We start from the raw sequence: 288,358 nt of genomic DNA, 5'->3' as shown, positions 1-288,358 counted from the left end.
CCACGCTAAATTTGGCCCTCTCTCTTGGAGGATGTGGAACATGTTTTGAGACGTACAGCAACTGTTTGGGTCCACGCAGGTTTTAGGGCTCCCATCCTCCATGTAACCATGCAGTGTAACATACTTTTGTATGTATATAAATTGTATCCTTTGTCAATATACAGTATATCATATGTGGTGAGTGCTTTTAGCATTGTCTCTATGCAGTGTAACATACTTGCTTTTAGATGGTTTTTACTGTGTTGCTAAGAATGACAATCGCTGGGATATATATATTTTATTTAAAAACCCATAGCTTTTTCATAGTTTCATATTTGATCAAAGGATGTAACCAAAAGTCTCCTTTGTCTTACAGATTTAGTTTGCACTTATGTATATTTATTTCCCCATTTATTGCTATCCCAATGGGAGAAGCGCAGGGATTCACTTTCTGTTTTTTCACATATGTATGACCAATCCTTCCACCAGCAGCATGCTCCTTACATAGAGAAGCGCAGTGAATATATATTTGTTTTAAATTTTCTGTTGAGCCGAATTAAATCCTTAGTAGCACGCTCCTAGAGGGCACCACTTTTAGGGTGTGAATAATGTATTTAGCCAATACACCTGTAACTGCTTATTGAGCAGCTTGTGGGAGGCCAGTCCCTCCTTTTTCAAGGTATATAATCTCCCAGTAAGGTCCCTGTAAATTCACTTTTCATCCTACTTGCTTACAGGTAAATAGCTTCACTTGTATATACCAGTTTTTAAAAGTACTAAGTTACATAAGCTTATGCTTAGTATATTAACCCCTTCAGGGTATATTTCACAGAACATTTGTAAGCATTTAGCATAGGGACCTGCTACTGAGACTTACCTACCTAATCCCACAAGTGTAATCCTAGGTCTTCTCCAGCTTGTCACAGTGAGGTGCTCCCCTCCCACTCTACAAAATTAGTATGTTGAAAAAGAGACCAGCGCAAGGAAGACACCAATAGTATATTCGGGCGCTTGGTGATTGCGGACCTCTTGGTCTGTTGCTATCCATTGTTTGTGACGAAAGGCATGTCGAGAGTGGTGTGCAAGGAGCAATGCCGGCGGCAACAATTTGATATGCTTGTTTAGAGCTTTTACCATTTGAGTGTGGTACTTGCCATACTTTTAATTGGAAAAAGAAAAATACAAAAAACTATATTGTGCTATTGGCGTTTTCCTTGCGCTTGTTATATATTAAAACCAGCCAATAGAGAGAGAGAATCTCGAATATCAATGCATCAAAGTTAAGGATTGATCATAACATGAACATGTGATAAACATTCTGATTGGAGGGTGGACAGATATTTAAAAAAAAAAACCAGTGAGTTAGTACAGTAGGTGAACTTGATTGAAGAGCTCATTAATGGGATAAGGAAATGCCTTTATTTGGAGTATTTAAAGAGCCAGCAGCTGTCGTTTGTCAAAAACAACTGTGATTCAATATATCCTATTGATGGTCAGATCCCCCTAGAGCATTTATATTCTTCCTCGTAAAAAAATATATGTTACTCACAGTTCTGGTATTTTCTGTCCTGCAATGCGTGCATCCAGTCAAGGGGTAGATGAAAGGAAATCCAAATGAGGAAAAACGGAGCACAGCAAATCCCAAAATCTGGGGCTATCCATTGTTTGTGACAAAAGGCATGTTGGGAGTGGTGTGCAAGGAGCGATGCCGGCGGAACCAATTTGATATGCTTGTTTAGAGCTTTTACCATTTGAGTGTGGTACTGGCCATACTTTTAATTGGAAAAAGAAAAATACAAAACTATTGTGCTGTTGGCGTCTTCCTTGCGCTTGTTATATATTATGTTATATATGTATAATCTCACCCAATCTGAGAGGTTGACTATACATGATCTAACCAACACTGAAATTATTATATGGGCAGCAGACAAAGGGGGTGCCATGGTCATAATGAATTACCAGGGCACCTTAAAGACACTCTCCAGCCAGCCACTCCAAGACGAAGCGCTGTTCCATAGCGTGAAACGCGTTGGGGGGAGGCTGTGGTGTAACCTGGGTTCTTTGTGTATGCTGTCGGAATAAAGTTTTTTCAATTGTACACCGGAAGTTGCCTGGATTTCTACCTTTGCAGTAGCGCTGGATTCTCCTTCACTTCAGCACCTTAAAGTCACCACCGCCTTCCTTAACCTATTACGTGATCTAGGCTCTTTCACCAACTGAGGTTTATTGGTCACTATGGATGTCTCCAGTTTATAGAACGAAAAGAAAAAAATAGAATATACACACAAAGTGAGATTTTAGATATAATGCAGAAAAAAAAACCTCATCTGGGTCTGGTTGGTGCTCAGATCCTGTGCCCCTACCGCTAGGCACAAAAGTCAGTACATCAGTAAAAAAGATGGATCAGCAGTCAACGATACATCAAGAACAAAAAAATACCATGTAAACAAAGCCAATTTGAAAGCCACCGAAAGCTGCTATTTAATGAGTGTTCCTCACAAAGCATTCAGAAAAAATAAAAAAAATAATAACTCCAAAGAGTCCCATAAGATGATGCAGTTTGGACACATACTTACAAAGTGCAACGTTACTGAGCCTGTGGGCCCTTTCCTCAGGCTCCAGTTTATATCCATGCATACAGCATGTAGGCGGCATGGACATGGTCGCAGTCTGATTATCAGTAACCCACAGTACACGGGTCCCCCAGCAGATTACTTGCTTCTCATACACATTATCCTACACAAGAATTATTTGCAGAAAGAAATCAGATTCCAATTTGAAATATCAGGCACTGCAATGGGGTCAAATATGGCACCGTCCTACGCCAATGCGTTATGCATATATACTGTGAGAATTTACATACTCAATGATCCAATATATTCGGGGTTCATTAAGGGATATACAAAATACATAATATTGTGCCTATGTATATAGAGGCCATTATGTACAGTACAGAGTCAAGATAGGCTGATATCACCAGGTCACACTAACTCTATATAAAAGAACCCCCTAAAGTGATTGCAATCAGTTTCTTGGGGTGGTTTCTCTTTAGTGTGATCTAATTACTTAACCCCTATATTGCCCTGTGGATAATGGACTGCCCCTTTGAAAGGGGCTTTAGATAACTCACTGCCATTGATATACCCAGAAAGAAGTTGCCGATTAATGTGAATAGTCGAATGTTGGAACTTATGACAATATTGGGGCTTCTGAACATTAAACGTTGGAGTACAGTAAATAAGTACGTCAGTATTAGGTGATACCTGTTATAATTGGACTAACAATAAATATTATAAGACAAGCTTTCGAGCGTTCTCTCTTCCTCAGGTTGGCAATGTAGATTTACAAAATATTTTAACAGATATATAAAATCCAAGATAACAATCTAAGGCAGATGAGATAGAGAAGGAATGGCAAAGGGGATAGTAAATAAACACAAGGAAATACATGGATGAAAGGGCTAGTGAGAAATAGGACCAAGCATCCATCACCATCTATGGATCATTCTGAATTATTAAGCTAAATAACCGGAAAATCTTTTTTTCTGCGTTTTATAAGACTTTCTGGTCCACAGGATTCAAACCACCACAAATCCTGTCTCAATTGTATTAGCAGCCACATCATTTTAAAAGCAACCAAAGAACAGTGGTCTGCTTGGATGGAAGCATAGATTAGAGCAGACACTAATTACAAGGTACTTTAAAAACAGGTTTCCTTCCCTGCAACTCCATTTCTAAAACTATGGAGGAATGACTAGATTTGGCTCCGTAGGCTAGACTAATTTAATCTTCTAAATTGAATAAAGACCACCTTATTTTCCAGGAAAATTAGGGTTTTTTTAATGGCTATTAACAAAGCGTCTGTACACACATATATATATATATGTCTGGAAGAAGAGCACATCGGTAGTCATTACTAGTTTTTTAAATTAGAATTAGAAATTGATTTCAAACCAGAAAACATACATTATAAAGAATAACAGTTGTGTGATGGTGCAGAACATGCAAGCAGGATTGTGCATTAGTTTGTGCAACACTTCCGTATTTCTTTATTTATTTCAGCCAATTTTATTTGAAATCCATTATTAGTTTATTTACAGAGACCTGGTTTTCCGCAGTCACAACTTCATAGATGCAATTCACTTTACTATCCGATTTTTAAATGTGCTACAAGTCGCCTTTCCATGTTTTGTATCCCAATAGATACAAATATAAATATAACACTACAGGACCACTTATTCAGTGCCTCAAGCGTGTTGATTACAGCATTTTATCAATGCCCTAACCATCAACTTTTCCATGGTGTTCTTTCAATTATACAATCTTTTAATAGTTTTTTTCTTGGCCCACAATGTTGAGTCTGTCACTTAGCAGCTAAAAAGCTAATACACATTCTCATCTTCTCCCACCTTAACTTTCCAGTCAAACTAGCTGCCCTACATTCATTATACTGCTGTCAGACTTGAGCAACCTCTACATTTTCTGTACATAAATCATGTTCATTTCTGCTTGTACCGCAAATTTCAACTGGAGGCTATCTAACGTGAGCCCTCTTAGTGGGGAGTTTTGGTCTTTGTCAAAGATGACTGCCAGGCTAGACTCTCTCCTTGGGGTGCCTACAGAAGAGTGCCCTCCCGTGATTGAGGCGGATGCCCCTAACATTCCGTTTACTTACACGGCGATAGAGGAGACCAGGAGGGTAATGGGTACCTTTTTTGATCAAAAGGTCACTCCAGAAACCGCTGCCTCTGCCATGCCGCCACCAGATACCCCTGAACATCCTACCCCGGGGTTGGAAGTGGAGGATGTAGTGGACCCCCTCGTGGAAACACCGAAGGGGGAACCCACTCTAGGACTGAGAGAGACCCCCGCAGGGGAGGGTGAGGGTCTTGAGCCTTTCAGTCAAGAGGAGCTTAGGGAGTTGGGGCTCAGTGAGGAGTCTTCTGGCACCGTGGAGTCGGTGGACTCTTTGACCCCTGTTATCCCTGCCCAGGAGCTAGATGCTTTCCTAGAGGATACCCTCCACAAGCATAAAAACTTGAAGGTGAAGTTGGCCCTTGAGAAGTGGAAAGATGCCTCGGTCATTCTCCATTCTCTCGGAGCTTACATCAGGGCCAACCACAAGGCCAAAATCTCCGGGGCTATCCATATTCGTGTCCTGAAGTTTGAAAAAGTGATGCGAGACCACGTAAAGGCTTCTCGGGGTATAGTACCCTGAGCACCTGTGGGGAACCAAAAAAACTCCTGATTACCAATGGCGTTAAGCATCGGTACGCTAAATGTTAACGGCTGTAAGGATGGGTTTCGCAGGTTCCAGGTACTCTCCTTTTTGCAGAAGGGGAAGTATTCTGTGAGTTTCCTGCAGGAAACCCATACCACTCCAGAGGCTGAAGCCAGCTGGCATTTGGAGTGGCGAGGCAGTGTCTTCTTCAGCCATCTCACTTCAACATCTAGTGGGGTGGTGACCCTGTTCTCTGAGTCTTTTCAACCAGAGCAGCTGCTTGCCAAAGCTGTTGTTCCAGGTCGCCTGTTGCATATCAGGGTCTGACACGAGGACTACACGTTTAATTTCCTGAACGTGTATGCTCCTGCCACTGGACCCCTGAGAAGGCAGTTCTTCGTCAGAATGTCTGAATACCTGGAGACAGTCGACGCGGACGAATACGTGGTGCTCGGGGGTGATTTTAACTGTACCCTCGAGGCTCGGAAGGACCGGAATGGTCAGGAGCCACACCCGTGTTCTGCGTCGGCCTTGCGGGAGGTCATCACCCGCTACTCCTTGGTAGACGTCTGGCGAGAACAACATCCTGAGGCATCCACTGAGTTCACCCATGTTAGGGTGTTTAGGGGTGAACGGATGTCCTGGTCCCGGATCGACAGGCTGTATATTTCCAGCCACAGCCTGTCGCGAGCCCAGTCCAGTGCCATTAGGCTGGCACCGTTTTCGGACCACAATTGTGCGTCCGTGACGGTGATGCTGCTACCTGAAGCACCTTCGGCCGCTTATTGGCATTTCAACAATACGTTGTTGGAGGACAAGGGGTTTGCGACGTCAGTCCGAGACTTTTGGATGGCCTGGAGAGGTTGCAGGTCAGACTTTGCCACGTTAGAGCAGTGGTGGGACGTGGGCAAGGTTCATCTGCGCCTCGTATGTCAGGAGTACACCAGAGGTGCCAGCGGGCGGCGCGATGCTGAGATCGAGGCCCTCAGGGAGGAGGTGCTCGATCTCGAGAAGCGGCTGTCTGTGGCGGGAGACCAATACCTGCAGAGTATGTACGTGGAGAGGAAGTGCGCTCTCCGGGACTTGGAAGATCGGAGAGCTCGGGGGGCGTATGTGCGATCCCGCATCAACTTCCTTCGAGAAATGGATCGCGGGTCGCGCCTCTTCTACACGCTGGAGAAAAAGAGGGGAAACCGTAGACATATCACATGCCTGTTGGCAGAGGACGGTACCCCTCTGAATGACCCGGAGAGCATCCGGGACAGAACCCGGAGATTCTATGTAGATCTTTTCTCTCCGGAGTCCATCCAGCCAGATAAATGCAGGGTCTTATGGGAGGGGCTTCCCACGGTCGGTGAGGATGGAAGGGAGCGGCTTGAGTTACCTTTGACTCTGGCCGAGCTCTCTGAAGCCCTCAGTCTCATGTCCCGCGGAAAAGCGCCTGGGCTAGACGGGTTGACTGTGGAGTTCTTCCGGTTTTTCTGGGAGATGCTGGGACCTGATTTCACCGAGGTCCTAGCCGAAGCCCTGGAGATCGGTGAGATGCCACTTTCGTGTCGGCGGGCAATACTGTCTTTACTGCCGAAGAAGGGGGATCTTCGTCAGATCTCTAATTGGCGACCGGTCTCACTGCTCAGCACGGACTATAAGATCGTAGCCAAAGCGCTTTCGCTGAGGCTCAAGTCCGTGCTGGCAGAGGTGATTCACCCCGACCAGTCCTATACTGTCCCGGGCCGGAGCATTCATGACAACATTTTTCTGGTCCGGGACCTGATGCACTACACGCAGAGGACTGGTCTATCACTCGCCTTCCTGTCCCTAGATCAGGAGAAGGCGTTTGACAGAGTGGATCACCGTTACCTTATACAGACCCTGCGGGCGTTTGGCTTCGGCCCACAATTTGTGGGCTTTCTCCAGATGCTGTACGCTTCTGCAGAGTGTCTGGTGAAGATTAACTGGTCCCTGACGGCACCTTTTGTGTTTGGTCGGGGAGTGCGTCAAGGGTGCCCCCTGTCTGGGCAACTGTACGCGCTGGCCATTGAGCCCTTCCTCTGCCTACTGAGGAAGAGGCTTACTGGGCTGGTGCTGCGGGAGCCCGACATGCGGGTAGTCCTGTCGGCTTATGCCGATGATGTGCTCCTCGTGGCCCAGGACCTAGATGATCTAGAGCGGGCACAGGAGTGCCAAGAGGTCTACACCGCGGCCTCTTCTGCTCGGATCAACTGGTCCAAGTGCTCCGGCATCTTGGTGGGTCCCTTACAGGTGGACTCTTTGCCCCCGCGTTTCGTAATATCTCGTGGGGGAGCGATACTCTCAAATATCTGGGAGTCTACCTGTCTGCTGCGGAAGACCCAGCCCCAGAAAACTTCAGTGATCTTGAGGAACGAGTCCACCTCGTCTGGGGTCTTGGGTGTATCTGTCGAGGATGCTTTCCCTTAGGGGAAGAACCCTGGTAATCAATCAGCTGGTGGCCAGTCAGCTTTGGCACCGGCTGATAGCCATGGGTCCGACCCCCGAATTTATCAACAAGATCCAGAGGAAGTTGATGGATTTTCTCTGGATGGGGAAGCATTGGGTCTCTGTGGGAGTTGCGTGTCTCCCTTTGGAGGAGGGTGGACAGGGAGTGGTGTGTCCCCGCTCCCAGTTACACACTTTCCGCCTCCAATACCTGCACAGATACCTATTCGCAGATCCGTCTCCGCAGTGGTGCCAGCTGGCAACCTTTTTCTTTCGCCAGCTGCGCAATATGAGGTATGACCGGCAACTCTTTTTCATCAGGCCCGAGGGTTTAGGTAGAAACCTCTCGGAGCTGCCGGCATACTACCGGGACTTACTGAAGGCCTGGAAACTGGTCTCCGCGACCAGGAAGAAACAGGCGGTGGGGATTGATTTCCTCGCCGAGCCCCTGCTGTATAATCCGGCAGTGGGGGCTCGGATGTTGGATTCACCCTCTATTTGCCGCCGGCTAATCCTGGCGCAGGTGACCAGAGTCGGGGATCTCCTGGACTATGAGCGGCGGGATTGGGTAGGGGCAGAGGTGCTCGCGCCCCGTATGGATCTGCGTTCTGCCCGCGTCCCTCGTCGTTTGATCCAGGAGATTAAAGATGCCATACACCCCGACTCCCGCACCTTCATTGAGGGGGTATTGCAGACCGGAAAGCCTTGTCATCCTATCAACTTCGGCTCTCCGGATCTTTGCGTAGAACCAAGGTCACGGCAACCCCCTCGGGTTCTTCTCTCCCCCAACCTCAGCAAGTTGGGGGAAATGTCCCCGGCATGTTTACACGGCATGCCGAGGAAAGTCCTGTATTCTCTGGTGCTCCATATAGTGCACTACCTCGCCCTTGTCACCCGCCCAGACACCATCTGGAGGCGGGTATTCCCAGCGAACGAGGATGAGAGACCCCGGTGGAGGGAACTCTATTCATCTTTGGTTACCTGTCCCGCCGGGGATTTGAGTTGGAGAGTCCTCCACGGAGCACTGAGCACAGGAGAGTATTTGGCACACTTCACGGACTCCCCCGCCACCTGTCCCTTCTGTGGCGAGCGGGAGTCCGTATATCACATTTATTCGAGTTGTGCCAGACTGCAGCCCCTCTTTTCCTTCTTGAGGAGCTTACTCCTGCTGTTCTGGTTGCACTTCTCACCTCATCTTTTTATTTTTGGGTGCCCAGTGTCCCGGGACAATAAGCCTAGGGATCTCCTGGTCAACCTGCTCCTGGCATTGGCTAAGGTAGCCATTTGTAAAACCAGGAAGCAGTGTTTGGAGGGGGGGGGTCCCGACAAACATCGTGGTCATGTTCCGGGCGCTGGTGCACTCCCGTATTCGGGCAGAGTACTCGTACGCCGAGTCTACTGGGACGGTTTCAGAGTTTGCCTCCCAGTGGGCGTTAGGCGGGGTGCTTTGCTCGGTATCCACCAATCAGGGTTCTTCAGATTTAACCCTTCTGTTTTAAGTGCACTTCATCAGTGCACTTGTTGGGTTCATTTAATTTTTGTTTGACTGGTTTATCTTTGTTCTACTTGGTAACAAGTAGAATTGCTGTTCAACTGAATTGGCCGGCTTCGCCGGCCAATCAGTTTCAAACCAGATCAAAATAGGCCCACCTTAACTTTCCAGTCAAACTAGCTGCCCTACATTCATTATACTGCTGTCAGACTTGAGCAACCTCTACATTTTCTGTACATAAATCATGCTCATTTCTGCTTGTACCGCAAAATGTTGCTGTCAATTTCTAGACTTTCTTCCTATTATACATGTTTCCATCTTGCTTAATGCTCAACGGATCTCCTTTTTGCCCCATGTGCACCACTCCTCCCAGGCCCTTTTCATTTACTGGCCCTATATATGATACCCTAATGAGCAGTGCTTTCTCCTTCTCTTCATGGTCTGGCAGTAAAGGCAGCCTTTGAAGGAAGCATTTCACTATCATGCACGCAAATACCTACACCATCCTCTCACTGAACTCAGTTATTCACTCTTTTCCATTCTTTAAGATGTGTAAGTAATCCTATTTATTACTGTCATTTCCGTGTGACTCACCACACAATGTGAACAGTGCCGTCTTAACGCATGGGCGCGCTGGGCAGTTGCCCGGGGGCCCCACGAGCATATTGGCCCCATGCTAATCTATGCACAGACCAGAATTTAACACGAATTTTCCGATCACTCGCCTCAACATTCAAATCTCCCGCTAACTCGGTGGAAGGAGAAAAATTACGACTTGCAGCCGAGAGTTGGCAGGGCCCAGTACACTGCTTTGCCCGGGGGCCTATAATGCTGTTAAGACGGCCCTAAATGCGAATGGGAAAAGTCTTTGTGAAAGGCTTTCCATTCTCTATTCACATTGGCGTCCGGGACACTCTGCAATGCATTGCCAGTCTCTTCAGCACTGAAAAGATTAAATTGTCTATCACTTATTTTACAATAGCGGAGGTGAAAAGAACAACAAGATGTTCGATTACTAAGCCTTACCACGCCTCCTAAGCATAGTAATAGAATGGGATTTAAGATTTACTATGTTAATTGCCAAGTAAGGCTTAGTAAATTTGGGCCTACGTAAATTGATAAACAATGTCCAAATGATACCCGACCACATGCAAAGATGTAAACATCGTAACCAAGAACATAACCTACACTAGAGAATAGGTTGCACAGGTCAAACTATGATATATTTTGGTTTAACTGAGGTTTCTGCACATCCTAGTTTCTTATGTATTGAACAGAGCCTGAAAGTGATTTGTCGACATTGAATTTGGGCGCTTGTGGGAACAGAACCAATTTGCTTCTAACTTACTAATGCTAGGTGTAATTTATTGCAGGATTAACATGGGTTTTTCAGAGAGAACATACTGGGGTTAAGTATCAAAACTTCCTGCTGCAATATTGATGAAACAGTATCACCATCACTAAACAAACACAGCTTTATGCTGAACCTTTCCTTCTGGAAAATATGATATTGAGACCATGTAATATAGAGGCTGAAATGAGTCATTGGAATTCTAGAATAAATTCCCACCTTCTCTTAACCATGTAACTGCTAAAGGAGCCTGAAGGCATTGCAGTGCAATACGTTTCGGCCTCTCGGGCAGTGGAATGGTTAATATTGGACTACATACTGTATTACCATATCTACATACATTCTTGCCCATCTTAAAGCAGCAATCCCCCAAAAATCATTTTTATTGTTTTAACCTTTCACTATCAGAAGAGCTTGCAATGTCAGGCCTCTCTGGCAACAAAAAATCAACAGCTGGTGCTCAATGAGAAGCAATTGGTATATCCATAAAGCACAAAGATATTTGTTTGAAAGATGCACAATAGTGTTACCATATACAGATGTTCCCTTTGTATTGCACAGTGTACATTGTTTTTGTTCTTCATAGAGATACTGTAGATGCAGAGCTAATAGTAATACCTATTCCTCTTCATTTATCCATATCTCCCATATCAAACCTCACCGGTTAGGGAATTAGAGGGATACAGAAGCGCCCACTGCAAACCCACTGACCACTACTCCCTGTAATCGGAACCTCTGGTGACGTATGGTGGAGTCTATGTTCAGTGGAACAACATCTTTCTTGATCTTGTCTTTGATAATGAAGGGGCTAAACTAGCCCTATTAAAGAAGTAGGTCGTTACTGTTTAGCTACTGCTCTGTATCTGGTATCTTCCTGCCAAAGGATATAGCAGGGGACATCCAGGGTGCAGGCTGCTAGTGAATATAAATATGAAGAAGAAGAAATCACCCAATGAAGGCAACCAGGCAGTGCGGCTCAGCAAAAAGGGTTAAGATTAACTGAATCTATGGGTCCCCCAGTACCAATCCACAGGCCCTTTAATACAGGGGATTCTCTGGTTTCTGAGATATGTCTTTTTTTATTTTTGCATAGTATATATATATATATATATATATATATATATATATATATATATGTTCAGATTCACGAATAGAAAACTGGATCACTTACGGATGATGTCATTGCTTTCTATTGGCCACAGGAGCAATTCTGACCCTGGTACCCATTTGGTGTCCATCTTCTGGTAAACACAGCAAATATCTCTGGAACTGGGAGGGTTCCTCAGACTTCAGGAGACAGAGCATTTTTTCTGAGAGACCAGGTAACATTTGAATGTTGAGCTGTGGGTATTGCTGCTTTAATAGGTGGGTACCATTCAGGGAGTCAAAAATGTCAATTGGAGCTGGATATCTTCAGTTGCTGCACTAGTCTAATAAAGTGTTACACCAGACATTATAGCATAATAAACTGTTTTATTATGCTATAATGTCTGGTGTAAGACTTTATTAGAATAGTGCAGCAAGAAGATATCCAGCTCCCAGTTTAACTACTTGGCAGAGGTGGGATCCCAGCCACTCTTCAACTGCCTGCACCTTACAAAGAAACACGAAACCCACTATAATTATCTAAACTGAGTGCGGTAAGATCTAAAACCTCTATCCTGACAGAATTGACAATTGCATAAATACTGTTCATTTGAAGAGTTTTGGAATTTAAAGAGGTTACCTCATAATAAAATTATGAAAATTACATATTTTCATATATGTATGACACCCCAGGCTATGTAAAGGGAGAATTGTGGAGCATTGAATATTAAACAATTCCAAAAATAGTTTATGTACATTGTGGTATGGTCAGTAAGAGTCCACACAGTGTATATTAGGCCTTAAACTTTTCAGTAGGTTTTTTCCACATCATAAACACAGTATTGGACACTCTCCCTTTAAGGCAAAACTCAAACCATAAAAATAAAACCTACTCCACAGTAAGGAGGCTACCTACACAGCCATGGCCCTGACTGACCAACTGGTAGCTAGGCTTACTTCAGTTGTAAACACTGCCAACTATAAAATATATAGTCCTTAACTTGAGGTGCTGGGAAATCCGTCCCAGCAGTCTCTGGGCAATCCCTTGGGATAATGCAGCACATTGCAGAAAGGCAGCTATGCTTCTTCTGCGAGCTGTGACACAGGTTCCTGGGTTGGGGTCCCGGGCAGGTCCAGCAGGCATGAGAAACCGTACCAACCAGTATCCTACTGTTTGGGGAAACATCTCTCAGCTCTGGCAGCTTGCTGACTGCCATATAAACCCCATTGCAATCAGGAGTTCAGTCTGAATTGGGTGCACCTGCAGACTGCCTCTCCAGAGAAATTAACCTCTCGCACCCTGGAAAGCCTGCATAATGCCACCTGCTAACATACTGAGTACACTGTCACAAGATGTATGTTTGGTTAAAAAAAATAATATATATATATTTTTATATATATATGCCCAGAAGGTGGAGCAGCTGAGTCTTGCATAACTCATATAACTTAAAGAACCATTGCTGGTCCCTATTTATTGTCCTGTGAAGCGAGCTTCATTTGAATGCAGCTGAACTATTCTCCAGCACTGGGAAGTAGCTTTGCAGCATATTAAATATGGGCCAATATGTGCACATTGAGCTCTGATTTATAAGATGAAGTGTTATAGTCAGTTATGTCGATTTAAGCAATCCCTATGCTGTGGGTCGTTTTTAAAGGGACGAAGCTTCAACAGAGACAATTGCAATTTGAATATTGTTTAAACATTAGCATTTGATTTGCATTTAAGAAGAAACATTCTTTTTTATGTGCATCAGTTTATATTCATGTTATTGAGGTCGTTGTCTCTGAGATTGTCAGAAAATTTTCCTTTGCATACAGTATCATTGCAAGACTTTATGCCACAAAAAAAGTTACATGTGTACAGTCACTAAGCTCTTGACAAATAACACTCTTTGGATTACAACTTTTTTATTCTTTTACCTTGACCTGTTTCTTATGAGGATAGCAATGTAGTTTTCCAAAGCACAGAGATGAGGAACATGAAAACATGAAAACAAACATTCCTGCCTTTCTGTTTTTGGAATATTTCCATGTGTTTGTATATCAACCTAGACAGCTGATTTCTGTTCCTTGACAACCATTTTATGAAGCACCGTGATGTATTGTATTTTGAGTGACCACATAACATATAGGCCTATTTGTAAATTGCTGACAATTTAAAAACCTTTATTTTCAGGCACTGATTATAATAATGAAAAATATAAAAATATAGCCTATGATAGTAATAATCCTCTCAGGAAAAGGCATTACCAGGACAAGGCAAGACACTTGCCACTTCTTCCAACATGATATTGCCAAGATTCGCTCTTTCCTCTGTCACGCTACTGTTAATACTCGAATTCATGCCCTTAACTTCTCCCGTCTGGATTGTTGTAACATACTGCTAACAGAGCTCACAACTTTCTCCTTTGCAATCTATCCAGAATTCTGCTGCTAGAATAATTTCACTTTCTCCCAAAACAGTCTCTGCTCATCTCCTCCTTAAATCACTCCCCTGCCTTCCCATCAAGGTTAGGATCACCCACAACGTTCTCCCCCTTACCTTCAAGACTCTCCACTCATATGCTCCTCCCTACATATCAAATCTGGTCTCTCACTATACCCCGCTCGTCTCCTGCATTCTACCCACAACCGTCACCTTTCCACCCCTTTCACCTCTACTGCTCTGTCTCGCCTTAAACCTTTTCCCCTCACTATCCCTTCCCAGTGGAACTCCCTCACACTCTGTTTACGCCAAGAACCTTCTCTCCCAACCTTTGAGACAAACCTTAAAACTCACCTCTTAAATTAAGCGTTACAATAGCTTAGACTCATGGCTATTGTCCCACACCCTCAGTCACGTCTACCAATGACTGCCGTTTACAGTACTTATTTCCTCACCTGCTGTCTCTGTACATTTCCCATCATACCACTTAGATTGTAACCTCATCGGGGCAGGGATTTCCCTTCCTATTGTCTGATCTTATTTGTTGCACTTGTACTGCAATTCCCTGTAACGTCCCTCTTGTAAAATGTACAGCTGTGGGCACTATATAAATAAAGATATACATATATTACCTGGCTATGAATGCCCGGGTGGGCGGTGTTTTTTGAAGAAAAATAAAAGCCTCACTTGGGCCTGTAGTCTTGATATAGCGATGAATGTGATATTTCTTTAAACGTGGTATAGGAACAAGACTTCACAATGTGTCAAAATCAAATAAATTCAAACGCATGAGCAGCAGTGTGCAGGAATATCACATAAATACTTCTATTCCTGGTAAATCTTCTCGCCACAAGGATATCGTTTTTGACATATTTGGATCACACATTGTGCTTATGTAAGTTTTAAAATAATGTATGTATTTTTATAATAACTAATCTGAAGGAAGACATCCAATTAATGTTGGATTTCTTCACGGCATTTATATTGCATATGGATATTCTTTTAAATAGACTGATAGCATGTTATCCCTTAAAGCAGGGGAGCGCAAACCGGGGCGTGGAGATTTTTTTGGGGGGCGCGCAGCAGTTACAGAGGCCCCGCGCTCCTCCCCAAAGCATTTAAATTAAATGCTGGAGAGCGCACAAGGCCTCTGTAACTTGTTTACCTCCGGCCGATGCGCCGCTGTGGCAATGCGTGTCAAATGATGTCTCGGACGCCGGTTCCTAGGGAAGGGGGGGGGGGGGGCGGTGCGAGCAGTGGGGTTATTTTGCAGTGAGAAGTTGTAGATGATGAGCAGCACAGCCAAACGAATCCAACTTCAGACTTGACCAGAGAGAAGGACGCGTAGGTGCGTTCGTGTGGTTCTGTTTTTGTTTGTCTAGCCTGCAATAAACCAGACCTTATTGCCATTTTGGAGTGCTCGCTTTTTTCCTTCTCTCTGGTCAAGTCTGAAGTTGGATTCTTCTGGCTGTGCTGCTCATCATCTACAACTACTCACAGGATTCTACCTTTAGATGGACTGCACGCCCCTGGTGTCTGGAATGTCCACAGAAGCACACAGGTAAAGGGCCGCAGTGCCCTGTCATATATGTATATGTACACCTGTGCAACTTTATTCTCTGATTTGTTTATACTTGGTTGGGTGTTTATCATTGTGTTTAATTTGTGGTTGTCAAGTGGACACCACTAGACACATATCCCTTCCTATTGTATATTTATTCATTTCTCCGGGACACTCCATTGTCATCTGGATCATCATGCTTATTATACGTTACAGATGGAACTCTCTCTAATTATTGCAGCATCACACTCTATTTCACTGAGGGTTATTTTGCAACCGGCTGTGGTAAAACATTATACACTGAGATCTCCTTAAAGCTTCCCATTCCCTCTATATGGGATATATTCAAGTACAATTATTTGGATTTGGGTGTTTCCAGAGCCTAACACCCAGTAGACTATAGTAACTACTCATAGTAGATAGGAGTTACATTACAACCATATTGTTACTAGAGCACTAATATCAACTTGATTAGTAATTTCGGCTACATCTTTGACACCAATTATATGGTGTATGTACTCTAGTAGTCCTTTTACAGTCAGGCACTCTTCACTGTGCAACTTTGTTGCAATAATCCCTGCTGTGCAACTAGCACAGTGAGGTCTGACTGTCAAAAGTGCTGCCTTCTGGATAGAATTTTTCTTTAAACTAGAGATCATTTATTTTAATCACTTTGCACTATTAAAAGATTGTAATTGTTCATAATTTGAATATCTCGCATTACTTTTAGCGATATCTTCTGTATATCCATACAGTAAACATCACTGATTATTACAGTACACACTTCCAGCATTTTTCTCCCCATCTCTCATTTGCGTGGGATTTGGTACTGTCCTAGAGTATACTACTCTGATCGTTTAAGGTTTAGTGTGCATACAATTTGGGGCTTTAAGACCATCATCCCCTTTGTCTGTTTGAAGCTTTTTGTTTAATTTTTTTCATATCTATTATTCTCTTAGTGCACTTCCTTCTACCGATCACAACATTTAAGCAGGCTATGAAACCTCATTTTACCCTTCTCTTATATCCTGTTAAGTTCCTTTGCACATCTGAGGTTTACCGCTGTTTCGAATGGCCAGGATTTAGCTCTAATAACCCCTTGGTTAGCAATTTATGAAGGTTTTATACAGAAAGAGTTCTACGATTAATGTGCAGCCTCTTAATCCTACACTGACTTAAATGTGGGTCTGCTAGTATCTGCTGATAATGTTAGCATATATCTCTGTTTGCCTGGAGCCAGCAATGTTTTTCTACTACAAAGCTCCTGATTGCCTGGATAAATGGGACCCAGTTGGAAGCACGTTAATCTCTCGTCGTTGCCACACAGTTGCTGAAACCTCCTTGGAGACTATTTCACCGAGCAGAGGCTGGGTAGCAGCTTCCATCGTCTCTGGATTCCGCTCAACTGTGTTGTCTCTTTTTCTGTTTTTCCCAAATATCAATTGTGTTACATCTAATTGCCTTGCCACAGTCAGTGATTAATATCAGTGATTAATCAGACCTTTCTATATACAGAATAATACACTTATTGCTGTTTCAGAATTGCAGTGTGTCATTGTTTATGTGGGTTCTGTGCTGTCTCATACTGGTAGGAGAAACTACATTATAATACATCACTAATAAGCAGGAGGGGCACCTTGAGATGCCTACCAGGGCAAACTCAGGAACCCTTTACATAGAAGTTGGAGATCTTGGTGTATACCATATCTTTGGCAACAAGTAGCACTGAAAGTCATCCAAACTGGATAAAAAAGTAATTGTTTGAAGGCATATAGTACTTCTCCTCGCTATCTACCAAATTGGGGCCCTTTCTGCACAAGTAGTCAGTGTAAAGGAATTAACATGGGCACTTACAAAAATGCCCTGCTAGTGCCACAGAGACTGAATACCCGTCAAGAACTACGGTAGTTATGACACAAGTTCCAGAAGGAATTGATTACTTCCTTATCATGCAGATGCTACAGTCCGTAAAAGTGTGTGGCAGAACCTGTATTACCGGCAGTCAATTTCACCTTAATGCTAACGCCTTGTGTATACTGGTAGAATGCACTGAACACCTGCCACCAAGCCACATTCCTGAGAAGATGGGTATACCTGAGATAGTTATACCCTGGACTGTAAGGGTATTAAGAAAAATACCAGTAGCTAACGTCACAGAAGAGCCGCCTGGCTTATTCCAAAGCTTTATTCTTAAGCGGTACGGGGGAATTTAGGAAGATGTTAGGAGTTTAATGATCCTTACCAATTCCTGAATCTGTGGATTCAAGTGTTTAGTTGACATTGGGCCAATTAGTACACGACTGTGAGGTGTTTCAGCTTGACAGTGGAGCATGTATACAACTAAATTATATTAGATCCCTAGAAATGAGGCAGAGCACTCTGAGCTGACTACACAAGGCAAACTCACTAACTCCTTAATTCAGAAAGTGGAGATCTTGGTTTACAGCATATCTCTGAGAAGCAGCACTGGGAGTCATGGGTTACATTAGGATGAGTTGAGGTATCAGGATTATTAACCCATTTAGTTACCTAGCGGACATAAAGGCATGCATAGTGTGTCATGACTACTTTGGTTATTAACAGATTAATAATATAACATTTTTGAATGTGTATTTTATTTTAAACTTGACCAGCCTTTCCCGTCTGGTACTCTATATGGCAAATGCCATATAGATTCTTGACTTGCCTGGTTAACCACCCTGTACTAGCCGTACAAAATTGCGAACCGGAGGGCTGGGATTGCCTTTTTGCATTTATTTGGAATTTATTGAATAGCATGTGACTGATTAATTTTGCCAAAATTACTTCTTTGCATGCTTATTTGGATTTTGGCAGATAATAATTTTTTTTTTTTTTAGGGCTACATCAGGTATTTTTTCACCCTTCACGTAATAAGGTGAAGAGGACTGCAGGTCTTTTTTGCATAAAAAAAAAAAACATTGAGCAATACTCTTGGGAGTATATTGAGTAGGGCCTTCTCCTAAAGATATGATATAACAGAGAATTCCATAGTGTGACCTTTTTCTACGTTTCCATTTCTTCGGTCTAATTTAACAGTTATTTATTTGTGAATTTATTTGGTACTTTTCTTTTTTGTAGTAATGTTGCACAACCTTTTCAAGGACACCTAAATAGAGCCATAATTCCTAACTGTCCCACGTCAGCCTCTGAAATCAGGCACTGCAGGTTGCCAGCTTTTCTCTGCTGCAGTGTGGATTCTAACTCTGTCTAGTCAATTTCAGCTGCTTGCCCGGCTTTGTTCATGTGTGGCTCTCTTGGCCTTTCCTTGCCATGTAAGATCTCTCACTCCTCAAGGCTTTCTGGGAAGCAAGGCTACTTCCACTCTGGTTCTCCTACAAATGGCCTCTGTTATTTATTTTGAAATAAATTAAACCCTTGAGGTATGCTGTAGTTAAATACTCATTCCCAGGCATGTAAACCCAGAGCTGGAATTACTGTGCCACTAATTAAATTGTACAGATCACAATTAAGACCTTATTCAAGTACAGCCCCTCTCTTTTTGGCTTCATTAATGAGAGGGAAGCTATGCTGTTGATCACACAGGAATCAGTGATTGGCTGACAAAATGTTGCATGCAATGGTTTCAGTTGTCATACTAAAACTGCACATTATTCACTTGCAGGACAGCAAACACAAACCACAAACACCAGCACTGTTTGCCAGCAGCATTTTGTTCAAGAAAATCATGACACAATTGAAAGAATAATATGTTAAAACATATTTTAAAGCATGCTCAATAGTATAAAATAATACATTGCAAATAAGCTAATTTTCAGGGCGCAACATTATTTTTGGGTCTCACAAGTATGAGGCTGGTTGCACTGGCTTTGCAATTTGAAGCTGGGTAGGTTTCACCACACATTAGATAAGTTATGGTGGGGGAAAAACGTGACAAAAAAAACATCCACCATATAGCATATAGCAAATAAAAATATAAATGGTGAGCACATTCACATGTCTTTTTACACAGGTCTGCAACTCTGCTTTACACCATAATCACCTAGCATACAGTGCTTCCACTGCAGCAAGGGATTCTGGGAATGACATGGAAATAAAATCTCAGAGTGAAAATATAATCAGTCAAAGTGAATTCTATAATAGGAGCAGTTTGCGGAATTCAAATTGGAAAAGGAACTCCTTTTTCTGGGAATCCGTGTTATTTCCTGCAGTTGCTCCTCCGGGTAAGATGCCTTTAGTCTCATTCTGAATAAATATTCAAAGGGGAGAGAAGACAAAAAGCGCCAAGAAACGGCAATAGTATAATTCCGTATTAAAAATAGATCATTCAGCATAAATAATAAGTATTGCACTCACATTTAGAAAGTATAACATCTGCATATAGAGCAGGGCTGACTTGATGGCGGTGCCATCACACCGAGCCTTGTGGTTACAGAAGCCCTGAGCTCCCCTCCATAACAATAAAGCTGATTGCTGGGGGAGAGCACAGGGCCTCTGCAACTGTCTCTTATCTGTCCGGTGGCATGTCCTCCTTCAGTGTCCCGTTATCATGGCATTGCGATGTCATATGGTGTAGCGTTACCATGATGCCGCATTGTCTGAGGAGATGCTGCGCTGGTCCAGGTAAACGGCCCTGTGAAAGCTCCTACTGTACATCGAGCCCCACAAAAGAACAAGCCGGCCCTGATATAGAGAAACACATTTCTCGGTCTTTGGTCCATTATCTGATCGCACTCTGGTATCTTAGCCGTCCAGCAAAAAGCCCCCCACCGTGTGGTATTTCCAGCATCTTACACCAGGGGTGTGCAAACTGGGGGGCGTGTGAGATTTTCCGGGGTGGCGCTGTCGGTTGCAGAGGTTCTGTGCTCTTCCCCAAAGCATTTAAATTAAATTCAGAGGGATCGCGTGAGTCCTCTTCAACTTCACTTACCGGGATTCATATGCGTGGTTTGAAACGTCGCCATGGCTACACGCCGACAAATTACTCCATGGGACCATGTGATGTGATGTCACATGACCCAACGCCATGGCAACGCGGCATTAAATGATGACACAGGGTAATGACGTAACGTCACATGACCCCGCTGCGTCATTTGACGTCGCAAAATGAGCTTAGGGGTGTGCGAGCACCGTGGGGGACCAAGCGGAGGGGTGGGGCACAACACCAATAGTTTGCGCACCCCTGTTGTACACCACCAAATGGAAGCCTCCGAGGCTATAGCGAGCTCCTCCCTGCTCGCATGCACACCAAGCCTTCCACAATAAATGCTATGCGTTTCGTGGAGCAACTACTTCATCAGGGGCATAACTACTGAAGAGAAGAAAGCCCTTTCGATTCATCGCCCAAGGCGATTTTCCATGGTCACATGCCAAGTATTAACCAATTAGGGAAAAGCTCCATCTTAATAACAATGTCAAGAAAACCATCTAAACAATATATACTGTACATCAAATATCAATACAGTATACGAAACATGTGCAGTATTAACCATATACTGTAGCAGAAAGATGTACAAACAAAATTGTGAAATTATACCTTCCTTAATGCTTATTATAAAAAGCATAGATCAAAAATAAATTCAAATAATAAGAAGAATTAGAAGTGTAAGAAATAAGAATCACAGTAAGAATAAAAGAAAATAAATATAAAAATAAAGATGTCTTTATAGTAAATGTACAAAAAAAAAATCTAAATACATCTGTATTCTTATTCTTATTTATTTGTTAAAATAACCGGGTGGGTAGCGGGAGGGGTTAACCCCTTCATTACCTTAGCGGTAGTAACTACTAAGGTAATGAAGGGGTTAACTCCTCCCGCAACACTCCCCCCCCCCCCCCCGCAAGGCCTAAACCCACCATGGGCCAAATATAATCTTCACCCACCCCCACTACCCACAATAAACCGGGCACTGGAAGTTAACCCTTTCATTGCCTTAGCGGTTAGCCACTAAGGTAATGAAGCTGCCTGTAAATGTGTTTTTATTGCATAGAATTGAAGCCGGGGGGCTCCAGAGCTGGTATTAATGCGTATCAGCTCTGGAGACTCCTGACTTCAATCCAATGCAGGAAAATTGCATTTTTTCTCTCAAAATCCTACTCTCTAATCCCTTCTCGCCACCCTTGGGGAGATGAGATCTTTGATAAACTCGTTATTTCAGAACCCCGATGAGATTATAGGGGCTAGTACAGATGCAGCGGCCGTTATTCAAACATTTCACAGCGCCGTTTTCGTGTGCTCTGCTGTATTCCACGTGGCATTCCCGCCACCAATCACACCAGGCACACCTGTTTATCGCGGTTGCTTTGTTTGAATTTCATGGATTATGATTTCTTTGGGTGCAATTTTTCGCATATCCGTGGCAGAAATGAATGAATTGTAATGTGTACAGAACTGTGCTACTGTGTCAATTTCAGGTGTTTAAAAACCAGAACACTAAAATGCCATTTTCTGCACTCGCGTCTAAAGGCGGTACGGTTGGAAGACATCACGCGCCATGACATGGGTATTCCGAGGTATACAACATCTGAAGTGTTCTAATAACGACCGCTGCATCTGTAGAATAACGTGATTTTATCAAAATTGAGCTATCTTGCTGTTTGTCACCTCCTGCTCGGTGTGTTTGGCCAGGAGTGAGACTGCTCGGGAAAATGTACTCCCCGTACGTGTTGGGCAGGTCATCGAAGCTTTCTGAATACCAAACTTGCAAAATCACATAGGAAGTGCTCAAAAAGCTCGATGACTTTGTTATCGAAGCTACTAGAATAGGCCCCATAGAGTTATGTATATTCCTTTTTTGACAGCTTGCTTACTCTATCACCTCCTCTTTCATCCATAATAAGATGTTCAATCCCTTTAAACTTCATGCCACAGGGATTCTGTGCATGACATCGTTTGAAATGCCCAGAGAGACTGTGTAAAGGAAACCCTTTTTGTATGTACGAACATGTTCCTGTATTCTCTGTTTTAACCTCCTCTTTGTCAGGCCAATATACTGAAGCCCGCAGGGACATTACATAATGTCAGCTGCAAATGTAGTCATACAATTTGCAAATTCTTTTATTTGATGGCTTCCTTTTTTTAACTTTGATTTAAACATTTTATTGTCTACATCTGCAAACTGGTAGATAGAGCAATAGCCACACTTAAAAAATCCTTTGCCTCTTTATTCAACCACTGTGCATTAAATAAATCTGTTTTTTTGTTGTTGCTGTAATTGTATGCCACAAGGAGAGATTATATTTTTAATAGAGTTGTCTCTTATGCATCTTTTTTTCCCCAGGTAAAATAATGCCAAAATTGAATAATTTAGCAAAATTTGCCAGTAATTTCCCACAATATTTCTAACCCTTTCAGATACACCATTAAACCTGTTGATTAAAGGGAGAATAGAGTCTGAATTAAAACTGGTTTTAGGTTTTGATTCGATGTTAATCAGCTGACGTCTATCTCCTGCTTTCCACATATCTTTTCAAGGCTTGACAATTATAACTCCTGTTAAAAAAAATAAATGTTGATTTAAATCTTTTGCTTGCTCCAAGTAGTCATTCATCTCACTACAGTTCCTCCTCAACCTTTGGAACTGACAAAAAGTATACTCTTCTTCCAACCATTATAATGTCCACTACTAGCTGCTAAATAGCGGTTATACAGTAGAGGCAACTCTTATTCGAACAAAAACCAGTGGCAATTCCCCAAAAAACCCAGGAAACACCCAGGTACATTCTGAATACATGCCTTAAACTTTCCTTAAACTAGCCCCAGCATTTCTGCATTGATTAATGGCCTATCAGATTAACAGCGGGGGTCCCTGGCAGTCCCATTCAAACTGAATTGGAATGCCAGGGATCCCTGCTGTGTTAATCCTATGGGTCGTTAGTCAATGCAGAAATGCCTTAAACGTGCCTCAAACTAGCCCCGAACATACCCAGCACATACCCAGAATGTAACCCGGCTAGTTTACGGCAAATGTTAGAATAAACGTTGCCTCTACTGTAACCCCCTTCCTTCAAATAAGATTTTGTGGTTATTTTCCTTCACTATTTACCTCTAGAATTAAATGTAAAAATGCCTACAGGGTCACTTTTATCAGTAAAAATAAGATTCCAATTATTCGTGTTAATATAATGAAGAGATAAATGAGAAGATGATTTATCTCTGTGCCAACGATAAGCACAACATCGATATAGCGGCTTACAAAAAATAACCTGTGCGGAATAGGGGTTGTTGCTCCACGCTACCCGTGAATACATTTGCGTAGCTGTGAGTAAACTTTATCCCCAACGCCGTTCCTCACACATGCAAATAAAATTAATTAAAAAATAAATAAATGATGTGTTAGGATGAAGATTATCCCTTCAATAATAAAAATCTTATGAGGTTCCTGTAATGCTCTGATTTGCAGCCCGTGCATTTTAGGCCGCGCTTATAGTCCCGGCTACAGCGACGCGATGGCGTGACGTCATCAGTCGCTGTTGTAATAGCAATTTCAGCTTATCGTATAGGGGAGAAGAGGCGGCGACCGGGGGTCGTGGCGGGGGTGTGGCCATGAGCAGTTCACCCTCATTGGCTGAACCGCTCACGTGCCACTGACGTCACGTGGCGGTTGCCGAAAAAAATCAATTTCTATTGACTTCCAGCGATGTTGGTCACTGTGTAGCGCCGTCACAGTCGTGCAGGCGACGGATTACATAGACGTGTTTTTGCGCTATGCGATGGTGCCGTCACTGTAGCTGGGACTATAAGCGCGGCCTAAGTGCGTATAGTCCATCACACTCTCTCTCCCAGCTCTCCCCACTTCCATTGCAGGCTTGGTATATTTAGTGGGGTCAAGAGACAGCACAGAGCGTGTGGCCTCTACTATAAACAGCTGTTGTGCTATCTCTCTAATCATCTAGTCTCATCTAAGGCTAAGATTATAGTCCTTACATGCGCACGTGCGACGGGCCGCATAGCCTCGCGCACGCCTGTTGCCCAAGTGATGTGTGAATTTGGCTGCAGGAGATTGGGGAGGCATGGCGGACGCGTCACGAAGCTGATTCGCCCTCAAAGTCTTTTGTCTTTTCAATACGCGGTCGTGCCATTGCGCTCTGTTGTGCGTGCAGGGGTTTCCGCATTGGGATTATGCCATTTGTGTTTCTCGCGCGCGCATGCACACAAGCACCATTGCGCAGAGTATAATCTCAGCCTAAGACTGCCCACAAAGCCACAATGTGCGTTTCGTTTCGGAAAAAGCGCCCCCCTTGAAAAGCACATTGGTGGCTTTGACACCAGTCTTATTGGGACACGAGGGAAATTAGTATATACAAAATCATATTCATTTTGATTTAGAATATTTTAATTCAATGCCTTTCTAGAAGGTCCCTGATGAAGCCATAGTGTATGGTGAAATGCGTTGGATGTTCAGATTCCCCGTAACTATACAGGAAGATACCTGGCTTCCGGTTACTCCTACTTGGAGCTCCTGCTCTGCTTCCTCCCCCGGGAAACGCACTGAATCACTTCCGGACACGGCACTTCCTGGATATAGGACCGCAGTGAGGATGCCAGCCCACGCGAGCACACAGTGAGGGGCACCACTGAGGGAATCCCCAGAGGTTATATTCATCCCTGGAAACCCGTGATTAACGGCATGCATAGGCTGTGTCTGCAGCTGACTTCCAGCGATTGTGGTGGACTGAGTGGACGATTCTAGGAATCACTTCCAGTGGGAGTGTTTCCCAACCCCCCCCCCATTACCAGGCGAATATATTTTGTTTTAAATTGTGAGTGTGTTCTTTTATCTGTTGCTCACCATTAACACAAAGTATTTTATGCAATGTTGTTGCTCCCCTGGTTTTTTTTGAGGTGATTTTGTTGGAGAGGAGGGTTATCCTGAAGTGTGGCGCTGCAACGTTACTAGCTTACTATAGACTCTCACTCAGAATTTTTGGATATATACCTATGGTTATTGACTTTGTTTTCTGCACTTCAGCGTTGTCAGTGCTCATACAGTGTGCTGTGCCTTTAAATACCATCTATTTGCACTATTAGTTGTTCTGGTTATGTTGTATTGTTTTTTATTTATCATGTTTTAGCATTTTGGTTAATAGTTCTGTTTAGAATTGACTACACCAAGCGCACCTATATTTGTTGTTACTTTTTTAGATAAGGTTTGAAGAAAAAAAAATATCAGTTGGATTTACAGTTAATGGACTATAAGAGGTGGAGTTGCCCATCAGTCTAAGATTATTTTACAGCTTTATTCTACACAACAGCCCCCACCTCTTCTTTATCTTCTATCTTCTGTAAGACTTTTGAAGGCATCTTTTTTTTTTTTTTTATTAAAATTCTGTTTATATATCCAAAACGGTACCAGACAGGGCTGCCCCCTGTCTCCCCTCCTCTTTGCGCTATCAATAGAACCTCTCTCCTCAAATATCAGAAACAATCCAGACATCCAGGGTGTTACCATAGATGACATATTACAAAATATCCCTATTTGCAGACGATATTATCCTAGCCTTGTCAAACCCCCAAATAACCCTACTCAACCTCCAATCCGCATGAACAGAATTTGGCAGAATTTCAGGCTATAAATAAATAATGACAAGTCAGAAGCCCTAAATTTGACCATCCCAACACAAGAAATGAATCTGCTACAAACAAACTTTAAGTACAAATGGAGTAATTCCAACATTAAATATCTGGGAGACAAAATAGCCAGATACTATGGCCCTCACTTTCAATGCAATTCCCCCCCTTTATTTAATAAGATTAAGAAAGACTTAGAAAATTGGAACAAATACCAGAACTCTTGGATTGGAATAATAATATCAGTTAAAATGAACATTCTCTCCCGACTGCTACTTTATACTACTTCCAGACTCTCCCAATCCAAATTTCAATCTCAGAGTTTAAAAATTTACAAAGACTAATCTTCCAATTTATTTGGCAGAACAAAAGGTCGATGACAGCGAGATCAGTCATGTTGGCATTGAGAGTAAGGGGAGGCATGGGGGTCCCGGACATACTAAAATACTACCAGGCTGTCCCGTTTAGGCAGGCAGTGGTCTGGAATGCAGATCCGAGGCTGTATTGCAGGCTGGGTATTGAAGCCATTATTCAGGGGACACTCCACTAGCAAACTCCCTGTGGTCCCCTGGGTGACAGGATTCTGATACTAAAAGATTCAAATTGGGCCCGATTTGGATGCACGTGGACCACCTGGAATAGAACCCAAGGAAAATATAAACTCATTTCATCTCCATCCCAGTTAATGCCTCTTCTCAATAATCTGGATTTTCCACCGGGATGTGAACCAAAACAGTTCGATCAATATAATAATAATAACAATATAAAGACAGTAGCAGACCTTCTGAGTAAAGGGAAGATTCTTATCTTCCAGGAACTATGCGCCAAGTATGAGGCTCCTGACCTTCATATATTTAAATACCTTCAGTTATGACATTTTGTGAGCAAAATATCACAGAATGCAGCCTTTCCGGAGCTTACCAGCTTTGAGTCATGCTGTCAGAAGGGAGCATATCAGAAAGGGCTGATTACGAAAATGTACCTGGGAATGGAAGCATCAGGAAACCCCCCTGATCATAATTCCATGCTTAAATGGACTGAGGATTTACATGTTACTTATAGACAGAGATGAATGGGAAGATATTTGGGAATACGCGGCCAAAACATTAATCTGCACCACAACAAAGGAAAACATATATAAAATCCTATTCCACTGGTACTTAACCAAAGATAGAGTTGGACAGATATACCCAGAAGTCCCAGACCTGTGTTGGAGGGGGTGCTGACAGAAAGGGGATATGGTCCACATATGGTGGACGTGCCCCGCAATACAGAAATGTTGGCTTATGATCCAAGAAATGATAAGAGAAACCACAGCGGAAATGATCCCAGTGGATCCCCTCACTGGCAAAACCAATAGACGATATAAGCCAGCCACTGAGACGGCTAATCTCATTCATATTGACAGCAGCCAGGTGTTCAAAAAAAATAGCCCCACCTTCCAGGCGCACAGTAGAGAAACAAATGAATGAGGTAATGACCATGCAGAAATTAACCGCATGCATGAAACAATTGACAGATACCTTTTATAGAACATGGGAACCATAAATTGAACACTAAAATAAACTGAAGAGAAACATTTGATTGATGCTGGGCTGGGTACGGAGGGGACGAGGGACTCTACCCTCCTTCCCCCCCTTGTCCTCCCCCCCGCCTTACCCTCCCTTCCCATGGTTTTCTTATCGTAATATAATTTACTTTTATTTTATTGTCTGTTTAAGTTTATATATAATGTATACCTTGTTCATTTATTTTGTTTTACTCTGTGCCCAGGACATACTTGAAAACGAGAGGTAACTCTCAATGTATTACTTCCTGGTAACATATTTTATAAATAAATAAATAGGCAGCAATGGTATAGCTCAGCTGCTTGGATCAACAAAGAAGATCACTAAGACCACACCTATGTATCAACAGATTAGTGGAAATAAGGAATGTTGAATGTAGATGTGTAGAGTTGATTCTGTACAACTGTATCTGATGCCTGCTGTAAGGGTTTCATTTAACATATGCTGTAAAACTCAATACAAATTATTGGAAGCAAAAACAAAAAAAATTCTGTTTATAAAATACCTTTTTAGAGCATAAAAAATGTTCTAACAAATTCTGAAACACATCTATATAGCTACCTCTTGATTCAATTGGGTAGTATGTGGACACACATGCTAGGGTGAAAGAGAGGCCTTTACGACGTATCCTTTTCTGATCCAGAGAAAGCTCCTTGGGGGATAAAATACCCTCCACATGTACAGTATCTGTTCAGATGCATTTTTTTGTTGTTGCTGAACCTTTCTACCTCGTCTTTTTCTTTGTATATGTATTTAAACATATAATTGTTCTCCCAAGTGGGGAGGCTGTCTTTTTAATCTCTCTCAAATATCAACTCCTATATATTTTTCCCCAATCGGCTTTCTCTTTTCTCCCAAAAATGTTGATTAGGGTATTCACTTTGTCATGATGAATAATTGGTTGATTCCATACTAGCACTTTCTATATTATCACCTTTAAGAGGCTTCCAGTCATTATGTCGAATATCACTTTTTTTCTCACTAGCTCTCACAGAATCATTAGTCTACATTGGTTTCGTGACCCTATTTTCAGGTTCATGCCAATCATTATTGTAGAGGGAGAGGGGGTTGGCCCGGTATTAAAGGGGTTGCACCCAATATGGCCACCCCCAGACCTCACCAGGGAGGCAAGGGGTTATCTGGACTGCGGTCCAGGAATTGGGTTTACACCTTATCATTTCATGAAAATGTATGTTCCCCTGTTCCCATGTTTCATTATAATCCTGTATTTTAAAGATGTTTTAAAGTGCATTTCTGTATCTCCAGTTCTGGATGTCGCAGAGAGTTGATATTTGGCCATTATGTGGAGTCACTGTAGGCATTAAAAACTGGCAAATTTCGACCCACTGAGCCCACCAGAATGGAACTTATTAATATGTGTAGATATTAAAGTGTATATGTATGGTATTTTGGATCTGTTCTGAAAATGCAGACGCCATCTGCTATGCTAATAGGTCATGAAGGGCAGCCGGCCGATTGAGCCTAAGCACTGTGATCAAAAAGTTAACTGCACTGATTGTTTACCCAAAGTCTAGGAACCAAGTATTGGTCAAACGACTCTGCCACTCTAATTGTTACTTGAGGGCGGAGGAACATCAAACTGGAGTGGTTTGTAAGTGTTATGTCTACACCTACAAACAATGAAGCTCCTGCCAGCTACTTCATTTTGTAGACTGGTCGTCGCCCCTGATTTAATTATGGGGCTACAGAAATAAGACCCTCAAAGTCCCAGTACACATGGGCTAATTTGCTGGGGGGCATGGGTTAATCTGTGTCTCCACGTTAGGGATTGGATACAGCTAATTGTTCTGTATTCAATGTTAAGAATAGGGTTAAACAGGTATATAAACTGTGTCAACCCCTACAGTTTTTAGTTCTTCTTCTGATACCATCTTGAATGTCACCGGATTACTGGAGAATTGCTAGCTGATACTTCTCCATCCCCCACCCCTAAGTAAGTGTTACCTTCTTGCCTGTTAATTGTACTATATTGCTGTGTTCACCTTTTTAAGGAATAAATTATATTTTATTATATCTAAGCCTCGTTCAGTTCAACCCAGATATTTGGTGTTCATTATATCTTGTCATAAGCTACTGTGACAATTATAAGAACTATTTCTAAAAGGCAAACCAGTTCTTATTCTATTATTATTATTTCCCACATTACTGGGATGGGAGAAGGAATCTCTATCCCGTTCACCTCAGAAAAAAGCTCCAGGCATCTGTCTCCTATACAAAACATTTACATTTGAGTTTCTATTCTTAATATTCCTTTGGTTAATATCCTGAGTATAACATTTACACTACTATATATATAATCAAAAAATAAATAGATGATACCGTTCTGTGGCTAACGAAATGCTTTTATTTGTGCGAGCTTTCGAGATACACTGATCTCTTCTTCCGGCGATGTTACAATGAATGAAGCAAGGATTACTTAAAAACAGTGTCTCTTGGAATGTTATCTGACACTGTTTTTAAGTAATCCTTGCTTCATTCATTGTAACATCGCCGGAAGAAGAGATCAGTGTATCTCGAAAGCTCGCACAAATAAAAGCATTTCGTTAGCCACAGAACGGTATCATCTATTTATTTTTTGATATTTGAAGCTCGGCTAACACGGTACTGATACCTCTACATGTATATATATATATATTTAGATGGCTCACTGCTGCCTTAGTTTGCCTTTAATTACTGTACACTTGCCCACTGGTGCTGGGAGTGGGTGAATATTTAGCTGACAACAAGGGAGACAATTGTGTGAGTATCACAGATGGTGGGACAGAGAATATGTGTATTGGAAATAGAGGAAAGGTGGAAAATAAGTGTGGTGGTAGTTTGACTTTAGAGGGAAGACCAAGAAAAAAGACTCTGACTACTATAACAGCTAGGGCAAACACTGGCACTCTCTGCAAGACGAGGTGGGGGGAGGAAGCCCCTTACCCACTTATCACCCCAAAGTCTCAGCGGTACCTTAACGCAGGTGGCCCTTCATATCAGTGGTGTCTGGTTAGGTTTCTGCTTGAGGGTCCAGGCATAGAGGTCTGGTCACCCTTTGTCTTGTTCCCAGAACACGGCCCTCCTTTTCCTTATGTCAGCTCCCTTGTGAGCTAAGGAATCTCTTTCCTGTTTCTCAGACCAGGCTTTTTTGAAAAGTCCTAATCAGCCAGGTGGAGTCTGGTTTATTGCCTGTGTGCAATTAACCAGCACACTGCTGGGTTTAGAGGCAGTTTCTCTTCAACAGTGATAAGTCTCTGTTACAATCACCAAACATCAGTGAACGGCAGCAAACAGCAAACACCCTTTGGCTGTGGCAAAGGCGGTCTGTCTTTGGGCAATACAGATGTACACTGAGGTGGTTGAGATTCAATGCAGCTGTGAATACAAAGTTTTTTGTCTTCTTGGCTCATTAACATTCCAGTGGGTGGGGTTGACGTTCAACAAAGTACAAGCAAATGTTAACCCTTAGCATGCTGGCCCTGGGCAGAAGGGTGCCCCATCAGACTGTCCGCCTTTGGGGAAACACAGGTGTACACTGGGGTGGTTGAGATTCAATGGAGCTGTGAATACAAAGTTCTTGTCACATACACATGTCACGGGCTCACAGTTGTGCCATTTGTGACAGCCGTTTTCGGCTAATCGCAGCAAGCTTGGCTGCTTCAGAGAATATTGAATCAGCCCATTTTCCCATGACACAACTTTCAATATACGGTAACTGATTACATTAATCAAATTAAAATATACTTATATCAAGTTTTTCAGTAACCTAATAATAATACTAGCAACAAATAAACAGTGGAGAGAACCATAGATCCGAAATTAGTGCTAAAGAGTTTTGAAGGATATAATTATAATATATATCCGACAATAAAGACAAGATTATATTGAGTGGGAGATTTGTTACTGGATGGGCAACGGTCAGAGTGCAGTGTTCATTCACACCCTATGCCCCGGTATGTTGGGTACATACCGCTGCTGCAAGTTCAAAACATGCAGTATTTAAGGAAGTGTGGGAGGGGGGGAGGGGGAAATGCAAGGGAACAGATGAATAAATCCCTGCTGATTGTCCACTCCATAAACCTTCCCTCTTGTACCACTTGTGTATCGTTTTAGAGAGCAAAAACTTCAATGTCTTCTATATATGAGGGTATGTTTCTGAATCCAATAGCCCAAATGTGTTTAAGAAATGGTGGTTTCTCACAAAAGCCTCCAAAGTCCATGGGTGTGCTTCAACGAACAGATAAATGCAAAAAAGATCCCGCTGAAGCGCTGGAAATAGATGGGGCACAGCTCCGTGAAGACAAAAGGGCTAAAGAGCACAGCTGCTTAAAAGAGATTTATTAGCACCCACTAGATGTGCATAGCAGCAAACAATACAGACACTAACGCATTTCGCACCCTCTGGCACTTTGTCAAAGAGTTTATCGGATCCAGTAAAAAATAGTCACTTTGACAAAGGGCCGGGGGGCACGAAACGCATTAGAGTGTCTGTATTGTTTGCTATCATGAACATCTAGTACTGTAGGTGCTATTAAATCTCTTTTAAACAGCTATGCTTTTCATCATGGAACTGTGCAACATCTATTTCCAGCAGTTGAGCCGGATCTTTTAGCGACAAATAAAAAAATGAGTTCACAAATGACCCAACCCAGGACCGAGTCAATTTCCAATAGTCTTAATGCAAACAATGTCAGAATGTTGATAATGCTTGCTCTCTTCCTCCAGGGAGAAAGCAAAGTTGGTACTTCTTGAACTGAAAATAAATGGTTAATTTGGTAGTGAGTGTAGTCTGTTGGAAGTGCTCCAAATGCAGCGGATCATGCAGATAAAGGATGACAGACAATAATAGAACTAATGTTCTCAGTACACATCATTGGTGCTGACCTAAGTGAGTGTAAAAGAAAGAGGCAACCTTATATGAATCAGATCTTCCTAGCAGTGGCTAGGGAATAGCATAGAATAAGGAGTATTGTTGCTTCACTTGAAAAATGATGATTCAGGTGGCTCTTTGACCTTGAGCTCTCTGGTAGCTGAGACTCAAAAGAATATACCACAAATACTAACAGAACATAATACTCACTGCTACATAGCTTGAAAGCAATTTTTACACAGTTCCAAGGACATTAGACCACTAATCCTACGACTAGGAATTGTGTAGATGAACCCGTTTGCTTAAACAGGGGCCCCTCTCATAGGGACCCCATTAAAGTTAATTAAGATATGTTAAACATGTAATTAAAAAAGTGACACTGATGCTTATAATGTATTATATTTATTATTAATGTTAGCAGCAGATAACAAGTTGTAGTTTCCCAGCATTTTGAGTAATAAAAATGGCTGCTAGAAACATGATGCCAGTGAGTAAAGGGAAATAGCTACAGAATGAAACCATAGCTTCTGCTTGAAAAACTGTCCTGCTCTCTTTGATCTTTTCAAAAAGCCTAATATTATTCTGAAACGGCTAAGAACTCTCTCTCTCTCTCTTTCTCTCTCTCTCTCTCTCTCTCTCTCTCTCTCTCTCTCTCTCTCTCTCTCTCTCTCTCTCTCTCTCTCTTTCTCTTTCTCTTTCTTTCTCTTTCTCTCTTTCTCTTTCTCTCTTTCTCTTGCTCTCTCTCTTTCTCTCTTTCTCTCTTTCTCTCTTTCTCTCTTTCTCTTGCTCTCTCTCTTTCTCTCTTTCTCTCTTTCTTTTGCTCTCTCTTTCTCTCTCATCAATATGATGTTTTCACAACTGCAGGGTATTTATAATATATTGGTGCCAAATGACAATGTCATAGTTGTTCATCACAGGTAAACGTGCTTGTTCTCTGGTTGTTTGTGAACAGGGATAATTAGTAAGGGACAATACCAGGGATTTCACAGGAAGAGCTAAACCAGGCTCAGGGCATGTAAAACGAATCCTGTAAGTCTGTTTCTAAAACTGAAGGTGTTATGCTTCATAACTAAGATGCCCTATCACAATCCCACCAGCCACTACTTGTATAACATATCATAGTTTCCCAGATGGATGAGTTGCTAGGTTTAGGGTAAAAATATCTGTGGAGAATGTAGTAGTTTTTATAGTATGTTTGTAGAAGCCAATGAAGAGTTCAGAAGACAGATGAAATATGTTTTATAAATGGTTCCGCTGAAGTTTAGACCTAATTAAAACATTGTTATAATTGAACAATTGCATTGTACAGTGAACAACCGTCATCTCTACAAATTAGCTCAAATAATAATATAAAACGCACTGTTCTAAGAGGCTCAGGGGCCTATTCACTAAAAAAATGTCGTACCGCACTAGTCGGTATTTGCTTAAAAAGCGAAATGAACTTAACGTTTAATTTCACTCCGGCAGTCTGGAACAGCTGCACATAGAGAAGGTGCATCTCTCTGCACAGCTCTATAAGGCACTCACACAGTTTTAATTTAAATTTTAATAACATAGGATTGAAGCCAGGGATCTCTGGAACTGAACCGCATTAATTTCAGGTCCGATGACCCCCGGCTTCCTGTAGGGGGTTCTGGTATCTCCTGCAAGTTTAAATGTCCTGGTCACATGACCCGGGAGATGTAAACTTGCCGGAGATACTGGCACCGCTACGTGCAACCACTAAGGTAATGAAAGGGTTAACCCCTCCCGTGAGGCCTAACCACCCACCCCGGGGCATCTACCCCTTTCACCCACACCCTCTACCACCACCAACACCACACAGGAATTGGCAAAAGCGCTTTTGCCCATTCAATTATGCAATAAAATAAAATACAAAATACAAAAACATAAAAAGAAAAAAGAGTAGCCATTTCAACATTGATTGTCATTGTGGTTACCTATGCACTCAATGGGGGCATAGCTACCACATTGGCAATCAATGAGCGTCCTACTCCCCCCCCCAACACATACTGTAATGGGCAAAAGATTTGTATAATAGCACATTTGCCCATTCAAAATAAACCATCTTCATCTTAGTCCTCCAGGTCCTCTTCCTCTTCTGTCGCACCAACAGTAAAATAAAAATAACTAGCTACTGGCCTGTAACCCCTTAATCACCCTAGCATTTAATAGCCGCTATGGTAATTAAAGGGTTAACCACACCCGCTACCCACGTTGGAGGTCTAACCACCCTCCCCGGGGAAACTAGCTCCATACCCCACCCCCTCCCCTCATTACCACAAATTCAAATGGGCAAAAGCACTAGTAGTCAAATATGGCTAATAGCGATTTTGCCCATTTGTGTTGAAATAAATAAAAAATTACACAATAAAATAAAATGAAATTTCAATACATTAAAATAAATAGTAGTCAATAAACCCATTGATTGTCACTGTGGTTAACTTTGCCCTCAACAGGGGCACAGATAACCACATTGGCAACCAATGGGCAACCTAACAAATTAAATACCCTTTAGGTAGCATATTGGAGATTTGTGAATAGCAGTTGGTGGCGAAAAATGCGAGTTTGGACATTTTTGAGCAACTGCACGGCTTGTAATAGCAAAAGTGATAACGCCCCTTAAAAAACTGTTTTCAAGCGATTTTGCCATGTTATCGAAGCTTTGTGAGTAGCTACACATGCAAAATCACTTGCAATGTGCGCTTATCAAGTGTTAAGTCACTTATCAAAGTTCAGTGAATAGGTTCCTCAGTCTTCTCTGCCATTTCTTATATTAACTTAATTTGTATTAAAACATGAAGTGCTCTTTTAATTAGCTGTACAGCCAATCCTGGTTTAAGGGTAGTACAGATATAAGATTGAAACCTAAAATGTTAATATTAATTGCTTCACTTACTTTAAGAAGAAGACATTTGCTATCTTCTTAGCTGGAAACTGGGTGACTTCCTGTCTAGCAGTCAGGGACAGTGACTTCAAAGCAGTGATTGGCAATTTCTCTAACTCTCTTAGAGGCAGATACATCAAACTGTGGCAACCTAAAAATGTGCTATTATCACCAAAAAGTACTTTCTTTTTGTAGTGCAGTACTTTCTTTTTGTAGTGCAGTACATCGATGTTTCACCACCAAAAATATCGCACTTTTTATGATGGAATGCGCTAAATGAGGATCTCAGACAAACAGAAAATATAAATAAAATAAATGATCAATTGGATGAATCTTAAAACAGACTTTAAGTCAATTTCAAGGTGCGTAATGGCCACCAGATGATTAAAAGGGGTGTGCGGTTAGGTGTTAAAAATATCGAATCTGATCAAAAATAGTTTAGTTCAATAAAGTGTTATATGAGTCTATAGTACCTAAACTATGACCTTTAAATAATAAAATGCAAATGAATTGGTAGGGAATGCATTCTTACATTGGTGAAAATAATAAAATACTTTTCTGCAATGGACAAATGCAGCTGAAACTCCCAGAGAGATGTTGTTTGGCTTCTTATCTTTCATAGTTTGTTCTGAAACAGAATATATGCAACAGTTCTGGTTACAGTCTTTAAACACCACTGTTTGGATTTTTGTACAATTCATAGCTGTATATGGTCACAAATTCATTTTCATTTTAATTGCTCATATAAAATGTATGAAAAAGCACAGATCCATCCAGAAAAACCTTGCTATAAGCAAAATATCAAACTATACATCATTAGTTTAATTCAAGGCTATTATTTTCTCTTTTCTGATTAAAGCAATTATAACACGATACCTGCAGACATAGATCAATGTCAGTGCAAATACAAAAAACATAACTATGACTAATAGCTCTTTCATTCTACTCCTACTCTTAAAATTCACCAGAAACAAAATTAGTACAGTATATACACAGGGATATTAAATGTGGAGTCTCTCCAATAATTATTAGGGTAATAGGGAGAAGAGAGGCCATCTTCTTTAGAAATGTCCCCCCAGATAAATTGATTATTTCAGGGGGGGTAATTGGCTTAATGCAGCAGAACATGTACCAGTGTGTGATTTAAATGTTTACATTTTTTTATTACAGGATTGAAACAGGGGGTCTCAGGACTGAACTGTGTTAATTTCAGCTCTTGTGACCCCGTGCTTCTTGAGATACTTAGCTCTACAACTGCCCCACAGGAAGTAGGGGCACTCCTGCCCTATGTCACCGACCTACTCCCCCATATGTCCCCCACTACCCTCTCATATGTCACTATCTCCCCTCTCTATGTCACCCATATAAATATTAGGAATGGGCACAAAAGTTTGCATTTTTTTCATCTTTACAAATTCAAAACAAACAATAAAATGTTTTTATTAGAACCACTACACCAGTGAATGTACTGACTGTAATACATATTACACATTCCCTGCTCTAACTGCGAATGGGAGTCACAATTGAGGGATTGTTTACACATGTCCCGATCCTGATGAAGGTCCACTAAAACATTTAAACCAAAGTATGTAAATCTGGAAATGCAAAGCTTGTTTGGTATTTTGTGCTTTAAGCACTGTCATTTTGCTATTCAAGTACATGGTCTTTGTGACGCCATTTTATCATTTACATACACAGTGACTCGTGTTTCCATGATTATATCTATCTATAGCATTAGAATGTAATTGTAACTTTAGTTTATTATAAGTACAGTATATCTATGGCAGTTTCTCCAGAATCAGACCCAGCATGACATCACCCTACCTGATACCATTGAAGGTGGCCTTCTTTGGTGTTTATATTCATTTACATGCTCATTTTAATTTCCGCAGATTTTTCCACACATACCTATTCAGTATTTATTTAATATGACATCTTGTTTCTCCACTTTAAATTTTCATGCAAACAATGGACATATTGAATTCAGCTTTATAAGAGTAGTTGATAGTAGTGACCATAGCTACTGTTGCCCTAATGGAGAGTTAAATAACAGAAAGAAAAGGAGAGGTTTGAACCTGATATTCTCCCTTACAGAGCTTTTCTTCTACATTCAATTTGCCGTGAAGCTGCCTCTCAGTGCTGGAGAAGCATTAAATTACACTCAAATGCATGCATTCAAAAGCCTAAGGCCCCGGCCAGGCTCCCTGCTGGCGTGCTGAGGCGCGCTGAGGCTCAGGGAAAGCGGGTGCTTTCCCTGGCCTTGCGGTTGCTTACCGCACACGGTTATTCCCCTAAGACCTACGCTTACGCGCGCTTGCGGAAGCGTAGGCGAGCCCCTACTAAAGCCACTCTAATTGTGGCTGTAGGGGCTCAGTGCTGAGCGGGAGCGCGCTTCTGCCAGCAAGCAGGCAACATGGCCGAGGCCTAAGGATGTGGATAAACAGCATGTTGAATAAGAGCCAACCTGGGCCATATACATTGTAATTCAAAAAGGAAAATTGCTGATACCTGAATGCAAATTAGAGATTTTTTTATGTGAACCTACTATAATGAATATTTAATTTTTATTGAATTTACACTTGTTTTGGTTAACAGCGTCAATGTTTTTGTGTGTTTTTAGCAAAGTTGAAGTTCTTATCAGACTTTATTAAATAGGCACCTAAGAGAATCCAATGCCTCTACAATGTTGAGGTTTTAAATGTATGGATCTGTGCTCCAGAAAGTTTCACAATATTTCCATGTTTGTCTCAGTATGTAATTTAGAGTCTGTTAATATGAAGATATTAGAAAAGTTATAAGTCTTACTTGGTATGTATGTTAAGTTGTTGTATAAATATATGTCGGCCTGTAATTTGGTGCATTGTTCTTCTCATTCTTGGGCAAGCAGAACTAGGGCCTATTTTTCACTTTGTGAAAGTGTTGGGACTTCTATGGAAATTCTTGCTGAACTAGGTGGCATCTGTAGTTAGAAGGAATTACCCTGCTCCAGTTATAATGTACTGACTTCAAATATAGACTGATGAGTTCACAGAGGAAATTCATATTATTAGTTATAGGAATCGCCAAGTCTTAAAAGTCCGTAATATATAAGAAATATCCTTATTTCTGACAATGTTATTGGTTCAAAGAGCCTTGGTTTAAATATGTGAATATGTCTATACCTTCTGCACCTCTCCTTATCACCATCTGTTTTACCCACATCTCTCTCTTTAGGCCTTTTATTGTCTCCTTATTTCTGCCATTCCTCATTCCCTTTGTGCTCACACCATTTCTCTCTCTTTCTCTTTTTGATCTACATGGCCTTCTTATTCTCATCCGATCAGGATCTAAGGTCAGACCCCCCCCCCAACCTTCCTCTAATTCTCAACAGTCAAAATAGAAAGTATCATGATGAAGATGATTACGGTTAGAGATTCCTACAGCCTCAATTCCGATATATATTAAAGGGATATCTATTTTTCTTTTTTGGTCATTGCACCTGGAGGTAGTTGAGTATTTACAAAAAAACAATTACCCCATTGAATAAAAAAATCCTAACATTCACCACTGAATTTAAAGGATCCAGCTTAGCGTCGTTGTTCACACCATATATTTTAATGATTCAATCAATAAAGTTATTTTAAATACGTCATTATACATCCATCTGGGGGACAGAGTGGCCACACCTGGGTTCACATTGTCTTTATATAGTGTTGTTAAGTTGATTGCAGCAGGAATTAATCTGACAGCATTCTTCAGCCGGCATCATAGGACCTTATTTACTGTCGCTAAAGCAGAGCTGAAAACTGGAAGATGCCATCAGGGAGCAGGACGAAAGTAGGAACAGAAATCCAACCATACCGTGTCAAGCTGAATTGTGAGAGATGAGATCAGTGTGGTGAGTGACTGCCTTCTGTAGTCTACTGCTATTACTAGGAAACTGGGCCATTCCGGTCAGCTCCAAAAAGTAATGAATATAAACTAGCTCTTCCCTGGAAATTCAACTCCCCTGTGAAATCTATATATAACTGTGCATTTATGTCTGCAGTCTTATATTACATACGGTTGCAGAGCAAAGTCCCAATAACATATACTGTATCAGCATTGTAATAAAGTCGCGCAGTCACACTTTTAATTGTATGTGCAGCAGTTGTTTCCTAATTTGCTTTTTAGCTTTGTAATAGTTGCATAGTAGATGAGGATGAAAAAAACATGTGCATCGAGTTCAACCTATGCTAAATTTAGATGACAGATACTGTACTTATTCTATATTTGGATTTATAGTACATAGATCTAGAGGAAGGCAAAAAAAAAAAAAAACAGTGAAACATTATTCAAGGATGACTCATAATGGGAAGAAATAAATTCCTTCCTGACTCTAACACTAACAATCAGTTTTCTCCCCAAATCAACATCCTTCCCATGTTTACTTATTTGGCATATCCCTATATACCATTCCTTTCTGCCATCACAGTCTCCATGGGTAATGAATTCCACATGTTAATTAACTGCCCTTACTGAAAAGAACCCCTTCCTTTGTTGCTGGTGAAATCTCCTTTCCTTCAACCTTAAGGGATGTCCTCATGCCATTTGTACTGCCCTTGGGATGTATAGTTCTTTTGAAATCTTGTATTGACCCTGAAAATATTTGTGAATAGTTATCAAAGCCACCTATTTTCTAATGTAAAAAAAAATCTCATTTAGTTAGCCTCTCCTCATAAGTCAGATTTTCTATCTCCTTTAATAATTTGGTGGCTAATTCTCTGTAGTTTTTCTTGTTCCATAATGTCTTTTTTATGGAGTGGTGCCAAAAAATGTACACCATATTCAAGGTGTGGCCTTACTAATGCAATATACAGTGACATAATTATGCTTTCTTCCCTTCCATCCATATCACATTTAATGCAACTTAAGCTCTTATTTGCCTTTGCAGCTACTGCCTGACATTGGGAACTATTGCTAAGCCTGCTATCTACAAGTACACTTAAAGCCTCCTCCATCAAGGATTGACCTCATTGTCCCTATTTTTAAGTAGCCTGTTTATTTATTTTTTTGCAAATGCATAACCTTGAATTTATCTTTATTGGACCTCATCTCCCATTTACCTGCCCAAATTTCCAGTCTATCCAAGTCCTTCTGGAGAAAAACAACACCCTGCTCTGATTTTACTACCTTACACAATTTAGTGTCAATAGCAAAGATGGCTCTCAAGGTCATTAAGAAACAAGTTAAAAAGCAGTACCGATCCTTGAGTTTCTCCACTTACAACTTTAGCCAAACCTGAAAAGGTTCCATGTATGACAAGTCTGTGTTGTTATCTTTCAACTATTTTTGAATCCAGGTCCAACATTTTTATGCAGACAAATAAACTTTATTTTGTACACTAACCTCCTGTGTGGCACTGTCTCAAAAGCCTTTGCGAAATCTAAATAGACTACATCAACTGTTAAAATGTGGAATTCTTTAACCATGGAGACTGTGATGGCAGATAGAAAATAGATATCTTCAAAAAAAGGTTGGACACTGTTTTAGAACGGGAAGGTATACAGGGATATACAAAATAAACACCTACTTACCTTCCCAAAGAAATTAATCAGGTTATTTTGGCTAGTATCTTTCATAAATCCATGCTGACTATTAATTGTGTTATCCATTAAATATTCCTGAATATTATCCCGTACTAAACCTTCAAGTAGCTTCCCGGCTATTGATGTCAGGCTTACAGGTCTATAATTCCCCTGATCTTGCTCCCTTTTTAAATATAGGCACCGCGCCTGCTTTACGCCATTCTTGTGGTACTGAGCCTGTGGAATATTAAATATAACAGTATGGCTATTACTGAACTTACAGATGTAGCAAGACTTACTGTCCCTATGACTGCAAGAAGGTGCAAAATTACAGCCGCGTGAACACTTTGTTCACTGTGACTCATCCATGGTCAGTTGGCAGAATTATTTGTGCGGTTATTTATATATTGTAATTACAATTTGAACATTTGCTCATTAGGTGAGTGCAAATAAATGTCCCACCTTTCAATATATATCAAATAGTCCATGGTTCAGTTCTTTTCTTAATTTATTCAGAGACAATAGAAAACATATATTACAGCTTCATTTCAGTCAGTTGCTTATAAAATTTAGTTACAGAGTGGTTAATCTTTAGCTTGGTTGGTCTTAGCTTAGGTGTTCAAGTATTCTGAATTCTATAAACCCTAATGCAATCTTTATACATTTTAGCAATCCCTGTTTTTCTCAATGTCAGCCAAAATGTCCTTAGTCAATCATCAACATTAGAACACTGTTTCTTCATTTAGCAATATTTACTTTGATTTAAATGACACTCTTTGTTCTATCACTAAGTAATTATAGAAGCTTTAAAGACCTATCTCTATTGCAGGCCCGCCCGCAATCACTGTGCGGCTTGCGGCGGCTTTCCCACTCCTCCCTCCCGACCCGGCTCCCCCCTCCTCCGCCACTCTCCTGCAAGCCCACTCTCCCCCTCCTCCTCCCCGAGCCCGCTCTCAGGACTGCGCTCTAGCAGTGCGGCCCTTCCGGTGCCTGCTGCTTGCGAGTGTGTGCATTCCTGCCTGCTCTGCCCACTGCCACCGCCGGCAACCGCAACTGCAGGATACCAGCCTCAGGTGATGTGAGGTGCAGGGGGGTGATGTGAGGTGCAGGGGGTGGGGTGATGTGAGGTGCAGGGGGGGGTGATGTGAGGTGTGGGGGGGTGGTGTGAGGTGCAGGGGGGGTGATGTGAGGTGCAGGGGGGTGATGTGAGGTGCAGGGGTAAGAGTGATGTGAGATGCAGGGGGGTGATATATGAGGATGATGATGAGGGGTGCTGGGGGATATATATGAGGATGATGATGAGGGGTGCTGGCAGAGATATATGAGGGTGATGAGGGGTGCTGTGGGAGATATATGATGATGGGTGCTGGGGGATATATATGAGGATGATGACGATGAAGGGTGCTGTGAGAGATATATGATGATGATGAGGGGTGCTGGGAGAGATATATAAGGATGATGAGGGGTGTTGGGGGAGATATATGAGGATGATGATGAGGGGTACTGGGAGAGCTATATGAGGATGACGAGGGGTGCTGGTAGAGATATATGAGGATGATGAGGGGTGCTGGGGGAGATATATGAGGATAATGATGAGGGGTGCTGGGGGAGATAAATGAGGATGATGACGAGGAGTGCTGGGGAGATATATGATGATGATGATGATGATGATGAGGGTTGCTGGGGGAGATATGAGGATGATGATGATGAGGGGTTCTGAGAGAGATATGAGGATGATGATGGGTGCTGGGGGAGATATATGAGGATGATGATGATGATGATGATGGGTGCTGGGAGAGATATATGAGGATGATGATTATGATGAGGATGATGATGATGATTTTACCTGTGTGGCCCAAATCTGTTTTCCTTGGAGAAGTTCAGCCCTTCTCACTTTACAAGTTGTGCAGGCCTGCTCTGTTGTATTGTCTTTTACTAGTGACTAACTGTTTAACTAACCTTTGATTCCAAACTCAAAACCATATGCTATTCAACTCAGCAGACATTAAATCACATAAAACATTTCCACATCTGCCTGACTTCAGACTGATTAATCTTCTTTTCTTTGCCGAGGCAGCTAATAATTTTCCAAAATAATTTCTAACTTAATACTAAATTACTTATTTTAACTAGTTGCATGCTGAATATATATGTATATAGATAATATAAGATCTTTTTTATTATTCAGGATTGAAATTGCCCTATCTTCACAATTCAGTATGTGTATGTGGGACATGGCGCACTGAAAATCTTCACCTTTGATACTCAGTAGCGGTCACGGTGCCATGACAGTGCCGCAAATTGCAAATAAATACCGGGGATTTACACTTGGTTTTGTATGGCACCAAAAAACTTAAGTCTTGTTACATCATGCATTTTTAATACCATATCTACTGATTCTTTATTGCATACGGCAGGTAGCACTTTGCACATTGTACATTATATTTGCCCAAGCAGTCTATGAAGTTAACACGTTTTAATACATGATTCAATGTAGCAATGTCTCGCTTTAATCATTGTCTTTCTTTGTTTAATATGACCTTGTACTTTTTTTTAAGAGCAGCAGATTCGCACTTTGTTCAAAACATTATGCATTATATTAATTTGTTTAAGCCCGTGTTTAAGATGGCACATAAATGCGAGACAAGACCCTGCCTACAGCTATGTTTTTTTTAATATATTGCGCAGTTCAAGACAGTACAGATAAAAGGTAACCCTGTGAGATATATCAGTATATCAAAGAACCCATTCTACGACAACAACCAAAAAGTCTGGAAGAATTCTATTCGACTCAACTTAAGCATTTATGATTGCTTTATTAGAATAGCGCACCAATCCCTATACGTTTCGCTTGGTATACAGTTTCCCAGGAGCCCCTGTGGAAGCTGTACACCCAGCGAAACACAGGGCTAGTGGCCAGAGATTCAGGAATGGAGAAGCCAGCACAAGGATCCAGACCTGGAAGTGAAGTAATCTAATCCGTTGAGGAGATTGCAAACCCGACAGATGATGCCGAGAGGTGATTAGAGACCTGTGTGGTCTCCAACAGCATCACGGAAGAACAATGTGCTGACTATACCTGAGAGTATCTATAAGCTTCATAGAACATCCATTTGTGAGTGTTCCTAATCTGTGTTTTTATTCTGTATCAGTAAAACTGTTATGCACGATAATGTCCTCTATTTTCTGAGGCCCTCTGAGATAACTACGTAGAACCATAGAATTTACTTGATTAAAAGAATGCTTAATTAACAACTTCCTTACAATAATTTTTCTGATATTGGACATATAACATTATTGTGTGTTCTTTTTCTTTTGGCATATACCCAAGAGAATTTGTGCTCCTATTGTGCTTTTTGGAACTGTCTGTGGGACATTTGAGAAGTCCCTTCTATGGAGCAGCACTTCCAGGAAGGATGAAATAATTAGATACAATTACTCACTATTTGTTTCACTGTCAACCTGTTTATTCACAGTTTATTTGCTGAGTGGAGTGATTTGCATTCGTATTTTCCTTTCACCCTCTATATATTGTAATGCTAAAATGTTCTAGAAATATGTAAGGAGACATGTTCAAAAATGGCTGTTTTGCTCTAAGAAAATCTATCCAACTGTGCTTACATGTACTCAAGTTTTGTCTGAGTGCATTTGATGAAATAGGCTGTGTCCCCAGCTGGAGAGGTTGAGGAGTAGTAAGAGTCCACGGTGACCATCTTGCTCACAAAGGTCACAGATGATCCTGCTGAGCCAGCTGAACCTGTGAATGACCCAGCTGCTGCTTCGCTGGCTGCCCCATTCTGCTGCACCTCAGCCTGCTGATCAAGCTGCAGCAATGAGACAACATTTCGCGCCAATGCTGCGGTGCTGTTGGAGCACCAGAGGCTGCTGATTGAAATGCAGCTGAGGCGTTTCAACACATCTCGGGCCATCTTGTCCATATTGATGCCAGGGCTGAAAGAAGGGAACAATCTGACTGACAGCAGGAGCAAGCATCACAGTAGCATGAGCAGTTAATACTCCTCGCCATGAGCCAGCACACTACTGCTGTCACGCAAGTTTTACCCTGGTTCCAGCATCTTTAAATGTGCTGGCTTGGGTGATGCAGCAGGCGGCTGGACAGTTTACATGTCCCATCGGTGATGAGTACCCCAGGTGAATCCCTGGAGTCACTGCCCACATCAGGGATATCCCACATTGCGGAGACTACCCCTCCTCCAAAATCAGAAGAGATAGCCACACCCGCGACACCTTTATTGCAGACTCTGAATTGTGGGAGAGCCCGTACCCATGGACCAAAGTGTGGGGATGCAGCGCCCACCAAAATAGAGACATGGCCAGTAATTATTTGTAAATAAGTTCAATGTTCCTGTTTATGTATAAAGTTTGATATGTTGTGTGTAGCGTAATCAACGGGGGTACTGCCCAACAACAGAAAATAAAACATAAGCACACCATAACAGTGATGTAACGCTACTGGACCAAATAGCTTAGAATCAGCTATAACTTATCTCTAAGTGTCCAGACTGCTACCGCATAACCAAAGCAGCGTGTTGCTGTGTATGGAGGAATACTACCTTCGCTGCATGTCCCTGCCCATACTGACCGTTCTTCCTGGTGTGCGTCAAGCGTCTGACGTCACCATACCCCGACGTACGTTTCACGTGCTGGGCACGCTTCTTCAGGGGGAGGAGTCACGTTGATTACGCTACACACTGTATTTACATCTACACACGGGGTAGTAACAGTCATTCTCCAGTAAGGATTCATGCTATGTTGTATACTTACAGTATGAATTTCAGTTTACCACCAGCATATACGTAAAACAGTGCTATTGCGACTTTACCAAGCTATATATCTACCTTCAGCAGTATGATGTATTTATCTGATACAAATGTGTATTAACACATAAACCTGTCCCACTTACTAGCCCATCACCGTTCGGTCCGTGAGGATTTTAAATCCTGTGTGTGTTTATATTTGTTCCCCATAGTTGTTAAGTTGCGTCGGTCATTTATTTAATAAAATTTTATTATTTTTGGTTTTAATTGGTGTTTGTAGTCCGTTGGCTGGAGGTTATATACCTCCTTTTTGGTCCTAGTGATTTCACTGTATATCCATCTCCACCATACAGATCAATGTATGGTGACTCTGAGTGCTATTATTAGGGCTTTTAGTAACTTCTCTTAGTCACTTGTCCAAGTGTTTATTTGTTATAATTCCCTAAGCACCGAGGTTTTAATCTCCATATACTACTAGGAGAGCGACGAGTCACTCTGTGTTTGTATGTTGTTTAGAAATAATGTGAAATTGCCTTATTTTGTTATTATAGAGTGGCACAACTGTGTGTAATAAAATGTTGTTCTTCCTTCTTCTGTCTCCCAGAAATTTTTATTCTCAGATGTACATTCATTCTTGTACAAACATACTTTATACATAGGGTTGCCAGGTGGCTTCTCCAAAAATGCTGGACACAATGGTGAAAGATGTGACGTGCTCGAGAAAAGTCGGTGGGGGAGGTATATTATTTATAAATGATCTGACCGTTACGTAATTTTTTCTAAATTTCAATCCAAGTGTCCACCATTTTGCACCATTTCAGATTCTATTTCGTATACACCCTTCCCAGATTTTTTTTACAAAATAGAATATGAAATGGAGCCAATTGGTACATACTTAGAGAGAAATGTAGAAAATTTTACTTAACGGTCAGATTATTTATACAAAACATACAGTACCAGCAGTCATACTCACCCCTCATCCTCTATCACCCCCTCATCTTCTATCACCCCCTCATCTTCTATCACCCTGGGATCACTTTGCTGCTACGCCGAACAGTTTTGGCATTTTCCCCCCTCACAGTTTGAGTTTGAGAGGGTTTCAGATTCTTTCTGAATACCGTGATAACGCAAATGACAAACCGTTCGACGGGAACATGCCACATCGTTCGAGATAGCAGCAAAGTTTCAAACCTACAAGAATAGGCCCCATTATCTCTTCCAAAAGTAGTTTTATTCAAGGGGCAGCGAAGAACACAACGTTTCATCTGGTGAAGTAACAGAAATAATCTTCCCAGTCCACCTGACACTGTGATGGAGGAGCCTACGTGACTGCAGAAGAGGACATGTAATGGGAGTATTTGTTTATATTATATGGATTCTTATATATTTCCATCCAAACATGAGGGGAATTAATTCAGTGGTTTTGCATTGGTTCTGCCTTGGCAATTCAAGATATTATGTTGCAGCATTTCAGGAGAGCAAAGTCCAACTACTTTGTATGGGGAATAGGATTTTGAAGATAAATGATTAATGGTCACCCGTTTTTGGATGATTGTTTTTATCATGCTGTTCTTGGAAATCTAGGATTTCCATTTCCATTGCACCATTTTTTTACACCAATACTGTATTAAAGCTTGCTAAAATATATCTCTTGTGAACATCATTAGAACAAATGCCAAAATGTTTTAAAGACTATTAAATGTTCTTCTGGAGCCCAAGGCTGTTCAGCTTCCTTTGGATCTTTTCAAGGGTACAAAATCAATTTCTAGATTTTGAATGACAAGCAAAGAAACGCTGGTATGAATTAAGTATAACACATGAATAGTGTACCTATTGACAATTTTCCCTGTGTATAAGAGAATACGCTGAAATGGGAACCATGAACAAAAATATACTTTTCTCTACTTGCTCCGACTTTCCTTATAAAAGCTTCAAGGTTGAATGGTCTGCTTTGATCATACATCAACAGCATTTTGTGCAGTACAATATTTTGCATTTCATGTGAAATATGTGATGTCTTCCCAACAGGCTAATAAAATGGATGTAGTTTCCTTGTTCAGCCTGGCCAAGTTAATTAAAACGGATGCTATAGGCTAGACACTTATTATAGCTACATATCCTGTTGCAAGCTTTCTCGGCAGGTAGTCCAGATAATAACATGGCCTGGTAGCCAGATGGAGAGATCTATATATCACAGAGGTCAGTTAAAATGATGTGTGGAAGTAGGAGCTGCCTTAATTAATTAGAAAAAAAAAAGGTGTGCTGGAAGCAAAACGTGTGAGAAATGTTGATGCATTTTATAGATAGCCTGCCTTCTTCTATGTGCGCATTTTCATATACTCTTACTCTGTGCATCCACAATTATCCCAATGTCCCAGTGAATGATGCTCCACCACAGCCTTGCCCCCTGGAGCTGCCCTAAGGGATGTTTCACATATTATATCAGCTTACGGACTGTGACGGTTATAAAGTTTTGTTTTGCCCTTTTACGTATGACTTTTTAAGGAATTTATAAATGTATTTGGTTTATTTCGTTTTGTTTAAATGTTTAAAACATTTTTCCTTTAAATATTCACAACATCGGTTAGCTCTTGGCATGCTATCTTTTCCTACTGTTGACACTCTTCCGCCCCTTCTTGTTTTGCCAATGTAGTCCGCTGGTAAATGTGAATATTTAGACTAATAAAATATATTGACTAATAGACATATCTTCATCAAACACATATTCATTGCCTAGCCACCTAATAGTAGTTACCAAACACAGTATGGCACTCTCGCTGATACTAGTATCAAACATCCCAACATATGCATGAGGAATTTGTCACACATGTTGTGGCCTCTTTTTTAATGATATCATACTGTATTATTCTTCCTCCTCAGGGATACTTGATATTCCTGTGGTATTCAGCTACTTTGAAGGTGAAGGATGAAGGAATGAGTCACTGCTTCCTATGGTCCAGGCCCACAAAACTCTGTTAATGATTTAACGGGGTGTTAGCTCAAGTTAGCGCTTTGTTAAGTGCAAACAGGCAACTTCAATGCTCCCTAACGCTGCATTAAGTGCTGTTCTGAGGAGGGGAGGCGGAAGAATATATATCCACTGAAACCAACCTTGAAACAACATTTGGAGAGACACCTGTGCTCAAAAAGGAGTGCTCCTGAGATTCCTGGGAGATATGCTAATGTGATATGCAAAGTAGATTGTAATATAGCACTTGAAACTTTAGTTAAATATGTTTCATTTCTCTCCAGAAAACCCCATATTATAGGGTCTGGACAGAGTTAAAGACACCTTTAGGTAAGATTGGCATAACTCGAGTCATGTAAGGCAGTGCTAATTTAATTTGGCGTTAAGCCTATTCTAATGATATAACTAATGGCCGTTGTTTTTGCATATAATTAGCTTCGTGGATTAGCGCTAGCCTCAGGGAACATAGCGTGCATTACTGATTTTGATAACATGACGTTATGAGACCTGATTTAATGGAGCTTTGTGGATGTGGGCCTAAGTGGTATACTGCATCTGGTTACAGTACCTTCCACTGCATCTGGTTACCTTCCACTGCATCTGGTTACCTTCCACTGCATCTGGTTACCTTCCACAGCATCTGGTTATGTTCCACTGCATTTGGTTACCTTACACTGCATCTGGTTACCTTCCACTGTATCTGGTTACCTTCCACTGCATCTGGTTACCTTCCACTGTATCTGGTTACCTTCCACTGCATCTGGTTACCTTCCACTGCATCTGGTTACCTTCCACTGCATCTGGTTACCTTCCACTGCATCTGGTTACCTTACACTGGGACCATTAACTCGCTGGGAAAGATTCTTGGCATTTGTGAAAATCAGATAAGCAGTTATGCCAGTGCACATTCACTTGTAGAATAACATCTAAAGGAATTTGCATCTAGTGATGCAGATGGTCATTATGATAATGCGTTGATGATTAGAGCGTCAATTTGATGTTGTGCCTATTTGAGTTATTGTACTGTATCAAGGAGCTTTGTCCATATTTGCTTCACATGTGCCAGTGAGCAATTTAAAGAGTGGAGTTTGGAACAGTTTATTTATTTTTTATTTTATTTGCTTATAAAATAGTTATAAAATAGTTTACCAGGAGATTGAGAGTTATTGAGAGTTATTTCTCGTTTTCAAGTATGTCCTGGGCACAGAGATACACCGACAATACAGGGATACGTTAACTGACAGAGGTCATACGTTATATTACCAGACATTCCATGTACAGTTACAAACAAGATTAAAATGTGCTTCAACTGGAGGCGGCTTTGAGAGTCCCTGGTTGGTTGCTCCAGTAGTGAGTTGCACGGTAACAGAAGGAGAAGCGACCGGATTCCTTGTTGAACCTTGAGACTGTGAACAGTCTTTTGAAGACAGATCTCAGGTGATGAGTGCTACATGTGGTAGGGGGTGAGGAGTTTGTTCATATAGGTGGGTAGCTTGCCCAGAGAGTATCTTGGAGCATTTTGCAGGTGTGGGTTTTGTAGTTACATTGTAGGTTTGTCATATTTAAAATTTGTAATAGCATTTAATGTATCAAGATTTGTGTCTGTAAATTATGTACTTCATGTACTATCATCTTAGTACAGTACATATCCTTAGTTTTTTATGAGTAAGTGATACATTTGCTATAATTACACAAGTTAGTGGATTGCTTACATTTGAAACTGGATGTGGAATCATCAAGTGTCATGTGTAAGTATATATTTTTAGGATATTGTTGCAATTAAAAATATCATCCTAACTTCGAATCTTCACTCTCTCCTTAGTGCCCCCGGGGTTTTAAACTTTGGCTTTTTGAACATGTGAAGAAAAAAAGACAGCGCACGACCTCTCATAGTGCAAAATAATACAGATATAATTATAACAGAGTTTGCCGCCTTAAAGGGACAGTACACTTGTGAATCTTCAAGCAAGCAGACGTGTTCCTGGATTGAGTGTCCACACCGGAGCCCTGTTCATCCTGTTTAAAGAACCTTTCGCAGTGACTGGAGCAGGAGAACCGTAGGATTAGCTGACTCTCACCAGACGTATTTGTTCCATCATCAGAGCGGTAACATGTACCCTGAACATGCTCGGTCCAACTGATTTGTCCCTGTTGCACATGCATATTATACCACTTTAATATTTATAATTATATCTGTACTATTTTACACTATGAGAGGTTGTGCGCTGTCTTCTTTTTTTCTTCACCTGTGATCTTTATGGTGTTGAGCCATCATTACTGACGAGCAGCAGACCATCCCCCCATCACTTAAAAGGTTAAAAAGTATTTTTCTCTTGGTGCACATATATGGTTTCACCACTGCGTTTTATATAAGGTATTATATATAAGCATTGTCACACTCACCTAAGTTAATTTTACAATTTGTGTGCAGTTTTCTTTTTATTTCTTTAACTGGCTTTTTGAACATGTCTTCTAAAATCATTGTATCCAGGTATTTAAATGTTTTTTCCTACGGGTGGGAGGTCTGGCTCGTGTTTTGGTTCTTAACTTGTTCTGGTTTGGGGAGAACATGATTGGTGTTAATTTTAGTTGTGGTTTTGGATTTGTGAAAATCGACGGAACTTTAAACATTTTGCAAAAGTTAGTTGATTATTTTTGAAAAGTACAACCGGTTTATAAAAATAAATAGCCCGGGAACATGCGCTTCCTTTGTAGGTATTTTTATCCACTTGAATTAGTGAGTGTTTTAGAAAGTACTTTAGTTATATGTAAAAATAGGATGAGCTAGAGAACATTTCCAATATCACCATGATTAGATGTATAAGGTGCTGCTTTTTAGGCTTTCATGCTGTTTTATTTACATCATACCCTTACCAAAGGCAAAACACCTGATTAAGTGTTTTTTCTTTTCCTTTGGTGCAGATGCATGCAGACGAAAATCACTAAATATTGATGTTTGCGGAAGCGGACTTTTCCGGAGTTTCCATATTGCGAGTATTCTCATTTTCAATACAATATTGACAAAGCAAATAAGGATTTTCTAAACACTATGACCTTCCATGAAGGAAATTTGTGTAGGCGTTTTATGGCCCTATTTACAGTAGATCAAATATAAACAGACCAATAACAGCAACCTCAGATGTAAGCCACTTATTTTTCACATTAACATTTCCTTGACGCTGTGATATTCTTATGAAATCTCAAATACAATCAACATGATAGGATGTTCAATATTTGAGATATCAGCATTCGTTGTAAAACCAGTATGTGCTAATGTGTCATTGGGGATTGATTTACAGTACTGTATGTAATATTACTAAATGTCTCTATAGAGATAACTAGTAAGCAGTGAGTAATAACAGAGGGCTACATTGAGTACTCAATTTTCAATCATTTTAATGAGGCAAATCATAGGTCTCCTGCCTCTCTAAAATATATTTATTTGGATTATAGAGACTGGGTTTATGTAAACGAGGAAGGGATGTTCTTGTGTTAATCACCCAATGGTAAAAACTCTGCATTCATTATTGAATATTGTGTTGCCTTATGTGTTACATAATTACTTTGATTTACAATATATTCTACACTGTTTTTTTTATGTAACCCTGCTTCCCCCCCTCCCCCAGACTCTACGGTGGTGTCTAGGGTGCATGAGGGCAGATTACATGGTGCATACCTGTGAGGAACAGGAGGGCCTGAGCTTCCCGCGATGTTATTGGGGAGCCAGGACCGGGCTTCTGGGGTGGTAGCCTCCATGATCTCGTAGTGGTGCAGCGCCTCCATCTTCTATACTCCCAGGAATATGGGACAGGACCTGTATAGAAGAACCCCCTCGGTCCCAGGGTAATAGCTTCCAACTCACACACAGTCTTTGGTACAAAGGATAGTCTCTTTATTGGCAGATCAGCGACTCCCAAATGTAGTGGCATCCAGCAGCCGCAACAACAACAGCAAAGCCTTGCTAATTACTCCGCTCTCCTCCCACACAGATATTTCCTCCTCTCCTTCCCTCCAAGTCTCTCCTCCGACAGGATGGTCTGGGCTGGGGCTTCAATACCCCGCGGCCCACCTCCGAGGTTATCCACGCGGTGGGGATTGGATTCTCCCCATCACCTCAGGCAGGGGTGTGAGGGGCATTGGTCCACCAGGTCTATAATGCTACCAGCTCTACTCAAAGTGGCTCAGTCTCTCCACTCCTCTCTGCTCCTGCACGGCTGCGCAGGTGAGACCGCCTGTCTCCTCCAACTCCTTGGACCGATCCGCAGGACTCTCTCTCTGACAGACCTACGGCAGACTCGTCACTTACAGGAGTTGGCTGCTAAATATAGAGCTAGCCCCACCTCTTGTGATGTCAGCAGAACCTCCCCTCTTGCTCACGCCTGCAGCAGAGTCCAGGCCTGCATCTACCACTCAGGGCAGGGCTATGAAGGGGGAAAACCCATGATGATTACTGGTGCCTGATCTTAACAGGACTTACCACAGTAGCAGGGAGATATGTATAGCCTGTGCTGTTTACAGGGGGCTACATTTATAAAGAAAAGGGTTTTAGCGCAAATATCTTCAGAGTGTAAAAAATCTTGTGTCTCAAAATGATCAAAATGCATATTAAATTGATATACAACCCATAGATTGAACACAGTTGCAAATAGTCAGACTTTCCGAGGGCCTGTAGTAGAATGTCCAAGTGAATGATTCATCTTGGATACGCTATTTTTATACTGTAATAGCCAATGGTTATTTTGTCTCCTCTTATTGTAACATATACTGTATGCATCATTAGATTCCAAATATCAGTTTTTGACTAGGATTTGCTGTAATGGTATCATTGCTTTCAATTATTTTTCTATCAGCAACAGAAGCACCATAGCCTTGCACTCTGTTGATCGATTAATGCTGTGTTGTATCAGTTCTTTGTTTAACCTCTTTCTTGTATAGGAACCTCCCACGCAACGTACATGGTAAAAGGTACCATACCTTTCTTTTAATGAAACCACGTGTAAGGTTAATCCTTACCAACAAATATTTACATATATATGTACTCTTCCCTCTCCTCCCCCCACCCCCCATTTCTTTTCAATATCTGCTCCTGTTTTATTTGTGATCTACAAATATGGAGGATCACTTGGTCAGTTTCTGATCGGTATTCTACACATCAAATGGAAAATCGCTCACCTAATTAGTTATATTTCACAATGCTGTGTAAATTCGGCATGCTGAGAAGTCCTCTTCACCTTACTCGGGGAAAATTAAGACCCAATTTAAATTGAATCCATTTCCAATTGTGTGGCATCCGTCATCAGCGAAGCTGGACCACGTCGAACTGCAGCCGCAAGGAATTTAAATCGCACTACAATTTAATGCACATTATCTACTAAAACATATTCAAAAGGGCGAACTGGAAAGGGTTAACCTACGTGACGTATCACATGACATGAAACCTCGAAATATTCCATTTTAATTTCATATGTTAAAACGACTTTTGTTATCCACAAATATACACTGAACAATATACCTTCAAATGAGGGTTAATTACATTTATACTTCAGAGATTCTGTATTTATTGATTTGAGGCAGTAAGAAAACCATTTATATGCGGCGGTATTGCATCGGTTTCAGCCTGCTCTCACACTCCGGCCTTGTTTCTTTTCTCAGAAGGTAATGAATCAATAAACATGCAAGTGAAAGCCATATCTGTTACATTAATAAGCCGAGATTGTTATTGTAAGTGCTTAGCTTGGATATACAGGATGTGTGGCCAGTACCATGGAGTTGTTATTATGCACCTCTTATGAATAGTCAGCAAATGCTGAGCACATCTGCCTATGAAGGAAAACAATGAAAGAGAATCTGCTGCGGCAAGCATTTCCATGGCCTTTTGTAATATTTGTTACGATACCAAAAGATTGTGTGCCAGGTTGTTACTATTCAGTGATTTTAGCAATATAAGGTTTTTATCTCCATTGGTGTGAGCCAATTTGAAATACAAATGCTGGATAGAATATTGAGAGCGAGGCTTGATACTTAACCCCTTGCTCATTCTAGAGCAGGGGTGGCCAAAGTCAGTCCCCAAGAGCTACCAACAGGTCAGGTTTTCAGGATATCCCTGCTTCAGCACAGGTGGTACAGTCTTCGACTGCTCCACTGATCGATCCGCCAGTGCTGCAGCTGGGATATCCTGAAAACCTGACCTGTTGTAGCTCTTGAGGACTGGAGCTGGCCGCCCCTGTTCTAGAGGGACCAGTTACTGATTGTGGTTGCGCTGTTGACACTTTGGTAGTACAGGGTTTAAAAACAGATGACTAAGTTGTCTCTCACGGTTCATGTTTGTGTACCCATACAAATGTATTCACAGGATCTAAGGGATTGGATTCAGATTTTTTTTAGTTAACAATTATTAGCAACCAACATTCATTTATGTGTACAGTATTGATTTTATTTGAAGTGTACAAATATGTATACAAATTGCATCGGCATAGCTCTTTTTGGGTCATTCACTAGAGTGCAGCAACTCTTACCCCAATACCGCACTGTTTAGTGCATGACGCCATGTGGGTCTCCAAGAATGAAGAAATGTCATTAATTGGAATAGTATGAATGCTGAAGTACATTTGTCTTCCAGAGAAAGGTAGGACCAGAAATACTTCCCCATGGGCTACTCTTTAATCAGGTGCTGGTTCGTCTGAATGAGAAACCACTTCAGTATGTTCAGCATGTGGGTGGTTTAATGAGGTACATCTATGATCCAGGACCGCAAATGAGAAAATAAACCAGAGAAGCCCAGATCTATATTTTAATTGATTTAAACTAGCTACAAAATATCAACCACTTCACAAACTGACAGGAGACAGAAGGAATTTGAAAGTACATGCTGTAATGATATTGATATCACAGTTTATCTAGATTTCATTCATTTAGATTATTGTCTTAATTTGAATCTACTTAAACATCTCAGCGATTTGGTGTGCATAGCTCTAGGTAAGCAACAGAGAACATTACTGAAAATAAACTACGTGGGGATAAGTGGCTAACAAGACTCAGCCTTATAAAAATTACATATCTTTTTACCATTTAGTTTGTAGTCATTTCCTCCAAAAGAGGATCCTCAAAAACAGTATCCAAACCCTATATTACAACCTTTTGTTTTGTTTTTTTTTATGTTATATATTACCAGCAGAAAAGTACATTTTTGCTGGAAATGTGTGCCAAGTCTGTCCTTTAACAGAAAAAAACAAACATGATCATGGTTAAATATAACAATATATTGACAGAAAAGTGGCACTACTGCAAACTTGCTGGTATAACATAGTCCCAACAGTGTCCAAATACTCAGCATGCTTTTATTTGATGTGCTACTGCCAAGAGAAGATCTTTTTATGTAGGCATCTAAATGTCTATTTATTTGCATGCATAAATGCATAACTCACCTCACTTGTTGTGCAATGCTTATTATAGTTATATAGTTCCACGTTCTAATCATGAAATCATAACAACAGATGGCAGCAATAAAGAACAGAGGTCAGCAAGTTTAACAGCTTAAATATTATGACACCAAAAAAGGAGGATGGCAGTAGCTCTGCGGAATGTCACAGTTTTACAAGAACGATACGGTAAAGTTCAAGGTCAACAGCACGTTTAACATTCCTACATTGTTGTCATTCAGCAAACATCATTAAAAAACAAAAACAAAAAAAACACCATAGTGAGATATATCACTATATATAACCTTTGGAAATAAAAATATCTAGAAAAGAAATAATTACAAGTATTTTTTTTTTTGGAAAGCTGACAAACTACACAGGACACCATTTACAATGGGGGTGTGGCTGCTGATATGTGCATGTGTGCAAACCTAGTAGGTAAATACCATGATAAAAGCATGAAAGTACTGTCTACTAGGACAGTATTGGGAAGACAATACACTTCTTTGCCTCTAGCCGCTGCCAAGCATCTTTGTGGCACGTTGATTGGCTTCATCAATCCTGGCTTTGTTAGAATCAGCCTGGTGAAAAACAGAGAAGCAAAGGATGTCACGTCCATATGATACCTCACATTGGTAAAGAGACAATTCGAAATCAAACAGGCGCTTCCTGCAGGGACACTTTTCTCCCAATGTTACCCTTATGTCTTGATGAACTTATCCCATATTTATTATTATATTATCATTAACCAAAACGATGTAACCCATAGAGCTCAAGGCTTATTTTAAGCTGATATAGAGAACCCCCAATACCTAGATTGTCTCGGGAGCGGTGCATTGGACTAAATAAACACTGCCTGAGCTATACAGCAGCTTTATGGTTCAGCAAGCCCCATGTAAAGAACAAACTACACTTTGTATAGACATGCCCCATTCACACCTGATTGGTTCTCCAAAGGTCAAACCTGACTATAAATTCTTCCATGCAAGCAGCACCTAGTTGCTGGTACAATAGATTAAGTTATCTCTGGATTCTGTTGCCAGCCCCTTTATTACCAGTTCCCGTTTGGTTCCTGTTATCATTAGACAGCTTTGTAACCCGTTTTGCTGTGAGTTCCTGGTCTTTAGACCTCTGATTGGTTCCTGACCACTTCTCTGTCCCCGTAGACCCCGACCACGTGGCTACCTGTTACAATCGCAGTTTGACCTGCTTTAGCTACCATCTTTGGACTGCTTCTATGCAGCTCTGCTAGAAGTTGCAGACTAAGCTCTCTAGAGCTCTGGATACCCAGTGCTTGTCTAGATGCTGATCACGTCCCGGCATCACTCTAATAAGTTGTACCCACCATTATTTTGATTCCACTTTTCCATATTTGTGAGTAGAGGCCTTATTTGTCATGCCGGCCTCATTTCATGTTAGCAAGTATCTTTCCCACTTCAGTCTGGTACCTTGCTCAAGCTTTCATAGTCTCTCTCTCTCTCTCTCTCTCTCTCTCTCTCTCTCTCTCTCTCTCTCTCTCTCTCTCTCTCTCTCTCTCTCTCTCTCTCTGTCTCTGTCTCTCTCTCTCTCTCTGTATATATATATATATACAGTTAGGTCCGAAAATAATTGGACACAGACACAATTTTCATAATTTTAGCTCTGTACGCCACCACAATGGATTTGAAATGAAACAACCGAGATGCAATAGAAGTGCAGAACTTCAGCTTTAATTCAAGGGGTTGAACAAAAATATTGGATGAAACGTTTAGGAATTGCAACTATTTTCATACACAGTCCCCTTATTTCACGGGGCTCAAATGTAATTGGACAAATTAACACAATCATACATAAAATGTTCATTTTTAATACATTGTCAAGAATCCTTTGCAGGCAATGACTGCTTGAAGTCTGGAACGCATGGACATCACCAAACGCTGGGTTTCCTCCTTTGTGATGCTTTGCCAGGCCTTTACTGCAGCTGTCTTCAGTTGTTGTTTGTTCGTGGGTCTTTCCGCCTTAAGTTTTGTCTTCAGCAAGTGAAATGCATGCTCGATCGGGTTGAGATCAGGTGATTGACTCGGCCATTGCAGAATATTCCACTTCTTTGCCTTAAAAACTCCTGGGTTGCTTTCGCAGTATGTTTTGGGTCATTGTCCATCTGTAAAGTGAAGCGCCGTCCAATCAACTTCGCTGAATTTGGCTGAATCTGAGCAGACAATATATCCCTATACACTTCAGAATTCATCCGGCTGCTTCTGTCTTCTGTCACATCATCAATAAACACTAGTGACCCATTGCCATTGTAAGCCATGCATGCCCATGCCATCACACTGCCTCCACCGTGTTTTACAGATGATGTGGTATGCTTCGGATCATGAGCCGTTCCAAGCCTTCTCCATACTTTTTCTTCCCATCATTCTGGTACAGGTTGATCTTAGTTTCATCTGTCCAAAGAATGCTGTTCCAGAACTGGGCTGGCTTTTGTAGATATTGTTTGGCAAAGTCTAATCTGGCCTTTCTATTCTTGAGGCTTTTGAATGGTTTGCACCTTGTGGTGAACTCTCTGTATTTGCTCTCGTGAAGTCTTCTCTTTATGGTAGACTTGGATAATGATATGCCTACCTCCTGGAGAGTGTTCTTCACTTGGCTGGATTTTGTGAAGGGGTTTTTCTTTACCATGGAAAGGATCCTACGATCATCCACCACTGTTGTCTTCCATGGATGTCCAGACCTTTTTGTGTTGCAGAGCTCACCAGTGCGTTCTTTTTTTCTCAGAATGTACCAAACTGTTGATTTGGCCACTCCTAATGTTCCTGCTATCTCTCTGATGGATTTTCTTTTTTTTGCAGCCTAAGGATGCCCTGTTTCACTTGCATTGAGAGCTCCTTTGACCGCATGTTGTGGGTTCAAAGCAACAGCTTCCAAATGCGAATGTCACATCTGGAATCAACTCCAGAACTTTTACCTGCTTAATTGATGATGAAATAACGAAGGAATAGCCCACACCTGTCCATGAAACAGCTTTTGAGTCAATTGTCCAATTACTTTTGGTCCCTTGAAAAAGAGGGGGCTACATATTAAAGATGTGTAATTCCTAAACCCTCCCTCCAATTTGGATGTGAATACCCTCAAATTAAAGCTGATAGAATGCACTTTAAGACCATATTCATTATTTAACTGTAACTTGAATTTATTGTGGTACACAGCTGAAATAACAAAACTTGTGTCAGTGTCCAATTATTTCCGGACATATATATATATATATATATATATATATATATATATAAAATCAAAGGCTCCTTACCAGGCAGACCAGAGAATCCAGGGAATCCAAAGTAGGCACAGCAAGGAAGAGACAGCACACTTGTTAGCAAAAAGAATTGTATTAGTGAAGCAGGCACAAAACACAAACGTTTCGGTCCTAAAAACAGGACCTTTATCAAGGGAGTGCTGTTTTTAGGACCGAAACGTTGGTGTTTTGTGCCTGCTTCACTAATACAATTCTTTTTGCTAACAAGTGTGCTGTCTCTTCCTTGCTGTGCCTACTTTGGATTCCCTGGATTCTCTGGTCTGCCTGGTAAGGAGCCTTTGATTATATTCATTCATATGGGACTAAGCACCTGTCTTCATCTGTATTTGTGTGCCATCTGCTCTGTTACCTATATATATATATATATATATATATATATATATATATATATTACAAAGTTACTGTACTACCTCCTGCTAAAAGATAAAGACAAATGTTGGAAAGTCTCTTTTGTTCAGATTTAATGAATCCTATTTTACAATCTACAAATACTAACATTTCAGAGAGCTAAATGGGAAATTAGTATCATTACCCAATTTAATAATACTCAAAACAAACAGCTTTCTCATGCCTTGTTTCATTTAAAATCTGTCAAAAATTTGGGAATTATCTATAACAATGGTGTTTATGGGAACATTTTATTGTGGATCTATTTGAGGATGATACAGTAGATGAAAAGCAAAAGTACAATTCTGGTTATTTTCTCAGAAACGCTTTCACTCACCTTCTCCATGATCCTGTCAATCTGGCGGTTTTGTGTGTCAATCTCATTGCCCATATCAAGAGCCATGTGACGGAGATTACCAATAATGCCACCGACTTGCTCAAGATTCTCATCCATTTCTGTTTCTCGAGCATCATTTGTTACTCTGAAAAGAATGGAAAAAATTGTAACGGCTTCAACACAGCCAGATCCATTTACAACTGGAGTAATTCAGAAAGTACTGTTATAATCTGGAACATTGACAAGGACAGAATGTGTGAGTATATTAGCTAAACTGTGGCCCAGAATATTATATTAAATGATAAACCGGACAGGTTTCATTTATAAAGAATACAATTAGGGGGCAGTACCGTGTTAGCCCTTAGATTAGACAGAAAAAAACATCTTTTGTAATAAAAAAACAAACAAAAGTAATACCATTAATGACTAACAGATGTTTACAAAGAGTGCAAGCTTTCAGTATTACTCAGACCCCTTCTTCAGGCATGTTACAATAGAAGCTGATCAAGTAATATATATGTATACAGGACACAATACATCAAAAAACTGAAAACGTATATGTAAAACAGCCTGCGTAGAGTGCCACATTTTTGCAGGAGTTTATTTTTGTGTTTTTTTATTGTTGTCTATTTGTGTTTTAACGTTTCCATTTTATACGGCGACTCTCATATCTTTCATTTTGTGACCAGCGCTGCGGAAGTCCATAATGTGGCTACCAATACTCATCCTTTTTCTCAGCATTTGTCCTCTTTCACCTACGTACAAGCCTATGTTTGGGGCATTTCATGCACATGGTAAGATAGATAACATTAGATGATCGACAGGAAAAATAGTGTAACCCATATTCCCCCCCCCCCCCGGTCGCAGACTGGACCTCTAGGGTATAGTGAGGGCTGGCTACATGCATGTTGGTGGTGCATACCTGTGAGGAACAGGAGGGCCTGAGTCTCCCGCGTTGGTATTAGGGATAACAGGGACAGGCCTCCATCTCTATAAGCCCCAGGGATATGGGGTGGAACCCTTACAGAGAATTCCCACTCAGGGACGAGAGATTCCAATCTCACACACAGTCTTAGATAAAAGCAGCAATGTCTTTATTCGCCATCAGCAGATTTACAGCATACAGCAACTCAGGGTACAGGCTTCTCCTCCTTCCTCCAGAAGACCACCCTCAGGATGGGCTGTCTGGAGCTCCAGTACTCCACACCTTCCACCCCAAGATATAGGCCTTCAGGGTGATCCTAACTCTCCCCTCACCCTCTGCAGGGTGAGGGGCATTGGTCCACTGCACTATTGTGCTATCAGCTCTACTCTAGTCTTTCCTCTCCTCTCCCTGGCATGCTCCAAGCTCAGACTCTGCTTCAGCACTCTCTCTCTGACTTGCAGCACTCCAACACTCCTCTCCCAATAGAACTAACTCACTAACTAACTCCAGACTCACAGGAGCAGCCCACTAAATCGAGACAGCCCTGCCCATCATGATGTCAGCAGGCCCCTCCCCTGTGTCTCTTGCATAAGCCACAGAGTCAGGTGCCTACCTCCACCAATCCTGGCTGGGCTTGAAGCTGGGGAAACCCATGATAGCTACTGGCGGCCAGCCCTTAACAGGACTTACACCAGAAGAAGAAAGATATATAGCCCCCATTTCTTACCGGGGCTACACTCTCCCTCAGGTGGAATCCTATGGTCCCCACTTGGACCTAACTTTAGCAGCTCCATCCTGCAGGTGAACAAATCTGGGAAACAAAACCAGTTCATATGATTAGTATACATAACTCAGACCACCCACGCAGATGGTTTAATTAATGACAATAGGTACCTCCCAACATGGAGAACCTAACTAGTTATAATGTTTTGGATCAGGCTTCCGTACCTGCCTCCCATTATGGTCTGTTATAGTGACAGAATATGGCTGTACCGACCCAGACTCCGGCCGATACGCCACACAGTACCTGTAAATACATCTCCCAATACTCCAGGCCCGGGCTACCTCACTGATTTTATCCTCGTTCTGATAACCGGCTTTACCGAACTTCATTCGCAGATAATCTTGCACAGCCTCTCTGAGCCAGCTATCTCGGTGCTCTTCTATCTCACTCATGATAGGTTCAGGCACGTAAGGGAACTCGTACCCGTGTGACTGTCTATACCTGGCCACTATGGCCCTGTCTGCCCGGCTCAACTTGGGAAGCTTCCTATGACCCGCCCTGCTTGGCAGTACCCAAAACTCTGGTTCTACTGGCGCAATGTCATCGTACAAAATACTAGGCCCCTTAGGAAGGATGATCTTTTGTTCTATCTCCTGAAACCTGTGTTCTAGCTCATCCGCCACCTCCTGGGGAGTATAGGCACCTACTGCCCACCAATGGTCGACTATGTTGCTCCTAATTAACAGGCACCTGGTACGGTCCATACCCTTGTGGTACCCCGTGAACAGTGGTGCTCACCACTTGTCACGGTGCTCGTACTCGGACACTGCACTAGAAGTACCTGTCTCTGACTCAGCTTGGGATGATACACCGGACGTGACCGCCTCAGTAGAGTTCAAGCAACTGTGTCTACCTTTCGCGTTAATGTAGATGGTTGGGTTCATTTTGTGGACCACTTTGCTTACAGGCCCTGCCTCTACAGTAGAATGGGACCCTCGGGTCCTCCCTCTAAACACAGGAGAAAATGACATTGGATTAGGCACATGTATCACATTAGCATATGGTACTTCCCCATCAGATCCCTCGTCACTCAGTTCCCAATCCCTCAAATCCTAGGAATACTTGGGGTTCTTACTTAACTTATCCCCGCTAGATCCCGGTGTCATGACTCGTGACGGGGCAGGGGCAGTGGCCGGGGTGATGGCGCTAGGGGCTGGGGCTGGGGCAATGTCCGAATCAATGCCCAGCAAGCGGGTAATGCCGCGGCCACTGGCACTTTCTTGCTTGCCCTTTCCGGCGTGCTTCGTGCTCCTCTGTGAACGCCGTGGCGGTCAAGGTTGGCAAGGGCAGCCGCCATGGCGGCTCCTCGGGCCGCAAAGATGGCTGCCGGCCCTCCGTGCCAGCCGGAACCGAAAGTGTCATCATCGTTGCCGCCCGCGGAATCTCCATCCGCTCCGTGGTCACGCACCGGAAGTGTGTCGAAGACCGGAAGGGGCGGTGGTGGATCATCCGGTCCGCGGACGGGTAAGTAGGCCGCGAACCTCTCCTTCTTGTTCTCTGCAGGGTCCTTCGTCGCCTGGCGGGAGTAAGGGGGTGGTGGAGTCTCCTTACCGCTCCGCTGCCGGCTGATGGCCTCTGGTTCCTCCGGAGCCGTCTCGGATCCCGTCTCCACCGCACCGGAGTCACCACGGCCGTGGGACTTCTACGGGCCTCAGGCTGCACTAGCGCTCGCCGTCGGTGGGTGTCCGGACTCGTCTGCTCCCTCTCTCCGGTAAGTGGACCTCCATCTTTCTTACAGCTGGGGTGGTTCGCCAGTAGGCGTGTCGCCACCTATGAAACGCCATCTTCTTCCTCCGAAGACGACTTGATCGGATCCTCCGCTAGGGAGTCACCTGGGTCTTTTGCGGCCCCGTCAGTGGGTAGTGGTACGAAACGGGCCCGCTCCAGTTGCTCCACTGCGGTTGCGCTCTTCTCCGCCGGAGTTTCTCTCGGGTCGGTTGTCGGCTGAGCCTTGGTTCCCACCTCAGTAGTGGTGCAGGGAACTAGGGCAGCCTCATCTGTTGTCCCGCCACCTCTGTTAGGGTTCCCGGAGAGGCACCCCGAGGGGTCTTTAGCATGGGCCATGGTTCGTTAGGCCATAGGTAGTACGTGCCACATTGAGGGCATCGTGCCTTGGTGCTTGCGGCCGTTCCGGGTGTCCTGCAATGGACGCACAGACACCGGAGGTACTCTCGGCCCTCGATCTCCACCTCCAGGAAGCCTCCTGGGAGCTGGAAAATCATAGTGCTTAGTTCTGACATTTTGCACGCAGGGGTTGAACAGTTCAATAATTCAGCTCCTTGCTCTTCGAATGCCAGATGGAAGTGAAGTTCCTCGGTCTCACTCCCTGCCCCTCCCTTCGCTGGGGAGGATGCTCCTGATTGGCTCTCCTTGTTCCCCCTCCCTCTGGTGGAAACAAGAGGAGGGGCACGCCTTCTCTCCGTGTGACGTGGCCTTGTCTGTTGGCCAGTCACAGCACAGATGGGTGGGATTTCGGCTTTCGCGCCGCTCCGCTCCTTTTGCAGGGGATCTGGGTTTGGCGCCAAACCCCTGCACATCTCCCTCCACATTTCTCTGACAGTCTCTTTGCACGCTTCACGTTCCCGATCCAGGATTGGCGGGAGTCGCCATTTTAGTTCGGCTGCTAACTGCTGGGCCGTGGATGGTGCTGCGGTCGCCATTTTTAACTCTTTCCTGCTCCGCGGAGCACATGTAGTGACGGCCGCCATCTTTGATGAGCCCTCCAAATGTATATGTGCACTATTCTCAGTGTCTAGTGCATAGCTCGTTCCTAGACACTGACTGCTCTCACACTGCTCACTAAACGCTCTCTGCATGCTTTCTCTGATTGCTTTTACCCACTGATATGATGTGGCATACCCCAGGCTAGGCAGAACTCTTTCTCTGTGCACCGCACTCGCTGACGGTTCCTGCAAGTACTCTGTGGTGTGTTTTATGTGGGTGCTGGCTAGAGTACCCGGGCATCTCCCTAAGGTACAGGTGTCTCCTACTTTTGGCCACTCATAGTGCGGGCTCTGGGCCATGGTCCCTGGACAAGTTAACAGGCTAACCCCCCAGTTGCCTCACACTACCTGCCTCAAGGGACTAGGACAGCTATAGCCTCACACCCATCTTACATCACCCTCTTAGGGCACCCAGGGCGTACTGTGCGGGAATCCACGCTCCCCTGACTACCCCTGGTATTACATGCCCTACTCTCTCCAGTACTTGCATGGAAGGTGCACTTCACTCTTCCCGCTCTGCCTTGCTGAAAGCCTGTCCTGTTCTGGATCTCAGCAGCTCGCCTCCAAATGTAACCCATGTTCCCCCCCCCCCCGGTCACAGACTGGACCTCTAGGGTGTAGTGAGGGCTGGCTACATGCATGTTGGTGGTGCATACCTGTGAGGAACAGGAGGGCCTGAGTCTCCCGCGTTGGTATTGGGGATAACAGGGACAGGCTTCTGGGATATAAACCTCCATCTTCTCTAGCAACGGTGCAGTGCCTCCATCTCTATAAGCCCCAGGGATATGGGATGGAACCCTTACAGAGAATTCCCCCTCAGGGACGAGAGATTCCAATCTCACACACAGTCTTAGATAAAAGCAGCAATGTCTTTATTCGCCATCAGCAGATTTACAGCATACAGCAACTCAGGGTACAGGCTTCTCCTCCTTCCCCCAGAAGATCACCCTCAGGATGGGCTGTCTGGAGCTCCAGTACTCCACACCTTCCACCCCAAGATATAGGCCTTCAGGGTGAGGCTAACTCTCCCCTCACCCTCTGCAGGGTGAGGGGCATTGGTCCACTGCACTATTGTGCTATCAGCTCTACTCTAATCTTTCCTCTCCTCTCCCTGGCATGCTCCAAGCTCAGACTCTGCTTCAGCACTCTCTCTCTGACTTGCAGCACTCCAACACTCCTCTCCCAATAGTACTAACTCACTAACTAACTCCCGACTCACAGGAGCAGCCCACTAAATCGAGACAGCCCTGCCCATCATGATGTCAGCAGGCCCCTCCCCTGTGTCTCTTGCATAAGCCACAGAGTCAGGTGCCTACCTCCACCAATCCTGGCAGGGCTTGAAGCTGGGGAAACCCATGATAGCTACTGGCGTCCTGCCCTTAACAGGACTTACACCAGTAGGAGAAAGATATATAGCCCCCATTTCTTACCGGGACTACAATAGTATAGGGTTTTGTGGTCCTGATGTGTTTATGGTATTGATACTGTATTCTATGCGTAGTTTGTATGTGGGTATAGATTTCATATCTTTTATGCTGGCAGGGAAATGTGTCATGGTCTGCAGGACGGCACAGCCCACTCCTCATAATAATTAGTTTTATGTTGGGTGGTTGCTTTTAGGTGAGATTCTGATAATATTTCTCACTCCTTTTAAGGAGGATTGATTGGAGATCTGTGACTATTTTGCAGAGAGGCAAAATAATATACATTTCTTGGGATTCTACATCTCTGAAATGATTCCCCATACATGTAAACACTGGAAGGAGAGTGTTGCTAGATAAAGTGGATGTGACTGTGTTATAATGACATGTATACAAATATTTTTAGTGTCATGTATCGCGAAACCAACCGGATAAAATATGTTGGTCAATATAACTATATGTTTTTAATGTACTCTCCATAAGAAATATTGTACACTAATCATAAAGCAATATTTAGCGGTGACTTTTCCAATAATTCAAGCTAGCACAATGAATTATGAAATACAATTGTGCCATGTGTTCAATAAAGTAGACTTGCACTGACATCATTTTGACATGCATTGATTCCCTGTGTTCATTCCCTCCTTTTAACTCTCACAAAGGCACTGTCAGCCACCAGAAAACTGTAATACCATTAAAAGAGTGCTTTGTTTTACCATTCATGTATATAATGTTGTGCACAATTACATACATTGGGACTCTCAGATTGAAAGTGGCGAATTGATTAAACTCTGATAAGTACATTTTGAGGCAAAATGTTTCATTTATGCACATATTTGCATCTTCCAGAATTCATAACACCCTTATTGCATGTCCCAGCTGTGCAAAAACTGACATCTTTGATGCAATTTAGCTCTGGCTATGCCATTTAATGCAATATGTAATTTTGTATGCAAACGAGGCAAACCAGCAAAATTACATATTCATTGGCTATTCACTAAGCTGCAAGACTTACCACTGAAGGTAATGCCGGTACCGTCACCTCCAGGAGAAATAAAATGGAGGTTTAAATTTCCCGCCTTACACGTGCCAATAGGAGAGAACGTTGCAGCTTCCTATTGGCTCATGTGATACAAAGAATTTAAATACAAGGGAGTACCGGTGGCACCTGTAAGTATCTCGGGAACAAGGACATTACTGGAGCTGATTTTAACGCGGTTCAGCTCCGGGAGCCCCTGCTTCCCATATATTAAATTTTTTTAAAAAACTGGTGATCCCAGAGAGGCAACTGCTCCTGAAAATAATTAACAAGGTACAGTACCTGTACCACTGGTGCTGTAAATTAGCAGTTGTTACATTATTCTGTAAACTCGTATTAAGAGGATGAGCGTAAATAAAATAGTGAAATTAAAATACCAGTGTTCCTCAAATGCCTTAAAGTAGATGCATTAATACTGTACAACAGAAAAAAGGCAACAGAGAAGAACATCTTGTTAAAAGAGCCTAAAGTGTGTCATTTAGCAGTTTTACTGCTGTTTTGTACATAAAACAGACATCACGACTCATATATACTAAGCAATGCTTTGTCATAAAATGCCCTCAAGTTACAGAAGACCCCTTCATGGCCCATTTGAGTGAATGTACCACAAGGTGTCTCATGGCATGGCGCACTTAGTAGATCTGGCAATGAATATGTGGTGTGGAGTATAGGCTTGCATCACGTCTCATTAACAGACATTCATTTGGGCTGTTTTAATAACATTTGTATTGTCAAGAGATGGAAGTTGAGGAACAATAGGAGGGAAGATTAATTATAATGTATAACTCCCACGTTGAAGCCTGTCTTTGGTCTGATGAAAAACTGGAACTAAACTTAAATTCACTATGGAGGAGGAAATAATTAAAGCATTACTATGTATTGTACTGGGGGACCAAAAAAAAACGTGTTAACAAAAATATTTGAAGGGGGAAAATTAGGAGCAAATAGTTATTATTACAAAGCCAGATTGTACCGGCAAAAGATGTCCGCTCCCATATACAGATGCCGCGCTCCCGGGCCTATCAGGCCTGATGGGAAGGCACTTGCCTGTGGCAACCGCCTCTTTGCTGCCGCCCTCCTCCTTCCGAATCGCAGCTTCAAATGACTCGGAAGGAGACGGAGGGCAGCAGCAAGGAGGCGGCCTCCCCTAGTACCTAGGGGCGGCGGGTATTCAAATACGCCACTGACAACGGCTGTTGAGAATATATCTGAAGCCAATAAGTGACTTGGATGTATCACCAGCTATTGTAAGAGAAAAAGGTATGTGACATTGGAGGACTATGACATAATAACTTCTGATAATGTGATGGAAAAACGACTCTTATGGCACTTCCTAATTTCCTAAGAGTCGTTTTTCCAGCACAGTAAACAATCGTTTTGGTTAATGAACACTGATTTGCAAGATTTGTGTGCACTCTGAATGTTTTTTTGGCACTTTATATCTATACAGCTCAATGCCCTTATAACGCTGTGCTTGGGGTCCAAAGAATTACATCGCGCTATAAGCGGATCGCGTTAGAAATAATGTATAATTGTATGCACAATAAAGTATTTAAGATACCAATAATCGTATTGTAAAGTATTCATAAATACAAAAATCGGGAGCCACGCTTGCCTCGCGTTATAAGCGGATTCGCGTTGTAACGGATCGCGTTATAACGGGGTTGAGCTGTATTTGTTATAATCAGCGCGTAGCACTAGTTTCTAGTTCAACGTCTGATGACAGTTTGCACTCCTTATATGAAACATAAGGAGGTGTAACTTTATAGTATGTCACGTAGACCAAACATGTAAAAGACCATATTTAGAATAAACTCAGAATACTAAATGCTGATGTATGTAGTTTTTCGCTGCATAAAAGATGGCCAGAATGCTAGATTAGGTTAGCCTAAGAGGAAGAAATAGGATACCATCGGAAGAGAGAATTCCATACAGAGAGGACAAAGGGATAACAGGTGACATACAACATCTTTGAAAAGCAGATGCCATATTTGATGTGAAATACTATATCAATCAGCACCATCAGGGTAAAAGCTAGACAAGACAATTATGTAGTATAAAATGAATCAGGTAAAGGCTTTATTACCTTTTTTTCCCATTTTTTTTTCTGTATGAAAGCAACATATTTATCAAGTGTATTTCTATAGTGTTAAAATTTGGCGCATACTGTGCTAAAAAAAAAAGGTGACGGAGAAAATAAACTCAGAAAACCATCAAGAAAAGTAAAGCAATCCGCACATTTTTTTAATACACATATGCAAATGTAACTCCATCCTAATTCCTCCCACTAGTTCCATAAAACCCTCATCTCGTCGCAGGCAGGCGCAGACATACCATAAAAAAGAGCACAACTAAGATTAATACATAGACATTGCCTGGAGCAGTTATATTTCAGAGCAAGTTGCTACAAAATAATATTTTTTTGCGCCAACATTTTGCCTTTGATACATAGAGCTCTACAGTATGTTTGCTGTTCAAATCCTATAAGACATGTTGGGCCATATTGGCGGAGCAGCGCGAAACCGTTAGACACATTACGTTGCCGCGACGTGTTTTATGGCTTGGCACAGCTGAGTAAATATGGCCAAAAATGGTAAGTATAAAGGGCAAGAACTCACCTACGGACAAAACCACCACTAATGGCCATCTGCTCACGTTCGTCCACAACACGGGCAGGCTGGCTTGCTACAACTCCATCTTGGTTATTGCCCCAAGCCTTTTTGTAAGCATCACTTGATTTAAGCCTACGGGAAACACAGTGTGAGTAACACCAAAGTACAAAGATACGCTTCATGAAAATGACATTCTTGGAGTCATGGTAAGAGCTGAATCAAGCAAATGAGGTTGAAACAGAGGCTTATACGGATATATCATGAAACCAAACTAATTATACAGTGCTGCCATTCACCAGATGTGGAACCTTAAGATTGAATCCAGGTATACAGAACTTCATGGCAGTAAACAATTTGTTTTGTTTTTTCTTTTAGGAAAAAGGGAAAACATTCAGTCTTTTAATTCACATAAAACACACAGAAAACATACTGGCAGACATAATACATAGTACATAGAACGAAACTGCCGAGTATAGTGTGTACTGTACATCTCATCAACATGCTCTCATAGTGGTAAATGAATCCAATGTCTTGTAAAACAGCACCATGCAATGGTTTATTTACCATGTGTCACAGTGTATGTTTATGCAATTATTATTATTTTTTTCTTGACAGGAAAGAGGAAAGTAAAAAAACAGGGTGGGGCAACTTTGTTCCGTTTTCCTTATCCTATATCGGTACTTGAAAATAGTAACCATACATCGAGAGTTGATGTACAAACACTTGTCAACAGAGACAAAAAGTAAAATAGCCAAAGTGGGATGAATGCAGGAGAAAATAATACAAGCAAGCTAGCATCAATACATAATAATCCGATACACCTTGTCCATGCACTAGCTACTGGCATGAAAAGGAAGAGAAGCATTTTCACTAAGCACAACTGCTCCAGTGGTTCACTATTTATTTAATGCACCATCAGTAACAGCTGTCACAGAGAGCTAAAACCAGTCAAAAGTGGGTCTTATTTTCTAAGATTCTCCTATCAAAAATAAAGACTGTTCTTCATGTATTTTGCAAATCCATTATCAAGCCATTTTTGACTGGGTTTCCACGGAGAGAAGAATTAAAATGTAGGCATGCCTGCAGGGGCAGATGTTTAAATGTGCAGCATGATCTGGGATGTTCTTATGTCAATCTGACCAAGGAATAATTTTCCTATTTAATGTTTAGGGGTTCATAGTAACCCACAGTACCTTCTGTCACAGGAAAGCAGCTCACTAAATCATAGCACCCTGAAAGTGGGTAACTTTGTATTGAGCAGCTAATATAAGATCTTCAAATTAATATGCATGTTAGATTTTTCGATGTTTTCAGTTAATCTTGCATCATCGGGTACATTTCACATACAGTATACAAAACTGTGTTTCAAAAAGTTATTAGTCCTTTAATAATTCTTTTCTACATATGATTATGTTTGGCTGCTTTCATGCTATACTTCAGAGAGAATGGGCCGCTCTTATATATTATATCGTGACAGTCGAGTGTAATGATTTTGCATGTACACTGCTCAATGAGCCTATAACTCATTGATTTACAATTGATTTTGGCCTTGCTACAGCAAAGGAGTTGAACTAAGATTAGTAATTACAATCTGCTACCCACTATGCTGCACATGATCTGTTATTACTTTACTTTTTTAGTTCCCAATGCATGCTGAAAACATTTCTTTATCACTGACAGACTGAGACTAAATAGACTAATTTGTAACGTCTTCTAACAATCATATCTGTGTGACTTGTTTTTTTTTTTACTCAACTAATGTTTAATACTGTTGGCCATCTTGCCCAACTCCAGTTGAAATTGTGGAAATTGCAAAATAAGTGTGCACTATTTTAGCTGAGCAGTGAGGATTTTATGGACTGTACAGTTTACGTGGACAATTTGCAATAATTGTCTTTTCAAATAATTTGGTACTGTACATTGCTGCAGTTTTTACAAACTGTGCTTAAATGTGTTTATTAGGATATATTCTTTTTTTTGCTAAATTTGCACCCAACTCCTACATTACAACATAGTCTATTTATTGTCTGTTAAATGTATATATTTAGTTCTATTTCAAACTACTGTTGAAATCTGAAGCCATCTTTCACCATTTTCAGTAAAAGCCCCAGTCGCTTTGGGAAAAGTTTCCTTCATGCAAAAATATCACATTTCAACATTTCCATTAGTGCACTACTAGGAGTAAGATATCTAGCATTTGATATCCTTTGTTTATTTTCTGCATGGCTTGTGGTTAATGTTTTCAAACAAAAAATACATTTTGTTGTTTAACGTAAAAAATGAATATAATGTGTGTATATATATATATACATATATATATATATATATATATATATATATATATGTGTGTGTGTATATTATATATATATGTGTGTTTGTGTGTGTATATATATATATATATATATATATATATATATATATATATATATATATGTGTATATTATATATATATATATATATGTGTGTATATTAGATTTATATATATATGTGTGTGTGTATATATATATATATATATATATATATATATATATATATATATATATATACATACACATATATATATATATATATATATATATATATATATATATATATATATATATATATATATATATAATAAAGCAAGGAACAGCAGGCACTCCGTCGAAAATAATCAATATAGTGGGTGCAAATCCTGTAGAATATAATAGGCAATACGATACTGCGTTGAAACGAAATCAGAGGCAGCACTACAATGGATAATAAAAAATATATTGTGAGTTACCAAGTCACCATAACCGACGTTTCGGTCCGCAGACGGGACCTTTCTGAAGGTGATGGTGTCTTGGTAACTCACAATATATTTTTTGATTATCCATTGGAGTGCTGCCACTGATTTCATTTCAACGCGGTATCGTATTGCCTATATATATATATATATATATATATATATATAAATATATATATATATATATATATACATACCAAAAAAGTATAGAGAGACTCACCAATGTGAGGAAGGTTCAACGTTTTGACCACCAGCAGAGACTTTCGGATTACAATAAACCTTTTTCGTACTGGTGCCTGTCCCTCTTCACCTTTTTGTTGTTACAGAGTATTCAGTTCTTATATACTAGTTTACAAAGCACTGCATTATTGATTCTGTTTTGGGTGAAGTGCCCATGCCCTCCTATTTTATATATATATATATATATATATATATATATATATATATATATATATATATATATATGACAGGTGAAGGTTTTTTTGGATTAAGTAATTGTGTATTCAATAATTGCGTGCACCATGGCTAAAAGAAAAGTTGAATTTGATCGTACACGTTATACGAAATGTTGAAGTTTGTGTTACTAGGAAGGATGATGCAGGTTACACTGCAGCATGCCTGATTTTAATTCATCTATTTCCCACAATCCCACTGAGGTGTCTATTCTATGAGATGAATGCACTATAACCAGTATTAATCTCTCTGCATGCCACATGCTCATCCTGCCCATGTGTCTAGCAGGGATGATCTTTGTAAGGCTTGAATATCAGCCTTGGGTGCTCAAAGACTTAGGCAGGCAGGCAGCACCTACTTGTTACATGGACAGGAACACAGACCACAGAATTTTCCTAGGTCCGTCAAATTCTTTTCTGCTTCTTTCATGTCCTTATTGATTTGTTCCATTCCCTCCTCGATGCGTTCCAGTTGTTCTGATTAAATATAAGCATTATATCCCCACAGAATGAAGCAGATGGAAAAGGACAAAGAAGAAAGACAAAAAACTTCAGACATTCACTGTGACACAAACTGGACACCACAGAGCATGGTCGGTACCCAGTACCTACTTGTTACAAGGACATATGAAAAGGCCACAGCATTTCCCTAAATCTTTTAAATTTTTCTCAGCCTCCTTCATGTCTTGGTTGATATGGTTCATGCCTTCTTCAACACGATCAAGTTGTTCTGGTCAGGACAAAGGGAAGGGGATGACAGGGTGGAATGAATTTTATTTGTCTTCAACAGAACATGGAAAAGGACTGTCAAGTGAACTGCAACGATATTTCAATGCATTACTGAGACTGATGCATTGGTGTTGTGATGATGCTGATCTGTGATGCCTTTTAATGACAATAGTATCATTCAATAAAGAATGTAAAATATTGTAAACTAAGTGAAAATAGGATCAACGTTATTGTACCTTTAACACAATGTGATGGTATAGAAAAGCCTTGTTTTCAGTCTATAAAGACTAAAACACATTTTATTGACACAGACTTTTTACTACATCCACATAAATAAACAATTGAAAGTATATACATTATGTGTTGTTAACAGCCATGTATGTAAAAAAGTATAATTATATTTACAGTAGTTAAATATTAAACCTTCAAGTACTGTATGTAAAAAAAAAAAAAGATTAAATATGAAAATAATAGTACTGTGAGTAGTAGGCAATATAACTAGCTGTTTTTTTTCTACAGCAATGGAATACTAAAATATTGGATAAGGTTCCTCAATTATTTCCACACTCATTGTGCCTGACTATACACTTATCTCATATACCACCCAATAAAAACAGGACAGGCAGTATTGATGTCGTGGTTAAACCTCCATCACATCCAAGCACAGGGTAACAAAGTGGAAGTGTTGCTCGAATATTCCTTTTACTAGCAACGGGCACATTTGTAGGTTCAAAATCTAAACTTCACAACCAACTAAGGCCCAGATTGACAGAGCTCTGTTTTTGACCTAACACCTTGTATAGTGGTTCTGGGTATCTTCAAAGTTAATGCACTGTTAAGTGCTGTCCTCTGCCATAGCGGGCCTTGCATTAACTATAACAGACTTTAGTGCTAACGATATGTAAAAGAGGTGTTCCCTCTGACAACGCACATACACTGAGCTCCATTATAGGTAACGCAGGGACTTATCAATGCGTTAGTTAAGTCATATTAAAAGGTGGCAAACAAATACAGAAGCCTTGCACTCCTCCCGGATTGGCTTACAATGTATTAGTGAACTGTTACATTGTTATCCTAAGTCTTTTAACAAAGGAGTAATTTGGTTACATCTTTTGATCAAAAAATGATTTGCGCTAACCCCGTCAATGTAAACTCTATTTAAGCCGGTACCTACACTAACTGTATAATATCACTTATAGTCCTATAGACAATCATCTTCACTATTTCAAGAGAAGGCAGCAAGCTGGGTCCAAACAACAAGAGAATGTGAAATATGTGAACGTGCTTTATACAGCATGTGGAGAGACACTTGTATACAAAAAGGAGCATATTTGAGATGCCTTTGATATATGTTAATATGCATATGCAAAGTATATTTAAATGACTGAAATTAGCATATCTATATATCTATCTACATCTATTTATATATATATAAATATACATAGCAAATAAAAATATTACTTGTGAGCACATTCACATGTCTTAGACAGGTCTGCAACCCTGCCTTTCACCATTATCACCTAGCATACAGTGCTTCCACTGCAGCAAGGGATTCTGGGAAATGACATGCAAATGAGCACACAGTGTCACCTTTTGCCTGAAATAAATTTTTACCTGGAACCCTTATAAGATAGTGCTTGAAAAATCTAATTTGGCTGGCTACCAGTTTTCGCGACGTCGACGTTGCATTGTCGCCGTCGCACTAACTATAAGCGCACACGGCGGCGGCAGCAATGCATTTGTTTGCGGGCGATGTTGCATCGCCGGCGCCGGCACTATAAGCATAGCCTAACCCTGAAAGCAAGCCCTTTCTCCTCTGAAACAGGCTCTGGCACACCCCTTTTTGAGCCCCGCCCTCTCTCTGGCAGTCTACTAATTGTATCTAGTGACTGCCTGGTCACATAATCTTCCCCACAGAACTTTGCATCTTTGGTTCTCTTCTACTGCACTGACAGCCATTTCGTTAACCCCCGAGCCGAATCTTCACCGATCGATTACAGGAGAACGGATCAATCGGCAACTTAGCTAATTACTAATCATTGTGTGGATTGTATTGATGCACATATTAAAGGTAAAAATAAATTAAAAATAAACGAAAAAAAGGCTACTTGTACTACTGCTTTAAGCTCTAGAAGCTCTAGAAGTTTAGCATATTGCTTTGCCATAACATCCATCTTGAATTTGCACAGTGCATTTTTTTTCTCTTCTTCATGAGAGCTCAGAATAAATTGAAATATCCTTGTGCTTTTACCTTTCCAAGATGGAGCTGGGGGAAAACATATTAGAGCCATTCTGACAGATCAATAGAGAAACAAAGATTTGTGTAAAATTGCAAAGAATATCCATCCGTTGTGCACAAGACGCAGAGTGGAAAGACTGAATGCCAAAACATAACCCTTTATTAATATTTCATAAATTCTACATTTGAAGGTGCTATTTTTTCTTTTTCCCTTGTTTCTGTGGTGTCTACCGCGCTTGTGCTGCTGATTTAAATCCATCCTTGCGGAAGGTTTCTCAAAGCTTATGCCCCTCTGTAGCAAGGCAAAAGTGGTACATTCTAGGGCAAAACATTGCTCCAGGTATGTCGAGGAAAAATCCTATTGATTTCAATGTTTTGTATGGTGCAATATTTTGCCTCGGATTGCACCACTTTTGCCTTGATAGAGGAGGCTCAAAATCTCACGCCTGAAAAATTGGAGAATTAGAGAATTGGGGGTTATTTATTAAAGTTTCGTAGCTGAAAATATGTGCAAAATAAGTGTATTTTCTTTGATATCGGGGGCTGTGTTCTGTTCCGCAGTTTTGCATCCGGGAGAATGTGTTAAATAGAACACAGTCAGTTTCTAAAAGGAAAAAAACTATTTGGGGGATAATCAGCATGACAGCTACTTTAATATTGATGTTACAAGTCGATATAAGAAGGGAGTAGCTTCAGCTTTAAATATGGAAAGATATTACATATATAGAGGATATGTTATATGTTACTTGACCATGTTTTCTTTTGATTGAGGTTAATGGGTTCATTAGGCATTAAATGGTCTGCAGAAGAATGAATCCACAATAGGAATGTAGCAGTGCCCTTTAACAAAACAAAAAGGGACAAAGAAATGGCACACAGTGCTAGCAGGTGACAAATAGAACGGTTTAATTAATCTTCACATTATACAGTGTCACATTAGTGATTAAAGGAGCAAGCCAAACAACTTTTTTTTTTTTTTTTTTTACATACTGTAGGTTTGAAGCAGGGGGTGTCCGGAGTTGCAGCTCATTCCTGTCAGGTGCCAGTATCTCTGCAAAGTTTAAATCTCCCGCGTCACGCGGGCCAATAGGAAGTTGAACCTAATGACGTAACAGCTTCCTATTGACCCGCAGGGCGCTGGAGCTTTGAAAAGCCGCCATTACATAAACCCAGCTAGCGTGCCGGAGCGGCTACCGGCACCTTCTACGGAGGTAAGTATCTCAGGAAGCAGGGGCTCTGTGGAGCTCAAATTAATGGGGATCACCTTAGGAGACCCCCTGCTTCAATCCAATGTAAGAGAAAATGGAGGGGAAAAATGGCGGTTTGGATTGCCGCTTTAAAGTACACCTGAAATGATATGATATATTGCACTTTCTAAATTGGTTGTGGTAGATTAAACACGTGGGAATTACTATGTCCAATTAAAAGTAGCATACGGGCAGAATTAGCACAAGGCTGTAAATGAATAATCACACATTGCACAGGACAAATGTGCACAGGACAAATTACACTGTGTGCCTCGCTGTCAGACTGGTATACAGGGGTTATAACTACATACTCAGAAGGAGATGAAAAAAGGGGTCCAAACCAGGGAAGAAATGTCATGTAATTGATTAGAGGAAGAAAATGCATGTCCCTTTGCACAACAACATTTTGTTTTATGAGCCCGTTGCAGCCTTTTCTTCTCTCTCCGCTGCAGAAGAGCGGTAAATGTTCTCTTTAGTCAGGAACCAATATTACTTGTCAGACTATACGAGAGCTCACCAGGCCAAGGCTATAAACGGTCCGGGAAAGAATCGCTATAGAGTATGTATAAGTAGAGGTCTCATTTGGGTTTCTGCAATTCTGTGTGGAAACTGAATATGGCCATAGCATTATTTTGCAAAGGTTTTAGAAAGCTCCCAATGTCTTCTTACAATGGATTACTATTATAATTAATTATTATAATAATAATGATTATTATTATGATTATTATCAGCCTCTCTCGGATATAGCACTCGGGAGGTTGAGAAAAGTCAGGGATCGCGATTCACCAGTGGAAACATGAAAAATAAAACATAACAAACAGAAAATAGTGCAACTCTGTGTAGAGAAGCGGATATGCAGGACCCATGGCTCACTCAGATATAGATGTGTAACACAAAGCAATCACAAAATCAAAGGTTACTCCAAGGCAAATATGACCATATAAAATGACAGGAACAGTTCAAAGATTCAAACCGATAGTGTATTGTGTATACAAAAACCGTAGCAGTGGTAAGCAATAAAAACTTACAAGAAAGCCTTGTAAAAAAGGCATATGCAGGGCAGGCAGTGTTCTGGTGGAGGGGATGCACCAACATGTGACGTCGCAGTACCTCTGAGAGAAGACCACCCTGCTGTATTGGTTGTTGCAGCATCTGAGGACAAGAGCGGTCACGTGTAACTCTTGTCTGGAGGGACTGAATCCGGAAGTACTGTGACGCGCTGACCGGAGGATCCGCCGAGCGCAGCGTTCACCACGGTACTGCGACGTCACATTTTGGTGCATCCCCTCCACCAGAACATTGCCTGCCCGGCATATGCCTTTTTTACAAGGCTTTCTTGTAAGTTTTTATTGCTTACCACTGCTGCGGTTTTTGTATACCCAATACAATATCTGTTTGAATCTTTGAACTGTTCCTGTCGTTTTATATGGTCATATTTGCCTTGGAGTAACCTTTGATTTTGTGATTGCTTTGTGTTACACATCTATATCTGAGTGAGCCACGGGTCCTGCAGATCCGCTTCTCTACACAGAGTTGCACTATTTTCTGTTTGTTATGTTTTATTTTTCATGTTTCCACTGGTGAATCGCGCTCCCTGACTTTTCTCAACTACCAGCATATCTCAAGGATCTACTAGGAGGATCCAGTGAAGGTTGAGCTGCAGTCCATTCACCGTTTGTATAGAACCTTATTTATTTATTTATTTACTTTGAGTGTATTACTGTATTAGAGTATTTTGACTCATACACCTGTGGGAGCGCCTGGTGAATTTTTGTTTCTATCTATAGCACTCAGGAGCAGTGCACTCAGCCATTGAAATATGTACAGTACTTTTGTTCCACGCTTTGTACAGTAGTATATTAAATGTACACACACACCAGTCTCTTAGATCTCCTAATCCTATTTTTGGTGCTGGCTGGGTCCCGCTGCGTCCGGCGGCGCGCGGCCGGGTGAGCGCTACTCACCATTTTCTTGTAGCCTCCCGAGCCGGTCCCAGTCTCTCCTCACTTGCTGTGACGCGTCAGCCAGCAGGGGATACACGAGGATCGTGTTCCCGTGCGGCGACGCGTCACGTGGTGCGCGAGGGAGCCAATCACAGACTGGCTCCCATCAACCTTTAGCAAGCCAGCTAGTGATAGCCAATGGGAGGACATCATTTTAAAACCAGGAAGAGGGAAAACTTCAAACTTGCAAACAGCAGTTACAACACACACGCACATCCACACGCACACACACGCACACGCACACACACACACACACACACCCCTTGGGCTGCTGCAGTGCTGTGAGCTCTATTGTTGTGCCTGCCCCCTATCATGGCTGCGCCCCCCCCACCCAACCCGTTTGGCCACACACCCCCGCTCGCAAAAATGCTCCCTACGAACCGCAAATAGCTTCAAGTGCCTCTCCACGCGCCGCCTGTCTGCAGTGCGGGCGCGTGGCCTGAGGCAGCGGGGCCTTAGCCTAAGGCAGTGGGAAATAAAGTGATTTGCTCAGAACTAGACATTCTCACAAACAAAGCAGGGTTACTACTTCTACATCACTCATTTTTCATGGCTGAACATACTCAAAATAGTGATACAGTATGTAGGCAGAAAATAAATAATGTGTTGTCCAGCTGGAGCTGCACCAGTACTTATTTATTTGTTTGTTCCCCTTAAAATGAAAGAACCCATGTAGGTTGTTCAGTTAAACTCCTGCATTATGTTGAAACAGGAAACTGGAGTAGGTCTGTTCTCAAACAGAAAGAGCACATCATGTCACAATCTATAGAGTATATTCAGTTGTATTTTTTTCATGGAATTGTGCCTTACTTTTCAAACAATCCGACAATCCATTTTTTTAGAAAAACATACGTAGATTATACATTTATAATCTTATCTACGGGAATGATTTAGAATCACACCGCACACAGCTCAATTCCACATGATAGGCTTTAACTTTGCCTTGCACTAACAGCAAATGTTACATTGGCTTTAAATTTTTGCCCATCCCTTTCACATACTGTATTGCATGTGTTTTAAAAGTCCAAGGAGCTGAGCAGAATCCCATGTATCAGAGACCTTTGAAAACAGGAATCTCACAAATGGATGGAGTTATGTTAAGAAGCAGCTTTGCAACCATTTTGGATGCAAACCACATTTTCCCTTGCAACTGATACATGGTAATAGCTATTAGTCTTACTATGTAAGTGGCCACCAATCCCTAATTGATAGAATACATTTTATGCTCAATGTCAATGTTTGTGACATCTGGATGGTCTTTCTGTGATTAAGCTGTTTAGGAATTACATGTTATGATGCATACACTAGGATTCTTCCTCACCATCAGTCACTTTTTGGTGGAAGCAGCTCATATAGACTGCCACAGTATGAAAAATAACTGCTTCTCATTCCTCTGGTCTTAGCCATGCCAACTCATCCTGACTAGTTTTGGAACAGCTCAGCTATCCCTGTATAGTGTGCAGTTATCCACTCCACCAGCACCTGACACTTCCTGTCACCCAGTCTTTCATTACTCACTGATACAACGGTATCATCTGCAACCTCTGTAACCAGGTTGCTCAAAATGATAAGACTTTAAACCGTTTTCATTAATGGGCCACATTTTGGTATATTGATGTAGCCAGGTCCTCCGGTACCACCCCTTCTTACTCTGGTGCTAGTGGGAGCTGCCGGGGCGGCTGCATCGCCGGGGACTACCGGAGGTATTGACTCAGGGTGCCGCCATGTTATGGGCAATTTGCACATGCGCGGTAGCGCGATAGTTGCGGCGGCCCCTAAAGAGAGTTGCGCATGCGCAGTGATACAGGAGAGGCGGCCATTTTAGATAGGAGCATCCCTAGCGCCGGCCATTACCAGGGAAGGCTTTGTGTGGGACTACAAGTCCCATGAGCCTCAGGGAGTTGGGATACCAGGTGGTCACAGCAGCCAATGGGGTTGTCAGAACTCTCTCCTCTCTGATTCTGAGAGATTCCGAGCGCTGGAGAAAACAGGCAGTTGGTGACAGTTGGAGCTAGGAGTGCAAGGGGAGAGGAGGTGCATAGTGCAGGGGGTCTGTGACCCACTGCGTAGGCCAGAATATTCCCCTATGCTCCAGCGCAGGCCCAGAGTCATCACCAGCTTGTGGTACTGCAGGGAACAGCCCTAGATAGGGACTTTACATTTACTGATAGTAGCAGTCAGGGACACAGCATCTTCCTGAGCTACAAGGTGAACTGTAGTTTGGGATCAGACTGCATTGCGGAGTCAAGACTCGTGAGAGACTTCCCTGACAGTGAGGAACTACTCGTGAGAGACGACGCTGGATCTGCGGATCCTTTTCGAAGTGTCAGCTACCGGGTGCTGGAGCGCCCGGCAGGTATTCTTATAAAGTGCACCAACACCGGTACCTACAAGCGCTGATCCCGCCTTGGGGGTGGTTTTCTTGGGGACACTAGGGGTTAAGTGACCAAGGAACTGATTCTTTACAGTGGACACGGTGTGGGGGTATACACGGTGGTGGGAAAGGAACACTTGTACTGTATGTGCTGCCTGACTTGCTGATATACTGTTATATTGCCATATATGTGTATATGCTAATTATCGTTATATCCGCCATATATGTCTGTATGCTCTTCAACGTTAGATCTGTATATGTGTTGTTATGCATAATATATATATCTATAGTAAAAGGTTACCTATATCTGTGGATTGTTATAGTTATTCTTGTCCAGGGAAATCTTACATATCCGGGATCCTGGCCAAGTGGAGGCGGTGCCAATTTACTTATTGTTGCCCCAGGCTCCCAGTTAGTGGAGGCTCAGATCTCTGTGAGCCGCAGGTATATACAGCATCAGTAGACCCGTCTAGTCATAGAGAAAGAGGGCTACATTACAAAAGAGCCCTAACAATTGTGACTAACATTATTACATATTCTTCTACTGGGCTAATCATCATATTTTTCTGTGTGCAATCCCATTTTAGATACATGCAACCTTACATTGCAAATACTGGACAAAACAATTATTGCACACAGGGGGGAGAGTCAGGACTCCTGTCCCTTGCCTGATAAGTAAAGGGGCTGTGTCCCCTGCCGGCAACCATAACATGTGTCCAGACTCCAGATTCACAGAGGAGGCTCCCTGGAATGTGTTGCAGTGGAGGCCTGCTGGAGGTTGTCTTTGGAGGTGTGCCTCTGAGGCAGCATACTGTAGGCTGGTGGAAGGGAAGCTCCCCTAACAGGCACCTCCGTTGTCATTTCTAGCAGGCAGCTCTACATACAGGCCCCCTCCACAGCCCTCTGACAGGCCCCCTCAATCCTCCAGGGCAGCAGTAGGCAGTGGCTCCTCTCTCACTCTCCCCCCACTCTCTCTCTTGTCTTCCCACCTCTCTCTGTATCCCCCCACTCTCTCTCATCTTCCCACCTCTCTCTGTCTCCCCCTTCTCTCTCTCCGCTCCTCTTTCATCCTTCTCTCTCCCTCCTCTCACTCTCTCTCTCTCTCCCTCCACTCACTCTCTCTTTCCCCACTCTTGCCTTCCCTCTTTCCCTCTCCCTCACTTTCCCCCCTCTCCCCCTCTCCCTACCCTTCCTCTCTCTCCCCCCTCTCTTCCCCTTGCCTCCGTCTCTATCCACCCTTTTCTCCCCTCTCTCTCTTTCCCCCTTTCTCTCTCAGTGTGCCAGGGGGAGGGGTTAACAGGAGCGACTTAGGGCGGGGGGAGGGGGGGGGGGGCTGTTGCTTTTATTTGTCCTGGGCCCCAAGTGTTCTGTTGGCCCTGGTTGCACACATATTCAATCTGTCTTGAGTCGATTTACAAACACAACACAATGGTGTATTTTCCACTAGGTTACACAGAAGAGAAAGGACTTGGCTAGATTAGCACTCGAAAAACCTGTAGTGTGTAAATTGGTAGAGTTAAAATTAATCTTTAATGAAATCTTGTTAAAATAAAGTGTGCAAATAAGGACAGACTTCTAACTCACATAAGACCAAACTGAATGCCAGATTGATGGTGCCAGCTGGATGTGATATGCTGGTGGGGTGGTGCCGTATTCCACTCCGTGAGTGTACGTTGACTAAATTGCTAGACTAGATCAATGGTACAGACGTGACTGCACCCTATTTAGGGTTAGTACTTTAATGTATCAGTAGATGTCAGGCAAAATTCAGACTAGTTAATATATGGATCATAGTGGTTGCTCGTTAGTTTCGAAACTGATACTTGTACCCATGTTAGCACATTCCATTATAGTTATAATGAATTGTATAAACTTGTGGCCACATGAGTTGGTAATTAGTTGTAACACTCAAAGCTATACATTGTAGCAGGCTTAAATGGTATATTTTAAACTGAGTTCCGTTACCTTGTCTAAAATCTCCAGTGAAATATATTCCTGGATAGTAGTGCTGGCTGCTAGGGCTATCAGTAGTATATGTGGTGTTCTCAACCACTAACCTCATAGATCGCAACCTTAATATTTCTGTTTAATGGCTACATATTAACGAGAGCTCAGAGTGATCCTGCCTGGTGCTTAGTCAGACTCTGCCAGTAAATGGGACCTGATGTAGCTGTAGGGTAATCTTCCAAAAAATCAGGGGAGCGTGTCTCGTAGCCATAAAATAAAGAAAACATTCCATAGTGCAATAATGTTTTAAATCAGTGATTTGGTGCAAAAAAGGTTAAAAAATGACTACTCACATTGAAGCAATCAAAATCAAGCAGTCATCCAACTTAAGGGGTGGATGAACTCTGTGTATATGCAGCAGACCCCAGCCCCCAACCTCCAAGGAAAGAAGAAGAGACCATATAGTGCAGATGGTATTATATTAAAACAGGGAATACAAGAATGAAGGCTTACTCTTCGTATGGTCAGAGTAGGCAGTAATGAATTGCGGATAACGGGTGCTCAGTTGGTCGCTATCCCCTGAGTTCCTCGCTCTCCTCCGCCTCTACCAGAAACACTCGCGTCCACGCCGGGGCTCCCGTCACGTCACTTCCGGTGCAGTGGGAACCACCGGATATTTTCTAAATGCAATCAAGCAAATTGGGATAATGATATCCCCGCCAACTGTGTGTCCACTTCCGCGACCTGAATGGCATGCGACACCCGTCTCTGCGAGGCTGTGATGGGATTCCTCTGAGTAGCTGGAAGGAAAACCGTCAATCAGCTGACGACTCTGTGTGCATCCTCCACTTGCGTTACTCGGGACCCTTACGTCTCGCGTCTCTCATCTCTAACCGCCCTTGGATGGTAACGGAAGCACCGTAAACATGGCTAACTCCTAAAACCCTTGATGCAACTATCACAATTCAAGGATACTCCATCTCTAAACCTTTAAGGGGAGGCACATTTTGCCAACTAGGGTTTCAAAAGGGGGTGGGTTTGGCAAAGTAACACCCCATCTCCGCTCTTTGACCTGTCTTTCCTAGAAATGGAGTATCCTTGAATTGTGATAGTTGCATCAAGGGTTTTAGGAGTTAGCCATGTTTACGGCGCTTCCGTTACCGTCCAAGGGCAGTTAGAGATGAGAGACGCGAGACGTAAGGGTCCCGAGTGACGCAAGTGGATCGACGGTTTTCCATCCAGCTACACAGAGGAATCCCATCTCAGCCTCGCAGAGACGGGTGTCGCATGTCATTCAGGTCGCGGAAGTGGACACACAGTTGGCGGGGATATCATTATCCCAATTTGCTTGATTGCATTTAGAAAATATCTGGTGGTTCCCCCAGTCACCGGAGGTGACGTGACGGGAGCCCTGGCGTGGACGCGAGTGTTTCCGGTAGAGGCGGAGGAGAGCGAGGAACTCAGGGGATCGCGACCAACTGAGCACCCGTGATCCGCAATTCATTACTGCCTACTCTGACCATACGAAGTGTAAGCCTTCATTCTTGTATTCCCTGTTTTAATATAATACCATCTGCACTATATGGTCTCTTCTTCTTTCCTTGGAGGTTGGAGGCTGGTGGCTGCTGCATATACACAGGGTACATCCACCCCTTAAGTTGGATGACTGCTTGATTTTGATTGCTTCAATGTGAGTAGTCATTTTTGAACCTTTTTTGCACCAAATCACTGATTTAAAACATTATTGCACTATGGAATGTTTTCTTTATTTTATGGCTACGAGACACGCTCCCCTGATTTTTTGGAAGATCATCTGATGCAAGACAAGTGGAACAGTCTTTTTCAAGGGTTGTAGTCTGTTTCTAAGGGCCTCATGCAGTAAGCCCCGATACAAAATTTTCGGCACGAATTGCGAAAATGTTTTTTTTGGGCAATTTGCCCTCGCAGTATTCAGTAAGGGCCGAATCCTTCCAATCCCTGCTGAAGCACTGCGAAAGCAAAGCTGCCGATGAGCTGTGGCGATACAGCCTGGCTCCCGATAAGGCTCCCGATAAGCCTTTGGTGCCGATAGATGTTTGCAGCTGAGAGAGACAAGCCGCTCTCTCAGCGCAAACTTCGGCACCAAAAAAAGTATTTAAAAACAACTTTTATTCATAGTGTACATGTGCAGGGGGTCTTCGGAGCTGAACCGCGTTGGTTTGAGGTCCGGGGACCCCCTGCCCCCCGAGATACAGGCCCCTTTATGAGGTGCTGGTATCCCTCGGCGTTTAAAAGTCCCGATCACGTGACCGCGACCTGTAAACAAACCAGAGGGATACCGGCACCCCATAAAGGGGCCTGTATCTCGGGGGGCAGGGGGTCCCCGGACCTCAAACCAACGCTGTTCTGCTCCGGAGACCCTCTGCACATGTACAGTATAAATAAAACACACACACATCAATAAAGACTCGTTCCTTACCATGGCGGCTATGTGCAACGGTAATGAAGCAGCATGAATGTCTTTTTAATTATACTGTACAGTGAGCAGGGGGTCCCCTGAGCTGAACCGCATTGCTTTGTGGAGCAGGGACCCCCTGCTTCCCGAGTTACAGGCCCGGTATGTGTCATCGGGTGGCAGTGTCGCCGCCATGTTTATAGCGTCCCCGCAAATAAACATGGCGTCCACACTGTAACCGATGGCCCAAACCGGGGCCTGTAACTCGGGAGGCAGGGGTCTCTGAGCCACAAATAAATGCGCTTCAGCTCAGGGGGCCTCCTGCTTCCGCACAATATTATTAAAATACATTAATGCTGCTTCATTACCATAGCGGATAGCCGCTAAGGCAATGAAGGGGTTAACGCATAGTAGCATGTTTATTGGGGACAAATGCCCCCAATAAACATAGCATCAATACACAACATACAGTATAGTAATGGGCAGAATGACTATTATCCACAAATGGATAATAGTGCAGTTGTCCATTTACAATACATACACAACAATAAAGACTTTAAATACATATAGCACTCACCCATGTCCCACTGCCACGATGAAGGCCATCCTCATCTTCATCCTGCCCATGCCCCATCCGCTTCTGCAAAACAAACACAAGAATTACAACATCCAAATTAATGTCCCCTAACCCCTTAATCACCATAGCGGTTATTAACCGCTACAGTTATTAAGGGGTTAAGCCACCATCACCCACATACCCTCCCCCACAAAGCCCCCCAACCACCCTCACCCAATACCCACAGGGGAGTCCTACCAAATACCCTTGGGCCTAATACCCCCTCCCCCAGCACATACAGTACAATAATGTGCCAAATAACTATTATCCACATAGGGATAATACATTATTTGGCCATTATTAAACACATTCAATACCGTTAAAATGTAAAGAAAATTGTACTAACCTCATCAATAAGAAGTCTCCGTCGCCAGCATCATCCTTGGGGTCCGTTGCCAACATTAGAAATAGCCACAACATTTCAATATCATTAACATAACACTGAACCCCTTAATCACCTTATCGGGTACTAACCTGAAAGGTAATTAAGGGGTGAAGCCATCCTGCAATGCCTACAACAGTTATGCATAACATCCTCAGTGAAATAAAAACCAATTGCCTAACCAAATTCCATTTAATCATTCAATCTGTAGGCTCACATGCCTCATAAAACATTGCATTTACAGTGTATACATGTAGCATAACATGTAAACTGCATGTACACGCTGCAAATCAATGTTAACAATACAATAATCCCACTCAAATCGCCATACATCACAAGAAGTATATTATTTAATCCAATAAACTCACCATCAATGAATTACCACACATCACTTACATCCCTAAACAATTAAAATACCATCCATACCAATTACACAATGAACTAAAGCTATCCTAACAGAGAACAACTTCAAAACATAGTCAAAAGTACACCAACAATTACAATATACTAAAGCAAGGCTTTCCATATCCTACTGTACGGCCTGGAAGCCCAAAACTTACATCTGTCTAAAAATAAAATACATTTAGCACACATCAATGCATAGCCACAATGATTAACAATACAGAATTAGAAGCTTTAACAACACTATCATTTCTTACCCTGTATATATATCTGTACACATACATACAGACATACATACAGTGGGAAGAAATGATATGCATTGTAAAAAATGAAAACATGAAAAAGCAACACAAAAAACAGTTACATTAAGTACATTTCTTTATTTAACTTACCATTACTTGCCCCCACCGACTCCCGTTGATCAGCTTACTCACGAACCAATCCACGACACCATCCACGACACCATCCAGGAACAAATCCACGACACAATCCAGGAACAAATCCACGAACCAAACCAGGAACCAATCCAAGAACAAGTGCAGGAACCAATCCAGGAAGCAAGCCACGAAGAAATCCAAGAAACAATCCACGACACGATCCAGGAACAGGAACCCATAAAAGAAAAAAAAACATAACAAATTAAACATTAAAATAATAAAACATGACAATCAAGGGTTGTACTAGTTTTATTCTTAGTGAATCTGTATTACAATACCTTGTTCCGGGGTCTTCTTGACGTCCGGTGCCACGCCCTGGTCTTCAATCTTCAGGAGGAGGTCCGTCCTCCTCGGCATCTGCCTTCAAAATGAGACGACATAGGCTTTTATAGGCCTATGACGTCACATTTGTCGTCATATGGTTCCCACGGCCCTGATTGGGCCGTGAAAACCATGTGTTTTGGCCGATGTAAAAAAATTGATGACGTCACTTAAAGGCAATGCCAGCACAGCCAATCAGAATGGCTTTGCTGCTATTGCCTTTAAGAAAACGTCATGAAATGACACATGGCCGGACTCACATGGTAAGCCAGCCAATCAGAGCGTGGGAACTCCATCCCTACTCTGATTGGTTCAAGTACCATGTGAGTCCGGCCATGTGTCATTTCATGACGTTTTCTTAAAGGCAATAGCAGCAAAGCCATTCTGATTGGCTGTGCTGGCATTGCCTTTAAGTGACGTCATCAATTTTTTTACATCGGCCAAAACACATGGTTTTCACGGCCCAATCAGGGCCGTGGGAACCATATGACGACAAATGTGACGTCATAGGCCTATAAAAGCCTATGTCGTCTCATTTTGAAGGCAGATGCCGAGGAGGACGGACCTCCTCCTGAAGATTGAAGACCAGGGCGTTGCACCGGACGTCAAGAAGACCCCGGAACAAGGTATTGTAATACAGATTCACTAAGAATAAAACTAGTACAACCCTTGATTGTCATGTTTTATTATTTTAATGTTTAATTTGTTATGTTTTTTTTTCTTTTATGGGTTCCTGTTCCTGGATCGTGTCGTGGATTGTTTCTTGGATTTCTTCGTGGCTTGCTTCCTGGATTGGTTCCTGCACTTGTTCTTGGATTGGTTCCTGGTTTGGTTCGTGGATTTGTTCCTGGATTGTGTCGTGGATTTGTTCCTGGATGGTGTCATGGATGGTGTCGTGGATTGGTTCGTGAGTAAGCTGATCAACGGGAGTCGGTGGGGGCAAGTAATGGTAAGTTAAATAAAGAAATGTACTTAATGTAACTGTTTTTTGTGTTGCTTTTTCATGTTTTCATTTTTTACAATGCATATCATTTCTTCCCACTGTATGTATGTCTGTATGTATGTGTACAGATATATATACAGGGTAAGAAATGATAGTGTTGTTAAAGCTTCTAATTCTGTATTGTTAATCATTGTGGCTATGCATTGATGTGTGCTAAATGTATTTTATTTTTAGACAGATGTAAGTTTTGGGCTTCCAGGCCGTACAGTAGGATATGGAAAGCCTTGCTTTATTATATTGTAATTGTTGGTGTACTTTTGACTATGTTTTGAAGTTGTTCTCTGTTAGGATAGCTTTAGTTCATTGTGTAATTGGTATGGATGGTATTTTAATTGTTTAGGGATGTAATTGATGTGTGGTAATTCATTGATGGTGAGTTTATTGTATTAAATAATATACTTCTTGTGATGTATGGCGATTTGAGTGGCATTATTGTATTGTTAACATTGATTTGCAGCGTGTACATGCAGTTTACATGTTATGCTACATGTATACACTGTAAATGCAATGTTTTATGAGGCATGTGAGCCTACAGATTGAATGATTAAATGGAATTTGGTTAGGCAATTGGTTTTTATTTCACTGAGGATGTTATGCATAACTGTTGTAGGCATTGCAGGATGGCTTCACCCCTTAATTACCTTTCAGGTTAGTACCCGATAAGGTGATTAAGGGGTTCAGTGTTATGTTAATGATATTGAAATGTTGTGGCTATTTCTAATGTTGGCAACGGACCCCAAGGATGATGCTGGCGACGGAGACTTCTTATTGATGAGGTTAGTACAAGTTTCTTTACATTTTAACGTTATTGAAAGTGTTTAATAATGGCCAAATAATGTATTATCCCTATGTGGATAATAGTTATTTGGCACATTATTGTACTGTATGTGCTGGGGGAGGGGGTATTAGGCCCAAGGGTATTTGGTAGGACTCCCCTGTGGGTATTGGGTGAGGGTGGTTGGGGGGCTTTGTGGGGGAGGGTATGTGGGTGATGGTGGCTTAACCCCTTAATAACTGTAGCGGTTAATAACCGCTATGGTGATTAAGGGGTTAGGGGACATTAATTTGGATGTTGTAATTCTTGTGTTTGTTTTGCAGAAGCGGATGGGGCATGGGCAGGATGAAGATGAGGATGGCCTTCATCGTGGCAGTGGGACATGGGTGAGTGCTATATGTATTTAAAGTCTTTATTGTTGTGTATGTATTGTAAATGGACAACTGCACTATTATCCATTTGTGGATAATAGTCATTCTGGCCATTACTATACTGTATGTTAGGGGGGTATAGGTGTTGTTGGGTATATATATATATATATATATATATATATATATATATATATATATATATATATATATATAATTATTTAATTATTTATTTAATTCGTTATTGTGGGGCTGGGGTGTTTTTTTTTTATTATTGTGGGTAGTGGGGGTGTGTGAAGGGGGCATTAGCCCCAACGGTGGTTGTTTAGGGCTTGCGGGTGGGTAGCGGGAGGCCTTAACCCCTTCAGGACCGTAGCGGTATTAACCGCTACGGTCGTGAAGGGGTTAAGTGCCCCCGCATACCCCCCGCAAGTCCTAAACTCACACCCAGGGCCAAATACCCCCCTCACCCATCCCCGCTACCCACAATAACGCTGGCACGGTGGGTTAACCCCTTCATTGCCTTAGCGGTTAGCCGCTAAGGTAATGAAGTGGCTTTTAAATGCCTTTTTCCTGCCTCGGATGCATGCCGGGGGGCTCCGGTGCGGGTATCAGCTCCGGAGACCCCCGGCATCAATCACAGGCAGGAAAAAGGGCTGATTTTTCCTAAGTGTCGCCCTTGCCGATGCTTCTCCTTCAGCAAGTTGCCAACTTTAGTTGGCGGGCTGGATTGGCCATAAAATCTCCAATCTGGCCTGCCGATCAGCACCAAAAAGCTGATTGGGGCTTACTGAATTCAGGCGGGAAAAAAAGTCCCGATAAGTGGCTTATCGGCAGCCGGGTGGCGAAAAATTTTTTTCGGAAGAAAAGTTGCCGATAATTCCCACTTATTGGGGCTTACTGAATCAGGAGGGCAAAAAACGGCTATAAAATGCCGAAAAAGCCTTATCGGGGCTTACTTCATGAGGCCCTAAGTCCTTTATTCACTTTATTGTTATTTAAGCACGAATATCACTATTATCATTGTTTTATTATTCACATATAAGTGGTTTAATATTTGGGTGTGTTAGAGCGCTATTGTCACTTTTTTCTTTTCTGTAGCTGTAGGGTGGACAGGTGCCAACATACAAACTAGCTCGCTTACAATGTTTGCAAACGGTCTTTAAATGTATGATTTCCTTGGATACAGATGTTGCAGCTTGTTACGCTGCTATGATTGTACAATATCTCAAACTCTAGAAAAATAGCATATCTCCAGTTGTGTATACACCTAGGCACAAGCTATGGTCAATTTAAAAAGAAACATATAATAAAAATCTAGATAAGTAATATCGGATAACATGCAGAATTAGTGCACTAACAATATGTATGATGTGGTTTTAACCACTGGTTGTAATACTCACAGCTATACATTATAGCAGGCATAAATGGTACAGTATCTTATAAACTGAGGTCCGTTAACTTGCCAAAATCTCCAGTGAAGTATATTCCTGGATAGTAGTGCTAGCTGCTAAGGCTATCAGTATATGTGGTGTTCTCAACCACTACTTTCATAGATCGCAACCTTAGTACTTTTGTCTAATGGCTAAATATTTACAAGAGCTTAGAGTGATCCTGCCTGGTGCTTAGTCAGCCTCTGCTGACGATCGTTTCGCGCCTGTGCGCTTTCTCAAGACTGGTAGGCTGTGCGGCGTGATCTTCCCAAATCGCCCTTATGTACACTGTCTTTGCTTCCAATTGGTTGCTACATTTAACCCCGTGGGCGCTGCTGGATTGCGGTTGAATTTGCAGAGTGGTCATCTGAGGGTAAGTTTACCATTAGGATATAGGTGGTGAAACTACTTGTTTATGTGTTGTGTCCGTTAGTGTATGCTGATGTGCATACTTGCTGATACCGCGCAGCAGCGCATGTGCCGGCAAACAATATAATTGAAAGAATCCTGATGGACTGTAATCCCGAATTACTGTATGTGGTACGCTAATATGTGTACCCACATTACTGAGAGGTTAGTAAACATTGCGCTTGGTGAAGCAAGAACTCTATTTGGTATTTCCTTCCCAAGCTGACAGAGGCACTATGCTCCTGCGCATGTCCGGATTGATACAATGATCGTCCGGTAGAAGGTTGCACTGAGAGATAAAGTGGAACCTGATGACACTGGTAGGTGAAAGAGTTGGTATAGCATCATCCTAAGGGGATGTATGTATAATATAGCCCAACCAATTAGGTTTATCTTGAAGGTTGAACATAACAGTGCCATAACTAGATCTGTAGTCAGTTGGATGACTCATAAATATATGATATAAGGTACATATATTGATGTATATTGCACTACTCAGGAAATGTAAACTAATATATCCCTGCATGTGTTATATGAAACACTGTGTGAATTCACAGATAGTTGAATACATAGAATAAAGTAACCCTTCTTTCACCATTTTACGGGGGTTAAATAATAGCAGCTTACAAAAGTAATGAGATATATATGTACATGATACAGCCTAACAGCTTGGTATTCATATATATACAGAACTAGTTATAGATACACTCCAAATGATTAAATGTGATATACTGTATAAACCATACAGAAGGCATATTAGATGAATGATGTAAACATAAACCTTCGTTCATCCCCTGTGGTGCAAGGGTCTCCAGGTAATAGATCCACCTTGCCTCGCGCCATGGCAGAATTTGGTCCCAGTACCCCCCTCTCGAACCTAGATTGGGGTGATCAATGCCCATAAATTTGATGACTCTTTGGTGAACGTTGTGACATCTGTGCACGTGCTGTGCAACAGGTGTTTCAAGGTTATTCCTTATGGCTTCTAGGTGTTCAAGCACCTTTCTTCTTAACTGTCTCTTCGTTTTCCCAATGTATTTTTTTGAGCATGTGCATTTGATTTGGTATACTACTCCAGTTATTTTACAGTTGATAACATTTCTTATAGTGACAGTTTGTCATACCAATTCTTGAATGTTTTAGTGATTTTAATATGCTCACAGGCTCTACACTGGGAGCACTTGAAGGAACGGAAAGGTTTAGCAGGGAGCCATGTAGGTCGATTTTGCTGTTAGTAGTGACTGTGGGTAAGTATATCTCTTAAATACTGTGGGCGTTTACTCGTAAGTGTTGGGTATGGTTTCAAGACTTTTTGCAGGTCAGGATCGTCCGTCAGAATATGCCAGTGTTTTCTGAAAATGGATTGAATAGTTTGCCACTGACTATTATAAGTGCCTATACATCTAATCACCCTAGTTGCATCTGAATTTGGACCTTTGTCCTGTAGCAATAGGTGTCGGGGAGTTGATTTTGCTCATTTGTAGGCGCACCTGACCACCCTGTTGCTATATCCTCTGTTGAGGAATTGCTCTTTCATTTTAGTGGCCTCATTCTCAAATAGCACATCAGTGGAGCAGTTTCTATGTAGTCTGAGAAACTGTCCCACTGGTATGCCCCGAATGAGGTTTTGCGGGTGATGGTTAGTGGCTAGAAGGAGACTGTTATTTGCAGTTTCCTTTCTATGGATAGTTGTCTGGAGTTCATTATTAGAACCTCTCATAATGTGTAAATCCAAAAAGTTTATTTCATTCGGATTTTGTTCAAAAGTGAGTTTCAAGTTGATGTTATTATTATTTAGTATATCGATGAATTTTTGGAGAGATATCAAGTCCCCATGCCAAACAAGTATCGTCATCAATATATTTTATCCATATGATGACCTTGTCTGTAAAGGTTTCCAGACGTTCTTCAAAAACCATTTCAGCTTCCCACCAGCCCAGGTACAAGTTGTCATAAGATGGGGCGCACGTAGTCCCCATCGCTGAACCCTAAGTCTGGTGGTATAGCTTCATGTCGAAGATAAAGACATTTTTGGTAAGGACAAACTGAAGGAGCTTGATGACCAGCTCGTTATGTTTGCGAAAACATTCACCCCTAGTATTGATGAAATATTGTGTCGCTTGTGAGCTTATTTCATAGAGGATACTTGAATACAGACTTTCAATGTCTAAGGAAACAAGTATTGTGTTAGTGTCAATAGTGATCCCATTTAATTGTCTTAACACATCCCTACTATCTTTGAGGTAGGAAGGTAAGGCCATAACGAAAGGCCTCAAGATGTAATCTACATACTGACTAACTCTGAAAGTAAGGTTGCCCATCCCTGACATGATCGGCCGTCCAAGTGGAAGTAATTTCCGTTTGTGTATCTTAGGTAATGTATAAAATGTGGACAGTCTGGGTGTTTTAACCAACATGTAATCTCTTTCATGTTTGGTGAGTACTTTCTGTTCCACTTCATCATCCAGTATACAGATAAGATCTTTGTTATACAGTATAGTGGGATTACTGTCCACAACTTTATAACAATTTGTGTCACTTAGGATTCTGATGTTTTCTTTGACATATTCCTCATTATCCAAAACCACAATATAGCCCTCCTTATCAGAGGGCTTGATAGCTATGTTTTTTTCATCAGCTAGTTCTTTCAAAGCCTTTCATTCTGCCTGATTGAGGTTATCTGTCCTGTTATCACTTGGGAGTTGTTTCAAATCTTGTGTCACATCTATATTTGGGCAGGGTGGTGGCATACATTTAGATTTAGTTTTGAAATGACTGAATGGGCCTTCTCCAGGTATCCTTGCTCCTTTTGTAAAAGGGCATTCATGATCCTTAGATTTTCAAGGTCTATTTGTTCCGCAGAGTCCAACACCAAACTAATGGCCATATTTGATTCTCTTTTCGTTAAAAAATTGTGCATGCTCAATTTTCTGCCGAATAGGTTTAGATCTTTCACCCACTTGAAGCAGTCCATATCTGTAGATGGGGTGAATGCCAAGCTACTTGATAGTACTTTGACATGTATGTCTTGTAATTGATATTTGTATAATTTTTTGGAAGTGGGTCCACTGTCATTTATTCGTGTCCCAAAGCACAGGCACCTCTCATTCATATATTGACACATTGCACTGTATTTTACATCTGTCATACATTAATATGGTCATCCCTCAGTGCTCACTCTTAGCACTCGAATTGAGGTACTGTAAGGATTCAGGAGTCACGCCGCTCGCGGCGTGCTCCTCACTCACCTGCAGCCCTGCCAGGGTCTCCCGCGGCTCACACGGATTCCTCCTTTAAGACGCCGAGCTCCGTTTCCCCTGTGCGTGCGCGCACACGTCAGTTCCCTTCTTCTGCCCTCAGTTCAGGGCGTGCCCGCGCACGCATCCACAGGCGCAGCCACACGGAGGCGCGGCCACACAGAGGCGCACCAGCCTCTTAAAGGCACAGTACCCTTTTCCAATGCTGCAATTCAATACACCAATTCTTCTAGGATCTATAGCTCCTCCTCCAGGAACTCATCTAGACCTATCCCTGTCTCAGCCTGGCCCATTCACACACCTCCACCTTGCTACTCTGCCATTGGACCCTCTTGCCTATATATACCCTGCAGCTTCATTAACTCGTCGGCTGAGCATAGAACCAGTTGTTCTCATCACTCTCTGCCTCCCTAGTCCTGGCTTGTCCTATCTTGTTTTGCAGTCTTCCTCGTGTACCAAACCGGCTTCCGCTACGTCTACCCGCACCTCTGGCATCCCGAACTCGGCATACGGCAACACGACTCTCCGCACCTCTGGCATCCCGATCTCGGCAAACGGTAAACGACAACGTTCCTCTCTCTAACCCCGGACTTGGCAAACAGCACCCTCTACCATCCGTACCTCTCCTGCCCCGATCCGGACTTCCAGACCACTCTACTCTCAAGACGTGCCCTCGTGGCTGTGGGTGGCGTTATATCCTATCCCACCTCAGCACCGCGGTCCCGTCTCGTTTGTGGTGAGCACGCCCTGACATTATGCTCAGCCCTACAAACATGGACCCCGCTGAGGTGGAGTGCACTTTAAATGCCCATACAAATCTCTTCACCAGGCTAGAGACTTGTCTGGAACAAGCTGATAGACGAATGGATACGTTACAGCAAAGCGTTCATTCCCTTACCCTTCAAGTCCGAACTCTCAGTCGGCAACCCTCACCCGTGGCTTCCACAGCTTCCGCAACCGCCTTTCCAGCACCTCTGTTTGCTTTGGAATCTCGTATTCCGGCCCCCAAACACTAAGCCGGGGATCCCCAAGGATGTAGGGGCTTCCTTAACCAATGCCTCATCCAATTTCGACTCTCGCCCTCTTGTTTTGTCTCTTCTGTCTCCAGGGTCGGCTATATCGTGGCTCTTCTCATCGACGAGGCGCTTGCATGGGCTTCTCCCATCTGGGAACAACAAGGTCCTCTCACACAGGACATCGATCTCTTCGTCGAGGAGTTCCGAAGAGTCTTCGACACCCCTGCACGGCAATTAACGGCAGCATCGTCTCTTCATCACATAACCCAGGGAGATTGACCCGTCGCCCGGTACGCCGTGGAGTTCCGCACACTTGCTGCTGAGACGGGTTGGAATAATGAAGCTCTATCTTCAGCGTTTTGGCAAGGTCTGTCGGAATCCCTAAAGGATGAGCTCGCGGCGCGGGGACGCCCCACTGACCTAGAGGATTTGATCGGTCGGTGCGTTCGAGTGGACCAGCGTCTGCAGGAGCGGAGGACCGAACGTTCTCGTTAACGTCAACGGGTTTCAAGGCATCTTGCTCCATCGTTCATGGCGCCTTCACCTTCTTCCGGGGACGTCCCGGAACCAATGCAGTTGGGAGGTAACAAGCTGTCTGCTGCCGAAAAACAACGTCGACGCAATGCCGGTCTCTGCATGTACTGTGGCAATCCCGGTCATTTATTACCCCAGTGTCCCCACAAGCCGGGAAACGCCAACTCCCAATGAAACCCCGGAGAGTTTCATTGGGAATACTGACACTTTCTCCCATCAGCAAAGACGTCCTTCCCACCAGGATAATGTTGCCAGTAACACTGTCTGGAGAGGGGTTTCACACTCAAGCACGGGCGTTCATTGACTCCGGTTCCGCAGGCAATTTCATCGATGAGACCTTTGCTAGACGGATCAATATTCAATTTATCAATAAGAAGACGCCAGTAGGTCTGGAGGCCATTGACGGTCGACCTCTACAGCCAGCATTCATCACGCTACAGACGGTGCCTCTCCTATTGCAGTTCGTCGACAGTCATACAGAGATCATTACCCTCGATGTTATCCACACTCCCTCTGCTGAGCTGATTTTGGGTCTTCCTTGGCTTCAACTCCATAATCCTCGCATCGACTGGACGGATCGGGAACCCAGCCAGTGGGGTGCTTCTTGTGCCAAGACATGTACCAGGATTTTCCAGAAGATTGGTGGGTTGTCTACCCTGCCAGAGAAGGTCGACTCCCTACCTTCTGTGTATTTGGATTTCCGAGATGTGTTCGACAAAGCAAGTTCCGAGGTTCTACCTCTGCACCGTTCTTTCGACTGTCCTTTTGACCTACTACCCGGGGCACCTCTTCCCAGAGGACGATCCTATCCTCTCTCTCTCCCAGAGACTAAAGCCATGAACATTTACATTGCAGAGAATTTAGAGAGGGTTTCATCCGAAAGTCTTCTTATCCAGTCGGAGCAGGCTTCTTTTTCGTCAAAAAGAAGGATGGTTCTCTTCGTCCATGCATAGACTATCGGGGTTTGAATAACATCACACGCAAGAACCGCTACCCACTGCCCTTGATACCGGAACTCTTCGACCGTCTTCAGGGAGCAACTATCTTTTCTAAATTGGATTTAAGAGGTGCCTACAATTTAGTAAGGATACGTGAGGGGGACGAGTGGAAGACTGCTTTTAACACCCATGACGGCCACTATGAATACCTGGTCATGCCGTTCGGTCTGTGCAACGCACCAGCAGTCTTTCAGGATTTCGTCAATGAGATTTTTCGGGACATTCTGAACAAATTTCTTATTGTCTACCTAGATGACATCCTAATCTTTTCTAAATCCACTCAAGAACACATCAAACACGTTCAACAGGTGCTGTTACACCTCCGGGAGAACCATCTCTTTGCGAAATTGGAAAAATGTCAGTTCCATCTCAAGTCTGTGGCATTTTTGGGATACGTTATCTCTGACACCGGATTTAATATGGATCCAGAGAAACTTAAAACTATTTTGGACTGGCCCCGTCCAACCACCCTCAAAGCTGTGCAACGCTTTCTAGGTTTTGCAAACTATTATCGGCGCTTCATTCGCAATTTTTCTTCTACGGTATCTCCCATAACTGCTCTCACGAAGAAGGGTGCAGATCCCTCATCATGGTCTGAGGCCACCATACGGGCATTTAATCTTCTGAAAAAGGCTTTTGTGTCTGCCCCTATCCTCACCCACCCAGATCCTAAACTTCCATTTACCGTGGAGGTAGATGCCTCTGACATCGGGGCTGGGGCTGTCTTGTCCCAAAGGACATCTCCCTTAGCCAGACTACACCCATGTGCCTTCTTCTTGAAGAAATTTTTGTCCGCAGAACGGAATTACGATGTCGGGAACCGGGAGCTTTTGGCGATCAAGTTGGCATTAGAAGAGTGGAGACACTTCTTAGAAGGTACGGAGACACCCATAACCATACTCACAGACCATAAGAACCTTCTCTACCTAGAAGGGGCACGTCGTTTGAGCTCTCGGCAAGCCCGCTGGGCATTATTTTTTTCACGATTTAATTTTCTCATCTCCTTCATTCCTGGCTCCAAGAATCTAAAGGCGGACGCCCTGTCTCGACAGTTCCTTGCAGAGGACAAGTCTGAAGAGCAGCTAGAGACAATTATTCCCTCTAGATGTATCCTGTCCGCCAACTCCTTTGATATTATGGACAAGATTCAATCCGAGCAATCACAGACTCCGATGGGGCTCAAGGTTCCGGAGGGAAGACTCTACACGGCACCCCAACACCGCAAAAGGGTTCTCGAGTGGTGCCATTCCTCTAAATCGGCAGGACATCCAGGGATACGGAAAACCAACGATCTTGTTCAACGTACCTTCTGGTGGCCAGAGAGGGCTATGGATGTGGAGGAGTTTGTCAAAGCGTGTGGCACTTGCGCTCGCAACAAAGTACCCCGGGTCAGACCAGCAGGTCTTCTACTTCCTTTACCCATTCCAGACCGTCCCTGGAACCATATTTCTATGGACTTCATTGTAGAGCTTCCATACTCCAAAGGGAAGAATACGATTCTTGTGGTCATTGATCGTTTTTCCAAACAGACGCACCTTGTTCCCTTGAGGGGTCTTCCGAATTCCTCCAGGCTTGCGGATGTTTTCATCCAGGAGATTTTTCGTCTTCACGGAGTGCCTGCAACCATCGTCTCTGATCGTGGGTCTCAATTTGTGTCAAGATTTTGGCGAGCCTTTTCCCGAAAATTGGGGATTTCACTTCAATTCTCCTCAGGATACCATCCACAGACCAATGGGCAGACGGAGAGGGCCAACCAAAACCTGGAACAATACCTTCGGTGTTTTATAACCGATACACAGGATGACTGGGTGGATCTGCTTCCTTGTGCTGAGTTTGCTCTTAACTCCCTTCGCAATGACTCCACTCAAGAATCTCCCTTCTTCATAAATTGTGGCTTTCACCCTTCCCATCTACCCTTCTCCCCTCTATCCTCAGGAGTACCAGCGGTGGACAAGCGCATCTCCCGGCTGAAAGACTTATGGACGAGGATTCAGGAGAACTTAAAGGTGGCCACAGGGAGACAGAAACTCCAGGCAGATCGCCTTCGACGCCAAGTGCCGGAGTTCGCCCCAGGAGACAAGGTGTGGCTTTCATCCAGGAATATCCGACTAAAGGTTCCTACCATGAAGCTAGCTCCCAAGTTCCTCGGTCCCTTTCCCGTGGTTCGGAGGATTAATCCTGTGGCTTATCATCTACGCCTTCTACCCTCGATGAAGATACCTTCGGTCTTCCATGTGTCTTTGCTTAAACCAGCATTTCAGAGTCTTCGCTTTTCCAAAAATACTTCTCCACTTCCTCTTATGATTCAAGGTCAACAGGAGTACGAGGTCCAGTCTATCCTGGATTCTAGGATTTCCAGAGGAGGAGTACAATACCTGGTCCACTGGAGGGGGTTCGGACGGAGGTCGCCCCTGAAGGGGGGGGGGGTACTGTAAGGATTCAGGAGTCACGCCGCTCGCGGCGTGCTCCTCACTCACCTGCAGCCCTGCCAGGGTCTCCCGCGGCTCACACGGATTCCTCCTCTAAGACGCCGAGCTCCGTTTCCCCTGTGCGCGCGCGCACGTCAGTTCCCTTCTTCTGCCCTCGGTTCAGGGCGTGTGCCCGCGCACGCATCCACAGGCGCAGCCACACGGAGGCGCAGCCACACAGAGGCGCACCAGCCTCTTAAAGGCACAGTACCCTTTTCCAATGCTGCAATTCAATACACCAATTCTTCTAGGATCTATAGCTCCTCCTCCAGGAACTCATCTAGACCTATACCTGTCTCAGCCTGGCCCATTCACACCCCCCCACCTTGCTACTCTGCCATTGGACCCTCCTGCCTATATATACCCTGCAGCTTCATTAACTCGTCGGCTGAGCATAGAACCAGTTGTTCTCATCACTCTCTGCCTCCCTAGTCCTGTCTTGTCCTATCTTGTTTTGCAGTCTTCCTCGTGTACCGAACCGGCTTCCGCTACGTCTACCCGCACCTCTGGCATCCCGAACTCGGCATACGGCAACACGACCCTCCGCACCTCTGGCATCCCGATCTCGGCAAACGGTAAACGACAACGTTCCTCTCTCTAACCCCGGACTTGGCAAACAGCACCCTCTACCATCCGTACCTCTCCTGCCCCGATCCGGACTTCCAGACCACTCTACTCTCAAGACGTGCCCTCGTGGCTGTGGGTGGCGTTATATCCTATCCCACCTCAGCACCGCGGTCCCGTCTCGTTTGTAGTGAGCACGCCCTGACAGGTACATATCTTGTTTCTTCCTTGTGCTAAAACTCTCCCACCTTCCTCATTGTTTTGGGACATCTCTCCTCATTATCTTGGTAATACTATGCCAATTGAGGATCCTATTAAGTCCTGTATACGTAACCCAATACCTTTGCCTTTATGGTAACTGCCACTTCCACCTGAGTGGAATGTTCATGCAGATCCGTGGTTAGAGCCAATCCGCCAGCATCCGGGAATCCTCGTTACTGACACCGTTACTGACACCCTCTCTCGCATGCTGTTTTCATACTTAGCAACTTATACTGGACAGCCCTCAATCTTCTCTAACCTACTAACTAACTAACTAACAAACTAACTAACTAACTAGTTATCCTAACTAACAAGGTTACTACAGTGGCGGCCCGCTTTAATCTAATGCAACTTTCTCCGCGGGTATTTTTAACCCGCGACGGCGCGCGGCTATGTTCGCCCGTTTTTGGCCGGTTTTCCCACCCCTCGTGCGCTTTCAATAATAGGCGCCATTAGCGCTTATCTATTGAAGCGGCCGCTGCGCGGGAAACTCTGATTCAAATCGGAGAAAAGCCCCGCGGTTGGCCCACATTTAACCCAGCAAGCTTTAGAATAAAGCAGGCCAGGACAGTATCCTTGTCTTATAACATAATAACATAGGGGGGCCTGGTCTTGCCCTTCCGAACCTAACTTTTTAGAACTGTCCAACCTCCTTAAATACCCCTGTGTGACGTCTTGATACCCATAGCAACCCAGGATGGGGCCTCACTACCACTGGTAGTAACCCTTTAGGAGGGGGGTCACACACACACACACACACACACACACACACACACACACACACACACACACACACACACACACACACACACACACACACACACACACACACACGTAGAGAGAGAGATAATGCCACCATTTAGGTAAGACATAAATTAACATTATGAGTAATTAAAAGCTAAATAGGCAGGGCTAAGTTATCCTGCCGTTAACCCTATGCTAATGAGTTTTTGCATATAATTAGCTTAACGGATCTGTGATAAACGCAACAAAAAATCATTTTTATTACTATTTCAGTTAACCTAGCATTTTTTTGCTGATTTATTGGAGTTCGGTGCATTTGGGCCTGTCTTGGGAATTTCTTAGGCGGAGATTATAGTATGCGTCGCGTAGCATATGGCGTCGCGCGCGCCTGTCGCCCGAGCAATGGGTGAACTGAGCTTCTAGCGATTGGGGAGGTGTGGCGGACGCGTCACCAGGCTGGTTCACCCTCATTTGCTGAACTGCTCACGTGACGCGCCTGCCGCATGAAAAAACGAAATGATTTGTCGTTTGAAAAATCTACCGCGTGGTCGCTCCGCATTGCGCCGCGCGCACTATGGCTGAGCCCTATCAGCTGCTGAACGCACATTCGCACCTACTATAATTGCAGCCTTACAAGACAATAGTAGCACGTAGCATGGCCCGGCACGCTGTTTTCTGAATATTGCTTTGTACAGATAAACGGATTTCTCATGATGCCATGCACTAAAATATTTAATTAAATTCATTATTTTCCCAGCTTCAGAAAAGATTCATCCCATTTATAATTGCTAAACTCCAGTGCTACCAGTGAGGTTATTATATTTAATTTACTACAAATATAAGGCTGGCTGAGGTTAGTGGTAAATTTTGCTCATAAAAAACAAGTTACAGTATTTGGATTTACGGTGCATCAATTATTCATATTTTGTGTGTTTTTGCAGTGGCAAGCAAACAAAAGACAGATGATATAGAACAGAAAATGCATGCTGCATACAAACCATGTAAATATCATTCTGACAATCGCTGCATCCACATCAGTATTCTAGTGTTTTAACGGTTTACTTTGTCAATCTGATCATCTTTGCTGTATTCATATTGTATGAAAGAGGTTACTTACAAATGATAGGAAGTGTATTTATTGTCTGCATTCTTTCCTGTTATTTATGACTTCTCCCTCACTATTAATTATTTAACAGAGAGGTAGTTACATAATGGGCTCTTATAGTAGCACAACAGACAAAAAGCCTGAGTGCTACACCTAACTTGATATTTTATATAGTTACATTCTTATCTGTATATCTTCTCATAAGCAGGCTCATTTAGTTCCAGTCTTTGGCCACAGTATTTTTAGCCTACAACCTTCTGTAGGTCCTAACACTGCTGCACCTGCAAACAGCTCTCATAACCTCTCTAATGGAGGGAGAGATGTCTATAATAGACTGGGCATGTACAGATGCTTAGCAAGAACTGCAATTAAAAAGGTGAAATGAGTGAGCTTGAAAACAGGGAGGAGGAGTCACTAACCTGCATGTGTTTTACCAGCTGAAATTAACAAACGCACACAGACCCTGTAATCTGAGAAACCAAAGCCACCACATCATATATATTGTGTCCAAAAGAGTGATACTAGGATTGTGACCTCATGTATAGTGTAACCCTGTGTAGTTTATTGGTTATATGTCTTTCTCCTCCTGAGTAGTAATCCCTGATAAGGGCAGGTTGCCAGGAGTAATCATGCGGTTTTCCCTCATCCCCTGTGATGTGTATTGTGTAGTGAAGGAAGTGACATCATGCTCTGTGTCCACTTACAGTGACACATGGGTGGTGCCTACTGAAGCTATATAGTATGCATCACTTCCTGAATTTAGTTAGTGTCTCATCCCGCCTGAATGATACTGTCTGGCCCAACACACTGCCAGGGCTCTGGTAAGGATTGTGGCCCTCCCCTAGGGGAGAGGTGGGCAGACTATTCCCCTTACTCTATTAGGGAGTAAGGGAAGAGCAAGGACAGCTTCTAGGGCCCTGACTAGGAGTGGTGTCCAGGGACTTCCTTGAGGTGGGCAACCTTTATGATGAGCGGCTAGAGACTGGCCGCAATGATGGGCAGTCTGACACTAATGATGTTAATAAAGAATGTCTAACATGAAAGAACCTTCTTGCCTGAGAGTGGAGTCATTCAGGGAGAAGCTGCACCCAACGGTTCTCTTTCAGTAACTCCTCCCTGCTGTCGTGGGGATCTGGAAGAGATGGAGGCGCTGTACCAGAAGTGAGTAGTTCTCAGCATTACCTCATGAGCCACTCCTGATGTATTTCCCCATATCACCGCGGAAGACTCAGGAGTTCTGCAAGCCAGCAGGTGCACCACACTACATTACATGTAACATGGGGCAGTTTCCTCACGTAAGGGGTCAATGTGAGATGGGGGGGGGGGGGGAGTATTGAGTATAGAAATAATACTGCATAAATAAAAATAAATAAAAATATGCAGTATTATTTCTATAATATTGTTATTATTCTTTATAACTGAATCTTCATCATTTGCACATTGTTTTTAACTGCACATTTTTTCTTTTTGATATATTATTTATCATATTGTATTATTTCATATAATGGGGGTCATGCACTAAGCAGTGATAAATGAGTTTTCTGGGTGCTATGCACAAAGCAGTGGAAAGTGCTTTTACGTGAGATAACTGCCTTTATAGCGTGATACTGCCTGCTGTGAGATTCACAAAGCAGTATCGTGCTATAATGGCTACTTAAAAGCACTTATCACTGCTTTGTGAATTTCACAGAAGGCAGTTTCGTGCTATAAAGGTATTTATCTCACTTAAAAGACTTAACACTGCTTTGTGAATCTCACAGCAGGCAGTATCACGCTATAATGGCTTTTCATCTCACTTAAAAGCACTTATCACTGCTTAGTGCATGACCCCCAATGTCTTTGTATTTTCTCTTGTTTTTAAATTGTTTTTGTCCCCATTATGGGTTAAATGTGTTTTTGCAGATACATCTCTTTTTTGTTATACTGTGTTTTTGTATTGACTTCGTTAATCCCTAGTTTCTTATGGGAAAGTTATTTAATTATTATTGTACTGATCGCAGGTTAGTTTTCCGACACCCTTCATATATTTTTCTGATAGGGTGGTTGTATTTTGTCTGTAACAGCTAGACCTGTACTTCTTTTGAGTTCTTACCCTTTTTTTCACCCATAACGATCCGTAGATGTTTGGCAGGGCACTTTAGAAACTCACGTTACACCTCCCTATGATGCGCATGCGCGGGGAGGTTACGTGATGACGTCATGACACGATTTGGTGCGAAACGGAGACGGATCAGCTGGGTATTCAAAGATGTGTGTCTGCAGTAGTTTTTACTCCTTGATAAAGAACCTTTGTTCGAAATGCGTAGGAGGTGTTCCTGTGCTTTTACTCCAATAAAGAATTGTTATTTGGATCCCCTCCTGACTCCAGTCATTGATGGTGCTCTCTTCTTTCGTTTTACTCTGGATCTTCAACAGCAGCACATCATCCACTACAAGGAGGTGTCCGTGCTAATTGGGCTATTATGCCTCACTAGCCCCCAATGAAATTGTCTGTGGTGAGTTCCTCATTCACTGTCAGTTTTCAGGGATTATGGCTTATATCTTTTAATAATTACTTACTCACTTTATGGCATACACCTCCCTATGTTTTGGGACCGAATGATCTTATTTAAGCAGGGTATTTGAGCATTCTTACAAACTTTCTTAATACAGATCAATGTAAGGTTATGTATTTGGGAAGCAAGATTAAACAGGCGACACAAATTAAATGGGGATAAATGAGGGGAATCCTTGATGGCTAAGGTTTAGGAGTGCTTGTAGACAGCAGGCTTAGCAATAGTGCCCAAAGTCATGCAGTAGCTGCAAAGGCAAACAAGATCTTATCTTGCATTAAACGGGCAATGGATGGAAGGGAAGTAAACATAATTATGCCCCTTTACAAAGCATTAGTAAGACCACACTGTCACGGGAGACCAGGCATTTACACCTTTTTACCAGGATCATACATTGAGCAAAACAGGTAAAGTGAAATAAATTGTGATCTATTCGCATAAATAGGCATACACACAATGGAACACAAACTACACAAACTTGACTTTCCTAGCTGCTGTGCACTCTAAAACAGAGTTTTACCTTGACCGGGACATAGCTCCAAACGTCCTGGAACTAAAATCGGCTTACAATCCTAGTCGTGACTGACCTCTACATTCGTTTTTAAGAACTTGGTCCCAAAAATACTAGACAGAAAATATTTTGACTTGGTTTTTCTGAAGCTGGTCCTCTGCTATTCGTGCAGAGGCATATTTTGTCATTTCAAATTTCCCGCTTCCCTTCTGGCGCTGAGAATCACATGAACTGATTGGCTGAGGGTTTCTTATAGTATTTTGGAACTCATTCACAAAATACTACAACTAATCACAGCGTGGGAACTTTCTTACCAGCCAATCAGAGCGATGTCAGTCCTGTGAAGCCGGGCAAGCGGGGATTCTGAATCAACCAAGGGCATGCACAAGTTTATAACATTAGCCACTTGATATTCAGATGCCACCCGCTGGGTTAGGCTCCTCAACTCTGGTGGGTCAAATGGTAGTCCAGAGGACTTCCATTCTTCCCAGGACATGGGTACTTGAGCCTAGCCCTCCTGCCCAAATGGTCTTCACATCTCAGGCATCCTCTGTGGCTTTCATGTCAGATGTCCGAGAAGACTTGCTGGCACCAGGTTGGTAGCCCAGTGGCTAACTTAGAACATTGGTTCTGAAAATCCCAGCTCATAATACAGTACCATGCACAACAGTACATCCTATATTAGACCAATGTTAATAAAAATACTGTTACATGTCCTAAGTCTCTGAATATGGGGAATAGAATAACAAGCTGCACTTTATTTTCTATTAATCTATATTCCCCACACACTATCAAATAGACTTAGACTGGACTTTAAAATTCCCTCACAACCTTAGCTATGGTTGGAGAACCCATGAACCCATATATAGGTTCTGGGTGACCTGGGCAGTAACTGGGTATCCCCCTTAACCTAGGGACCCCTCATAGTTACAGGGATACTTTTCATCCCTTTGCACCATTTACCTTTCTGGGCTGTGCTGAAGCAGGGAACCCAAGCGCTGGGTCGCGCAAGCGTTCTCAAGGGGAGATATTGCCTGGACAATGTGACTATATGTATCCGGGAATCAAGCATGATTCTCGGGTACATTTTTGGGGTAATTCAGCAACTCTGAACCCTGACTACCTAGACGCATTCTGAGAACACTTTCTCCGCACCCCCCCCCCCTTGAAACTAATACCCTATCAATCCCTGCTTGCTGGCATCCCTGGAAAGGCAAAAACACATAAAATCCTAATCGTCGCATAATTATACATGATGCAAATACAACGGTTTGGCTCAAGAGCTGACACTCTTGAACCCCAAAACATGGATCAGAGGTAACCAAACGGGCTTAACCTTTATTAGAGAGTCTGGTTACCCCCTCACAGTCACACACCTTGAATATAGAGTACAATATTGTGCATCACTCCTTAGAAAAGACATTATGGAACTAGAGAGAGTGTAGAGAAGAGACACCAAATTAATAAAGGGAATGGACAATCTAATTTATGATGAGAGGCTAGCTAAATTAGATTTATTTACATTAGAAAAGAGGTGTCAATGAGGGGATATGATAACTATATATAAATATATTCGGGGACAGTACAAGGAGATTTCAAAAGAACTATTCATCCCAAGGGCAGTACAAAGGACTAGGGCTCACCCCTTAAGGTTGGAAGAAAGGAGATTTCACCAGAAACAAAGGAAAGGGTTCTTTACAGTAAGGGCAGTTAAAATGTGGAATTCATTACCCATGGAGACTGTGATGGCAGATTCAATAGATTAGTTCAAAAAAAGGTTGGACATCTTTTTAGAAAGGAAATGTTCTCCTCACTAGAACATTTAGAAACTTTAACCCTTGGCACAGAATTGACTCAATTGCTGACCCTGATTCTGCGCTCCACTATTTCCAATCTGAGTTCTTAAAACTCTGTGATTCCAGTGTGGAATAGAACGGGGACAACTCACTGGTGCAATATTCCTAGATTTTGCAAAGGCTTTTGATACTGTTGATCATGCTATCCTGCTTAACAAACTCCAGTGCTCTGGAATAGGGAAGCATGCTTTAAACTTACCGATCAGGTAGATCCCAACATGTGTCCATCTCAGGCTCTAACTTCAACCCCTTGGATATCACCTGTGGTGTCCCGCAAGGCTCTGTTCTGGGCCCCCTACTCTTCTCAGTGTTCATCAATGATCTTCCCACAGCTTGTAAGGAAGCTTCAATACACATGTATGCAGATGACACAATCCTATATGCACACAGCCATAGCCTCTCCGACCTTCAACACATACTTCAGTCTGACTTTTTGCGACTCGAAAACTGGATTTCCCAAAACAAACTGTTTTTAAACACTGACAAGACTGTAACAATGGTATTTGGGACCAAGACTTCATTTTTAAAGCTTCCAGTGACTGAGCTCCAGATCAGAACCAATGCTAACACCACCCTAACTTCTGTTACTAGTTTTAAATACCTGGGCATATGGTTTTACTCCCACTTAATATTCAGGATGCACATTGATACCCTGACATCCAAAACCTATGCCAAACTAGGTGTACTTGTGCTACGTGAAGGTGAAAGCAAAACGGCGCTAACTCTATTAGTGTACACTTGTTTTATACAGTGAGTATTTTAACCAAATCAATTGATTGTAAAACAGTGATAATGTGCTCAAATAGCGTGCAAGTATAATTATAAAGTTCAGACCCCCTGCTCAAACCCAGCTGGTGGGGACTGGTTTCACTAGTCCCACAAATCGTCACTCTCCAGTTGTAATCCAAGGGGAGCATAGAGGGAAATAGAACAAAAAAACAAGAAAACAATCTAAGTGCAGACAATTAAAAATTGGTGTATAAATTCTGCGTTCTTTCTTGGCTCATATGTGATGCCTACTTACAAGATGTAAGTCAAAATCAAGCGGTTTTGACACACAATGGTCTCTGCTAGAAGGATTTTTTCCACCAGGTATTGGGGTCTCCAACTCTCAGCTCCGCAGCAATGTGTATGTAAAAGAAATGATAACCATAGTGCAGACCAGTACAATAAAAAACTCAACTTTATATGGTTTAAAAATGAACACTTACAATAAAAACAAGTAATTCAAGCATGTATCACAATCATTGTGATCAAGGAGAGAAGAGTTTTATAAGTTTCAGGCTCACCCGCCTCCTCCGGTGTGACTTGGTGTGGACCACCACTCTCTGGGACTCTGCACCTCCACCGGTGGACGCTTTCTTCCAGGCCTCTCTCCCCTCGTGGGCTCCCTCTCATGTGGGCCGTTCAGCTTCCATTAACAGCTGCCCGCAGGCACTGTAAAGTTCTCCACTTGGATGCTGCCTCTCGGGTGGATGTTTCTGCCTCACTTGCACGCCGATGCGTCACTTCCGCTCCGTCCCGATACGTCACTTCCGGTCGCGGTTATGTGAGTATCTGTGTGTGAATCTCTCCTCTCTCCTCTCTCCTCTCAGGACGGCTACCACTCTACGCGTTTCACCAAAAAGGGTGCGTGGCTTCCTCAGGAGTGTTGACACTCCTGAGGAAGCCACGCACCCTTTTTGGCGAAACGCGTAGAGTGGTACCCATCCTGAGAGGAGAGAGGAGAGATTCACACACAGATACTCACATAACCGCGACCGGAAGTGACGTATCGGGACGGAGCGGAAGTGACGCATCGGCGTGCAAGTGAGGCAGAAACATCCACCCGAGAGGCAGCATCCAAGTGGAGAACTTTACAGTGCCTGCGGGCAGCTGTTAATGGAAGCTGAATGGCCCACATGAGAGGGAGCCCACGAGGGGAGAGAGGCCTGGAAGAAAGCGTCCACCGCTGGAGGTGCAGAGTCCCAGAGAGTGGTGGTCCACACCAAGTCACACCGGAGGAGGCGGGTGAGCCTGAAACTTATAAAACTCTTCTCTCCTTGATCACAATGATTGTGATACATGCTTGAATTACTTGTTTTTATTGTAAGTGTTCATTTTTAAACCATATAAAGTTGAGTTTTTTATTGTACTGGTCTGCACTATGGTTATCATTTCTTTTACATACACATTGCTGCGGAGCTGAGAGTTGGAGACCCCAATACCTGGTGGAAAAAATCCTTCTAGCAGAGACCATTGTATGTCAAAACCGCTTGATTTTGACTTACATCTCGTAAGTAGGCATCACATATGAGCCAAGAAAGAACGCAGAATTTATACACCAATTTTTAATTGTCTGCACTTAGATTGTTTTCTTGTTTTTTTGTTCTATTTCCCTCTATGCTCCCCCTGGATTACAACTGGAAACTAGGTGTACTTTACAGGACCAAATCCTCCCTAAGCCTGCTGGTCAGAAAGCGTATCGCACAGCAGATGCTAATGCCAATTATCGACTATGGAGACATAGTATACGTCTCGGCACCCCAAACCCACCATAGCAAACTTGACACCCTCTACAATTCAATATGCCGTTTTGTTCTTCAATGCAACTACAACACACATCACTGCGAAATGCTCAAAGAACTAGATTGGTCATCACTTGAGTCTAGGCGCAAAGTTCACCTTTCCTGTCTTGCCTTCAAATACTTTCTAGGCAAGCTGAGATCTGACTCCAAAAGACTGTTCATGGTCCCAAGGCTCAACAAAGTATCCAGACGCTCCTTCTCTTACCGTGCACCCCAAAACTGGAACAACCTACCAGAGACTCTCACAGCCACCACCAGTTTAAGTTCTTTTACAACTAAAGCTCTCTCACATTTTAATCTGGTCTGTAATTGTTACATACGCCTATAATATATATTATCTTTAACTTTGCATGCAATGTCTTGTATATAATGTATACCCTGTTCACTTATGTAACTGTATTTGTAACCATGTATCATTTGTCATCTTAACTCTTTCCACAGCCCCAAGTTATCATATAACACTTTTCTTCATAGCAGTGATCTGAAGTGATACTTCTCCAATTCAGGCGTAGCTGTAAATCTTTGCATCATGATGTCTTCTCACTTCGTTAAAAAATATATATAGATCTGTGGGCTTTTAACACATTTGACCGTACTCAGTACTTGGGAGAAGTTGCAATGTACAGTGCAGTGCTTCAGGTCGAATTAAAGATCTAGGGGTCACCCAAGCCGTTGCAGTATACTCTCAATGCAGAACTCTCAGGGGCCTATTCTAGAAGCTCCGAAGTTATCACTGACAAACCGCACGGCCTGAAGTAGTGGAATAAAATGTGAGAAAAAAACCCTATTCCCTAATGCAAATTGCTTCTTCTGAACTGCTTCTATAAAAAGTGAAGTGAAAAACTGCATGGTTTAAAAGCAATTTCAGGCTCTGGATGTCTCGCAATAGTAATCTCACCACCCTTGAGGTGGCGTGAAAAAGATAAGAGATTTTAGAAGCGTTTTTTTGTAATTAAAAAAAAAATGCAAGTGTAGCAGGGTACCCTCCCTTGCCTCCTCCCTGGAAGTGGTCCCGTAGTTTAGGAGGGTTTAAGTGAGCTGCGTCGGCCATGTTGTGTTTCGTGCACCCAAATACATATGGACTGTGTGTAAGGCAGCGGCCATCTTCAGGTTGGCGCTGCAGGAAGAGGAGATCCTGTCGTTCAGGATTTCCTCCGCGGACTGGAGGCGGCATGCTCAGTCCTGACAGAGCCGGCGAAGTGACAGGTAGTGTCCGGGGAGCTAGTCAAGCCCCTGGACCAGGACAGACCTGTTCGCATAGGCCCCAGCTAGTTTTCTCTACACCGTAGTGGAGTATTGTGGGGCTGGCCAATAGTAGGGGACTTGCCCCCTTTAGTGTGTGGAAGATTCAGCAGAGCAGACGGAACTGCAGCGGAGGATTCCCCAGGCCTGGTGGAACGGCCGCACGGTACAACCGGATGTAAGGCGAGAGGGGATTGTGTCGGAGGCCCTGCATCGTGGGATTATGGATTCGGCCTGTCTGAGCATACCCTGGTGTACACGAGTACCCAGGAAGATACCCACACGCACCACACGGGGAGGGTAGAGCTGCCCTCACCTACGGAATATCTTTGGGATGGATTGTTCTGCTGGACACCGGATTCTAGGTGCCATGTGCATCCTCAGTACTTTGGGGGACAATTGCTATTGTAATTACCTGTGGTTACAGTTATTGTGTGTATATTGTGTTACCGAGCGTACTATGGGATGATAGTAAAGTGTGTTGCATATACATTGTTTGTATTGTGGTTATTTGAGGTATACCATACAGGTATACCTTATCCCACCAACGCTGGGATCCTCATAGGTGGAGGTGCTGCACCCGTCACCCCAGGCTCCCCAAGCGTGGAGGCTCAGGCCACTTGTAAGCCTAACAGGTTAGCACCATAACACCCGTATTAGCAAAATCTCCCATAGGAGGAAGGAAAGGGTGTTACACAAGTTAAAGGCTCTTTTTACAAATCGATCTGATTGGCATACCCGGAGTGAAACCACTTCTAGAAAAGCCTTTTAGACATCGATTGGACATGCGAGAAGGGCTTACAGACTAGCAAAGCATGTCAATACACTTCTAAAATGCACTTTTGAAGCGGTTTGCCACATGTGGGAGCTTCTACAATAGGCCCCTTGGATATAAATATATTGCTTGATTTGTGAGTATAATCAGGTGTGCTACCACTATTGTGTGCACTATTCTTTAAATCCAGTGTGAGTCACACTGCTGTGCTGAGCACTTTTCTAACAAAATATTTAGCATTATATTTTTGTTCAATTGTCCTTTAGCAATATCCAAAGATATATAAGTAGTGCTGTAGAAGATCAAGGTGCCATCATTTGCATTTGTGTATCCTAACAGCCAATTCTATTTCTCCGTTCACTAATAGGTGATTTTTGGTGACACTGTAATAAGCTAGAAGTCTTAGATGGAATAGTAACAGCTTTATATAAATCAGGAAGATAAACAATGTATTTAGCATGACCCCTCAATGGGGACATCAAGTAGTGTACAGTATATATGCCATACACTTTAGGCACCACTCTCTTCTACTCAACCCCATTTATTTTTGAAGAGTTCCAAACTATGAGTTTTTCTAGTATAAGGTTGAAGTGGACATATACACCCAGAGACCATTGATTCCATGCTGGTTAATAATAAAGACCTACCTAGGTATAGAATAGGCAACAGGATGCAGCTTCATCACAAAAACGAGTAGGAAGCATTTGCAGATGTGTTAAAATTAGTCAACAGTAAACTAATATGTAGAGAGTGAACTATACTTCCTTCTAACTATATTTGCAGGCAAATAAACATTCCATTAATATTACAGCTTCACTCTCAAATTCAAATCTTTTGGTGCAAAATACTTTATCTTGTATGTTATATGGTCTCCATTACCCGAGACAATGGAGTATACCATGTCTATTTTATCTTTCTGTGCTCTATTTTTTTATCTTTCCTCTATCTCCCTCTCTTTCTTCCCTGCCGTTTATATGAAAACTTATACCGAGTAATGCTTATTGGATTTGGAAACGTATTCATTCATAATAAATGGCTGTTTGCACTTATCATTATTTACACATCACGTAACAGTGCTCCAAATCTTGTGGCTTTTCCCCTCCAATTTGTGCAGAATGTACATAGGAGAGTTTGTATCAAGCAGTGTTGAAATATAAGTGAGATTTCTGTATTACATAAAGATGGTTATTTATCAACTTTGTGTGATGCGCCTAGATAATCAGTGTCATTTTTTTACATTTTAATGCCGCGTGAAATATAAAGAACTTTATATTCAGATATATCCCAGATTGCTAGCTATCTGGAATATGCTGATACATTGACAATAAAAAAAAATTATATTCAAAATAACTTTTCTAGTATAAACTGTATGCAAAATCAAGCATAGCCACTAAGGTCTGTTATGCATTTCTGTAATTATCAGTGAAAGATGGGAATTATTGGAAATGTATTAGAAATGTACTCTAACAATGGAAATTCTGATCAGACATTTTTCTCTGCAAACGAGAGCATAATGTGCACTAAAGTTGTTCCCACTTGTTTTTGGTGTATTCCACTTAATATTGACTGAATTGATATTTTGACAAATTACTCATGTAAGTCAACGGTCCACGTTGGGACCGAAACGTTGGTCCATTTTTGTATTCTTTCATGTATCACACATTTTTGTCTGAATGATTTTTTTTCAGTATTTACTATATATAGACTTTGAACTGGGAGGTGTTTTTCTTGGAAGACACAATAGAATGTCACAATGGGCTTCACAGTGACTGTAACCTCTAACAGCAGAGTCTGTATAAGAGTTCACAGGACTCCTTTTTCCCTTCTGCTGTTGTCAGTACAAAGAAGCAGAAAGTGTTTTGCTCTTTTGCGATCAGATACTAACAACAAATTAGATGTCCGCAATTTTTTTCCCTATGTTTGAGAATCAGGACGAAATGTACAATTGTTGTAGCAAAAAACCCACACAAAAATGGCAAGCTTTGCAAAAAGCATCAAGAGTCGACATGCACCGTTACTGTATGTGGGCCTACTCATACTGCCATGTCCGAACAATTCGGGGCCAACTCTAGCAAAATGGATTACATTCTGGTACGATTGAATGAAATTAGAGAAAACCATCCCAAATCTTCGCACACCTTTCGTACAGTACATGTTCTAAATAAAAACCATGAGCAGTGCGGGCAATGTAAAAAATGTATATATGTAGTAAATAGTAGCATATTGACCATATGTCATTTGATGTCTTGCTTTCCCATCATCGGTTCTACAATTTTGAGTTCTTTTTAAGCAAAAAAATAATAAATGCTTAAAAGTTACAGTACAGTACTAGTTTATGTTGATGACCTTATTTATTACTAAGGTCACCCTTGATGAGACATACTACATGTCAAGCAAGAGCAGTGCAGGAAGCGCCTCAATTACTTTACCAAAACATACTGCTTTAAGCAGTATGTAAGTAGAAAGCAATATAGAGAAAGATGGCTACCATCTAGGATAGTAATGTGGCTATCATGCTGTTCCATTTAATATGGTTGCAGAAGGTTAATTAAAAAATATGTTTCATTAAAGGACAATCTCTGTTCATTTCCATGTGAGTCGTCAGCGGACAAGGTAGCTGTATTACATAGTAAGTAGTTGGAAAAAAAACAAACAAGCATTTGCTAGTGTTTCGTGTTCAGAAGAACATACTGATGTGGAAATGTAAAGTCCATTACTTTCTGTCATAAAAATACTTTCCTCCTGAGCTGTGCCCTTTGCAGAGAGTACATAAGCTATTTAATGTTTTTCTTTTTCTGACAATAGGTTTTGAAACAGGGGGTTTCCAGAACTGGACTGCATTCATGTTGGCTCTAGGGACCCCCTGCTTCACGAGGTACTTACCTCCATAGGGGCTGTCGATAGCAGCTCTGGCTGGGCTGTGTGGCTAACATAATGGCGACTTAAATGTCCTGGCTCACGCGGGCCAATAGGAAGTTGTGACATCACCCCTTACGGCTTCCTATTGGCCCACGTGGCCAGATCCTTTAAAGATGAGGAGCTGCTACCGGCACCCCCTATGGAGGTATCTCGGGGAGCAGGGGGTCCCTGGGCTGAAATTAATGCGGTTCAGCTCCGGAGACCCCTTGCTTTCCACCTATTAAAAAAACACATTCTGCTGCTTCAAGCTTAAAATAACCACAAGATGTGCAATTGTTGGCATCAAAAGAGGTTTACAGAGAAAAAGAAAAGAAGTAAGATTTCACTTTACCATTAAAATATCATGCATTTTGAAGGTATCACAGTCATCCTTGTAATATCAGAGGTTCATTTAATTGTACCAATATCATTCTACTACTCCAGCACTGCAGTATTAATCTGTGCTGCTGGGGGAGGCCGCGGTTGCGTTCTCGCGCCTTTCTCGGGCAATGGTGAAAGTTATTCTGGCTACATCTGTATATAAAGAAGCACTGAACAAAATGTGAAGAGGATGCTGTGAGCACAAACAAACTGAATACGTGAATACAAACATACAAAGACGTTCCTTTAATAAAGCTGAAGTAAGACTTTGGCAAAAGAGCCGGGAATAAAATGTATTTTACCAAGTGAACAAAGGGGGTAATGTACAAACATTAAAAAGTGAAGCAAACAAAAATAAATGAAGAAAACGGTTTCACATTTTGAAGGCGATCACATGGTTCACTAATGATATTGCTGTCATTTCTTAGTTCAAATTCAGTGTCCTGCATTCCTCTATGCCAGTAGCTGTTTAATGACATATATTGGTTTTATGCAAATTGAGATATCACGAGAAAGAAGGTGATATATAACAAAAAAAACATAACAAACTTCAAGTTGATGAATCAAGGCTTGTAAATACAAGGGAAATCTTGAATACAAAAGGGAAAACAGGGGCAATCTGATTTGAGTATAGCAGGACTATATGGGGACCCCTGTAGGGCTTAACATAATGCACAGCATCAGGTTCCTGCTGCTATCGATAAATGCAAGGAAAGCAGCTGTGCCTTCAACTTTCTTAGTATAGTAAGTGGATAAATAACTGGTATTGATTGTTCCAAGCCATAGTAACCCTGTCAATTCAATTTGTGCCTAGCAAACAGGATCAATATTATTAAACTGGTAGCTGGGACTGGAGCCTTGGGACTTTTGTACATGCATATATGGTTTTATTCAGTTAGTTAAAAGCTATACTGCTTAAAGAAACAATTTTGTATACACTGCGATAAAAGAATAGTAAACATTTTCCATTGAATTAGGAATTAATAAGCGGCTGTGTTGTTAGCTAATAACTGTTAAAATGTGCAATCACCCCAACCCAGCGTTTTAATTGTCATTATTGTATACCTATATATATATATATATATATATACATATACATATACATATATATATATATATATTTCTTGTGGTTTTAAGATATTTATATTATTTAATATACCATATTAAAGGTATGGTTCTGTTTTTAGCCATTTTGGAATGAATGGGACGTACGTTGACATTTTAATAAATAAAATCACCCTGGCAAGCCATTATGAAAACCCGCTAACAAAAAAATGCTAGGTTGGGGGGATTGCTCCTTTTAGAGATATTTGGGCCATATTAACTAAGTGGTACTATGCCATAAGACACCTTCCAGTGCAGGACAGTACCTTACAGACCATTCAAGTGAATATGTCTTCTGGCAGCAGAAGGTCTCTTATGCAGTAGCATTGCTAAGTAAATATGGGCCATTATCCAGAACTTTAAAAATGAAAGGTCATGAACCATTTACTCATAGGCGGAAACTGAGAAAGAGGCAGATTATCAGTGTACTCAATTTAGAATCACCTTATGTGCATTATGTTTTTAAACTATATCTCCAAACCTTATGTAATCTGATCTGCATTATTGACATACAGTAACAAACAGAGCAATCAAAATGACAAGTATCTGGGAGTAAAGGACATGCTGTTTGACCCACAAAAGTCCATCCATTGGAAATGGCCAAATAGATGGGGAGGTAAGGAATGTTTTACTCAAAAGTTGCTTTTGACCTCGGCCAACAGGGAATTCACCCTTACGAATTTGAAGTTAAAGCTCAGTTTGATTAGCTTTTATTTGAAATAACTGTATGTTATGGAAGGCCTGAGTCAGCTAGCATTGCTGATTTGCATTACTTTTACAGTTAAATGTTGAATAAAACATACGGTGAGGACAATGGGAGTTTTCCTTACAGATAATTGAACTTACCTCCTTGCTCATCCAACATAACCAAAGTCCTGATACCAGCATCTTTACTCTATATCCCCAGAATGGTAGCAAGACAGAAAAGAGACAGAAAGAATGATCAGTGAAAGTACAATCAATAAATTTGATAGCACAAAAGAAAAGGAATTACAGTAGATGTAACCAGGTCAACAATTGCTTAAACATAATGTTTAACATACAGTACTGTTAACCAGCTAGTATTACAAGTTCAGTCGTACTGGTCCTGGAGAAGTGTGGATTTGTGGTATGTTGTGATCATTTCTAATGACCGACAGGAGAGTTCACAAAACACTGTAAGAAGAGACTTATAAGGTTTAAAGCTCTCTGCAATTTTACTTTCTGAGTCCCAAGTGCGGTCAAGTGGCATGAAACAGATTTTGATGTACAGTACCATTATCCCATTGTGCAATTAAACAATGAGGCACCCCTAAACAACATGTACTCTATATACTGTATGCTTACTGAAAGTAGGTAGTCAAAGGAATTTAGGGGTGAGTCCCTGGCATACAAACTGATACACAGACTATTCCTTTATATGATAGAAAACAGAACATGTTGCTTCATGTTCCTGCACCTGGGCGGGCTGGTACTTTGAAAGGCAGAGTTTTATTCCTTAGAAATATGGGAGTTAGCTTGAAAGAGAGTCCCTGGCAATGCCAATCAAGGGTAGCTTGATGTGCGTGGGAATAAAACTGTGCCTGTGGAGCTTTGTGAAGTGAAACAGTTAAAAAACAAACCAATGTAAGCAAATATTAATGCAACGTGTGTCAGGGAAGTTCATTTTTACAAACCCTCAGGAACAATTTAGTTATGCAAACATGGGATTACGATTGATTCACATGGATTGCGCCCTCTGTAATTTAATTGTACTCATATATGTGTAGAAATAAAAATCGTGCATACTGTATGAGCTTTTGTCAAAATGGCCACCAGCAGATCCAATAAGTACAAATACAGTATGACATATAGAACTTGTGTGTGCTTACAAAATATCATAGCAAGCCAGACACACAACTCTTCAGGGGAAAAGGTAGGAACTCTTCCTCAGCCTTTGGTTTTACCTTATTAATTCAACACTTTATGTAATAATAATGGGTAATCAAAGGGTGCACCTCAACTTCAGCCTTCAGAATGTTAAGTTTAGTGAAGAGAAGGGCACTTCTTGGGACGATTATAAATGTGTGTTTACTTAGGGGAACACCCCACCGTCTATTGATTTGTGGGGCTACAGTACTCTACTAATTCAATCTTTATAAGAGGGTAGCAATGATGCATTGTTTATAAGAGCAATTTGAGTCAGTGAAAGCAAAATTAGACCTGTGTTAACTCCAGGGAGGGGTGAGAATTGCATATTGCTCAGGGAATGACACAATGTTATACTAAGGGTTGAACAAAGGTCTAATAATAGAATTATAGAGCTAGTTGGAGGTAAATTATAGCCAGCAAAGGCCATCTCCCATTATTGTTTTGTTTAAGGATTAATCTTCATTTGATTCTCAAGTATGTCGTTCCTCATGAGTTAGCCCTGTCTTCAATCATTTACTATGAATCCCTCATCCAAGTACCATTAACCTACTTACTGTAGAAAATACTCGCAGAGCAAGCAAGTTAAGAAAATACTGGCACCAGTATACAATATAAAACTGTATATAATCCTAGATGCTATCTTGATGGATCACATGTAATAGAACTTTGTGTATTGATTGAATTTCTATCACCTTAATGGATGTATATAAACATTCTGACGTAACCCATACTATGAACTATTAATATCTGTATATGTACATTAACTGACATCTTACAGTAAGTCAATACCAGGAAACTTTTCCAAGGCCATAGTAACAAGTATATATTACCAAACAAGGTCACTGCTTTGAAGAATGGTAATTGGACTTGTATTAAATCAATAATGTTTGATCGTGAGACCTTTACTTGTGAGTAAATGCCCTAGTAATGTAAGGCAGGACGAAATCCAAAGGACTTAGGCTCATATTCATTCACACTCACTTCAATAGTGTGTTAGGTGTCTTATGGCACCGCAAGGTGTCTTATAGAAAAGCACAGCTTAGTAAATATGGGTCTATATATCTAAGAGCCCAATTAAGACGATAAATACATTTGATGTGCTGTGCGTTTTAGTTCCTCTCTTTTCCAATCGGTGAATCTTGGTCACCATTGTAACCTCACTCAAGAAAAAAATCTCCAAGTGATCCTTTTTGAATAACTTGTCCTAGCATTGTGATCTCAGACACATGATAGGAACCGCGACCCAGTGGTAATGACACTGCCTTTGCAATGAGAGAAACTTGTTCAAAGCCTTGTGCCAACTCCCTGTGACCTTCTAAGGGACACTTTCATATATCAAATGAATAGACTTACAGGCAATACTCCTACATACAATACATATATTCTTGATAATGTACATGGTCATATAGTAGGACATTCACACCTCCACATTCCCAAATATTTACTATATGACAAGTAGACATACAGCATAATATTTCCATAACATATAGTAGTCTTGTTTAATAAAGTCATATATTTTCACATATAAAGGTATCTTTCATGTAGTCTATCCTTTGCAGATTCAAGAAATATAGATACTGTATAGAGCAGGGGTTTCCAACCTTTTTTTACATTGTGCACTCCCTGCTACAAAATATTTGTTTTTGCGAAACCCAATTTAATAAATATTATTGCCAACTCATCAGAATATTGCTGACAAAACTATTTGGACGATCCCAGGCAGTATATTATCCTGAGATTGTGGAGGGAACACACCCATAATAAGGCCCCAAACTGTGCAGACATCAAGGGTGGTATAGCTGTCAATGATAGTGGGAGCTTCCAAAGTCACGGCCCGCAATGCCTTACTGCAGTAGATGCAATGCATTGTGGGGAGTGACTTTGGAAGCTGTTGTAATTGGCAGCTATACCACCCACTATTAGGTGCAGTTGGGGGCCATACTTAGTGCGCAGTCCCCACACAGGCCTAGGAACCCTCTATACTGCCTGAGAACTGCCATTGCATTTTTGGGGGAGGGAAACCCCTTGGGGACACCTCATGAACCCCTAGAGGTTCCCAAACCCCCTGTTGGGAATCACTGGTATAGAGGTCATCACATCTCCAAAAAGCACAATAGTTTCAATCCTTTTGGTTTAGTAAATGTTGCTACTTTCTTTCCAATTTATGTTCTATAATATATGCATGTAATTCCTAATATTATTCTGTTAGAACCTGGGTAAACAAATGTTTCTTGTGCAGTAAAAAAAACTTTAGTCTCTCAAATTTGAGTCTTCCCAGGATAGAAGTTAGATACAGGCATACCCCACATTAACGTACGCAATGGGACCGGAGCATGTATGTAAAGCGAAAATGTACTTAAAGTGAAGCACTACCTTTTTTCCACTTATCTATGCATGTACTGTACTGCAATCTTCATATACGGGCATAACTGATGTAAATAACGCATTTGTAACATAATCTATAGTCTCCCCGCTTGCGCACAACTTCAGTACAGGTAGGGTTTGCCCCACTGAGTTGATACAATGGCAGTCATGCAAAAATATATACGTAATCAGCATAGACAAGTGAAGTAGTAAGCAAAGAAAAAATGTCTCTCTTTTAGCTGCTTTCTGGGGTTTTACTGGATGACTATTTAGTATTTTTAGCACACAGTCTCAATATTGAATTTTCTTTTCTCTTTAGAATGTTGAATTGTTTTTTATTTTCCATATCTGTTACCATTATAATCCTTTTCGTGCTTCAGTTCTCTGGTAGAAATACTGTGACCCATATTTAGCGGTGCTATTCCATAAGACACCTTCCTGTGTCAGAAGACACCTTATGGCCCATTGAAATTAATAGTCTGTAAGAAATATTCCCACGCTGGAAGGCGCCTTCTGATAGAGCAATGCTTTGTATATATGCTCCTGTACAGAGGTAGCAGTTCTTACTGTCTCCCGGAGCCAGGACTGGATGATCTGGACATCGCTACAGGGGTCCATGCTTCCAGTGCTTCCATGCTACGCCACAGCGATAATTTTCTGGCACCGGGGCTGCCACAGTCGCAGTCATGCAGCTTTTCCCGGTTGCGAAGACAATAAATCTTATTAGATCTGCATGTCTTGTCTGCCGTGCCAATTGGTTGTCTTATCTGGTAGGATGATAACTCTCTTCCTGGAGAGCTTTCCATTTTCTGTTAACTTCTGTCACTTTAACAACCCCAGAGTTGGCCGAGTGTATCATAGTATTCAATATAGCAAGACGTGCGAAACGCAGGTTGAACTAAAGTGTTAGCAAAAATAATAATCTGTATGTACAATATGAGTGTTTTAGCCAAAATACAGTAGGTATGCACGTGCTATTTCATATACTACTAATAGTGGTTAACACTGGGCCATATGAAACCGTTTTCTCAAATCTTACAAAGGCCCCTACATGGTGGAGGCTTGGCTATCCCAAATACTATAAAATACTATAAAGCGGCACATCTAGGCCAATTGGTACTGGCAGACTTCCACACAGATACTGTTTTGCTGATCTATGGAAAAAAAGCTAGATTTTCTATGGAAAAAGCTAGATTTATTTTTACAATATCTGAGCAAATACTGGTTAATTGTTTAACTTCCTTCAGAACCAATTCAAGCTCCCAATCTAAGTTCTCCAAGAGATCAAACACACAATTTGAAATGTATGTTATTATAACTAGAATCACTTCTTCTATGTATTTTCCAACAGATGATAACTCTGTTACATTGGAGTCACAATCAATCACACAGACTACTACACTAACTCATAGACAGACAGGCACATAACACAATGACAAATCAGCACAATCACACAAGCCACAGCACTCACTCACAGACAACTGGGACAACCAACAGAAAGACAGCCACTCAAGGGCACAATGGAGAAATCAAAATAAAGTTGCTTTCTCACAAAAACTTCCAATTCCTGACTATCTGAGTTCCAAAGTTTAGCAAAGTTTTTCTGAAATTTTCTGAGATAACTTCATTCTGATGGCCCTAGAGAATTATCCCAATTTTGAGTGTTTATAAATGCTTTGAAATCGTGTGGATAAAGATAGAATCCACCACCAATGTGAAATTATTTAATACATAATAAAAGTGTTACTTTAAAATTAGTCTTATTGCAATTTATAAGTAGGTGATATCTGTGAAGAATACTAAATATTCTTAAAGACAAAAGTCAATATATCAAAAAATATAGGGGCCTATTCAGGTAGCTTCGATAAGATCACTGCCATATTGATCGGTTTGACATGTCGTTACCTCGCGGTATGAAATTCGTGTAAAAACGGTATTCAGTAAGATTTTGTTTGGTACAAAAATGCCATAGCAGATCAAGATGAGGATCGTTGGTCAAGAGTTGGTTCTGCAGGGAGGAGAAGGAAAAAAAAAAAGGATTGCCTTTGTGCACGTATGCTCTCCCAAGCTTGGAGCTTGGGGAGCCGAACAAATTTTACTTTAAAGTGCGCTCAGCAGCAGTCAATGCACACACGCGCACACACAGCCACACACACACAAATAGCCCCGATGCATGCCCCCACCCCGCTCGTGCTTGCAAAATTATGCAGGACACCCTGTGCTCATGCATGGAGAGTTGGGGATGTCACCGCTCTCAGCGGCAGCGTGGACACAGCCTAATTTTGCAAGCACGAGCTGTTGAAATATGTAAATATTTAGACATATTTGTATTTACATTGTATACTGTTTAATAAAGGTTTTTTATTTTCATATGATTTTGATTACATCAGGCAGGGGGCCCCGAGAAATTTCATAGATGAAAAGGGGGGCTCGGCATAAAAAGTTTGCTCACCCGTGAAGTAGATCATAAAGGTAGTATATCATTAATCAGACAATAAAGATGCAATATCTCATTATATCTATGCTGATGTCAGGCTGGTGAATTCAGTATCCAATCTGGCTGTTATTGCACTGCACTTTAAGGAATGCACAAAGTATGGATTATTTCCTCGAGGCACGGTTCTCAGACCGTATCCAGTTACAGCCTCTGATGATTATTGCAGCACTTATGTAATACAGTTCTTATAAAGTATCACTAGGTATTTATCTATAAACCAGACAATATCAGCATAGTCAGTCCTATGACAAATGTGAATGCCTGAAATACAACTTGTAAATATGATCGTATACTGCTGTGAAGAGCTATGTACATTTATGGCGCTATATAAATAAAGACATACATACATACATGCAGTTATGGGAACACACTTAATTTGCTTATGTTCCCTGAGGCACGGTTCACAGACCGTATCCAATTATAGCCTCTATACTTTCTACTTAATAGATACACTGTCTCTTATATTTAAACATATACTGTATGTCATGAGACCAGTAAAACCAGCGTTAGCCAGCCTAAGTATTGAGCCTTATGTTCATTATTAGCATGCACAGTTGCATATGTTAAAGGACTCAGATCAGTTGCATATATTCACAAGACATGCCCACATATATCTGTTGTTCCTTTGAAGCATTCTTCATACATTTGTAACAAACAGTGTCAGTACTTAATGCATAGGAAGATCATACTCATCTATTTAGATCAGTGGTCCCAAACCTTTTTAGCACCAGGGACTGGTTTCATGGAAGACAATTTTTCCACGGACCGGGGAGGATGGTTTCGGGATGAGGCCAGAGAGAGGTATTAGGTAAAATACACACTTTAATAACAAATGAACTCTCTAAACTCACATGTAAGAAAGTCCCAGGCTGCAAACGTGTAGTCCGTGACCAGTGCGGCACTGGCGTGTCCCTGCTACCGCGTCCGGTATCCTGCTCTGGGGCACAGCTGGAACGCAATCTGGATCAGGCTGCTACGGTGGCCTCTCTGGGACAAACAACTGAGCAACGCGTTTCGCTGATTTATACAGTTGTGCTTAGCCCGTGGCTCCTCACCTCCTGCTGTGCGGCCCGGTTCCTAACAGGCCACAGACCGGGACCGGTCCGTGGCCCGGGGGTTGGGGACCGCTGATTTAGATGTTCTGAGATGTTACGGCACATCGAAGTTCCAGCCTGATGTCTCGGCATACAGCTACTCATAATCACTTCCGCATGGTGACATCACCGCTCGTTTGGTCACCTGATGCACGTTTCGCGTTTTCTCACGCTTTTTCAAAGGTGATTATGTTATAGTTACGGCCATTCTTGTCATCAGATTGACGTGACTTTGATGTAGTTACCACTATTGCTAGATTGTAAACTCCTCGGAGCAGGGACTCCTTCCTTAATGTTACTTTTACAGTATGTCTGAAGCACTTATTCCCATGATCTGTTATTTATATTATTTGTTATTTATATGATATGTATTACTACTGTGAAGCGCTATGTACATTTATGGCGCTATATAAATAAAGACATACAATAGTGTATTTTTATTTAGGATGCCCATTGATTGTCAATGTGTTTATCTATGCCTCATAGGTAACCACAGTGACAATCAATGCATTTTTTGACAAATGTTTGTTTTTAATTAATTGTAATGTATTTTATTTTTTATGTTTTTTTTTTAGGATGCCCATTGATTGGCAATGGCAATGTGTTTATCTATGCCTCACAAGGGTGGGTACAGGGTGGGTAGGGATAATAGGCTTTTTACCCATTACAGTGTCTGTTGAGGGGGGGGGGGGGAGTGGCCATTGCTTGACAATGTGACAATCTGTAACCGCTGAGGGTATAGATTACCGCAGTGACAATCAATGGATGAAATGGCTAGAGTGATTTTTATAGTAATGTATTTTATTGTATTGCACTGTATTGTTTATTTGAAAGGGCAAAAGTGCTATTAACCATCTTTGGCTAAGAGCACTTTTGCTCATTCCTGTGTGGTGTTAGTGGTAGAGGGGTGGGTGAAAGGGTTAGTTGCCCTGGGTTGGGTGTTTAGGCATTGCGGGAGGTGTTAACCCCTTTATTACCTTAGCGGTAGTAACCGGTAACGTAAGGAAGAGGTTAATCCCTTCCGGGAGGCCTCATCTCCCACTCTGGTGCAACTATGAAGGTGAAATTTGGCTGAGGTGGGTGTTTAGGCATCCCGGGTGGATAGCGGGAGGGATTAACCCTTTCATTATCTTAGCGGTAGTAACCGCTAAGGTAATGAAGGGGTTAACTCATCACGCAACCCTCCCGGTAGGCCTAGCCACCCACCCTGGGGCAACTACAAGCTTCACCCACACCCTCTACCAGCAACAAACCGGGCACTGCTATTTAACCCGTTTATTACCTTAGCGGATAGCCACTAGGGTAATGAGGCTGGCTGTAAATGTATTTGGATTACATAGGATTACATAATTACATTGGATTACATAATTAGGGTGATATTAATGAGGGTCAGCTCCAGAAACCCCTGGCTTCAATCCCATGTAGTAAGAATACATTTTTCTTCTTGATATGCACATCGCGATTCCAATATCGCCATCAGAATATGCCAGTTTAAGCCGCGATCTGCATATCAAATCTACCTGAATAGCAGTTACTGGGAAAAAATGCAACTTTGAGCATTTTTGGAGCTACCGCACAGTTTGTCTGTGCGACAGTGCTGTTGATCGGTAAGAAGCCATTTTCAAGCAAGTTTGACTTGTTATCTGAGCAATCTGAATAGCTACATATTCAAACTCGCATGAAAAGTGCTCTTACCACTCGATAAGTCACTTATCGAAGTTTAATGAATAAGCCCCATAGACAACTCACAATACCCATCTGAAACCGTGTTACGTAACAATCCCAAATACATATTAAATGTGTACAAGGTGTATATATATATATATATATATATATACACAGTGTTCGACAATCCTATACATCTGCACGCCCGGGGCGAGTGCATTTAACCCCCTGCCGAGTGCTGCTGCTGTGCTGCAGCTCATTTCAGGATGCCGGGACGTGATCAAGCGGGTCACCTAGCAACGCGGGCCGCCGGAAGAATAGCCCAGCCGCAGACATCCCTTGGAGGCACTGCAGTGACGCTACGCCACGCACCAACGCAGGCTCATACAGGCACTCTCTCCTGCACTTTAAGGATCTCCTAGCAACTGCCGGCACCAGAGGCGGAGAGAGGCCTGGAGATTGTGGCTGGATGTGTCTGCGGAGCGGCGCTGTGTGGCTGGAGGAAGTTGCTGCTGCTGCTGCCTCCATGTGAATAGTGGGCCAGGCGGACGGAGGGAGCCCCCCACGCTGGATTCCCTCACTCTCATGGCAGGTAAGAGAGAGGGAGGGAAGTGGGGGGTGGAGGAGGGACGGAGGGAGGGAGATGCAGCATACCACTGCAGTGAGCCGGCTTCAGCCATAAGAGCACCGTCACTGCTGTATTTCATCTCCTGTCAGCACCGCTGATAAGAGGAAGAGTGAGGAATTTGAGAGGGCGGACACTCGCTCTCGCAGAGCGAAGGGGAGGGTGTGTGTGTGTGTGTGTGTGTGTGTGTGTGTGTGTGTGTGTGTGTGTGTGTGTGTGTGTGTGTGTGTGTGTGTAAGTGGGAGAGTGTGTGTATGTGTGTGTGTGTAAGTGGGAGAGTGTGTGTGTGTGTGTGTGTGTGTAAGTGGGAGAGTGTGTGTGTGTGTGTGTGTGTGTGTGTGTGTGTGTGTGTGTGTGTGTGTGTGTGTGTGTGTGTGTGTGTGTGTGTGTGTGTGTGTGTGTGTGTGTGTGTAAGTGGGAGAGTGTGTGTGTGTGTATGTGTGTGTGTGTGTGTGTGTGTGTGTGAGTGTGTGAGTGTGTGTGTGTGAGTGTGAGTGTGTGTGTGTGTGTGTGTGTGTGTGTGTGTGTGTGTGTGTGTGTGTGTGTGTGAGTGTGTGTGTGTGTGTGTGTGTGTGTGTGTGTGTGTGTGTGTGTGTGTGTGTGTGTGTGTGTGTGTGTGTGTAAATGGGAGAGTGTGTGAGTGTGTGTGTGTAAGTGGGAGAGTGTGTGAGTGTGTGTGTGTGTGTAATTGGGAGAGAGTGTGTGTGTGGGAGTGTGTGTGTAATTGGGAGAGAGTGTGTGTGTGGGAGTGTGTGTGTGTAAGTGGGAGAGAGTATGTGTGTGTGTAAGCGGGAGTATGTGTGTGTAAGTGGGAGCGTGTGTGTGTGTGTGTAAGTGGGAGAGTGTGTGTGTGTAAGTGGGAGAGTGTGTGTGTGTAAGTGGGAGAGTGTGTGTGTGTGTAAGTGGGATAGTGTGTGTGTGTGTGTAAGTGGGAGAGTGTGTGTGTAAGTGGGAGAGTGTGTGTGTGGGGGTGTGTGTGTGTAAGTGGGAGTGTGTGTGTGTGTGTGTAAGTGGGAGTGTGTGTGTGTGTGAGTGTGTGTGTGTGTGTGTGTGTGTGTGTGTGTGTGTGTGTGTGTGTGTGTGTATGTGTGTGTGTGTGTGTGTGTGTGTGTGTGTGTGTGTGTGTGTGTGTGTGTGTGTGTGTGTGTGTGTGTGTGAGTGTCACCCACCCTGTCTCCATGTCTCACTTTGTCACCCTCTGTCTCACTTTCTGTCTCACCCTGTCTCACCCTGTCTCACCCTGTCACCCACTGTCTCCCTGTCACCCTTTGTCACCCTCTGTCTCACCCTGTCACCCTCTGTCTCACCCTGTCACCCTCTGTCTCACCCTGCCACCCTCTGTCTCACCCTGTCACCTTCTGTCTCAACCTGTCACCCTCTGTCTATCCCTGTCTCACCCTGTCACCCTGTCTCACACAATCTCTGTGTCTCACACGCACACGCTCTCTGTGTCACACACACACACACTCTCTGTGTCACACACAGACACACTCTCTGGATCTGGATATCTTATTTACCCTATATATCTTAACTGGCCTATACCTTCACCGAAATAACCTATACTGCTTTCTTCCAGATCTGACTCAAGCGTCACACGGAAGACATCGGAATCCCCCCTAAACCAGAAGACAGGTAGGAAACACCTCCCCTCCAACATATAACATTGTGGGGATCGGGGTACCTGGACATTGAGGGACTGCGGATCAGGTAAGATCCCAGGTGAGATTGCTGCTTTAGATATTGTGAAGCGGGAGCATCCAGACACTGGTTAAGGGGTGCAGGAAACTAGTCATTCACATCTGGCTTTTTTTTGTAAATACGACATTTACACACACACACACACACACACACACACACACACACACACACACACACACACACACACACACACACACACACACACACACACACACACACACACACACTTAACAAGGACTAATTGTAGTATAAAGTAATATGTCAAAAACGAATGTTGTTCTTACTAGAAATTTATTAAAAAAAAATTTTAAACCGGGCCTGAGGGCGCGACTAGTGGCGGGGCTAGGGGCGGGACTGGGGCGGGGCTGGGGGCAGGACTAGGGCGGGGCTAGGGGGCGAGTAGATTTTTTTGTTTAGTTCTGCATCTATACATACACATTTATTATTTATACATGGTTATTTATATGATTGTCACGTGTATTACTACTGTGAAGCACTATGTACACTAATGGCACTATATAAATAAAGACATACAATACAATACACCTGTACACTTATGTAGATAGGCTCTCACATATACTTACCTGTGTGTGTGTGTGTGTATATATATATATACACAAAAAAAATATATATATATATTTCAAATAAAAATGAATATAATATAAGTGGAAAATGGGACTCAGTCATCCCAATCGTGATTGTCCACAATGTACAAAGTCCACCTCTCTCTTTCTCTCCTCTAGAATTTGCAGCTTCTTTTTTGCAGGCGCTTCAGTTCCTCATCCAATGTACGAATATGAGAAAAAAAAAGGAAGCACTAAAATATGCCAATAGTGATGTACAGCTATTTCCAGTTTAATTCTCTTTAAAAGATAAGTAATGCACTCTCAAATTCACAATAGTGAGAAGGCTCATCAGATCCCCTCGATCTCGCGTCCTTCACAATAGACACTTTCTGGGCACAATGGTCAAGGGAAGAGGGTACGCAGAACACGTGGGATCCTCTTATCATGGAAATCTCCCAGAACTAGCTCCTCAATATTGTTTTTTTGCGCCTCTTTATCGTTCTCATATTCGAGAATTGTATCATGATTCCCCAGTGCATGTATCATTTTTATTGAATTCAGTGAAATAATAGAAATGCATCACTGTGAAGTGGTAGATGTTTGAAGGGTTCCGGTCCTGGCTTTGACTGGAACTCACCCTTGCAAGGATGTTGAGATTCCAGGCAAAGCTTTCCCTGTACTTGGCAATTGGAATCACCTGTTCTGGACTCACTGCAGCCTATTCTAGCCTCCGCAGGGGCCGTGCCTCAGCTCCACCTCCCCTGCTACTGGTTCCTGTCTGCTTTAAAAGACTTCCTCTTCCTTTCTGCTTTGCTGAGCATAATCCTTTCTGGTTGCGTCTGTGTTTGCCACAAGGATCCCTGTTTGGCCTGTCTTGCCTTGTTCTCTTTGCTGAATCGCTGGATCCCCAGCGTCATCGCTTCCTGTGTCTTGGAGCCTACTCTATCCAAAGGCCGTTCCTGTCTGCATACCCAGCTTCCTGAGGCCTCCGTTACTCATCATCCTTATCCTGCTTTGGGAATCCACTCTGTGCTGAAGCGCTGGTTTTCCTGCACCATAGCCTCTTGGTTCCAATGGCCTACCTGCATACCCTGGTTCCAGGGCCTTCCATGATGTCCAGCTCCTGCCTCCCTTCAAGAGGACACGCCTATGCTGAAGCTGCTACGCTGAAGCATTTCCTGGAATCGACCCGGCTTTCCACGACCACGCTGCTTTCTCCAATCCTGACCCTGGCTATGTTTGACCATGGAATCCGCACTCCGGACCAGACTCTGTGGTTTAAGGTCGGTGTTCTCACATCCCCACCTCAGCCCCGCGGTCCGGTCCCGGTTTGTGGTGAGCACGTTCGTGACAATGTTGCCTTATCGAAGTTTATTGAATCTGGCCCTTTGTCACTCAACATTTTCTTCCTCTGTAGCACTAAAGTCTATCTCAAAGGCCTATCTAGTTTGCCTTCTACTACATGAATTTACTCAAATTCATGATTCCCATTCACTAATTGAAAAGTGACTTATACTTATAATGTAATCTTCTCAGAGCGCTGTAATGTATAACACATCGTACTATATAAACAGGGTCCCTTGCCTAATCCTTCACTCGTTGTCTTGCTGGGAACCTACACTTTGCATCTCTTTTCTTATTTTTCCCCAGTGATGGGTTTGTTATCTAGAATGTTTTTCTTCCTTGAGGTAGTTTTTTTTCTTTCTTTTAGAAAATATGCAATATAGTCTTGTTGTGGATCTTATAAATATTTATAATATTATAATATTCAATATCTATATCTATCTATAATGTGAACATTGTGATTTTTCCTGATATCACCTGAAATAGACTGTTTTATTTAAAAATATATATTATTTGTGGAAATGTAAGAAATACATTATTGAGACAAAAATCTAACCCGACGCATCCTGGAGTTACAAACAATAAAACACTGACAGTTGTCAACTGCCTAAAGAAATAAATATACTACAATTTGCAGACAGACTACGTATTTATTTTCCTTTTCATTCCTTTAAATTATTTATCAAATGTGAACATTTAACACAAATTAGCTAATCCTTGTGTTACAAAGTAGCACAAAGTAAAAAACAAAAACGTTCATAAATTATATTTTTTAACTCCACATTACATTGTCCACTTTTTTGGTGTAATTCTTTTATGCAAATGCATTTGATAGCGCTGTTTTTTGCGATGTCTGTGGAACTACACACCTTTGTGTTGAGAGCTAAATAAAGCTGTTATATGACTATACTGTACCTGTGCAATAATTGACAGTATAAGGTATAACAATACAGAAATATAGGAGTATTTGTCCTGCTAGCTATACTGTATGTATATTTGGCATACAGTACTTGAATGAAATCTCAGCAGGAAATAGTCTACATTGTTACCACTGAATAAGAAAACACAACATGAAGCAAAGTTTAGATGTCATTTAGGGGTTTTCTATATCCCTTTTATCCTCAAATATGTACCCGATGCATTGTTTTGCATATATTTTACATTTAACATAATCCATAGCTATGCATTAAAATATAATGGTACTGCATTTGATATAAAAACCAGCCTATATTTTTATTTATCCAAGGCATCTTTACACCATATTTGGAGAACATTAACTTTTTGGTAACACTTTTCACATATTTGTAGTGTTTCTACAGTATGTAGCATTTTTCAATCTATGCTGCTACAGTAAGTATGAACTATTAGCCATAAAACATAAATTCCGTTATTCCTAAATTACATATATTTTTGGGAAGATCATAAATGCTCTATTTTGAATACACTTTTATTTTCAGCTCCACCTTTTTGTTTAGGATAATGGCCTCTATTCAGACCTCGAAGCCTAATAATGCATAGGAGAAAACAGCGCCTATTCATTAAACTGTGAGATTTGCAATACAAAATGCGCCAAAAATTGCAGGCAATTTGTAGTGAAAACAATCTGGAGATACATCTGTTTATTAAGAATTAGATATGTAGAAATATTGCTTCCAAAAAATTAATTTGCATGTCTTTGTCCTGGTTTGGGGGGAAACAGAGATTATTTTTCAACATATAAGTCTTATCTAATAAATCTCATCACAAATTGAATACGTTATCTATTGTCAGTGGTATATAAGGAGAGAGGGGCATTTCCTTTCCCTCTACATATCAGTCTTCCAGCCTTCATAAAAAAATAATAATCATTTTAGCACCGTTTGGACATGTAATACCTACTTGATGAATATGCGAGATGTTACAACTTTTTCCCCGTTTTTTTGCTCATAAACAGCATTCTTGCATTTTAAAGAATATGCCCCAGTGACTCCTACTGTTATTTATGCTGTTGCATGCAAGTAACCTGCTTTCATTTGTCCTAGATTTTTGTGGACTGAAGTAAGAGGCTGGCATTTCCTTTTTGAGAGGTAATTGTTGTGCTCCTAGAGTACTATTTGAGTGATTTAGTGCTACTGTCACAATCTCGGAAGAACTAACTTGAAATGCAATGTCACTTCTCCTTGTGTGCTTTGGCGAGTTACGTCACCCTCCCTATGCTCCAGGCAGAACATTTACATTAGTCTTCCAAATACCAGTGTCATGTAGAAAAAGGTGCCTGGTACAGTAGACGACTATTTGCTTGACGTAGCTATTGTTCTTCATTAACGGATAACCGTTAATAAGGAGGAAAATGAGGTCTTACCTAATTAGGTAAGGTGAGGATCTATCCCTAAGTTCCTACACACGCTCTAGTACTGAATTTTCTTGTTACATGATAGAAAAAGTTTGAAATAACTAAATAACCTGCATAGGTCAACAGTCTTCTAGATTTTAGTTTTTCAAAGGATAGCTGCAGACTACAACATTTGTGCATAGCCGACGGTTTCAGGTGATACCGGGTGTCCCCAGGAGGCGCTGCTTGATATGATGCTTTTTAGTCTGTTGTACAGTATAATGCTTAGAATCAGCTCACATGGGAAACAACAAATGACAATGGTGCCACAATGTGACAGGATATTACTCTGAAATAAAATCAATATCTTTGTTTGAACTAAGTGGAGCCAAGCGAAAGGATAATGTAATGAAAATAAATTACACAATCAATGTCATCGATATATATATTTTTTAGCAAATATAATTTTATATCAGCAGGAAAGTGTTTTGCAGAACAAAGTAGATTTGATTAAATATATGTTTTCTGTTGAGAAATGTAGTATAGTATTTTTTTATTCATTGTATTAAAATCACATACACGCTTGGATGACATACCAACACGGTCATTTCAATTCTTAAATGAACCTTAGGATATTCGCTTCTATGATAGAAGTTCCCGGTAATGCCTGGTCAACCATTATTAACCTGTTCATTGCAAAGGGGCCGGGTCATTATGTTTTCTGCCAGTAAATGCAAAACTCATAGAGCCTAACCAAATTAGGGTAAATATATAAATAAAAGTGAAGCAGGTGATATCTTATTAATTACAAGCAGAATCGATATATCTATTTTTTTTTAAGTCACAGTCAAAGCTGCACTATTATTAATCAATAAGGCATAAATAACTCTTTTAAAATGTATAGCTTCTCTGAAATTACCGGGGAAACAATTAGCTTGAAGAACTAGTTTTAGTGTTGGTAATTGCTTGTGGAAATAAGCAGTAAAACAACACACAATACTATACATTTATGAATTTGTAATATAATTAAAGAAGTGACATTAAATGCAAATGTTTTCTTTGCTATGGTCTATGTAATATAAATCATATCTTACCCCTTCAACATATTGAAGCATTCGACGTGTGCTTTCCAGCGACTGAAAAACAAATTGAAGAATACATTATTAGCAGATACAACATATTTATGTCAATGCTATCATTTGTATATACTTGTGCCGTGAAAGAGACAGAAATCCTATCTTTGGTGCACTCCTTAGACAAACCCTCTAATGAACTTGATAACTTCTACCTCTCAAGGTTAAGCAGCGATTCTGATTTAATTGTCTCAATCAAAAACTTAACTTAACTACAAAAACTTAACTTTCAAAGATTATAACACCACCCCATGTGTCTTTCAGAATCAATATACGTAGCAAGATGCATTCACATATTTCCCCTTGTTTGCGTCAGTGACAATTGGGGAACTTGCTGTATAAGGAAATATCTCATAATGTTATTATATAGTTCTTTTAGCCAAACTACAAGAAATCTGAAATGCTTTTCAAGGCATTGTGTCTGGAGCTTTGTACATATCTTAAATTAAATACAGTATAAGGATGTGCTACAGTCCTATGTTTGAAATTGTAGCAAAGTAATCTACATCTTTCATCAGACATCTTCAAGCGCTCTTTCATCTCACCTCATCAGCCAGCTGGTCAGCACGTCGCTGCATTTCTTCGAGCTCATTGCGCATATCAGCATCTTCTGCCATTTTGGACGGATGTGTATTGAGGGATTGGGGAGTTCACAGTGTTCAACTATCCACAGTTGGACCTGAAATGAATCAAATATTAAATGTTAAGCTTTACACAGCAAACATTGTTCATTGACATAGACATACAACATTAAACTAGACCAGGGGTCTGCCACCTTTCTGTGAAGAAGTGCCATTTTATAAATAATTTCTTTGTCCATCATTTTCAGAGAGCCACAACACATGGATGCATAGTACACCCCGCAAACACATACATATACTGTACACACACACTAATAGGTATATACTTTATAAGCATTAACATACAACAAACTTACTTTAATCAGAATTAGGGAAAGGAAAAAATATGTGGGGGAATGAAATGCGCATCACAATACAGTTTGTCATTCCCACCCTTGCGTAAAAAAGGCAAAATAAATCAAAATATGCTTGGTCCAGTGTATTTATTTACTCCCCCTCCCTCTTCTCTCATTCAATCCTCTAACACAGCGGTGCGCAAACTGGGTCGCCCCGAGAATTTTATGGGGGGGTGCAGGTGGTTGCAGAGGCCCCGCGCTCTTCCCCAAGGCATTTAATTTAATGTCAGGGGATCGCGTGAGGCCTCTGCAACACTCCACTTACCTTGATTCAGACGGCTGTGTGACGCGTCACCATGCAACGCGGCGTCAAATGATGACACGGGACCATGTGACGTCACATGACCCTTCGCCATGGCAACGCAGAGTCAAATGATGCTGCGGGGTCATGGCGTGACATCACATGACTCCGCATGTCGTAAAGCAAGGTAGGGGGGGCGCAAGCACCGGGGGGATCAGGCACGGGTGCACAGCATGAATAGTTTGCGCACCCCTGTTCTAACACACTCAATTCACCCCCCCCCCTCCCCACACTAAATAACCCTGGGGAGACGCCTGGCACGCCGGTAACAAGAGGCCCAACTCCAGCAAAGGCCGGGGCCCCTCGGAGCCACCGCCAGGACAGTGAGGAAGAGAGGAAGCAGCTGGGGAGCAGCAACCTCCTCCTCCTCTATCAATCTCTCTGTGGGGTACCTCAGGGCTCTGTCCTGGGACCCCTTCTCTTTTCTCTGTACACACTCTCTCTAGGTGACCTAATCACATCACTTGGGTTCAAATATCACCTCTATGCTAATGACACACAAATTTACTTTTCAACCCCTGACCTTACACCTGCTGTACAGACTAAAGTTTCTGAATGTCGCTCCGCTATATCATCCTGAATGGCCCTCCGCCGACCTAAACTTAACATGGCAAAAACAGAGCTCATATTTCCTCCCATACCTGGCCCTATTACCTCCTTCCACATTACTGTTGGAAGTACTATCATACATCCAGCAGACCAAGCACGCTGCCTAGAGGTCACGCTAGACTTCTCTCTCATATTCTCTTCTCACATTCTTTTATTTGAAGCGATTCAAACCCTTTTACTGATTTTTATTTAGGTCAGATAATTGCATGTTAAATTTAAGCTACTGTATTTATGATACCTATCAGAGCATGATATTCTCTGAAGTAGTATTCTTCACATGTACAAATATAGGTTGTCTCCATTTGAGCAAGTGTCAATATATGAAAAACAGAAAATTACACTTTACACAATTTTATATACAGTAGGTCTATAATAATCTTTATTGCTTCATATGGTGGTTAATAGACCCTAAAGATTCATGTCTTAACAAAGATGTTGCATACTTTCATGTGCCATATAATTTGTTACTAAAGTTTATACCTCACTTTGGAAAATATTTGTCTTTTGATAATTTATGGAGGATTTAAACAAAGTAATATATGGCATCTGAAAAGGTTTGGACAGTAATATTAATCTGGTAAAAGCAATGGTAAAGGAAAGTAATGCTTGCTATCTTTGACAAAGCATCATTGCAGCGCAAAACACATTGGAGTGATCCTTGAGGTCCTCCATTTTTTCATACGTGCTGATTAAAGTTTTTTATTAGCACTTTTTTGCTCTCCAGACCATCATTTTTCTTCAGCAGTTCGTCGCCATTAATTTCCTTTAACATTGGCGTTTACATGGCAGGGAGCACGCCGGTGATACGTACAGCGGCAAATCTTTGTGAGTGTTGTCTTCAATCAATGTTAAAGGGACACTATATTCATGACTACGACAGTGAGTGTGTATGGCTACTACTGACAGGTGAGAGACAGAATACCTGAGAGTGCTGAGCCCAGGTGATCCCTGATATTTCATGCTGGGATGATCAGCAACTAAGCCACACACCGATGCTACATATGATTTACTAGACCCAGTGAGGTCTCGCACAACTACATATATTAGTACTGTATATAGAAATTGCCAGAAATCTTTGGAAGGTAGAACTCATATTGATATTCCTGTTTCTGAATGCAGCTTATTGAATGCTCCTTTTTATGCAATTATGTTCTTATCTGTCCTCCTAAAACAAGAAGGATACGGCAAGATCTTGACAAAGGTCAGTGTGTTTGACCAAAACTTTGATCTGTGTGGATCAAATTGTTTTTTTTGTATGAAGACCTCTGGAGTGCCGGTTCCTTCTTGTTTTAGGAGGATGTGTCCGGTATTAATAGTCTCCCCAGCAGGGGATGATCGCTGTGCACCTGAGGCAGTTACATAAATCCAGTGAGTGAATCTAATTCTTTCTTCTGATCTGTATGATTATAGTACTGCAGATTTTTGTTTGCACTAATTTTTGGACTTGCTCCAGTTTTTTACTTCATCTGGTAACAGATGGATCGGATGGATGTGTTAGGGCGTCAAATTAAAAATAAATGACAGATTTCTTGAGCAAAAACATGGTCAATAGATTGTACTTGTTCTTAACTGCTTCAGTATATCTACTTGTAGAAAAACAACGTGCTATTGAGACATTATTTTCAATGAATTCATGGTCAAATGTGCCACTGCATTGGCAAATGTGGGATAGTATTTTGTGCAAACTGATTTACATCAATACAGAAAACACAGCAGAAAATGGGAATGTGCAAAGTTTTCCCCCAAATTTGCTAACCATGCAAAAGTGACAATTTTTTCCCTGCCAAGCTGTAGTCCGAGTTCCCCATGCATTTTATTTAATTAGCCCAACGCAGGTAAATGGCTTTTTTATACAGTACTACCATTTTTGCAACATTTTTAGTAATTTGGCCAACCTTTTGTATTGTAAACTGTTGTGAAATTAAGGAAAATATCATGATAGATGTTGCCAAGTAAAAGTCGAACACATGTTGACAAAATGTCAACAAAGCCACTCTATGGATCATTTCAGAACATGTCTCACTACACCTACAACTTTATGACAGAGGAAGAGGTTGGCTCAGCAGATGCAAAAGCATTTATTCCTGAAACTTCTACCTCAATAAACATATGTGGCCAGGTCCCGCCTGGGTCCCTTCTGTCCCCTGCTTACATCCGCTTAGTGAGGGGAGGGTAGCAGGTGCGTCCGGCGGGTGCCGGGAGATGCATGGCATCCCTGAAGGCGACCGAGTTGCCGGCGGCTGCCATTGCAGAGCACCGCCATCTTGCGCACAGCCGTGCATGTGCAGTGCAGTCGCACATGCGCAAGAGAGCCAGAGCGGCAGCCATTACAGTAAGGTGCTCCGTGGGGACTACAACACCCAGCAGCCACTGGGGCTGCTAGATCACATGGTGCGAAACAGCCAATCGAGCTGCAGCAACCCCCTGCGGCCAGGATAGATACATTTGGCACGCTGCAAGCCACGCCAGTAGGAGCTGGGACATCAGAGGGTAAGGGTGTAGGGTGTCAGTAGGCCCCTGCACTAGGCCAGAGACCCCCTGTTAGGCCCCAGCTAGGCCCCAACACCCACATAGCTTATGGCTGTTATAGCGACAGGTTCCTTAGACAGGGACACTGCCCCACTTAGCATCATTAGTGTCAGGGACACAGCAGAATGCTACGCAGCAGTTGCGGCCTGTGGTCTGGGACCAGACCACCACCACAAGGCACAGAGACTATCTTCGCGGTGGGACACTCCTGCTTGATACCACTCCAAGTGGAGCCGGACGCCTTCACTGACAACGACGCCATGGGACTGACGGTTCTCTTCTATCAGTGATACCGGGTGCCGGAGCACCTGGCAGGTATTCTCATCTACAAGTGCACCAACAGTAACACGCGGGTGTGGGCAGTGCTGTCACACACACTTTGGGTGGGTTGACTTTGTGGACACCAGGGTGGTTGGGTGCCAAGGGGCACCTCAGTACTTTACGGTAAACCCCACCGGGGTGTGGACACGATGTTGGGGGCATGGTGTGGGGGTACGGCCCTGTGAGGCTTGAGTAGTTCTGTTATTACTCTTCTTATGCATTCAGTAAACTTGTTATACCATACCAGTGTGTATTATTTACATAGTGTCCTGCACAAGGTTATCCAACACTGTTAGGATCCCGCATAGGTGGGGGCGCTGTCACCAGATGGATCAGGTTCACCCCAGGCTCCCAGCAGCGGAGTTTCAGGCCTCCTGTGAGCTACAGGTAACACACACACACCATAGTCGCCATATCTCCCAGAGGGTGGGGGAACTGCGCTACACATAAATAAAATAAAAAAGCAGTATAAGTAGTAGGGTCACCTAGATACATTTTAGGTAGGAGCATAAATGGGTTTATGGGGTATTTTGCTGCTTTAAGTCTTAACTTAAGGTTGGAGGAAATTAGATTTCACCAGCAGCACAGGAAAGGGTTCTTTACATTAAGGGCAGTTGGAAATGTGGAATTCATTACCCATGGAGACTGTGGAAAAAAAAAAAAGGTTGGCCACCATTTTAGAAAGGAAAGGTGTACAGCGATATACCAAATAAATAAACATGGGAAGGATGTTGATCCAGGAAGTAATCTGATTGCTATTATTTGGAGTCAGGAAGGAATTTATTTCTCCCCTTTTGGATGATATTTCACTAGGATTTTTTCCCCCCTTCCTCTGGATCAAAATATTTTAAATACAAATATAGGATAAAGTATCTGTCGTCTAAATTTAACATAGGTTTAACTTGATGAACATATGTGTTTTTTGAACCTCAACTACTATGTAACTATGTAACTATGTAACTATGTAACTATGTAAACTGTGAACAATATACTGTAATATAAGCCATTCCACAATAACATTAGAATCACATTTTCTGTGACTTTTGAGTGTTTTGCCCATTGTGATTCAAAATCTTCTTTTAGCTCACTAATGTTTTTCTCTACCGGTGTCTCCTGTGCACTAATAACATTCCGGTTTATCAGGTTTCTTCAAAGGTATCATAAAAAGAACAATTAGGGATAATTTTGTAAATATTTGTATAGAAAATGAGCTGTAATATGTGTTTGACAGCTGTGCAAAATGTAAACAAATAAGGAAAAGCAGGATAATACTGTATCTGTCACCAAGGCAGAATGTTTTGATGTGTTTATGTCTTTTACCCTTAAATTGTAGGATAATTAATTTCTGCACAAAAAATGTGTGTGTTTTAACAATGTGCATCAATACATTTTACTCATAATTCTATTGCAAATTTCTTGTAGCGGCATTGATCCTACAGAACTGTAGATTAGTTGTAGGCAGTGATACTTTTTAGCAGACTAGCATCAGATGACATTATAGAGTACAGAGCTTTCGAAAGTTCCTACGTTTCTTCTTCAAGTGTACTGTAACCGTACTATAATGTACACTTGAAAAGAAACCTATGATGTTTTGAAAACTCTGTACACTATAAGTTTATCTATGAAAACACTGTTGGTCTCTTAGAAGGTAACACAACGTACAACAAACCTACAAATCCTTTTAGAATAATTTTGACATCAAGAAAAACTTCCAAAGGCTGGTGATAAACCCAACATTTAGCTGTTGGGTACAAACACCTAAATGTTTTGGAAAACAGTTTAAATTATCCCACAGTACTGCAAAGTTATTTATATTGAGTTCATATGTTATGTTCATATAGAACATAAATGTTCCCAGCACACCAAGAAAAAAGAACTAATAAAGGATCAGCCAAAAAGTCAAATTTAATTAAACATAAACGATGCATATAACGTCAAACAGCAACAGAGGGAGAACGTGTATATACAAGAACAGGGACAAAGACAGGGTTGGGGAAGGAAAGAGAGGAAAGGAGAGGAAGAAAAAAACACAGGAAATTCAAAAGTGCAGGGCAACGGGGGCAACGTAACGTTTCGGGGTACAGACCCCTTCTTCTGGCCCGTTCCCAGGTAGTCCGAAGTCACCTGGTACTTCCATTACCCTGTGACTAGGTCCCTGAAATGCACAGTGACACACTGACACTAAATTACAAAAGTAAATGAAACAATGGAATAACAAAGATATATAAAGAGCATATAAAGAGCTACTGCTAGTACTCCAAGACAGTGACACACTGAGTATAACTGGCAAAGTATGGTGCTACAAGGTTAATGACCCACTGAAGTAGACTTGTGGCCAGCATACACAGGAACAGTCCAAATGTAAATTCAGCTGGAACAGTAAACTCCTCAGTGTGCAAAAAACTCCAGCACTTATATGTTATGTTCATGTACTAAACAAAACAAAAAACCTAACTATCACATATGTTTAATTTGAATGAAATAAATTGTGTGTATACATTTGCAAAAAGTTGTATGCTGGTAATTGTGCTTTTGTAAATTTGAACAGTATAACAATGTAATTACTTTATTTCTGTGCACGAGTTTTGAAAAATGTTACATCATTGTTACTACAGTTCACCACTGTAATGTGTGTACATATAAACACATACATACATACACATATACATACACATACAGTGGTGGCCATCCTGAGTCTAAAGCGGCCGCCACCGCGGGTAATTTAAAACCGCGTGCAGTCGCGGCTGGTTTTTTTTTTCCCCGATGCTTGCCGCGCGGCCGCGCGTCACTGGTGCCCCAGTTGGTGAGCCGGTCACGCGTGCCACGGTTCCGCCGGCATCCCGAAGGCATCCATGACGTGTTGGGTTCTGGGGATCACACGCGCTGTATGTGTGGGGGATCAGGGGAAGTAGAGGCGGAGCAGCCAGGGGGTCACGCGTCATGGACCGGAGGAAGGGAAGATGCGGCTTGTGCGCGGCCAAGTTCGGCGCCAGCCAAAAAAAGCCCCGGGAAAATTACGGGTAAATGTAAGAATTAAGCTGGTCGCAGCAGTACAGTATACACATATACACATTGAGGATGGGCACTCACAGATTTTTTGTTTTTGGTTTGAAATTTGGTTTGGGTTTGGGTTTGGCATGAACTGGATTGGGTTTGGTAAAAAAATTGGAAAAGCTCAAAATAAGTATTTAATCTTTAATATTCTTAAAAATGTGAGCGCACTTTTTTAAAACTGTGTACTTTTCACACAACTATACAAGTAAACAACCTAAAGTAATGAACGAGCCTCTCTAAGGTTTTGCTCACATTTTTATTGGATTCAAAAGTTTGGTCCAATGTTCGATTGAACAAACTTTAAAGTTTGGGAAGTTTGGATTTTGAACCTGCGAACCTTTCAACCACGATTTTTCTGTTATCGTTTAAACAAATTATCTTATTGCTTTCAACCCAAAATACTGCACAGTAGCATTTACTACTATTGTTCACGTATCCCAGAACAGGAATATCAAATATTCTGTACTGTTAATTTATTGTATAACTGTTAACATCTATTATAGGTGAAACCTGTAATTAGATTGTAAGCTCTTCGGGGCAGGGACTCCTGTTCCTAAATGTTACTTTTATGTCTGAAGCACTTCTTCCCATTATGTGTTATTTGTATTATTTATATTATTATGTCACGTGTATTACTGCTGTGAAGTGCTATGTAGATTAAGGGGCCTATGCAGAGAGCAGCGAATTTTAAAATTGGCGAATTTATTAAAAAGTAGCTTTTTTGGAGAGTTTTATTCTCCATATGCAGAAAAGTGCGAATTCTGCTATGTTTAACATGGATGCGTGTGGCGAGTTTAAATTGGCGAGATGCGCGCTTCAGAAACGTGTAAAAACAAATTCGCGCCTTTTTTTTCCCTTTGCAATGGCCGCGAGCGGCAGCTTCTTGCCAATTTTTTCTGGCGAGGCAAAAAGGAGACAATCGCGCCATTTTATTGGCGCGAACAGCCGCTAGATGCCGTTCGCGCCTCTCTGCATTAGGATATTTTTAAAACTGGCGAGATTGAGGTTCTCGCCAGCCGCGAGGCGAGTTTTACAAATAGAAAAGAAAAATTGGCGCGTTTTTCGGAACTCGCCATTTTCTGCTGCTTTCTGCGCGATTTTCTCCAAAAAATGGCGAATTTCGAAATAGAGCTGCTCTCTGCATAGGCCCCTAATGGTGCTATAAAATAAACGTATATAGTACATACATACATACATAAACCAGTCTGAAATGTGATTGGCTGAAATTTTACATTTTAACAAATTAGCTTTCTGAGCAGCAGCACTCGTTATACAAGCAGATGAATGAGCCCAGCTTATCTTAGACAGGGGAGGGGTGAGAACGCTGACTCCTCCCCCTCCCTGCCTGCGTGGGAGAGCAATGCAGAGGAGGAGGAGGCTGGGAGTGATGATGGCGTGATGTGGAACATCGCACCCCATCTGGCGGTAACTGCTATAGCAGGGTTCTCCGGTCGTTCCCGCTTACCTCCGCTACAGCGGGGGAATGCAGGGAGTGTTGAGAGAGCTGCAGGGGCGAGCGCATCGCCGGAAGCTTCGGTGGCCCGCTCTACAGGGCGCCGCCATCTTGCGCAGGTTCACGCATGCACGGTAGGTGCTGCGGCGGCCATTACATTAGTTGCGCATGCACAGTCTGCTAGGCGCATACGGCCGTCCATAGAGAAAGCTCTGCAAGGGACTTCAACTCCCAGCAGCCTCAGGGGCTGCGAGTCACATGCAGCCAGATAGCCAATAGGGCTCTAGGATTCGCCTGCTACAGGATATAGTCATTAGACAGAGCCCACGCTAGTCAGTTGGAGCTGGGACACAGATAGGGGAGGGTGTATGTGTGCAGGAGTCTGTGGCCCTCTGCACTAGGCCAGAGACCCCCCCTAGGCCCCAAACATCTCAAGATTGTGGCTGCTACAGGGACAGGCCTTTAGGTAAGGACCCTGCACCATTAGCTGTTTGGTAGTTCAGGGACACAGCTGCAACGCTGCGCAACCCTGATAATCGTGGTCTGGGTCCAGACCACCCTGCCAAGACTAGAGACTATGTTCGTGTGGGACCCTCCAGCGGGATACCACCCCCGCGGAGGCAGACTCGTCGCGGATGACCTTGCTGGATCGGCGGATCCCGGTTGTCTTCCCATCGGCGCACCCGGGTCCTGGAGCACCCGGCAGGTACCTTTAACACAAACCATTAACATACACCATAGTGGCAGCACTGACCACACATTGGGGTGGGAGGGGTTATATCCTCGTGGACATCTGGATGGTTGGGTGCATGAGGGCCCCATTGGGTACTGTGGACACAGTGTGGGGTACACGGTGGTGGGTTACTGCCCTGCGCGGCTGGATGGTTAGCTGTAACCAGTAGTATTATTATTATCATTGTTTGGCATTTCATATATGTTCATAGTAAAGCTCCATTGTTCTGTTACATCAGTGTGTGTGTTGTACATATATGGTCCTGCACGGGATTATCCCGCATAGCTGGCATCCCACGCAGGTGGAGGCGCATTTATATAACGAATCAGGTACGCTCCCGTGGCGGAGGTTCAGGTCTCTTGCGAGCCACAGGTAAAGCACCACACACATCGTAGACGCCTTATCTCCCAGGGGGTGGGGGAAAGTGCGCTACACTGCCACATGAGTCAATGTCCTGCATTGCGGCTTCATCACTCTCAGCTACTGGGAGATAGGTAGAGGGGGGGTGTGGAGAGGGTTGTACTGTGTGCGTGTGTAGAGGGGTTGTACTGTGTGTATGTAATGGGGGGCTGTACTGTGTGTGTGAATAGGGTTGTACTGTGTGTGTGGAATTGGGTGCTGTACTGTGAGTACAGAGAGGAGGGGCTGTACTGTGTGTGTGTGTGGAATGGGGGGGCAGTACTGTGTGTGTGTGGAATGGGGGGCTGTACTGTGTGTGTGGAATGGGGGGCAGTACTGTGAGTGCAGAGAGGAGGGGCTGTACTGTGTGTGTGGAATGGGGGGCAGTACTGTGTGTGTGGAATGGGGGGCAGTACTGGGAGTGCAGAGAGGAGGGGCTGTACTGTGTGTGTGGAATGGGGGGCTGTACTGTGTGTGTGGAATGGGGGGCAGTACTGTGTGTGTGGAATGGGGGGCAGTACTGTGTGTGTGGAATGGGGGGCAGTACTGTGTGTGTGGAATGGGGGGCAGTACTGTGTGTGTGGAATGGGGGGCTGTACTGTGTGTGTGGAATGGGGGGCAGTACTGTGTGTGTGGAATGGGGGGCAGTACTGTGAGTGCAGAGAGGAGGGGCTGTACTGTGTGTGTGGAATGGGGGGCAGTACTGTAAGTGCAGAGAGGAGGGGCTGTACTGTGTGTGTGGAATGGGGGGCTGTACTGTGTGTGTGGAATGGGGGGCAGTACTGTGAGTGCAGAGTGGAGGGGCTGTACTGTGTGTGTGGAATGGGGGGCAGTACTGTGAGTGCAGAGAGGAGGGGCTGTACTGTGTGTGTGGAATGGGGGGCAGTACTTTGTGTGTGGAATGGGGGGCTGTACTGTGTGTGTGGAATGGGGGGCTGTACTGTGTGTGTGGAATGGGGGGCAGTACTGTGTGTGTGGAATGGGGGGCAGTACTTTGTGTGTGGAATGGGGGGCTGTACTGTGTGTGTGGAATGGGGGGCTGTACTGTGTGTGTGGAATGGGGGGCAGTACTGTGAGTGCAGAGAGGAGGGGCTGTACTGTGTGTGGAGAAACTAGTAAGTTAATTACAAATTAATATGTCTATACAAAAGTGTCTGTATTATTTATGCAAAATGGAAAAGATAAAACCCATACATTCAGCCTGTAATAGTAATACCCCCTAAGAACAGGGCACTGCTGGACAATTTTTACTTAAATAAAATTTACTTGCATTAAAAAAAAAAAAAAATCCAATACTTGAACACCCTTCATTCTATTCCGATTTCTCTTTGATTAGAAGAAGCAGAACTTGTTATCGGCAGACCTCTACTAAGGAGGTTAACTGGGGTCAGAAGCTTTAATCGGATTGAAATCGTATCCGCCCCCTTGCTGTTAATGACACTGGAAATCATTTCTGATTTAAACAAACATGTCTAAAATCTCAGGAAAACTGTAGTATTTGACAAATGGCAAACAATGAAGTTTTACATTGAACAGTTTAGTCCAGGGGTGGGCAACTCCAGTCCTGAAGGGCCACCAACAGGTCACTTTTTAAGGATATTCCTGCTTCAGCATAGAAGCCTCAATCAGTGGCTCAGTCACACTGAGAAGCTGGCAGTCTTTGACTGAGTCACTGATTGTGCCATATGTGCTGAAGCAGGGATATCCTTAAAACCTGACATGTTGGTGGCCCTTGAGGACGGGAGTTGACCACCCCTGGTTTAGTCTATATTTTATAGCTTTATTTTGCAGTGTTAGGCTTTGGTCCCGCTGCGTCTGGTGACGCGCGCGGCTGCACAGCAGCGGGCCACCAGCTCCTTTCCTCCAGTCTGGAGGTCCCTGCTGGCTCCTTCAGACGGGGCTTACTGCGTGCTGTGACGCGTCAGCCGGCCGATGCTGCAAGCTTCTGGTGATCAGAAGTGCTGACGCGTCACGTGGTGCAGCAGTCAGCCAATGAGGAGGGAAGGGAGGCGGCTACGGGGAGGGAAGGGAGGCGGCTATGGGGAGGGAAGGGAGGCAGCTACCCTGGAGCCGTGCATAGCGCCCCCCCCATCTCCCCCCTCCTCTGGTGCCGTTTCGCAGGCTGCCCCTACTCCGGGAGGGGGGGAGAGGAGCGGGAGGGGAGAGGAGGGGGGCTCCGGGAGAGGGACCGAGAGGGGGGAGAGGGACCGACAGGTTGGAGGGGGACAGCACGAGAGCCCTCCGCTCAAACCACGCCTCCCCCCCGCCCCCAGCTCCCGCTCCCTCTCCCTACAGACCGCAGGGAGCGGTCAATTGCAGGGGCTGCTGTGGAGCTGAGGGGCTGCTGTGGAGCTGAGGGGCTGCTGTGGAGCTAAAGGGCTGCTGTGGAGCTGAGGGGCTGCTGTGGAGCTGAGGGGCTGCAGTGCTGTGCTGTGGGATGGTCCCACCCCCTCACGTCATGGCCGTGCCCCCCACCCGTTTTGGCCACGCCCCCCCTCCCCCACCCCGCTCCGGAAAAAATTCACTGCAGACCACAAATCGCGGTGCAGTGAATTGCACGCACCGCGGGTAAGCAAGGCGGCCGTGCGGGCGCGTGCAGCGGGGCCTTAGCCTTATCATTTGATATCTGCATGAAGATAACTGGTGTGGAAATCATGAGGCATTACGTGAATTAAAAGCCACATAATGCACATCTTGGGAAAAAGAAAGAAACACATAGGATAGGATTAAGACTTAAGTACCTCACATATACAGTATAAATAAGACACATGAGGGAATCATTAAAAATAAAAAATAAATGAAAAGGTTTTAAGCTGGAAAGTATTGATTTTTTTTAACTGAAAGAGCAGTTTGTGCTTTGAACTGCTTTTTGGTAATAATAGTGAAGGTACACATATTCAAAGAAATGTACAATATTTGTAATTGATATTGTGGAATGCTACTGGTATGATTACTATGGAAATAGGATTTACCAAATAAAAGTCTACTCTTTTGGACAAATAGCATTTAAATAAATGTCTAGGTTTTTTTACACCGAGGTAGAAATAATGAAATCATTAAGCAACTTTATTATTCAAAGTGTTCGATTAAATTATTTTCTTGTAAACAATTCATTGGTGATAAAATCCTTCCCTTTACATGTTATTTCGGTTACATTTTTCAGGATAGGTTCTGAGCACGTACTGTATGTGCTACTCGTAAATAAAGCATTAGGCACAAAGCAGCAAAAGCTTGCGGAAACAGTTTACATGGTTGGTTCAAAAAGATTGCCCCTCGTTCATGTTTAATTTGTAGTCCTTTGCATGCAGATCTCTTGTAGTTCAGAGTACTATACAGCATGGCAAAGATTAAACAGAATGGAAGGAGAGGATTTATCATGACACTAATATAGAAGCACAGCTTATACTGACCAATCAGCTAAATGAGTGCTCCATGTAACTTGCTGCATGATATGCAGTAAATACTACGTATTTATAATCACATGACCCGTGGATTAAACCGGAGGCTGTATGATCCTTTCGGCTCCACAGTCTCTGAAGGAAGGAGAAGTGTGTTCTCTTGGCGCTTAGAGATGATTGTGAATGTGGATTAATTATGGCAATTAACATATTTCTGAAGTCAAATGTAATCATGTTCACTGTTAACAAGACATTTTGTTAAGATAATATCCCCCATATAATTAAATGAAAGCGACTGAGTTTGAGGAAAAAGGTATTCGCTGAGTAAGAAGGTGGGTATGTGCTCCATTATATCGCAGTCTCCATTTCTCTTGACTTTCTCCTTCATCAATTATTATTCTTCATTTCCGTCATACTTCTCTGTCCCTTCACCATCAGCCTCTCCTTCCTGTTTTAGTGACTCTTCCTTTAAATGACAGATTTTCCTTTAAATACTGTACTTCCATAAAATCATAGAATTTGACAGCACATCATCATCATCATCACCATCACCAACTTTTTCCTCGCAAAAACACGCCTCCACTTAAGGGGGCATCGTAATACTTTACAGTTAAAACAAATTAAAATGATATACAATTGTTTTGCTAGATAGGAGAAGCCAAAAGGAAGAGGTAAGTCTTACACCGAGCCTGAAACAGTAGTAAAGTAGATATACACCTGAGCTCTGGTGGTAGAGAGTTCCAGACCTCTGAAGCCGCACACAATAAGGCCCGCCCACCAGGTGTAGGGTGCAGTACTCTTGGCATGGAGAGGCAGACCCACTGAGGACCTGTGATTATCGCCACTAACCCACCCCCGTGACTTTAAATGAGACTGCAGATAGGCAGGCACTTGACCTTTCAAGGTTTTAAAGGCTATTACGGCCAACTTGAACCGAATACGGTTCCAGTGGGAAGCCAGTGCAGATCGCGTAGGGTGGGAGTAATATGCTCAAAGCTAAAAACACATCTCAGCATCTGAGCTGCAGCGTTCTGCACAAGCTGGAGCCTACACATCAGGCACATGCATCATTCTTGCATATAAGGCATTCCCGTAGTCCAACTGCATAGATACAAAGGGCATGGACCAGTGATTTAAGGTCCATAGATGACAGGATGGGACACAAGCTCCGAAGCAGCCTCAGATTAAAAAAAACCCAGACTTAACAACTGAGACCACTTGGGCACACATGTTGAGACTCTGGTCAGAGGATGCCGAGGTTACGAACCTGGGACACGGGCAGCTGCTGTACACCATTGATTAGGGGAAGCTTGCACACACCGAACACAATCATTTGTTCAGTCTTGTCAGGATTGAGCTTCAGCTAATTCATCTCCATCCATGGCGCCACCTCATCTAGACAAGGCGTCAGTGTGGCAACAGTCATCTCTGGGCAGCGCTGGAAAGAAACATAGATCTGGGTGTCATCAGCATGCTAGTGGCATGTCAGACCATGCTTCCGGATTGTATTGCCCAGCGGTCTTACATAGACATTGAACAGGAGCAGTGACAGCACCGATTCTTGAGGGACCCCAAAGAGGACAGTACCCACATGGGACCCCATAGCCACCTGCTTGATTCATCCCTGTGGGAACGGTGCAACCCTTTGTAATGTGGTCCCACCGATAAAAGCTAGGTCCCTCAGCTGGTGCAGCAGCACCCCATGATCAATTGTGTCAAAGGCCGCTAAGAGGTCCAACATGACAAGGGCAGAAATACAATCCTTGTCCATTGCCATTAATAAGTCATCTGCCACACAGACCAGGGCCGACTCAGTTCCATGACAAACTCTAAAGCCAGACTGCATGGGGTCAAAGAAGACAATCTTCTAGCTAGGTGAAAACTACCCTCCCAACACCTTTCCTACCATGGGAAGGTTGACGATTAGATGACAGTTGGGAGAACATCAAGATCTAGACCCACTTTCTTCAACAGGGGATGGCCTAGCACCTTTTTCAAAATTACCAGCACCTCCCATACAGCAAGGTATCTATTGATGATCTCCACCAACCACAGAGCCACTGCAACAATGGTCTCTTTCAGGAACCATGATGGACACAGATCCAGGTCACAAGTGGTCCAGTTCATCCCAGCTGTGATTGATAGGAAATTCGGGATTGAGATGATGTTGAACTCTTCCAAGGCCAGCTTTTGCCTGTGGGGTGAGGCAAACCATGGGGTCCATGGGGGGTTGAATAGCGGCACGGATGTGTGTGATCTTATCATCAAAATCAATTAAATTCACCACATCGCTCCTCAGTTGGACAACCCATGATGGAGGAGCAGTCTGAATAAACCAGGCAGCTCACCATCCTGAACAGTTCCGTTGGATGAATCTTCGCGGAGTCGATCCTCAGAGTGACATAGGCTTTCTTCACCCTGAAAACTGCACACTTATATTTCCGTTGACATACCTTCAAGGCTGTCCGGTGGGCATGCTGGCGGGTTCTCAACCACCGGCGCTCTTTTTCATTAAGAGAGAGCATGCCGCAGGTCCCAGAGGTCACGAGAATACCACGGCACACTTGAGGATCTGTGAACACACATTCTCCTAGGGCTACTTCGTCCGTGGCTACACAGAGAGCCAAGTTGTACTTCTTTATGCAGACAGAGATGTTGTCGTCTGGCGCAAATGAGGGCAAATGGGCCCCAAGGGCAGTCCTAAACCTAATGGGCTCAAGAAGCCTCAAAAACCATGCCCAAGCTGCCTCGGCCCCCTCACTCTGTTTAAGGGGTGGTGGGGCGCCTCCATTCTGAGCTTAGATCACTCTATAATCTGTCCATAAGGGGAGGAAAAATTCACTCCCAACTGATACCCCCTTGATCAAGTCAAGCGCAGACCACCAAATCTTCACATTTTCCTATAGTTAGTAAAACCTCAGACATTTTTTGATCTTTGGATTTCTTTCACATTTAGGAAAGCCTTATATCGATGTAGCAGGCGCTATTGCACCCGTTATCATGCGATTTGGCATTTCCACAATCACAAGTTTCACAGGCCGATTTCTGTTATCCGGTGATTTGCAACGCAATTCAATGACGCTTTACCGCGTGATAATGGTGCAATAACATCTGCTACTGTACCTCTGTACCTGCACTAAGCATTTTTTAAAATCTTTTAGCCTCTACCACCTTTGTTGGGAAGCTATTCCACAAATCTACCACTCTTTCCGTGAATAGGTACTTCCTCCCATTTATCCTAAGCCTCCCACCCTCCATCTTCAGGCATGGCCACTTGTGTATCTGAAGAATTAATCAATCATCTATAGCAGTTGTTTGCAAATAAATATCTTAATATTTTCTTCAAAAGTATCAATAAGGACAGGTGAAGTAGAAGCCAGATATTACATTGTGCACCATGCACAACCAAACATTTTCCGTTGCTAGTTTTTAAAATGTCAGATTTTTTTCAATCATAAATATTTTAGTGATAAACTGATGATTAATTTCCATGTTTTTTTCATACATTAGACCTGTTTTGTCATATCCTGACCTGACAATTGCGCTGCATCGCATTTAAAGATCATAGACTAAATGGAACAACACTGTTCATATTATTCAAATAATCCAGTATTTACCGTAGTGATCCCTGACACAATTCCCAAAGTGAACACATTTTTGTCACAAAGAAGAGCCATCATTGTTAATGTATTAAGTTAATTTCAATTAATTCCTTGCTGGACTATTCCCAATCGCCAGCAGCAAAGGGAAAAGCATATTAATTACAATTCTTCAGTATGGCTCTGACAATTTTGGCCAAATAAAAAATATATTACATTAAATTACTTGGGACACTGGCAGATATTCTGCCATTTCTGTACATAAACAGGGATCCTTTTGAAATACTGTAACATTACTAATACACCCTGTCTTCAAACACCAGTGGGTTGAGTGGTAACTGTATCAGTATCGAACACAGTGATCTAAGTTTATGGGCCAACCAACCTTATTTTTGTATATTCTATCAAGTAATGGGTCATGTCACAAAAATGCCTATATACTAAGTGATGCTATTCCATAAAAGCCCTTCCAATGCCAAAAGACACCATACAGCTAATGTAGTATAAATCAGAAAATCAGCGTGTCCATAGCATTCAAAGACAAAACTACTGTAGTGTGCCATACTTTTCTCACAAGCGTGGGCAATGAAGCTGGCTACATCGCTAGCATGGCTTAGTAAATATGAACCACATTGTCTGGGATAAGGTAAATGCTACAAGATTAAACTTAACAGTGTCAGACTGACTCTCTGTGTGTTCCTGCACTTTTTTGCGTCATTACAAATAAAATCCGTGACGCAACAAGGATGCAGATATGGCTCAGGAGACTGCTTAGAGCATAGCATGAAGGGGAAACTGACGGTAGTCCTTTTTCATGCGGCAGGGAAATTAACTGATGATTATTCTAATACAGATCAATATGGACAAAAAAGCAATAAAATAAAAATGAACTATGCATTTCTAAAGTGGTGGGCTTGCTTCCAGTTAAATAACCATTCCTGGTGGTTAAATGCTGTAACATTGATGTATTATTAAGTTGTACGTACAAAGGGATTTTTATTTCTTTATTTGCTGTTTGACATATCATTGAGTCACGGTGTAGTAGGTTGTATTTTCTAATATCACTAATCTCTCTGACCCATATGCACTAAGCTCTGTTAAATCAGGGAAAATAACGTCAGGTTACCTAAATTAGTACAGACATTATTTCCCCCAAGTTTAACGCATATTCACATAGGTAATTATATGCAAAAACAATGGTCATTTTACATTTCATTAGCATAGCCTTAATGTCAGGTTAAATGAGCACTACCTTGCGTTAAGTTAGCACTACACTATGTTAAGTAAGTGTAATCCCACTCCTAAAAGATTAGTAGGTTGGAGTGTATCGGGCCCCACCCTGTGTTGCCATGGGATCATGATGTCACGGAGAGTATATATGAGAAGGGAAAGATTCTAGAGGGTTAGGTTCCAGGAGGACAATAGAAGAGGAGCCCCAGGGAGAGTAGATAGGTATGTTCATAAAGTAATAGTACAGACCAGACCCCCTACTTTATTATGTTGTAGATAGGGACAGTGCCCTTGTTAGTTAGAATCCCAGAAGAAGATTAAGGGAGTCCAACGTAAGTATGACAAGGGCATGCCACAGAGGGCCTTTGTAACGGATGCCACCGGATCAACTCTAACCGCGGATCTGAATTAACATTCCTCTCAGGCTGCATGGAAGTGGCAGTTCCCATACAGGCCAAAGGTATTGGGGACCCACTAGGATTCCCTAATACAGAGGGATATACCAAACTGAAAAGGAGGGGGCTCTGGGTCTTAGAACAGTTAAGAAACCGAGATATATACCTCCCTCTGTGTGGTAAGTGTGGGCAGTCATGGAAGCACAGTATATAGCTATAACAATAGAGAAACAATGCAACGTTGTCATAAGTGTGGTGTGCGTTCACTGTGCGGGGGGACACGGATAAAAAACTGTGTTGTACTCTAATAGTTCTTTTCGTCCATTATTCTACTACCTTGCTACCTCATTGTCCAGTCGCCAATCCAGAACCCTGAGTCAAAGTAACCCATGCAAAGTAGCCACACACAGTACACTGATGTAAACTCACTGGGAGCAGGGCAGGGAGGGTAATATAAGTTACCACTTCATTGGGTAAACTTCAAATAACCTGGCTTTAAGCATGTCTTACCTAAAGGTAGCCTGTAATTTAGGGCCTGGATGGGGGTAGCACCACCTTTAGGTATGATCTTGTGTAACCCTCATTTAGTGGATATGCAATGTTTGGGGGGATACCTCTTCTGCATATCATAAGCACTGACGTTCGGTAAATGTATAAGTTAAAGGTAAGGGCTGCACACCAAAATGGTAGTAAAGAATGATACAATTACCGGTGCTCCTACGAATGCCTGCAGCAAATCCAGGACTACAAAAAGGAAGGCAACGTAAGGCACAAACGGATTTTGAATATTTAATTTGTTGAAGCCAGAAAGCACGACGATTGAATAATGATCATGCCACTTGATTCACTTGAGAAAGACCATATGGTCGAAACGTCGTGCTTTCTGGCTTCAATAAATTAGATATTCAAACTCTGTTGGTGCCTTACGTTGCCTTCCTCTTTGTAGTCCGGTAAATGTAACCATACTTTATTTCAAGGCATAACACTGGGTTAACGTTAGGTTATTCTCTTTAGTTTATAGATGTTATGATTAACCTAATGTTAATTTAGGTTAATGTAAGGTTAAATATACTTATGGAGCTTAACGGATTTGGCCCCCTGGTCCTTGTTTAATATACAGTGGTACAGGGGTGTGCAAACAAAAGGGGTGAATGCCCCCCAGGGTAGGTGTGAGATTTTCTGAGGTGGGTTCGGGGCTTAGAGAGGCCCCGCGCTCTTCCCCAAAGCATTTAAATTAAATGCCGGGGCAGCGCACGAGGCCTCTGTAAATTCCCTTACCTGGTCTCCGGCGGCTTCTGGTGATGCGTCGTCATGGCAATGAAGCATCAAATGACATTGTGCTGTCAGAAGACCCAGGTGAAAAGGTAAGGGAGGGGGGCGCGAGCACGGGGGGAGAGCAGACGGGGGCGTAGATTGAAAAGTTTACACACTCCTAAAGTAGAACATATAAGAGAGACATAATGAACAAGTAATGTGGGAGCTGGAAGTTAATATTAAGGGTGGGCATTTTCACTGCTGTAACTCCATGGATTTTGTTTTGGATTTGTAAACAAATTATGGAAGAGAAAACAACTATAAATAGGCCAGAAAGGGTTTTACGTTTTCAAAATTCAAACTTCTTTTTATTCATGAGCACAAAAGTTCACCCAGTTTATTAAAAAGATGGGGAAAAAATAAAAGAATCAGAGGAGAATTGAATTGAATTGGGCTTGAGTTTTGCTCAGACTTGAACATTCTTTACAAAGTTCGACACGGATATCTGAACGATCGTCAAAGTTTGCTAAATTCAGATTTCCAAGCCGCGAACCTTCCCATTCTTGATACATTACGCTAATACATCATTTATTGTAAGTCTCCCACCATACTGAATAGAATATCTTCTGCTGCCCATTGGGGTCTATTACTGAAACTTGACTATCCGACAATTCAAAGAAATTGTTTAAGCTCTCTGGAGCTTGTCATGTAACCACAGCTTCATATACGAATCTAGGACTACTTTAATTTCATACATATTTGTATCTTTCCTTGCGCAATGTGTATTTTCTTCATATTTGTTTGACATGAGATGCACAGATCCTTAAACAATTCAACTTTCATGTTAAAGAATATTTGACCAATGAGACACATCAGATGTAAAGTCATATATTTGTGTCATTTGATATTATTACTGTGAACAAACTGAAGCTGTTGTCTTAGGTACAGTTCCTTCACATGTGCAAATGTTTAGTCATAAGCCGAATCAACAATGAAACTTTACTTGGGAACATGTGCATGTAATGCAGCCAGTCTTTATTAACATTTTATATCCAAAATTAAGTAATAACTTGAAAGCCCCACATGCCTAATGTTATAACTTGCCAAAGGCATACAGTTTTAATCTTTGGATCGTGCATTTAATATCAACCGTTCAACTAATTCAAATCAACGGTGTCAGTGCAATTGTAAGTATTTGCCATATGCTGTAGCAGCTGCCACTTGGACTAAATCAAGGAGCAGCCCATATTTATAGTAATTACCTTTAGCCTTCTGTGCCAAAAATAAATGTATTATCTTACCACAGTAACAGTTTTCTAGTAGATGTCGCTTATTACACCAAGCGCCTGATGAATGCACAGGAATGTATTTAAATTGCTGGATTATTAGAGGAAGAAACTAGAGTCCTGTCTAACACGAACAAGTGTCAAACAAGCAAAGCTTTTTACTAACGCATAACTTGGTAATATACCATTTAGTAATGAAACTTACTGCATCATTAATAATAATGAAAAAATGAAGGTGCCTATGTACTAAGGTCATATTTGAATTTTGTTGTGCGGCAAAATCTTAGTGCTAAAAAGTAATATAAACCTTGATAAAAAGTGTAGCTTTTGTGTATGGCTTCGTACATGTAACCCATGCTTCCCCACCCAATCGCAGATCGGGCCCCCTAAGGTGTTCTGGGGTCTGGCTACATGTCTCTGTGTGGTGCATACCTGCTGGCAACAGGAGGGCCTGAGTCTCCCGCGATGACATGGGGGACAACAGGACAGGTTACTTGGGTGGATGCCTTCGTTCTCCTTCAATGGTGCAGCACCTCCATCTGTAGTAAGCCCCAGGGATGCGGAGTGGAATCCCTACCACAGAAATCCCCCTCCCAGGGATTGAGAGATTCCAGTCTCACACAGGGTTCTCTTTAACAGCAGACTCCTTTATTCAGTCTCCCGCAGCAGCAGACAGGTACAGTTGATATACAATGCCACCAGCTGTTCTCCTTAGTGATGGTCCCTGCCTCCACTCTGGACCCAAGGGCCATCCAGATTGGGGCTAGCTCTTCCCTCACCCCCTAAGCAGGGTGAAAGGTATTTGGTCCACCTCACTATCTTCTATCAGCTCTACCCATAAGCTGCTCACTCCTCTGCTCCCTAACACTAACTCTCACACACTGACTCAGACTGAACTCTCAACTAATTAGGAAATGCACTGCTCTTTATGATATCAGCAGGCACCGCCCCTGTGTCTCTTGATTGGACACAGGGTCAGGTGACCTACTTCCACCATTCAGGGCAAGTGCTTGAAGTGGGAAAAACCCATGATAACTCCTGGCAACCTGCCCTTGGCAGGGATTATACCAAGAGGAGGATAGAACTATAGACCCATTTCTTACCAGGGCTACATACATATGATGCACAAATTGTTATTTGAAATGAATTGTGCGTCATGTCGCATACCTGATTGATACACTGCAAACTAAAACAGAATGATGTGTATTTTTTTATATGTTATAACGAGTGTTAGTAAATATCAGTTATTAGTGTAATATTATTTATAACAGCAATAATACCGTTTGATAACCTATGTATATAACGAGAAAGCCATGCTGTGTCAAATACATTTTTGCTTGACAGATACATTAACATCTGTATGCAAAGCTCAGTCCATCAGTCTGCGGCCAAAAATGGAAACAACATCATTTTTGACACTTATGGCATAGATTTAGAAATGTCAGGTTCGTACATAGGCACACAAGCATATTTTAAAATGAGCTTTTAATGCTCCACTTGTGCACATACAAAGCTGCTTGTGATGCTTAGTACATAGTACAAGTGAGCACAACCTGGCAGGCCTCTTAAAGCAGCATTTCTGTAATGGAACACCCTGCCATTCCATCCCATGTCTGAAGAAGGGCGGTACCGCCTGAACTTTATGGGACTCTCTGACACTGGGGTAAAAGCCTGCCCTCCCTGCCCCTCTCCTTCCTTCCATCCCCTTGCTTTGGAAAAGGACATGGGAGCTAAATAAATTCAATGACATGTATAAGTGAGGCCGTACTTGTTTTTTTTTATATAGTTATATATTTTTGTACTCTTTTTCCTATGATGTTTTAAGACTACTGTAAATGTCATTTTGCTATTTGAGTGTTGCCTGGTACACTTTTATTTTTGCTGTAATAAAACACAGAATTACTTAAATATTACAGACAATGTTTACTAACTGATGCTATGCTACATGACATTTTATGGCACAACAAGACACCAAAGGGCTGTAAACTGTTACAGTGCAATAAAGTATCTATGGTGTAGCACCATATATGGCAACTGGGAATATTAAGAGCATAAAGAGGAGAGAAATCCCCAGGTATTTTTTGTAAAGTCACTCCTGGTTAAACTATTCAGTTTATGATGAGCAACAGAATGTGCAAGATCTCGCCAACACAGGAGATTTCTCATGAAAACGGCATTCAAATAAGATTTTGTGTAGCTATATTTTTGCTTGTAAAATTCTTGAATGCAGCGAGATTTGGGGCACATTTGCATTGTTAATCACACAGCTAAGAGAGTTGAAATCAATAGGATTTATCTAAGTAATAATCCCTGTAGAACAGGACTTTACTGGCCAATAATGCCCTGGCTGGAAGAGTTGAAGGCCCGAGGCGATGCAGAGTGACTTTATCCGAGCCCAGGGAATTATTGGCCAGTAATGCCCTGTGTTGATGGGATTATTACTATTATAGGCCAGGGCTGGTGAAACCACTAGGCGTTTTAGGTGCCAACGGTTTCACATTTTGGGGGAGGAGGCAGGAGGGGGTGATGGAGGAGGAGGGGAGTGAGAGAGGATGGAGTGGGAGGGGTATGAGAGAAGAGGGGGTTAAGAGAGGAGTGGGGCGGGGTGAGAAGAGAGAGAATGAGGAAGGGGATGAGAGAGAATAGGGCCATAATAAAAAAAAATTAAATTAGGGTGCTTAATACTTTGGCACTGGCCCTGTTATAGCCAAATGTATGATCTTTTCCCTAAATAGATGCTGTTGTATAGTTATATTTTTATAAACATTATATGCTACATTTTCTTGAACTTTTTTCTTTTATTAAACTCTTCTACATTTTGTTTTGTGCTTTTAATATGCTTGTTATATAGTTACATAGTAGATGAGGTTGAAAAAATACATGCGTCCATCAAGTTCAACTTATGCTAAATTTAGACGACAGATAATTTATCCTATATCTGTACTATCAGTATATTGATCCAGAGGAAAGCAAACAAAAAACCCCAGTAAAATATCATCCAGTGATATCTCATAAGAGGAAAAATAAATTCCTTCCTCACTCCAACAATTGGCAGATTACTCCCTGGATCAACATCATTCCCATGTTTATTTATTTGGTATATCCCTGTATACTTTTAGTTTCTAAAAAGATGTCCAACTTTTTTTGAACAAATCTATTGTATCTGCCATCACATGGGTAATGAGTTCCACATTTTAACTGCCCTTACTGTAAAGAACCCTTTCCTTTGTTGCTGGTGAAATCTCCTTTCCTCCAACCTAAAGGGATGGCCCTGTGTCCTTTGTACTGCCCCTGGGATGAATAGTTCTTTTGAAAGCTCCTTGTACTGTCCCCGAATATATTTGTATATTGTTATCATATCCCCTCTTAGGCCGTGTCCATATTCCGTGTCCATACAAAAGGCCATACATCTATGAGGCCTTAGAGCATGTGATCGTACGATAAAGCGCAACGGAGCACGCACGTTTTCAGCCAACAAAAAAATGTGCTTTTGTCGTGCGTGCCCAGGTCACGTGACATCACGGGCACGCCTCCGACATGCCTCCCCATCGCGTCTCCCCATCCCAATGGCTACAGATTGCCTCTGGGGCAGGCGTACCCCGTCTCACACGCGCACGCCTACTATATCCGCGGCCTTAGATGCCTCTTTTCTAATGTAAATAAATCTAATTCAGCTAGCCTCTCCTCATTAGCCAGATTATCCATCCCCTTTATTAATTTGATGGCTCTTCTGAGCACTCTCTCTAGTTCCATAATGTATTTTCTAAGGAGTGGTGCCCAAAACTGTACTCCATATTCAAGGTGTGGTCTTACTAATGCTTTATAAAGTGGCATAATTATGTTTACTTCCCTTCCATCCATTGCCCGTTTAATGCAAGATAAGATCTTTTTTTCCTTTGCAGCTACTGCATGACTTTGGGCACTATTCCTAAACCTGCTGTATACAAACATTCCTAAATCCTTCTCCATCAAGTATTCCCCTTATTTATCCACATTTAATTTGTAAGTCTCCTGTTTAATCTTGTTTCCCAAATGCATAACCTTACATTTATCTGCATTAAACCTCATCTGCCATTTACCTGCCCAAGTTTCCAGTCTATCCAAATCCCTCTGGAGGGAAATTACATCCTGCTCTGATTCGACTACCTTACACAATTTAGTGTCATCAGCAAAGATGGAGACTTTGCTCTCTATGCCAACCTGAAGGTCATTATTAAACAAGTTAAAAATCAAGGCTCCCAGTACAGATCCATGAGGAACTCCACTCACAACTTTAGCCTAACCTGAAAAAGTTCCATTTATGACAAAGCTCTGCTGTCTAGCCATCAACCAGTTTTCAATCCAGGTGCAAATATTTTTACTGAGTCCAATTTGCTTAATTTTGTACACCAACCTCTTGTGTGGAACCATATCAAAAGCCTTTCCAAAATCTAAGTAGACCATATTAACTGCATTACCATGGTCTAAATTCCTACTTACCTCTTCAAAGAAACTAATAAGGTTAGTTTGGCATGATCTATCCTTCAAAAATCCATGCTTACTATTACTAATAATTTTGTTTTCCATTAGGTATTCCTGAATATTATCCCGTATTAAACCTTCAAGTAGTTTCCCTACTATTGAAGTCAGGCTTACAGGTCTGTAATTCCCCGGTTTTGATCTATCTTCCTTTTTAAATATAGGCACCACAGCTGCTTTACGCCAATCTTGTGGTACTGAGCCTGTGGAAATGGAGTCCCTGAATATTAAATGTAATGGTTTGGCTATTACTGCACTTAACTCCTTGAGAACTCTTGGGTGTATACCATCGGCACAGGTGCCTTATATACTTTAATTTTATGAAGCCACCTATGAACTACTTCCTCAGTTAACCAATTGTTCATTAATATGGAGGTTGTGGCTTCCTCGTGCGGCACTACTATTGAAATTGATTCTTCCCTGAAAACACAGAGGCAAAGAATTTGTTTAATACCTCTGCTTTTTCCTTATCTCCAATAATCTGCCTGCCCATCTCACACTGAAAGGGTCTTATATTTTATTTTCTAATCTTTTGTTATTAAGGTACTTAAGAAATGTTAGTGTTGATCTTACTTTCTATTACAATCCTTTTTTCATTATTCATTTTTGCTAATTTGATTGCCCTTTTGCAACTTTTGTTACATTCCTTATAATTCTGATACAATGCCTCTGTCCCTTCTGACGTTAAGAATCTAAACGCCTGTCTCTTCTTTTCCATTTCCTCCCCGACCTGTTAATTTAGCCACATTGGTTTTGACTTATTTCTTTTAGATTTATTACCCAAGGTATGTAATGATAAGTGTGCTTTTCTAACAATGTTTTAAAGACTGCCCATTTATCTTCTACATTTTTCCCTGCACAAATATCATCCAAATGTATTCCTTGTAGATTAGTCATCAATTTATTTACAATCTGCCTTTTTAAACTTTAAGATCTTTGTTGCACCCAAGTAATCTGTTTTTTGATAATTTATTTCAAATGAGACCATGTTATGATCACTGTTTCCCAAATGTTCCCAGACTTGAATATTTGTTATTACTTCTACATTGTTTGATATTGCCAAATCCAGTATTGCCCCTCTCCTGGTTGGTTCCTCAATAATGTGGGTCATGTAATTGTCTTTAAACACCCCAAAAACCTGTTACCTTTTGTTGTAAAGCTAACTAGTTGCCCCAGTCTATGTCTGGATAATTAAAATCACTGATTATGCAAACATGACCCAGTTTTGATGCCTTCTCCATTTGCAAAAATATTTTTGCTTCCTCAATCTCACAAATATTTGGTGGTTTATAGCATATACCTACATACATTTTCTTTATACTTTTACCGCCAGTGCTAATTTCTCACCACAAGGTCTCTACATTTTCAAAATTCCCTTCATAAACATCTTCCCTTATAATGGGTTTTAGATCCGGTTTAACATATAAACATACTCCACCCCCTCTTCTATTTGCTTGATCCTTCCGAAAAGTTTCATCCCACCATGATTCAGTTATGCCTATGATATCATATTGCTTCCTTGCAGCTATTAATTCAAGCTCCCCCATTTTTATTTTTTTTATAACTTTCTTTTATTGGTTTTTCAAGGGTAATACATACAAGTATCATATTAGTACCATTTAATAATTTGTGGGACAGACAACAGCTAGACAAACGTGGGAGGGGTAGACGAGACAGGATTGGGGTAGTGGGGAGGGGAGGGATACTGGGGGGACGGGGGGGGGAAGGGAAGGTGGTGCAGAGGAGGTAACTTTATTCTTGTTCTTCACTGGTCTCACATTGGCACTGTAGGCTCAGATCTATCTATGACTGTATTGCTCCTGACTTGGCGTTAGAGGGGGGGGGGGGCGTGTAGATTGCCTTGACCTGCTTTTTAGGCTTAGTTTTGGCGTCATACCTCCTGCGTTTTTGGTCCGTCCTTGAAGGAGAACCCATCTGTTTCTATCAAAGCCAGACGGCGGCATTGCTCATCCCTGGGATATCTGTCTGTGCGAACCATAGCGACCAGACTTTTTGGAAATTTGAGCCAGTGTCGTTGACCAGACTTGTCAACTTCTCCATCTGGCAAGCAAACCAAATTCTGTTCTGGATTTTATCTATTGATGGAATTGCATTCTGGTTCCACAGTGCTGCGGTCTCGCACCTCATTGCTGTGGCAAAATGTGCTATTAATTTGTTGCCTGTTCTAGAGACCTCATTTGTGGGCTTACCTAACAGGAACACCCATGGGTCTAGTTGAATTTTGAGGCCTAAAAATATCCTCTGTAGCCAATCTCTGATTTGTGTCCAGACAGGTATGAGTCGTGGACAAGACCACAACATGTGCACCAGATCTCCCCGTTCCCCGCACTGTCTGGGACAGAGCGGGGAAGCTCCCGCGACGAATTTTGCCAATCTAACTGGGGTGAGATACCACCTCATTAATACCTTATATGAGTTCTCCTTCAATGTCGTACAAATCAAGCTACTGGCTGCAGCCTTAAAGATTGCTGTCCAGTCATCGTCTTCTAATGGTCCTGTCAGGTCAGTCTCCCATTGTGCCATGAACCTGGTTTTATGTGAGCTGTCAATGTCCACCCTTACCACCTCTCTGTAAAGAGCAGATATGAGTCCCCGTGTATCGGTTCCCCGATCACAGAGCTTCTCAAAATTGGTTAGCGGCGGCCTATTCGGGTGTTTGGTATAGAATGCCCGGACCTGGAGGTATCTAAGAAATTCTGTGTTGGGTAGGTCCGTTTCTGACTGAATTAGATCAAATGGTTTAATCGTGTCGCGCCCCTCCAGGTCTTTTAGTCTTCACAACCCCAATCTCTGCCAACGTATGAAGTTCTTATCAATCAGCCCTGGAGCAAAGTCTGGATTTCCGTACAGGGGAGTCATCAGAGTATGTTTTGAGGTTAATGAGTGATTGTTTTTAGCCGTATCCCAGACCGAGAGCGAGTTAAGCACCGAGGTCAGCGGATCTCTGAGATCTTTTAATCTAGATTTAGGATACCAAATTAGGTCCTTAAGCTCTAGCGGGGCGCACACCTCCCTCTCCAGTGCCACCCATCGCCTCTGCTCCGGATCACCATGCCACTGTGTAATTTGGCATAATTGTGCCGCTTTATAGTATGCCATCAAGATCGGTACCGCTAAGCCCCCAGTTTCCCTAGGTCTTTGCATAATTGACATTTTTACCCACGGTGTTTTGTTTTTCCAAATGAATCTTGTAACTGCGTTCTGCAATTCTTTAATGTCTGATCTCACTACGGGTATCGGAAGAGTTTGGAACAGGTACAGTATCCTAGGGAGGAGGTTCATTTTCACACAATAGATTCTGCCAATCCAGGATATTCCGTATGCGGACCAGTCCTTTAGTTCCTTCATGAGGGCTCTTAATAATCTCGGGTAGTTCTCTTGATAGAGATTGGAGCTACGTTTGGTGAGATAGATCCCTAAATATTTTATAGCTTTGGACTGCCATTTAAACTGGAAATTAATTTCCATTAATTTCTCTGTTTCTTTTGGGATATTTAGATTTAGTGCCTCCGATTTAGATTGATTTATTTTAAAACCGGAGATTCTACTAAATTTTTCCAGTAGAGCAAATAGATTGGGCAGCGAGGTAAGCGGTTTTGTCAGAGACAAAATGATGTAATCTGCATATAGAGCTATTTTATGCTCTTGGGAGTGGATTTGTATTCCCAAAATATCGGGACTGCGACGTATGTGTGCCGCTAACGGTTCCACGCATAAAGCGAACAACAGGGGCGAGAATGGGCAGCCCTGTCTGGTCCCGCTTTTGATTTTAAACAACTCTGATGGAAAACCCTGGTGGACCACCCTGGTGGTCAGAGTTGTATATAATGCTTTTATTGCCCCTAGAATTTTACCTCCGAACCCAAATGCTCCAAGCGTGGACTCCATGTATGGCCAGTCAATCCTGTCGAAGGCCTTCTCCGCGTCTAAACTTAGCACTATACCTTGGGCACCGTTGGCATTAATGTAATTAATGATATCTATTATCCTTCTAGTGTTGTCGGCCGCTTGTCTATCTCTAATAAAGCCAACCTGGTCCGGGTGGATAAGCCTTGGCAGGATCGCGCTCAATCTATTGGCCAATAATTTGGAGTATATCTTAACATCCGAATTGATTAAGGATATCGGCCTGTAGCTTTGACAGTTTGTGGGATCCTTGTCCTTCTTATGAATTATAGATATCGACGCCTGGAGCATCTGTTCCGAGAAGGGTTCCCCCGCCAAGACTCCGTTAAATAACTTGAGCATGGGCGCTGCTAGAACCCCGACAAATTTTTTATAGTATAAATTAGAAAACCCGTCAGGTCCTGGGGCCTTAGAGGGTTTTAGATTCTTGATGACCGCGGTCAGTTCCTCCAGAGTGAAATCAGTCTGAATTGCCTCGCGCTCCAGTCTGTTCAGCCTAGGTAGGGCTGCCTCCTTTAAGAAGGTCTGTAATAATTTGTTCATTTTTGGGTTGTGTGTTACCTTCTCCCCATTATAGAGCTGTTCATAAAAAAGCCTAAATTCTTCCACTATGCGTTTAGGGTTGGAGGACATCTCCCCCGTTTTAGTTTTAATGGCCTGTATATTATAACTTGGTTGCCTATTCCTGATCCTGTTAGCTAGCATAGTGTCCGGCTTGTTGGCTTTCTCAAAGAATTTCCTCTTGGTCCAACGCAGGTATGTCTCTCAGCGTGGGATGTGAGGAGGAGGTTAAGTTCTATCCTTACATCCTTCAACTCCTTAAGAATGTCCCCTCTACCTGATCGGCTATGTAGTATAGAGAGCTCATGTAACCTCTTATATAGTTGTGTCAATTTTGTTTCCCTCTGTTTTTTCCGTCTTGCTGCGAGACTAATCAGCATTCCTCGCATCGTGGCCTTATGAGCCTCCCACAGTGTTATGTGAGACTCCACTGTGCCTGTATTCGTGGCAAAGAATTGCCTAATCTCGTCTTTAACTGTCTGGGCTAATTCAGGGATCTTAATCAGGGACTCGTTTAATTTCCAATTTGCCCCCGGGCTGATCGGCCTAATTTGAGTGCATCGTAGCTCGATTGATGCGTGGTCCGACCATGAGTGTCGGTGATTTGTGGGACCATTCTGCTCGATACAAAGAAGTGGTCTAGTCTACTATAGCTGTCGTGTGGGTGTGAATAAAATGTATAGGTACGCTCGCCCGGGTGCTGTTCCCGCCAAATGTCTACCAGACATCCTCTTCGCAGCCCCTCTATGAGAGCTGTTGCCCCTATTTGTCTCGCTTTTTCCTGTCTCGGAGATCTGTCTATTCGCGGATCTAGAACCTTATTGAAGTCTCCCGCTAATATTATGTTGCCCACTGCCCATTGTTGGAGTTTAAGAAAAAATTCTTCAAAGAACTGAGGGTCTTTTTCACATGGGGCATATATACATGCCAAAGTTACTCTACATTGCTGTAGCAGGCCCACTAGTATTATATATATTGTTTGTGAAATGGTGCTCAGAAAGTGCTGGGACCGAGTATAATGGAAGGGAGCATTGACTGGGTATAGTATTATATATCTACCTCCTGGATCACGTTTTATTTTTTTCCAGCTCAAACGGGACTTTGTTATGGAGTAAAATGGCAACCCCTTTTTTCTTTTCTTTGGCTGAGGCGAGATAGAACCTCCTAAAATTTTTGTCTATAAACCCTGGGTTTTTGTTAGAACAGTAATGCATCTCTTGAAGAAAGAGAACATCGGTTTTCCTACGCTTGAATTCTGCAAAGGCGATTCTGCGTTTTTGAGGGGAAATGAAACCCTTAACATTTTGTGATAGGAACTTCAGAGCCATGTTTGTGTGTGTAGTGAGTCTCTGTGGGTGCGGTGCTTTTGCCTCCTAACCGTGCCTTGGATTTTCTGTGGATGCCAGTAGTGGTGTTGCTGATCTCTTGACGTCGTGAGACCTCCTTTTGGGATACCTGAGGAAGGGGTGGGAGAACACATAGGGAAATGACAGGGAACATAAAGCCTTGTAACAAGTACAAAGAAAACCAACTTGGCCCTAACTGACCTATGGTTTACTGCCTGGGAAAACCGCCAGTACTCTGGATGCTCCCATTTTTCTGTCCGTGATTGCGGGATATCTTCCAGGTCACAGATTCCCAGGTCTTTGACCGGGCTGTGGCTTAAGGCCGCAGTCCAGCCCCAGGGGCACATGCCAACGGGTGGGGATAAGGGAAATCACCTGCCCCCCCCCGCCGGCAGTGTTAACATTATCCTGTTATAGCTATATTTATAAACATCTAATACATAAACTCAACTATGTATTTAGTTAACTAAAGTCTATCTTCCATTCTCAGTTGTTGCTGCTGTCCGACTTCTAGGGTCTACAACCTATTGGCTACGCTGTAAATTATAGTAGACTTTTTACTCCTGCTACTCCTATACTTTCCCCTTTGCTCCCCAGCAGGGGAATGCGCGCACCCCCCTGAGGAGACCCCCCCCTCTTTGGCGGATCCTTCAGCTGCCTCCTCCGACCCTCCGTCTCAGACGCCGGTCTCTTTCTTTCCTGGTAGGCGCCGCCACTGACGTCATTTCCCCTGCGACGGGGCTCTGTGAAGGACCGCCCCCTGACGTCCGCCGAGTCCAGTGCGCATAACCGCCTGCGCGCAGCCGAAGAAGGAGGTGTGTCTCGGGGGTGGAGCTGATCGGAGCTCCCAGGTTTCGCGCCCAAACTGCGTCCGCCATTCTGGTTTGGCGCTTCTTCTGCAGCTTGTCCCGCGGATCTTACCGGGACGCCATTTTGGTGAGTATTTAGATTCTCTTTCCCTTATTCCTCTTTTCCTCGGATTTCTCCTATTTTTCAGCAGGGACTTTACCGCTTGGTCCCGAACCATCGGGAGGGGGATGGGGACTGGCACAGGAGCTTGTAGTCATCAGGCAACTTTTAGTGAGTGTAATAGTCTCTTTATTTTTAGTACAACAGGGACAAGAACAGTAACTCCTAGTTCTGCTGGAACTAGAAAGCAGGCATGAGACTCATTCTTCAGGCAGGTCTTGAGGGTCTTGGTTTATCCTGGCGATGGCCGGCTGGGGAGTCCACCTTTTCCCATTCTGTCTGTCTTGAAGGGCGTTCTCCAGGGGCTTCCAGCTGCAGTGCATTCGGTATGTCCAATCTTTTTAGGAACTCCGGACCATCTGCCAAATGCTTGAGGACATGAGACCGGCCGTGCTGCACCACAATCAGGGCAAAGGGGAAGGCCCATCTATATCTTACATTTTTGTCTCGTAAGATTCTGGTGACCGGTTGGAGGGCCTGGCGTCTGGATAGTGTGATCGGGGAAATGTCCTGATAGATGGCCATCTCTGCTCCCTCAAATTTCACTGTAGGTGTGGCCCTGGTGATTTTGCAGATTTCTGCTTTTGTGGTAAAGTGGTGTAGGCGCAAGATTACATCCCGGGGTGGGTTGTTAGGCAGCGGACGGGCCCTCAGTGCCCGATGGCACCGGTCCATAACCAGTTCTGCCTCTGTCTTTCCCAGCATTATGGAGGTCATCCATCTGTTAAGCATTGCTTCAGGGTCTTGGATCTCTTCAGGGATCCCCCTAACCCTGAGGTTGTTCCTCCTGTCGCGGTTTTCGCTATCTTCGTGGCGTTCTTCCAATTCAGCCACTTTCCGTTCCAGGGTGGTGACCCTGGAGTCTGTCTCTTTTTGGCATCTAGTGGACTCCTCCATTTTCTCCTCCAAGTCATTCGTGCGGGTTCCGATGCTTAATATGTCTTTCCGCAGGTGTTCCACTTCACCTCTGAAGAAGGTTTTAAGGTCGGAGAGGAGCTGTGCTATCTCCCTCTTCATAGCGCCTGTCAAGTCGTCCGTCGCTACTTCTAGCTCCGGTGCGGAGTCTGAATCCGATGCCGCCATGCTGTCCGTCTCCCTAGGCTTTTTAGCCCCCACAAAGTAAGTGCGGACATCTACCTTCTGCTTCGATTTTTTTCTGGTGGCCGCCATGTACTTTTGTGCTGTGAGTGTTGTTATATTACAGAGTAAGTGCTGCTATTTAGCTGCTGATAAGTTGAGTTTTGCAAACAATATTTATTTAATTACTGCCGGCGGGTTAAGGAGCTCTCAGTTCAGACCTCCATCTCCGTTCCCGTCGCGCATGCGCCCCTCCAAGCTCCCCCATTTTATCTCTTAGGCTTCTTGCATTAGCAAGCATGCATTTAAGGGTTTTTTTCAGTCTTTACTATTATCTTATCTTCTCCTGCCTTTGTACACCAATTGGGGTTTAGTCTTTAGAAGTTTGCTAGTATTATCTGTATTTACTATGGGTGTCTCGCTGCTTGTCAAACTCACACTTGCCCCCATTCTGGGTGCTAATTTGGAAGTCGGTGGTATGCCAGCACATGGTCCGATTCCTGGCAGGAATCTGAAGTTATCAGGAACCTTGTTTTTCCTCAAGATTTTTCCCATGGTGGTGGGGGTGGAGTTGTGGGGGGAGATTTTGGCTAACCACCATGTTATCTATCGGTGAGATAATATTGGTGTTGTGACTGCATTAAATAGTTTACCAGTGTTATCACCACCCATAGTATGGCTATTATGATACCTGGTATTGCAATGCTTAGATTTGAATATCTGTTTTAGAGCAGATCATGTACCCTGAGTGGTTAATGTGATAGCCAACTCCCTTTCTCACCTGCAGTTCTGCGTTTTTCGTCATGCGGTGCCCGAAGGACGGCCGGATACTTTATTGAGCCTTGGGACCATGAACAGTCTTTTGGAGTCTGATCTCAGATGATAAGTGCTGCATGTGGTAGGGGTGAGGAGCTTGCTCAGTCTAGGATTGATTGTAAGGGAGACAGGTGAGAGGCAGAAAGGCCGGACAGTAGACGGTTACAATAGTCAAGATGGGAGGGAATGAGGGCCTCGGTTAGAGTTTTAGCAGCAGAGTGACAGAGGGAAGAGCATATCTTTGCAGTGTTATGGAGGAAAAAATTACAGGTTTTAGCTACATTGTGAATGTGAGGGGAATCTGAGGAAGGTGTCAAATGTGACACCTAAGCAGCGTGCTTGTGATACTGGGTGTATGATAGTGCTGCCAACAGAAATGTAGAAAGGAGCTGTAGGCAGAGGCTTGGGAGGAAGTAGGAAGAGCTCTGTGTTTGACATTTTAAGTTTGAGTCAGCGGAGGCCCATCCAGGGCTATTTTATACATTAGGCTGACTAGGCACAGTGCCTAGGGCCTACGAACCTTTTAGGGCCTACAATATTTCACTTGAAAAAATACCAAAACAAAAAAAATCACAAAATAAGAGAAAACAGCACATTTTAATTTAAAATGCCTTCGAAGTATCGATACCTTTAATATCAAAACAAAAGTATCGATGCCAAATATCGCTAGTATCGAAAGAAACAAGCAAACGATGAAATTAGCATAAAAATTAGTAAAAATATCGGACACACAGGCCTCTAGAAAAAAAAGTGCCTAGGGCCTATGAAGGTCTTAAAACGGCCCTGGCCCATCCAGGATCATATAGCGGAGAGACATTCAGAGACTTTGATCTGTACAGCAGGTGTAAGGTCAGGGGTTGAAAAGTGAATTTGTGTCAACAGCATAGAGGTGATATTTGAACCCAAGTTATGCGATAAGGTCACCAAGAGAAAAGAGAAGAGGTCCCAGGACAGACCCCTGGGGTAAATCCACAGAGAGATTGACAGAGGAGGAGGTGTTAACAAATTAAACACTGTAGGTACGATGAGAGAGGTAAGAGATAATCCAGGATAGAGCTCTGTTATGGATCCCAAGAGTATGGAGAATGTGAAGGCTGCAGAGGTCAAGTCATATGAGCTTGGTATAATGACTTTGGTTTTAGCAGCATGGAGGTCATTAGTTATGTTGTTGAGGACTGTTTCACCGAAGGGTCTGTTTTAGTTGGGTGAGCAGTACTGAAGCCAGATTGTAGAGGATCTAGTAGTGAATAGGAAGTAAGAAAGTGGAGCAAGCGAGAGAATACAAGGCATTCAAAGAGATTAGAAGCAAAAGACAAGAGGGAGACAGGATGATAGTTAGAGAGACAGGTAGGGTCAAGCTTGCTGTGTTTGAGTAAAGGTATAACTGCTGCATGCTTGAAGGTTTTGGGAAGGTACCAGAGCTGATGGAGGAGTTGAAAATATGTGTCAGTATAAGGATTAGAATGGGGCCAAGAGGTTTGAGGAGATGGGAGGGAATGGGGTCAAAAGGGCAAGTGGTAGATCCTGAGTAGGAGATCCACAGCAACACTTCCTCCTCTGACAGTAGAAAAAGAGTCCAGGAAGGCAGGAGGAAAGTTAGGAAAAGATATAGAGTATGAGGAGGGTACAAAGGGGATCCCTTGCCGAATGGAATCCACATTTGTCTTGAAATAGTCAGCAAAGTCCCGAGTAGAGTAGAGAGTCAAAGACATAGAAGAGGCAGCATGGATTAGACTTGTGAGTGTTCATTAGTGAAGAAAAGTAATTTTGTTAGCCTGGGAGAGGGCAGAGTTAAAACAAAAATACATTTTTAGTGCAGGAAATCTGCAAGAGTATGACATTTCCTCCAGAGGCTTTCAGAGGAGCGAGTAAAGAATCAGAGTATGGCAGTTTAGCCAATGTCTGGGGTTAGAAGGGTGAGAATAGGAGAGAGAAAGATAGGCATGTAGATCAAGAGAGGAGGATAGGGCAGAGTTGGAGTTCAGGTTGCCAGAGTCTGTAGCAGAGAAGAGAGGGAGGAGCATAAAATGGAGTCAAGAGCCAGTAGATAAATGGAACGCAAGTCTCTGCAGAAACAAGAGGTAGATAGAGGTAAAGAAGAGGAGTACTAGAGAGAGCAAATGAGATGAAATGACGGTCAGAGGTTGGAAATTGGGAAATGGAAATATCAGAGAGAGAAGTTTTTTGTAAAAACCAGTACCAGGTAGTGGCCATCCTTGTGGGCGCTGGCTGCAGTCCATTGGTGAAGGCCCAAAGAAGAGGTTAGAGAGAGAACATGGGAAGCCCAAGGGAGGGGGAGGGTCATCAATATGGCAGTTGAAGTTCCCAAGGAAAAGAGAATGGGAGTCAGAGGAGAGAAAGAAGGAGAGCCAGGATTCAAAGTGAGAGAAAGATATGTAGAGGTAGATGGACGATAGATGACCACCACCAGGAGAGGGAGAGGAGAAAAAGCTAGACAGTATGAAACTCAAAGGAAGTAAAGGAAGGAGAGGGAATTAGTGAATGCTAATGAGTATATTCACTGATGTGGAGGTTATGTGTCATTAATAAATCTCTAAAATTATTTAACAGAATGTAGTATGTTGGGGTCCAAAGTATTACATATAAATCTAAAGCACCTGTATGTTTTTGCCACTATTAACAGGAACTATAGAAGGGGTTTTTATCGCAATGTGATTACAAATGTAATAAACTTGAAACAATTGTAGAGAAATTCACAGTAAATTAGGTAAAAGTGATCTTAGTAGATATTAATATCCACCAATTTCGTATTAACATATTTATGGTTTTCAGTGTAAGACAGTTTGCAACAGTATGTATGAATTTGATCAACATCTGTCCAAAAAAAAGAGGTCACCTACACCTCTTACTTTGTAAGTGATGAGGTTTCCAAACTGGAAATGAGCATCACATTTTCTCATGCCGATGCAGCAAAGATAAACTGGCAGTATTCACATGTACAGTACTGCATGTTCAGTGGAGGTGTTAAATCATAAGTTGCAACCCTTGATTTATAATTTATACAACAAATGCACTAGGAAGTAAATTATATGACAGCTAAGTACTTTGTGGCTGCAAAAGCAATGAATTTTAATTAGCTATAAATATGGGTTACAAGTATGATCTTTTTCTAGCTGCGCAGGGAATCCATTCAAAAGATCAAAATTAAATTCATGCATAAATGGGGAAAAAAAATCTTGAAAATTAACAATTGCTTAATATACAAAGTACATCAGAATCCCAATATGCTTGTCTTGACACATCAATCACTTATTTCTGCTAATGTCTAATGTAAAAAATAGTCATATTCATAATTTTAATTGTGACATTTGCCAAAAAAGATTTGCAAAATCTCAAACCTCGCAAATTCATGATGAAAATACGTAGGAGAAAAATGACAGCCTTAGATACAGCACTTGATATGCTCCAGAATAACGTGTTAATATTTTATGTCATTTTTCGATATGCCTCCAGGAAAGGAATATCATTGTACATCCTCACTAGTTGTATATTGTTTTGCTAATGTGATAATGACACTTTAAAAAGCTACAAAAGCAAGTATTGTAATTACCTATAATTATAGGCTCACTATCATAGAAATCTTTGCAAAATCAGTCAATATCTACAATCCAGCTTCAGCACTCCACTTTATATCAATTTTCTACAGTACAGGGAATGACCGGTTAAACAGAGAGATACACTGTGGAAACCAGACAGGAAGGTTTAAAGCCTGTACAGTAGATGTAAATTAAAATGTGCAACAACCTTATAGCATCCTAAGGCAACCTTTCCTTAGAATATTATAACTTAAAGCAACAATCATGGCCAAATGTGATATTTTTTTTGTTACAGTGTTTGAACCAGGGGATACTCTAGAGGTGAAGCAGACTATTTTCAGCTTTGGGAATTCCCGGACACTTACAGTTTTATGTGCAGGTTCACTGCCAGTTTTTAGTTAAAGATGGTGCTGGTAGCCATCCAGCAGGAAGTCGCAATCTCATCCGGTTTTGGGTAGAGGTTTTGACCACTTTTACAAAGTATGCTGATTCCTCCCATAAAATTTAAATGGAATTGCACCCGTGTTTAAACGCCAATTGTATTCATTTCCAATGTGAATTTGGAAAAAGGAAATTATATCATGGTTTTAAAGCATAGATTTTCTCAATATCGCTGTGAGTATTTGATGTTTCTTTTTTCTTGCAGAGAGCACCTTGATCTCTGGCAGTTATTCCTGTTGATTTTGTTTAGTGGAATCATTAATACTAATTATTGGAGTTGCCTAATTAACGTTTTCTAGATTCTCGTTCTCTTTCTGGAACAGGGGGGAAGTGTTGGCAAATGTTTTTCAGTGCGTTAATGAGCTTGTATTAGTCATTCTGTTGCCAAATTAAACATTCAATTGAATCCCAAATCAACTTTGATCTAAAAGCTTAGGGTGGACAATTACAAGTAATATTATACATATATATTTATTTCTTTTTAGTCCCCAAATCTATTGAATTCTAAACAGTTTTAGTTTTAAGGATTGCCACTGTATCAGGGAGACAAGGAGAGATTGCTATTCCATCGCCCATATCCCCTGGTTTCTAATACTGCTGCCTTCAATTCTGTCATGTTGTTCTATTTAGGGAAGTAATGGTTTTGATAGGGACTTTCTCCTGTACACCAAGGTTCAGCGACATTTAGGAGGGACCTGCAGGGATCCTGTGGGATGCCATCTTACAATTTAGAAAAGCAGACAGATGTGTGTCATGGTAACTTATGACAAGATATAACAAACACCAAATATCTGGGTTGAACTGAACGAGGCTTAGATATAATAAAATATATTTATTCCTTAAAAAGGTGAACATAGCAATATAGTACAATTAACAGGCAAGAAGGTAACGCTTACTTAGGGTTGGGGAATGGAGAAGTATCAGCTAGCAATTCTCCAGTAATCCGGTGACATTTAAGGTGAAATCAGAAGAACAACAAGAACTGTAGGGTTGACACAGTTTATATACCTTTGTAACCCTATTCTTAACATTGAATACAGACTATTGGTGAACAATTATCTGTATCCAATCCCTTACGTGGAAACACAGTTTAACCCATGCCCCCCAGCTAGTTAGCCCATGCGTACTGGGACTCTGAGGGTCTTATTTCCGTAGCCCCATAATTAAATCAGGGGCGACGACCAGACTACCAGATGAAGTATCTGGCAGGATCTTCATTGTTTGTAGGTGTAGATAAAACACTTACAAACACTCCAGTTTGATGCTTCTCCGCCCTCAGGTAAACAGTTAGAGTGGCAGAGTCTTTTGATCAGTACTTGGTTCCTAGACTTTGGGTCGCCCCCCTAACCATTTGCATTCCTTTGTGTGAAGGAATCTGCGCAGGTTTTTATCCCCGCTTTGGAATACAATATTAAAGTTAAAACACAGACATATTAAAATATCCGGTCCGTTACGTCCAGCGGGTCCAAACTTTCCAGATCTTAATGCCGGAACTGGGACATCATATGATCCAAGTTTCAGCCTGCTGCAACCTTCAGAACCGGAGATACACAAATACCACTTAAACCGTTTCATACTTTAACACAAAATTCTCCGGTGTGTGTGAGTGGTGCAGACACTGACATTATAAAGAAACATGGGAACAGGGGAACATACATTTTCCTGACATGACAAGGTGTAAGCCACATTCCTGGACCGCAGTCCAGTTAACACCTTGCCTCCCTGGTGAGGTCAGGGGGTGACCATATGGGGTGCAACCTCTTTAATACCGGGCCAACCCCCCTCTTCCTCTACAACAGGCCTGCACAACTCGTAAAGCGAGAAGGGCCGAACTGCTCCAAGGAAAAAAAATTTGGACCGCACGGGTAAAATCATCATCATCATCATCATCATCATCATCTCTCCTCCAGCACCTCTCATCATCATCATCATCCTCATATATCTCCCCCAGCACCCCTCATCATCATCCTCATATCTCCCCCAGAACCCCTCACTATCAACCTTTGCGATACTCCCCATCTATCTCTCATAACCCCATCTCTCCCCCTCACCCACACACACAATACTCCCTCTCCACATCAAACACACAATACTCCCTCTCCACATCAAACACACAATACTCCCTCTCCACATCAAACACACAATACTCCCTCCCCACATCAAATACACAATACTCCCCTGCACACCACACACATCCCACCCCCCCTGCACCTCACATCCTTCTCCTCCTGTGCACCTCACATCATTCTCCACCCCTGCACCTCACATCACTCTCCCCCTCTGCACCTCACATCACTCTCCCCCCCTGCACCTCACATCACTCTCCCCCTTGCACCTCACATCACTCTCCCCCCCTGCACCTCACATCACTCTCCCCCCCTGTACCTCACATCACTCTCCCACCCTGCACCTCACATCACTCTCCCCCTTGCACCTCACATCACTCTCCCCCCTTGCACCTCACATCATTCTCCCCCCTTGCACCTCACATCACCCCCCGCACCTCCAATGACCCCCCCTGCACCTCCAATCACCCCCCCCTGCACCTCCAATCACACCCCCTGCACCTCCAATCACCCCCCCTGCACCTCCAATCACCCCCCTGCACCTCACCCCCCTGCACCTCCCCCCCTGCACCTCACCTCAATGCACCTGACCTCAATGCACCTCACCTCAATGCACCTCACCTCACCCCCCTGCACCTCACCTCAATGCACCTCACATCACCCCCCTGCACATATCCACGAGCTCAGCTGGCTGTGACTTCCCCCTCTGTCCCACGTTGCGAGTGGGCGGGTGGGGGGAGGGAGCAGGGAGGGGGAGCGGGCCCTGCGCATGCGCACCGGGACCGCAGGGAATCGCCGCCATTTTTCTTTTGGTTTTTAATTATTTTTTTTTATTTTTTTTTTTAATCTCATCGCGGGCCGCAGAGAGAGGCCAGGCGGGCCGCGGGCCGTATGTTGTGCAGGCCTGCTCTACAATGTGTTCTCATACAGTACTGTAGAATTATTTTGCAGTATGAAGCCTAAAATAAGCAGGTAGTAACACTTTGCTATTAGTAACATTGCAATTCCAGCCATAATCTATGAAAAAGATGTCAAGTGTGTCAATCATGTCAAATGTGGTCAGAGGCTTATAGGTTTACAAGCAGAAATTAAATGTAAGGGTCACAGAGGTTCTCATGACAATTACTTCACAATTTAATAGCTAGCAACTTGGCTCTAACATACCTGATGATGCGACACCAGAAACAAGTCACACTGGTGTTGCCTGCACATTTACCCCAGTCGTATCTGAACATGGTAAATGATTTAGAATACATTTTGTGTTATACAACTGGTAGCTTTCACTTATTACACTCTTTAACAGACACTCTATGGCAGATTCAGCTACCCACCAAGCAGGAGACCCCCTACTAACTTCTAGCATTGAAAAGGGTTATGAAAATGTGAATGGCTAGAAAATAACCATTGAGGGATTAGACTAATATGCAGATATAAAGGACAATATTATAGTATCAGTAAAAAAAAGTATACAGTTCATTTCTGCCACCGAAGATATTTTCGAGTCTATACATTTCAAAGAACAATGTTTCAGGGTATTCCTCCCCTTTTTCAGGTGCAATAGCTGTTTATAGCAACGATACTTCCAGAAAATAAAGCCATTGTGTATCAAGTAAATGTATTGCAAGTGGAGCCCAAACATTAGAAGCTTACTGGTTGAATTTGAATGATATTCAAATCGGGATAGCACTTAGCAAATAACATTTATATTATTTCAATACAAAAAACAGCTAGCAAATGAACCCACTGTATTGCTGAGATCACATACTGTAGGAATTGCAGGCTGTGCTTTGTTATACATTAAGGACAAATTACATCAATTTAGTAGAATAACGAGAGGCAAATTAATAAAATGCCTACTCTTTGTGTGACTGGCATGTAGGGGTCTATTTTGAACAGCTGATCTGACTGACCAGTGAGGCTGCAAGGCTTCCTTATTTTACAATTTTCTTTAAAAAAATTTTTTTTACCATTTACCATTTTTTATTATTACCCACACAAACACATGCAAATAACGACAGACTCGGTCTGGAGGTAGAAATGGCCGTGGCTTTGTTTATTATATAATAGAGTAACTGCTAGTCCCTGCCAGAATGCTCACTTAATAGGTTAAGTGAAGGGTCAGATTGGCCTTGACCCGCCGACCCTGTCAATGGTCTCAGTGCCCGCTTGAGCCGGCTGTTATCGCGAGAGGGCTCCCGGAAGTTACGTCCCGGTGACTCCGCCCCCTCACCTCTATCCCCAAACTTTATCAGCCCCGAGCCCCTCCTGGCAAGGACGAGCACTCATCGTGGACAGGAGCAGAGTGACCGCACTCGCTCCTGGCTATGGTTTTTACCCTCCCATAGCTCCTCCCTTTCCCGCCCATGGCCGTGAAGTGGCGAATCAGCTGGAAGGGAGGCCTTGCCCCCTGCTCATGGTAGCTCATCGCCTAGGCGGCTAGAAGGGCTACTTACTAGTGAGCTCACTGAAAACATTACAGTTTTTACCTCTTACTGACCGTTTATGATCTTTTTGTACATGAGCTGGAATGAAAACCCTCAGCTTTTATTAGATTTCTTATGGGTACCATGGTAATAATGTTCTCAAGCAAATATAATATCAAACCAACCAATTAAGCGTATCACTGTAGCTATGTTCACAAACCTACAATGACAGAAAGCCTATCCCCAAATGAAATGAGATTATCAAATAAAAACAACGGCCTACTTACATGGCTTATAAAAATGTGCGCGTGTATAATGAACTGATGTGCCATATTATCACTTATCAAACTCTGGGTAATTGTTACTTCTGAGCCAATAACTGCTCTATTTAAAAAGTTTTTATTTTAATGATTAGAAAGATTCATATAAGTGTAGTTTTTCATGTAGAATACCTGTGCTTTTTACATAGAGGTACAATCCCAGATAGGAACAAACAATTCATGACAGTGAAAAAAAAAATCATACAACAATAAAGTGTATTTAAATCATTGTAAAGCGTATTCTGCAAATGGTGGTATGTTTTGCCACCTAAAGCTGAGGTTGGGATCATTGTCCTCGTCACTTTCTTTTCTGTAAACTTATCCAACTAGGTTCAGACAGGAAGGGATGTGAATACATTTAGTCCTATCTGAGATTGCACTTTTAGCGCTGAGGGGGTTCAATAACATGTCAAAGAGTATGGTGGCACCTCCAGAACTTACTTATTTCTTTGTATACAATAAGCAGACTCAGCCACAACTATTTACTGAATGATATGTCCATTGAATTCAGCTGATATCTTACAATTGTTTTTTTCTATACGTAAATGTGACATCCTCGTTCAAAAACTTTTATTGAGCAAAGCAAATAAAATCACCACAATGGGGCTGAGATTGTGAGATTCAGAGATCCTGAAAAGTACCTTCAGATCCAAGGAAAAGGTAGAGAAACCAAAAATGTTGCCTGTATCTGCACCATAAGAATTTTTTTTTAAATCAGGTATCTTACATTAGTTTACTACAGCTCCTGATTCTAACAAGAGGGAGAAACAGAACAGACTTAGGTGCAGAATTTGTTACAGTGTCTGCTTTACTAACTTTACCTGTGACTTCCTGTGACCACTCACCAAATGACAAGCTGGTGTATGAGGCACTAATCCAAACAAAGAATAATGCAAAGTACTTTAAATTGATGTTTAAAATATGATTTTTAGAATAAATTCAATGCCATTTTAGAGCTTGGAAGATGTCCAATATATTTCACATTTTTAATATTTTTTCTTGTTAAGACATACTTTATGACACACATTTAGGCCATACGCAGCAAAGAAACGGCTTCCTCAGAGAGATCGTCACCATTTATTATACTTCTCAAAAACAGATATATTGCAAATATACTTTATGTTTATGGAGTACAATATAAAAAAATCAATGAAGAAGTTCATAGGTGGCTTGATAGAATTGAAGTAAATAAGGCACCTAGCCCCGATGGGATAAATCCAAGGGTTCTTCAGGAGCTACAGTAAGTTCAGTAATAGCCAAACCATTACATTTAATATTCAAGGACTCAATTGCAACAGGCTCAGTACCGCAAGAGTGGCTTAAAGCAGACGTGGTGCCTACATTTAAAAAAAGGGGATCACAACCGGGAATTACAGACCTGTAAGCCTAACATCAATAGTGGGGAAGCTACGTGAAAGTTTAGTATGGGATAATATTCAGGAATACCTCATTGAAAACAAAAACAAAATTATTAGTAATAGTCAGCATGGATTTATGAAAGATAGGTCGTGCCAAACAAACCTTATTAGTTTCTTTGAGGAGATAAGTAAGAATTTAGACCAGGGTAATGCAGTTGATGTTGTCTACTTAGATTTTGAAAAGGCTTTTGATACGGTGCCACACAAGAGATTAGTCTACAAAATAAAGGAAATTGGACTCAGTAAAAATATTTGCACCTGGATTGAAAACTAGTTGAAGGCTAGACAACAGAGAGTTGTCATAAATGGAACTTTTTAAGGTTGGGCTAAAGTTGTGAGTGGAGTACTTCAAAGATTGGTACAGGGACTTCCCCTGCTTTTTAACTTGTTTATTAATTACCTTCAGGTTGGCATAGAGAGCAAAGTCTCCATCTTTGCTGATGACACTAAATTGTGTAAGGTAGTAGAATCAGAGCAGGATGTAATTTCTCTTCATAAGTACTTGGATAGACTGGAAACTTGATCAGGTAAATGGCAGATGAGGTTTAAGAATAAATGTACGGTTATGCATTTGGGAAACGAGAATAAACAGGCGTCTTACAATTTAAATGGGGAAAAATTAGGTGAATCCTTGATGGAGAATGATTAAGGAGTGCATGTACACAGCAGGCTTAGCAATAGTTCCAATGACATACAGTAGCTGCAAAGGCAAATAATATATTATCTTGCATTAAAGCGAGGAGTAGATGGAAAGGAAGTAAGCATAATTATGAACCTCTATAAAACATTAGTAAGACCACACCTTGAATATGGAGTACAGTTTGGGGCACCACTCCATAAAAAATACATTATGGAACTAGAAAAAGTGCAGAGAATAGCCACCAAATTAATAAAGGTGATGGAAAATCTGACATGAGGAGAGGCTAGCTAAATTACATTTGTTTACATTACAAAAGAGGTGCCTAAGAGGGGATATGATAACAATGTAACCCCCTGTGTCTGCAAGTACCATAGGACATTGCCCCTTTAATGGTTATGCTCCTCAAGACATTGCCCCTTTAACTGTTATGCTTTCTGATGACATGTGACCTAGATCAGCCAGTGAGCTGGTGAAGGAGGAGGGACTATGAGAGAGGGTGATACATTGAGTCTGGGGACACAGACATCTTGTGACTCTGGAGATCTGCATGAGGCTGTGATTGTGAGGCATGCTTGCACGACCATCCACCAAGAGGGATCTGCACCTGCATGACAGAGCTGGAGAGTGGAGTTATGTGGTGAACTGAGCACAGTGAAGAAAGCTCAGTGAAACACTGCAGTGAGGAACCTGCAAGCCCCAGAGGAAAAGCCCAGGAGACAGATACAGTAGCTGAAAGTTGGAGTTCCCCTGCTGTTAAAAGGAAAGGGTAGCCATTACATTTATCATACAGAAGCAAAAGCCTGCAACTGGCAATTCAGAATAAAGAGCTCCAACGTAATATTAATGTCACATAACCCTGCCTGATCAGCAGCAAAGTGAACTCAGTTAAAGTGACTGTACCATACACTTGGAGGTACAGCGTAAGTTACATTTGAGAGGTTAATAAGTTACTGTGTATGATATGCTGTGGCCCTAATTATAAGGGTCACAGGAGTATTTGCCAACCTGTGTTTATTCCAGTTTTGGTTATCCATAAACTGTTATACATATGCTGTTGTGCTGTTCCCCTTCTTGCTGGCCTCACATACGTGTGGAGGTTATAATATTGTACGAACTAAGGCCCCCACCTCATATATTGAGGTACAGCCAAATAAAGAGGGGTTACAATTATATACAAATATATTCAGGGACAATAGAAGGAGAACTATTCAATTTAAAAATAACTATTCATCCCAAGGGCAGTACAAACGACACAGGGTAATCCCTAAAGGTTGGAGGAAAGGAGATTTCACCAGCGAGAAAGGAAAGGGTTCTTTACAGTAAGGGCAGTTAAAATCTGGCATTCATTACCCATGGAGATTGTGATGGCAGATAAAATAAATATCTTCAAAAAAAGGTTGGGCATTTTTTTTTTTTAGAAAGGAAAGGTATACAGGGATATACTAAATAAGTAATCATGGGAAGGATATTGATCCAGGGAGAAATCTGATTGCCATTATTTGGAGTTGGGAAGGAATTTATTTGCCCCTTATGAGACATCATTGGATGACATTTCACTGGGGGGTTTTGTTTGCCATCCTCTGGATCAATATACTGTAAATACAAATATAGGATAAGTAACTGTCATCTAAATTTGGCATAGGTTTAACTTGATGGACATATATCTTTTTTCAACCTGATCTACTATGTAACTATGTAACATAAGTTTGTCAAAAGCACACATAAACAATAGATATATTTTTCAAAAGAGGTGGCATAGATTGTACTAATTACCCATGTGTGCTACTGTCATCATTTCTCTTTTACATATGCATCAGTATGGCAGAAACCAAATGGTATTTCCAATAGGAACCACTTGATTAGATGTTCCATTAACCTATTTATAGGGACTATTTAAGTCTCTGACTGGCAAAACTGGTGCAAAGCAGGTATCTGGAATGCTGCAAAAAAGAATTTGGTGGGATTTTTGGACGTTTTTTTTTTCTTAAATAAAGCTGGTGTTTGCAACATTTCTTCATAGTTTTTATAGCAAGGAAACATTGATAAAGGGCCCATTTAATTTCTGTATAAAAATCCTTTTGTTCAAAGATTCTAACTTGGTCATTAATTTGTGTGTTAAAGTCTCTTCCAGTATATCTATATTTTATGGCAATACATGTTCTTACCTTAGGAGAATTGCTCTAATATGGCCTAATGCCCCAGGTCCTATTCACATGGCCTAGCAATGAAGTACTCTAGCAGAAGAGAAAATGAACACTAGGCACTACGAATGGATAACGCAGTAGAAATTAAACAAACAAGGATATGCTGAACAGTCACATTTGTTCCATGTAATATGTATTTCAATGTGAAACAATGTAAACATAGTGATTTGTTTCACTTAATGCTTATTCTAGAATAACCATTTATGCTAACAAATGTAGCTGATATATAGTGTCTGATTTATATATTGAGCAACCAGAATAAATCAAACGCCTCCACTAAACTGCAGCATTGTAATGTGATAGCAGAAATAGCTCGTAAGCAGTTTTCCTCAGGCATACCGACACAGATCTGAAAACATATCTTACAATTTCACAAGCACTGCAGTTTTGCGTAAAAGGTAATTAAGAAAAACTAATCATTAAGGTAAAAAAAGCCCAGAAAAATACTGAAGCACCGCCAAGGGAAATACAGCACAGCTAGGGAAGACGTATAAAGACCTCAAATAGGAAGCAGTGCCTCAAAGCGCAAATGTTTCTTTTCAAAGTCAACTCAATATTTGAATTCAATTCTCTATACATGAATTTTACGTACACACTGAATGTCTCCTCCAGCTCTATTTTAATATGCTGATTAAGAATCAAATAGTGATCAGACAACATAAATATATACCTTCTCTAGATCCAATGCAAGTCAATCACAAGGAATAAAATCATATCTACCTACATTAAGTCATATGAAGAAGAATATGATGAATGTCTGAGCAGCCTCGTCTAAATGTTTATTGTTAGCTTTAAACTAGTTGCAAACTTATTTAAAATAAATTCTATTTATATTTAAACATACATTTCATTGATTTCTGTGAATATAGCGGTGGGCAAAATGACAAAAAAAAAAGACACAGCGCATAGTGAAATTAATTTTAGTAAAGTAAAAATATTAAGAATGGGTGAGTATTCTGCGTACATCAGATAAGATGATTAAGGACATATCATGTAACGAGACATGGGTTACCGGACACCGAATGTATGGCTGGTCAGGAACGAAGTTGCCGTCTACGTGCCCTCCGGTGGTCTTCAAAGGCTTAGATCTCCTAAAGGTAGGTGGCCCCTCTCACGATGGCACTATAAATTCTCCTAGGAATTAGCGTCTCATCAGAAGGATTCTCCCAGACTGAATACAGGGTGCGGAGTACGGTAACACCGCAGGTAAATGTCTCAGGTGTTTAGTATAGAGAATGTCTCAGATGTTTGGTATGGAGAAATCTCCATTCATAGTTCGTTTCAAAGTTCGAACACAGTCCGTATGCGGTAATCCGCAAAATTACAAAATAGCGGCACTTAGAAAGTCCAAAAGTGGGTGTCTCATAGCACTGCAATATATGCGCAATTCGTGAAGTATACCGAGCCACAAAGCGAAAGAACCACACAGTGTTAGAGCTGCAAATATCGAGGGATCAAAGAATGGCAAATCTAAAATGTTAAAATCCAAACATCCTACGCATTTCGTAGCATCAAAGCCACTTCATCCCTTACTTTACTAAAATGTATTTCACTATGAGCGGTTTGTGCGGTGTCTTTTTTGTCATTTTTCCCTTTTAGTGTCAGGGGGTGCAGAGCCACCCCCCTGTTCACAGCTGTAGACGCTCTTCTAATTTACCTGCCTTTAAGGTTATGTACTCAATTATTACACTATAAACACTTTGTTCTAGTGTGGGTTCTTGGGACTTGGTATTAATTAATATCACAGTACACAGTTTACCTCTTGTTATCCACAATTATATATCAGCAGTGCACTTTATTATATTTTCATAGTGGTGGGCAGCAGGTTTAAAGGGCTGAGACGAGGCGATGAATAACACAGAAAGCCGTTAAAGAAGTTGCAGGAGTAATGTCATCGGCTGGAGACGGATTGCTGCACCGCATGGAGAGAGTGTCAGCACGGAGGAGAAGACGCTTCTCACAGAGAGGGGTGCCAAGAAGGATACGCAGTGTGTTGTGAATGTGACAAAATCAATAGATATGAACGTCTACACTGCTGCACACACTAATAACACTGTGTCAGACACTGTTAATCTCAGACGATCTACTAGGCCCAGTCTGTTTTATTATATCATACTACTTCTGATTTGGAATCTTAGAAAGTAACAGAGTACAGTGTAGCTATTTTTATGTGTTTATCTGTTTTTATGGCGAGAAGGGAATTTTTAAATGTTTGGAATACACACAAGGGCATCCTAATAATAAAACAAGTCTCAGAATCTAATAGGATCTAAGGTTTCATAATAGATAAGAGGAAAATAGCAAAATTGGTGAGCCAAGTGATTGTTTATTGCTGTCAATATGTCTATATTTACAGAACAGCAGTAGTTACCACTATATTTGCAAAGGTAATTGTATGCAAATGTACTACAAAAGAAGTAATTTTGAGGTTGAGCACAAATAATTAGAAACCAGATGCCACCTGTCGCTAAATCCCCTTAATACCTCTCATTAATAGGCTCTTTGCTCTTTGTATAGATTTCAACATATTTGAATACAATACAGGGCATAACATGGTTAGGACACTGCAGGTAGCAAACCACACATTTGAAGTGTATGTCACAGTTTTTAGGAGGGTTTCTAGGCATAAAAACGATAGGGCTGTAAAACACTTACTGCTGTTTAGTTAATCTTGCTCATAGCTTTGTATGCTTCTCATACAGTATATATCTCTTCCTTGCTACACAACATACTCCCTTCTACTGTATCAGTGCTGATAACAAACATATTTTATTTTCATAATAATCTTGCATTCTACATTAGCAATGCCTGAAGAGTGGGAACCATACCTAAAACATAGGACTCATTTGTATACATATATCTTTAATTGGTCATTTCTGTTTAAAAAAAAAAATTGAGCATTTCAAAGTAATATCTTATCAGATGAAAAATATTTAGAAATGTTTTTTTCCCTGTGTGAAGTCCTAATTTTCAAAAACACCCCAATCTTATTCATGCAGAATGTAGAACGGAAAATGCGCTTTCTGCTCAAACGCTTCTGTGCCTGTGAATGTACGGGTGTGACGACATACTGTATGTGTTAATTTCAATACATCAGTACCTCTCATGACAACTTGCTACTAACACCAAGACTGACTACATCTCCCATTGCAACCCTACTATTCACAATTTTTTGTGATAGCATGTTTGTCTGTTTGCTGTTTAAAAAAACAGCAGGACTGTGAAAACAGATTTACATATTTATTGACTTTGTGTATGTAGGTTTAACTGACATAGATAACATGGGAGCCATTTTGTTAATGTGATGATACAGTCTGTGATATACATTATGACTGGCAACCAAATAATTAGCAATGAGACATACTGAGTGTTATCTATAAAATAAAATAACAATTGTACAGTAAAAGGAATGTATTATTAGTCAGCAGGCCATCCGATTTTCTTTGCTAAATAATAGCAGATAAAAATGGATGCCAGAAAGTGTTATGTTCATGCTGCTCCTCAGCCCCTATTCCACACTTTACATTGTGAAACTGCTTTCCACTGCCGGATAAGATTTCAGCTCCATTCAAATCATTGGGACTAAATTCGTCTCCAGCACTGGAAAACAGTCTTACAGCATAAAAGTGAACATGCTGATTCAATTATATTGAATCTCTCTCTCTCTGTACTATTCATTTCTTTACAAAATACTTTACCAGTACAGATGAATTGAGACGTGCAATAAAATACTCAGCCCAAGTCTTTCTCTTTAGATACAAATGGAACTAAATGGAAAAAGTTGCCAGCGTATTTCATATGATGTCCAATCCTCATGGCAATTCTATAAGTCAAACTGGTCATCATTTTCCCACATAAGTGATTTCTCTGCTGGTATTTGGATGAGAACAATGACATTAGAGCTACCGTGGGGTTTGGAAGGTGGAGTTGCTATACTGGCCACATTGCATTCTGCTGGTGTTCAAGTGACGTGAGAAAAAGGTTGAGATGATGCTGATGAGAATAGCAAAGTCATATGCTATGCTCAGGAGCCAAGGGATGCTGTGATCAAGGAAGATGTCCAACAACATAACTAGTCTTTTTTGTAATGAAGACTCAATAAAAGACAAATTTCACTGATATCGTTAACAACTGCTTTTAGCTATAAAAAAAAGTGTGGCTTGTAAATAAGGACATCTTCATTAAATCACTGAAAAATGCTTGCAACCTGTTGCTCTGAAACACAATGTAGTCAATTGCAGACGCTACTCATTAAAGTGTGGTGGGATGGGGGGGGGGGGGGGGGGTATTAACTGTGCTTGATAAACCAATGCAGGGATGCAGTGTTACCGAGACAGAAAAAAAATGATGTTCCTAATAAGCTTACAACCATTCTGAACGTTGAGTGTACAAGTCTGTCATTACTGTAAGAGCCTTGCAGCTCTGGATCCATCCCTGTAAAAGTAGGAAGTTAAAAGTAGTAAACTATAATGTGTCCTTTTGCATGTCCTAATTCATAACATTTTTTAGTGCCTGGAGCAGGATTCAAAAGCCTACAGAATAAATGTGGACAGTTCTCCTCCTGTACCCACAAGCTTCCTACTCTACCATCAATATCATCCATTTACCCCCTCTGATGCCTTGTTCTCTATCTGTCAATATGTGCACTGTACCTCCTCTTCTGCCTACAAACACCTATTTTTGTATCTGCTGTTCTCATGCTTCTCTCATGCTGTGTCAGCTCAAGTCCTTTTAGTAGGAAACATTAAGCAAGGCCCATCTTCCATCTGGGTAACTCTCTTCAATATGTATAACAATATGTATGGTGTTTCTCCTTTAACAAATATTTTTTAATACATCTCTAAAACTCTATCAATGTAAGCATACATTTCAATATGAATAATCACATATACACCTCCCTGCAGCAATAATATAAACCTTGTAGCTTTCACAGTGGAAGACAAATATGTCCCCTGCTGACTGTAATGTGAGCCAAGTGTTTAATTTTTTTGTTTAATCTACTGTACCGTGTTACCTTTACTGTAGTTGCTGACGTATGAGAAGCGAGTTTATGTTACACTACTGTACTTCTAACTATTTTATTTTCAGTATCTTCAGTTAGTTGAACATTGATATTAGTTCCCTGATTAAAAAACAAAGCCGTGCATCTTACTTTGTTTTCCTTCTACAAAACATAATAACAAGAGATGTGGCTGCATCCTATGACACATCACGATATAATTTGGATGCATATAATGTTAGTAGTGTATGACTCATTTTGTATATGCCGTATACAGTCTTTACTTAGATGATGTGCTTAATCAATCATTTCTGCATATTGCAATGGTTTACTATTTCTGCTTAATCAAGGCCCTCTGCCTTTCACTTCATCATTAAGAATTTAAAACGGTTCCTGCTTTGACATTTTAATACTATTTCTAAATCAACAGAAAGAGCTTTCTCCTTCTTTTCTTAGATGACATACTGTATACTGTTTTACTTCTAAGCTAGATTACACTTAAGTAATGCATACAGTATCTGGGGATGTTGCCCTTAATAGAGATATGATTGATTTGCTGTCTATGCAAAATCCCCTGTCAAATGCTTTTCTTTTTCAAAGACAGTAAGCACAATGATTACACCACATTTTTAGTAATTACATTCTGCTGGCATATCTGTCCTGAAGAGTTAAATAATGCCCAATTGGAACCATTCACTGTTTTCTGTTCCTATACCATAAGTATGAAAAAATTGCTAAATATTTTAGTATTTACATTAAACCATCCCTTTAAAACAAACATTTCATCCTGGATCTGTAGGCCATGTCTTATTTTCATTCTGGAAAGTGAGTAAATTTATTCAGTGAATTACCAAATTTGATGATATGACAATAAAGAAAGAAGAGGTCATGGTAAAATAATTCCCTTTACATGCAAGGAAAAGGGAATGAGAATAATTACAGTACAATCTCAAACACAACTGCATGTTAGAGTTATAGTTAGCAACAGTGTAGTTATCTTGTAATATGTCATGGTGTTTTTACATATTTAACAATTAATAGTCCCATTATCTGACCAGAGTATGATTCATTTCCCCAACATCCAGTTATCTTAAAGTATTTCAGTGGGCCCTTTTGTGGGTCCCAAAGGTCATGTTTTTCTATATGGTGTTGACCTATTGACCTCAACGTTGAGAAGAATAGGAAACATCTCATTTTCATAATTTGGTCATTTTACTTTGCTACATTGTAGTAGATCTGTCTCTGCAATGGATTTGCTAAATTATGTATTTGAAAAGCACTGCAGTTCATCCCCAATTATAAATACCAATAACCTCTACATTTCAGTTGTTTTGATGTTGACACATACTATCCTACAGTTTTCTAATGGTCATCTGCTATGCAAATATACCCATAACCTTTGATTTGAGGATTAAAATGGTTAATTCCTGATTCACAATAAGTATTGAAAGAGCAAAATAATAGTTTTAATCTGCAATTTTATTACACTAGGCTATACTGCATTATTTCATTAGAGTATTGCCTTTTTGTTTTTTTTGTGAGATGCAGAACAGTTTAAATGGGATGAACTGTAATTCTGCAGCAAGATATACACATTAAAATGTAAGTATTTTTTCACAAGCATTTTTAATGTTTTCATAATTATAACATTCTGTTGCTGTTTAACATTCCCATTTGGTAATGTAATTAAGCCGTGAAAGTATACCTGGCAATATTTTATATGACCTTTTCAATATGCAGGAAATCATTATACATATCTGTTACATCTGGACATTTCTATCTAACTAGAATATAAAAGCACACACCAATCTGGGGGATTTTTGTAGCCCACAATGATCGTTTAATATAAAAACCATGATCCTCTCTGTATATGGAAATATAACTGCAGCATGCCACACAAACAAAAAGGTCCTGATTGCATTTTTGTTGTTCCCTTATTTCTTATAATGGTGTCTGCTTTTCCAAATAAAATATGAAGAAGAATATTTTAATTGTCCTTTGGTGTATAGTTCTTAAATGTATGCTGCAACAATACTCAACGAAATCCTTCTGAACTGCATCCTCATCGTCTAAACATATTCCAGAGGCGCAATAATGGGGTGGGGTTTTTCTGCTCTGTAGCCTGCCCTGAAAAAAAAACATAGCCCTTCATTGTTTTATGATTAAGGGCTCTAGTAGTATATAGATGCAGCAACGAGTATCCGACCACTTGCCTTTGAAAATCTGGGGCAATCTCCCAGTAATGCTGCAACATTTCTGTGACATTTCTGCAAACAGACTAATGGCCCAACAGATTAACACAGCGGGGGCCCTGGCAGTCTCATTCAGTTTGAATGGGACTGCCAGGGACCCCCGCTGTGTTAATCTGATGGGCCATTAGTCTGTCTGCAGAAATGTCACAGAAATGTTGCTGCATTACTGAGGTATTGCCCCAGAATTTCCCAGGAAAGTGTTCGGATATTCGTGGCTGCATTCGTAACCCTCAATAATCTTGCATTTGTTTGATATGAAAGCAGGTGGGCCACTGTCACATAATACTACCATTTAGAAGCCATTTAACCCTCTCAAATCCCTCAATGTTAAGGTTAGGTACTCTGTATCTGGATTTTAATCAGAGATCTGTGGCCACATAAGGTGGCATTTCCTGAAGCATTCATTGACCTGGAAGGGGCATTCATATGCTCAATTACCCCCAACCCCCCTATAACTGTGTCACCCTTGTTTTGACAAATGACATGGAATCGCTCTAGTCCCTCTCACTAACAGTGTGGGTGCCCTGTCTCCCTCCCCATTGAGCTGTAATGCGGATCCCCTCCTCCCACTCACACTCTCTGTAGCAGGTAACAAAACCAGCAGTAATTACTATGCCCCAGCAAATCAATCTGTCAGCTTCAAAGGCTCTCTTTTGACTGAACTAAGCAGAATAGTCTGGACGTACAACAAAATGTCCCCTATAACCCGTTTTTCAAGTTTCAGGATATGTTATAGATAGATATTTAGATATATAGATAGATAGATTTTGCATTCTGAAGTTCCCCAATGCCTTATTTACTATTAACCCATTTCTCTACCAGAGGGGGCAGCAGCGCGTTGCTCTGCAATACGTTGTTATCCCAGCTGGCACTGATCTGGTTAAATCGCCATTGCAACCTATTACAGCTACTGTAACGCCAATCATTCCCCTCCACTCAAAACATCACATGTGCATTTACAACAACTTCCAGCATGCATGATCAGGGTATTAGTATTGTTGTGTTTTGCAGTACAATAAACCAAGTAAGACACCCTCGCATTTTATCCCCGAGTCTAAAGCTTCTGCAAGTACAATTTGTACTGTGGGAGACCTGTTTGGACAGCGCTGCTCTGTGTGTGATGGGGAATGTGTCCTGCGGCTGCACGCGAGCCCTCGAGCGCTCGCCGCACTGACTCTGCAGTCGAGCGCTGTCCATGGTACTGCGGTGCTGAAACCGCCCACCACCAGCACAGCCTCTGCACTGCATACAGTAACATACAGTACACCATCCATCCATCCGCGGCATGATGCAGCAGCAGCAGCAACTGTACCTCCAAGCAAAACACCCGTACTAACAGCCGGGGTCCTGCTGCATGAACCCGTGCAGGGGTTTGATCACTTCCAAATCAGCGATGCGTTTCCAATCTCAAAGAAGTTGGGTTTTCGTAGAAACTGCAAAAGACACATTGCACGATTCCGGCTGGGCAGCCAGACAAGATTGGCAGGCTGCAACGCTGTGCTTCTCGTTAAATGCAGCAGGTAAACGGGGAGGACTAAACCATAAATGGATAAGAAACACTATATTGTATTGTATATATATTATATATATATATAATCATTTTTTCTTACCGTGAGGAGGGTGCACCCAGATTCAGCCGAAACAGTGATCTGGGACTATTCTAGAATCTTATTTTAAGGCTGTCGCTGCACGGAGGCAAGGACCGCCGTTCCTGACCTCCTCGAGTCTTCTTCTTTAATGGAAAAGAGCTCTGCCCTCATCAAAGATGGCCGTCCTTTTTGACGTCAACAGCTTTTAATAGCCATCTATCATGGGGCGGGGGGTGCGGGGAGGGAGCAGGCTGAGGGAGCTTGAGTCATCGTCTGTGCTCCAAACATTCGCATTGCAAAATGTATATCGTTTTCTGCACCTTTGTTCAGGAACGCTAGGAAGAAACACTAAAAGACGATCCGCTTTATTCACCTGTAGCATATTGCACAGGAAAATTCTTTTTTTTTTGTCGGAATGAGATGGTATTTGAATAAAATTGAGCTAATGCTGCAGTGATTTATTTTCGCCAAAGGGGTGGTCCAAAGGGATATCCCTCTCTAGTGTTTATTCCTTATATGGAGAACCTACGTGGGAAGCTAATATGAGCAAGCCTGGTACGTGATCTCTAGCTCCTGCTGGGGTTTATACTGCACGCTTTTATATGGTACAGAAAAGATAAGACAGAAAGTAGGAATACTGGTTGAGGCTGGGAAACACTAGAAACGGTTTATACTGTACATCTCTTACATGATCACATTAGAACATCTATATATGTACAGTATATGTATAAGGCTGATAGATGTATAACTATTTAGGCTGAACAGACATTTACATTGAAATCGCTATTTAGTTGGGTTTCTAAAGCATTATACATGAACTATTAAAGATTTTGTTCTGCCAACCTTTGAGTTTTAATAAAATAATAATTGTATTAATAAAAGATAACTGTTGTTATTACAACTATCACAATTAGTATTGTAACCTATGCATTTGGTGCTCCTGCACTGCTCAAGTTCTCGTACTGCTCTATAGTACCTATTTAACCCTTTCTGAAGATGCCTCCTCCATACCGGGCAACAGTTGAATGGGGCTAAAGTCTTCCCTAGCACAGGGAAGACAAAACAATGTAAATTATTGGAGCGTAGAATAGGGGATAAGGAGATATATAAGCCCCTTTTCCAGAGCCATTAGTTAAAATATGGTGACTTGAACATTTTCCTACAAATTAAGCAGCAGTACAAGTCAAAAAATGGATATGATCCATAATTCTCTCTTTCTATGTCAGACGAGGGATAACTGGTATTTGATGATCTGGTATCAGTATTTTTCTATGGGGCTTCTTACCAGCATGCTGCCTCCAACAGCAATAAACTGTTTCTTATTTGCCCTTGGCACTTGTAATAAATAAATATGCAGGCTTCACCAACAACAATTGTATTATTTATTGCCTGTAATCTATTGATTACTATATATTGTACTGAAGGAGCAGCACATATTTACCAATTCATTTGTGTGGTAAAAAAAAAAAAAACATTCCAAGCTGCTGCCAGAATCACTCTACTCTTTCCTAAATCTCTCAGCATCCTCCCTGCTGAAATCACTCTACTCTTTCCTAAATCTTTCAGCATCCTCCCTGCTGAAATCACTCTCCTGGCGTCCTATAAAATCCTGCATCTCACACACAATTCTCCTCCTCACTTTTAAAGCTTTACACTCTTCTGCCCCTCCTTACATCTCAGCCCTAATTTCTCGCTATGCACCATCCCGACTCTTGCGTTCTACTCAAGGATGTCTTCTCTCTACCCCCTTTGTATCTAAAGCCCTCTCCAATCTTAAACCTTTCTCACTGACTGCCCCACACCTCTGGAATACCCTTCCCCTCAATACCTGACTAGCACCCTCTCTATCCACATTTAAGAGCCACATTAAGATACACTTGCTTAAAGAAGCATATGAGTAGCACCGTAGCTAATACTATACTCATGATACATACAAACTTGCCCCATGCAGACACACTTACCTGAATGCCCTCCTACTGTCTCTGTACGTTCTTCCTACCTAACTATTAGATTGTAAGCTCTTCAGAGCAGGGACTCTTCTTACTAAATGTTACTTTCATGTCTGAAGCACTTATTACCATTATCTGTTTTATATATATATATATATATATATATATATATATATATATGGCTATGCATCTTAACCCAGGCTGTTCTCCAAAGCTGTGCAATGCAGCAAGCATAAGCTTACAGGGGACCATGTCATAGTTCTTTACACCTGCAGCAATAATGATAGAACTCCATGTCTACAATTGTGATATTGACATGTCTTATAAGATTTGTATTATATTATATAATATGAATGCATTGCATTTTCCTATTAAACATATGTATTTTAATATTCTTATATGTTATATCAGGTTATTATTAAAATTCGAGTTTTAATTACATTGTCTGTCAAAAACCTGGAACACCTGAGTAAGGCATGAATAAAACTTTGTATAGCCAATCATGGCATAGCAATGCCTACATAGTACTTCCAGGTAGATCACATGACATGCCCCAGATGAAGTCTTTCACAGACGAAATGCATAGGTTGAGGGTCTCTCTGAATAGATCTCCCTGTCTGATGAAGCCATGTTAACGGCGAAATGCATAGCTCCAAACCGCCAGCCTTTCTTGTCCTGTGGAGGCTTCCGTAGTCGCTTGTAGTCACTCCAGTTCCAGCTTGACGCAGCTCCTGTTACCGGACGCGGTGACAGAGATACATCACTGCAGGAGTGTACACGGCTTCTACGTTTGCTGACAAGGACATTTCTACATGTGTGTGTATATGTGTTTTTCTACCAATAAATGCTGTTATTTTTATCTGAAATACAGTGGCGGCCGCCTTTATTCTCCTGAGGCCTTTCCCCGCAATTTTAAATATCTCGGGCAAATCGGGGCAAATCGCGGGATGATGCGTGCCGTTTTTGGCCGTTTTGGGCGCCTGCGGGCATTGCTATTGTTTAGCGCTAAGCGCTTTCATTGTCTAGCGCTATTAGCGCTATCAGCTGATTTTGGGCCACGCGGAGAAGGCCCGTGAGCGTCGGATAACATGCCCGCATTTTTCCGGGAAAGTCGGAGGATAGGAGGGGCCGCGACAGTACGCTCCATACATTTTATTATATCGTGGGAGAACTACGTGGGAGAGAGGTACAGCTGACATCACGTCATCTGACCCAGACCAGTCCCACTGATTGACCCTACACACAGCCGTGCAGACTGTGAAGGAAGCTACAAAAGATATCTTTCTATTCTTCTGTGCTTACACATGGCCGTGTAAGTAATGCACTTATTGACTATTGCTCTAAAATACCACCCTTACTCCCCATAGGGTGCAGATCTGTGCACTCCTCGTTTTCTATACTGTTTTTATACTGATTTGTTTTGTCATAGTTTTGACTGCTTACCACACAGTCTTGCCATTCCCTTCTGGCTCTTGTCCTTTGCTTCCCTGTTGTCTCTCTTTTTTCCACAAGATCTCCATGTCTGTCTGAAGTAAGGACATTTTATTCTCTTGCCTGTGCTGAAAAGCCTTATTCAAGGCTATTGGGACTGTGTAGTTTACTTTCAACAAAGGCTATGCATCTTAACCCAGGCTGTGCTCAAAAGCTGTGCAATGCACCAAGCATAAGCTTATAGGGGACCATGACATATGGTTTTGAAGCAAAAGGTGGCACTGTGTGCTCATTTGCATGTCATTTCCCAGAATCCCTTGCTGCAGTGGAAGCACTGTATGCTGGGTGATAATGGTGAAAGGCAGGGTTGCAGACCTGTCTAAGGCTGACTCCATAGAGACTGCAGCCGTGAGGAGGCTGAGGGAAAGCGGGTGCTTTCCCTGGCCTTACTAAGTGCGCCATCCTGGGGCGTGTCTATGGGCGGGCCAGTGACATCGCGGAGCTGGTTCACCCTCATTGGGCGAACTGCTCATGTGACCTGCCCTCTACTCCCCTCAGCGCTGAAACTTAAAATGTTCTGTCTGCTAGGCCTCCACAAGCCCGCGTAAGTGTGTGCGAGCCCCTGCTAAAGCCGCTCTCATTGCGGCTGCAGGGGCTCACTGACAAGCGTGAGCACGGCTCAGCGGCTAAGCGCTGACCATGCCCGCGGCCTAAGACATGCAACTGAGCACACAGCAATATTTCCATTATATATATATATATATATATATATAGAGAGAGAGAGAGAGAGAGAGAGAGAGAGAGAATACTTTACCATTCAGCAGACCAGAAAATAAAGAGGCAGCAATCACAGATAAGTATCCAAAAATGTATATTTGAACAGACACATACAGAACCAATGTTTCGATCCCGGGGAGGGATCTTCTTCAGGGGGAATCCCTCCCCGGGATCGAAACTTTTGTTCTGTATGTGTCTGTTCAAATACACATTTTTGGATACTTACCTGTGAGTGCTGCCTATTTGCTGTTCTGCTGAATGGTAAAGTATACTGTACATTTTTATGGGACTAGCACCTTGCCTTACGGATTTTTTGACTTGGAGTGCTTGCTTTTTCTCTCTTTATATATATATATATATATATATATATATATATATATATATATATATATATATATATATATATATATATATATTTATTTATTTATTTTCAAGCCTAAAATGTTATTAGATATTAATGTAAGTCATAATAATAAATAAAGATAACCTGAGAAAACAAATGACACAAAAACATGATACTTTTTGAACATTTATCCACAAAAGATTCAATATTCAATATCCATGTGTGAAAAAATATGTGAACCTTTAGATTTAGTACCTGGTGGCACCCCTACAGCAGAAATGACTTCAACTAAGTTGGTTAGTCTCTCAGATCGGTTTTGAAACATTGTGGTCCTTTCCCTTACATAACTGCAAAAACTCAGTGACATTTGAGGGCTTCCTTGCATGGACAGCTCGCTTTAGAGCCTGACAAAACATTTTGATGGGGTTTAGGTTAGGTCTGGATTTGATTAGGTCATTCTAAAATGTGGAATTTCTTCTTCTGCATCCATTCTGTTGTAGATCTGCTTGTATGTTTAGGATCATTGTCTTGCTGCATTATCCATGTTCATTTCAACTTACAATGCAGAATTCATAGTTGTGTCAATGATGGCAAGCCGTCCAGGTCCTGAGGCACCAAACCAGCTACAAATCATCATACTCCCACCACCATGCTTGACAATTGTGATGAGGTTCTTTTGTTTGAATGCAGTGTTTGGTTTTTGCCAAGCAGCGTTTCTCATTGAAGCCAACAAGTTCTACCTCCAGAGAACATTGTTCCATTAGTCTTGTGGATCATATGCGTACTCTTTGGTTAACTTCAGACAGGCAGCAATGTTCTCTTTAGAGAGCAGTGATTTCCTCCTGGCTATTCTTCCATGAACACCATTCTTGTTCAGTCTTTTTCTGGTAGATGAGTCATGAACACTCTTATTAGCCAAGACGAGAGTGGCCTTGAGATCTTTGGATGTCTGGGGTTCTTTGTGATCTCCTGGATGATTTTCTGGTTTGTTCTTGGAGAGATTTTGGTAGGACGACCGCTGCTGGGTAGAGTGAGTGTGGTCTTGAACTTTGTCCATTTGTAGACTATTTGTCTGACAGTGGATTGGGGGAGCCCCAAATCTTTTGTAAGCAACAATAACTGATTTTCTGAGATTCTCAGATTTACTTTGATCGAGGTATGACATGTTTTCACACATCTTTATATAGGATGGGTCCTCCCAAACTCACCCCTGAAGATCTACTTACAGTACATGTAATTATTTAAACACCTGATTCTAATTATCCCCTTTAATTTAGCTGATAAAACCAGAGTTTCTCTTACTTTTGCACATACCCTGATTCTTAATTACTCATTGTTTGTCTAATTCATACATCAGTTTGTTATAAAAGACATGGAATTGGTTAATAAACCCTAATTGATATTTAAGAAAAGAATGTTTTTTATTCAAAAAGGTAATCGTGGAAAAACTATGGAATTTCCATAATTATCATTATGATTCACAAACTTTTTCTGTCCACTGTATATGTTTGAATATATATATATAGCAAATAAAAAGATCACTTGTGAGCACATTCACATGTCTAAGACATGTCTGCAATCATTCTAAAAATGGCATTTTGTGACATTTTTCTAAGAACTGTTTTATAGTTTAACTAGAAGTAATCAATCCGACCCTGGGCTCAGTGCAGCATTCCTCCCTCTTTAGTATGAGACCCATAACACATTTCCCAATGATGCATGGGTTATTTACTGTTGCAGTGGTCAGAGTTATTCTTTTAAGCTTATTGTTTAAAACCTTTTTTTTGCATAGCTTTTAACACACATTTTACCATGATGAAGTCCACATGATGGTTGAGACATTGACCGATTATGATGCCTTAATGAAATTAACTTGATGCTATTTAGTGCCCTGTGTCATACCTTGGAGCACAGCAATGTTCAACAAGGTCTGTTAGGTCATGACTCCACATTCCCAGAGATTATTGGTGCTGTCCTGCCACATTTATGTTAAACCCCCATGTTCAAGCATTTACATATTTGACTCACAAATGGGATCAGGCTAATCCTTGGCAGTTTTAGTCAGAAACCATGGTGATTATTTTCATTTTTTAGCGAGAATCGCTTCAAGAACATAATATACAGCAATGTACTCTTTCTGACTTTGGCATTGAAGATTCATTATTATACAACAGAAAAGCTTCTTGATATTACATGAGCTTATAAAAATATCTGGGTGGTGGGATGTATGCTTAAGGAACACAAGTTTGAGCTTTCTTGCCATCAAAGCTGCAGACCAAGCAATATCCTACATGTGTTTTTTTTTTTTAAATAAATCAGTTCTGTACTATGCGAAATACTTGTAGCATTTTTTTAAACAACTCTGAAATTACATTTTTAATGTATTATAATGTAACAAGCATTTTTGTTTCTATAGCAACCATTTACAATGTCAAATCCCCTTTCACTTCTGAAACAGGCTCTGGCACACCCCTTTTTCAGTGCTGCCCCCTCTCGAGCAGTGCACCAAAGGTATCTAGCTAGCCTGGTCAAATGATCTTCCCCACAGAACTTTGCATATTTGGTCCTCTTCTACTGCACTGAAAGCCATTTAGTGAACCCCGAGCCAAATCGTCACTGATCAATCAGCAATTTAGCTAATTGCTTATCATTGTGTGGATTATATTGATGCATATATTAAAGGGGGGTAGTGGCAACTTTGACTGCTGCTTTAAGAATACAACATTGTCTTGGGGAGAAATAAAGATACTGTATGCCTCAAGATACAATTATCTTATTTTTTATATTAAAATATTTGAAAACAACCTTGACAGTTTTCTTGGGGTTCATGGCCTAGACCAGCGGTGCGCAAAGTGGGGGGCGCGACCCCCAGGGGGGGCGGGAGATTGTGCTGGGGGGGCGCGGGCAGTTGCAGAGGGCCCGCGCTCTTCCCCCAGGCATTTAAATTAAATGCCGGGGGATCGCGTGAGGCCCCTGCAACTGTTTACTTACCAGGATTCAGCCGTCTGTGTTGCGTCGCCATGGCAACGCGGCGTCAATAGACGCCGCGGCACCATGTGACTTGACGCTGCGTGGGCGTGTGACGTCATCTGACGCGAATGAAGGTAGGCAGGGGGGCGCGAGAGACGGGGGCAGAGTGACAGGGGGGCGCAGCACAAAAAGTTTGCGCTCCCCTGGCCTAGACGATCTACGTATAATAAATACAATCAATTAAATATGCGTAAAAGAATGGGAAATTGAATATTAGAAACTGTGTTATGAGAACATTTTGGATGGACCTCAGATGTTCCAAACATTTTGAAGTGACAGGGACTGATTATGCTTTCTGGGGCTCTGTTCTCTAAGTAGAAGATAGATTTCTATGAGTGCATAGTCATAACGAGAACAGAGCTGCATTCCAGTTATTCATTTTTACTGGGAGGAATAGAACTCCAAAGAAAAACAACAGCTTTAAAGGATATCTTCTGCTTTATACTGTATGCAGCTGAGTTCAGCTCCTGCAGCTTGTGCCTGGGTGATTCATGTGTACTTCAATTAGTCATCTATTTGACATCTACACCAACTACAACGAGTCCCAGGATAAAGAAAATGGCAGTGTACCGTAAAGGAGATAACTGCATACATGCCAGTTGGGTTCTGACATTGAAAGTCACATCTATTGGGAATGTGCTAATTGAAACATTATTTGCTAAACAGAAAAATGAAAGTCTTGGTTCTTGCATTAGGCATGTTTTGCATATTATTAAATGGCACTATTTGGCCTAATACTAAGTATATGAAAAGGTACAGTATGAACCTGAAGGAATACACAAAGGTAATGCTTACACGTAACTGTGTAGGAGTAAGAAGACATAATCAGGACAGCAGTAGCAGGGACTCTAAGTAGTGGGCTGAGAGAAACCAGCAGTGAAATTCTCCAGCTTCAAACAGAGCATACTGTACTGTAGCTGTGTCGCAGGAGAATGTGCTGGAAGATATGTAAATGCTGTATGTCAAAAAACAAAGCAAGAAAGCTGTTACAGAAAGTCACATAGCAGCTTCTAGAGATTACTGCAGTGAAAACCGTTGGGCTCTGAATTTGGTGATGGATAATAATAATGGGAAGCTGAATAGTGAATGTTTAGTTAGGGATTCAAAGCTAAAATACAGCACAACCTAACACATTTTTGTAAATATTTTTTTTTAACAGGCATTGGGAATAAATCTGTACTGCACCATACTGTAAGGAATGAAGTATCTGTATTTTTGCATGTCAATCTTCAGTATTAAAGAACTACAGGTAATGAAAGCATATGCGAATCCACAAAAAGTATCGCTAAGAATGCTGCATGAAATGCCTGCTGTGGGAGACTTTCCTGCGTCTCTACTGCATGTTCTTACTTTGCAGCAATTCTCTTCTATACATTATAACATTTTGATTGGGAAACTGTCCTTTTTAACTTTATAAACTACAGCACGATAAAAATAATAGTATACAACCATCTCCAGGTTTATCTACTCCTTTTTACTGCAAAATAACTTTTGACCCTATTTCTTATAACCCATCCATTGCCACTTTTATGAGATTGGTTAGAACTGACACCAATACATTTTATAAATGCAATCTAAATGGTACAATAATTTATCCCCTACTGAATTTAAAACTCTAAAGCAGTTAAGTACTGTAAGAAAACTGAAATAGTGACCTGCACTGCTAATAAAGGAGGTGGTGTAGTTGTACAGAATCAAGGGGACTACCATGCAGAAATAGGAAGACAGCCTTCTGATCAACTCTGTTACAAACCCTCAGAACCCACATTTTGTTTTAAAAGAAATTGATTCCATCATTCAATTAGGCTTAACAAATCTTGGGCTTAATAAAGAAATGGTGAAATATCTCACAGAACCATCCCAAAACTCCAATACTATATACCCCGGCCAATGTTCATAAATGCCCCAAAACAAAAAAAAACCTGGGCAAACTATCTTTTCTGCTAGAGGGCCACTGTGTTTACAGATGAGGAATCTTCAAGCAACAGGAAATCGAGGGCATTGGTGAAGCTAAGGCTCCCTCCTCGCCAGGCCATGGATGGTCACGGATTTTCAAAGAGGCCATCGGGCCTGGATTGATTTGGCTTTTTGCTTTTTCTTGGAAGGAGAGAGGCTGAAAGAATTGAGAATATCATATGGTATTAAATGGAAGTGATGGAAGGGAGAGAGATGAGGGGGTGGGGGAGAGAAAAAGAGGTAGAGGGAGGGAGGGAGAGACACAATTTATTATTAGTACTGTAATTTTGATTACTGTGAAGCCAGGCTTTGACCAGCGAGTATTACATAAATGTCAGTTCCCTCTTCTGGATATTACTCATCATATTTATTGACCACCCTCTGTGTTTTATTACAATGACTATGAGTATCAAATGAGATTAAATGGAAAACAGCAGCCCCACATTCTTATACACACGTTTTCAATATGAAATTACCATTTTATTACAGGAAGTGACTAACAGTAACTCAGCTGCTTTGTTAATTATTACTGAAGCTGATAACTAATTACTAGTCTACAGAGACATGTAATGCTTCAGCGGGCATAGTAGCAACTTACTGTAGATAATTCATTTACTTATTTTTTAGCCAGTATCACTTGCTAATTTCTGGGGGGAAAATAAGGAATGTTTACCATCAAAACAGACTGAAATTGTTTTTTTCACCGTTTGTTTCTACAGTAGCTCAATGTATTAATATTATCAAGGCCCGAAACGCGTAGGTGTGTTGCTTTTGTTGCTGCTCTAGGGGTCAAGTTTGATCCATTCATGGAATAAATAACTTTATTTTATCTGGGAGCCTCCTGCTGCTTTTTTGGAAGTGCGCTGCCTTTTTTCTGCATCTTTCCTGTTCATTTCGCTTGGTGGATCGCACGCCATTTGGAAACCGCAATAGGACCACACTGAAGGATCCTTGAATCAAACAGTGAGTTATTCCTGTGGGTTTATGCTATTAAGTCAGCCTTATATGGGACAATCTGTGTACTAAATATGTGTAGAACGAAAAGGAAAAAAGGGGGAGCAAAGGATTAGATGGACCTATATTAACATTACTAAGATGACTTCATAGCATATCTAGCTGTTTAATAAAGGTGGGGTGACGAAATGACAGTATATTGTAATCCAATACTCACACGGCCCTGTGTGAGCACATATGTGTAAGGGTATCTTGTTCCTGGTATCCACTTCTTAGCCCAAATGTTGTTCAGATGGAAGGGGGGGGGTTTAGAAAAAATAATCATACACTACTTACACGGCCATGTGTAAGCTCAATCCTGGGAGAGAATAATGTGGGGTTGTCTGATGGACCCGTCCGTGGTACTTCCCGTGGCAACGTGTATTCAGCTGCTTGCGGGCAAAGTAATTGCTGGCGGTTCCCCTTCCCTCACACGTTCCAATCCTCCCCCCTCCCCGATTCAGGAAACGGGGATGCGTGGGGTAAAATGATAGCAGGGCGTCAGTTACAGTCTTCAATTAAATGAGCGTTTTATTAAACATTTATACAGAACAAAAGACTCACAGAATAATGTTTAGAGCACCCCGTGGCACTCCGATCAGCATGGCTGCAGGTCGCCTTCCAGCTGCGCTGTCTTCCGTATCCGGATTCAGAAGTGATGGCTCATCACTTCTGAATCCGGATACGGAAGACAGCGCAGCTGGAAGGCGACCTGCAGCCATGCTGATCGGAGTGCCACGGGGTGCTCTAAACATTATTCTGTGAGTCTTTTGTTCTGTATAAATGTTTAATAAAACGCTCATTTAATTGAAGACTGTAACTGACGCCCTGCTATCATTTTACCCCACGCATCCCCGTTTCCTGAATCGGGGAGGGGGGAGGATTGGAACGTGTGAGGGAAGGGGAACCGCCAGCAATTACTTTGCCCGCAAGCAGCTGAATACACGTTGCCACGGGAAGTACCACGGACGGGTCCATCAGACAACCCCACATTATTCTCTCCCAGGATTGAGCTTACACATGGCCGTGTAAGTAGTGTATGATTATTTTTTCTAAACCCCCCCCCCTTCCATCTGAACAACATTTGGGCTAAGAAGTGGATACCAGGAACAAGATACCCTTACACATATGTGCTCACACAGGGCCGTGTGAGTATTGGATTACAATATACTGTCATTTCGTCACCCCACCTTTATTAAACAGCTAGATATGCTATGAAGTCATCTTAGTAATGTTAATATAGGTCCATCTAATCCTTTGCTCCCCCTTTTTTCCTTTTCGTTCTCCTATACCTTGAGGGTTTGGATACCCCTCTCTGGGGTCGAGCAGAGGAATTCATCGCAAGCCACGGATTGCATTGTGAAAGACTACATCCATTGGTTTTGGGATAAGTATTTTACTTTATTCTCTACCCTGTACTAATACCCTAAGGTAAGCGCCCGGTTTTTTGCCTGCATTTCACCTACTAAATATGTGTGCCAGTGAGCACTAGGTACTAGTCCCCTATCCCTGGCAAGGGAGGCTGTACAAATACTTAAAATACGGTAGAGTGGTCCTAGCGGAGAAATATAAGTTTATGGGATAGAATCAATCTCTGATGCACTGGTAACCTACACCCATGTATTAATATTAAACAGAGATTGATTTGATACATTATTATAAGTAGATCATTGGTTCCTCTGCATGCAATGTACTATTAAGCAAACTTAGTTTTTCTTACGTTTTCTAATGAATTAATGAATACTGAACAAATAAATGTTATCTGCAAAAAGTTATTAGCGGGCACCCTCCCAATAGAAGCATGTAAATGATGTACTCACAATCTAGAATCCTGCAAATATTGGTGCTTATTGATTAGCAGTTAAAACATGATGGTTTCAAATAGGGCTAATTAAATGTCTACACTTGAGATACATTTAATTAATGCCATTTTTAAAGTTGTGCTACAAAATTGCTTAATCAAATAGCTCATATGGTGAAAAGGCCTTTTTTCCTTCTCTGTCCTTCCCCCTCCTCCTTGATGTATGCTGACATATCTGTCCTCGCTGTGTTATACAGCCTGGCCCCCCATTTATTTTTATGTTAATACACTCCTTTCTCTTTTTTCTGGATCCCATAAAATCTGACAAATAAACAGTAAAAAAAAAAAAGTAGCACCAACTTAATCAAAGACAATTAGTCCTAATGAAAGCAATGGTATTTGTTTCCCCAAGTATAATGTTGTTCTTTGTGTTGGTTTAACCACAGTTTTACATCCAGCATGCCTTGATAAATAAACACCTACAATAGGTGCTAAGTAGTTGAGGTAAATAATCCTATATTACACAAAAAAAGAGTATTTCAGATTAAACTTTTCTGGCTAAGCATGGTTCACATTAAAGTATTGTAATGTTTAGTGCCATTGCCTGGCGCCAAACAGGTTGGAGGATCTCTGCAGAGTTCCTAAGGGCGTTAACATTATATAATGCCATATATTTCACAAAAGTACCAAAAGGTAATTTTGACACCTGGGGGTCGCTCTGATCACAGAGGAAGCACAATAGAGCTGTTCGGATAGTTCTCACCTCTTGCAGTCATGTGAAAAATAAATTACACCTTCTTTGAATTCTATGGTTTTACATATCAGGACATAATAACAATCATCTGTTCCATAGCAGGTCTAAAAATTAGGTAAATACAACCTCAGATGAACAACAACACATGACATATTACACTGTGTCATGATTTATTTAACAAAAATAAAGCCACAATGGAGAAGCTACTGTATGTGTGAAAAACTAAATACACCCTTACTGCTTCCATAGGAATTAAGATGCTAAGTAGCAGACAGGTGCTGCTAATCAAATGCCCTTGATTAATTGATAATCAGCAAGTGTGACCACCTCTATAAAAGCCAAAGTTTTAGCAGTTTGCTGGTCTGGAGCATTCAGGTGTGTGTTAACACAATGCCAAGGAGGAAAGACATCAGCAATGATCTTAGAGAAGCAATTGTTGCTGCCCATCAATCTGGGAAGGGTTATAAGGCCATTTCCAAACAATTTAAAGTCCATCATTCTATAGTGAGAAGATCATTCAAAAGTGGAAAACATTCAAGACAGTTGCCAATCTTCCCAGGAGTGGACGTCCCCACAAATTCACCCCAAGTTCAGACCGTGCAATGCTCAGAGAAATTGCAAAAAACCCAAGAGTTACATCTCAGACTCTACAGGCCTCAGTTAGCATGTTAAATGTTAAAGTTCATGACAGTACAATTAGAAAAAGACTGAACAAGTATGGTTTGTTTGGAAGGGTTGCCAGGAGAAAGCCTCTTCTCTCTAAAAAGAACATGGCAGCACGGCTTAGGTTTGCAAAGTTGCATCTGACCAAACCACAAGACTTCTGGAACAATGTCCTTTGGACAGACGAGACTAAAGTGGAGATGTTTGGCCATAATGCACAGCGCCACGTTTGCGAAAACCAAACACAGCATATCAGCACAAACACCTCATCCCAACTGTCAAGCACGGTGGTGGAGGGGTGATGATTTGGGCTTGTTTTTGCAGCCAGGGGACCTGGGAACCTTGCAGTCATTGAGTCGACCATGAACTCCTCTGTATACCAATGTATTCTAGAGTCAAATGTGAGGCCATCTGTCCGACAGCTAAAGCTTATGATTTGGGCTTGTTTTGCAGCCACAGGACCTAATGTATTACATATAAATACATATAAATGTATTACAATCAGTACTAAGCTTGGGGGAGGGATGTGCAACTCATGGTTGTGGAAACATATACATTTACTGCTTATGTCACTATAACTTTAAACATTGTGGCAAGACATACTGTAGTGCCCACGGTTATTCTAACACAAACCAGTGGCAATCGCCAAAAAGACCCAGGTACATGCTGGATACATGCCTTAAACTTGCCTTAAACTAGACCCAGCATTTCTGCATTGATTAATGACCCATCAGATTAACAGTGGGGGTCCCTGGCAGTCCCATTCAAACTGAATGGGACTGCCAGGGACCCCTGCTGTGTTAATCCTATTGGTCATTAGTCAATGCAGAAATGCCCTAAACCTGCCTTAAACTAGCCAGGTTACACCCAGCACATACCCAGAATGTAACTGGGCTAGTTTAAAGCAAGCTTTAGAATACTCGTGGTCTCGTAGCAATGTCTGTAGCAATGTTGAGGGTTTTATCTTTCAACATTAGAGGTTTAAATTCGACCATTAAAGGATTAAGTAGAAATTGCTGTGTAAGTCAAGTTGCAATAGTGCAAAGTAAATGAGTACTTCAGTATTAGGTGATACCTGTTTTATTTGGACTAACAATAAATATTAGGAGACAAGCTTTCAAGAGTTCTCCTCTCTTCCTCAGGTCAGCGATACTGATTTACACAGATTCCATGATCTTAACACAGATGTAAAAAAAGAAAAACAAGAGAGCAATCTAAGGCAGATGATGCAGAGAAGGAATAAACAGACAGGGCAATACATGAATGAAAGGGACAGTGAGATACAGGCCCATACATCTATTAGCAGTGTGCAGGGAGGTGCGGATGCTGTGGGACGGAGAGGAGGTTAATTGTAAAATACACAGAGAGGCAGGGAGAAACATTATAAAAAATTGTGACAGTGGGTTAAAAACCCCATATTAGCATTAATTCCTCTTGTTTTAATGTGAACGTGTATTATCATTTTGAGTTATTAAAAATAATAATAGCATGTTCTTGTATAGCACTGCTAATTTTATGTAGCACTTTACAGAGACACTTTTCAGGCACAGGTCCCTGCCCTGTCAAGCTTACAATCTATGTTTTTGGTGCCTGAGGCACTGGGAGATAAAGTGACTTGCCCAAGGTCATAGGAGCCGACACCGGGAATTGAACCATGTTCCCCTCAGTGCCGGTCAGTGTATTTACACACTGAGCCCCTTCTCAAATGTTCAAAAGTTTTCCGTTCTTCAGTACTTTTAAACATTCCATTGTGGATTTGAATGTTTTAAAGGAAAAAGGGCTAAGGTCCTAATGTCAATTATTAGTCTACATCCCGATATTGCTCTACTTCAAGAAACTTATTTGATATGGAACACAGGAAAATCTCGGCCAAATGTGTTTCAGATAAACACTTTTCTTGTTTTATTTCTAAATATAAGCAGTGGCAATCGTAATCAATAAATCTTACCCATTTGTTTCTACTTCAGAATTTAAAGACCCCGGAGGCAGGAATGTTAAAGGAACAATAGAATCAAAAGAAATCACTATACAGTATATGCACCGAATAGGGACACATCTGATTTTTTCTAAAAACCATATCATAAATGAAACAAGTTATTTAGAGGCTCCTTATCATATCTTTATGCAGATCTAAAACTGGAATTTCACATCTAAATCAAATACTCAATAAAACTTAGACAGGATAATCAATTAATAGATACCTAAACTGAGACAATCCCATGTATGAGATATTATTCCTATTACTCTTCATAATATTTATAATACTATCATATTAACCACTTTTTAACTGATAATAAGCTTGGACTATAGAAATAGAAAATAATGTGCTCCAATTACCTTAGAAATAAGGTTCGCTTGTAAAAAATAAACCTCCACCTTGGTGTACGCTTAATAAATATATCTTACAAATGTAAGAAACCACATAATTAACCAATCAATAATGGAATTAGTATTTGGAGATGAACAAAAACAGAGAAACGTCCTCAGCTATAATCTGTGATGCAGAGGGGGAAATTAATTGCCCTAGTCTCAATAAAGAAAGGAGCAAAGATGCAAAAAAGGCATAACATTCTTGCAGATTCTCAGTCTTTAGAAAACTGACATAAAGCCAAAGGAGAAAAAAATCACAATAATGAAATGATCAGGCTTAAGGGGAGAGCCCAAATTACTTCAGACCCTGAAAACCAACCATGTAACATGCCACAATATAATTAATTAAAAAATAAGGTAAATCAGCTTACCTTAATTTCAACTAAGTTTTTATTTATACATAGACAAGATTTTGATAACTTTAATTGAGTAGTAAAAATGATATATTTACGTTTATCAACCCATTCCACTGTGCATCCATTCATTCTATCGCAAGACACTGATAAAATGTTTGACATGGTTTAATAGAAGTTTTATTTCAGGTTCTGGATAAATTTAGACTAGTACATGGTTTCTGTACCTGAATTAAAGCTTTAAGGGGCATATGCACTAAGCGTTCATAAGCCACCTATCGAGCACTTATCGCCCCAAATGCCTACAATGATTCTGTAAGTGTCGATAAGTGGGCGATAAATGATTGAATCGCCAACATTTGTATCCTTCAAAAAAAATCGCAGAGTAAGCGACGATAAGCCACTAATCAGCAGATTCTGAAACTCGTGCAATTCTATTGGAGATTAGCTTATCGAGGCCTACAATGGCGAGTTTCTCCCAAAATCCTCACGCCAGGTGATGAGAACCTACTGAGAAGCGGCAAGACAGGACTTAGAAAAAAATGCTTTTTTTCTGCATCGGATTGATGCCGGGGGTCTCCAGAGCTGATACCCATTAATATCAGCACCATGAATCCCATGCAATAAAAATGCATTTATAGTCAATTCATTACCTTAGCCTTAACCGCTAAGGAAATGAAGGGGTTAACCCCTCCGCTACCAAGGGCCAAATACCCCCTTCACCCACCCCCGCTACCCACAATAAACACTAATAACCACCTCCTCTACTCCCACATGATTGATACCAGAGGTTGCAGGTGTCCGGGGGCCCTCGGGTGGTCCCCGCAGGTGTCTGTGATGTCACTTTATTTTTATTTCAATCCTTTTTTATTGGAAGTATATAAACAAAGATACAGGGTTGTCATGAGCACATGACTGGAATTGCTACAGATAGTTTCCAATAAACATTTTTTCTTTCCTCCCCTGTCCCCAAGGGTTGCATCCTAATAAGGGGATAGAGAAAGGAGGAGGGGGGGGAGGGAAAAAGGGGGGCAGGGGAGGAGGGGGAGGGGGAGAGCGCCCACGCGACAATGACCTAGGCCGGCCCCGGGGCCCACGACGCAAGCCACAGATCCCAGGTCTTTTGGAACTGTGGTAGTTTTTTATGGAGCATCGCTGTGAGCCTCTCCATAGTCATAACTGCGTTGATCATTTTGACAACTGTGCCTCTTGCTGGGGCTTTTGTCTGTTTCCAGGCTGCTGCAGTAGAGCATCTGGCGGCTGTGAGGATAGAAGAGATCAGCCTGCATAATGGTGTGGGAATGTTTTCAATAGACTTGCCAAGCACGAAGGTCAGGGTGTCCAAGGGGATCTGCAGCCCAGTGGTCTCTCGGATTAGCTTCTGAATCATGGACCAATATCTCTGTTGGGATGTCACTTTAGAGGATAACGTCACATCCTTATGAACTAATGTAACCTATCACATGGTACAGCAACCAATCGTTTTGTCTTCAATCCCATTGGCTCTAATACCATGTGATATAGCAATGTGGTTTGAAGGATGTGATGTACCTCCCTTGGAGATTATGTCACATTCTTCACCAAAAAAAAAAGGTGGCGAGCACTTGATACAGTGTCCAATCAGATTGGAGCTGTACCATCTGACCCGAAAATGTGATGTCACAGGCCATATATAAGGCCTTGACGTCTCATTTTACCTCAAGAAGCCGACGAGACAACATTGTGTTGTGGATTTACCATGGGGCTATGGATTGACAGATGAAGATTACAGAAAAGAAAGAAATAATGACATATGAAGAAAGAAGATGGTGATTGAAGATAAAAGAAAGAAGAATTTTGTTACCTGTTCCGGATCTTCAAGGTGGATGGCGTTGGATTGACTTTGATGATGTCGCGGTACGAGAGTTTGCAGATTCGCAGGGATTCGGAGGGCCAACGCTTCTAAAGGTAAGAAAAATATTGAATGTATGTAAATATTTTTTTTCTCCAGGTTTTTTGATTGTATATTTTTATTTTCATGTTTTTCATTGGCCATTGACTGATAATGTATTAATTTGTGCCCGTTTAGGGGACAGATCAATACAGTGATAGCCAATGGATTTTTTGTCAAATGCTTTCTTTCTATTGATTGTTTTATTTAATTTTTCTGTTTATTGTGTGGCTTACATTGTTTGTAATTTGGATGGCTTGTTTTTATTTAATTTTCCAATGGTTTAGCATTTTTATTTAATTATTGATTTTGTTGGCTACTGGTTTTAATTGATGTGTTGGCAAGTGGTTTAATTAATGAATTGATTTGTTGGCTAGTGGTTAAAATTAATTAATTGTTTTGTTGGTTGTGCTTTAATTGATTTAATTGATTGGTTGTCTAGTGCTTGTATTTATTTAATTGGTTGGCTAGTGCTTTTATTTATTTAATTGGTTGACTAGTGTTTTTATTGATTTAATTGTGGTGTTTAGGTGCTTGTGTATATGTTTTATTATTGTGTAATTTTGACCTTCATGCTTTTTGATTAGGGTGACCATTGGCTGCTATAGTGACTTATCATGCCCATATTATATGGGTATGATGTACCACTATGCCAAATCAATGGGTACAGGATGGTTTAGTGGTCCCGGGGTGGGTGGTTAGGACTCCTGGGTGGGTTAACCCCTTAATTACTATAAGATGAAGGGGTTAGGGGCCATTATATTGTATTATTTATTGTTTTCTTTCTGGCAACAGAGGACATGGCCCTTCTGTATGCTGACGAGGACGCCCTTAATGATGGCAGGGGTAAGTAGAAAGGTTTATTTACTTTATTTATTCTGGCTGGCTAATGTTTGATTTAATAATGGGCAAATAAGCTATTATCCATATCTGGATAATAGTTATTTTGCCCATTACAGTACTGTATGTGTTGAAGTAAGGGTGTGGGGGGTATTTATTTAAATGTATTGGTAAAAAAATTGGGACACAGGAGTGATACTTCAGGCCAACGGGGACCCAAGGGGCCCCATACACCCGTGGGGACCACCTGAGGATCCCCGGACACTAGCGAGGACCACCCAAGGGCCCACAGACACCCGCGGTGACCACCTGAGGACCCCCAGATACCCGCAGGGATAACCCATGGAGACCACCCGAGGGCCCACAGACACCCACTGGGACAACCTGAGGACTCTTGGACACCTGCGGGGACCACCCTAGGGTCCACAGACACCCGTGGGACCACCTGAGGACCCCCAGACACACGCGGCCTCTGGTATCAATCATGTGGGAGTAGAGGAGGTGGGTATTAGTGTTGTTGGGTTTTGAATGTTTATTATGGGTAGCAGCTGTTTAAAAATAAATGTTATTACTAGTGTAGATGAGCAGGGGGTCTCTGGAGCAGAACTGCATTGATGTGAGTTCCGGGGACACCCTTGCTTCCCGAGATACAGGCCCTGTTAGGAGGTGCCGGTATCCCCTATGCATTTAAATATCCCGCGTCATTTGACCATGGGAATAAAATGCATAGGAGATACCGGCACCCATAACGGGGCCTTTATCTCGGGAAGCAGGGGGTCCCCGGACCTGAAATCAACGCGGTTCTGCTACGGAGAACCCCTGCTCATCTACACTAGTAATAATATGTATTTTAAAAAAACATAAATTTCATGCTAGATTTGCGCAGGGAGAGGCTGCTAAAAGGAATCGCGGGGTTAAGGCCTTTTTAGAGAGGTGATCTTCACGTCACCGGCTACGCGCCCGTTTTTTTAAATTTTGCTATCACAGGTAATCAAGGCTTTCTGAATACCATGATAGCAACGCTCACAAAAAACGGCTATTTAAATGACCCGGTGATTTTTTTTATTAACGCTTAGTGCATAGGCCCCTAAATGATTCGCCAAAGGCTTCCATCATAGTTAATAATTCCCTTACAGATACATTTCTTATTAGCAGAGATACACAACTTGGCTAACCTCTGTCACCTCTACTGTTTGCCTTTTCTATTGAAGATTGGCAGAACAAATCCCAATATATATGGTCTCCCTCTGGCGACTTTCCAACATAAGATTGCACTCCATGCAGACGCTGCTGTACTGTTTCCTAAGAAACTAGATCTTTCAGAACCATCCATAGTTAATACTGCACAGATGTAGCGGACGTTATTGCACCCATTAATGTGTGCATTAAGAAAGGGGGAAAAAACGCGCACATTAAAGATATACCACACGTTACCATTATTTTCATTAGCGATTCTGTACCGCGTGCATTAATTGGGTACAATAACGTCTGCTACATCTGTAGATATCATTTGCAGCCTTCTGAGTCTTTAAAAACAGTTATAAAAAATCAAGTTTGATGTGGCGAAAAGATAGCAAGCCTCGAATCTCCATGGCAAGTCTCTTAGTGAGAGTATAACATATTTGTGAGTGGAAATTTAAAAAAATCTAAATAATACAGTACATACACTGTTCTGTCCTAGGCATCCTGGAGCTAAGTAAGCTTTGACAGGCAGATATACTCATCTCCTTCTTCATGCAAAATAGAGTCCTTGCTGAATGTCTGAATAACTTTATTAATAACCACGAACAGAAATAAATAGAAAACTTGGTGATGTATAAATTAGGAGAAGATTAAAAAACAATACTGTGACAGAGAGTAATTGGGGGAGACCACTTACAGTAGCTGGCTGCAAGCTTTTAAAAGGAAGCACTGCAGACTGGCCAAAAAGGAAACAGGGCAGGACTATACCAAGTGGTACAGAAGGACGAATATACCAAAACCCCAGGGATCTGAGAAGGGTAGTCCCTGATAGCAACAGGCTCTGATTAACAGTTATAGTACACTTTACATAGTACCAAAGACTGTACCATACTGCCTGCAATAAACTACTGGTGTTACTATCTGTTTCTTTCACAAAAGATCCGTAATTAGTTTATTTCCTTTCACAGAAACCCTCACGTCCATGAAATTGACAGTTTCTAAGCTTTTACGCATGTTAAAATTAATATTAAGCACAGAGGGAGGCCTCCGCTCAGCCTACAAAATGAGCGGTAGAGGGGGGCAGAGAGAAGGGGAGAGGGAGAGGGGGCAGAGAGAGGGGGAGAGAAGGAAAGAAAGAGGGGGAGAGAAAGAGATGGGGTGAGAGGGGGGGAAGAGAGAGAGGTAGAGAGGGCAGAGAGAAGGGGAGAGGGAGAGGGGGCAGAGAGAGGGGGAGAGGGGGAGAGAAGGAAAGAGAGGGGGAGAGAAGGAAAGAGAGAGGGGGAGAGAAAGAGAGGGGGTGAGAGGGGGGAAGAGAGATAGGTAGAGGGGGCAGAGAGAAGGGGAGAGGGAGAGGGGGCAGAGAGAGGGGGAGAGGGTGAGAGGGGGAGAGAAGGAAAGAGAGTGGGAGAGAGAAGGAAAGAGAGAGGGGGAGAGAAAGAGAGGGGGTAAGAGGGGGGAAGAGAGAGAGGTAGAGGGGGCAGAGAGAAGGGGAGAGGGAGAGGGGGCAGAGAGAGGGTGAGAGGGGGAGAGGGGGAGAGAAGGAAAGAGAGTGGGAGAGGGAGAGAAAACTGGGCTATATTGTCCAATTCACAAGATCGTAGTAGTGCTTAACATGCTCAGCTGTCACATTGGAAACGCTAACTCAACTAAACATGAATGATAGCGGAGAGAAAAGTACTGTAGAAATTGAGAATGAGTTTCGGAGGAAGGACGGTGTGAAAGAAATAGTGATCTCAGGCAGAACTTGGAAACCTGGTTGTATTTTGAATGAAAAGGTTGGATAAGCACTAATACAAAAGGTAAAATAGCAAGCAAACAAGAGTTGAACATTCTTCACCAATTTGTATTATGATGAAGCCATTTTGATAGGAAAGTAGTTCAGTAGAATATTGCAATAGGAGAGGACATACAAATCATGAGGACTGCTACACTAGTAAACCTTTGTTAGTTGAAAGCCACATCTGCTTCCTAATGGTTTCCTCCAAGTAGTTTGACTTTGTTTCTTAGGCTGTGGTCACAGTGCGTTCTACAGCGCATGCCTCAGCGTACGCTGTGCGCACAAGCACCACCCCCCAATCTATCCGAGCCTCGTACATGCGTCGGCGTGCAATTAGCAGCTGCGCTGTACTGCAAGTTTTCACACATACAATTTTTTTGTATGTTGAACTTGTGACGGAGGCGTGGCCACGCCCCCGCTGGCGGTTCAGCCAATTAGGGCGAATCAGCCGTGTGAGGTCATGGCAACGTCCCTTCGAAACCCCCGCCATGCACCTCCCGTCGCAAACTCTCCCTCTCTCCCAGGACCGCGATCTGCGGTGAAGCGCTGTGAATGAACTGGGACTGCAGCCTTAGGCTGCGGCCAGGCAGGGAGCGGGCACGCTGGCGCTCGTGCGCTGCGCCCTGCTCGTCATTGGGCGAACCGCTCACGTGATGCGCTTGCGAGGGCAAAATCAAATTTGCTTGCTCTGCAAGCAGCTAAGCGCCTAGCGGGCGTTGGCCACACACATTGCCTCAATGTGTTTCAAAGTGGCCAGCATGAGTGCGCCCGCCCGCTCAGCGTCACCCTGGCCGAGGCCTCACACTTCGTTCTGATTTCTAACATTGTGCTGCATTGTACTATTTTCAAATCAATATTTGATTTGTGATCTAAATGTTTCCAAAGCAAATAATGGCAAAGTAATACTCTGAGTTCCCTTTTTTCAAGTCAGTCATTTGTTTGAAGTTACTCAGTGCTTATGTCCCTGTGTCATATTATGGAGACTTTTCATTGCGCATACAGGAAGATTGTATTTAATCCCTGGGATGTTAGTAGAATAAATCAATATTTAAATTAAGTTAAAATTGTTATTCATATTTACAATGTCATGTCTTTATTATATTGCTGGCAACATACCGTGTCTGCACTGAAAGGATCATTGCATGCAATGCACCAGATTTTTCATTTTGTTGGCATGTATTTTATCTCTGGATTTGAGCTTTTGATGTATTTTAATAGAACTCCAACACCAATAAAGAATATATACAGGATGTACGCTGCCAAATATTAAACCGTTGCTTAATTAATTAGCATTTTTCAATGAAGACTTTTAGTCCTACAATGCATAGCACAGCTACTAATTTCCAAACGGTTTGGCAATTCACATCAGTGAGTTCATAAGTCTGGCTCACATGATTCAATTACATTTTGCTTTTATGGACCTAAAGACTCTCACTATAACAAATATTGGAATAACAAAGCATGTCTAATATCACCACTTTTAGTTGAAGAGATGTGTAAAAGTGATGTGCTCTGCAAAGACCTTCACCTTGTTTGAGTTTTTCGTATACTATACCATACTGTATGTAACTCTTTTTTACCCAGCTCAACAAAATGTGCTACATCGAGGTGTCTTATATACAGTGGTGCATAGTGTCTCTATGTACCTTTGCAGGGTGTTGGCATCTGGGCTGGCTGGGCATGTATGCTAAGAGGTGGTAATGACGGGCGCCAGGAATGTTATTGGTACTACCAAGAGCTTAATTCGTTCCACTGATTGGGATCCACATGCAACATCTTTCTTTAGGCAATAATAAGTGACAAATAATACAGTTGCCTTTGGTATTCTTCCCCACACAGCTCTTACCACTATCCAAGGGACAAGAAAACACAACTGGTGTTCCCAGCACTCACAATGAACACACGGAAATGTGGTATGCGTAAATAATAATCAAATATATATTGACACAGCAAAATAACACACAGCAACAAAGGGTGAACAGAGAATACAGGCTTAAAATGGTACAACAAAAGCAGGCACAGGGGGGGGGGAGGGGCAGGAGTGGGAGAGGGGGGATAGTGATATCACTGAGTTGTGAGGATGGGTAAACAACCCTTAATGGAAAGACTGGAGAGAAGATGTGGTGGGCAAAGGGAGGGGAGGGGCAGGAGTGGGAGAGGGGGGATAGTGATATCACTGAGTTGTGAGGATGGGTAAACAACCCTTAATGGAAAGACTGGAGAGAAGATGTGGTGGGCAAAGTTTCTGGGTCAACATCCCCTTCTATTGGCCATTCCCCAAGTCCCCAGCAAAGCAAAGGGACTAAGGTACTTCCCTACCACCTTCACCTCCAAATCCTCCCTCCAAGGAAATAAAAACATGAAATACACACCAAAATATTAACCGGGTATCATTGATTGTCAGTTGAATCGGGTCACATACAGTATTGCCTCTTACTCCTCGAGTTCACCTGGTATAGTTGGTTACCTGGACTTATAACTAAGTTTACAATGATACCCTTTTCTAGATAGGAAGAAGATTCCTTGATATATGCATTTTCTCCAGCCTGCTTGAACCAGACTGTATAGCTAGAGACTGTCACAGATAACAGTACAGTGTTGCTAACCTAGCTTAGTTCTATTTCTGAGGTTATGCCTTCGCCAGACAATAGATCCAGTTGTGGATAGGTGGTTTGTCCCTCTGCAGATGCTTTTGGTTTAGATGTATGCTTACAGCCTGCTTGAAACTTGCAATATAGTCAGAGATTATCATCAGTTGTGTTCATTGTGAGTGCTGGGAACACCAGTTGTGTTTAATTGTTAGTGTTTTTGGAGGGTTTAGGGCCCCCTCAATTGTTCCCATGCACCTACTCTTACTATGATTTTCATTTATTACATAGGAAGTGTTGTCTATAACTACATACTTTTACTATCCAAGGGACGCTCTTAACTTGGTACCCTTAGAACTGGATCTACATGGTATCTGCTGTCCCTACGTTTGGATTTGCATCCTTCTCACCAGGATCCTTGGTAGAGATACTCGTACCATCAGGGATAGATATTCCGTCACTCTGAGAAATACCCTCCTTATCCCAAGGCATCAGAAAGGGCTCACATTTACAACTGGGCAGTATGTGACAATCCCACGGTGCTCCTAAACCCTTTATTTAAACTGATTCCCCCCAGAGAATTACTTGCATAATAATGCATCCTCCTCTTTCAGGGCAGATTACTAACCTCGGGCCATTGCTATGGGCTATAACTAGAAGGAGCACAATCTCTAACTATAAAATAATAAAGGTCTCCAGACATGCTTTAAACATATAGTATAGCTCTACACATAAAATTTCATGTTTCTGTACAGTGAGATCATTTCTCTGTGACCCCTCCAGGGACTTGACTATAGAAACTTCTAGCTTCACTATACCTACTAGTGGTAGCAAATACATACAAACCCCCCACCCCCCAAATACATACAACCCCCCAAATAAATAAAACCCTCCCCTCAAATACTGGTACATACAAAAAACCCAACCCCCAAATACATAAACCCACCCAAATAGATTCACCCCCCTCCCTCCCACAAATATAAATATTTTTTTAAAATACCCCGCCAAATAAATACAATACAGCCCAGTGGCTGTGAGGGGCCCAGCTGCCTGTCCTCTCATTGTATTGTATTGTATGTCTTTATTATGTCTTTTATGTCTTTCATTGCCACCGGGCCCTGGCTCTCCCCAGCTGCGGTCCTCCCTTACAGACACCAACTGTCCCACGCCGAGCTTCATACAGTGGTGTGAAAAAGAAAGTGCACCCTCTTTGAAATCTGTGGTTTTACATATCAGGATAATAACAATCATCTGTTCCTTAGCAGGTCTTAAAATTAGGTAAATACAACCGCAGATGAACAACAACACATGACATATTACAATGTCATGATTTATTTAACAAAAATAAAGCCAAAATGGAGAAGCCATGTGTGAGACACACCCTAACTGAGGATCATCATTATGTACAACAGCATTGGAGGAGTTGCTACTGACTATGATGCAGCAAAGAAGGAACGCCTAATCACAGCTGTTTGAGATCAATGATAATGAACACAGGGTGTTGTGGGTTGGTGAGGGGTATTTAAAGACTTATTATTGACTTTATTCACTATGCCACTATACCTGACTTGAAAAATACCTTATGGTCGAAACGTTGTGCTTCTGTTTGGCTAAATAAATTAGATAATTTGGACATCCGTTGTGCCCACGTATCCTCTCTTCTTGTAGACCAATCCAGACACATTCTGGTAATTGGAAAAAGTGTTTTACAAATTATAGTTAATTACGAACATTAGATAAACATAGATTTAATACAGCATGAAAAAAATACAAAAAAATACTAAAAATGACAATAAATGTAACACAAACACAAATATTCAGGAATACCCCGCTATACGGACCTTCACTTTACGGACACTCGCGAGTACAACATATTTACAATAGCACTATTCCCCTGTGTCCGTACGCTCGCTTTACAAGTACGGACAGTTATTCAGCCCTATAGACCGCCGTAGTTGCGCTGATTCCCCTCACCCATTTGGAAAACTGCAGCTCGCGCATGCGCCTGTGAGTAGGACACAGGCATGTACTGCTGCGACACACTTTATTCGAGCAAATACCCAGTATGTACCTGGCAGATACCTGGAATGCGCCGCTCCTCACCTCTGACAAGCCCCGTTGCATTTGCCTTCCCAGCCTGGGTTCATGCCTGGCTGACGGGCGGCTGATCTGTTAAATGATAATGATTAGGATTTAATAGGCTGCAATGCTTCGCGTGTCTACCAGATGGCATAAATTCATGAATTGTAATGCAGTATATATATATATATACTGTGCAGTATTGCAGCCAGCGGGAATAAAATGCTTCAATCCCTGCCTGGAAAATAATGCAATGCACTCGGGCAGAAAACAGTCACAAACCTCAATACACCCGAGTATACCCGAATTCGTGGGACTAGCCGAGCTCGAATAAAGTGTGTCGCCAGTGTACTGAACAGCAATACGGGCTCCCTACCTCTACCAAAGTGAAAAAAGGTAGTGCTTCACTTTAAGTACATTTTCACTTTACATACATGCTCTGGAGCCATTGCGCACGCTAATGCGGGGTATGCCTGTATTAAGTTAAAAAATGGCAATGGATAACAATGAATGGAAGATGCTGAAATGAAAGAAAGCAAATGCAGAGCATTAATCAAGTTAGAATAACAACAATTGGAGTAACATGTAACCAATAGTATCTGAGAGAGAAAGCATGTGAAAACATAAACCAACATAGCAGTCAGCATATGACTGAATTGCTATAATAAGATACATTGTAACAATGGAGAATAATGACAAACAGGAATGAATCGCTTATAAGGGTAGGTAGGTAATAAATACCCGTAATTCACACGTAAATGTTAAATAATAAACAAAGGATAAGTGAAATAATGTTAAAATTTCAAAAATAAGAAATAGCAGAGCTTTGATGAGAACTATACATTAATAAAGAGACCAAATATCCATCTCTATGGTCTTTTTTTTGGTATATATTGTGTGAGGGGGGAATGAGTGAAAGTGGGGTAATTGATGGAAGGAGGGGAGAGTGAGAGGAGAGAGGGTGTGAGTGAGGAAAAGAGGGAGTAAGAGTGAGACGCAGGGGAGAAAAATACATGTGAGGTGGGGGGGAACAGGGATTGGGGGAGAATAAGATGTGAGATGGAGGGGAGATAAATACATGTGAGGCGGGGAGGGAAATAGAGGGTTCCCACGAAATGGGGGGGGGCGGTCGTGAGGTGTGAAATGGGGCTCGCAACACTGCCAACGGGGGGACGGGGCCCTGGTCAGAACTGTAGTCATGGGCCCCGGGAAATCTGTCTGCGGCCCTGAACCCCCTCTTCTAATAATGAGGAGAACTTGTATTCCCTTGTATCTCAATAATAATAATATATCTGCAACATGGGATTATTTTCCTTGCAGTGTCTGAGTCATCAGATTGCATAGTGGACCTATGGTACTTGCATACATTTAACGTTTGCTAGAAATCCTACTTGCAAGGAACATGGATATTGAAATTGATTTCCTTCCACTGGGAATGTTGAAGTGCAATATGGCCTCTAATGTATGTGCGGCCAACGGCAGACTGAGGGGAAAGGAAACAATGGGGAAAGACTTTGGCCTTGGCGTACATATGAGTTAGGCCTGAAAGAGCCCCCACCCCCCCAAAAAAAATTAAAGGGTAAAGATTGTACTATATGTTGGAAGGGAGGGTGGAAGAAAACTGAAACTGCAAACAGAGGGAGATGAGGAGCAGAGGGGTATTTTAGGTGATTGGGGGACGGGCTGATGGAACAAGCATGTTGCTTTAGAATTATTACAAACATTTAATAAGCAGTGGATGGAAGAGGACACGAAGGCAGCAGCTTTACAGACATTCAAAGTGGCAGTATCAGGAACCAGAGCATACTGTGTGGAGGCAGATCTCCCACACAAATCAGTGAAAGCAACCAACTACTGTGTACGCCTTGCAAGGTTGTTTTTTTGCTAATAGAAAAGTGCTATTTGTATAGCACGTTGTATAGTTGTGGCAGGGTTTTTGACATATTTCATAGCACAGTTATATTAAGATTTGTAAGGCATAAAAGTTCTGTGGATTTTGTGGCAACAATCCAATTAATGTGAAAGATGAGGAGTTATACCCCAAGAATAAAACAGATTAGAAAAAAAAACCCAATTCGTTCTTGTATACTGTATCTCCTTGTTTTTCTTGACTGACAAACAGAACAAAGTAAATCCTTTCGTGATTCACAGATGGGAGGGAGCATCTGTCCTATTAACATTTCAGTATTTGAGACCAAGGAAACACTGACTCATTTCTTTTTCTATTCCCTTGTAATTGTTTTATCATTTACTGCACCATGCAGTTTAGGGTTAAACAATCCAACATGACCTATACTTAAGCAAAAATACTCTTTTTTACATAGCATATTTGGTAAAGCAAACATGTTATAATCTCATGTATTATTCATTCCTTTATGACATATCATACAAACGTTTGATTGAAACAGCTGCAATTGTTACAGAGTTGGTCTAGATTTTGACTTATTTCTTACATAGAATGGAGCAGAAAGGACCACAGATTAGCAATTCAGGTATACAAACTGTAGGAAGCTGTCCTTTGATCACCCCCCCCAAACCCCCCCCACCCCCCTAAATTTGGAGATATCAAATTGTTAATGTTTTTCCTGTTTCTGGAGTGTATGTTACTTTGCTGTTTGTGTTAGGATTGGGGGCAAAATTAAAAACTTTGGATTCAATAAAATGAATAAACTAAAAAACAAATAGAAGTTTGTGATGTAGGATCACCTTGCTCTACAGAGGTTAAAGAAAGCATGGAATGTATTGTTAAGGTAACCTGTCCAATTTGTTCGACTGATTTGTCCAGGTAGAACAGATGTAGTCAGACGAACTGTTCACGACCATGACATCACTAGGCAGCAGTAAATCTTTCCATTGGGCATCCCATTCGTAAGAAGGAACACCCGCAGGGAGCCGTGGATTTTACTGTAACCAGAGCCACACCATCTTGCTTTTCTTCCGGTGGCTTAGGGGACAGTAAGTCTGGCTACATCTGTAGGAGATGTAGGTCCATCTATGGAATTCTTAAGCAAGCTGAGAGCTTAATGGATGAGTAAGTAGCTGAGTTGCAGGGTAAGACAGTGAGTTGTGATAAATTGAGCTCACACTGAAGAGGAGAGAATTACTTTTTGAGTGCCACTGGGTTAGTACTGAGGTGGGTACATGTGAGGTGCAGTTGATACACAGATCCAGTAGTCAATGACACTCCAATAAGAAATACTGTAATAGGCAACTTGCATATTATGTAGCAACCACATTTATAGAATCAATGGTCAAAGTGGCTTATAAAATAAAGCTCCGGTGCCTGAATAAATCAAGATCTACAATTATTAAACATCATGGCAGGGCGCTTTGGACTGTATTTTAGAAAGATTTAAACAATAGGCATGATGTAAAATAAGGATGGGGTGAAGCTTTCCAGAAAACATTCATTTTTCTTAAAAGATTGAAATTGTAACTACTGTATGTGAATAATAAAGTAGAGGTTCTGTAGGTATGAAAACAAAAAAGTATTGGTCTTCATCATACCATCACACTTTAACCATGGGATAGAATTCACAATAAGGGAGCACCATTGTTAACCAGTGCACTGAAAAATGAACTTGGTTGTTTCTTAAATACATTTTCTCCTCTGTCAAGCTAAACAATATAACAAGGCAGCAGGAGAGCCAGCTGAATACCAAGCTGTAACTATCCCCTAAATTATTGAATGCTACATCTCCTGAATGACATAAACCGGTTAAACGTAATCAAAAGCACGGCAGCTAAACCGGCAAAAGGTTAGTCACAAAAATGCAATGACCACTAATGGAAAGTATCATCTTCATATTGAATGAAAGGAAAAGGGGGATTTGTTAGTGACTTTTAAATACTGAACATTAAAGTAATATACAATGAGTAGGAGGAAAATACTTGTCAGAGTAAAATAAATGCTGGCGCTAAGGATCATTCTTTAAAGCAGGATGGTATAGGATGCAGGGGAAGTGAGAGAAAATAATACAATGTTAAGTCGATACAACAGTTGCTTCCTAGCTGGAGGGGTTAAGGCAAGGGCAATAAATGATTATAAACATGCTTGGGCTGGACACCATTGACCTCTAAACATTGGGGAAAAACGCATCAATACGGTCAAAGGTTTTATAGGGAGAAAGAAAAATGGAAAATATACTATAGGCTGGCCAAATTGTCATTAGCTAATCATTTCTATGTTTCCCTAAGTAACAGCAGTTTGTGAATTCATATTTTGATAAGAAAACAATGAGAATGCAACAAAAAAAAAGGATTAAAAAAGTAGTGAAATTGTTACATTGTAGGCCCCACTTTCAGTGAAGGTGTTAATAAAACTGTAGTATCTTTAAAGCATTGCAAATGCTCTAGCTGTATTCAGGGGTTACATGTTGTATTATTATATCATTATGAGATTTTCCTCTAATTTTAAAACATTCGTTGCCTTATGGACAAGATAGTTCATTATTTGTAAGGCGTAAGACTTGTTGAAATGTGATAATGGCTTGGAACTGCAGGTAACAGTTCTGCCAGTATTACACTGTTTGCAGCAAAACAGATCATTCTGTTTTTGAGAAATATGAGTCATGTGAAAACAAATAGTTGCTTGTCCAGCCCCTCCTCTTTCAGGGTTTACCATAATATAGTGATTAGGCATAGGGGACAATATTCCGTGTCTTGTCAAGCTGTATCTAAAGATAAATAAGGGTAGCTTACTGACCTGACATCAGTTACTCAGGCACACCTTGGCTTTTATTTACTGTTGTCTAGGGGTTTTACAAAACCATTCACCCGTTAATTCACCTGTGAGATACTCCTGTACACAGTGTTTTTAATTAAAGGAATGTAGAAATATAACTAGTTCTAAAGTTACAAAAATCATCCGTATGTGATCAATGTGTATAAAGTAGCAAATTTTCCCTTATTACTGTAGCGATATCCCATCAAATGAACATCAGCAGTGCTGTGTATAAACAATACGTGTTCATTATTAAGGGCACTCTTTTTTACACTTATATATATATATATATATATATGAGGTGGTGGGGACCTGGAGTTAGAGATTGCTGGGATTGTGTGTTTATTTATTTTAATTTTCAACTGGTATCAGTTGATTGGAGGTTAGTGGCCCCTCCTCCCAGGGTTTAAGCTCACCCCTCCTCACTTTTTAAGTAGCAGGTTTTTCCATGTTCATGTGCAAGCCAGGTCCATTGTGCCCATTCTCCCCCCAATGCAGAGGTCGGCATGGTGTACCACTGTGCCAATAAATTGTTTATTGCCATTTTATTTTTTATTTTGAATGAAATGTAATGTTTTTATTTGGTGCTTGTTATTTTTATTGTTAGATTGCCCATTCATTGCTATAGTGGCAAACCATGGCCATTTTATGGCCATGGTTTAACACTGTGTCAATCAATGTGTAGCGGGGGTGAGGGAGGTTGCCTCAGGGAGGGTGGTTAGGCATCCTGGGTGGGTAGTAGGAGAGGGGGGTTAAGCCCGTAATTACTATTGCGGTTACTAACCGCGAAGATGATTAAGGGGCTAGTGGCCATTAGTTTGTTTTTTGATTGTAATGTTGCTGCCCACGGAGGACAAGGAGCTTGCGGAGGACGGTGATGAGGACGGCCTTCATCCTGGCAGGGGTAAGTAGAATTTTAAATTACTTTATGCTGGCTGAATAATGTTTTATTTTGAATGGGCAAATGAGCTATTATCCAAATCTGGATAATACAGTAGTAATTTTGCCCATTATTCTACTGTATTTGCTGGGGGTGGGGGGTTGGGGGATTGTTGGCGGTAGAGGAGGTGGGTAGTAGGGTTGTTGTATTTTAATGTTTCTTGGGGGTAGAGGGATTGGGTGAAGGGGGTAGTTGCCCCTAGGGTGGGTAGTTAGGCCTCTCGGGTGGGTAGCGTGAGTGGTTAACCCCTTCATTACCATAGCAGTTACCACCACTATGGTAATGAAAGGTTTAACTCCTTCCGCAACCTTCCTGGCAGGTCTAACCACCCACCCTGGGAAAACTACCCCTTTAACCCAACCCTTGTACCCCCACCAAACCAGGTACTCAGGTTTAACCCCTTAGCTAAGCCAATGAATCTGTTTTTATTGATATTTTAATCACAGAGTATTGCATCAGGGGGTCTCTGGAGCTGAACCGGATTAATTTCAGGTCCGGAGCCCCCCTGCTTCTCGAGTTACAGGCCCCGGTATGTGGTGCCAGTATCCCCTCAATGTTTAAATCTCCCGCGTCGTGTGACCCCATACCGGGGCCTGTATCTCAGGATGCAGGGTGTCCCCAGACCTGAAATTAATGCGGTTCAGCTCTGGAGACCCCTTGCTACAGTACACTGTTATTAAACTGTAAATTAAAACAGTGCGTTCACCTGTAAAAGCTGTTCAGGGAAAGGAAGCTCTCTCTGTGCAGCTCTCTCTGTGCAGCTCTTACAGACTGGATCGCAGGGGTAGAACTTAGAAAAAGGCTGAGATAAGGTCACTGCTACTCCGAGCGGTATTGGCATTTTCCTACCTCATGGTTTGTGACTTGTGGTATTGCTTTCTGATTCTTTCTGAATACCGTGATAACACAAATCACAAACTGTTTGATGGGGTCATGCCACGTCGTTCGAGATGGCAGTCATTTTATTGCAGCTACTAGAATAGGCCCCATTGAGTGATATGTGGTACCAGACACCCATGTGGTCGCAATACTATTTGTATTTCACTTAGGTATATGTCTGTAATAATTCCAAGCCACAGTTTCACAATAGTTGCAGCAGCTGTTATTGTGCTGTATGTACTGCACACTGTATATAAAAGCAAACCTTTTTCTTCTGGCATGTAATGCACACAGTTCCCCAGGAAGAACCCACATGAAGCTGTAGCAATAATCTGTTCAATCTCTATCTGACTATACTAGAACGGCAGCAATGGATAGCTCAGGCAGTCACTGTTGCACTAGCCCCACTGATACCCAGCTCTTAGAGGCTCTCGTGGGCCCATGGAAGGTAACCAAACCTTGGGGCTCAGGACAAATTAACGGAGCCACCCCCCCTTTAATTCCACCCAGTAACCCCTCCCCACCAATACACTGGGGATCCCTGAGGGGGGGAAAAGAGATATGTGCATTGGGGGGGGGGGGGTGAGGGGAGTGGAGGGGAGCGGCGGGAAGGAGATAAGGTCCTGGAGGGGATTGTTATGGACCTGAGTGAGGGGAGGAGAAAGTTTGGAGAGAGAGAACGAGTGGGGGTAGAGAGATAAGGAGTGGGAGAGAGGGAGGTGGGGGAGAGGGGGAGGAGAAGGAGAAAAGAGAAGTTGGAGAGAAAGGGGTAGAGAGAGGTGGAAGAGAGAGTGGAGAAGAGAAAAGGGGGAGAGAGAGGAATGGGAGGGGAAGCATGAGAGACGGGGGAGAAAGAAGGGGCAGAGAGGGGGGAGGGAGAGAGGGAAGGTGGAGAGAGAGAGGGGGAAGAGAGAGGGGCAAGAGGGGGATGGATAGAGGGAATGGGGGACAGAGTGATGGGGAAAGAGAGTTTGAAAGAAGGGGAAAGAGAGAAAGGGTAAAGTGGGGGTGAGTGGAGAGAGAGGTTAAAGAGGAGGGAGGAGGAGAGAGGGGGGCAGACAGAATGAGGGAGAGAGAGAAGGGGAGGGAGATACAGAGAGAAGCCCATGGCCTACCTGCTGGCCTGAGGTGTCAGGAATCCGCTCCTGGGTGGCTACGCTGGTTTCCCCAGCATTTCCTGTGGCGTGTCTGCACCTCTGGTTTCTGCTTCCTCCAAGTGGAGTTTACTCCTGGCCTTTTCCTGACACACTGCAGCACCTTCGCTGAAGCATCTCCGCTGCAGTGGCTTCTCTCAAGGTTCTAGCCTCCTATGCTGAAGTACCTTCACCCAAGATTTCCTGTTGATGACCTCGGCTTGTTTTCCTCGACCACCGCTCCTATGCCGCCTGCCTTGACCCCTGCCTGGATAACGTTAACCCTACTTTCTCCAATCCTGACCTGGCTATGTCTGACTATGTAATCCACACTCCGGACCTGACTCCGTGGCCTAAGGTCGGTGCTTATACATCCCCACTTCAGTCCTGCGGTCTGGTACCAGTTTGTGGCAACCACATACGTTACATGAGGTTTGAGAGGGCCTGTTAGAAACCTGTGGAGGGGGCCTGCAGAGCTGCCTGCTGGAGGGTGCCCACGGAGGTTCCTGTCAGCTGAATCTCCCAGCCAAACGCCTACAGCATGCTGCCTCAGACAGGCACCTCTAAAGATAACCTCCAGCAGGTTCCCTCTGCAACATATTCCAGGAGGCCCCCTCTTTAAATTTCCCAGCTGGTGGCCAGGCCCCTTTACTCACCGGGCCTGGAGCAGGCGTCCCGGGTGTTCCCCCTGTTGGCGGCCCTGCTTAGGCCTGGATAGATCAAGCTGCTGTAACCTAAAAATGTGGTATTACCACCAAAGAAAGTGCGTTATTTTTGAAGTCCAATAACATTGCACCACTAAAAATAATGCACTTTGATTGGTTCCGTAAAAAAATACCGGATCCGATAAAAAATAGTCTTACCACCCCATATTTTTGTACTATCGGCCATACTTCACATTCTGATATTTATCGGAGAGAGATTAACAGCAGAAATACCACATGTACTTTATTACCTACTCCAGGCTGGTGCTAGCCTTATCTTTCCTATTTATATAATTGTCAATATATTGGCTATGATATAAATAAGCAAGATAAGCTAAACTAATATTAAATAGGTGATCAAATATTACTTCTAATACATTAAAATAAATATTAACCGCTTAGTAGCCCGAGTGGTCAGCTAGTCATGAGTTTTTATGACTAGCTGACCACAAACAGCTATAAAAGGGTTAATATAGCTATAAAGGGGTTAATATAGCTACAAAGGGGTTGCGGAGCAACTACCCCTTTCACCAAACCTACCCACCTCCCAAAAAAACTAACACCCACTCTTTATATTAATGGGAAATAACTTGATTGCACAAATATGGCTAATCAGGTTTTTGTCCATTTAAAAAAAAAAAACAAGGACATAAAAAAAAAATCCTACCTAACAAATAATATAATACAGTAAGCAACCCCTGTTGGCTACCTTGGTGGCTAGTAAAGCAAAAGAAAATAAATACTTACACAAGAATGTTCTACAAGCAACAGAGCATTGAGAGCTTCTTGGCAAGTTGAGGATCCAACATCGTCCAGCCAGGATGGCTATGGCTTGCAAGTATGCCAATGGGGCCTATATTTATTATTTATATACTTTGCTTGTTTTGGCCATCATTTCTTGGATTGTTTTTTTTAATGATTTTGTGAGTGGGAGTAGGAAGGGGGGTGGGGGTTTAGCCACCAGGCTTGGATTATTTTTATGAGTATTCTTTATTTTAATTTTTTTGGTAACCATCGGTCTTGGTTGGCTTGGTTGTTTATTAATTTTTTTATGGTTGGACACCTGCCCTTTTATTGGACTTGTTCCTTGGTGCTTCTATCCTTAAGATGAGGAGGACAGCCTTCATCTTAGCAGGGGTAAGTAATCTATTTCTTTTTCAATTGTTAACATTGATTGCCAATGTGGCTATCTAGGTCCTCTAGGTAGCCACATTAACAATCAATGGATTTAAATTAGTGTATTTTCTTGTATGTATTTTTTTTTTTCTATTGCCTTTGAATGGGAAGAGACCTATTAGCCACCCAGGAGTGCGGGAGGCAGAGGTTAACCTATTGATTACCTTTGCAGTAATACTTTACTAGAAACTAAGGAAGCCAACGGGGGTAGGTAGTTTAGTTTAGTTTATTATTTGTTAGGGAGTAGGGGTGGGGGGTGGAACACCTTTTTTTAAATTCTAAAATGAACAAAAGCCAGATTAGCCATATTTAACTTATTGGCTACTGTCCATTAATATAGAGGGTGTGTGTTTGTTTTTTCGGGGGGTAGGTGTGGGTAGTGGGGTGAGTGAAAGGTACAGTGGCCCTGTGGTGGTGGTGGAGGTAGAGGTTAACCCCTTGGTTACTTTAGCGGGTGTGATATTAAGTCAATGTTAAAGGAGTTTGATGTATTCAGACTTTAGAGTGCATCAGGCAAAGCCCCAGAGTCCTGCAGCTCTCAAGATAAGCTGCAGCCAGTCTCTGGGGACTCTGCACTTAAGCCAAACAGTTCAAAGGGGAAATACTTTTGAACAGGACCCCATCCAGGGTTTACTAAGTGAAACCAAACCTTGCAGAAACATGACAGTACCCCCTATGTTCCGCATCTCTGTAGCATTTCCATGACAGACCGGTTGCTGTACAATGTCTAATAGTGACTAGAATACAGAAGGCATAGCAGCTGCCCACTGTGTGCAAGGTGCCACTTCTTAAGATATAATAGCAGTGCTGAGGTAAACAAAGGGATACACATATTTTCTTTCTATGTTATGAAGAAGTGTTTTCTGCTTGTCATCCTAGTTATATTGTGGGAATAAGGAGGTTAATAACAATTATGGCAGAAGCTACAGTACTGTACTGTAGGTAGTTTCCCTAATTCATTTATCAATGTCCCCTGGCTACAAAACTATGATAACGAACTGGATCAAATCTATCAAGAAATTTTTTTTCCCAATGAAACCAATAGGATATTTGTCTTTAATAAATCTGGTGCAGTACTTTTTCACCAGCTTTGCCCCTGGTTTGCATCTGGGAGACTTTGATATATAACACCATATATACATACTGTACTTGAAAACGAAAGGTAACTCTCAATGTATGTAACTTCCTAATGTAGCGGTCATGTAAAATGCCTACAGTCATCTCTCCTGTTGGCAGTAAGGCCTGGTAAGTGTGGGCATGCCAGCAGTAATTATGGAGGTTTCCCCTCACACCCTGGTGGGGTGCCCTGTGTATGGCTGGGACTGGTCACATGCTCTGACTCCATGGTTAGTGATGTCAGAGGTGTGTCAGCCTCAGAAGCTTACATAAGGCACAGCACTGTGTTTAAAAGTTAGTTCTGCTGAGAGGAGGAGGGTTAGTTCAGTTGAGGAAGAGTTCCAGCTCTTGTCAGAGCTGAGGAAGGAGTTCAAGTTCTATCAGAGTGTCAGTTATGTTATAGTAACTCCATGGGAGGCTGTGTCCAGGGACCTGGCACAGGACAGTGATTCCTGCGGGAATAAGTGAATCCCTGATCTAGGTGATATACCTATCTAAAGGGAGCACGGGCGAGATGATTGGCTGAATATACCCATTGTGGAGGGCAGCTATGCCCACCGTGACAATAAAGATGGAGCTGATCAGAGAAACCCCTGTGTGTGAGAGTCCAATGATTACACAGGAGGTTGCACCACCGAGGAGTTCCTCGTCAGGATCATCCCCATGCGGACGCAGGGACCCTGGTGAGGTGGAGGCGCTGCACTGGAACTAGGTGAGACTCAGCACACTACCTCAGCTGCCTGTCTGACGGGTCCTCCCCACACACCATCATGCGGGAGACTCAGGAGTCCTGTAGCCAACAGGTGCACCATCAGGCATATCTACACTGTAATGGGGTCCGGTTAGACCACAGGGGCCAATGTGAGATTGGGTGGGTCAGGCCGGGCCAGAAATACCGTTACATTTGGAGGCGCTGCTGAGATGCCAGACCTGTCAACAGGACAGGCTTTTAGCTAGGTCACTTGGAAACAGGGAGAGTGTCTGCTGCCACTTTGTGCTGCGTAGGGACGGACCTAGGGGTGGTCAGGGGGCTGACGGGATATTGTCAGTTCGCAGGGACAACCTAGGGGCCTGAAGGGAGTGAGGGGTCTGGAGCCGGGTTATAGCTGACCGAGTCACCTTGAGGCAGTGCTAGTTGGTAGGATGCCAGAAGGGATAGCCTGTTAACTTGGTCAGGAATCCTGGAGAGGGTCTGCACTAGGCTGACCAAGACAGGTAGACGCCCCAAGTACTGCATGGCAGAAGCCAGAGTACCTAGCCCATTCCAGACACTCACCGTAGGGAGCACAGACTGGGAGGAAGGAGTCACAGCAGACACTGAGAGAGTGAGCCTAGCCTGAGGTAGTGCAACACTGGGTCAAACCTAGATAAGGTACACATGTGGTGGTGCATCTGAAGCTGATCTTTATTGTACCGGTGTGGTGGCTGCCCCGCAGAGTGGAGCCCCATGTACGACAACTGTTACGAGAGAGTGGAGGATCCGCGTGGTGCGGAGAACATGAAATGGCGGACAGAGGCTGATGGGGAGGGCACCCGTGGCGTGCAACCCACTGAAGAGCAGACTGTCGCCGAGTTGTCATTGACCAGGCTGCTCTGGAGCGGAGCGAAGGCTATGGCTGCCCCATTTTTATCCTGTATGGGACAGCGAGGGGCCACCCTTGAAGAGTGTGAAGAAATTGTTATAATTGGGGGAGAACCCCGTGAGGAGAGCCAACAGATGGACTTTTTGGGCTCAAAAGTCAACCAAAATGGCGGTTCCCGCTTGCTAGGGAAACCGCATGGGACAGTTACAGAAAATGTGGCTGGTGCAGGACTTGCAAAAAGCTGGCCGGGAATGGCGCGAACAGCAGAGCCCCGCCCTGAAGGGGAGCATGGCGCGAAAGCTATGGCTGCGCCGGGATGGACAGTGACTAATTCAGCCCCTGTGCTGAGTCAACCGCTGAGTTTATGGGACCCTCCCCTGATTTCTACCAGGGGGAGTGACTTTCAATTATGGCCTGTGGGGATGCACCCACTGGGCCCAGGGACTGACATACAGACGGCGCCACTACAAAAAGTAGTTCCGGCCGTGGAGGTGATTTGCAAGAAAGAAGGGTACCTTGCGCAAAAAGCTGCTGCAAGGAGAAGGCGGGAACTAGCCGCGGGAAAAGACTCCAGCTCTGAGGAGGAAACTGGCGCGAAAACGCAGACCGCGCCCACCAGGACTGAGAAAGGCGCGGCCTTAATTAAGGGGCATGATATTCCCCTGTGGGACCCGCCCATTATTGCAACCCCTGGGGGCGGGTTCCAGCTCTGTCAGAGAAGGGAGGAGCCGAAGCAGGGAGTGGCGGATCCAGCAACTTCCATCAGTCAGTTGCGAGGAACCACTGAGAAGGAGAGACCTGTACAGGAAGTGGCTCCTGTAAAGAGAATGGCCTGCTCCTCCACTGTGGGCACAATGGTCTCTACACAGCCCTACTCAGTGCCCGGCGGGGTGCTAGTAGTGAGGGTGGCCAACACCGAGACGGTGGTCGGGCTCTGCCTACAATGCGGGCTGCCCGGAGGCACGGTCAATACGGCGGCACGTTGTCCTCATTGCGGGACTTTGTACCTGTGGCCTATGCCCACCTTTATTCCTATACAGCCTGCTGACCCCCCGGTGGATGTGACAAGGCGCTCCGCCGAGTCCCCGGGCGCGCTATGGATCAACCGCGCGAGTCCCGGAGACAAGGGACAGGAGCCGGTCAAGTCGGCTGGGTCACTGGCGATTGAGGCGGCTGAATCAACCCCCGCGTTCGGGGAAAAGAGACTGTCACCCCGCCCGGAGACCCCTAAGTCCGGGCGAGGGGATTACTCAGACGAGGACCTCCGTGAGCTGGCGGTAGTAAAAACGGAACTGAAAAGGCATACCGGGAGAACGACACCCCGTGGGGTGAGTGGCAGGACGTCCCCCGCAGATCGGCGATCCGACCGACGGAGTCCCGCCATCCCAGGACCTGGCGGAGACGGGAGAGAGACGCCTACACCCCTGCGGACGGGTAAGCCAAGCAGCCCTATTACTTACTTGGTTGCAGCCGACGGCGAAGCGCTGGAAGGGCCGCGCCAGGCCCAAAGCGCACGTGGAGGGACGGCATCACTTCCGGTGGCGACGGCGGAGCAACCGGATGTCGTCATAGAGGAAGAGATCCCGCATGGGGGTCCCACGCGAGATGGCAACGCTTCCGGTTCCGGGGAGGACGTCACTTCCGGTGGCGACGGCGGAACCCAGGAAGAAAAAGCAGCGACGCTTCGGCGATCGGGGGAAGGTCCCCGATCACTTACAAGGCCCAGAAATTGGAGAGACGATCTCAGGACTGAGGAGGGTGAGACATCATCCTTGGACCAGTCTACGGACAGCCAGGAGCGGGTCGTAACCCCGTGGGGTCCCGTTCCGTGCCCCTATGCCCAAACCCCCGCCATAGTTAATACCCCTACCCCCATCACACGGTCACCGGGTTCACCGCCTAGCCTGGAGTACGTGGACAATTCACAAGGGGGAGAGGGAAGACGGACTGGGGAAAGACAGCGCAGTGGCGCTACGGAGGGCGATTCACGGGGAGGGGGAGAATTGAGGGTAGCAGATACAGCACCCCAACCGGCAGTAAAGGCTCCGGGGTCCTCGAGGTGGTTCAACTCGCGATCCACAAGGTCGTCAGGGGTATTTTCATTTGACGACGACAGGGAACCAGGGCCTAACCCATTTAAGGAGACCCGGTGGTGGGCCCCGCTATTTGAAGGGTACTCCGCGTGGATGGACCGTACTCGGTTCCTCATCCGGCGGGAGGACGTGGTAGATTTCTGGTGGAAAGAGGGAGAGTTTACACCCGAGCAGAGGGACAGGGAATTACAGAAGAGGTGGTTCCAGCTGGAGCGTAGAGACATAGCGCCCATGGGTCCTGACACACTGTCAGATCCAGTCGATCCTGATGAGCCCCTATCATGGGTGTTACCTGGGAGGGCAGGTAATGCTGATCTGACCAGGGTCAGTAGGGCGGAGAGGGCTATAATAGTCAAATATAAAAAATCCCATGGGTTGGAGTATCCCTATGTTCCGGAGCCCCTGATGGATGAAATTGAGGACAATAGGGAAAAGTGGCTCCAAGAGACTATAGAGCTGTATTTAGTCAATAGGGGGAGCGCCATTGTAGGTAAGAAGGCGGAAGAAAGGATAGACACCCTGATGCGAGTGTGGAGCATAGGGAGAAATGTTCACAAACATAGGGTGACCTATATGCCAGAGAGAGGATCGCCTAGGCATTACTATGTCACGGTCCTGGATATGGGTAACAGGGAGGTGAGGAAACCCGACCCAGATCACTATTTTTAGGGGGTACTAACGCATCACGCGGGTCTGTGGCTGCTGGTCGGGGCGGGCTTGGCGGATGACTGTATTCATGTGTACTGCATTATGAGGAAATTTGTGTGATGTTAATTATGTTTTCCGTTACAGTGCTTCCTGGAAAGAGGTATACAAATTTAGGTCCCAGCGAGGACGATGGGATTCACCAGGGGGAGAATGTAGCGGTCATGTAAAATGCCTACAGTCATCTCTCCTGTTGGCAGTAAGGCCTGGTAAGTGTGGGCATGCCAGCAGTAATTATGGAGGTTTCCCCTCACACCCTGGTGGGGTGCCCTGTGTATGGCTGGGACTGGTCACATGCTCTGACTCCATGGTTAGTGATGTCAGAGGTGTGTCAGCCTCAGAAGCTTACATAAGGCACAGCACTGTGTTTAAAAGTTAGTTCTGCTGAGAGGAGGAGGGTTAGTTCAGTTGAGGAAGAGTTCCAGCTCTTGTCAGAGCTGAGGAAGGAGTTCAAGTTCTATCAGAGTGTCAGTTATGTTATAGTAACTCCATGGGAGGCTGTGTCCAGGGACATGGCACAGGACAGTGATTCCTGCGGGAATAAGTGAATCCCTGATCTAGGTGATATACCTATCTAAAGGGAGCACGGGCGAGATGATTGGCTGAATATACCCATTGTGGAGGGCAGCTATGCCCACCGTGACAATAAAGATGGAGCTGATCAGAGAAACCCCTGTGTGTGAGAGTCCAATGATTACACAGGAGGTTGCACCACTGAGGAGTTCCTCGTCAGGATCATCCCCATGCGGACGCAGGGACCCTGGTGAGGTGGAGGCGCTGCACTGGAACTAGGTGAGACTCAGCACACTACCTCAGCTGCCTGTCTGACGGGTCCTCCCCACACACCATCATGCGGGAGACTCAGGAGTCCTGTAGCCAACAGGTGCACCATCAGGCATATCTACACTGTAATGGGGTCCGGTTAGACCACAGGGGCCAATGTGAGATTGGGTGGGTCAGGCCGGGCCAGAAATATCGTTACACTGGTAACACATTTTATAAAGAAATAATATCATAAATACATCTTCTGGTAATGCCATATCCCTTTCAGATCCATCTTTTTTTTTTTTCTACGTAAGAATTTGGAATGACGTATTATAATGAGACATGTTGACTAACATTGGTGCTCATGATTATATTATGTATTTATAATTTAAATAGGTCACATATATGACACTTAAATACCCACTGCTGCCAAACAGCTCATACCATCTAAATGGATGTATACTCTCAAAAATTGTGGGATGGTTTCACCCTTTTACAGGGTACCAGAAACTGGATGGAATCACTATATCCTGTTGAACTAGACAGGGATAGCCGTCTCATTACAAGGTTAACTCAATTTTGATTGCACAAACCCTTACGGAAACATTGTATTTTATATATTTCATATTTATATTAACATATTTATTACTATTTGCAGAAGAAAATAATAATTCCAATAATGTTTTTGAATTAATTGCACTGGATATCTACTGTGTTGTATCACTTTTATGCTATTTCAAAAATGTTATTGAAAAACACAAGGCTAGGAGGTGCCTTATAGCTTCGCACTTACATTTTACTTTCACAAAGCATTAAATATGTGCCCCATGAAGTGTTATTGTCAGATTTCTCATTCAGCTGCTGAAAGCCTATATTAACCAAGGCATGGTACACCCACGTTAATGTACTTTTTTCATTTAGTACAAGGACACATCACTTAGATCACAAAGTGCAGCAGGATCTGTGGACAATGAACAGGTGCTAAGTAATTTTATGGCATGCGAAACAGCTTGATAATGTTGGCAAATTAACATCAGGAGCTAACATCCCTTTTGCCTCTGTGCCGCGATGATTGATGTCCCTCTGCTCTTGCATATGTTGGCCATTTAAGATCACTGTGGCAGGTTCATCACAGTTATGCATATTCAATGTCTATCTATCTATCTATCTATCTATCTATCTATCTATCTATCTATCTATCTATCTATCTATCTATCTATCTATCTATCTATCTATCTATCTATCTAGCATATCTATCTAGCATATCTATGCTCTGCAATGCATTACAATACCCAAAAGAACAGAAGAGGTTAAAATGTATTAAAGAATCAATTCTGATTCCTCCACTACAATCATTACACTGCAGCACCTATGTGTTTCCCATACCATGGGCCTGCCAAGTAATAAGATACAGTAGGTGCATGAGCTACTGAATACTAAACAGTAAAGCTATCAACTATTCTGCAGTGGCAGAAGCTACACTGATATGGTAAAGGTTTAAGTACTGTACAGTAGGTGCTCCAATGTATTTGGTGTTGTTTAAGGAGTTGGATGATACAGTGGGGCCTGTTTAGAGTGACCTGTACCTAAAAGGTCCCATGTTTTAGTTTATTCCTCTCTTGTTAACATTGTACCATGCATATAGTAAAGTGAGTACAAGAATTAGTTGATCTTGCTTTTACTGCCTATTCCTATGGAATGGTAAAAAGCAAAGCAAGTGTATTTGCTACAGATGCAGCCCTAGCTGGAGACATATGCTGGAGAGCAATTAAATGAAGCGACTTTGGCATGTAACACCTTCTGCATGCATGTAGCATTTTTGACATGTTTAATAATTTAGGATATGTTAAATAGCATTGCAAATGTAGAGCTGAAAATATAACTGTAAAAATGCACAAAACAGCTATTGCAGAACATACTGTAAAATGTGTAATGAATAATGTACAGTAGCAATATGGTAGTTGAAATGATAAGGCATGGGTTTTACCAAGCACAATGATGTCCCTTTTTGTAGGACATTATGACACTAAAATGACAAAAGGAAGTTAAATGTATATTATAAAAAAAAATGAGTACATGGGACTGCCCATTTTTAAACTCACCAACACACTCTATGCTTCATTTTATTAATGAGTTTGGGGCGTAACATTCTTTAAAAACACTGCAATACACAATACACCCTTACAATACACCCTTACAATACACCTGCAATACACAATCACCATTAACCCCAGAGAATCACTAACAAGTCTAAAGAGGCAAAATCCATTTTTTTAAACCATATCAATAAAGATGACCGTACTGGATCTCATGGCTGTTCTCCTATAATAAAATGAGAGTGGGAAGATGTAGTTCACTTGTAGCTGTTAGAATCTAAGAAAATACTGATATCCTGCTTCATTTAAAAATAGCCCTAATATTGGGAAGAACTACAGATGCAGCCACCAGTACTGTATTAGGACTCTTGCCTTTTAAATTCTGGGGCAGTCTCACAGTAAATGCCTCAACTTTGCCTCAACACTTCTGTGAGATTTTTAATGGCCCATCGGATTAACACAGCTGTGTTAATCCTATGAGCCATTAAGAATCTCACAGAAATGTTGAGGCAATATTGAGGCATTTACTGTGAGACTGTGCCAGAATCTCCCAGGTAAGTGTTATAATACTGGTGGCTGCATCTGTAAGTTCAGCATTTGCTTATCAAAGAGGTTGCCAACTCCAGTCCACAAGGGCTACGAGCAGGTCAGATTTTCAGCACATCCCTGCTTCAGCATAGGTGGCTCAATCAATTGCACAGTCAATGTACCACTGAAGCAGGGATATCCTTAAAACCTGACCTGTTGGTGGTCCATGAGGACTGGAGTTGGCCACTGGCCTGGCTTATGAGAAGTAGACCTGCAGCCCTGAAATCATATTCTGAAGGACTAAAAGGCAGTATCTTCAAAATCAAGGCTTTTTTTCTGAAGAACTGAAACCATGAAGGCTCTTGTGGTCCATTATGTTTATAAAATAACATAAAATACCAGACTTGAGGAAATTGTGCCCTTAAAAAAATTGGATTGTCATTTCATATGAAGAGGGAGCTTGCACATCATAAATTAAAGCCCACACAAAGCTGCTGGGTTTCCTGCCAACTCAATCTGCATTTGCAAGAGGTACTGTTTAGGTCTGCAGGCAGCATGCAAAAGAAGTGAAATCTGCTGCTATCTCTGATAATAACAGTCATTTCAAGAACAACGGCAAACCAGCGTTTAATAGGAGAACATAATGATTACATGAACTGAACTGTTAAAGAAAAAATACTATTATAAAATAATATGTTTCTCTCCTTCATTGCATGAAGGGCCTTGAAGGTATTGCATTGGTAATAAAAACTAATAATAATCTATGACTTTCTTTGTGTTACAGTGAGATGACAAGATTGTTCAGAAGGTATTGAATAAGTAACAACATCACAAGGTTGAAGGAGCGGCGCAGTGAGAAAAAGGCACCGACTCTGAAAATAATGACTGACTTTGAAGCTGGGGAGCCTGTTCTCAATTCTTATGCCAGCTCCTTGTGACCTTAGGCAAGTCACTTTATCGCCCCTTTGACACAGGCGCCAGCATTAGATTGTAAGCTCTATGAGGCAGGAACTTATTGTGCCTGCAAAACTCTATTCACAGGTGTGCATACACTGACAGTACGATATAAGATATTATTATTATCGTCAATAAAGGTCAGGAAATCCCTGTATATTGGTTTTAGAGCTTCATGTGGCTGAGATAGTAAAATACAGGGCTCCACATATTTAGCATTCAGACCTGCACATTTGCTGTACACTTCCTCTGCATTTCTAAATATTTTCTGTGGTGCTACAGGTGCATGACCATACATACACAGGTAAAGTAAACAGCACCAATTCTTTCTAGCCCTTAAATGCTTAATAAGATGGATAAGAGAGTGACTGGAAGGGGGGCGGGGGTCGATGCTGAATTTTGATCAGAGATAGTAAGAGGAGGAGATAAGCTGGACACAGGGTGGTCATTTTGGAGACCTGAAGTGACAGGAGGATGCAAGATGCACCCCTGTATCCCACTCCTCCTGCTCCCAAATGCCAGTGGGTGGGGTCGGCACCTGAGCTGCAGAAGGTAATGGAAGGTGACTCCAGGCAGGGTCTTACGTGACCAACGTCCTGAGCACGAATATGAAATAGGAATTTATTCAGGGTCAGCTCTCTCTTCAGATGGATTACTCTGTCATGAGAACCTTCAGGGAGCGAGCTGTACAACCTGCACTTCTCTATTTTGTTTTTTATAGGATTGAGTGTTGGTCCTTTGACTCACAACATATAATGACAGCTTGCCCAGTGTCATAAATCTTTAGGACGAGAATTGCTGTCTGGGAAAATCACATTTTAAAGGTGCCTCCCCCTATAGGGCCAGAAGAACCAAGACCAGTGACATTGTTTCCTCAGTCTCACCCTAACATACTGTAGTGCTCAGCACAATATGTGTGGTTACAAATATACAGTATACATAGCTATGTTTAATGTGCATTCTCAGTAAATACAGGTACTGTACTGTACACAGGCAGAAAAAAAGGAGGGAAATAACTTTCTGAGTTTCTGGTTATATAATTAATTTCATTCAGTAAAGGAGAACGTGCAAGGCTGGGATGATCCAATGTAAAGCGCTTTGATTTAGCTGTTGTTGGATGCACTTTTAGAGGCGGAATGGGACATTTGGTCGCAGGTCTTTTCACCTCGACCAAATGACCATTGACGTTCGGCTGCAGGTGGACCCTCTTTCGCAGCCGATCTGGCACTGCAACACCGCCTGCCGCTTCCAGGAGACGGTACGTTTTAGCAGTTAGGATATGTGGGTAAGTTTTAGAGGTTTTTAGTGGGTAGGGTATGGAGTTGGTTTTAGTGGTTAGTGGTTTAGGGGGTTTAGTGGTTAGGGTAAGGGGTTAGGGTAGGAGGTTTTAAGGTAATGGCTTAGGGTAGTGGGTTTTAGGGTAAGGGTTAAGCTTATGCACTTACCATAGCAGTGAAGCGGCTAGCTGGGACAGGTCCTGGCAGTGGTGTGAGTCACAGTGAAGCGCCAGCGGTCAATTGGTCATTCGAAAGAACCGCAACCAAATGTCCTACAACATTTAGATGGGTCTTCTTTGTATAATACATTTCAGTTTCATTGGGAGAAATTAATACTTTCTTTCTGGTAGTAGCACTGTGACTGGGAGCAGCAGGCTAATGTTAGAGCATGCTTCATTCAGCGATGTATTGTAAATTGGCCTTTTGAATTCCTTTGCTGGTAATGTCAGGATGTGTTGGGGAAAGAGGCACATGACTGGTAGAAGGCTGGGCTAAACAATTACATTAGAAGTTCAGCAATACATGCAGACAACATTAATTTATCAACAAATTCAACTTATATGTTGCTATTAAGGATCTGCAATTTATATTTCTATATACAGTACGTATACAGTTTGCATTAACTCAGTTGCATAGCATTTTCTTGGAACCAGGTTTATCAGTTTGACTTAAATTAACCAAATGGTCAAGGCAGTAGCTGAGATGCTGTTAATTATTACGTCCCAAATCTGTATTGTCCATAGCAGAATAGTGAAGCATTGCTTCAGGAACTTCTGTAGCCATTTGTCACAAACAGATGAATCAATTGAATACTGTAAACTAACATTCAGTTGTGTGCATATGCAAAACCGAACTCAATGTAGAGGGTTTCCAGGGAAACAATTATTATCTGCAGTCCATGAGTTGTCTTTTTTAAGGAGTTGAATACAGTATATCTGGAAAATGGTACCGCTGGTAGGATGGGGGAGTTTCTCTATCAATTTGAAGTAACAACTTGTTGTTTCTCAATAAAGCTGCTGCCAATTTTACCTCCATATCAAAAAAAAATTATATAAAAAAAACTGTGTGGTACTAATCCACAGTAGAGTACCCCTCAGGTATCCATATATAGATATGCAAATGAATGATTGTATAAAGATCCCTGAAGTCTGACATAATTGCTGGATAAACCCCACATAGCACAGTATGTATGGTAAAAACGCCCTCTTCCAGATTCGAGCAAGATTTTCAGTGTTGTAGATATACAGGCAATTGTAGAATTTGAAGATACCGGACCTAGATCCAGACAGCAAGTTCTCCGCTCAGAAAAAAATAGGGAGAGCAGACCATAGTGCAGATATGAATTAGAGAAATTAGACTCCATAAACAATGATTTATATGTAGTGATGAAACCCCTAGAGGGAACTAGGGAGTTCAAAAACTATATGCAGAACTGCAGGGCAAGATAGATAAACTAGAGAAGAGTATCTATTTAGCAGAGTCCATTTTTAAGAGATAAGAGAGGCTATGACACAGTAAGATTAGACATTGGGCAAATAATGATAGGAACAATTCCCATACATGCACTCAATATCCTACAAATAGAAATCAATCTAATGAAAGAAAGTATAATTATTCCCATGCCCAATACAACAAACCTGTTTAATCTTATAAATACCAAAGAAACCCTTTGAACTTCAGGAATGAAAGATCAGATAATGGATAGCGAAATAGAGACAGAGACCCTGGTACATATATTAATGGGAGATATGCAAAATAATTCAATAGACACGATAGACCACACCACAATCAGGATTTTAGAGATTCCCCTTCCCCTTCTTTTTCATGGGAAAGTGCCCACTATCCACAGAGAGCAAAAGATCTCCCTCGTTGGAGATCTGCTCCCAATTGGGCACACAGAAACAGGTTCTCACCTTCAAGGGAAGAGATCAATCTGGCCCCATATTTGAGAAGAAAAATTGAGGAAATTATAGAAGAGGGACAAAAGGAGGGAATACTTCAAAGCAAAAAGAAAGCAAAGTAAAGAACACAAAACGGATTTTTAACATAAGTTCTATTCCACTGACAAAGGAAGGACTGGGTATTCTTGCTAAGGGATTGAAATTTGTGTCGAAGGTTTGTCCTAGCTCTTTTGAGCTATTTGTTGACGCTAATAAATGTATGAGCAAACTGACGATTAAGCGACATTTTTTTTAAATACATTTAGATTCAACAAGTTTCCCCATGTTCAACATTGCTAGTGGAATTAGATAAGGAAGATTTTATACGCACTAAATTAAAAAAACAAATCTACATTTTACCCTTAGCATGATAAGTGTAAATGTATTGATACATTTTATCACTATTGTCAGATATTTGATTCTCTGACCCAAAGTAACCATACATCTGGGGGTTATTTGTCCTTTAAAGAGACACAGAGAATTAAGAAACTTTCAGAAAATCATGATTTAATCATCAAACCAGCGGATAGCGGAGGAGGAACAGTAGTAATGGATAAATCCTTATACCTGGAGGAAGCTCACCACGTATATTAGGAGATTAGGACACCTATCGGATTTTAAAAGAAAATCCAGCTAAAACCTTTTTGCATTAATTAAATATCTATTTGCTAGATGGCAAGATAAGGGTTTTCTGACTGAACAACGATACAAGTTCCTATTTAAGCCTTTCCCCAAATACCAGTCTTTTAATATTTACCAAAGATTCACAAGAACCTGGTCTGCCCACAAGGGTGTCCTATTATTTCTGTTATTAATTCTGCATCATCAAATTTATCCCAGTATATTGGTCATTTTTTTACACTATTATGTAATTAATTAGGTCATTAATAAATAAGTTAAAAAGCAGGGGTCCCAGTACCGATCCCTGAGGTACACCACTCACGACCTTAGCCCAACCTGAAAAAGTTCCATTTACAATATGACAACCCTCTATTGTCTATCCTTCAACCAGTTTTCAATCCAGGTGCATATATTTTTACTGAGTCCAATTTGCTTTATTTTGTACACCAACCTCTTGTGTGGAACCGTATAAAAAGCCTATGCAAAATCTAAGTAGACCACATCAACTGTATTACCCTGGTCTAAATTCCTACTTGCCTCCTCAAAGAAACAAATAAGGTTAGTTTGACATGATCTATCCTTCATAAATCCATGCTGACTATTACTAAGAATTTTGTTTTTCATTAGGTATTCCTGAATATTATCCCATATTCAACCTCCAAGTAGTTTCCCCACTATTGAAGTCGGGCTTACAGGTATGTAATTTCCCGGTTGTGATCTAGCTCCCTTTTTAAATATAGGCACCACATCTACTTTACTCCAATATTGTGGTCCTGAGCCTGTGGAAATGGAGTCCTTGAATATTAAATGTAATGGTTTGACTATTACTGAACTTAACTCTTTTAATTTTTTCAAGCTGCCTATGAACTTCTTCCTCAGTTAACCAATTGTTCATTAATATAGAGGTTGTGGCTTCCTCCTGCGGCACTACAATTGAAATTGATTCTTCCCTGGTAAACACAGAGGCAAACAATATTTTCCTTATAATAATAATAATCTGCCTGCCCATCTCACACTGAAAGGGTCCTATATTTTCTTTTCTCATTTTTTTTGTTATTAAAGTAGATAAATAACTTTTTAGGGTTGATCTTACTTTCTATTGCAATCATTTTTTCATTATCCTTTTTGCTAATTTGATTGCCCTTTTGCAATTTTTGGTTACATTCCTTATAATTATGATATGCTGCCTCTGTCCCTTCTGACTTAAAGAATCAAAACGCCTATCTCTTCTTTTCCATTTCCTCTCCTACCTGTTTATTTAGCCCCATTGGTTTTGACTTATTTCTTTTATACTTATTCCCTAAGGGTATATACTGATAAGTGTGCTTTTCTAACAATGTTTGAAAGACTGCCCCATTTATCTTCTACATTTTCCCCTGCAAAAACATCATCCCAATGTATTACTCGTAGATTAGTCCTCAATTTATTAAAATCTGCCTTTCTAAAGTTTAAGGTCTTTGTTGAACCCAAGTATTCTGTTTTTTGATAATTTATTTCAAATGAGACCATGTTATGATCACTGTTACCCAAATGTTCCAGGACTTGAATATTTGCTATTACTTCTACATTGTTTGATATGACCAAATCCAGAACTGCCCCTCTCCTGAGATAGCCCTTACAATGGGTTTGTTTTATTTATTTTGTGGTTACAGCATTGTTTAAAGTGATGGGCTGAATAAAGCCATGGTTTAATTTCCCCCAAATCTGTCTCCCTGGTTGTACCTCTGCACGTGTCTCTTACAGCGGTATTCCATTTCATATATTTTTTTATTGTTTCACTTGTCACTGAGGATGGTAATCACATTTTCCTATTTTTCTACAGGGTGGTTTGTGCTTAAACATGTCATCATTGTTCAACAAATAACAGTTGTCTGTCATATGATCTATTCACAATCTTATATTTAGGAATTAGCCCCATCTCTTTACTTCTTCAGATATCCCCAAATGCTGCCATTACAATCAATAACTCATCTTAATTTCTTGGGATATATATTTTTAACAATATAAGCTAGTGAATGATACAGTACAGTGATCAAAGTACAAGTTTCTGTAAACTTTGACCAAAGTATTCACAACAAGGGATGCAACCAATATAGAATATACCATAAAACACTGCATGGTTAAAATAAATTGACCACTCAGGCCTGAATTGTCTTTAGTACATTACTGGCTACCTTAGTAATATCCACCCAGTGTCTGTTTTTATTATTTGAGGGTTTTTTGTCAGTTTACTGTAGTAATGGTGAATACTACTGCAATTTAATGTGTGCAGGTCCCAAACAGTATGAACTTCTCATCCCTGGTCTGGTCTGTGGGCACCTCAATTTTGCAGTCCCTCATTTACATATGTAGCCAGACTTTCTGTGCCCAGAGCCACACAAAGAAAAGCAAAATGACGCGGCTCCAGGGACAGTAAAAGTCATAACTGGCTCAGAAGAGTTGGGGGAAGGGGGAGTAATTTTTACCATCCAGAGTATGTTTCTGCAGCTAGAACCTTTACTTGGTGCCACAGGATCATTGGCACCAAGTCTGTTTCTATATTAAGTTTCTGTAGCACCTGAATTACATTTTTTTTTTTTTAGATATAATTTTTATTTGTTTCTGTACAGATAAGAAGAACAGGGATAAGAACAATAGATATCAAAATGTGCACCATTCTGGATACATATAACAAATAAACCTGGCGCCAGAAAAACATACACCGACTGTGATATCCTGACCATCAATCAATGTTCAAATGGAAAGTCCTGTGATCCTCAATGAGACTGCACAGGTGATCTTTCAAATCATGAAATGAGAAACAAAAACAGGGAGACAAATCATAGCATATACCTTAAAGAAATATTTTTCGAAGGATGCCATCAGTAACCAGGTTGACTCTAGTAGCACTAGTGCTATATCTAGCACTACTGTTTTCAAAAAGCAGTCCACTTTCAATCCTACGTTTGCCCAGGGTCATCTGGTGAGTACTTTTGTGGAAATGGTTTCACCTGATTTGGAACAGTCGTACTTTTAAAATCAAAAAAGACAATCTAAATATAGAAGAAAAAACAGCGTTGGAACGACACGATTGTTATTAAACCAACTGACAAGGGGGGGGTGTGTGGTGGTGGTGATGGACACTACATATTATGTCCAAGAATCATTGAGGCTTCTCGGTGACACCGCCACTTACCTCCCCCTTGCCATGAACCCCACAGATTTCTACCATGTTGAATTGGTTTCCCTGTTAGATAAGGGTCTCACCAGTAAAGCCATCACGCAGGATGAATATGAGTATTTTAACATTTCACATCCACGTTTTATTTTATTCTTAAGATACACAAATGTCTCCAGGAACCACCAGGTCGTCCTATTATTTCTGGTATTCAATCACTTGTATCCAATCTGTCTCAATTTATAGATTATCATTTGCAGCCACTTGTTATCAAACTTAAATCTCACTTACGTGACACCACCCATGTTTTGCAAATCCTGCGTGATGTTGAGTGGCGCCCTGGCTATGTTTGGGTGACAGCGGATGTCACATCCCTGTATACCATCATAGACCATCGATTGGGATGTCAGGTCATACAGGAGGCCTTTGAGGGCGATATGACCATGTCATCTGCCTTCAAAATATTTTTACTAGATGGGATTAATTTTATACTTACACATAATTATTTTTGTTTCAATTCACATTATTATTTGCAGGTATGTGGCACCGCCATGGGCACGAGATTTGCACCAAGTTATGCAAACCTTTTTATGGGGCATTGGGAAGATGAGGCTATTTGGAACAACTGCCCACTTGGTGCAAATCTTGTGCTCTGGCGGCGCTACATTGGTGATATTATTTTTATTTGGGATGGGGATTTTGAGTTACTTCACACATTTATTTTGTATCTTAACAATAATAAGAACTTAAAATTTACATGTCATTAAGTATCAGTGTAGTAGATAATCAAATTCATACACAAACATTCTTTAAACCAGTACAGGCCAACAACTATCTAAAGGCCGATAGCCACCATAACCCACAGTGGATCCGCAATATCCCAAAGGGCCAGTTCGTCCGCTTGAGGCGTAACTGTTCCAGTCCAGGGACGCTTGCCAAACAGGCGGACGAACTTAAGAATACATTTATTTAGTGTAAATATCCAGCGGGTCAGCTTGAAGGAACACTTTCTCTAGTCCAGGGGATGGCAACAAGGGTTCCAATATTTTAATACATTTCCAGAATTCCGAAGATCAGTCTCAAAAAGGCAAATTCATGAAAGAGACTTCCAATTTCATAGTATCTACAGTTCTATATATATGTCCCCACAAACCTCACTCCAAATAAATTAGGGGGACATGCCTGTGCTGAAAAAGGAGCACACTTGAGGTACTCTGGCAGATATGCTAATGCCTATGCAAAGTCTATTTAAATTAGTCCCATCCCACACTTCTTAAAATAATTTCCATATTAACTATAAAGAGTTGACGAGGCTATGGCACTCTGTGGAATTATGTACTGGTGTGAAACCCAACAGGAGCAGAACCCAGAACCACTGCTTTTCTTGGCAACAGCTCTATTAGTGTGAGCTAAACAAGCTACTGGGTGGCATCACTGTAACATCATACTTTTGAGCGACTCACTGCTCACAAAGAATGCTAATTCAGCTGTTAGCATACCACACAGGTATCTCAGGTGTGTTCCACAAGGAACATTAAACTGTCAACCAGGAAGTGTAAGTGTAAGTGATCTGCTTTTAAAGGAAGCCAGGGGGGGGGGAGATCCTAAAAGGTATGAGCACTCATTTGATGCTACATGACCAATATGCACCAAGGTTGCTAAGGTGTAACAGAACAGGGACACAAATATTTACTGTATCATCTGCCAGAGTGCCAGACATATACTGAATTGAAATATTTTATTTTAAAACAAATAAACTCTTTCTCTCCCTCTCCCCCCCTCCCCCACACACATTTCAAGTAGTTGGAAAGTAATCCAAGTGCTGATTTGTAATCTGATTCAATGTGGAGTCCAAGTTCCAATTCTTAACAATGGTCTAGAACACCCGGGAAAATCCTCGAAGGGATTTGGACCAGTTTTCCCATCTCTAGTCATATATTGGATTTTAAAATACTGATAGAAAAGAAAACTCTCTCTTATACACTCATTCAGTTGATGCATAGACATAAATACGTTGTTTACAAATAAATCTTTAAAATATGCAATTTTTGCTGATTTGATAGTGGATAGTGTCACTTTTAAGGTTAAATCTTATCATTCTTAATTTTTTAATTTTTTGCATTTTGCACTTGCGCTAAGGTAGCAGCACTCATGTCTGTGAACCTATTAACAGTTCCAGATACATGTGTGCTCCTTCCCCTGACGAAGTACGTTGTTATGAAACGCGTTGAGGTCACGTAAAGCTGTTCCAGCGCGCACACCCATTGGTTGAGGCAGAGACCAGGAAGCTTGAGTGGGGATTACACTCTCCAGAGTGAGGATGCAGTCTGGACTTTACCACCAGCATCTTCCTCGGTGTCCTGCTGGCATAGCTTCACGGTCAGTTCTCTCCTCCCTCATTGTGGTTCTTTGTACTTTTTGTCATTGCTGTTGTTTGTTTACTGTATATCTTCAAGGCAGTCAGTTGTAATTTGAAGTAGCGCACATTTTTTGTTTTGTATGGGCAGTGACTTATGTAGTCACTGCATGAGGTTTATGTCACACACCAGTGTTATTTGTTTTAGCTCCAGATGGTCACATTTTAGCTCCAGATGGTCACACATGACTTTCACTTATAGTGTTTTATATTATATTATATGATGGTTATTTTATACCTGTTAGGTCCATGGATCCACAAATTCAACAAATACTCGACTTGCTCTGTGTCAAGAAATTTGAGCTCCCCTCTTAATTTGGTTACATCTTGCAGTATGGTCAACCCATCCCTAGCCTTGTTTCCCAATTATCCTTTAATTCTATGATCTTCTCCCACCATTGTTGGAGCAAAGGCTTAATTTATTTTAATTGTAATAGAGATGTATTGAAAGACCGGTGATGTCTAGTCTTGCGATCCATAGGCAACTCTATCTCCAAAGATATCGGTGTGTGATATACAACAGGGAAAACACTCCTATAGCATATGTAAATAATAATCCCTGAAGAAGAGAAAGAGAGAGAGAGACCGAGAGAGAGAGAGAGAGAGAGAGAGAGAGAGAGAGAGAGAGAGAGAGAGAGAGAGAGAGAGAGAGAGAGAGAGACCGAGAGAGAGAGACCCCAAAAATTCCTGGTATTACTGAATGAATAATGCCCAGAATTATAACCAATCAGAGGGCAAGGATTTCAATAATGCCCAGAATTTTACAGCTTTAGCCTATAATTCTTCTTACTCTGATCTCTCTGAGTATTATCAAGTAGGAAATGGTTAATACAGGAATAAGAAGAATATTGAGTGGAGAAATATGTATAATCTCTCATAACTGGATTGCTCTTGGTCCAAGAAATCACAAGCTTTTTTCCATGTGGAGTATTAATTAAATGGGTGTCTGAAGAGGACAATTTAACTCCATAGCTTGATCTGTCCATTGGGGTTAGCATGGTGTTCAAGTTATCATCTATGATACGCACCTCCTGGGCGACTTGTTTAGTGAGGATATTGTACAGTAGCCATAATGAATTTGCTATCATGATCTCTTTGGATTCAATTGTCCACTTAATTATAATGTACCAACCCTCAGGGCCCTTGTATGTAGCGGAGATCACAAAGGGCCAAGTTCTACCTGAATTGCTTTTGAGAGACTACTGACCGTCTCAGTCTTCATACTGAGGAACATTACAAAAGTATATGTTTTATACATTTTTCAAAGTGAAAAAAAGGGAAGTGATATGTAATTTACTTGTATACACAAGTTTGCACAATTTTGTTAAAGAAATGTGCACATTTTTGTATCATGTATGAGCTACAAAGGAGGAGAGCACTTTAAAACCAGATCGATTTCCATGTGCAGATTTTTATATATTAAAAAAAATCATGATTACATTTCAACCACGGAATTTATAATTTTTAGATTTTAACCTGCCAGTTGTTTTATGCCTCAATTGTATTCCTTAATAAAGTACCTGAGGGCTCCTGACATCTTCTACTTAGAATCCGTAGCCAATCTGTCTCAGTTGCTTGTTAAATCTAATTTTTGAAATTGTCTTTTTAGAACATAGCCATAAAAAAAAAATATGATTTATGAGATATTTGGGTGGAAGTGTTTGCAATGTATCAATGTTTTGCTCCAGTGCAATGCTTGGTTGATATTCTTCAACCTTCAACATGCTCTGATACTTTTATGTGAATTTGAAGTTCATTTGAACTTTTATTGTTTTGCTTAAAATTAAACACTAGAGTTAAACAATAATGAATCCCCCCATTGGTGTAGCCATGATAGCACTGTTAACTTTGGCAATGCTTCAGAAACAACCTTTCATTAAAAAAAGCGTGCAACTTTGTTGACTAAAATGAGGTTCCACAAATGTACTTTCACAGCAATGATGAAACTGAGAAAGGTCTGCACTGCTTTAATACCTCTGAGTAATGGCTCTGTATATTGTAAATGTGTTTGGTTTTCTGTCAGATAGTTATTAGTCATAAATGTGATGGCTCAGCTATCTGTAAAACTGGAGCTCTGTAGAAAGTACCATTTAATATTTCTAGATGTATTATTTACAAAAAGATGAATTGAATAATGAGAGCTTGGTGGTTGCTACTTTTTGCATAGAGTAGCTTTTTTCAATTTATGGAACAAAAAAGAATACAGTGCGTAGAGGTTTAATTAAGTGCAGTAGTGATTGTCTATCATTACTGGCCACTGAGAGCTAAATGTTAAATTGGGTTGTGCCCTTAACCTATAGAAATATGTAATACAGTAGGTGAGGTTTTTTTGTACAGTACAATATGTTTTTTTCAAGATAACAGTAGAGTACAGTATTAACATGAAGTGGTGATCACTTTGACTTTCTAAATGCTGTGATTATGTGTACGCTTCTCTCCTCCTGCATCTCACTATGCCCTCGCTATTGCTTTTTCTGTTTACTGTTTCCTCACTCCTTTGTGAACATCTCTGTTCTCTCCAACTTCCCCACTCCACCATTATTTATACACCTCTCTCCCAACAACTACTTTACCCCTCAATAAAAAGCACCCCCACAAATCCTCTAGTCACACTTTCTATCTACTCCTTCCTGCTGCTGGGGATCTCCTCTAGGCCTGAACCCAGACATACACACACATAGTCACTCCTTCCACCCATTGTGGCCAAGCACTGCCATCTACAACACATTCCCTCACCTGCTGTCTCTGTAAATCTCACATCATTTCACTTAGATTGTAAGCTCTTTGTGGCATGGATTTCCTTTCCTATTGTCTGATTTTGTTGCGCTTATTGTATTATTATAATTCCTCGTACTGTATTCTTTGCCAAGCGCTGAGTACACTTTTGGCTCTATATAAATAAAGACATACAATACAATACAATCAGCAACTATAATAGATGCAGAGGCTCAAGTATAGTTTTTCTCAGAAAAAAGAATAAACGTTCAGCAGTTGGTGACTGTAGACGGACGTTCACAGAGGTACACAATTAGGAGGCTTTATAATGTGAAATTATAATAGGCTTTATTGTGCCTGTTCCTTTTCATCAGGAAATTATCCAAACACAGGGGGGGAACAAAGCTTCCATTCACTTGGGAGTATTTCTAGTGAAATCCTATGCAATTAGTTCACATCTCCATTAGTTAAGCATTTCTCCCAACCCCAAACAGATAGCATGAAAATAAGCAGATATAAGCAGTCTCTTAATAATGAAAGTCTTATCTGTTAGCTTCTGTAGAGTAAGCTTCTCTGCTCTCCTGGAACCGCACCCATGCGTGCACAGAAAATATCAGCATTCAGGTTTAGAAGTCTTGTTTGGTGTCTTGCAATCAGCTATGCTGGGCAGAGCTCAAGACATGTGCTGTCTCCAAAGGTCAGCTCTCGGTCAGAGCTAAGGAGTCACTTCCTGTCTCAAAGGCAGGCTTTTGTAAGCAATCTAATCAGGCAGGTGGTGTTTAGTAATTAACTACCACACTGCTAGATTAAAGGCACATTACTGAACAGGGATAAGTCCCCTGTTACATACCTCCCCTGTTTGTGGGAAGCTCGGGCTTACCACGGCCAAAGCCCATCCTTCCACTCTCATTCTAGATATCTCTGTGACTTGAATGAGAATGGATGGAGGAAGAGAACCCTCTGTCCCACTGGGATTGGAGCCCTTTCTCCAGTTTATTTTTGTCTCCTCCCGAAGATGCTTGAGATCAGCACTCCTCAGTCGCTCGAGGAGAACTTTTTCCACGTAAAGTCTTTTTATCGCGTGCGCGGTTTTGAGATTTCTGTTGCGTCAGGCTCTCCTCTTTTTGTAGACAAAGTGTATGGCAACAGTTGTAGAGCAGTTAGGACTAGTCCTTAGAGTTTTCTGCTCTTGAAGTGGTCTTTCTGCAGCTTCTCCACACCACGGAGTCGCCAGTTCAGCTTCTTCAGCTAAGGATTCTTCTGGCTTTGATTCTGCACTCCTACCTCTGTTTGTTGCCTGTTGGGCAGCTGTAGGTTTGGCTAGTGCTTTCTTTGGTGGCTCAAACTTCGTAATTTTGTTTTGAAGTTGCGTGGAGTCCCCAACTCTCACTGTACCCTGGTCCTTACGGGTATTAGTTACTGTGGGATACTGGTGCTTGGGCAGAGCCAATACCTTTTTCCGTATTGGAGGAATCTGTATCAGAGTCTCCTTCATATTCTGGAGCTCTGTAATTTTTGTCGTCAAGGTTGCCGCTGCGTCTGTTTTCTCCTTGGTGTACTGACTCAAGGGAATGGAACAGTCTCTCTGTCTCTCCAGCTCTTGCTCCAGTTTCTGAGCCTTCTCACGCTCCCTCTCATACAGAGTCACCTGGTATCGAAGCTCCACTTCCAACGATGCTCTGAAGACATGCAGCGTGGCCTTTAGCTCCTCATACTGCTCTGTGGGGACATACTGGGTATTCAGACGTTCCTGCAGCGCTTGTACCTCTTTAGCAGCCTGCAGTTTTTCTTCCTATAGCGTTTGCTGCTTCTCCTCAGCATGCTGGAGGTGTGTACGCAGACCTTGCAGTTGGTTCTGCAGTCGGTGCTCTGCGTCAAACTTTTCCTTGACTTCTTCTGTTAACTGAAAATTTTCTTCTTTCAGTTTTAAGTTTTCTCTTTTTAATCTTGAATTTTCTCCTTTTTCAGCCTCTGTATTCTTCAGGGCCTCTTTGCAGTCCTTCTTCCATTTACGCACATCTGCTTTGTGAATGACAATCTCCTGGTGTGAGACTTCCTTCTCTAAGTTGAGGGTCTGAAGCTCCTTCTGAGAGACTTTGAGATCTGTTTCAAGATTACCAATAGTTTCTTTAGCAATGTCCAGCACCTCAGTGAGACTGTGTAGTTCCTTTCTGGAAACTTCCAGGTCTGTGCGGCAGCTGTTGGTCTCATGATGTGAGGCATCCAGTGCTCTGCGGAATGTCTGAACCTTTTTCTGAGATACGTCCACCTCTATCCACTATTGACCTCCTGTTGTGAGGCATTCAGCTCTATGTGAAGAGTGTGAACCTCTTGCTGGAAGACTGTCATCTGCTTCAGTGCCTCCTCATACTTCCACTTTAGCATAGCCACCATTTTATCAGATTGGCTCTGCTTTTCCTCCATGGCGGAAATAGTAGAATTTGCAGTATCTAGCTCAGTCTTGAGATCCTCCAATTCGGTCTTGGCCGCAGAGTAAATTGCGAGCACAGTCTTCTGTAGCTCAGCATTATTTTTTCTCTCCCTTTCCAATTCTTCACAGAGTAGATCACAGTCTCATGCCTGGCAGCTTGCAGTGTATCTTCAGGGTTGGTCAAGGGATCGTCACTCACTGGCTCTGACTCCACTTCCCTGGGATGGTTGGCCGAGGGTTCCTCACTGTTGGCACCGGACAGACACTTCTTTGGGGTACACGACTTCTGCCTTGGGCCCTCTGGATATTCGGTGACCCGCGGGACGAATTCTCCATTTTCTCTAGGCTTCAGGGCAACTCGGTCCCCCTTTTCCTCCACAGGATCTGCGAACGTGTCTGTTCCTTCCACGGTAAGTGAAGAACTGCTTTTCTTTTTCTTTTTCCGCCTTTTTGATTTGGATGACACGTCCCTTCAGGGATATTGGGGTCTCCATCTTCATTTGAAATTTTAGCAGCTTCATTATATACGCCAGGCTTCTCTTGCAGCTGCTTTAGCTGACAGAAATATTCGGTGATCCACTGCTCCCGCTCTGTCTCCTGCTGATCATATTCGTCATCAAAGGGAGCGGTCTTTTCGGTTCGTGCCGAGTTCAGGCACCCCCACCATTCTTGGGGTGTTTTGTGGGTGTGACTCGGTTCGGGTTCCCCGTAAGAGATGTCTTCCTCTTTATTGGACTGGAAGGGCCACTCTTCCGTGGGGTAGGGTTCATTACAGGAACGCTGCATCTTGTCCTCCATTTTTAGGCTATCAGGTGTAATTTTCTTCCTGACCTCAGGAGGCGCTATTGCAGCTGTTGCCACTGTATTTGCTAGAAGCCCCAATTGTGGTAGTCCTACAGATGGGCATATTTTGCTTGTAGAGGTCGTAGCTCTCACAGGCATCTCTGTAGACTTTTCTTTCTTGGGTAATTTTTTTTTTCAATATCAGCAGTACTGTGCATGCATTTTCTTTTATCAGGTATACAAGATGTGCAGTTGCTAGGTAAAAAAGTCTATTTGCTATACACCATTTACTTGCTAGGTGCAATCCCTCCGCTTCAGCAACAGAATTTGGTTTTCTGCCTGAGTTCAGTAATATTCAGTCTCATCTTTGGGTATTATGGCATTCACACTTCACACTTTGGGTGTCTGTTTTGCTCCCAAGATAATAGGCATACTTTTTTTACTTGCAGAAAAAAAACATTCTTTGCAGTGGACTCAACACTCAGCAATTGGCTTTGAAAAACCTTTTCCTTTATAGGGCAATTTTACACTCAGCATTTGTTTGCTAAAAATTCCCCTGCTTCAGCACAGTCTTGTATCAATTTTCACACTTTTCTGCATATACTCCATTCACAGCACTAGCTGTGCTGGTAACCCTATGCGGTGTGGCAACCTTTATTTGCAAAATCAGTACCACTCGTGGGTCACCATCTGTATTCACTGCTTCAGCGAAACTTTTGAAAACAACAAACATCTATCCCTTTTAAGGGCTGACTCACTTCTTGAGCCCTGACTATGGCTGGAAGGCAAAACCCCTATTTCAATGACCATATTACGCTTTGTGATAGGCAAATAAAGTTTTAGCTGCTTCAGCAGTCTCTCTCCTCTTGGGATTGGGGCAAAAAGTCCATCTGTGGTTTTGTAAGTTTCAATGCAGTGTAAGTTTCAGTGGTGTGTCCCTTTAACTCTGATCTCTGCTGCATGAGGTTTTTTTTTTTTTGTTTGTTTTTCTCAGACTGTTTGTAGGCATAAAGCATAACAAAAAAATTTCACATAAAAATCTCCGGTCCTTTTTAACTTCAAAGACACCTCTTGTCCCACTTCGGACACCAAATGTAGACGGACGTTCACAGAGGTACACAATTAGGAAGCTTTATAATGTGAAATTATAATAGGCTTTATTGTGCCTGTTCCTTTTCATCAGGAAATTATCCAAACACAGGGGGGGGGGGGGGGGGGGAACAAAGCTTCCATTCACTTGGGAATATTTCTAGTGAAATCCTATGCAATTAGTTCACATCTCCATTAGTTAAGCATTTCTCCCAACCCCAAACAGATAGCATGAAAATAAGCAGATATAAGCAGTCTCTTAATAATGAAAGTCTTATCTGTTAGCTTCTGTAGAGTAAGCTTCTCTGCTCTCCTGGAACCGCACCCGTGCGTGCACAGAAAATATCAGCATCCAGGTTTAGAAGTCTTGTTTGGTGTCTTGCAATCAGCTATGCTGGGCAGAGCTCAAGACATGTGCTATCTCCAAAGGTCAGCTCTCAGTCGGAGCTAAGGAGTCACTTCCTGTCTCAAAGGCAGGCTTTTGTAAGCAATCTAATCAGGCAGGTGGTGTTTAGTAATTAACTACCACACTGCTAGATTAAAGGCACATTACTGAACAGGGATAAGTCCCCTGTTACAGTGACTATAATATTAGTTCATGCAGTAGTGTTCTTTATAAAGATAAATACAATATTTCAAGGGTAACATGTTTCTATGCAGAAAGAATATTCATGTGTATTCTAAGCTTTCAGGAACAGTTTCCTGAAGCTAAACAATGGAAGAATAATTAAAGATCTATGCAGCAATGTATGGATTTTCTGTAAAGTCACTTGCACAGAAAACCGTGCATGGACTCACAAAGTTGCACAGATAAGAAAGTAAACTAATTGCAACAATGATCCTCCTTGCCTATTAATATGTACTGATTCATTTCTGCAGTCTGGTTTCTGGCTATAAGCATTAAAGTTGCTTAACCTGAAACTACTTTTTTGAAGGCTGTACACATTTATTGAGAATGGGCATGTTCACGGGTCCAAAGTTGAAAATGTATGAACTTCAAAGTTCGTTCAGAGATTTCAAACAAGCTTTTGTATCTGAGCGAAATTCCAGGTGAAACCCAAGTAATCTTCAGATATTTTTTTCAAGAAGCTGGGTGAATTGTGGAGCGTGTGCAAGGACCCGCACGCAGGGAGTGTGCATTATTCTGAACAAGCCCATGGTAGACAGCTATACTGGCTACACACCTGACTTCCCACGGCCTGTAAAAAGGAGCCTGTCGTCCTCCAGTGCTTGAGATGATAAAAGGAACATATGGCACAACGAATTTAGAATATCCAAACTCATTTATTGAGCCAACACAACGTTTCGACCATAGTGGTCTTTATCAAGTGACATAGTGGCATAAACATAATCCCTTCAAACAACATTTAAATCAGTGCTGAAAATGTCCTTCCCTCCAATGTCCTGCCCGTATCTTTAACAAAGTAATCTTTGTCCGGTGTTTAGACACTCCTGTGTCTCGTGGCCTCATCCACATTCTCCCCTCATCCGGGTCCTGCGGCAGCGTCCATATCTGATGACGTCATCCGTCTGGGTCCACTTCGGTGGAACGCAATCATAGCGCCATGCGTTTCAGAATTTGCGCATGCGCAGTCCATCCTCTTGCCGATTTCTTTTTTCCTGCCTCTCTGTGGAACGCATGAAACGCGGATTGCGTATCAGTCACTGTGCATGCGTTTCTTGTTCCATTAGTGGTTATCCGGCTCAAAGGAGGTAATCACATTTTCTAGCTTCTACTGTTTTGGTCCCTCGGTGTGTCCACTTCTTCTAGCAGCCAGTGGGGGTATCTTCATCATCATATATTCACAATGTATATTGGAAAGGAAAAAAGAAAAGAGGGGTAAATCAGCACCACACTACAGTATATGGTCAGATTGCAAAATATAAAGACCACTATGGTCGAAACGTTGTGTTGGCTCAATAAATGAGTTTGGATATTGTATTGTATTGTATGTCTTTATTTATATAGCGCCATTAATGTACATAGCGCTTCACAGCAGTAATACATGTGGTAATCAAATAAAAAACAGATAATATAAATAACAGATCATGGGAATAAGTGCTTTAGACATTAAGGAAGAGGAGTCCCTGCTCCGAGGAGCTTACAGTCTATTCGGTAGGTAGGGAGAACGTACAGAGACAGTAGGAGGGAGTTCTGGTAAGTGCGTCTGCAGGGGGCCAAGCTTTATGTATCATGTGTTCAGAATAGCCACAGTGCTATTCATATGCTTCTTTAAGCAAGTGTGTCTTAAGGTGGGCCTTAAAGGTGGATAGAGAGGGTGCTAGTCGGGTACTGAGGGGAAGGGCATTCCAGAGGTGTGGGGCAGTCAGTGAAAAAGGTTTAAGGCGGGAGAGGGCTTTAGATACAAAGGGGGTAGAAAGAAGACATCCTTGAGAAGAACGCAAGAGTCTGGATGGTGCATAACGAGAAATTAGGGCTGAGATGTAAGGAGGGGCAGAAGAGTGTAAAGCTTTAAAAGTGAGGAGAAGAATGGAGTGTGAGATCGGAAGCCAGGAGAGGGATTTCATGAGGGGAGATGCTGAGACACATCTTGGAAAGAGTAGAGTGATTCTTTCAGCAGCGTTTAGGATAGATTGTAGGGGAGACAGGTGAGAGGCAGGAAGGCTGGACAGCAGGAGGTTACAGTAATCAAGACGGGAGAGAATGAGGGCCTGAGTCAGAGTTTTAGCAGTCTAGCAACAGAGGAAAGGGCGTATCTTAGTTATATTGCGGAGGAAAAAGCGGCAGGTTTTAGAAATGTTTTGAATGTGAGGGGCGAATGTGAGAGAGGAAACGAGTGTGACCCCAAGGCAGCGTGCTTGGGCTACTGGGTGAATGATGGTAGTTCCAACAGTAATGTTGAAGGAGGCAGTGGGGCCATGTTTGGGAGGAAGTATGAGGAGCTCTGTTTTAGCCATGTTGAGTTTAAGGCGGCGGAGGGCCATCCAGGAAGATATAGCAGAGAGACATTCAGAAACTTTGGTTTGTACAGCAGGTGTAAGGTCGGGTGTTGAGAAATATATTTGTGTGTCGTCAGCATAGAGGTGATAATTAAACCCAAAAGATGTTATTAGGTCACCTAGAGAGAGTGTATACAGAGAAAAGAGAAGAGGTCCCAGGACAGAGCCCTGGGGTACCCCCACAGAGAGATCAATAGAGGAGGAGGATGTGTTAGCAGAAGAGACACTGAAAGTACGATGGGAGAGGTAGGATGAGATACAGGATAGAGCTTTGTTCCGAATGCCAAGAGTATGGAGAATGTGAAGGAGAAGAGGGTGGTCCACGGTGTCAAATGCTGCAGAGAGGTTGAGTAATATGAGCAGAGTGTAATGACCTCTGTCTTTGGCAGGATGGAGGTCGTCAGTTATTTTAGTGAGGGCTGTTTCCGTGGAGTGAGCAGTGCGGAAGCCAGATTGTAGAGGGTCTAGGAGAGAATAGGTGTTGAGAAAATGGAGCAAGCGAGAGAATACAAGACGTTCAAGGAGTTTAGAGGCAAAAGGCAGGAGGGAGACAGGTCGATAGTTAGAAAGACAGGTAGGGTCAAGCTTGCTCCGTTGTGCCCTGTGTTCCTTTTATCATTTACCCAGGACTGATTACAGGCTTTCGTTCAAGCACTGGAGCACCGGTAATTGTATCACTTTTTGTTCATATTTTGAGGTGTGCGGCATTTATCTCATTTGTCTGTCATCCAGTGCTTCACAACAAGCTTGCTACCCTGGAGGCAGGTTCTCTGCTTCACTGCTGCTTGGAAGCTCCAAGACTTGCTGCTTGGATCTTGTGAAATGGGTAATGTGGTATATTGGTGCATCACCACAGTAAGCTCACCAAAACATAAGTCTCATTGAATGAATCCAGAATCCAGGAACAATAACATGATGACAGGAATGAACTTCCCAGGGTGAGAATAGGGACCTTGTGGTGCCCACACAGCTACCCCAATATATGGCCTCCAATATACATTAATTCACCACTGGGGTATGGCATGAAACAGTCCAGCAATAGAAAGGTAACGACAGAGGGGCTAATGCCCTTTACCTGACTAGTTGTGTTCCCGATGAGTGGATTCCTCGGCGTGCAGTCCTTAGAAGAAGAATCCAGGTAGGTAGAAGAGAGAAGGAGCACAGCTCACAGCATCCAAAATGCAAAAATAAGGGCAACTCCAGACATGGGAAAAAAAATATTAACCTTTAATAATCAGCTTGGCAATGGTATAGGATCACGCACCAACGCGTTTCATCCCGCAGGACTTTCTCAAGGTAATCAACCTATTAAAGGTTAATATTTTTTTTCCCATGTCTAGAGTTGCCCTTATTTTTGCATTTTGGATGCTGTGAGCTGTGCTCCTTCTCTCTTCTACCTACTTGGATCTTGTGAAAACCTGGTATCTATTCTGGCTGGTCCTATTACTCTGCTGCTTGCTCCATGCCCTGACATTTGGCTCAATCGACTACTTTTCTGTTTATAGCCTGCCCTAATCATAGATCGCCTGACTACCCCATCTGCAAGATAAAGGGAAAATGCAGTAATAAATGCAGAGACAAGAGGTATCCCACTCATATGTTACAAGGTGTTAACCGGCATTCAGAGACTAATCTCTAGTCACTAGCTGTATCCAGGCGCATCAAATGGGAGATCAGCAAATATGTGGATAAAGAGAAGGTAGATTGTATCAAATGTAAACAAAATATAATGCACTTACAAAAAAGCAAAAGAAGAGGAGCTGTAGACTACAATGAGTTACTGAAGAGGAAAACTGGATCACTGATGGAGCTCTGTTTCTCCGCCCAATTGGCTGGCATCTGACGTCTGAAGTCTCGCTGCGGGTTGATGACATTACAGTTGATGATTGGGTAGAGTGGAAATAGGAGTCTGTCCAAATGTCTGTAATAGAAGTTGCTCCCAGTAGAGTTTCTCAGCCGTAATTGGGTTCAATTTAATCAGATGTCCAACGTCCCTATGTGTTTCACTCTTGAAAGAGCTTCATCTGTTTGAAAAAAAAAAAAAAAAGAAAGAGCTTCATCAGGGGTAATTTTCCGCAATTTAATTAACTCCCTTTTATAGTTCGTCATGGCGTCATGGTACAGGTATAACCAATCAAGAAAATGTCTAACCAATCAAACAAATGTGATAACAATTAGATCGTAAGCTCCTCGGAGTAGGGACTCCTCTTCCTTAATGTTACTTTTATGTCTGAAGCACTTATTCCCATGACCTGTTATTTATATTATTTGTTATTTATATGATTACAACATGTATTACTACTGTGAAGCGCTATGTACATTTATGGCGCTATATAAATAAAGACATACAATACAATCATTAGACACATAAACCAACAGAGAATATAACAAAGTGAGCAATTATAAAGCTAAAGAATAAGTAAGGAACTGCTCACTAATCACAATAATACTGGTTTAATCAATAGTATCAGTATCTTATAATTCATGTAAAACCTGATTAATCATCTTATTAAAAGGTACCTAAACACTCTCTGTACCCAGCAATTATCTCCCAAGATTCACCATCAGCAAACTGCTTATAGTTGCATACTTACATAGGCACATAGGCACTTCGCTCACAACTTAGGCCTCGGGCATGGTCAGCGCTTATGCGCTAAGCCGTGCTGAGGCGTGCTGCTGCTTGGCACTGAGCCCCTGCAGCCGCAATGGGAGCGGCTTTAGCAGGGGCTCGCTTATGCTTCCGCAAGCGTTCGGAAGCGTAAGCCTTAGAAAATTTTTAAATTCAAGCGCTCAAGGGAGCGCAGGGCCGGTCACGTGAGCGGTTCGCCCAATGAGGGCGAATCAGCTCCGTGACGTCACAGGCCTCCCCCCCCCGACACGCCCCCGGACGGCGCGCAGTCTAAGGCCAGGGAAAGCACCCGCTTTCCCTCAGCGCGCCTCCGCCTGGCACAATTCACCATGGACGCAGCCTTAAGCCCAACTGAAAAGTTCAATTTATGACAATTCTCTGTTGTCTGTCCTTCAACAAGTTTTCAATCCAGGTGCAAATATATTTACCAAGTCCAATTTGCTTTATTTTGTACACTAACCTCTTGTGTGGAACTGTATCAAAGTCCCATATGAAAACCTTTCACCAACAGGTAAGGTTTTCACGATATTCTTGCTTCAGCACAGGTGGCTCAATCAGTGGCTCAGTCAATGACTGAACCACCTGTGCTGAAGCATGAATATCCTGAAAACCTGACCCGCTGGCTCTTGAGCACTGGAGTTGGCCACCCATGCTCTGGCACTGGGGACCTCAAAGCATTACTGTACAATGTACTGTATAGTGAGCTCCTCAGACATTGAAGGCGTTAAATGATTTTGATGCAAAAGGGTACTTTAATCATTTTCATTGCATAACCCTATGTAAAATGTCATTTTATACAGCTGCTATTCATATTAGTAAAAGGTACTGTGTGCCAAAGTTCCATTCTCACATAGATTATACATTAACAAGCAGACACCGCTCCGAGCAATACAGAGGCAAATAGCACGTAAACATTTAGTCGGATTACCCTTATTAAAATATACATACAATGGCCAGTTTTTATTTTTGGGATTTGTACCTGTGTTATTGCACTTGCAACGCTCATAAAGCATATTAATTAAAACGTAAATGTTTGTTGCTGCTGCAGAATATACAGCCCATAAATGTTGTGCTAGGAATAGAAGCTGAGCTGTACTGCAATGAAACGGTAACCTACAGAGAGGAGACTTTAACAAATCACTGCTGTGTGGCAGAATCGATTCATTGCAGCACTGACTTGGCAGAGGCAGGGAAATTCTTTCTTTTTTTTGCTTTGCTGCAGTGTTCAGCTTCACGAACTTGACTCACTCTTGTAGATAATTTCTGCTTCTCCGAGATGTCATATAATGATGGTCATGATTAATGTTACACGGAGTGAAAAAAATAAATAAAACGTCTGATGTTATTTAGTGGACAGCCACCGAGGTTGAATTGTTTTTAAACTAAATGGAAGTAGGGTAAGCAAAACAATGACCATGTCTTTATCATCCATCTTTTTTTCTGCAGAAGACGGAACAATAAAATGTCACAGTATGTATGAGACTGAAAAGGTGTAGCAATTAATATGAAACAAACAGTTAGAGTGTAAGCTCCTAAACCAAACCTTCTGTCTGTTATGTTTGTTAATGTCTTCAGCCCCCATTGTTCTACGCTATGGAACAATATCATTAAATGATGATGATGATAATAATTATGGGCATTTCACTATGTTACAGGACTTTTCAAGTTTCCACGATTTGTTCAAATTGAAGAAACATTTGAACGAGACTAAGCGGCTGATTCTATATGTGCCAATGGGGCTTTTCTGGTAAAAACAGCCCAAATTAGACCCTAATTGAGCCGGTAAAAAAAAGGATATTTCTTGACTTGTTATGTAAATGTAAACTAGCCATTTTCTACCAACATTTATCAACATTGCCATTAATTTTGCAAAATTTGGGGTCACACGTTATCCTAAAGCAGTAATCTTGCCTACTCGTACGTTGTTTAAGGTTTTTTTTTCAAGAATTTGAACCGTTTTTCTTGTTTTAGCTGCTGTTCCGGAAATTAAAATAGCCACCAAATTCTGTTGGTCTGGCAAGTCATTAGGAGGCTGAAACATCATTGGGGAGATTACATTGCAGCATTCTATTGGACAATACTGGTGGCCATCTATGAATTTTCAGCAAGTACACTGACAAAGCTGTAAGTATCTCAGAAACTGGGCTATTCCTGCAGCTGAAAATAGCATGATTGAGCTCCAGAGGACCCCCCAGTCAAACTCTCTAAGACAAACATAAAATAAACAGTGAAAATGGTCTGGATTGCTGCTCTGTAATATTTGTGGGTGGCAGTGTTTTGCAGAAGTTTCACATAGTATCACACTTATCCGTCTATCCTGTATTACCTAAATCAGGCCTGCACAACTCCAGTCCTCGAGGGCCGTAAACAGGCCAGGTTTTCAGGATATCCCTACTTAAGCACAGCTGGCTCAATTAGTGGCTCAGTTATACTGAGCCACTAATTGAGCTAGATGTGCTAAAGTGGGGATATCCTGAAAACCAGGCCTGTTTGCGGCCCTCGAGGACTGGAGTTGTGCAGGCCTGACCTAAATAAACACACGAAATGCAGTATCTGTGGCCACAGGTAAAAGGATGAAAGGATTCAGGTGAAATTTACTAAGCAGTGCTACCTTCTGGCACTCTTAAGTGAATGGGCCATAATGGACAACATGTACTATAGTAATAACACACACACACACACACACACACACAAAAAGACAGACCACTCAACTCTGCTAGCTCCTTTTCATTGTGTATAACTGGTGTATTGACCACTTAACTCCTATCCTAAGAAAAGAGAAAGGATTGCTGCAAGATAACAAGAGAACAGGCAATGAGAGAAATACCCTAAATAGTTCACTTGGGAGCACTCCAGTGGTATAATAATAAAACTTGACTTTTATTGAATCGTTAAAAAATTGCACACAGAGATATACAGAGGGGATACAGTATATCGTAAAAAAAAGATACATATTAAAAAAACAAGAGGCAAATCCGGGGAGGATGTACAGATGCAGCCACCAGTATCCGATCACTTGCCTGGGTAAAAACGAAGGCATCTCACAGTAAATGCCTCAACATTTCTGTGAGATTCCTAATGGCCCATCGGATTAACACAGCAGGGGTCCCAGCAGCCCCATTCAGTTTGAATGGCAGGGACCCCCCACTGTGTTAATCCGATGGGCTATTAGGAATCTCAAAGAAATGTTGAGGCATTTACTGTGAGATTGCCCCAGATTTTCCAAGGCAAGTGATCGGATACTGGAGGCTGCATCTGTAGTAGTTGAACCTGTAGTACTAGTACTGTGCCCTGTAATAGAGTCCGTCATTTAGCTTGTTACTCTGTTATGGTAGAATGTCAGCAAAAGCTGAATTCTGGAAAATGACTTCTAAGGGAAAAGTGAGGGAATCACATGGTACATCAAGTAACCTGATTGGTTAATGTACCATGTGATTCCTTCCTTTTTTGCGATGAGATGTCATGTCAAAGGGAAGGAATCACATGTACATGAAGCAACCTGATTCTGATTGAGGTTGTGAGTGATGTAAATTAAAGGGGACCACGTGGTACATCAACCAATAGGATTGGTTGTGTACCATGTGACTGGTCTTCTGTGGCGTTCCAGGCCTTATATAAGGCCTAGGATGTCTCAGAAGACCAGAAGAATAGGCAGAGGCAACATCCTGCCGCAAGAAATAGAGGAGAAAGAGGACATCTTTAAAAAAAGTAAAAAAAGATTACATTCTCACTGGAGAAGCAAGAGCGGATCCAGGGCTTGGTGGCGAGTTGAGGATCCAATGACGTTAAACCAGGATGGCTGGATTGCCAAGAGTTTTTTTTTAATGACTGTCAGGATCGCCGCCAGGCTCCGCCCCCAGCACGCAGAGGTTGTACCTCTGGCACTCACAGACTGCTATCTGTGCGCACGCAGCTGCGCAATGCTTCATCTGCGGAGGCGCACTCCTGCAGTATCACCACGGCACACACACTCTCTAGCGGTGCACCCACTCTGCGTCGCACTCCTCGTACGCGCGCACGCCGCGCGCCAACGAACACTAGCAGCATCAGCTGTGTTACACCAGCAGCTAATCCTGCACTACCCTATCGCCTCGTGGCTTATGTGTGAGGTCATCATCTGCTAGTTCCTGATTGGTGCTTTCCCCTTTAAATGCCTTCCTGTTTCACTTTCACTTTGCTGAACATAAACACTGTTGTGCTGTGCTTGCTGCTTCTTGGATCTTGTCTGTTCCTGTGCCTTGCCTGACTCGTTTTGTTAACCCTGCTTGTACCTGGACCTGTCTCTTCTCTACCCCTGGACTTCGGCTTGTTATTGGACCCCCGCTCTCTCCTCTCCTCGACCACGGCTTCGGATAACGACCATTCTTCTCTCTCCAACCCCGGATCACGGCAAGTACCACGGCTTCCCCGAACTCTCCTACCCCGACCCAGCTCCACGACTCCGACTACGCATTCCGGACCTGGCTCCGTGGTTGTAGGGCGGCGGTTATATACATCCCCACCTCAGCCCCACGGTCTAGTCCTGTTTGTGGTGGGCGCAGCGTGACACTATCTGGCTTGGATGGTTATTTTTTATTATAATTTTTTTTATGGTTGGGCATTGGCCCTTTATTGGATTTATCTAGTTTATTTAGTTAGGGTCTTCGTATTAGCCCTTGGTTACCTTAGTGGTCATGAATGCATGCCTTCATGGCCACTACGGCTTCCAATGGGTTAATTGATGTATTTTATTGGGAAGGAAGATGCCTGGTATATATTGCATTGTAATATTTACCTGGCATTTTATTTAACATATGACTAACACGACCCAGTGTTATAGCAAGTTAGAGCTGGGTTAGCAGTTCTCCCAATGTTAGTTGGCTAGCCAGATAACACCACGTTAGCCATGTGAAGCAAGCGTCCGAACAGATGTTCGTTTTGCATTACATTATCTTTGAGAATAACCATTTAAATCCTGGGAAACTATCTAATTAGGTGACGTCACATCAGTAGTACAGTTTTAACGATGCATTGAGCATCTGCCCCCTTGAGTCCAAAGGGGAATTTTCAATCTGCGATGGTCCCATCACAGGCTGTCCTTAGCAAATACTACTTGGGGCTCCCGTGTAGTTATCAAAAGAGAAAAAAGTCACTCCTGCACAGAGGCATATCAATAACAGCTACAGTAAAGGTGTGAGTGTCTGTGGTTTTTATTCCAAAAAGACAGATGCAAAGAGTTTACCACACTGGGGGAAGAGCACATGAATGCAGCTAGTAGAATATAGGAGCACTATATTCTACTATATATAGTATAGTAACAGGGAGACCATTTATACAAAAACAGCTAAACAACCTCACATGTAAATACATCTACAAGAGAAACAAACCAGTACAAACATCATAGTCACAAGGACATATATTATACTTAAGTGCAAAGACAAAAAAGTATATTACCCGTTCAAAACTGCATACCACAAGCCTCAATTACAGTCTTCTTTTTTTAAACATTGTGAGTTTTCTCCCCAAATTACCATTCTTCTTTGTGGATATACATTGTCTTTTTTTAATGTGCTATACCTCGTCAAGTCTTGATCACTAGCCACTATAGAGCTGCGATAGGTTTGCTTACGTTGCATGATGTCTGTGAGCTACTGATTGACATTGGTGGTATGTATGCCCTTGTGAGTTGATATACATTTCTGCATTTGCACCTTATTAAAGATGCAGCGGCCGTTATGAAAACATTTACCTGGGTAAATTTTGCGTTGTGCTGCGTGTCGGTTGAGATATATTTACAAGTTTTGCCGGGACAGACATAATGGCCCATCGGATTAACATAGCAGGGATCCCTGCTGTGTGAGTCCTACCGTGGTCTGTCTTTCTGTAATAGACACGCAGTAAGAGAGAGGCTGAATCAGTCACTCTAACTGCGCGCCTCTCACAGGCGATCGCAGGGGTTTAATTTCATTTTAAACATTACAGTAATGTAGCAGGGGGTCTCCGGTGCTGAACCGCATTGATTTCAGGTCAGGGGACCCCTACTTCCTGAGATATAGGCCCCGTTATGGGGTTCCGGTATCTCCTATGCATTGAAATGTCCCGATCACGTGACGCAAGACATTTTACATGCATAGGAGATACCGGCACTAGAATGACTGACTGATTCAGCCTATCTCTTACTGCGTGTCTATTACAGACAGACAGACCCGGTATGACTCACACAGCAGGGACCCCTGCTGTGTTAATCCGATGGGCCATTATAGACTGCCCCGGGAAAACTTGTGCTTACCTTGCTTAACAGACCAGTAAGATTAGATTGAAAGTAGTAGTGTGTGCTGATTACCGTTTCTTACCCATTTCATTTTGTACCTTAAGTCCAGCTGCGCCCCCCTGTTCCCTGCCTCGGTGATGGCGCCCCCCCTCCCTACCTTAAAGCTGCGTCAAATGACGCTCGGGGTCACGTGACATCACGTCATGTGACCCATGTTGTCATTTGACGCGTGTGACGTCACATGACCCCGTGGTGTCATTTGACGTCGCGTTGCCATGGCGACTTGTCACAGAGCGCCTGAATCCCGGTAAGTATAGTGTTACTGGGGCCTCACGCGATCCCCCGGCATTAAATGAAATGCCGTGGGGAAGAGCTCGGGACCCCTGCAATGGCACGCGCTCCCCCAGCAAAATCTCCCGCCCCGCCCCCCCTGGGGGGCGCGCCCCCCCAGTTTGCGCACCGCTGCCTTAAGGGATCACTGTTTGCTTTTTTCCATCTGATGATCTGTTCACATGAACTGTCCAGAAGGTAAAAATTGACCTCTCCTCGGAACCCAGTGCACCATGGTAACCCAAAAATATCATGATTTGTCTATCACTACAAAGCATTTTTTTTTTTAAATACAAAGCAACACATACAAAGGTGGCAATATACTAGCATTATATGCATCAATCTCATATAGGCTCCTGTGGGGGATTGCAGAGCTGATTTAAGCCTTCTCCCGATCAATACAATATTTACATGCATAATTAATATCCATTATTTGTAATTCATTACTAAATAGCTGTGGCAGCAGTAGTTGAAATATTAATGTTAAACAGCAGCTAAAAAACGTACATGTCAGAAGGCTGAAACTGTCTGCTACACGTTTGAGAAATAATAATATGATATGGAGCATTACTAGTGCATTACTGGTGCCGTTCATTCAGACATAATGATAAACATACTCTTTCTCTATGTCAACATGTACCCCTGCTGTAATACTCATATCCTGTCTATACATGTACAGCCTTTATTTCTGCTATGATTAGTTAGTTGCCTGGTGACACCACTCCCTGTAGGGTTAACCATCCGCCTGTTGTTTCTACCGAGACATTGTATTGAGTGAAATTCAACCCCCCCCCAAAAAAACATCAAATGTTACCTGATTATATTCTATTCCACAGAGACTGAAATAAGTACACTTATGGTGACAGTGCGTGCTCATTTGCACGTCATTTCCCAGAATCCCCGGCTGCAGTGGAAGCACCGTATGCTAGGAGATAACGGGGAAAAGCAGGGTTGCAGCCCTGTCTGATACATGTGAATGTGCTCACAAAGTGGTATCTTTATTTGCTGTACAAAAGTACACTTGAAATATTGACAATATTGGAGACAGGGGGCAATTTAATAAAAGTCTCCCAGCTGCCCATCAGGGGTGAAACCAGCTCAAAAGAATTGCACCCGATTTATCAAAAGGAAAATTTGCTTTCAATTTATTCCTTGATGACTATGGTGCTGTTTTTTGCACTGATTTTGCCCCAGTTTTGAAGGCGGAGACTTTAGTAAATAGATCACTTATTTATTATTTTTTTTTAGGAATAGTAACATCTTATTGGGTACTTTTGTCAAAGGATTTTAGTCTCCTGCCCCTACAACTGCCCCCTTCACTCCCCCCTGTATTATATAGTACAGGTAAATCTACTGAATAGCAAATACCAATACCTAAAAAATACTAGAAGTATTTTTATTTTTTTTATATATATAAATAGTTGTGGTGGATGTTCATGATATAATTACATAGTTACATAGTTACACAGGAGACAAGATTGGAAAAAAAGTATGTAACATTTAGACACCAGATTCTTATCATATATTTGTATTTACAGTATTTTGAAACATCATCCAATGATATATCATAAGGGGAAAAATAAATTCCTTTCTCATTCCAAATTATGTCAATCGGATTAATCCCTGGATCAACAACCTTTAAAAAAACAAAAATGTCCTCAGCACTCAACTATGTAAAGCGATCATGAATGGGACTGAAGTAGTATCCCGATAATCATGAACAGTATATCAATTAAAAAGGTATCATCTTAATTACATAGGCATAGCAAATATCATAGTGGATAATACAAAAAAAGAAGAAAAAACTGTAGTCAAAAATATAGAAAAAAATTAATGGTACAGTAGAAGACAGCAAATTTTAAACAAAACAAAATAATACTTATCCACCATATATAAGTAGGTAGCCAGGAAGCAGAAAGAAAATAATACAAAATGGAAAAAACAAAAATAACAAAGGAGGTTTTATATTAACTGGAGAGGGGGTGGGGAGGGGGTGGGGAGGGGGAGAAGCGAAAAAGTGAATGGGGACAAACATATATCAAAAGAAAGCAAGGGGGGCAATGCTTCAGGAAAACAAAACCCCTTCCCACACAGCCCTTTAAGTCACTATGGCAAGGATACTTAGTTCAAATGTCCTTAGGTGTCTCCTCTGGTCAGTGGTTGCCATCTGTAGTAGCGCACATGGACAGTTCACCATTGACCGGGGGGAGCTTTGTACTGAGCCTACTTTGTTACTTTTCCTTTTTCCATTGTAGGGATTTTTTCTTATGTACAGTACTGTATATACTTTTGGCCACATTTTTTTTTTGTTCTGCTAATACGCGGTGGATTCAAATACAAAGAAAAAATGTGCCTATCTCTAGTCAGCTCAGAACTAGCCTGGCTCTTCCTCCTGCTTCCCCTTCTAACTGTTACCCAGGTACCTAAAAGGCTAGGACCCAGGATTTGGGTCCAAGCCCCATCAGCTTGGTTCCCATTGGTCAGTTGCAATTTCCCACATTCTTAGGCCCTGCCCCTTGGGGCAGTCCTTTGGTACTGGCTCCTATCAGAGCTTCACAGTTGTTTATGGTTGGTCTCTGTGTCTAGAGATCAACAGTAGCATAAACTGTGGACCTGGGGCAACCTTCCCATGTACCTACTGTAGGAACCGGAATGGACTACTGAGGTGTCAGCAAGGGTAAGCTATCTTCAGCAGCGCCTTGTACCTAACGAGCTAGGAGTACACCTGAATAACCCATCTTGACAATGTATTGGCTGCGTTTTGTTTGTGTAGTTCACTGTTGACCCTCGCTGAATAAACTTTTGTTTATTAACTCTGCGTTCTACTTGGTGTTTGTGATCCCATGAAGTCTTGTCAACCCCAACCATGACAAAAACTCAATCTCTGGGGGTTATGTATCAAAGTCTCCCAGCTTCGGAAAACACAGCATCAAACGTTGTACCAAAAATAGTATCAGATTTATCAAAGGACAACATTCCATCTAAATCAATAGAGAGTATGTTCCTGCACACATCTGGTCCTAGGCTTTTCCCTTACTTGTGCAGCCAGGAGGCTTTGGAGCTTGTTTATTAAATTCTCCCGTGTGCAAAGCTGGTGAAAAAATACTCTGCTAGGTTCATCAATAAAGAAAATCCCATTGGTTTTAATTTGGAATTGTTTTCCTTAATAAATCCGGTTAATTTTTTTTGTCCTAGTTTTTTAGTTGGGTGGTTTGATTACAAACACAAAACAGTAGGTATCAGTTATCAAGGGGGAGTGGGGGGGGGGGGGGGGGGGTTGCACCAAATAGTTTTTATTTTTTGTGTTTCTTTGTTTCTTTCCCACTCGATTTGTAATCAGGAGGCTGTGATACCTGGGTCGCTATGTATAAGGAATAATGTTTTATTAAATTCAAAGAGTGCATTGCTTCAGATTTCACCTACAGTATAATCATTTGCAGCATATGTCGGTATGTCATTTTTCATTAATCAATTGTTTACATCTTACTTGCATTTGTGTTTTATGCTAGGAAAACCATGACGGACAATTTTGATGCATTTCATAATAAAATAATACAATACTGTATATTGACACACTACACAATACATACAAATTTGTTTCGTACAGTGGCATATAGAGATGCAGTAACTTATTCTGTGCAGATGTTTACAACAAAAAAATCATAGCCTCTGTAGGGGGCTATTTACTAAAGTCTCCTGGAAGCAAAACTGGTGCAAATGTGGTGCTATATTGTAAACATACTGCGGTTCATTTATCAAAGTCTTCAAAGCTGGTGCAAAAAATAGCACCAGAGTTTCCAAAGGAAAGGATTCCCATTGAAATCATTTGCCTCAGTTTTGCAGCTAGGAGGCATTTCTAAAACTTGTCGCTTTTTCCTCCGCAATATAACAAAGATACTCCTCTGTTGCTCGACTGCTAAAACTCTGACTCAGGCCCTCATTCTCTCCCGTCTTGATTACTCTAACCTCCTGCTGTCCGGCCTTCCTGCCTCTCACCTGTCTCCCCTACAATCTATCCTAAATGCTGCTGCCAGAATCACTCTACTCTTTCCTAGATCTGTCTCAGCATCTCCCCTCCTGAAATCCCTCTCCTGGCTTCCAATCAAATCCCGCATCTCACACTCCATTCTTCTCCTCACTTTTAAAGCTTTACACTCTTCTGCCCCTCCTTACATCTCAGCCCTAATTTCTCACTATGCACCACCCCGACTCTTGCGTTCTGCTCAAGGATATCTTCTTTCTATCCCCTTTTTATCTAAAGCCCTCTCCCGCCTTAAACCTTTTTCACTGACTGCCCCACACCTCTGGAATGCCCTTCCCCTCAGTACCCGACTAGCACCCTCTCTATCCACCTTTAGGACCCACCTTAAGACACACTTGCTTAAAGAAGCACACGAATAGCACTGTGAACATTCTGAACACATGATACATAAAGCTTGGCCCCCTGCAGACGCACTTACCAGAACTCCCTCCTACTGTCTCTGTACGTTCTCCCTACCTACCAATTAGATTGTAAGCTCCTCGGGGCAGGGACTCCTCTTCCTTAATGTTATGTTTGTCTAAAGCACTTATTCCCATGATCTGTTATTTATATTATCTGTTATTTATTCGATTACCACATGTATTACTACTGTGAAGCGCTATGTACATTAATGGCACTATATAAATAAAGACATACAATACAATACAATAAATAGCCCCATCTCTGTATCAACGCAAACTTTATTTTGATTTGATACATAGATTACCAAGGAATAGATGCATGAAGCTCATATCATCTGCATCATATCTTCCAATGACGTGACTTAAAGGAGCGATCCATGCAATATTCTACATGTGTTTTTTTTTCTAATAAATCAGTTCTGTAGTATTAAATAATACTTACTACATTTTTTTTTATTTTAAAATTCAACTCAATGTAATTTTTAATTAGTTGTAATATACTGAGCCACCTTTGATTTCTATATGAGGTTTCATGCTGCAGAGCAAGCATATCCTAATTGTGTTTAAAAAAAAAAATCAGTTCTCTACTATGAAAAAATGTTTGTAGCATTTTTTTATTTTTAAAAAAAACCTCTAAATGACATTTTTTATGTATTATAATGTAACAAGCCTTTTTTGTTTCTATGTCTTTTTTGTTTCTATAGCAACGATTTACAAAGTCACATCCCCTTCCTCTCCTGAAAAGGCTATGGCACACTCATTTTCAAGTGCAGGATCCCCTATTAAACACCCTCAAAAAGGTCCATCCGAGGGCTGCTGAAATGGAGTTTACCTTTATGGGTTTAGCAGACTAATGTTTTTTTTTTTATCAAAAGATGCGACTAAATTGCTCCTTTGTTATTAGATTTAGGATTAAAATGTAGAATTTCACTAATAAATTGTAAGTCCAAGAGAAGGTGCACACACGGTACTTGAAATAGGTGTCACAGGTGCTCGGCAAAAAATACATTACAGTACATATTAACCCCTTAGTAGCCCACAGGTCACTTAGCCAAGGGTTTCCATGTCTAGCTGACAAAAAAGGCTGCATAGTTAATATAAATATAAAACTACACTACCTATCAGCCTTGGCCACCATAGTAGGTAGTAAAGCATTACCGGCAATTCTTTACTATCCTCTATGGTAATATGGTAACCAAGGGGTTAACTCTCCCCACCCCACCCCCCACTCTCCTGGGAGGCTAACCCACGTCCCTGGAGCAACCACCTTAAACCCACCACCAACTAAATAACCCCCCCCCTACCCCCCCACACACACACATATTAATGAGCAATAGATCTATTAGCCAAATGTGGCTATAAGGATATTGCCAATAGAAAAGCATTAATAAATTACATTTAAAGTAATATACATTACAATAAAAAAAGAACATCATCAAATTCTAGCCTTTTAATCCATTCATTGTCCCTGTGGCTACATAAGCCCTCAACTGGGGCCTAGATAGCAACATTGAAAATCAATGAACACCCTAAAAAAATAAAGGTACCCCTGCCGGAATGAAGGTCGTCCTCCTCATCCTCAAGGGCACCATGAGATTATTTCAATAAAGTTCCAATGCCCAACCCTCAACAACAACAAAAATTCCTAGCCTGAGAAAAAAACAATAAATCCAGTTTAAATGTCCTGGTCACGGCTTCCTATTGACCCATGTGACTGGGACATTGAAACTGAAGAGAGATACCGGCACCCCGTAATGAGGTTTGTATCTTAGGAGCTGAAATTGTGACCCCCAGAGCTGAAATTAATGGGGTTCAGCTATGGAGACCCCCTACTTAAAACCTATCTATACATTTTATTTTAACAGGAACATTTTAATCCCTGTTAAGGATTGTCCTTTTTAAAAGTAAACAGCGAATATCTCTGGGCCAAAGGAACCGGTCGATCCGGGGCGGATTCAAATCCACCCCAAAATGTTGTCCCTCTCTCATACTAATGTGTCATGGCACAGTGTCTCAAAAATCAAATGTAACGGTGTTTTCCCCACCCGACAGGAGATTCTGCCATTACAGCATGTGTGGTGCATGCTACCTGTTGGTAAGCAGGAGGGCTGAGTCGTTCGCCGATGGTTGTGGGGACACAGGACAGGTTTATGGGGTACATACCCCACATGGTTCTCTAGCAGTGCAGCGCCTACATCTGCCGCAGGCTCCAGATGTATGGAGGCAATCTCCTACAATAGAAATACTCCCTCTCCTTCCCCAGTAAGATCACACAACAGGCAGGAGGTATAATAACTGGAACGGCTTTATTGGGTCAGCACTCACAGTCATGGCAGTGGCCTGCCCAATACAGACTCTGCATCGGTTACCCAGCTGTAGGATGATCCCTGGACATCCACTACGGGTCGAGGGCCCCTGAAGATGTCTTTGCTCTTCCCTGCCCCTCTAGTAGAGGCAGGGGAAAGGTCCACACTCGCTCTCCCCCGAGGGGAAGAGGAAAAGAGAAGGCCCAATGTTCAGGCACTCTGATGTGTGACCTGCCTCTCTCAGTGGGGAGAGGCACACCTACTAAATTTGGGCGGCAATCCCCTTAAGTACAGCCAGGAGGAGGGCACCAGGTCTGACCCATGATTGGGCAACCCAGGCTTGGTTCCACCTCCTCCCCTGACACTCAAGAGCACTGCAGGGAGTGGGGGAAAACCATGTTTACTACTGGCAGGCCTGCTTTTACCAGGGCTTACTGCCAGTGAGGGCAGACTGGTAGTCAACAACCAGTCCTGGCTACACAAATTAGAAAGAATTATGTGATCATTTCAATTATTAATTACACAAAAGAATATGTATTTGCAGAAATTGGTTCCATTTATCTATCTGAAAGATAACAGCATCTATACCAGGCGATATTATCAACATATTTTTTATTTTTGCTGTACTAGAAAATAGTTACATTGTTAAAGAATTGTCTTTTGTCACAGCATTTATTTTCTTAAATATATGAGAATGCCCTATTTTATATATTATTGTGGTATGCTGCCATAAATGTTTTATCTGTTTTTACTTGTGTCTGGGAGCAGAGATATGCGGAACTGTCTCAGCCGCATTTGTAACATTTTGAGAGGGAGGGAGAGAGAGAGTAACCGCTAACTTAATTATTTCCCAAAACCCCCCTCTATACAACATATGGAGAGATGCCTTTGGGCACACCTGAGATACTATATATATCTTATATACTATATTAGTGAAAGCACTGTATGCCTGTCTGGATGTCCTGTGTCCCTAGGGGAAATCTCATTGGTCCCTTGGCCCGCCCGCCCCAGCACACCTCTCATTGGCCTGAGGACTTGCCCCCCCGCCCCCCAACTGTCACCCCTCTGGCCCTCCTCAACGGCTGGCCGCCCTTGACCACCCACCCTCTCACCCCTTCTCTCTTCCCGGCGCTGGCCTGCAACAACAGAGCCACCCCCTATCACCATTACGGCCCCTTTGCTACGCCCTTACCCCACGCTACACTTTCCGCCTCGGGTCCTCCAAAACGAGCACGCTGCCGGCGGGGATGGGTGGTTTCGGGGAGCAGAGGGGTCTGGCGGCCAGAAGGGGTCTAGCAGTCAGGTTCCCCGCTTCGGGTCCAGCGGCTGCACACGGTAGGCAGAGGTACAGCCACTGGTGTGCCACGTGGTGCTCCCGCAGGGGGAGCACAGGCACTTGCGTGCTCCGTGCGTTAGGCCCGCCTGGTCCCGAGGTGGGAAGTGGAGCGGCCAGCCATGCGGCACCCCACCCCCCCCCCCCCCAACAACACCCTCTATCAGCACACGTACCCCACATCGCCGCCGCCAGACAGCAGAAACAGAACACTATCACCACCCCTCCTGCCACCACTCTGCGGGACCTCACAAACAGCCCGCTCACCCCGCACCCTCCACCCTCTTTCTCCCCCCCTCCCCTCTCTTTCTCCCCCCCTCCCCTCTCTTTCTCCCCCCTCCCCTCTCTTTCCCCCCCCTCCCCTCCCCTCTCTTCCCCCCTCTCTTTTCCCCCCACACCTCTTTTCCCCCCACACCAACCCATTTTCCCCCCACACCAACCCACCTCTTTTCCGCCCACACTAACCCACCTCTTCACACCACCCCACCTCTTTCCCCCCCCACACCACCCCACCTCTTTTCCCTCCCCACACCACCCCACCTCTTCTCCCCCCCACACCACCCCACCTCTTCTCCCCCCCACACCACACCACTTCTTCTCCCCCCCACACCACCCCACCTCACAATTTTTGAACAACAACTACATCATATCATTTCACGCACACCACCCCACCTCTTCCCCCCCCCGCACCACCCCACCTCTTTCCCCCCCCCCACACCACCCCACTTCTTTTCCCTCCCCACACCACCCCACCTCTTTCCCACACCACACCACCCCACCTCTTCTCCCCCCCACACCACCCCACCTCTTTCCCACACCACCTCTTTCCCACACCACACCACCTCTTTCCCACACCACACCACCCCACCTCTTTCCCCCCCACACCACCCCACCTCTTTCCCCCCCACACCACCCCACCTCTTCTCCCCCCACACCACCCCACCTCTTCTCCCCCCCCCCACACCACACCACCTCTTCTCCCCCCACACCACCCCACCTCACAATTTTTGAACAACTACATCATATCATTTCACGCATTTACATCCCGGGCAACGCCGGGTATATCAGCTAGTATATATATATATTAAACACGTCACTGCCATTTGGTAATTTTGGTCCTAGATACCTAACTAGATGCTTCAATGCATTAATAAGAGGCTATCGGTTGCATGATAAAAGAATACGGTATGTGCATTAAAGGCCCTTTCTAAACATCTTCTCGATTTTCCTTGTAGGCGTCTGTGCAATTTACCCGAGATGTGAATATCTAATTATAACATTACTGTAGTACTGTTCTGTTAGTTAGATTACATCAGCACTTTCAGCAGCTTTCTCACAAACAACAGTTTTGCATATTGGCCTCTTGAGAACAGCAACTGATGATTGTATAAAGAACCTACAGGATGTAGAAGAATGTAATGCAATCATAGGGTCTGAATTATGAAGCTTCACAAAAGTGACCTAAACCAGGTAATTCAGTGTACTTAAAGCTAAATGTTATTAATCAATTTAGACAAAATTAATCAGCTAACCTTTTTTAGTCTTAAATGTTTTGATAGAAGCAGCTGGTAAAGCAGAAGTGGTACATATTTAATACTGCTTTATGATTGTCTTAGGAATCACATTTCAGTGTGGAAACGGAACAATACGAAATTAAACATAAAAATCATAATTACAGATATTTGTAGCCGTGTCGCTGGTCATCAAGTACCGTGCTCTCCAATGAGAATAGTCGGTCCTCCGGACGTCTGGTGGGATAATGGCATGTGGCGGCCATCATTCTTCCTTCCCCGGGAGGAATCTCTGTCAGCCCACGCTCTTGATTATACAACATTCCATGTTCCTCTTCGGTCGCAATCCTACCGCAAGCCTCTTGTAATGCTGGACATGCAGCTAGAGCCACCAACGGTAGTTCACCCGCTTCCTGCAGGTACATGCGGATCACAGCTTGTACGATGTCCGTATTGGTCCCCATGATTATAGGGGCGCTGGGATGATCCTGGGGCTCCGGGCACACTAGCGCTTCCACCTCCATGGGGTGATGCTTGCCGGTGTTCAACTGGGGAATATCTAGGTGTACTTTCACCACTCCATCAATAGGGTAGTCTTCGTGGCTTAGCCCTCTCAACCTCAGGGAGTCTGCGGGTAGTAGCGGCAACCGATGCAGATGCTGATCGTAGAAGGGTCGATACACTATGGTTACTTGGGACCCAGTATCCATTAGCGCGGAGGCATAGATACCTTCAATAACCACCTTGATGATGGCCGCCGGTTCAATTTGGCTGTTCGTCGGGGATTGGCCCACCACTTGAGGAGTACACAGAATAGACTTGGCCGGTCGGGACGCCGTTCTTCACTGCGAGGGACAGTACGCTCGGATGTGCCCCATTTTGCCGCAGGCGTAACACTGGAGGTGACTGCGGGAGGGACTATCTCGGGAGGTCGGGGACGTTCGCCCCGAAGCGGTGCGTCCCCGAGCAGCCGTACAGTAGGTTCCTCAAAGTCCTCCTCTGGGTTCACCTGCCCCGCCAGCTCAACTTTAGCCTCTGACTTCTTAGCTTCTTTGGCGAGCACTCCCATCTTCTTCCCCGGGGTCAAGTCATGCCCCAACAGCACAGTCTCATAGGCCTGCACCTGGTCCATCAGGTCATCAAACGTCAGGGCTTGTCCTGGCACCAGACACCCGCTGACTCTTACGGACACCGGATGTAGTGGAAGAAGTCCCCTCAACAGTTGCGTGGTACGCAGGACGTCTGCATCCGCCTTTTACACTACCTTCCTCCTCACCAGGGTCCAAAGATCCAAGTGTAGGCGCCTAAGGAAATCAGACACCATCTCTCCCTCTTTCTGAGTCAGGGCGTGAAACTTGGCCATCAGGGCAAACGCATCCACTGGAATCCCATAGGCTTTGGTGAGGGCGTGGATGATGCCGGCTGTATCGGCATCAGGGTGGTCGTCCCAGTAACAGTGCACCATGTGGGAAGCTGGGGGTCGCAGGCATTCGATTATGCGCTGCCTCCGTACGGCATCAGTGCAGGACCATACAGGGAGTACCTGTTCAGCATGATTCAACCATTCTTCAAAGCAGACTTCTCCTAGAGGGGTTGGCTTGTCTCCAGAAAATGCCTTTAACTTCCGATATTGATGTGACTGTGTGGATTGATGTATGGCCTCTGCTAGCACAGGAAGGGACACATTATCAGGCATGCTATTCCCGGCAGGGGCATATGCATCAAGTCTAGACATACTGCTTCTACTTAGCGAAGGCCGAATGGTGGAGGGGGTGAAAGAAGCGCCTAGGCCCATTGCAGCGGGCCACCGAGGTTTCATACTGCTCCCGGGGGTACGGAAGGGATTGGTCGTTGCCGTGCTTGACGGCCAGGGTACTCCTTCTGGGGCGTGGACGCAGCCAGGGGTTCGGCTATGCCCACCTGCACTAGCGAGCAATGAATGTCTGGATGTTCGGGCAGGATTAGTATGGAGGGAATGGCTTCAGGGCATATGTCCCGGTCTGTAACGAATAGTATTTTACGCCAGTTCTGTTCCCTGTCATAATAATGGTCTACCACTCAGGCAGTGTCCAGGAATGGAAGTTTCCTTACTTGATCAGTCACCGTGCCCAAGGAGGTGGCGGCAGGGACATGTCCAATGGCAATGGCGCAGGCCAGGGTGATCTGATGCCGCTGGGCCCACTTGCGCACCTCGGGCTGCGAGGGCACAAACATGGCGAAAAATAGAAGCAGAATTGCGAGAAAAAAAAATATAGGGCACCCCAGGTCTGAGATCTCAGCAGCACCTCCAAATGTAGCCCTCTTTCCTACACTCTAGAGTGACTACGGGTACTGCACACACCTGTTGGCTCAAGGAGATCTGGGCCTCCGCTAACTGGGAGCCTGGGGTAAGAGTTATCTTATTGGCAGCGCCTCCACTTACCCAGGATTCCCATTGCGTAAGATTCCCCTGGGTAAGAACAATAGCAACACACATGATTGGAACTGTTTACTGTAACGTATGGATAAACCTTTATTGCATAATCATGGCAAGAACACATATAACACATTAAGTAACTTAACCTATAACACTAGTGGCTCGGCCACTCTCATAAGGAGAATTGTCACTGTCCCGTCACCGTGTGCCCCCACACCGTGTCCATGTAAAGGTAACTATGTATATAGGCTCAGTCCTTAGGCCACTCCACTTAGTGTCCCCAAAGAGTGTTCCCTAAGGTGGGATCAGCGCCTGTTGACCGGGGGTTGGTGCACTTTAGTAAATACCTTCCGGTCACTGTGGTGACCGGTAAGAACTTCAAAAAGGATCCGCCGATCCAGCGCAGTCTCTCCGATTTCCCGAGGCTCAGCAGCCTGGTCCCAGACGACTAGCAGCAACCTCAGCTCCGCACACTTGTCCCTATCTGCTGTACAGTAAGGGCAGATGTAGCTATAACTACAGGGCGTCCCTGCAGCACCACACTCTACTGTGACTCAGGGAATATCCTGGGGCCTACGGGGAAGATCTAACCTATGCAGGTGGGTTACTGACCCCCTGCACCCACACTACCTCTTCCCTTGCTCCTCCGGTGCCCTCTGACTAGCGTGGTCTCTCCCCCACGCTTCCCTTTCCTCCTTCCCGCGAATCTGGCCCTCCCATTCGCTCCCTGGCATCAGGTGACTTTGCTAAGGCTCCTGGGAGTTGTAGTTACTGGCTGAGCCTCTATCTTATTGGCCAGCCGTTCACGCGCTTGCACTGCGCATGCGCGACTTCTCTCTGCTCTGACAGTGCCCCTTACTATAGCGCAACAACATAGCGGCGCCCTATGCTGCCGGGCCGCCACGGAACCTCCCAACACTCCCTCTGGAGATGCGCTGCAGCGAAAAGAAAGCAAACTAACACATCCCTACACAAGTATGAAATGTATTGGTCTCCTGGCTGCAAAACTGGAACAAAAAAGTGCACTATATCCACCAAATAAAATAGTTATCATTTTGTTTCTTTCATAAATCTGGACCATCATTTTTTGCCCCAGTTTTGCAGGTGCAAGAGTTTGGTAAATGACCTACCAAGTCCTCTGAGTTAGGGGCTATTTACTTAAACTACTTCTTAGCATCCACACATACAGTACTGTACATACTGGCACATGCTTATTACTTAAATAGCCTATTCACTGCAGTTGTCCCTAATTTACCTTGCACTTTTATACTTGCAATCTTACCTTTAATTGATTGCCGGAATGTAGTGTGACCGCAAGCAATCATAATTATTAGCCTGTGTAGTGAATCAGTTTCAGTGAAACAGAAGAAACTTGCAAATCACCTGCATTGTGAGTGGTTAATTAGTGTTAACATTCAATTAAAACGTATATACTGTATAAAAACAAAACATATTACTCATTTATAATAAAAGTATTTTAACATGCACACAATAATGAGCAAAATATTTAGTTATACTAATAAATTATACATGTGTATAGATGTCTATGGCTGAAACAAATATTAATATGCTTTATTTATCTAATAAACACAGATATGTTTATCTCTCTCTCTAATCTATACAGCATAAGCACATATGTAACAGAGAAAGCGGAGATAAATCTCCTAGTCCAATGCTCTAAGAGACCTCAAAAGCATGCATCACAATTGTAATCTTCTTATCCATAAAAACATCTGACAAAGTCAATGTATAATATATATATTCAAAGATAGGCCATTGCTGCTCACAGAATGGGGTATACAATTGGTAATTTAGACGTGTTAGTATGTAAGGATATCCAGAGAATGGACCCCAAACCGATAAATCTAAAAGTTCATAACCCCTAGAGCTAGACCTGAATCTCTCCCATGCCTGCACTCACGACCTCCATCCATGAAATCCTGGGTCCTGCGTGCTCCCAGCCCGAAACAAACACAATGTAGACTTCCTCCTAGCGTGGGAGGGGTGATGGCGGTGCACTGCGTGTCAGACGCCGAGTGATGCGTTCCAAATACAGGAAATATTGCTGTCGCTGGTTATACAGTAGTATCAAAAACACAAATTTTATTGAACGTAGAGCAGCATAGTTTAAAAACAAAAGTCAGGGAAGAAGCCTCTGACGGGTTTCGTGCATGTGGTGTACTTTCTCTTTGAGCTAGTAAATGATGATCACTAATGTAATTGAAACAACAATGTGAAAAATAGAAGATAATATAAAACACAATTTTAATGAGTGATCATAGAATATAGTGAAATGCAAAAATATTCGCATGAGTGACAGAGAGAATAAAACCATTAGAAAAATAGTGAAAAATGTGAAAAAAAATATTTAAAGCAGGCCTGCAGTGATCCTTGTGGGGAACAAAAATAGAACAATCAGGATGTACAATTCTCAGTGGTAGTTCCGCAGCTCTCAGCAAAGATAAACCAAATCTAGGGGTAACTAAATGAACAAAGAGAAAGAGAGCGCAATCTCTTTCTCTATGTATGTATGTATGTATGTATGTATGTAGTGAAAAGAAAAAAGAGAACCAGCACTAAATTGAATGTATAGAAATAATAAAAAACATGATAAAGTGTCCAATTAAATAAGTAAAACAAAAATATGTTGTGATCGGGGGGGGGGGGGGGCATGTACTAAATAGGGGTGCTGCTCTGATGAGGATAAACCTAATCCATATGTGAACAAAAAAGAAAAAAGAGTGCAAACCTCTGATAGTAAATGTCAATATGGGCAACTTTAATAAAAACCAGGGAAAGCAAAGTACCTATAACATTGAAATGACAAATATGACATAGGAGGCAATGAGCATATAATAAAATACAATGTATACAAATGCATATAAAGGAACAATCTCACCAATCTCCCAGCAAAGGTAGATGATCCTGGAAGGTGTACACATTAACCCGTCAGCTAAGCCCTTCAGATGCACTGCAGGGAGGCCAGAATGAGCTGATCCGGGAAAAGCACAGTGTATTGTTTGACTTTGTTCACAAACCAGAAGGTTCAGGAGCCCAACAATGTTAGTAGGGGCAAGTAGCCCATAAGCATATAACCAGACCCCACGGTTATTCTCCCCACAATACAGCTCTTAATTTTGCCACCAGTAGAAATGAAACTGCATGCTTCTTTCTGCCTCCAAACAGCCCCAGCCAAAGGAATCCTCTCACAGGTGACCCGCAAGCCCAATGTTTTGTTAGCTGATGCACTGACTTCATCAGGGGTGTGCCCTAAGGAGGTAGCCATGAATATTTATAGATCCAATCGCAAATCCTGATTTGTAGAGCCTAATGAGTCTCATAGTTACATAGTAGATGAGGTTGAAAAAGACATGCATACATCAAGTTCAATCTATGCCAAATTTAGACGAGATACTTTATCCTATATCCGTACTTACAGTATATTGACCCAGAGGAACGCAAACAAAAAACCCCAGTGACACATTATCCAATGATCTCTCATAAAGAGAAAAATAAATTCCTTCCTGACTCCAAGAATTGGCAATCGGATTTCTCCCTGGATCAACATCCGTCCAAAGTTTACCTATTTATCGTATCTCCTCTATTTTACACCTCTTCTAATGTGAATAAATCGAATTTAGCTAGCCTCTCCTCATAGAAATACTTGTATTATATTAAAATGTATGAATGACAGTAAGGTACCCCTCTCACATTAAGCACAATAATAAAGCATGATTGTGACTGTACATATAAACATCGCCGCGTGTGTATAGCAGCCCTTTCCCTCGCAACTCCCCATCTCTCAGCAGGCGCCCCCCACCCTCCCCCAGCCTCCCTGGCCCCCTTGCAGGAGGGGTGTGCAGTGAGGTTGACCCCTTGCAGGGGGTGTGTATACAGCGAGGGCATCTCCTTGCAGGTAGGGGGGGGGGGAGTTTGCAGTGAGGTGACCACCCTGACAGGTGTGGGTGTGTGTGGGTGAGTTGTTCCCAAAACTCAATTTAAGAAATATTTTATTTTCCATTAATATTGAATACATTTTAATGAAAAGTTTGTACATTTCACACCTCATGAGCCCCCCCCCCCCCGCCCCATATCGCACCTCGCGGGCCCCCTCTAGTTCCCTCCCTCTTCCCATGTAATTCTCTCCCCTTCGTCTCACTTCGCACTCTCCCTCCTCCATCAATTACCCCACTCTCACTCACTCCCTCCCCCCTCACACAATAAATACCAAAATAAAAACACCCCCAATGCAAAAAACTTCCCACCACCCAAATACATATAAAAAAAAACACACCCCCAAATATATACAACCTCCCCTACCCCCCAAATATAGACAAACCCCCCAAATATAGACAAACCGCTAAAATATATACAAACCCCCCAAATTCATCCAAAAAAAACCAATACGTATACAAAAAAAACTTCTACATATAAAAAAAAGACCCCAATGCGTTTAAAAAACAAAGCTTCATCGGGGCCGGTTTTGGAGAAGTCGCGTCATAATTGCGCATCACTGTCAATTGCAGCTGTGTTGTGTACTTCGGTTGGTTACCTCAAAACACATGATTGCCAGCAAGGTTAGTGATTCGTCAATGACGTTAGTGCACGCTTGTACAGACCAATCAGCAGTCAGCATCACTCGGTATCCATAGCGACCATTACATATAAAAACCTGTCAGGATCATTCCAAATCCGCCCCCGATGAAGCCTAGCAGGTGAAACATATGTTGGGTATGTCCAGCGTCACTCCCTGGTGCGCAGGTTAATCGGAGAGGTCGGGTGCGATTTCCTGTCAGAGCGTTTCGGAGCCTTCACAAGCAGAACGCTCTGACTCTGATCCTATTTGATATGACATTATGTACCTCATTGGGCTATTCCTATTATAATGGATTTTAAGAGCCTTTTGATTTAAACTCCACTCATAGGAGTGTTTTGTCAGTGTATGCCAAGTGGATCCCCAGAACAGACCTACAGGCTCAGTAATTCCTGCACCTGTCGGTCTGGTGATATATTGTATGTGTACAGGGGCGTGGAAAATGTACATTGCTGAAACAGAGCTTATGTCTGAACATTACCATTAGGATTACCAGTCCACCACACATTAAGCACCCCACATACAACCACTAACATACAGTAGGTATACAAGGTCTCTACTCTCACTACAGAGCAAAGCACTCTCATATAACACCATACCCTTCCACAGAAGAGGGTTTCATGGTGCATTTAGGATCAATCGGTTATCTGACGTCTTAAGGTTACTTTGAAATAGCTATCATCACAATTAATTCAATAGTTTAATTGTGGTTCACAACAAAGTTAATAGCTAATTTCATTACCAATATCAGCGTTCAGATTTAGCACACCGACGTCTCTGCATTTTTAATTTATTTTAATCATTTTTGGTTCATTATTTTGTCTACTTCACTACATATATATTTGAATTTAATGTGTTAATAAAATTAATTTTAAATCTGACAGGGGTGCCTCTTCAGTGCGACATAATAGGGAGCTCTTTCTACCTCTGTCTACTATATATAAGATGGGAATACTCTTGAAGAGGAAGCACCCGCCCATGATTGACTTTTTGGCATTTACCTACTAATTGGTTGTTTTTTTATAAATGCGTGTTAATGTTGTATTTTAACCTAGTATATAGGTATTTTTGTGCAATATTAGCGCTTTTTGTTGTTTTTTGTATGTATACAGTACCCCCTAACCCAATTGGGAACAGCTGTGTCACTGGACCAAACTACATCCTGAGGCATACTCAAGAAGAAGCCACATAACCATTTCTTTCAACTTTACCTCTTTCTCCCTCTAGATTATCAGCTCTCACAAGCATGGTTCTCATTACCTTTTTGTATCAGTTTGCACTTGTTTGTCCTCGTTTGGTCTGTCATTCTGATTATGTAATTTATATAACTGTATTCCCCCATGGTACCACGCTGCAGAATATGATGGTGTTTTCTAAATAAACCTAATAATAATTGTAACTTTCTAGGGTACGTGACATTCCCATTGTAACCACCAGAGAGCAGCAAACACCCATGCATGAGTTGGTGTTAGAGATGTGCAAAAAAGGCAGAATTTGCTTTTTTTTCCGTACTAAAAACTGCTACTTTCGCAAATAATTCGGCAAGCATTAACAGTCACTGTACACTGCAAATTGCAACACAGTAGCAAATGGGCATCAGGTCCCATGGTCCTTTATATGGTGTCATTTTATTAAACTGTTGCCAAAAGTCATAAAAACATGGAATTAAGAATAAGAACACTATAGAATTTGCAAAGTATATTTGAATATGTTCACACATCGCTAGTTAGGTTTATACAGGGTTATAATTCTATAACAAACTCTGAAATTGGGCTATTTCCCTTACATTGTGTAAGTACAGATGTAGCCAGATATTATCGAGTATTCCTCCAGGAAACACAATTGAAATCTGCCTGAGCACTGCCTGCTCACGGATTCCCTGCGGCCAGACTAATTGCCCATCAGGATTAACAAAGCGGGGGTCCCTGCTTCAGAATGGGATTCCCATTGTGTTAATCCTACTGGACCACATCAGTCTGCAAGAGCTGCGCAGTGAGAGCAGAAAGAAGCGCTCCCTCTCTCTGCGCATCTCTAACAGGCCTGCACATTTAATTCTCCTACGTTACGTGACTGGGACATTTAGATGTACAGGACATACCGGCACCCCACACTGGGGCCTGTAACTCTGGAATGAAAGGGTCCCCGGGGATGAAATGAACGCGGTTCAGCTCCGGAGACCCCCTGCTTCAATACTATGTAACTAAAATAAAACAAGAGCAGCGCGATCGCCTGTTAGAGATGCGCAGAGAGAAGGACCACCGTTGTCTGCTCTCACTGCACAGCTCTTGCAGACCGATGTGGCAAGGTAGGATTAACACAGCGGGAGTCCCAAGCAGAGACCCCCGTTGTGTTAATCCTGGTGGGCAATTCCCCCCTGCTCCGCATTTTGCTGTGAACACTCCACGTTTGGTCTGCGGTTCACCAGCACATGCGCTGGGGCAGGTTGGAGATAAAGCTGGCTACATCTGTAATTCTTTAATATAGAGTATAAACAAGCAATGGTGGTTGACAGGTTAACAGAATATTTATTTTGTTCATCAACATCTGTGACGTTTCTTCTTCATATTTTTATGTATTTATAAAATGGCTAAATCAGAGGTTATGGCAACTCTCCAGATGTTTGATGTGATCTTAGTTATTTAAATTCTGTCAAGATTGTGTCTCAATAATTCAAGTGGAAGATCAGCTGCTTTTAAAATTGTTACAAGGGGGAATTGTTTTCCTTCGTAGGAGATATGCATAACATTAGTGGGAATTTTCAAGCACCTGTGCAATGACAAATAACAAGTTAAAAGAAATATGCATTCACTGATACAACTTTAATCCTGCATAATGATAATAGCAACTTTTATAAGAGAGAATTAATTAATGTATTACAGTATTAAAGTGTTGCTGCATCCGTTCAGTCATTCAAACTGAGCTTAACAAAATTCAGCACTGATGCATTTCATTGTGATATTCATTATATGTGAAACTACTATGATCGTTACTGAGATAATGGTAATGTCTTTACGGGTGGATGTTGTGCTGGTGGCAGAGGTGGTACTAGAGGTGCAGTACCATAGTATCACTGAATTCCTTTAGTGAGGCTGAACACAGTTGAGTAAAAAATCCTGCATCTTTGAATATTCGCAATATTCAACACTGGGGCGTGGCCAAGATGCAGAGCAGTCAGTGATCCAGAGGAGCTGGGCCCGACTGAACGAAGGGTGGAAGAGAGAGACTGCGGCCGAATCCTGTCTGCTGTGGTGTCCTGGAAGCAGGTGAGGGTTCTGCCTGCCTGGTGGAAGAACAGCATATGCGGATTCCGCCGCGGGACCTGGAGCTACAGTGAGTGGAAAGAGGAAGTGGAAAGAGGTTTCTGTCGCTGGCATGCCGTGGCAGCACGGGCGCACCTGAATTCCCCCTCTCCCACAAAATGGCTGCCGTTGGCCTGTGAGACAGTGAGAGGAGGCAAGGTGCAGAGGCAGCTGAAGCCTCTGCACCTGAAGCCTGTGGAGTATACTCTGTACTGCTGTGAGCGCCTGTGAAGGGGGGGGGGGTACGAGACCACCCAGTGTGCGACCCCATAGCACATGAAAGAGAGCCAATGCCTCGTGTAGCAGAGCAGGCAGTAGAGATTTGAGATTCTGGACAGAAATGTATGTTAGGCCACCCCCATCCCATACCCCCAATCCCTAGTGCAAAACATGCAATAGCAGAATACACAAGTGAAAGGGTGAAAGTGTGGTATGTAGAAAGAAGACCAAGGCCCCCTGTGGAAATAACCAGCAAAAGTAGATAACGGCTAACCAGAACCGTGCAAACTGCGAAGGAAGAGAGAATTAGGCAGAAGAATGGGGGAAATGATGAGGGGGGGAAAGGAACGAGAGGATTGAGCCTCACGAAAAGTGAGAAATGGCACCCAAGAAACTACAAAAGCCGGAGGCATCATCTTTCTTCAACAAAGAAAATATGACCCCAAAACCTCCAGACAAAGAAAGTGAAGCCCAGCCACTAGATCAAGAAAAGGCCGAGTCTGACCCTAAACCAGATCAAGAGTCAAGAATCAGAAGCGACTTAAAGGCCTGGGTCAAGGAGATCAAGCAGACGTTCCATGAAGAACTGCAGAGGGCCATGAAATCTCAGCAGTAGAAGAGAGAACCACAGGGCTGGCAGAAGCTATGGAGACCACAACAGAGAGACAGACTGAGGCAGAATCTGATATAGCCCATCTAAAGGAGCAGTTATCCCGACTCCAAGAAGCCCAAGAGCAGGCGGGGAACAGATTTCTGAGAAATAATATCAGGATATGAAATGTCCCGGAGGCAGTCTCTTTAGAAGAAATCAAGCCTTATCTGCATAGGCTATTCCAAAACATACTCCCAGGAGCCACCAATGACAAACTGGAACTGGACAGAGCCCGCAGAGTCTTCAGACTGAGGGAATTTGAAGGTAGAGGCCCTAGAGATATAATAACAAGGCTCCACTATTTCTCAGCCAACAAAGCAATTCTCAATAAAACCAGGAATCTGGACAAGATCTCCTTTGAAGACGAAGAGATACAGATCTTCTCGGACACTGCACCAATAATGTTGGCTAAAAGAAGAGAACTCAGGGAAATAACAGCCCTTCTACGAAACAAAGGAGTTAGATACCGTTGGGGCTTCCCATTCTGTCTGCAGGCCTCGTACAAAGGAAAGCAGACTACTCTGAGAAAACCGGAAGAGGAACCGGACTTCATTGCTGCACTGGGCTTAGAGGTCCCAGCAGAACTAGCTAGGAGCTCAGAAGATGTCCCCCCTCAATTGAGTCGAGGTCCATGGTCTAAAGTCCTGGCAACATGGAAGAAGAACCAGGATCCCTGACTTTGCCCTTCTAAAGTCTGGCAACAGCCAGTGCTGGAGAAAAAAGTGAAATAGAAGATAGGAGGTTTGCTGGAATAACATTGCGGGACTCTTAGTCCAGAAGTTTCCAGTTAAGGAACAGATGCTACACACACAGAAACTGGGACTTATAAGATGTAGACAAGGCCAAACTTGGCTCTTGAGTTGTGCCCTGGGGTTGGTGGGGGAACGCGGGGGTGGAGGGGGAAAACCTGGGCCTGCCTGGAGCCAGCCCCCCAATCTGACTTTGATCTCAATAGCAATTGGTGTTGTTATAACCACATAATGGATGGATGTAATTGAGAGTGCTGGGGGAGAGGGGGAGGGGGGCTTATGTTCCATACCCTAACTGCTAAATAAGCCTCTAAAACAAAAGCTACAAAAAAACCAAATCATATAAATAAAATAACAAACTTAAGATGCGAGGAGGGAACTGAGAGCTATGTATCCAGAGTCCCAAACCCAGGGAGATCTGAGTGGCAGCAGTATCAATGGTTCGGTTTCTGTGTTCCGCATTGTAAAAATTGTCCCAGTTTAACCACTAATTCCCTTGTTTTTCTCCCAATGTTAGGCGTGAAGGTTTGATTGCCCCCTCTTAAGCAGGAGACATATGACATACACTGTATTCACCGGACAACCTATGCAAAGACGCTAAGTATGATTGCTTGATGAACATCACACTACAGGTACCACAGTACACCCCATTTTAGACACTGCATGTCCCAAATGTCCCAATGGCAGAGTCAAAATGCCAGTGATAATTAATGGTCCTATCCCACTCCAAGTTAAATGTTCCCCACTATGTAAGTGTGGTTTTTCCCTTTTTTCTTTTTTCACCCCGACATTCCCCACATCCATCCACACACTCAAGGCTCAGTGAACCTAGAAAACGGAGTAGCACACATGTAATGTCACAAAAAAGCTATAGATAAGACAAAAAGAGATGGAGAAGGCAGGAGGTTGACGCTGGAAGGTATACACCAGAGATCGTCTGGCGCACGTTGGCACCTGAACGATCTACTTCTTAGAATCCCATAGACTAAGGAATCTATAGAGAAAGCCCTTCGGGACTACTCGCTAAATGACATTGGGTCAGTGGGGGGAAATACTCTATGAGCAGCTCACAAGGCCACCTTAAGAGGAAATATAATCAGCATTGCCTCGCACAGAAAGAAAGAGAAAAATAGGAGATTGGACAGATTATCGGACAGTCTTAGAAAAAATGAAGAGGCGTTCCTGCACCACCCAACCGATGCCATTAGAGCCAAAATAGATAAAGATAGGTCTGAAATAAAAAATATTTTGATAGAAGATACAGAGAAGACAATGCAGTGGACTAACCAAATCTACTACGAAAAGGGAAACAAAACAGACAGATATCTACAGTA

General features: G+C 42.4%; 1 protein-coding gene across 2 annotated transcripts; it reads right to left on the bottom strand.

Moving 5' to 3' along the window:
* Window positions 1–55,588: 55,588 nt before the first annotated feature.
* Window positions 55,589–190,871, bottom strand: SNAP25 (synaptosome associated protein 25). 2 transcript variants are annotated; one of them, XM_075596036.1, is made up of 8 exons: window positions 190,714–190,871; window positions 134,578–134,711; window positions 133,994–134,035; window positions 117,692–117,740; window positions 73,507–73,624; window positions 69,682–69,807; window positions 60,172–60,316; window positions 55,589–56,736 (listed from the first exon to the last, which is right to left on the bottom strand). In XM_075596036.1, the coding sequence occupies exons 2-8, from the start codon at window positions 134,647–134,649 to the stop codon at window positions 56,668–56,670; spliced, it is 621 nt and encodes a 206-aa protein (XP_075452151.1). In that variant the 5' UTR covers window positions 134,650–134,711; window positions 190,714–190,871; the 3' UTR covers window positions 55,589–56,667. The 2 variants fall into 2 exon arrangements, with proteins under 2 accessions (XP_075452151.1, XP_075452149.1); XM_075596034.1 differs by lacking the exon at window positions 73,507–73,624 and adding an exon at window positions 73,254–73,371.
* Window positions 190,872–288,358: the final 97,487 nt, after the last annotated feature.

The sequence above is a fragment of the Ascaphus truei genome, chromosome 4, assembly GCF_040206685.1.
Source record: "Ascaphus truei isolate aAscTru1 chromosome 4, aAscTru1.hap1, whole genome shotgun sequence".
Lineage (NCBI taxonomy): Eukaryota > Metazoa > Chordata > Amphibia > Anura > Ascaphidae > Ascaphus > Ascaphus truei.
This window is presented reverse-complemented; position numbering and strand designations above follow the sequence as displayed.

Bases quoted from the DNA above. Each gene is read 5' to 3' on its own strand.
- SNAP25 (XM_075596036.1), bottom strand. From the start codon at position 134,649: ATGGCAGAAGATGCTGATATGCGCAATGAGCTCGAAGAAATGCAGCGA. The intron at 117,741-133,993 runs GTAAGATATGAT...CTGGGGATATAG, and splicing joins TGCTTCAATATGTTGAAGGG to AGTAAAGATGCTGGTATCAG. The intron at 60,317-69,681 runs GTGAGTTCTTGC...CATTCTTTTCAG, and splicing joins AGTGGTGGTTTTGTCCGTAG to AGTAACAAATGATGCTCGAG.